At 41.0% G+C, this 286641-nt stretch overlaps 15 protein-coding genes, 1 long non-coding RNA gene and 1 other non-coding gene across 39 annotated transcripts in view; 4 read left to right on the top strand and 13 right to left on the bottom strand.

The window, feature by feature from the left end:
* Positions 1-13023: 13023 nt before the first annotated feature.
* cygb2 (cytoglobin 2) lies at positions 13024-20586 on the bottom strand. The gene is made up of 3 exons (XM_042400053.1): positions 20395-20586; positions 17430-17661; positions 13024-13268 (listed from the first exon to the last, which is right to left on the bottom strand). Exons 2-3 carry the CDS (start codon positions 17607-17609, stop codon positions 13104-13106), a joined length of 345 nt encoding a protein of 114 aa, XP_042255987.1. The 5' UTR covers positions 17610-17661; positions 20395-20586; the 3' UTR covers positions 13024-13103.
* A 24206-nt stretch (positions 20587-44792) lies between these two features.
* Positions 44793-100544, top strand: LOC121906032 (myosin-10-like). The gene is given in 46 exon segments (XM_042424688.1): positions 44793-44968; positions 47706-48087; positions 56171-56327; positions 68270-68297; positions 71226-71328; positions 71748-71777; positions 71980-71994; positions 72655-72672; positions 75810-75902; positions 76754-76817; positions 77032-77130; positions 77461-77604; positions 78418-78513; positions 79362-79480; positions 79933-80085; positions 80205-80378; positions 80687-80860; positions 82565-82679; positions 84731-84924; positions 85211-85332; positions 85437-85506; positions 85702-85862; positions 86320-86428; positions 86650-86781; positions 87020-87226; positions 87538-87675; positions 87813-87936; positions 88390-88561; positions 90778-90990; positions 91092-91236; positions 91407-91613; positions 91805-91909; positions 92121-92273; positions 93266-93514; positions 93605-93817; positions 94022-94234; positions 94358-94519; positions 94789-94917; positions 95069-95157; positions 95426-95549; positions 95694-95783; positions 95979-96097; positions 96345-96453; positions 96594-96668; positions 96670-96766; positions 97686-100544. Coding segments are annotated over 45 exon segments (6150 nt in total). The 5' UTR covers positions 44793-44968; positions 47706-47742; the 3' UTR covers positions 97988-100544.
* A 977-nt stretch (positions 100545-101521) lies between these two features.
* Positions 101522-122155, bottom strand: LOC121882941 (ubinuclein-2-like). Of its 3 annotated transcripts, XM_042391483.1 has the most exons (17): positions 120069-122155; positions 119138-119254; positions 117883-117981; positions 116933-117043; positions 115100-115203; positions 112905-113499; positions 112198-112268; positions 111728-111857; positions 111017-111123; positions 110523-110633; positions 109927-110070; positions 108816-108866; positions 108636-108678; positions 106810-108315; positions 106510-106717; positions 105177-105245; positions 101522-103336 (listed from the first exon to the last, which is right to left on the bottom strand). In XM_042391483.1, the coding sequence occupies exons 1-17, from the start codon at positions 120381-120383 to the stop codon at positions 103290-103292; spliced, it is 3828 nt and encodes a 1275-aa protein (XP_042247417.1). In that variant the 5' UTR covers positions 120384-122155; the 3' UTR covers positions 101522-103289. The 3 variants fall into 3 exon arrangements, with proteins under 3 accessions (XP_042247417.1, XP_042247436.1, XP_042247427.1); XM_042391502.1 differs by lacking the exon at positions 117883-117981; XM_042391493.1 differs by lacking the exon at positions 105177-105245.
* Positions 122156-122472: 317 nt separating this feature from the next.
* ttc26 (tetratricopeptide repeat domain 26) lies at positions 122473-133175 on the bottom strand. The gene is made up of 18 exons (XM_042398916.1): positions 132821-133175; positions 132533-132676; positions 131541-131633; positions 131178-131292; positions 130431-130480; positions 129854-129999; positions 128403-128574; positions 127947-128021; positions 127729-127831; positions 127330-127385; positions 126200-126253; positions 126032-126095; positions 125836-125924; positions 125439-125522; positions 125278-125347; positions 124126-124232; positions 123075-123208; positions 122473-122846 (listed from the first exon to the last, which is right to left on the bottom strand). Exons 1-18 carry the CDS (start codon positions 132821-132823, stop codon positions 122732-122734), a joined length of 1674 nt encoding a protein of 557 aa, XP_042254850.1. The 5' UTR covers positions 132824-133175; the 3' UTR covers positions 122473-122731.
* Positions 133176-133658: 483 nt separating this feature from the next.
* Positions 133659-133731, top strand: trnar-ccu. The gene has a single exon. It is a non-coding gene; the product is annotated as a tRNA-Arg (tRNA).
* A 3274-nt stretch (positions 133732-137005) lies between these two features.
* On the bottom strand, positions 137006-146335 carry slc25a38b (solute carrier family 25 member 38b). Of its 3 annotated transcripts, XR_006092682.1 has the most exons (9): positions 145651-146335; positions 145241-145337; positions 142113-142237; positions 141242-141326; positions 140474-140653; positions 139725-139893; positions 139318-139481; positions 138861-139139; positions 137006-138755 (listed from the first exon to the last, which is right to left on the bottom strand). XR_006092682.1 is itself a non-coding variant. In XM_042396102.1 (8 exons), the coding sequence occupies exons 2-8, from the start codon at positions 145253-145255 to the stop codon at positions 139017-139019; spliced, it is 861 nt and encodes a 286-aa protein (XP_042252036.1). In that variant the 5' UTR covers positions 145256-145337; positions 145651-146335; the 3' UTR covers positions 137006-139016. The 3 variants fall into 3 exon arrangements, 2 of the variants coding, with proteins under 2 accessions (XP_042252036.1, XP_042252043.1); XM_042396102.1 differs by having other exon boundaries at positions 137006-139139; XM_042396109.1 differs by lacking the exon at positions 145651-146335 and adding an exon at positions 145453-145638 and having other exon boundaries at positions 137006-139139.
* Positions 146336-150203: 3868 nt separating this feature from the next.
* Positions 150204-175440, bottom strand: myh9a (myosin, heavy chain 9a, non-muscle). 2 transcript variants are annotated; one of them, XM_042429846.1, is made up of 43 exons: positions 175209-175440; positions 170200-170390; positions 169851-169991; positions 169577-169733; positions 169070-169097; positions 168699-168792; positions 168125-168145; positions 166846-166938; positions 166692-166755; positions 166106-166204; positions 165199-165342; positions 164825-164920; positions 164590-164666; positions 164231-164425; positions 162711-162884; positions 162273-162446; positions 161453-161567; positions 160715-160905; positions 160379-160500; positions 159993-160062; positions 159730-159890; positions 159434-159542; positions 158993-159124; positions 158603-158809; positions 158352-158489; positions 158072-158195; positions 157727-157898; positions 157283-157495; positions 156959-157103; positions 156662-156868; positions 156391-156495; positions 155438-155590; positions 154979-155227; positions 154640-154852; positions 154215-154427; positions 153891-154052; positions 153468-153596; positions 153082-153170; positions 152703-152826; positions 152111-152319; positions 151835-151943; positions 151516-151688; positions 150204-151233 (listed from the first exon to the last, which is right to left on the bottom strand). In XM_042429846.1, exons 2-43 carry the CDS (start codon positions 170383-170385, stop codon positions 151125-151127), a joined length of 5886 nt encoding a protein of 1961 aa, XP_042285780.1. In that variant the 5' UTR covers positions 170386-170390; positions 175209-175440; the 3' UTR covers positions 150204-151124. The 2 variants fall into 2 exon arrangements, with proteins under 2 accessions (XP_042285780.1, XP_042285786.1); XM_042429852.1 differs by lacking the exon at positions 168125-168145.
* Positions 175441-183325: 7885 nt separating this feature from the next.
* On the bottom strand, positions 183326-208738 carry LOC121912597 (ICOS ligand-like). Of its 2 annotated transcripts, none has more exons than XM_042434831.1 (10): positions 208721-208738; positions 207851-207972; positions 204794-204929; positions 202640-202713; positions 201956-202297; positions 201135-201449; positions 200140-200259; positions 199010-199054; positions 198847-198894; positions 183326-183404 (listed from the first exon to the last, which is right to left on the bottom strand). In XM_042434831.1, the coding sequence occupies exons 4-9, from the start codon at positions 202707-202709 to the stop codon at positions 198848-198850; spliced, it is 939 nt and encodes a 312-aa protein (XP_042290765.1). In that variant the 5' UTR covers positions 202710-202713; positions 204794-204929; positions 207851-207972; positions 208721-208738; the 3' UTR covers positions 183326-183404; position 198847. The 2 variants fall into 2 exon arrangements, with proteins under 2 accessions (XP_042290765.1, XP_042290757.1); XM_042434823.1 differs by lacking the exon at positions 183326-183404 and adding an exon at positions 198074-198705 and having other exon boundaries at positions 208721-208737.
* Positions 185304-188607, bottom strand: LOC121912610. 2 transcript variants are annotated; one of them, XM_042434844.1, is made up of 5 exons: positions 188507-188607; positions 187097-187173; positions 186835-186908; positions 186142-186492; positions 185304-185649 (listed from the first exon to the last, which is right to left on the bottom strand). In XM_042434844.1, exons 3-5 carry the CDS (start codon positions 186902-186904, stop codon positions 185321-185323), a joined length of 750 nt encoding a protein of 249 aa, XP_042290778.1. In that variant the 5' UTR covers positions 186905-186908; positions 187097-187173; positions 188507-188607; the 3' UTR covers positions 185304-185320. The 2 variants fall into 2 exon arrangements, with proteins under 2 accessions (XP_042290778.1, XP_042290783.1); XM_042434849.1 differs by lacking the exon at positions 187097-187173.
* On the top strand, positions 190679-193496 carry LOC121905282. The gene is made up of 2 exons (XM_042423443.1): positions 190679-190737; positions 191133-193496. The coding sequence occupies exon 2, from the start codon at positions 191529-191531 to the stop codon at positions 193494-193496; it is 1968 nt and encodes a 655-aa protein (XP_042279377.1). The 5' UTR covers positions 190679-190737; positions 191133-191528.
* On the top strand, positions 193537-198020 carry LOC121912587. Its single transcript, XM_042434811.1, has 2 exons — positions 193537-197536; positions 197929-198020. Exon 1 carries the CDS (start codon positions 193594-193596, stop codon positions 195202-195204), a length of 1611 nt encoding a protein of 536 aa, XP_042290745.1. The 5' UTR covers positions 193537-193593; the 3' UTR covers positions 195205-197536; positions 197929-198020.
* Positions 208739-209815: 1077 nt separating the features above from the next.
* LOC121912728 (lysozyme g-like) lies at positions 209816-215387 on the bottom strand. 2 transcript variants are annotated; one of them, XM_042435103.1, is made up of 5 exons: positions 215133-215387; positions 214487-214592; positions 213079-213281; positions 212963-212990; positions 209816-210414 (listed from the first exon to the last, which is right to left on the bottom strand). In XM_042435103.1, exons 1-5 carry the CDS (start codon positions 215142-215144, stop codon positions 210278-210280), a joined length of 486 nt encoding a protein of 161 aa, XP_042291037.1. In that variant the 5' UTR covers positions 215145-215387; the 3' UTR covers positions 209816-210277. The 2 variants fall into 2 exon arrangements, with proteins under 2 accessions (XP_042291037.1, XP_042291028.1); XM_042435094.1 differs by having other exon boundaries at positions 209818-210414; positions 212849-212990.
* A 1793-nt stretch (positions 215388-217180) lies between these two features.
* On the bottom strand, positions 217181-228485 carry LOC121912739 (lysozyme g-like). Of its 3 annotated transcripts, none has more exons than XM_042435120.1 (5): positions 228448-228485; positions 220436-220519; positions 219023-219225; positions 218793-218934; positions 217181-217776 (listed from the first exon to the last, which is right to left on the bottom strand). In XM_042435120.1, exons 1-5 carry the CDS (start codon positions 228455-228457, stop codon positions 217640-217642), a joined length of 576 nt encoding a protein of 191 aa, XP_042291054.1. In that variant the 5' UTR covers positions 228458-228485; the 3' UTR covers positions 217181-217639. The 3 variants fall into 3 exon arrangements, with proteins under 3 accessions (XP_042291054.1, XP_042291050.1, XP_042291063.1); XM_042435116.1 differs by lacking the exon at positions 228448-228485 and adding an exon at positions 221158-221214; XM_042435129.1 differs by lacking the exons at positions 217181-217776; positions 218793-218934; positions 219023-219225; positions 220436-220519 and adding exons at positions 225385-225828; positions 226942-227080; positions 227169-227350 and having other exon boundaries at positions 228448-228480.
* Positions 228486-230654: 2169 nt separating this feature from the next.
* On the bottom strand, positions 230655-241689 carry LOC121912751 (lysozyme G-like). 2 transcript variants are annotated; one of them, XM_042435142.1, is made up of 4 exons: positions 241657-241689; positions 240379-240560; positions 240152-240290; positions 230655-231107 (listed from the first exon to the last, which is right to left on the bottom strand). In XM_042435142.1, the coding sequence occupies exons 1-4, from the start codon at positions 241664-241666 to the stop codon at positions 230971-230973; spliced, it is 468 nt and encodes a 155-aa protein (XP_042291076.1). In that variant the 5' UTR covers positions 241667-241689; the 3' UTR covers positions 230655-230970. The 2 variants fall into 2 exon arrangements, with proteins under 2 accessions (XP_042291076.1, XP_042291084.1); XM_042435150.1 differs by lacking the exon at positions 230655-231107 and adding an exon at positions 238620-239063.
* Positions 241690-244755: 3066 nt separating this feature from the next.
* On the bottom strand, positions 244756-247053 carry LOC121912763. The gene is made up of 3 exons (XR_006100144.1): positions 246692-247053; positions 245977-246057; positions 244756-245202 (listed from the first exon to the last, which is right to left on the bottom strand). It is a non-coding gene; the product is annotated as an uncharacterized LOC121912763 (long non-coding RNA).
* A 336-nt stretch (positions 247054-247389) lies between these two features.
* Positions 247390-265026, bottom strand: map2k7 (mitogen-activated protein kinase kinase 7). Of its 6 annotated transcripts, XR_006100463.1 has the most exons (14): positions 264772-265026; positions 262780-262827; positions 259647-259791; positions 258847-258913; positions 258059-258172; positions 256866-256985; positions 256542-256649; positions 256272-256451; positions 255956-256036; positions 255547-255689; positions 255373-255418; positions 255117-255252; positions 252332-252405; positions 249520-252107 (listed from the first exon to the last, which is right to left on the bottom strand). XR_006100463.1 is itself a non-coding variant. In XM_042437036.1 (13 exons), exons 1-13 carry the CDS (start codon positions 264893-264895, stop codon positions 249279-249281), a joined length of 1371 nt encoding a protein of 456 aa, XP_042292970.1. In that variant the 5' UTR covers positions 264896-265026; the 3' UTR covers positions 247390-249278. The 6 variants fall into 6 exon arrangements, 4 of the variants coding, with proteins under 4 accessions (XP_042292970.1, XP_042293004.1, XP_042292990.1 ...); XM_042437036.1 differs by lacking the exons at positions 249520-252107; positions 252332-252405 and adding an exon at positions 247390-249337; XR_006100464.1 differs by having other exon boundaries at positions 249520-254013; positions 254777-255252.
* A 1713-nt stretch (positions 265027-266739) lies between these two features.
* pkn1a (protein kinase N1a) overlaps positions 266740-286641 on the bottom strand; it is a 50451-nt gene continuing 30549 nt past the window's right edge. For 4 of the 7 annotated variants that reach the window (XM_042432866.1, XM_042432826.1, XM_042432834.1 and 1 more), the window contains 22 exons: positions 283138-283332; positions 282033-282138; positions 281201-281349; positions 280063-280183; positions 277233-277378; positions 276146-276359; positions 275573-275767; positions 275051-275160; positions 274805-274948; positions 274342-274417; positions 273473-273608; positions 273058-273184; positions 271535-271614; positions 271142-271217; positions 270964-271055; positions 270458-270634; positions 269829-269891; positions 269474-269550; positions 269241-269383; positions 268975-269082; positions 268697-268777; positions 266740-268599 (listed from right to left, as the gene is read on the bottom strand). In XM_042432866.1, coding sequence (XP_042288800.1) covers positions 268396-268599; positions 268697-268777; positions 268975-269082; positions 269241-269383; positions 269474-269550; positions 269829-269891; positions 270458-270634; positions 270964-271055; positions 271142-271217; positions 271535-271614; positions 273058-273184; positions 273473-273608; positions 274342-274417; positions 274805-274948; positions 275051-275160; positions 275573-275767; positions 276146-276359; positions 277233-277378; positions 280063-280183; positions 281201-281349; positions 282033-282138; positions 283138-283332 — 2820 coding nt within the window. In that variant the 3' untranslated portion in view covers positions 266740-268395. Of the gene's footprint in view, positions 268600-268696; positions 268778-268974; positions 269083-269240; positions 269384-269473; positions 269551-269828; positions 269892-270457; positions 270635-270963; positions 271056-271141; positions 271218-271534; positions 271615-273057; positions 273185-273472; positions 273609-274341; positions 274418-274804; positions 274949-275050; positions 275161-275572; positions 275768-276145; positions 276360-277232; positions 277379-280062; positions 280184-281200; positions 281350-282032; positions 282139-283137; positions 283333-284233; positions 284325-286641 lie in introns of those variants that run through there. The other 3 variants (XM_042432840.1, XM_042432872.1, XM_042432849.1) reach the window with 3 other exon arrangements.

Raw genomic sequence — 286641 nt, forward strand, 5'->3', positions numbered from 1 at the left:
TGCACACAGCACTGGCCTGAGGGTGCTCATTAAAGCTGCAATGGATCACAAAAAGGCCAAAATTTGGTGATGATGGGGTGTTTTTTACATGGATGAGACAAGCTGTCAATGCATGTTTATTGAATATGTTTGAAATTACAGGGCGTGGTAGAAAAGTGTAATTCTGTTTATTCTTATTGGGACGACTAGGAGGGTTTCGAGTTAATATCAACCATATTCCTGCCTTTCTGAAGTGGCTAGAAGACATGACCATAGCTACCTTTGAACGCACCATAGGTTATGTCCTCTGTAATATTTCTGGAAAGTTTGGGGGTTTATCACGACATGTTGATGAGTTTACATTCTGCAATTAAACACATATTAACCATTGGTTAAAGTGGATTCTAATATATTTTAGCCTGCTTTTTTTAAAGAGGAAAAAATATGTCCTCACCTCTGGATGAGGTGTGTCATGAAAAATACTATTCCAGACACTCAGGTGGATGATTAAAAATAAAAAAAACCTTTAATAAATATGGGATTCCTTTTTGCCATATTATTTAGATTACATTTGTTTTTAGGCAAACAAACTAAACAAATTACAACTAAAGGAATTTCACCAGATTGACAGAAAATATAATTTAACAGTTACATTAATAAATAAAATGCAAAATTTTGCAATTGCCAAAAAGAGAGTGTATTTTCTTAGATGAATGGGGTTCTGCTGAGAATTTGGAGATCTCACCTCAGACATCAGATACAACATACAATTATACAACAATTATATGTTTGATCATGATTAATAAGTAAATGCATTATAACTTACAACACTTACTGTATGTCCACAGTGAATGTCAATATAATACTCATATAAGCTCATTTTGAAGATTTTACTGGTTTAAAACTAATTAAAACTAGTTTTGCTTTCAAGTTTCAAGTCTCCAGTCTACATCTCTGTTATTTTATTATTATTATTATTATCTTAAGGGTTTTAATTTCCAGTGGAGGAGACAACTGTGTTTAGACTTAGTTTGATGATATAAAACTGAATGAACTTGCGTTATGGCAGCATTCAAAAGGAGTATGGACAACTAGGAAAACCCTGCCCTGCTTCGATAAAGGTCAACAAAAAAAAAACATCTTACGTCTTGACTCGGTTGAAGAAATGCTGTCGCAGTACGAGAGCCAGAGTGGAGAGAACCATGATGGTGGTGCACATGGTCCCCAGAGACCACCACCCTCTAGCTAAAGAGACAGCAGGGTCAACATGAACCATCCATACTGAATCCTACTCCTCACAGCCGAGGTGTTTTCCAGGTGTTGGTCTCTCTCTGCCTGCCTGGCTGGCTGGATCAGGAACATGGAGGGATTAGTCAATCCCAGATTAGAAAAGATGACAGGGTGCATTATTGAAGCACAGCACAGCGCTGCACGCCTAAGCTACGTTGTGATGTGTGTGCACTTATTGTGCATGATTCAGATGTTTACTGCGTTATCTCCATAGAAAAGCACCTGCCTACATTCAGTGTATTGGCTCATAATGTCATAATGACTGCACCAGTTTAGTTATTTTGTATTTCTTTCCTGCCATTTACCATAACCGTCATCCCCTCATCGCCCAGCAGCTGTCCTCAAGTTTTCCTGCCGTCACTTGATCGTTACCTTCACCTCTTTCCCTTTATCAGCCACCTAGTATCATATAACTAGTCTACCTACAGCTCTTATGTGCTTCTCGGCCAGTTTCTGACTTGTAGTATGACTGAGATACTCTGATATACCCGACTCATGTCAGCCATAGTCTGTTGTTCAATGTAATTAAACCCAGATTTAATGGATACTCTGTATCATCAATGCACAGTTTTTTAACCCTCACATAACCAACTATAGTTTGATGATATGAAAGCATGGAGTCTTTTCCACCTCTATCATCCATCCCATATGCCAAGTGACATTAGCTTATGGCCTTAGTTTTTCCTGTCCACCTGCTAATGATCCCAGCTTGTTTTTTGGTTTTTTGCCTGCCTGCCAGCTCCCTTCTTTGCCTGTGTTGACTACTTACCTGTTGCTAATTTGATTCACACTGTGTCAGACTTAAGAGCAAGAAAATTGCAATGTTCTTGACTGATTAAACACATTTAGGAACAGATGGCAGTCGAGTGGTAAAAAATATGAAAAAGAAATTACCTCATTACTATTTTTTCCTACTTTTTATGCCTTTAGAGAGAGAGATACCTTTTAGACAGTTGACAGTAGAGATGATATAGAACAAAGGTCCCCGCCCATACTGGGGTTCATGGTCATCACTTTAAACTCCAAGCCCACCAAATCACCTCATGCTTCATTATTTTGGTGAATTGTCAACTAACGGACTGACAAAAACAGGATTCGGTACAAGATAAGTGTAACTGTTTCTTCTCATGAACTAAGTAAATTGTCTTGTAGCCTCACACCTGCTCTACCTCTCCGCACAACACTTACCAGACTTGTTACATTTATAGCAACCTGAGGGCAACAAACCAGACTTTTCACTATGATGACCATGTATTAAAGTCTCCTGGTAGACTTCAGATAATCTGGATGTATTTCAACCAATTGCATAGCACAATGTTTTCAACGTCTGCCGTTATATTTCCCACTGTGTCAGTAGATGTTAAAAGGCAATTATCTGCATTGGACATTACCTTTATTCATGTTGTGTATCTGTGAATAACTGAGCTGCATTTAAAGCTGTTTCCTTCTCAGAAACAATTGCATGATGACCATTGTTAAGTGGAACAAAACAACAACCTGGAAACATAATGAGGATGGCTCCAAGACACAGAATGGCTATAAATACACACACAAACACACACCATGGATACACACAGACACAAATCAAATCCTGAGCCTCCCCATTCTCTGTCTCATTAGGCTGAAGTTATATTTCTTGCAGACAGCAGGACGTGGATATACTGAAGCCAGTGATGACATTCCTCGCAACGGCATCTGTGACTCTGCTGTCGCCGCTCCGTCACCAAACCTCTGGTGCATGGACGGCAGACAGATGGAAGTTCACACAAGTGGCTGTCAGGAATGTCAAGTTGCAGCGATGTGGCTGTGCATCTCATCTGTAGCTTTGAGACACGCTCACGCCGCCTAATTGGAAAATTCTTCAGGCCTCCTCTCAAGCTTTGTGTTGATGTTGCACGGACTCGCCATCGCCTAAAAATCAGGGAGTTTAAGTGTCACAGAGCTGTTATTTGTGTTGACCTGTATATGCTGGCTGGCTTAGCCGTGCTCTGGGCTTGTTTGACTCAAAGAATTACGGGATTTATTAGGGCAAATTTACAGGCATTTTGAGCAGTTAGTTCACAGTTTCTTAAATTTCAGGGACTGTATTTAAATTGTTCAACATATGGACAGACCTGCTGTCATGTTCTGTATGCTGGATAGTTTTGTCCTTTGTGCTCATAGCTAAACTGTGTTTCCCCTTTTGGACTGCAGATGCATTACTATTAAAGGCCCTGTGCACCCATACAGGTGTTTACTCTTGTTGATTCAGTCTCTTTTCAGATTGAAGATGGATGGAGCTACATCAGGAATAGCATGAGTCACCAGACTACATGTACTAATAAAAATCATGAAGGCAGTTTAGTTGTTTTGCTCCAGCAGGTGTGCAACGCTAACAGGAGAGTCAGGAAGATGTCAAGTACACTCTACACAGAGACTGAGGCTTGAGAAGACAGTGACAACAGCTGTTTAGGTGAACACACACGTATGAAACCTTAAACCAAACCAGTATTTGCTGGCATGTCATATATGTTGTAATCATACATATTTAAAAGAAACATGTAGTTCATTCTTGACCTTGTAAAAAAATCCTAACTCAAGGTCAATTTACTAGATTTACTGGAGCTTTTAACTACATCTCACGGTCTTCCTGAAAGGAGGGAGTTTATCTCTACGACAGCTGAGCAAACAGAAGTTGATATGACTAGCATGGTTAGCAAACAGTTGCCTATTTACACATCCAGCAGATACGGAGCAACATTTGAATTAATTTGGAGGTTTGTTTCTGGCCACCTGATTCATTTAAGTCTAATATTTACCTCTGTTTTGCTTTGTATCAACTCTTCATGGAAATATCTGGCTCTTTAGCTGATAAATGCTCCACTATGTTCACCAGCTTGTCGCTAAATGTGTGTGTCTGCTGTTTGGAGCAGGTGATGTACAGTCAGAGCTTGCTGCTGCTAGACATGAGGTTGATGAGAATAGAGAGACTGAATCAAACAATAAAGTAGGTAAAACAAAAATGATGAGCTGAAAGAAGCTGAGGGGAACTGCAGCATTGGGTCATAATTCTCTGGTTTGCCACAACGACCCTTTTTACTTTATACATGTTCATTTGATCTGTTGTTGATCAAATATCCATCAGGGCAGCTTTAAAGCTGAATTAAAAGACTTGAGGCCACTTGAGGGCAGCAGAAACAAGCTGTGAACACAACATTGACAAGTTAATCAAGTTGATATGGTGAACTTATATCAAACCAGTTACGGAGCAACATTATCATTCATTTGGAGTCATGTTTCTGTCCACCTGGTGAATTGAAGTCCAATATTCACTCTCTTTTAGCCTTTTAGCTCTGTTGTCGGACTCTACCAACTCCTGAGGAAAATATTTGGCTATTTAGCTGCTAAATGCCCACCAGCTAGTTGCTAAATGTGTCTGTTTGCCGTTTGGTGCTGAGCAGGTAGTGTACAGTGGGTTTTTAGAGCTTTTTCTCTAAAAACAGCTGTCTGCTGTGGCTGAAAATGACAAAAATGAGAGCACTGAGAATGAACCAACACAGTTAAGTTGCAGGCTGAACAGTTAAACAATGAGCTGAAACTTCCCTGAAGCTCCAGAAAGCTGAAAGGAGGCGCAGAGTCCGGTGATAATTCTCTGAATGTTCATCACTATGAGCGACGCCTCAAACATTACACATGGTCATTTGATCTTACTACAAAAATATAAGGATTATAGCTGCTTTAGAGAAAACTCACTTATTTGCCTTATCACAGATGAAAGTAGTGATCCTCAACAGTGTACCTCCTGCACCTCCTGCCACCAGCAATAAAAAGCTTGTGACTCCCCAGGGGTGATGTCTCACTAGATTCTGCTCCTGTGTCATATTCAAAATAACTGGTTAATACCAATATCTCATTACCTTCTGACAGAGACAGATGTGTGCGAGTGTGTCCGCATACACCCCGATTAAATGAAAAATGTTATTGCATTAAGTAGCTGAAGTCTGGTCATATTTTTGGCTTCGGAGTAATGTGCTCCTCAGATTTAACCTTTTATTAGCGTCTGTGTGTCTCCGGTTCAGCGTGAAAGTACAGTTTGTTCAGGTGCGTTTGTGCAGCCGTCCCATAGGGTCTGACGATCCCCTTGTTACCGGCGCTCTCCGGAAATGACAATATCTGGCAGTGGGAAAAATGTGTCGCCATGGTGACAAGTCAGTGTCCTGTCGACCACGCTGTGCACGATGGAGACACTTATGGAAGGATGACTCTCGGGGTGATGTTTACCTGCTTCACCTTTTCACATCACTCAAGCCAGGCAGCAAGAAAATACATTTGATTTCCTCAATATTATATTGATTCCTATAGACAAGGTGTATATTTTTATCCAGAGATTACACATAGCTAAACTCTGAAATATAGCATGTGTGGATACTTTTTTTTAAACGCCAAAACACATCCCTGCTTTCAGATTGCACATACAACAAAGTCTTGAAGACACAATGTACGGTTTTAATAAATTACTGTATGGATTTGAAAAATGAGCGTCTTCCTCCGTGCATGAACCTCCCACTGGAGCCTTAGATAGAGTCTCGCCTGGAGCGTCAAGCAGAGAACAGGCAACCATTAATCATTGATTAAGAACATTTATATCTCATTCCATTTAATTATCTCTTGTTCCTGAAACAGTGGGACTGCCAAGCGGAGTATCTGCACCGACCACCTGCAGGCTGGAGATCTGTGCTGCGTTGGGTTTTCTGGGTCAAGTTCACCTTTGGCTGAGGAGGGTTTTTTTTTTTTTTAAATTTAATTTAAAAACTGTGAAAGAAGACGGTAAGAAATATTTGTCTTTGAAGAGCTAGATCATAAAAAACCATCCGAGGCATACAATGAGAGACTGCAAAGAAATAAAATCCATTCGACTTTGTTTCTACTCGAGTCCTTGCTAACACCTAGAAGTGGAACACATCACACCAGTCTTCAGATCTTTGTTCCAGCTTCACGTGTGACAGAGAATTTATTTCAAAATGCTTATGGTTTATAAAGCACTGAATGGTTCAGGGCCAAAACACATTTCTGATCTGCTGCTACATTATGAAGCAACCAGACCTCCCATGGAGAAGCAGCATTCATTTTCTGAGCATCACATATCTGAACTCTCACTTCTTTTAATTCAAGGCTTGAAACTTTTCTGTTTGCCTCTGACATCTGTTGATTTAAATTCAAGGCTGTTAATTAGTATTTCTCATTACACTGTAATTGTGTTGTTTTTCTGTATATTCTGTTTGATGTATATGTACGGTATATATGGTACATATATATAATGTGTCACAGTGGTGCCAACTGTCGGCTCACAGCAAGAAGTTTCTCCTCCCACAGACCAGGTCTGTGAGTGTGAATGTGAGTGTGAACGGTTGTCTGTCTGTATGTGTCTGTGACTGGCTGGCAACCTGTTGGGGGTGCACCCCACCTCTCACTCGATGTCAGCCAAGGTCGTCTCCAGCCCCCCATTATACCACCCATTCAGAGGATAACCTGGATGGTGTGTATATATATATATACATATATATATATGTATACAGACGGGTGACAAATTATAGGAAAAACTGGTACAGGTCTGAATGCTTGACCCCTACAGTGAGGGGGTCTGGGGGCTCTGTTATGCTGTGGGGGCATTTTGCTGGCATGGTTTGGGTCCACTTGTCCCCTTAAAGGGAGGAGTCACTGCTAATCAATACAAAGTTGTTGTGAGTGATCACCTTTATCCTATGATGAAACATTTCTATCCTGATAGGATAGAAATGGCAACACACAGACAGCAGATCTCAACACAATTGAACACTTATGGGAGATTTTGGACTGACGTGTTAGACAGCGCTCTCCACCATCATCATCAAAACACCAAATGAGGGAATATCTTTTTTAAGAACGGCGTTCCTCAGCTTTGGCATTGATTCTACACGTCTCTGAACTCTGGAGGGATGAACACTGTTATCAAAAAATGGAATGAATGTTCTTGGCATTTGGTAAAAACAGTTCTAAGAAGATGGTGTAATGTTTTGTTTACTTTATCTGTGGTGATATATATGTCACATGACTGATAATTATAATAGAAACACTGGAAACTACCTCTGAGCTGAAAACAGGGAAAAGCATGTTGTACTGTAGAGGAGAGGTGCAACATGTTTTAATCCAAAGTTGAACTGAAATTAAAATTAATCTTTGCAAAAAAAAAATTGTATACCTTTGTTTTTTTCAGCTTTAGTAAAAACTGTAATTAATAAAAAGATGAAATTATATATTTTTTAATTTTTATGCCATAATAGCGGCCCCTATTAGTGATTTAAGGGGACATGAATTTTTGGTTCTGCCGTTAGTCGTTACTGTAATTTGATTGGCTCAATATCTGTGTGGGCGGGCGCTAAAAATAGTTTATAATATCAGGACACACCATGGGACACGCAGGCCGTTCACTAGCTAGAGGGTTGACTGTTCGCTGTTGCTTTGTACCATCTGTGATCTGAGCCGTCTGACTCTTTATGCTACTGGGTGTCGTGATTTCAATCAGAGTAACATTTACAGTGGTGGGTTGAAGGACTACCTGTCACAGTGAGTTTTGACAGTGTGGTCATTTCCCATCATAGTACTTTCTATAGTAACAGGAAGAAACACTGAAGTCAGAGTTGCTGATGATGACTCAGGACATGTAGTAGATAGATAGTAGTAGTAGCACACAGGATTTGACAGCACGTCTCCCAGCGATGTCGGCCCTCAAATGTCAATCAACCACTTACAAAGGAAACGCTCCTATGCACAATAGCTTCATTATCATTATAGTTTGCATTTCCTCACACAAAGAGCGAAAAGAATTAAGATTTCAGTTGGACTTTAACCTCATTTTAAATTCTTGCCGTGTGTCTGTTCTCAAAGATAGAAATGATATAAATATAAATTCAGCTTTACATATTTTTAAGTGTTAAGTGACTCATTTTAGCCTGATCTACTTGAAATTTTGGTGATTGAACTTTAATTCTGCTGTTGCCCTCGCTGCAAGTCTGGATAAAAATGTGATTCAAATACATAAATTCAAACAGTTTTTCCAGGTGACGTAACTTGGATGTAACAGCCTCTGGTGAGCATTGAGTAGCATTTGCAGTGAACAGCCACTGAACATTGACAATATATCAGTTCGTAATTGCAGGTTGTGGTGAAAACCAAAGCGAGAAGTCACATCTTCACCCGGATCATCTATCAATGCGTCACATCTGATATATTCTTTAAAAACCTCCATCAAAACTGGACAAACGGAGACAAATTTACAAGTATATTTTATTGATGATCATTATTCATTTTCACCAGGTCTGCGAAGGTACAAGTCTGTGGTAGGCTGTGCAAACATGCTCAAAACACTACAAAGCCACTGCACTCGCTCCCACCAACAACGCAGTATACAATGACATAATCATATACAGTATTCAAATACATAGAATCCTTCTCATAGATATATTTAGAAAAATATAAAGTCCTAACTTTTCAACTGATAGACAAAAAACATTTCACAACAAAAACACAGAGTTCCACATATGCTGTGATGCCCTTATTTGCTGAGAGAGGATGAAATGTGTGAGATGCATTAAGAAGCAAAAGAATGTTTGTTTAACGTTCTGCGTAAAATGATTGAAAATATATACTTCATTAAGTGCTGCTGTCGTTCACTTGGCATGCGAGGACACGCCCGGCTCGGCCAATTTGATGCAAGACCACAAGTGTGTGTGTGTGTGTGAGTGTGAGAAAAGTGATAAAGACATTGATTGGGATGTGTCTGCACATAACTGTGTGTGTGTGTGTGTGTGTGTGTGTGTGTGTCGAGGAACATGCCGCATTTAGACGAGGAAGGACACAAAACCTTCAGCTTAGCGAGAGCAACAGTACATCTCCATTGTGTGAGTGTGTTTGCAGAGGGCTTTCACACCACACCGTGTTAAATAAACAACACGTCGGGGGGGAACTTTGCTTAACAAAAATATTCCTGAAGCGCGAGCCGCTTGAGGAAACCAAGAGCCCTGACCTCAAAGAGACGCTGACGTCCGATGTCAGGCGGAGAATAGGATTGATGTGTATTTTGAAACGGATCATTTATGAGCTATTTGAGCCAAAGTGGAGATAGTTTACCTTGAGGTTTGCTTGACTGATGTGTATTTTTATCCACTTGTCTGACTTATCACTGTGTGACATAAGCCAGTTCAACTTGAAAAGGAACTTGTTTAATAGAAGCTTTTAGTGAAGTTCTGCAAGAGTTGGATGTAAATGAACAGTTTTCATAGATATAGAAGCAGAATTTTTTTTTTTTTAAATCTCATAGCAGGTTAATTATCTCATAATCTAAAGGAAACAAAATGCTGATCTGTTCTCTTGACATAATGAAAACAAGATAATAAAAAGATATTAACTTGAGAGGACGGGATTAACAAAAACAAAAAAACTGCGATGGCTGTTCTTGGCTTCCATACACAGACATGCGGATTAAACTATAATAATATTTCAGATGAGATAATCTGAGATTACAGCAACTAAACTTTAATATCTGCCAGAAAAATTCCTGAAACATTTCACTAAATCTTTCATCGAAATGTAGCGCAAACTTTTAACCAAAGTTCAAAGAAAATTAGAGAAAGAAAATATAAAAAGTGAAAATCACTGCTGCTGCATTTTCTTTTTATTCAAACACCAACTTCTCAACGGCAGCTGAGCTTAAAAACCTTTTGGGATATTTTAACTTTCATTTAAATTTCCACCATTTTCACTCCGGTGTTTTTATGGGCAAATTGAAAATGTGCATTAAAATAAGAAGAATAAGAAGGTGGATACGCACTTAATGTACATGGAGTGAAACCAAACAGACCTGCAGACATTTTGACTTGTCAAACAAAAATAAGATTATCAAACGCTGAAATGGAGTCGTCATTACTGTAATTAGTTTCATTAGTCAAAATCTTCCTCAGTAGGATAAAAGCAAAAGGACACAAAGTTTAACTTGTTATTCACACAATAGAGATGAATGTGAAAAATTGCACTTGGCTCCTATTTTTAAACTATTGCTTGATATTCTTCCTGGTTGATGAAAATTCAATCAATGTTGTTTTGCTGCTTCCAAAGGGGCACATGACATGACGGGAAAAAGTCTGAGGAGCACTGATTAAAACGAGGCATAATAATGTGAATAACATTAAATGTATTTGTTCTCAGTTCTACTATTTAGTCTTGAATGTAACGGATTCACTAAACTTATTTCCCTGTAAGTGATTTAAAGAGATTTCCATAAAGCATTGTCAATGGCTGACATGGCGCGGTGGGTTTGAGACCATCTGTCTGGTCGTAATTGTTTTTGTTCTCGGTGACGCGGTGTTAACAGAGGCAATGGGAAGTTACAGTAGATGAATGACCAAATGAGGAGGACAGGAGACTCATTACTTCCTCATTAATGCCAGATGCCGATGCCAGGGGGGGTCAGAAGGGAGATACAGGACGTCACCGGAGCAGATGCAAACTGGAGATTGGATCAAATGTCCATCCTAAACAGATTTGCCGTGTATGTTTGGGAATTTAATAGAGAGAGGCTTGCAGATGGAGGACTGCAAACGGAAGTGCGTGAAATCCATCCGTGATGGTGACAAGAACGTGAGGTTAAGTGAGGTAAAGGAAGGTAATTTGACATGTATGCAGCAGTTCCCCTTGTCAAATATCAAGAAATCATCCATGGTGTCAGAGCGAAGGCGGCAGATTATGCATCTGTATATGTCTGTATGTATTCGAACGTTATTTTTCTGTGACATGTGAAGAAACAGAGCGATGGCACTTCTAAAGCTGTTTTTTCGTAGACCTCCAGAGTGAGTTTCTAAAGCCCTTAATGGAGCCTTTAATGCAGCACGTCTCTCTGATGGGGGTTTGGAGAGGTAAACTAACTGACAGTCCTGTAAATACTACATGCGGGAGGTCTTATAGCATGCCCGTGTGTGAATGTGTATGCGTGCGGTGGCTGATTGCGTCCACCTGCTGATATTTTTCCATTTCACTTTTTTACGACGCCGTATGTTGTGGAAGTGTTTGCGGAAGGAAAGTGGAAAGAGGAAACTTAAAGCATCGTTGCTAGTCCAAAGACTCCTAACAAAGAAGAAACAGCCCTCTTCAACACATCAACAGATCAACGTGCCAATGAGTTGTAAACAAAGGCAGAAGAGTATGCACATTTGCCCACCGTACACTTATACAAACAACACCTCAGTAAAGTTTAAACAAGACATTAAGAGCACGTAATGCATCAATAGAGAGAGAAAGGGGCGCAGGTCCCCTAAACATGAGGATATACTGTAGTAGGACACAAAGAGAATCTATTAACAGTCAGCAGCTCCATGGTCCCGTAGCCGGGGCTTTAACGACTAACTGCCCCCCCCCCCCCGCCGTCCCTCACAACTTAAAAATCATTCCTTGTCTAAACATTTCTTAATCTCTCTTTCAAAATATCATGAGGTGTATTCATACGCGCGGCTCAGCCAGAAGATGCATCTCTCGCCGCAGGTTTCCACAGAAATGAATTTTGGTAAAGTAATAATCCGCAACATTTTCATATAAACTAATTAATTAATCTTAATCTTAATTGAATCTGTTTCTGTCATTCCTAAAATCCTCCACCCTGAACAGCAATGGTAACTATACGCACGGCAAGTCCAGCTGGAACTACTGTCGATATTCATCTGTAGGGTCTTTTTTTTAATCACCTCTCTAAAATCAAAAGAGTGGTGTGAGAGTGTTTAAAGAGTAACTTCCATGACCAAGAAGTATAGTCTTAGCTCACTACATTAGTTTGTGGGGTAATGTTGGAAAAAGCTCTGTTATAGACTGACAGTATTACCCGAAAGCGTTGGAGCCAATCACAAATGATAATAATACTGTAATAACATATCATATTGCACTATATTACTTGGACTAAATAGCTACACCATAATACAAGAGCAATACTTCTTACTTGGGATATGTATCTATAATCTTTTGGTGTAATATCACGTAGCTGTTATGTAGCCTTTAAGTGCATATTTAAAACCCTTTTACAGGGTTAAAACGTCGTTATCAACCGACTGACTTGGTTTATTTCAGGCGGCAAAGTGAAAGTTTTTTTCTACCTCGGTCTGAAATCAAGGAACCTTTGTTTCAAAAAATGACAGAGAACTGGAAGTAGTGAAGCTGCAACCTTTATCGTAAAGCTTGACAGCCTTAGCAACAGTAACTAAGGGGGGGCAGGGCTGAGCGAATGGTCCGTGACAAATTAATGTAACAGTAATTAAGTCTATACCTGTTCATTAAAGCTTTTGGATTTGCTCATCTAAGCACTTAGTAGCTCATAAATATTAAAGATCTCAAGTTACACAGGAAATTATTTTATAAATACTTTTGGGAGCAGTTTGTTTGGAAAAGACGGGAGGCGACTAGATAGTTAGTATTGGCAGTAATAGTCACCATGGCTAAAACACAAACCAAAGCAACACTTAAATAAACTAAAATGTCATTAGGATACAAGTCAGATGTTGTCTGGCTACATTGTTTGGTGTCCAAGTGTTTTCTGGGAAGTGCAGTGTAGAAACACCACAGCAGCGAAGCACCAAAATAAAATAAAAAAGCAAAACTGCACGGATTACCACGTTAATCTAATCCATGTCTGTGAAACCGTCCTCTCAGAGCCTGTTGCAATGCCACTCAGCTCCACAAATACACATTATCACAAACACATCATTTGCCTTTTTTTTATTTTTTCATTTCATAAAGTCCACTGGAAACTCCTAAAAACCCCCCCTCTTCCTCCTCACTCTTCACACTGCCGAGCTGGAGACCTGGAGCCAGCCCACCTCTGTGTAGGCCCCGGTCACGTGCCAGTACACCGCCCCCATTAATTTAGACCAGACCACCTGCACCTCTGCAGTGAAGAATTCTGGGAAATCTTCAGACAACACCTCCAGCATCACGCCGCTCAGGATCTGAGAAAGAAGGAGAAAGAAACTGGATTAATATGAAGAAAAAAAAGAGTGAATTTGCATGAGAAAGACGGGGAGATAGAAAGAGAGTGAAAGGGGAGAATACTGTGTATGGCTATCAAGCTAATGGCAGCTGGAAAGAAGAGAGAGTGTAATGCAGAGAAAATAATATTCAGTAGGTAAAGTGGAAACAGAGCTGTAGGGGGAAAAGGAAACCAATTCACTGTGATAGAAAAGTGGGCGAGACAGGTGAGAATTGAAAATGATGAGAGTAAAACATGAAAGCAGTGGGTGGACAGGCATTACAAAGGGAAGGAAAATGACAATGTGGAGAGAGAGAGAGAGAGGACAACACAGGTGGGGAGTGAAAAAGTACATATCTATATAGAAAGGGAAAAATAAAGAGGGAAACGTGGTGTTGAAGCTACGTCGTCTGCACAAACATTATTCAACTGCAGCAAACAACAACAACATGCAGAAACTCTTCAATTCTCACCTCTGTCTGGCAATAAAACCTGGCCATGTCATATGATAAGAAGGACTGCAAGTATTTTTATTATTACTTCATAATTTTTCAGAGCCCATTTCATGTTTTCAAACTTTTTTAGTTGGACCGAACAGCCCCGAACCCGAAGATATTCCATTTCTTTACACTATATTTATATAAAAAAAAGAGAGAGAAAAGCAATAAATCATCATCTTGAGAGGCTTTGAACCAGCAAATTTTGGGCATTTAGCTTGATGAATAATTTAAATTAAATTAGAATTTTCTGTGATTGACTGATGGAAATCATCCAGCTCATTTCAGGTCTTTGAAACTCAGATTCACTCTCAGATTCATATTCTAAAATATCTCACAAGCAGAGGTTGATTTTCAAATGTAGGGGTCCTAATATGTGGAACTATTATTCTTACTATTCTTACTATTATTCTCCTACTTAAATTCCTTCATAGCATATTTTTAAAAAGGTTTTAATCTCTGATTTACATCCATTGTTTTTCTTTCTATTGTTATACATGTACAGAGTCCAAAAGTCTGAGACCACCAGTCAAGACACCACTGTATATACATACTGTATATTATGTAGTAATCAATAAGCACATCTGGGCTTTTTTTCCTCTCCCTAGATATTAACCTTACACAGGAGTAATAATGACATAAACTGTGCTGTATCACACAAACCATCACGATCACCATAATCACAGGACAGGAAGTGAAATACTAAAATATACCCTTTAACCCACATGGGTTTTAGAGTTCAGGGTTACACTGTGGGACTATCCATTTAATGATTTATTCACAAAGCAATCAATTAAATCTTAAAATGCGTTCTGAAGGCAATCGGAAGCCAGTGGAGGGATGCTTAAAAGGCGGTAATGTGTTCTCCTCACAGCTGCATTTATGAACCAACTGCAGACGACATTCAAAAGACTTGAGGAGGGGAAGCATATGCTTCCCTCTTCAGTCGGATGAAGAGGGAAGCATATTTGATTTTCAAGCTGAGAATTATGCAACCATATGGTCTAAATTAAACATTGGATCTTAAACATTTTTGATGATACTGATTCTGTCTTTTTCTGCCTCAACAGGTGACTGTTAACTACAGTAAAGCCCTGAAATGATTTTTCTCAACTTTAATAACTTTGATTACTGCTTTTAATGTTTTTGTTTTTTTAATTGGGGGCGGTATGGAACTTTTGTCTTATAATTAATTAATAATAATTATCTCAATATCTTAACAACTATGTTATGAAATTTGTTATAGACATTCATGAATTATAACAACTTTTGTGATCCCGTCTTGTCATCTAGTTATCAGGTCTAAATGTCACTCCAATACTTTGATTTATTAACTCAGCAGCAAAAATAATGATATTTCCCATCAGCCTCCTCTGTGCTTTGTGTTAAGTGCTAATTAGCTAATGTTAGCATGCTAACACACTGAATACTACATCCCGGTGGTTTGATCTGACCTTTTTGTATGTTCTTTACAGAGTTGTAATTCATATTTCTTAAAGAACAAATCTTGTTTTTCTAATCTCTTGTGATTTTACTTTGCTGCAGTGATGCAGAGGCGTACTCCAGGGTGAGTCAGTACGTTGTGTGATGACCCCTGGTGTCATCTTTGTTTGGCCTTGTGATTTACCTGTCTGCTTTGTCTCTGCAGGTGCTCGTTAGGGCAACTGGCAACACCTGAGACGGGGTTGCCAGGTTATTAAAATCCAGGCTGCAGCTGTGGCAGACTCCCTCTCCCCTCCTCTGACTGATCGCTGCTCTCTGCTTCTCTCTGCAGGCACCTGTTCTGGTTTGGTTTAGTTATGCTGCCTTAGTTATTTACTTTGCTTTCTTGCCACTCTCTGTTTATGCATCACGTACTGATCTCCACACTCCATAGGCCTACTGTATATATTTAGTTGCACCTTTAATTTGGTCTAATTTGTTTATAAACTTATCTTTTGTTAACTCTTTAACACGGTTTGTCTCTTTGTCATGGCCATATGAGGCAGATCATGACAATTGTGACATCACTGTCGGGTGTGGTTACAGGTGCAACACCTATCAGAGATGAAGGGTGGTCATTGAAGGACCTGAAACAGTGCTTTATTCTTTAAAGTAGTTTAGATGAATTTCTAAATTGTGCTTGAAGTATACACAATTAGGATTATCTCTGAATTTGTGAATGTTCATATTTCCTCTTATTGTTTAAGTGTATGTTAACCTCAGTGAATGAATCATGCTACATAGATAAACTTGATTGATTACATTATACTTCTATGTAACATTTGGTCAATAAAACCTAAAGAAGCTCAGGGTGAAATGCGTTGTTAGCACCATAAAACTCTTTAATGTCATGCCTGGTGTAAAGTATCATTTCTAGAATTGCTACAAAGTGAGACGTGCAGCTTCACAACAATTTGATGTATTTTTGCACATATCACAACACCGGGGACAACTCAAATACCAATACTGACTAATGACTTATTCAATGACAATTCAAAGCTGCTGAAGCCCCAGAAGTAAGAAAATCTCATTCAAAATTTGACTTTTTTAACAACGCAAATAATTAAAAATGCTGTCTTAGAACATGACCGTACTCAACAGTATGTCATGTGGTTTATTCTGCATTTCTGTTTTTTAACAAACAACATTTCCCATAAGCCCTAGACCACTGTGGGTCAAACAAGTTGAGGGTCCACGGTTAGTTCAGACATATCTGAAGTAACAGCAGGACAAAGAGGACCAACGTATTATGGGGCTTTTTTCCCCATCTTTATTCAAGAGCGTGGTCTTTCAATTTAGGGGCATGATTTATTGATTTCACGTTCAGATTTTTTCCCTCAGAGCCCTGCCCTTGAACTTAAATAGCTCCTGCTTCTGCTCAAACTTTATGCCTGCACTCACATATATTGTTGCTCAGGCTGCTTCTGTGCACTCATGAAACGTCTGCTCTCAGATTTCTGCTCTCCTCTCAAATCTTTTGTGCAACAACAACCTTGTCAAAATCCCCCAACCAACAGAATGCCAGGTGTAGAGTTGACCAGTGAAATGATCCCTACCTCCTCGTGGGCGCGTTCACTTTACTTCTTAAGGCTAATTTATGGTAGGTTGCTCAACACCTTTTATACGTGTCACTCAACATTTTCAATTTATGCTTCAGCGAAAGGTTTCAGTTGTCTCCATGGTAACCAGACGCTATCTTTAGTTACATGTTTAGTTACATAATATCATCCTAATGATGATATCAATAAGGAAGTTCAGTGATAACTACAATCTCCATGGCGACGTTATTTTGTCACATTGTGCGACAAAATATGACGGTGTCCACGACATAACAAAGTTCTCCAGGTGTGCGTCATATGCAAACACGTCATTTCTGTTGGGGGACGCTTATCAAAAGTGTCGACCTACCATAAATCAGCCTTTAGAGCGTCCTTTACGGACTAATCGGGTTTTTTTTTTTTATCTGTATTTCATTGTTTAGGAGAAAAGTACCAACAGCAAAAGTAGCTAATGCTAGCTAACACATCGGAAACAATCCTATGCAGCCACAGCTGGAATCTAATTCTACAACTAAAGATGTCAAATTTTATATTTCGTCATAAAGTCACTCCTGAACATCACAGATGAATAATGTACAAAAGTCTAAAAGTATCAGAAGTCACCTTGAAGTACATGGGTTCCACTTTGTGTTTGATAGCATGGGCCTTTCCCACCAGGGCCAGTACTGACGACACTTTGTCTGGGTCATGGAGGTTCTCCACCACAGTATTGATGGCGTTCATCACCCTGCGGGCATGGTGTCGAAGTTGGCTGCTTCGCTCCATCTCCTCGGGATCCTCCATGTCCTCGAACTGGCTGAAGTACTGTTTGGCCGATGGGAAGTTTATAAAGAACCTGAGGAGGAACATTTCAGACACGTCTTAAAAAACAAATACTGACTTCGGATGAAGCATCAACAGCAGGTCAAAGTTTTCAATTATCGAGTGAAATTTGTCAACATGTCCTGGATAAATTGGCACTAAATTTGGTACAGATAATTTCCTAGATGATGAATGAACCGTAAAGACTGTCTACAATACTGTAAATAGTATTGTCGTTAAATTTGATAACTCAAGGGTGAATGTAATAACTTTGGTGATCCCCTTCATGTACAAAAGATACATTAAAGTACCCTGACATTCCTACTAATAATGATAGTTATTATGCTAAGCTAAGCTAATCGGCAGCTTGCTCCAGGTACGTATTTACCAATCAGACATGAGACTGATGTCACTCTTCTCATCTAATTATCGCCAAGAAAGCAAATAACTTAATTTCCCAGAATGTCAAACTATTCCTTTAAAAGCAACATACTGTAAGTGTCCACTTTTGACAATGTTTCTGTGTTCAGTGTTGGATAAGAAACGCAAGCTAGCATCCACTTCTTGACAGTCACCAAACTCATGTTTGCTATATATGAATAGGGCCACGTCATGTTATAGCTCTCCCAACAATTCGTTGTTGAGAAGGAACAGCAAAGAACAAAAGACGAGAGGACAAATGTTTTTTGAATAAAACACGGCTTGTCCTCCCTAAACTAGGGGACTTATTCATCAACACTGTGTACACAAAAATCGATGCATACTCTACGCGCCACGCATACTTTTACATCAAAAGTGGGGATTTAAAAGTACTACTCTCCTGTTTCTATTCCTATTTGAAAATGTGTGGGCTCATATAGTTGCAAGTCACAGATAACAACAAATTCAAGTTGTGGATCAATCAAACCAACTGTCATGGTTTAATAGTGCCCATGATGATGGTGCCTAATGGCTGCTCTAATGCCACATAGGCTGGACACACAGCCATCTCTTCACCAGCGGCTGCATCTATTGTCTGATTTTCCAGAAAATGACAGACAAGAACTAAAACCTACTTATTGTTTAGACAAATCACAGGTGTGAAACATTAACTGCATGCAGCAACTGCATAGCCAGGTTCACTTTAAGTCCCGCTCCTCTTATTGTTCCTTCAGTTGGATGTTTGCAGAACGATGTATGTTCAGAGTTTGACACTAGAAGGCTGTTTTCACTTTCATCTGCTAAAGGAGGAAAGTTTCTCTGACCTCACCTTAAATCTCAGTTTAACACATTCACCTACGCTCAGGATTTGTGACATCACAACAGGTTTGGAGGCATTTCAGGAAACAATATGCAAGTATGTCATTGTACAAATACTGAGAATGAACTTGACAGTAAAGTAGGAAACATCATGTCTCTAATAGGTACATTTTTAAAACAAGAAATATTTGCATATTCATTCTGGGTTTTACAATGAAAGAGGAGTAGATGTCACTTTAATAATTTTTAACAAGGTAATTTAACTTTTTTGTGACCATATCAGATGGAAATTATTATTCAGAGCAAAGAATTGTCATAAGTTTCAAAACATGCCTGCAGAGGATCTTACATATACATACACACATTTTAGGATACATTGCTCACCTGCAGCAGTCTAATTTTCAAGGTTAATGTTAAAGGGGAAATATCATACACGTTTCCAGGTCTACATTTTCAATGTTGGGCTTTACTGAAATATCTTTGCATGATTTACACCAATTATGATTTACTGGAGGCTACATCAACAAACCATGAAACAATCTACTGTAGTAGGATTTCAGAACCTTTTCTTGTTCTCTACTTGAAATGTCAACTTCTCAAATACATTCGTACATGTTTGAGACGGAATCCGATCCAAGAAATCTGAGAGCTGACAACACGAACAACATGGAAACCCTGAGCGACCAGAGTTACAGAGCAGGCAGCCATTTATAAGGTAAGGTAGCTCAAGTTTTGGAACTTTGACCATGTTTGTTAGATATCCAACATCATAACAGTGTATACATAACAGAAAAGTATAATATGCCCCTTTTAATGTCATGTCAGCGTGTCATCTGTTCAAGTCTCTGTTGAGCTTTTTTTTCTGACAGAGGATTAAGCGGCTGTCTGAACTGCTGCTGTGACATGTTGTAAATTAAGGCCACCAAAGAAGCTACAAAAGAAAAAAAGACTCTTTGGTTCCTCCTTCATTTTAGTATTGCGATAAAATTTCCTCACAGACGGACAATTAAATGATAAAGACATTAACTTGGATTAAATGGGAAATGTCTGGCAACATACTGTGCAATTATCCACTGCAATATTAGTATTAGTTTGTTATTTGCTTTGCTGTTTTGGAAAATGCTCCTGTAGTGTATAATTTAGCTCTTCTGGAGGAAAGACTGTAAGAAGAAAGACAAGATTTAAATGTCTAAATACAAACACAGACAGGAGGTGGAAAGATGCATTAACTCTCCAAGTTCATTCTATAAGAAAGATGTTTTTGTTTCCACTATTTATTCTTGAACTGTTGTTGGAAATAAACACAACAAGATGACAGCTATGACATCTATTAGACTTAACTGGCATAAATCCCAGTAGGAGTGTGCAATGAAGCCAGTGGACATCTATTGTAATGGGAACCATGCATGCATCACAACATTTGACCAAAGCATGCGGGGACTCATGCTTGAAAATTAAGAATCGAACCAAGAAACAAACGGCCCGAGGCTACAAACTCAGTCTGTGTCCTTTTTCATAAGACACTCACCAAAACTTGACCTTCAGTCAGTCTGCAAACAATATCCTTAAGGATTTTAAATTTACAAAATGCCATCAACTCTGATCAAAACCCTTGTGATTCGTTTCCTCAGAAAGTAGTTTCTTGACTAAAATGTGATTCATATATGCAGCAATGATGAGACCCTGATAGTTAAGATTGATCAGACTGTTTGAGTGTAATTGGATGCAGGTGTGCTGAAGAGTGGTGTTTAATTTCTTAGCAGGTGCTGTTCATGAGAGTGGATCAACCTGAAAGAGACATGCTTGAAGCGTAATATTAAGCATATTAAGAAGCTGTATAATTCTGCCTCAATGTCCTAAATACTTTACTGAAATTTACTGAAAGATACAGGATGGTTGGTTCTTGCATGAATGTTAAAAGCTAATCTATGATCACTGTTGAGAACAGGAAACGTAGTATCTTTGATCTGTTAGTGTTGGAAGTGAAATGTAATTTAGTCCTTGTAATATTTCCATCATGGCTGTTATGTAAAAGTTGTTAAATTTCCAACATATTTATGTAACGATGTGCATGTCTGAAAGGGGGTTAAATTACATGATTGCTCTTTGTTGTTAACGATATATTTGCCACCTTTTCTTTTGAACACTATCAAAGAATAAGACACAAGAATAAGAGTCTACAGCCATCTGCTGCGCTCATGTCATAGGGGATAGATGGTTGAGATGGGAAAGATTCCCATGTTTACAACTAGTTTGAGACGGTTGTATGATGACAGAGTTGGTCGAGTGAGGGTTAAAATTGGAAATATACCACCATATTTGTGGATTTAATCCCCCTGAATGACCTTTTGCTGACATGAACTGTCCCTGTTTGCTTGATTTTCAGGCACTTCTTACTTGTGCAGATATATCGGTGCTTAGAGAAAAATCAGTTTTCCCAGTTCAATCACAAATTGGATGTTGACATGAAGTCTCAATCTCATAATATGGTCATCAACTAAAGTGTTGAACAAACTGAAATTTTGACCTGAAGATCAAAGTTTCATCAATTCATCCTCTCATCATCATGAATGTCTGCACCAAAATTTCATGGCAATCCATCCAACAGTTGTCGGGACATTTCAGTCTGATACTGCCATCCATGGAGCCACTGGTGTGGCTTAAAATGAGAACTAGTATAGTTTGGTTATGCCTGTGTTGATATCACCTCACAAACCTTTCAGCTGTTGTCTAACAAAGGAGAAACCTGGTCCTTGCCAAGCTTTACTTCAGAGCTCTTCAAAACTTGCTCAGTGCATTTAAGACTTGTGATGTGGAACAAATATCTCTGATGCGTCTGGGTTGCGTATCAGGATTTATTTTAGGTGCAGATGTAGTAAATTCCATTTTTGAAGCACTCTGGTAGACGTAACCGTAGAGATAAATAAAGGATTCTAGCTTTGTTTTGTTTCGGAGGTTTCACAGTGCTCACCGTAGCCGAGCTCACAGCAGCTCAGTAAGAGAGAGCAAAGTGTGTAAGCAATAAGAAAGTTTCCACAGGCTTAGCTGAAGGCGTATGTGAGATATTCGACAGATGAAGTATCGTCAGTTTTCACTGAAAACAACACAAAGTATAGTTGTAAACACATATTTACAGACATTTAAAGATTCACAGACACACCAACAAACACTGACTGAAAAGAGATGCATTTACATGTGCACGCACAAGCAAACACACACAAACACACATTTATGCTCTGACCCAATTTAAATCTAGCAAGTACAGTTATTTCCCAGTTGGAGTTTGGCCCTCGGCAGCCCTGCTACGCTACATCCACATCCTCCAGATCCTACAGTATGTCATGCTAGGGCCAACAAAGGCTTGTCTTGCCTGTAGCACTCCGAGCTTGGCTCTACCAGCTGTCACGATACAAACACACTCTTTTCCTGGGTGACAGCAATAATACGGACCGTCTAGTAGCTCCGGTTCAGCTTAGACAAACATGAAAGTTAACTGCGGCGCTTTAAGAAAACAGGGTGCTCCTCTGATGTTTTCTTTGAAGTAAAAAAAAAAAAAGAGTTCCACTTTTTGTGTGTGTCCTCTTGTGTTAGAATGATAAGTGTTTAATCCTCTGTAGCGAGGCCACGGTTTCACAATACATTAAAAGAACATATGCAACAGGCACATCACCGGGCAGAGGAAACCTTTTCTTTGTGATCTGGTGTTTCTGTGTCCAAAAGCAATTTAAAGTTGCATCCATTGACACTCAGAATTTAAGATTTGAATGGTTACTAATATTGTAGGAAGTACTGTCTTAAAAAAAGACGAATACATTGACTCATTCCAAGTTTGATCTCTGGTCACCCGTCCTTATGTCAGACCTCCTCAGAATATATGGTACACAATAAGGGTGAATTTGCCCTTTTCACACCCCCGGTTCACACTCTGGAAAGTGTAGTAAGACAGAGGGTCTCCAATTGTAAGATACAGTCCATTTGTGGCATCACATCTTCCCTAAATACAATTCAAAGCCTCAGTACCTAGAAAGGAAGATAGTGAAGCAGAGAGAGAGGGGCGAGCATAAAGGCAAAACTAATCAGCAACCGAAACACATTAATTTGTGTTTTATTGTGGTTACTGATTAACTCTCAGCAACACTCAGATGAATGAAACGTCCACAGTGACAGAATCTACGAATGTGTCGCAAATATCAAGCATGTTTGAATTGTGGAGATTCTCTCCGGTGTCAGTCGTAGCCGATCAGTACAGCCGGGTGTCGATCACCTCACAGTGGGTGACAACAAGGCCCTGCCAGGGTTGTATACTGGCAGGTGCCTCTGGGACCAGAACAGCCCGGCAAGATCAGCTAGTGTTAGAACATCTTTACCCATCAGAGGAATGGTGGGATACTGTAGTTTCACGTGTTTACAGGTAAACATGTTTTTTTATATAGTTTTTGGACAACAATGGAGCTCTATGGTAGGAATAGGATATATAGGGCTTTGACTACACAGACAAAACTTGTTAGTAAAGTCAACTTTATTGGGGTTTTTTTTGTTTGTTTGTTTGTTTGTTTTGACAATAACATAAATATAGTATATCACCAGACTCCATTATGTCCTGATACATTAAATTACTATTTTCGTATATGAGGAAACCTCATCATTTATTATCACTTAACTAGTAGTGAAAATAAAATCTCAATTTTCATTGTTGGTGAACATTAAGAGTGAAAAAAGCTTCAGCTGTCTGACTGACTTCACTGTCGATGTGAAAACAAAATCCAGTTTATGCTTAAAGTCTCTCAGTTCAAGTACATCGTTTATGGTGAATTTTCTGTTTTACCAGTTCCCTTTGGTGTTATTTGGGGCACCCCAGTAGCCTACAGGTTAAGACAGATAACAGTAACATCCGCTGTTTGATTCTGGACTCTGACTTTTATCGAATGTCATACCCCTGCTGCTCTCTGCTCCCTCTGGCTTTGGCTTCAATTAGTCAGTGCCCTGACGACAGAGGGTTTATCTCTTTCAGACAAAATTATAGCAGACTAATTAAAGGAAATTTCATCAGATGTTAATATTTTTCCAGGAATGCATGATGAGAAAACCACCAGGGCCACAGTGACTATTTGATCCTCAACACTGTATGTGACACATCTGTAATACTACATGTATAGAGAACCAATCACAATGTTTGTTTACAATAACTTCTGGGTAGAAAACCCATGCGTCACATACATACATACAATTTAATGGTGCGGAGCAACAATAAATGTCAGTTAAAGCAAGTGAAGAAGTAAACAAAGAAGCTGTAAATAAGTATAAGTAGTAAGTAGTAAAAGTAATTAAAAGCAAGCACAAGTACATATAAATGACAACGGCAGTCACCAGCAGTGATCGGAGGCGAGATGTCGCTGTTGGGTAGATTTGGTTTATCGAAGACACGAACAAAGCAACACAGTAAATAAAATAAGCAGCAGAAACGTCAGATAGGTCAGATCACTGTGTTTAACTATATATCTTTAAACTTTACAGTTACGGCTCAATTCAAAGCAGTGATTCGGTCTATACTGAGGAGGAACATTTTGTCCTCGTATGTGAGGAGTATCAGAGTTTAGTACTTCGGAGACCTCTGAACACATTCTTACACCTGTCTCTGCATTGAAATGAAGTCATCAAAGCCAAAGCAGCAACATTAGTGATGCTTGTTAATCATACATTGATTAGACTCAAAGGGTTTTTATAATTCTTTGGAGTACCGTGAACAACCTTGAGCCTCACTGTACTGACGTCAAGTACATCTTTTTCACCAAGGCCAAATCCCCGACTCCAAACCTCTGGCTCAGTTCTTGACAGACAAAAAAATAACCCGTATGGTCCAGACTTCAGTAGACCTACCAAAAATAAATGTAGACTGTTCTTTAACTTACAAATCACAATGGAATAAAATGACTAATTCAACATGATTGTTATTTTAACATTTAAAATAACAATTTAACTTTGATGATTTGAATCATCAGTTAAAAGTTGATTGCGTTTTGTCAGTTGAATCACTGAATTACACAGTAATCAGTAATGCCAGATAACAGCATGACAAGCTGTAAACTTTTACAAACAGTCTTGTCTCAAAAGTACCTAAATATATAACTTTGATGGAAACAAAGAGACGTGATGGAAATGGAGGACACCTTGACACAGAGCAGAGCAACTCTGTTTCCTGCTCTGACACTGCCGCTCTCAGCTTCACTGCTGAATGCGGTGAAGTTGGCTAAACTACTTTTGAACCAGGCGCTGGTACGACCTCCTCGACTGTCCAGTCTCAGCTGACAGCTGGGCAACAGTGATGCTCCGTGGTGGGCTAAGATTTTATGACTGAACTACTACCAGGACTCACACTTTTTATTGCTCTATGTGGAAATCTGATGTTTTCACATCACAGATGAACAAGGGCATTAAAATATAAGTCTCATGTAGGCTGTTATAGAAGTTAAGTGTAGTGCAGGTGAGCTGGACTGCAGTGTAACTGCAATGGCAGAAGCTGTCAGTAATATATTTCTCATTGCATGTGAGGTGTACAACATCAGTAATAATGTTGAATATTTATATGCACAAAAAATATCTAGAAAGAGAAAGCATCAACCACAAGTACATGAAAAATTAAAATATTGAAGTTGACATGAAATTCAGTACAGATAGTCATGATCCCCAGTGGACGAACTGCAATCACTTCGATGACCTCGGACTTTTAATCTAGTGACACCATGAGGTTAAAACTTCAATCCATCCAGTACTTTGGTTTATAACCAAATACCTGCAAAACTAATGCCAATCCCATCACCCTCTGTTTAGAATGAATGTTAGCACGCTAACATGCTAAGCTAAGATGGTCAACATGTTGACGTTAGCACTTAGCTCAAAGTACAGCTTCACAGAGCTGCTAGCTGGCCTGTAGAGACTCTTTTCCCTACATGTTATGTCTATATGTGTTTTATATTGTATTTATTTAAGTTAGTATTGATGTATCTGTTAATTTCTTACATTTATAAAAATGTTTAAGTGTATCATTGGTGATTCTTTCCCTATAGTGCTCATATCTCAAATTAATAAAGTGAGATTTATTAAAATTCTGTTTCACTGTGACACTTTAAAATCTTCTGCTTCGTGATAATGTGCTTGAATCCTCCAATCCCAGCATCATCACTACAACAACACTGATTGAGTTTAAGTATGCAGAGTTTGATTGTATTCACAAAGCTACCATATGCACTGTTCTGCTGACGCCCGGGGTCATCTCACTCTTTGGTGCAATTGCATTTGTTCGCATTGGTGAGATGAACTGAGGCTACTGTCACCTTCTATTCTCTCCATGCATCCAGGCAGATGGATCGACATGAAAATGCAAATCCCTGTTCACATGGGGGATGTTGTGCACTGATCTCAAAAAAAAATAAGATCTCAACCATGCAAAGATGCAACTTTGATCCGGTGTCAGCCTCAGGTTATGTTAGGTAACTGAGAAAATGCTAGCAAACTGTTGATACTCCATGTGCATCACACAGAGAGAGAACAATGAAAATATAGCTATTGTACAGTGCTCAAAAATGATAAGTAGATCAATAGAAATGTATTTGAGAGCACTTTGGTTGATATTTTAGTCATTTATAAGGCAAAAATCCCAAACATTCACTGGTTCCGGCTTGTGAATGTGAAGATTTTAATCTTTTCTCTGTATTATTTGATTGCAGCCCAGGCTTTAACTACCTTTGAGAACAGTTATTAACATCCATATTAATATTTCTGGGAATTTGGGGAGTTTAATAACATGATGAGGAGTTAACAAAGTAGCTTACGAAAAGTAGTCTGATATTTTTAAGGCCAAATATATGTCAAAACAAGAATTCAAATAAAGGAATTTAGTATCTCCACCACAACTACATATCTCTCGGCTTTGAAACAACATTTTGGGGATAAAAAGTACTGAAAATACTGTTATTTACAGATCTTCTTCAGGTACGTGCCTGATGAAAACGCTGCACAGCAACAGTGAATAAAAACATGATGGGAGGAGAAAACAGTCTGCAGATTTAACTTTTTGCCATGATGTCTACTGTTTATTCCAGCACTCGCGGAAGAGTTTTTTAGATGTGTGTACTGCTTTTCTTTGACAGAGTTTTGTTGGTGGCTTTAGATTCATGATGTTAGTATTCATGATGTCAGTCCAGCGATGGCTCTGGTTGCAGCCATAGTTGTGTATATTCTGTCACTGTCTGTCTTGTACACTGTTAACACGTGTTTTCTGTTGCTATATACAAAGTCAGCAAAACAAATTCCAGGATATATAATCTGCTTGGAAGCTTTGAAATAATTGATTTTGACGGTCATAACGATCAACTGAGATTTGAATAGAAGAATAGTACCATTTTGTCATCAAAGGAGGAGAAAATGTGGCAAATTAGGGAAAGAATGAAAGAGTAGAGCATACATAGCGAGGCATGGAGGGAGGCATTTAAGTGCCAAAGCTTGTTGCTGTCAACCGCAGATAAGAGCACAACACACACACACTCAAGTGCACACACACATGCACACACACGTGCACAAAATACGCTCTCTGCCCCTTTCACTCTCTCCCTCAGGGATTCTTGTCACCCCAAACCAAAAATCAGTTTGTCTCACTCACATCAGTCTCCTTGGCTACAACTCGCTGTCCATTTTAACAAGCCCTTAAGGGCTTTCTTAGTGTAACACTGAGACAGTTTAGCTGGGGACATTCAAAAAAAATCTAGTCTTTCTTCTTTGACATATAAAAAGAACATGAAAAGAAGCAGAAAAAACACAGTCAAGCTGTGTTACATCCAGTTAGTCTGAAACATTTTGCAGTGATGCTTCACAGAGAATTTCTGCCTGTTGGAGATTAGAGCCTTACAGAAACTGTTTGATTTTATGTTTATGAATACATTTTGACAACTTATGAAGACAATAGCAATGGCTGAGCAAGAGCTGTGAATCATATGAAAACAAGGTGCTTAGAGTATATCCAAGGATGGAAATTTACGAGGCACAAATTCAACATGTTCACCACCTCAGAGAGATTGGGTATCTTGCCAGAGTGAAAGAATAAGAAGTGAACTGCGGATTACTTGGACTTCCAGTTTCACATGTGAGGTGGCTCCTGAGCCTTTTCAATACTTATTGTCAGTTATTTTCATTATTGCCATATTTCACCTACTACTCTGTTTTTACCTTTATTTTTTTTTAATCAAAGGGCTTACGAGTTACAAAAGAAGTTGACAGCTACTACTGCCGACCACACTGCTGTGGATAAGAGCGCCGCCATCTGACTCCAGCCCCAAACTGCCTGCAGATCTGGAAAGAGTTCGCTCTACCCTTATCACGGATCTAAGCACAACACTCTCCACCCTGATATAAGAAGCTCAGAACACAGCTCTCAGTCCAATCTCGTCCTCCCTTGAGAATATCAGATCAATACGTTCAGGACATGGACATGGCACGCTCCCTCCGACTACAGTGACAGAACCATCGAATTGGAGCAGTGCACCAAAAACCTTAAAGCAGACAACATGAGCCTTCTTGCAAAAGCAGAGGACTTAGAGAATCGTTCTAGTAGATTGAATCTGAGGGTGAATACCTGTTGCATTCATATCTGCTTTCATTCCTGGGCAGCAACCTCTTCCCCAGACCACCTGTCCAAGACCAAGCTCACTGAATCGGACCGACAGCAACAGTGAATGAGCACAACCAGGTTTTCACTATCACAAGGATAAGGAACGTGTGGCCAGAAGAAAGGGGGATCAACTTTACTTCAGAGGGCACGAGGTTTTCATCTTCCTGTGCCGGCACTGCCCAAAGGAGTGCAGTATTCAACGCGGTGAAAGATAAGCTGCACAAGAAAAAGGTGAAATTTGGAATCCAGATACCTACTGCTCGCCTCTGGATCATGCATGAAGGGACACGGGTATTCTTTGACTCGCCTGGAAAAGCTCAAACCTTCTATGAACACTACCTCGCATAAGGACACCATATCTGCACAGCAGGGTGGTTTGATAAGGTATTTGGATACATATAACCTAAAAACTGTCTGCTTAACGAATCATGGTGGTGTGGGTTGAACCTTGCGCAGTGCAAGTGGAGGAGAGAAAGCACTCGCACACATGCTGTATATGACTGATGGGATTAAACTAATATTAAGGAAGATTCTGCACTTTTTAGTTAGTTTTATTTGATGAGCCCAGAATAAGTTGTTGATGTTACTGTACCTAAACATTTCCACTATCCGGGAAACTCTTTCTCAAAGTACATATTCTCCCTTACATTCTCAGGGGTAGTTTTTTGCAGTCAGCCTATATTGTACCATTAAAAATAAAACTATTGCTACTGTATTCAAAATACAAAGTTCTTTCTTCATGCCCCATAAAATTCAACATGTTGGAACTACTAATATGGCCTGTGTCTTTTACATTAGCAGCTAAACTTAGTGTGCAGCCGGTTTCCATTTGTGATTCGTGATCCATTCTTAACATTATATGGGGCTGCAGGGTTACTAGGATTGGCAGAGCAGTGCTCCAGGGGAACCGGTCTCTAGGTGGGCTAACCAAACCTAATTTTTTGTATTACTAATGGCCGGCTAATATACAGAAACTGGCATTTTGAATGCATACACCCCAGACTAACTAGTGTCTGTTGGAAGCCAAATCCTGCCAATCAACATCACCTCCAGCTTTAATATGCTTGACTCAACCTCTGTCCCCATCTTAGCGTACAGCCAATAGTACTTTCTATTCTTAAAATTTGGTCTCAAAACCCCATCTGCACTGTCCCCACTATTAGACAATCATATGTTCTCTCCCTCTATGATAGATTGGTGTTTTCCTTACATGAGATAGAAAGGGAATTAAGTCTATTAGAGAACTCTATGGGTCTGATGTTTTTTCTAGCTTTCAGAGCCTGAAAGACAAACACGTCCTATCTGGATACGACCTTTTTCGGTATTTCACTTTGTTCAAGCCAAGTTCCCATTTTTTACACATGCAACCCCAAGATTCTGCCCAACAAAAGGGTATAATTTCACAAACGTATGATCATCTTATGACACTGGATTCACGTACTCCTAACAAAATGATCTTGAGAAACTGAATTGGGGTCAAAACTTACAGATGAGTTCTGGGATGTAGCTGTTAAGAGGATATATTCGTCAACATCCTGTGCACGCCTTGGGATTATACAATTTAAGTTCCTGCACCGTACCCACCTTAGCAAGGCAAGACTTGGCGAGATCTACCCAAATGTTGACAATAGATATGATCACTACAATGCCGCCCCTGCAGACTTAGCTCATATGTTCTGCTTTTGTCCCAAACTTAAAAACTTCTGGGCTTCTGTTTTTGGAACCTTGTCAAAAATTCAAGAAATTAACTTGCAGCCCGTCACCCGTATCACACTGTTTGGGGCTCCAGAGGACTGCTCTACTCTGACTGTCAGACAGGCTGATGTTGTGGCATATGCGTCTATTAGCTTGTCATAGAATTTTGCTAGAATGGAAGTCCCCTGATCCCCCATCATCCTCTATCTGGCTTGAAGACCTGGTATTTTTTCTTAAACTTGAGAAGATGAAATTCACTCTCAGGGGCTCTGTAGACTGTTTCTATAAGAAATGCAACGCTGGATAGATTTTAGATTTAAGATTTAGATAGACATTTTAACAGCCTTCGAACACTCCCCCCTGAATAGCAGAGGAATATTGTGTAACTATACAATATCTGTATTTGCTCTCATGCACTGTTACTTAATGTTATTTATTTACAAGACCTTTTCTATTTTCTACTGTGCTTTATTTTCTTACATGGAATCAATGTCATCGTGTGTTGAACTTGTATCTTAATGAACCTTCAAGGTAAAGGGTGGGAGATGGGGAGGGATGTTAAAGAAAAAAATGGAAGAAAACTTATTGCTACAATTGACTGGCAATGAAATTAAAAAAAAAAAAAAAAAAAAAAAAAAAACATTTGACAAAAAAAGTGAACTATGGAGAATTTCTCAGCCTCTTAATGAGAGAGGAATGTGATGTTCCTTCCTCCCCTACACTTGTCACAGCTCAGTTATTGGTGAGAGGTTGAGGCGATGGGTGTGTGTGTGTGTGTGTGTGTGTGTGTGTGTGTGTGTGTGTGTGTGTGTGTGTGTGTGTGTGTGTGTGTGTGTGTGTGTGCATGTGCGTGTGTGTGTGTGTGTGTGGTCTATGCAGAGTGCAGCCTCCATTATCACCGAGCTTCCTACATGACGTGTCAGCATATGTTGATGCTAAGAAACTCTGAATTACTCTACACAGATCATGTAATTCACACTGTCTTTGTGTGTGTGTGTGTGTGTGGGTGTGTGTGTGTGTGTGTGTGAGTGTGTACATCTACATATTTATGAGGACCAATTTTAGTTTTAGACCTTGGGAGTGAGAGCAGACAAACAGACTGGAATAAAATGGTTATGTTTAAGTATTACCCTTGAGATAAAGTGTGTGTGCAGTTGATAATGCTAATGCTGAGGTTAGATGAGAGTTCGTTGTTGTAGATGTTCAAAATGACCACTGTCGTAAGTAAGCTCTATGGTTAAGCATGTGTATCTTGTAGGGATACAATGTTCAAAGATGGCACCATTCAAATTGTTACAATGAAAGTTGCTCAATGGGCAAATACACTGAAAACATTTATCAGGTTTCCTTGTTTTTGGGAACATGTCCTAGTTTGGACAAGCTGGCCAGACAAGAAGTGATACTCAGAAAACATCTGTAATCATTTCACAGCTTTTCCTTTTGTAATGATTGTGCATGAGGCCTGTGGACATCATGTGACCCTCAGTTCTGACTGTGGCCACTATGCCAAAAATCGCTTCACAACCAACCCAGTACTGCTCAACAGGGGCTTTGTAGAAAGTTGCATAATTGTATGAAGGAACAACACTGTCACAAACATACAAATACAACCCTAAAACTGTCCGTCTGTAACCAGAGGAGCTGCTGAAGAGGTCTGTCCTTACAGAAGCTGCTGAATAAAATACTAAGAAACTTTTAATGCAGAGTGCCAGGTTATTAATTTCAGCAGATTCCCTTTACACATAAAGAAAAGTTAGAATTGTGTGATAAAATGTCACCTGTTACATCCTCCACACAAGGATTTAGGGAAATTGGGTAAAACATGACAAGCAGGTAAAACAGCAGTATTTGTTTGTTTTTTTAAAAAGAAAAAGGTAGCATCTGTAATTATACATTATAATTTTTTTTATGTTACATGGTTAAATTTCTTCCCCTGGACATCAAGAAAACCTTGTTCTGAAATGTATTGATACGGTTCAATCATGTAGGATGATGATCATGAACCATGAGGAAAGTTTCAAACCATTTTATTCAATCAATTCAATTCAATTTCATTTTTTTAGTTAGTTTAGTTAGTTAGTTTCTATCAGTACTATAAGATGATGATGGTAATGAAATTATACCCTTTTATCAAACCACACTAATTCCTACTACTACTATCTATACTTCTGATGATATTGTATGAAACATTTTTTAGCCACTGGTCACATTTCACCACATTTTGGAAATGTTATATCTGTATTTATAGCAACAAGATATAGAGGTTGTCGAGAAAATCCTTACAATTAACACGTCAGTAAGTAAGTAAGTTAATTCTCCATTTACATCAGCACAGATGAAAAAACTCATTATAACCAATCGAGTGAGTCTTTAATGTTGCAGCAGAGAACAAAGTCGAGCAAAAAACCAGCTGAAATGTTTCTCAGCTTACAAATAAACAACAGTATTAATAAGATTCATTTTTTATGGAATCTTGTATTTTAAGATAAAGCACATTTCAGGATATTTTGTAGTGACTTTAAAGATGAGCTTGGTCACAGTGACACCTGTTTTTTAAATGCTTTCCTGCATCCTTCATTATGTGTTTGATGTAAAAACAAAGACAGATTGTAAAACAAAAGAATGCCAGAGACAGAAGACAAATGAAGACAGAGATCCTATAACTTAGCCACTAAATAAGTGGAATTGATCACTGAGAATTAATAGAAAGCACCAAGATTCACTGCGAGTATAAAGCCTCCACATCCAAACATTATAGCTACAGATACAGAGACAAACAGGAGGGAAACTGACCTGACGCTGTTACATCAAACGCACACACAGCTTTAAACTTAAGCATCTTAAACTGTAAAGATATTTACTAATCTTGTGCTTGTGATAAGTTTACTCTCTCTGAGCCAAATCTGGGGGTCTATAAGAGGCTTTCACCTCTTGACAGAACTCACCTTATGAGCACGGACACCCCCACGTCCTCGCAGCTCTTGTAGACGTGCCCCCACGTGTCCTGGATGATCTCCCTCTCGGCATCGGACAGCGGCTCGGCGCGCTCCGGACGATCCTCGCACTCCACCTCCGCTCTCCGCACTCCGAGCAGCTGCGGAGTCGGAGGTGGCGACGGTGGCGGCGGAGACTCCCTGCGAGACATCCTCCTGCGGCGCAGCAGCCCGGAGGCTCCCAGCAGCGCCCGGGGGAGGTAGGGAGCGAGGGAGGGGGGGAGGGAGATGGAGAGCTGAGACCCCACGGCGGGAGCTGGGAGAGGAGAGTCGGGATGAAAAGAGGAATAGAGAGGAGGAAGAAGAGGTGGAGGAAGGGTGAAGAGGAGAAAAAAGACCAGGCAGGCGGCGATCACAGCCACATAAAAATAAAGAAAAAGGGAAGATGAAGCCCCCCCACTGCCACCCACCAAGCTCTCTCACTCCAAACTCTCTCTCCTTCTCCTCTGCCTTGTTTGTCCTCCCTCCACCTAAAAACTTCTTTCTCTCACTGTTCTTCTCGGTCTCTCTCCTCTTCTTCTTCACTCTTTCCACTTGTCTTCTCCACAGACCTCTGTCTCTCTCTCTCTCTCTCCCCCAGTGAGGGAGATCCCTGTCAGTGATGCTGATGTTGCTCCCCCGTCACTTCTCCTCTCCCTCTCCCTGATCCTCTCGCTCTGGTTGAGGAGATGAGGCGTTTGGAGGATGTGGTGTGTGTGTTGTGAGGACCTGATGGAATGAGAGCGGGGTGGAGAGAAAACAGAGAGAGAGAGAGAGAGAGAGAGAGAGAGAGAGGGAGGGAGAGAGAGGGGTGGAGAAATCTAAAGAGGGGGGGAGAGAGAGAGAGAGAGCGTCAAGGGTCTCTGACAACTCCCTCTATGCACATGTCTGAGCACACATATTGATACATCCAGCCTGGGAGAATGGATTTTTCTAATTCTCTGTTTTGGAGACATCAAAATAGACGGATAAAAAGTATAAAAGACATAATTATTTTATTATAATTATTAGTATTGGTATCTTATTTATAGTATGTAGGCCCATAATTACCACTGAGGTCACTAGGTAGGCATTATTTATATTATTGATATTCTTAGATATATTTTTATAATTCAGTGGTACAGCATTATTTATATTCATATTTTCATAATATTCACTGCTAAAAACTCTGTTCCACTGCACTATCTATTTATTCTGCTACACTGTGCACTACATTTACATACAGGTGTGCACGCTGCACTTTCAACGCCAGTAATCACAGCAGGCCACAGACCGCCTTCATAGTTCTGTTTTCTGTTTGTAATTGTACGTTTTCCTGTGTGTACCGTCGTGACTATATTGTATTTTTGTGTATTTTTGTCTTAGCACTGTGGGCTGTGAAAAACGACATTTCGTTCCTGTACACTTCGTATGTGGAAATGACAAATTAAAAAACTTGAACTTGAACTAGTAGTAGTAATTGTAGTAGCTGTATTAGAACAGAGATACTTTTCCTCTGCATGTGTTCAAAATATAAAAACTTTACAGCTAAATGTGTGTAATCATAAAATTCATCTTTATGCAGACGATACTCTTCTCTGTGTTGCTTTTTGTTCAATTAGCTTCTGAGAAATTACTTTAAAGTTGCTTGAATCAATATTTTTAACGATGAATCACATGACCACTTATTTGTGAAAGAGTATACCAATATTCCACTAGAGAGCGTTTTAGCATCTTTTAGCTCATTTTAGCTCCTTCACTGTTCTGATTCACTCTCACTGTTCTCATTAACTTTTTCCAGACTCAACTGTTTTCAGCAAAATGCTCTAAAAACCCACTGTAAACTACCTGAACCAGCGTCAAACAGCAGACAAATAACTTTGGTGACTAGCTGGAGTGGTGCATTTAGCACAGCTAAAAAGCCAATACCTGGCTCTGGAGTTGATGGAGACCAAAACAGAGCTTAAAAGAGAGTGAATAGTGAACATTTGTTGGTTGTTAGAGACATGACTCCAAATAAATGCTGATGCTACTGGCCAGGCTTACAGGAGGTTTATTAAGACATGTTCACACAGAAAAAGAAGCACATTTTTTGCCTCACCCATACAAATTTGAATCAGTTCTTTCTGTTATTTCTCTCTAGTGTCTCTCCTTTTTCCCCTCGTCTCTGTAGGTTTATAGAGTTGATGCGTAAAAAAGCGTAAATCTGTCTTCTGCAGGACAAAAAACCAAAACAACGAGCTATAAATGCTGTAAAGCTCCATAGAGCTGAGGGGAACAGCAGAATCAGGTGATCATTTCACTGGGGGTTCATCACTACAAGTCATGTGATCCATTGTTAGAAAAATATTGATTATAGCCACTTTAACTTTTCAAGAGAGTCACAGAACCTAAATATCTTGGCATCTGGCTTGATAAGAACTTTTAACATTTAAACAGATGAAAGCTGGTTTGTTGTACAGAAACAGGAGCTTCCATCTGACTTGTAAGAAGAAGATTGTTGAGGCAGCTTTCCTCTCAGTTCTGGATTACGGGGATGTCAAATATGGACACGCTGTTGGCTCCTCTCTGAGGCCTATCGATTTCATATACCAGTTGGCCCTCAGATTCATCACTGGTGATTATTACAACACTCACCACTGCTTTCTATACGATCAAGTCGATTGGCCTCCCCTGTCTGAGAGATATGCAGTAATAACCACAGGTACAGATCCAGCTAAGCCCTTGTTGGAAAATCGCCTTGTCATATCTCTTATTTGCTCCTCTGGTGCTCTGGCCCATGTTCAACCCGCTCCGATGACCGGCTGCTGCTTCAGGAGCTCCGAACCAGAACTGATCTTGGAAAAACTGCCTGTGCTGTCAGCGCAGCAGTCTCATGCAATAATCTAAAATGTCTCTGAAAAATCTTAACACTTACACCAACTTCACAACCACTGAGCATTGAGTTTCATTAATGCACCTGTCTGTTCTTGTTGCTTTGTTTCTGTTGCTCTGTATAAACAGGATAAATATGAAAAGGTTCCTGTAGTCTGTATTTGTACAATCAGATGTTGAGATAAAACATACAGTATAATTATTTTCTTACATAATCAATGTGTTATTTGTCTTTATCCACTATTTTCCTTTATATGCTTTGGCGAAATAAATACATTTACAGTAGATGCCAGTAAAGCAGTGTGTGTGTAGATTAAAGGTGCCTGGTGTGTCTCAGGAGAGAGGAAGTATCCATACAGTTAAGACAGAACAACAACGAGGAGGTTCTGCTTGTCCACAAACTCCATCTGGACATTACAGCAGACAGGAGAGGAAATAAAACAGAATGTCATTACTGTCAAACGCACCGGCTGGTACATTATCACAATATTTCTTTCTTAATTCAATCCTTCAAATCCTCGATTCCAATCATCACTGTCATACAATACCATAGTAATAGTCTAAGTCTTCAAAAGCAAATTGTGGCTTAAAAAGAAGATATTTTAGAAATGTCATGTTGGTCGTGTGTCCAGTTAAGCCTCCTCTAATGGCACTTATGAGTCTTCAACCAGACATCAATGTAAAGGCTCTAAAATGTTGAGATTATTTTGGATTTGTCATATTTTGTTTGTTTAGTTAACTGTTCAATTATATTTTCTTTAGATTTTATCTCCCTACATGATGGTCTAAATGTTTCAACTCCTTCTCCACAGCAACATAAGAGTCTACAAACACTGGAATCAGCCTATAAAATAATAACAATGTGTAATTTAAACTCTCAACAGCCTGCTAAAAGTCCAAATATCCAAAGAAAATGCTGTGCACATGATCTCAGTGTCCTCAATGGTAGCTACATGACCCTGGCAGAGTCTACCGAGTCCTAAAATGAAAGAAAACATCTGCAGTCGAGCTCAGACTTTTTCACCTGTTTCCAACCGAAGCTTTATTGTTTTGAGACTTTATCATTTCTACAGGAGCAGGACAGAAGAACAAATAAAATCAATAGAAATGACACTCGAGTCTAGAGAATATTTCAAGTAGGATGATTTATTTTGGAGATAGGTGAACTTCAGAAGAAAATAAGATTTTCAGAACTCATGTGACAGACAAAATGGAGATCTTTGCAGAGAGCAAGTGCCAAGAGAGCCCATCAGTCTATACTTGTGCAGAAAACCGAAGGTGGTGCCCAAGGAGGTCAAACATTTATCTCTAACCAATCTGGCATGGTGGTATTGAAAAATCCGCATTTGACATTCCTTATCTATGCTTGCCAGGAAAAAAAAAAAGATATCTCCATCTTTTTGTTTGATAAACTGCTGTCTAGACAAAAGCAGGAGAGGGATGGTGGAGGACGATGCTGATGACAGGTCTATTATGCCACAGAGGCGACTGGAGAAGCCAACAATTGAGAGATGGAGCTGTCACAGCATTTTGCAAAATGGCAGATTTCTGCACCACACCAAAGGGTGTCACTCTGTCACTCGTCAAGAGGAGACGAAATAACTCGCTCAGACATCTTGCATCTGTCACTCAAGCTATGCCAGTGCTCAGCATGTGACATGAAATTTAGAAAGAAATATACTCAGTCTACTACTATTCTGTGACTGACGAATCTGTGTGGCAACGCATGACGGATTCATGTGTGAACATTGTGAGTAACAAATGCATTAAAGCTGCTGTCCAGTTAATGAGGACCTCATATAGATCTGTCAAGCTGAAGGTTCACAAAGTTTTTCATTTACTGCTGCTGCCCTCTACTGTCTGCTGCACTTCAAAAAACATTTAGGCACAGAACCAAAATGTTTTGGTTTTTTTTCAGTTAATTAAATAAGGTAAAATCATACAATGGCTGTTTTTAAGTGCAACTTGCCATTTTCAATTTCCAGCTGACAAGTGGAAGCTGATGCTAAAGTTGTTTTTGTGTTATAATATAATATTTAATATTCTAGTGCTTCGTCAGCTGCATTAAAATTCACAAACACTAATATGGTAAAAATGAGTTTTTGAGTAGAGAAATATAGCACACACAAATCAGAATGTTCATTTGTTAACCAAAATGTGAAAGTGCATCATGTAGTGTATAACAGAGTGAGTCAGCAGAGCTGGACCAGAGTGTAAACAGTGGTGATTGGTGGTATAACGTCTTTAAAGCTACACTGGGGGACAGAAATCACAACAAATAAGTGTTTTGCTCAGTTTTCTTTGACTCCTGGTTAAAAATAAAAGCATAACTTCTTTAATAGTTTTTAGTAAAGGCTTTGTTAAATATTAAACACATCAAACTGTTCTGATTCTTGTAAATGTATTAAGTCTGCTGTATTCGATGTATTGCATGTATGACTTTTTTCTTTTTTTCTATATTTTTGTAGGAAAAAATTGAAAGAAATGTGTTCATTTTGCAATTATTATTGTTACACACACAGCAGGGTATACTTTTCATAAAATATAGTGTCTAAAAATAAATAAAAATATATATTTGAATTACTTTGAAAAAAAATCTTAAGCTTCCTAAATGTTTGACTTTTTACACCAACCACTGTTTTTCTTCAGGCCACATAGCATATTGTTAGCTAGCTTGTGTTTATTTTTTTCTGTACTACCAACACTTACACATAAGTAGAATAAAATTATGGTTTAATAAACATCTTAAAGACCAAACAGTAAATCCACTTACCTTAAGCTCAGCAGATGTATGATCAGTAGTAGAAATTAACTAAGTGCATTTACTTAAGTACTGTACTTAAGTACAATTTTGATGTAGTTGTACTTTACTTGAGTATTTCAATTTGATGCTACTTTATACTGGATCTGAATACTTCTTCCACCACTGCATATGATGCTCTGTAACCTGGATGACTGGAGATCTGAATATAAACCTTATACTGACTAGTTTAGTTTCACAGTTCTTTTTCTGTTGTGTGGGTCTCCCCACCAACAGTAGGGTATAGACTTGTCATTAAATCTTATCAAATGGCTTCATTAAAAACTAACTATGACAAAATTACAGCTCTGATATTCCCTGTGCAGCTCTCTGGCTCTATCCTGTGGTCAACTGGAATAAGTGCAACCTCTGTTTGGATAAATGCACTGTTTGTCTCTGTTTATCCAGATCTTGATTCTCCGTCAAATTGAGTTACAAGTCATGAGGAACCTGTACTGGTGAGCAAACATGGATCAGTTTATGCTTGTAATCTTATGCTAAGAGGTATAAATTCAAGTTCTCATTATTGGAATGAATGTCACAACAATAATATTGCCAGAGTTGAAATTACAGAGTTGAACTTGTTAAAGTAAAGTTTCCTTATTTCATTGAGTCTTGTACATTGTTGGAGGAAGTGCATGTCTGTCTAAACCTCACTTGTCAAACAGTGACTGTAAATGGTTTTGGTCAAATGGAAACAGTGGGCTTCCAAGATTATAGTGGGTTAAATCCCCACATATCCCCAAGTTGAAACTGGTAACTCATAATGGTCGTAGTGACAGTAATAACCATAATAATGTAATAAAAATGATCTTTTTTTCTTTTCAATAAGGTCAGATCGTTCAATGGGAGGTTATTACCCATAAGCTCTTTGTCCTCAAAGAGTCAAGTTAGTCTTTTTTAAAGAAATCCATCAGAAACTTAATACTGTTCATCTGCACTGAGCTGCAGTTCCTGCATGACAAATGTGACCAATGTTTGTTCATATTTCTAGTGGAGCAACAATGGCACTTATTACAGGAACATTCTTCTAGAACATCAATAGTAATCTTAAAATATACTATCAAATCAAACAGTGGGGGGATATATGCAGAGCTTTTTGTAAAGACATTCAACAATCATACAAGGAGAAAACCATCACATTAGAGGCAGAGAGACCAATCAATATAAAACATGATGTGCTTTGAGTAAGAGACTGAACTCAGAGTGTTCATGACATAATTAAATAAAACACAATTGTTATTAATAACATTAATTATGACAGCATGATATTTACATGTCTCAGTTACAGAGCCTTACAATTATGCACACTTGCTCACATGCAACACATGGAGCCATCATTATTGTTTTAAATTACACCTGTGCTTTTTCCTGCCATGACAAGTTTCTGCTGTAAAAACATGTCCATGGCTTAATTACAGGATATGACTTTACCCAACCAACCCTTTTTAAACCTCAGATCTCCTCTCTTGGGGTTGTAGGAAATCACAAATCTGCTATTCTCAGTCTTAATTTTTGATTTCCTTGATAATGGTGCAACATTATGCCTTCTGTTCTATTTTAAGACAGTGATGTCCAGTCCTGTGAAAATCTTGAAAGGGGAACTGAGAACTTTGTCACAATTTAATCTGGGTTTTTGTGGGGGAAATTACCACTGCAGCCCACAAAGATGAAGACTGAAGCCAGGAGGTGTAGGGAGAGAATCAAGCTGCTGCTGCTGCACCACTACAAGAAACAAGCTTTCCCAGCTTGCACAGGTTGACTCAGTCAACAGACCCGTGTTTCAGGGGAAATTAAAAGCAAACTGTACTGTTTCCTGAGGAAATATTGTACGTGTGGTGACTTGGAGAACAAAAAGAAACATTGCATCATCTGCACTACGATCCATTTTTATTATAATTAATGCATACCGTGTTTTACCCCAACCTTCCTTGGAAATAAGTAGTTCAACATTATATCCCTTTTTAGAAAATGTTAGAAACAAAGCTGCTTGGTACCAAAAGCTCTGCTGATATTCTATTTATTAATTATATGAATAAGCCACATGTTATGAACAGAGATTGAAAAGGTGGAAGATAAAGATATGACCTAAGGTTGGATGTGCAAACTGATACCAATCCATATGAAGCTTTAAACTTTAACACAATACAAAAAAAAGAATGATTCAGTTTTTCAAAATCATACATTTAATCAAGCTAAATCCAAGTACGGTAACTAAAAAGTAGCAGAGAATGTGATACTTTATTCAAGTTTGATTTGACGGCAGAAAACAACAAATTTTAAAGCAGAAACAGCAAAAAGATTAGTGAGTGAACATTAATGGACTGATATTATTTCCCATTTATGCTCTCTGGAGATTCTCATATTTTGAGGTACTATATTTCACTTTTATGTTACTTGTATACATGACTATATTTCAGAGGAAAATATTATACTTTTAACTCCACTGCATTTATTTGACAGCTATAGTAGCTAGTTACATTGTAAATTAAGACTTTAAATACTTCACATATAATCAGTTTATAAAATATGGAGCATTTTTTATAGATGAAATTATTCAGTGTAGTATATAAAGTATTTAAAGCAACCGGCTGCGACATTAAAATGTTGCTGACACGGTTTAAGTAATAATGAAACAATAGTTAAATAGACTTAATAATATATCAATCTATAATAATAGATCTTAATAATACATCAGCTATTCTGCATAATAAGTACTTTTTGATATTTAAAATACATTTAGCTCATAATTGGCTACTTTTTTACTTTTACTTAGGTAAAATTTTAAATGCAGGACTTCTACTTGTGATGGAGAATATTTTACATTGTAGTAATTCTGCTTTTACTTAAAGGCTCTGAATGCTTCTTCCACCAGTGCTTGTTATCTTTAGGGCATTCTGACATTTACTGACTAAGCAACTTAATTGCGTTTTTGCAGCTCTTCATTGTTAATTAATTTTACATAGAGGCACGTGCACAGTCTGCAGTAGCAATGTCTATGTTAATGCAACAGGGGGCACTATTAAAACACAGAAAATATCATCCTAACTTACAAACCATAGCAAACAAAGCAGGCATATTTACTATGACTGAGATGGCAAATATATGTTAGAATTAAGATAAAATAATTTAAAACATAGAAAAATAAGAAAATATAGGTCTTTGAGTAGCATCGGAAACAGACCAGATAAAGATATGAAAATGGGTAAAAAAAAAATTTAAAAATGGAGCAAAGAAAATAAAAAGAATAATCATAAAAACTACACAATGCATCAAAATTTAAAGCTATATAAGGCACTAATGGGAGCAACATTGGGTTATCATGTTGTGAACATGTTGTTCCTAGTTGGTGTTTATCCTCCTGCAGCATCACACTGGCTTTGTCTGCTCCACTGGACAGTTTGACTTATGGCTTTATAGGAAAGGGCTGCAGAGGATCTGAACCAAAATTAATTTATTAAGAACTAATTAGCACTTACAACTCCAGACTTTAATTTGTCACAATCTGCTCCTCAGTCCCTCTCTGCAGCCACTCATCTCCAGCTCCTGCTCACTTCTCCATGCCATGTACTTTCCTCGCTCTGCCTCAGATGTCTGCATTTGGGTCCTTCCCCTGTATCCCTGTTGGACTTCTTGCACCTGCCATGACAGAACAATCTGGCCATTAATAGACCCAGCAGATGGATTGTTTTCTCAAGAACTACATGAGGTAACTTATAACCTTTTTGTGCCTTCGTAATGACTGGAAATACGCCCCCAGGAGTGGGGACAGAGAGGCAACCTTATCATTGGCACACTGGGCAGTGTCTTTAAAGTCTTAGATGAGGAAATTGCTACCTGGGTGGGCAGAGGACTTTATTAACACCTGTGAATCCCAGCCTGCACCTCAGTCAGCTAACCTGCAGCATGCTAGCCATCAGAATGCAAGCCTGATAACCTTCAGCCTGCACCCTGGACTGCTCGCAACCAGCCTGCACTCCAGTCAATTAGGCTTGGGTTCATGAGCCTGCTACCCGCCTGTCCTGATCCTGCATTCCCGAAACTTCAGGAGTCTAATATGGAACAACTGAGGAGCCACCCTAACATCCAATGGTCACCCTTTGAAGTGACTCGCCTTGCCATTTTCACAGGGTACCATGGAGTCTCCAAAAAGAGGCATGGTCCCCACGGCTCCCAACACCACTGGGTCTCTCAGCAGTGTAGCACCACAGTCTCCATTGCCCAGCACCTCACTGTTGCCTAGCACCTCTCTGTCACTCAGTGCCACAGTGTCTCTTGTGCCTCTGCTGCAGTAGTCTTCAGTGCCCGTGCTGCAGCAATCCGCTGAGCCTGCAGAGCTGCAGCAGTCTCATGTTCCTGAGGTGAAGCGGTTCCCCACCCAACCCAACCCCTGCCCAACTCTAGTAGGCGTTCCTTTATGTGGCTGTATTCACTTACACACTGTTAATAGAATGTGGCCATATGAGGCCCAGACCACCTTCAAACATGGTCTGAACGATTAGATCTCAGTGCATCTTGGGTGTATTCACACGTGTCCTTAGAGCTGTCCACTTGTGATCAGATAACAAAAGTGAATTTTAATGCCAGGTGTGAACAGGGCCTCGGTCTCCAGCTCCTGCTCACTTCTCCCAGGACATGTACTTTCCTCCAACTCCCCAGACCTGCCATCCTCAAGCTGCCCACCAGATGCCCTCAGACTTTCCCTCCTTTCCCCATCTACACACCTGTTCCTACTTCTCATCAGTCCTGCAGTTACCTGGCCTTCTCCACCCACTCCTCACCTGCAACTCATTCCCTCATCACACAAACATTATACTGGTCCATTTCCTTTTGTTGTCTGCCAGATTTTTAAGTAGCCATGTGCTTCATGTCATTCTTTCTAGCCTCTGTTGTACCTGAGACCTGTTACCTGCCTGTTTTGGACCTTGTCTGGTTATTGGACTTTTGATTCTTTTCTGCTCCTTGTCAGATTTGTTTGCTGTTTGGACTGCCTTCTGTTTTTCCACCTTGCCTGCCTCACCATCCTGTAAGCTTTTGTTCCTCCATTTTGTGTAATAAATCATTGAACTGCATCTAGCTCTGCCTCAGACGTCTGTATCCCTGCTTGACAGGATTATTGTAAAAACTTTTTTATTAACAACTTACTGACATATCTGATCAAATTTGACTTAACTTGTGATGATGATTTCTTAGAAATTGGGAGACTCGTGGTCCTGTCTCAACTAATTAATAACATTAATAACTGCAGGCTTTATGGCCTATTTAAAAATGACTAAATCTTGACAGTCAGCAAAATTATTCATGATTTGGCAACCCACAAGGTCTTATTAATGGTTTATAACTGATTATAACTCTAATTATAACTTTACTAACATTAATAAAGCCATTAATTACAACTTATAAATCCTTTTGTAAAGGGTGACTTATTAGATAGTGGTGGATGAAACAATAGTGCTATAGAAATAATGATAAATAATATGGCATAGTAACATGTATTTTTAATTTAGTATTATAATAGTATTTCACTACAGATATTAGTAAAATACTACTATTATAATACTAAATTACTACAAATATGTAGTAAAATAAGACAAGGTCTGCAGTGCCATAGTTTTACAGTGTAACCTTCCAGGATTCAATAATTTCTTTGATCATATGCGTCTATGACAAACTGACAAATATAAACGTGTTCTCATTATATGTAAGTTGACTATAATATAAGTGACAAATTGAAAATACAAATATTACAAAGTAACCAAGCATCTTAACACCGCCGCAGCATCCGCCGGTCTGCAGGTGTTGATAGCTTGGGCGGCAGTCGTCAACTATCAAAGTTTTGGGATGGAAATTATTTTGGACCAATCGCGGTTAGGCATCAGACTTTGAGAGCCAATGATATTGCAGATTCACGTTGTGGGTGTTGCCCAAAAAAACGACTGCGGCTGAGCGGTGCATCCTCCTCCCGGCCGCCCGGCGAGAGTTCGGTTGAGAGGGTGCTGGATGGTGGGGGGAGTACCACTGATGAGAGAAGGACTATTTTAACACGCATTGGAGGACCATTACTCTTATCTACTGGGTACCATTAAACTACTGGGAAGGGTTTCTTCATCTGCTGCGTGCGGTAAGTTAAGCAGAAAAGCCGGGGCTAATCATTTTGAACAATAATGTAGTTAGATGGCGGTTAGCAACAGTAACAGTTACCGTTAGCTAGCGGATTATTGTGCCGTGACTTTTCAATGATGGAAGACCATCAGCTCTTGCTAATGTTAGCCGGCGCCGCAGAGCCTGTGTGCTATTTAGTTATATTATAATTTGACTTGTATTAATATTTGTGTGAGAGATAGCTATCTGTGTTACAAGTTGCATCTTTGAGCGCTACGGTGAGGCAGTGTGGTCATTGTCCGCACCCAGCCGTGTTTTCAGCCACCCACACCCATGATGCCCGAGGAGGCTTCTCCCTAAAACTCACATTTCATTTAAAAAAAATAGACTATTTTTGAATTGTTGTCCACCTTATAATGACTGAACGTTGTATGAAATAGCCACTGTAGACCGTCCATTGTTTTAAACGAGTTAATCAGAGCAGTCGAGTCCCTTGCAGGCATCTTTTCGAGCGGCTGGGATATGAAGCACAGCACGCCAACTTCTTTGAGCTAACGTTATAGCCAGCTAACCGAGCCGATGCAGCTGTTTGGCCTGGTCCCCGGCAGGGATATCAGTCACACTACGAGCTATTTTCACAACTAATTGCACACATCCTTGACTCTCTTTTGTGGAGATATTCCACCGGAGATGTGGCATGAAAGAGATGAGGGATGAAAGTAACTGTTTTTCCAGCTCTGAGTGAGGGGCTTGCGGTGACACGGCAGCCTGCAGCAGCCACCACACTGATCCCCCCCTATCCCGTGACCTGACCCAGATTCGTGTCTAACCAGCGCCTGGTTTAAGCATGGGACTTGATTGTAGGTTAAATATCTCTGAGCAGTCATCAGCTGAGGCTGTCTCAGATTATTAAGAAGCAAGCTGGAGTGGTTTTTCTTTCATGGTTTAACATTCGGGCTTGTCAGTGCATCAGCTGCTGAGGGCAAGTTTTACAAAGTTACTCCTGTCCTGTCTGTTTTCAGCTCAGTTTGTGGAAGTTTTGAATGATAGAAAGCATAAAACTGCTCACCAGTCATTTTGTATTATATGTAGGGCTGCAAATAATTATTATTTTCATTACTGATTAACCTGCTGGTTGATTAATCATTTGATCAATAAAATGTCAGAAAGTACTGAAAAATGCCCATCTCTGTTTCCTAAAGGTCATGTCTTTAAAGTAGGGCTGCACATAACCATTATTTTCATTATTGATGATCTATTTTCTTCATTAATAGTTTGGCTGGTAAAATGTTAGAACATCTAAAAAAAAAAAAAAAGTTTTTTAAATTTCTAAAGCCCAAGGTGACATATTTGAAATGCCCATTCTGTCTAATCTGCAGTTAAAAGCTCAAATATATACAGTATACTATCACATAAGACAAAGAAAAGCAGCAAACTGAGAAGTTGATAGTACAGATTTGTAGGTTTACTTAAAAGAATCACCTCAATGATTAATCGACTATCATAATAATTCTCAGTCGAATAATCGTTTCAGCTCTAATCATATGATCTGAAAGGCTGTTCCAAGGTTATTTATTTTGAGTAAATGCTTTGGTTTATGGTCAAAAACATCACATTTCTGCCTTTTTTTTTTGCACAACACAGTCAAGGTTTGGCTTTGGAAGAGTCTCGAATGGTCAACTTACTGCACATGTGGGTTGGTTCTGTGCAGGGACGGAGGTGTAAAGCTTGAAGCTCACACACCAGTTTGTGTGGGCCAAACAAGTCCTTCTGGGAAAAAATACACAGCCTTAAAACAAAGAAAGACAGCAAATGAACCAAACTAAAAGACAGAATACAAATAATTTGCATTACTTTTTTTTGGTCAGAAAATATATTTTTACTTTTCTCAGAGTAGCGTAACAGGTGTGAGGATTTGCTACTTTTCTTTGACTTATATGACTGTTATTATTAAACCACGATATCTCTCCGATGAGACAATAATGTTGAAATTTTCACCAAGGCAAACATTAGCTAATGGCATTACTTATTGGCAGCATCACTTAGAAGAAACATAATCACTTAAAATACAGCCGGAGTTTTTCCTGGAACCAACATTGAGCAGCCATTAGAGAAACTGCATCATCATGAAAGCACTTCAGCATTCAGCTGTATCGGCTGCAGTGAAGTTGAATCGATATCTTGACCGAAATGGTCAAAATGTGAGTCAGCATGCTATCAGCCTACAGGCATTAAGGCTGTTATACTATGGTTGCTCTCCCTTTAACATCTCTGCTTGTATTGACCTTTCATTTAAAGGATATTTAAATGGATGGATGATATATTTATAATTTTATTTTTAAAATATACCTCTTTAGATTTATTATATATTAGATTCAGTCAATCTTAATCTCATACAAAGTGAAATTAGTGGTGTAACACAGATGGTCTTTTTCATGGAAGACAGTGAGCAGGAAAAGCACAGGTGTAAATAATGAAATTAATGATGATCCATGAAGCTGCTTTTGTTTCAGCTGTTCCTGCTGTTGTGCACTCTGGCTCACTTGGACACCAATATAAAACAGAGACATTGTTAATGTTATCAGTAACATCTGTACTTTACTTTGAAAAGTTATAATGTCCATTGTAAATTATTTAAAGGCTCTTTTCCACAACAGTCCTGAGTCACAGTGGTGATCTCTTCTGTGCTCTGTAGACTGAACAGTATGTAATTCTGACTGGTTAGATGAACATTATACTTTCTCTCTTCACTACAGGTGGTCTTTTGTGTTCTGCTTCTGGTTCCCAGCAGCAATGTCACAGAGGAGTGGGCAGGAGGACCCGGAGCGGTACCTCTTCGTGGACCGCGCCGTGGTCTACAACCCGGCCGCGCAGGCCGACTGGACCGCTAAGAGGCTAGTATGGATCCCGTCGGAACGCAACGGCTTCGAGGCCGCCAGCATTTGTCAGGAGCGCGGAGATGAGGTGGTGGTGGAGCTGGCGGAAAACGGGAAGAAGGCGGTGGTCAACAAGGACGATATCCAGAAGATGAATCCGCCCAAGTTCAGCAAGGTAGAAGACATGGCCGAGCTCACCTGCCTGAACGAGGCCTCAGTGCTTCACAACCTCAAAGACCGCTACTACTCCGGCCTCATCTATGTGAGTATTCCTCATTCATAAGAAGTTCAACCACTACTAACAATTTGTAATCTTGTCTATTTTAAGTTAAATTCAAATTCTATGACGACCTACCTAAGCGAGCCGAAGGTGCGGCTCTGGTCACTGTTGCAAAAGAAGAGATTAACCAAAACTACTCAAAGCCTTCCTGCAGCTGGTCTTCATGTCGCGCTACCTGCTGTGATGTCATACACTGATGTTAAGTGTTGAGCAGCAGTCGAGGCGGAAATGCGAAAAATTGTTTTTGAAGCCGTGTAATGACTTTATCATGAACGGTCCGAGCGTACAGACTGTAAAATGGAAGTAGCATGAAAGTGGAAAAAATGTTTAACATAACAACACAACAAACACTCCCGTCATAACTGGACCAGCCCTCTGAGATCTGGCTACAGGTCAGCTACGTATTAGTGTTGTCTGAGTGGACAACACGTGAATTTAGCGTTTCATGAGTAAAGCAGCGTGTTATTTACCAGAAGCTAATGAATCTTACTGCTTGTACTGCCTGCATGAAGACAATATGGATTGCAATAAATATATATATTTTTTGTTAAAAACGGTGTCCTTAAGAATTATAGGAGAAACTTGTGACTTGTGAAAGCTCCTTAAATTCCCATCATGCAACAGCATCTTTCATTAAGCCCTCCCTGCTTGATAAATGCCCACATCTTTCACTTCAGTCCCTAATTTAGGCTTTCTGGCTCAAGCTAAAATTGAGCTTTGTTAAGTTGAGTTTCTCAGACCTAACAAAGACATTACATAACTTTTTTGTCCTTGTTACAAGTATGTGCTCATTTAATCACCAATAAGAATTCACAAAAATTGCGTAGAATACTGAAATAACTGCTGCATAACATTCGGAAAGAGTTTGGACACAAAATCATGTTACTCAATCTAATATTTTTTCTGACTAAATGATTTAACCAAATTTAACCAAAAAACGTAAATTATTTGTATTCTGTCTTTAAATTGGTTCATTTGCGGTACGCTACTTTTTTTTGGTTGATTTCATATGTGACTGTGGAAAACAGGAGTTGAAATTCCCGCAACTGTTCCGATTTCTACTTTCAACTGTCCCAGATCGAACAACCAAAGTCCTGAATTTTTTAATTCTACATAATAAATATTTTGTTTCAGTGATTCGCGTCACTTCATCGACTCGCTCTCCGCCGTGGAAGTTCTGCTAGTTGTTGTGAAGTTGAGCTTAATGAACTGCGCCCTCCCGTCCTCGGAAGTTTGTCGAACTTGCCAAGTCTGAACCAGGAAGTCCGGACTTTGAGAAAGGCCCTATGATTGATTTTGTGTAAATGGTCGTTTAACGTAGCGTGGAGCTTGTGCGGGTGCCACCTCACAGTTTTTGAATTTGAACATGACGCATAAATGTAATAAATTCATTTGTAATGATCTCTTCCTCTGCTGTCTCAGAGTCGTCCTGGACACTGTATCTTTGTGTACCAGGTGCTATTTTTATTATCCCTGGGACAACGGGCCGTCCTGAATTTCTAGTGCTGGCAGAATATATGTAGTATGATTTATCAAAAGAATCTGAAACATCTTGGTTATAACCTCTACAAATCTTATTTATAGCATTTCATACATGAGTCTCTCCAAAAGACTCAGAACACATTTCCCTCAATGAATAAGACATAACGTCCTACATAAGCTGGCGATTTCCCCTGTGATTATGACCCACTTAGTGACATGCATTCCTGGAATAGCCCAGACACGGAGCCAGTGGGCCACCTGAGACCCAGAGAGGAGGCCGGGGGCCGAGAGGTTCACACCTAGAGGCCCAGATGCAAAGACAGAAATCAGTTTGGCTAAAGCAGATTTTATGAGTGAGAGGAATGATTTGTTCCTTTTTCCGTTCTTATCACTCCATAATGTACTTGTTATAAATAATTATTATATAAATAAAACACCTTTCCACTCATGAGTTTGACATTTAAATAATTTACATCCTACATCTATCTTTTAGGTTAAGGGTTTATGTGTAAGTTGTTGAAGTTATGGCTGTAAGGGAGCTGCAGTTGTCTGTCTCCACTGTTCCCCTGAGATTACTTTAGTGTTTTACTGCCTTAGTGACTGAGATGGAGGTCTGGAGGCTTTAGGGATGAAGTCATAACATTTGACAGGTTAATGATGACGCTATGTATTCTTTGTGTTGATGAGGCGTGACTACATCAGTGTCATCTTCCAGTATTTGGACTGTAAAACCGCCTGGATGAAAAGTTGGAAAACTAACTCTTGCACACCGTCTAACCTGCAACCAATGACGTTTCCCCACGTGCAACAGGAAGGCATAAACACCAAACATCAATTCACTATATGATAATCTCCAATATCACACAGGGAGCTAGAAAAGTAAAACACTCCGTATAGCAGCAATCATAAATGTACCTCATATTGAACAGGTAGATTACTATAAAATAAATGCTTAAGGCCCCAAAGGCTGAACTGCATTTAAAAAGATTCATTCCCAAATATCACAGGTTACATTTGTAGATGAACCTGTAGGGATACATTAACATGGCATGTGAAAAACAGCATCAATAAACGAATAAATGAACCCCTCATAATAAATACAACAAGGCTCATGAAATTCAAACAGTGTGTGATATTCTTACATATATATACTTTACTAAAGTTAGTGATTTGCTACATTTCCTGAATGCTTTTTTACAAGCCTTAGTATATCTTATGAATAAGTGTGGGGCAGCAACTAATGATTATTTATCATCATTGATTATTATGCGGATTTAAGATATTTAATCAATCAAGATATTCAATTTACTTTTGTAGAAGAAGCAAATATTCACATACAAGAAGCTGGAAGCAGTGAATTAGTGGCGTTTTTAAAAAAGACTTAACCCTTTAACATCCACCCTTTTTATAGAATTTTCACCTATTTGGCACACCCAAATGGAAAAGCTTATAACAGAAGAACTGTAAGGTTATGATGTATGTATCAGGCTTCATTTGATAAGTGACATCTTCTAGTTTCTGGACATGTGTTTGTTTAGCATGTGGCTAAAACACAAACAAAACTACATCAGTTCAAAGTAGTTGTAGTTGAAAATTATCACAGATTAGTCAATCGACAAATCAATTAATGGACTAATTGTTTGAACTCTAGATATGTTGCATTATAGTTTGAGTTAGGTGGTGTCTCTCTTTTGTGTGCAATATCAGTGACTGTGATTCTTTATACAGACAAATATATATTCTAAAGAACTTCACAACGCACACATGTGGTACAAATATGATACAACTTATTAAAATGGCTCCTCCAACATGACAGAACAAAAGAACCAAACTTTCATACTGTCATTTTATGTCTTGTCGGGGGAAAAGCTCTATCTGTTGACGTCAGTATGGTGGGGGATGCTGGGAGCAGGGGAGGTGTAGCACTGTGATCTCTGCCATGTGGCTCCCTGCCAAGACGCTGCTTAGATCTGTTTGTTTCTCCTACGAGCAGAAGTTGTCTGCCACCATATTTAATCAATGACGACCTTACCGTGGTGACCGTGACCTTCTGAGAGTTTTTGTAACATGAATCTCTTTTTAGACCTATTCTAACTTAATGTCTGGGTTCAGTTTGACTTTCCCAGACTGTCTCCTACACAAGATGCATACAGCAGTGTTGTCATCAAGTGCATTTTTTAAAAATTCTTTGAATACAAAATATAGCCGCCCCAAATGAAAATCTTTATTTATGAGTGTTTAGAGGGTTTAAGTGGAAAAAGAAATGACCCCAGCCCCGTCTCTCAGCTAAAGGAGGCCAGTGCTGAGTCACACTGTCATCAAACCGCCTTAACAGAGTTCTTTGTGTCGGCTGATAAGCAACAGCTGTCTGCTCAAATAACCGAAAATTCTTTTTTACAGTTTTGCTGTCAGATAACTGACGGCTAATTAACAATGACACCATGTCAACTCTTCTTCTCTTGGCCTTGCAGATCCGGTTTGCGTGCTCGGTCGAGTTTTTCTGCTGTTAAATTACCTTTTTTGATTTCTCCTCAAAGCCATAAAGTCCCCCCCAGTGTGACGCTGATGAACAAGGAGTTTTAAGAGGTTTTAGCTGCTTTAGCATTCCTGACTCTGCATGTTTTCCTGTCCTGCTTTTGAGGATAGTGTGACCTTTTTAAGCGAGACTGATATCACATACAGTAGCTCTGACATAACCTTTCTCAGTGACTTCCTTCCACACAGCGGGAAGTGGACGCTTCGAACTTTAACTTACATCAGAACATAAAAGTGCAAAGGGTTAAGAAAGCGTTCACGGTGTAAAGAAATGCTCCTAACACGTGAAATTTTGCTGCATATATCATCTCTTTCCTGCCTTTGCTGATTGACCAAATATCTTTCAACCCAGCGGCTCAGGAAAAAGGAGGACCAGATATAGTAACGATGCCGCTGTGATGTATTATTGAATGCAGGCCACTACATGCACATCCTTTTGTTGCGCTGGCGGTGCAGAGTACATGCGGAAGAGGATGGGAGGTAGCTCCAGGCTGAGGGCTTTGTGTGGATTCTTGTATACGTCTTTATCGAATGTTCATTAAGCCTAACCTCGCACCGGAGCATGAGTCTCTTTATTCACAACTGAAACCCGCACAATTTTTTTATTTTTTATTTTTTCTCTAAAACGTCTGATTCAGCTAGTATGAGGCTCGAGTTCGACACTGCGTAGAGCAAGGCCGTTATTTTTCATGGCAAGGGCGGGTGTACTTTCCACAGGCGGCTGTGTGAGCGATAGCGGTGTTGATTTGCAGCCAAAGTTCCACTAAATCGAACTTTGACCCCTTTCTGTCATAGACGGAAGACGCTAGCGATACCGACAACAACTTCACCGCAGAGAGGAACGGTGGAAAAATAAATTTTGTGCCTCTCTGAACTCCTGGAGTTACGTAACTCTCCAACCCCGCCGGGACTTACGATTATTTATGTTCCAACGTAGCTGCTTTGTAGGAATAGTTGCAATTCTTCATTCTGCTGCATTCCTGCGTTGACTGAGCAGAAGTTCTTTGTCTTCTCACCGTTGCTTTACTGATCATCTTCCACACCAGAAATCATTGCTTATGGTAATTACAACTCATCCAGCTCTTGCCTTGATTGTAATTCCTTCGACAGATGTCTGGGAGACTTTGGTAAAACCCCAACTCAGTGACTCAAGCATCCCGATTTCTGTGAAATATCACACTTCTCTGTCTACACAACAGAAGGGTCCTTCTGCTTGATGCTGGCGCCAGAAGTTGCCTTTTCCTTTTTTCTTTTTTTCTTCATGCTGTCATCTGCCTTGTTACATTTAGCCGGGTAGCATCCCCTCCTTTCTGCTGTCAAAGCTGTCTGAGCTCCAGCTCATAAGCAGTCAAAAGCACACAGTGATGAAAGGTTTGTCATTTTAATCGAGTGCTGTTGAGTGAGATTAAGAGCACCTCAAGAATTAGAGCAAATGTAGAACTATGAACAGCTTCTCCATCTGTCTGGGCACTACTGGAAATAATTAGGATGTACTGTGTAAGGCTGCTTTGGTAGTTAGCAAAGAAATGTATGTTAGGGTTTACAAGACACAGTAAAGCCCTTGTTGGCCCAGTTATGTCTGAATGAAGCACATTACTTCATGCAATAGCGGAGACCCCAGAAAACGTCTCCCCTTTTCCCATTGACAGCGACAGAGGCCCTGTTGCTAAGCGCTGCTCGGTTCGCACACATTTATTTGGACATTTCCGGAGGGCTGGGAACCCTTTCAACTGTGTCAGAGTTCTCCTCTCGGGTGGTGTGACTAGCTAACGTCCATCTAACAGGTCACAGTAATGCAGTATTATGCAGAGCGATCAGCAGATATAGCCGATGGTTTCAAAGATCAGTAGTAAACTCTACAGTGAGAAGATGTTCCTTTGTTTGTTCCTTTTGTTTGTTGTTTTGTTTGTTCCTTCTGCAACACGCTGCCCGGCTGGTGTCCCGTTACGCCTGTTCGTGTCGGCGTCCGACCCTTTTGCCCTCAGAGCCCCACTAATCTCCCAAGTACCCCCTGGGATCCACCGTCAAGGACAGCCAGCTGAGTCATCCCTCTCCCCACTGCCTGTGGTCCATACTGGGTCAGTAACGCTGATCCGTCTGCCTGGCGCTGTGCTCACCATAGGGGGTCTGGGACGGGGTTGTTATGGCGATGGCCCTTCAGTACATCCTGCAAGTTGATGTTTATAGCAAGGTGTGAGTGTTGGCCTCAGTGATCAGTGATGCAAATACTGCTGATGAGTCCAGAGTAACAAATCTCTATGTGGCCAGGTTGTAGTGTCTAAAGCAATTGTGTACATGCAAGACATGGGGGGGGGGTTGATTGGTGGCCATCTGGTGATCTTACCCCCCCCCCCCCCCTTCCACACATATGTATACTGTAGTACCACCTGACCAGTAACATCCCTAAAGTGTGTTAGTCTTATAAACCTGTTAGGACAGTTTGAGCTTGGTTTGGGTGAAAGGGAGGGCAGTGTTGACAATTATTAATATATTATTGTTCTTGATATTCAGCTATAAATCTACAGAATTCAAAATTTTGTCTCAGTGAGTTTCTTATAGTAGTTCTATCATTTATAAACTAATTGTTTTACAGTTTGACGTATTTCAGCAATGTTTTTATGTATCATTCACATGAGAATTATGAGCCACCATATTTATATGATTTCTGTCTCGTCATGGTTTCATTCAGGTATGTGCTGATGATGATATTAGATTATCGCACGACCGTGTTGCAGTAACATCACAACGTGAATTTTATGGTCCGCGGTATCAGACTGCAAATATCTGTGTCGCATATGTGTGAACGTGTGGTGCGACTCTCCAGCCAGGTGACAGTTGTGATGTGTTTTTCAGAGGTCTCACACACAAACACACACAAACACTAAATTCACACCGCTTCCCCAGCATGCAACGGTCATGTCGCCATTGTTCCAGCTCAACAACTGGGTCTGCAGGTCCCGGGCCCCCCTGCAGCCCACCGGCCGCCACAGACAGCATGATTAGAAGAACGTGGCTTCGCAGGTCAGCCGAGCACAGAAAGTAGAAAGTTGGTTGAAGGGAGGGAGAGAAAAGGAGGAAAAAGCAGGCAGAAAGTTTGGACCTCAGTAACAGAAGATGAGGGTAAGAGAAGAGGAACTGGTCAGCAGAGGGAGGAAGGAAGAGAGAAAAGGCTGATGAATCAAGACTTTTGATCCCGGTCATTGATATGTGATTCAAAAAGCTCTAATCTGACAGTATCTACTTTATACCCTCCTGCACTCTTCAGTTAATGGAGTGCTCCAGCAGCAGCAGACATGTGAGGGATTAACCCTGTCCTGGCCTGTCCGTCTGCACGTCTGCCTTACAGCCGATCGTCCGATATACTGTCGCGGATTAAAATCTCCCGCATCTGATTTCTGTTGTCAGTAAGTCAAAGGATGTCTGGGTAGAAATGTGTTAGAAAGGGACTTGTAGAACAGCCAGATATGAGGAGGATATGTGCTTGGAGGAAGAATCTCTAAGAAAACTGTCAGATACTTGGCAGAGTACCAGCAGTCTGCAGTCCCTCACAGTTCTCTGGCATCAACTGTGATTTCATAATCTGCAAAAAAAAAAAAAGAAAAGTCTTTTTTTAGCAAACAGGAAAACTAAGTATTAAGCTCAACATTGATATTTGAGCCCAGATGCACTGTCCTAGCTGATAATGTTATAAATTGCATTTTAATCTCTACAGGAAGCAAAGTCAGGGTTCAATAAAATCCACACTCAGCACTCTTCTCTCTTAATTCCTCATAACTCATCTTCTTCCTAAGACAGGACATTAAAGGGATAGTTCACGTTTTTTTGAAGTGGGGTCATATGAGGTACTTATTTATAGTCAGTGTATTTCCTGCAGTAGATGGGGGTCAGTCTCACGGTCCCCTTTTGTGCTTACTCATTGTCCATTAAGTCCTCAGTTTAATCAATACATATAAATATTAAAACACTATAAAACATGAACTGACTTAATGGTGTCATTAGAGTTGCTCTGTGGTGAATTAAGAGTCAAATGATGTTTTCTTTTTTACAGACATACTCTGGTCTCTTCTGCGTGGTCATAAATCCTTACAAAAACCTGCCCATCTACTCAGAGAACATCATCGAGATGTACAGGGGCAAAAAGAGGCACGAGATGCCCCCTCACATCTACGCCATCTCAGAGTCCGCATACAGGTGCATGTTACAAGGTAAGTCCGAGTGTCCCTGCTGTATCAGTCCACTCCGTTTCCAAGGAAAAGTAAAGCAAAATATGCAAAACATACTTTTTAATGGTGTTTTTAGGTGTGAAATACTTGACAAAACAATCGCACCTCAAGGTCTGTTTAGTAGCTGTTGTGGAGCTTTTCATTATCGATTAGTCAGCATATTCTTTTTTTGATTAATTGTTTGGTCTATAAAATGTTGAAAAAATGGCATTCACAATTTCTTTGAGGCAACAGAGATCTCTTCAGTTTGCTTGTTTTGTCCTACCAACAGTCCAAAAGCTAAAGATTTTCAATTTACTGTAAAATATGACAAAGAAAAGCAGCAAATTTATTCATGTTCATCATCTCATGTGCAGTTTGGGTTATTGAAGGTTCTCCCACATGAAGATTTGATGTTATTTGACTGGAAACCATTATTATTACAGTATACATAAAAAAACAACACAGGTTGTAGTTACAGTACACTCAGGTATTAGCAGGAAGAAAAGTGAAACAAATATTCTCACTATATCCTGAAGTCATTTATAATTCAGAACAGGATTAATAATTTATAAACAACTAAATAATGTTTAGAGAGCAGCAACAGTAATGTTTACAACAGCAGATTCACTAAATAAACTCAATAATATCTCACCAGAGACAAATCTAAAATGTCAATTAAGTGAATAATATTTTATAAAGTTTATAAAGAATGAAGACATCAGTCACTATCAGTCATCCATCCTGTCCTCTGCTGCTGGTGGGATTCACTGCCTGCAGGTAGAGAGAGGAGGAGGGGCTGACGTGGAGGTCTTCTCCAGTTAGGTTGCATCTTTTGGACTAAAAGCGACCCTTTAAACATCTTGACCCAGCTGTAGCTATTTTACACTTTTCATTCATTTAGAAACACAAAACCTCGCACGATAAGACAGTTCACTCTGAACGATGTCTTCAAAGATCCTCGCCTGCTAGTTGGCAAGTTTCCCGACTCTCTGAGCAGTGACTGACTGGGATCAGACCAGCGAGAACAGAGAGGGTGACCCCATTGTGCTTGACAATAGGTCCTTTGTGTTATTGGAGGGCCGACCAGTGGGGGTGGTGACAAACTGGACAGTCCCGTCAGTCCTTTTTAGGCGTTACTTTCACCATGTTGGTAAACAGAAGGAAGTTTCGGTAGTTTTAATGATACCTTTGCCCCTTTGAAACAAAAACATGTTAACATGTACTGCAATCAGTCACAACCTTTTTGACCACAGTGTTTTCTTCCTGGTTGTTGTACTTCCTAAACTTTGAGAAGAAGATGCTTGTTATGACGTTGATTAGAAGGTATTCTGTCTTCGAGGCTGATGATGTACCAGCACAGGGACGTAGTTTCAGCAGCAGCCCAGCAGTAGCTGTGGTGGAACTATTCCAGCTCGTCAGTTAGTGCAGCTAGTTTCTTGTTGTTACCTCCTCACACCCTCCATCTCCTCCACACACTGCTTTTCTACATGGATGAACACGGACGCATGGGGGCAGGGTCAGGCAACCTGTCAATTAGTGATGCATTCATTCCAACATATTTTTATGGTTTATTATTTTATTTGAATGAAGCAATAGTCTCTATTTTTTTGTGGCATTTTTGCCTTTTATTGGACAGCTGATAGTATAAAAGCAAGTAGACAAACCCAAGCCGGAATCGAACCGTGTTACGCACCCCGGCCACCCGGCTACAAGGGAGCCCCGAGGTCTGACGTATAATTTTTAATGCATTGCTATTCCAACTCATTTCCAGTTGTGGTCATATGAGAATTAACAGTGCTGTGGTTGAAAAGGAGGTTTGTAGGTTGGAGATTAGTGGAGGCCAGCTGCTGTTCAGCTGTGGCCCCGAGCATCTCAGCAACCTGATTAATATTAGTGAACATCCAGCTGTATAGACTGTAGCACATATCATCACATGTTTCAGGTATGTCTGTTAGGAGCCGGCAACATAGATACCCTGAAATCTTCATCACAGCATGTGTCATTTTATACTGCAATAAAACAAGGTGCAATATTGTTATTATAACTATACTATAACTTAACAAGCTGTAGCAAATTAATTTTTAGGCCAGTCACTGTTTGCAAATGTACTCAGCTGTCGCTAATTAACGTCTGGTGAAACTGACACCCCTCTGTATCATAGTAACCGTTGCTTAGCGACCAACAGAGTCTTTTTCTATGTAAACGATCACTTCATTAGTTTCAGGTAAGTTTGAAGTTAGTTTGGTGATTGTAGAGTGTAAATGACAGCTCGCACACAGAGCTGTCAGTCTCCCGTTAAGCATTGAAGGACATCACATCATCGTTTTCTGGAGCTCTGAACTGAGACTTCTGGGAAGCGACTCGTCAGTCTGTGAAGCTAACGTTAACATCAGCTAAAGCAGCTGCAGTGCAGAGCTGTCAGTAGTGATATATAGTGATAGATATCAAAAGCCACTTTTGAATGTGAGTTACATTTTTCTATAGAAACTCGGCTAAGTTTGCGTAGAAGTTGTATTTTCTCTGACTGACAGGCTTCAAAAACAAACTGCGATCCTTTATCTGACTCTATTCATGTAGAAGCAGCACAGATGTGTGATTGTGAGCGGTACATTCCTATCTTATGTAGCACTATATAAATCACAAATACAGGGAAATCCAACATTACCATAAAACAGTCCTGCATTTCCTTGAATTGTCTCTGATGGTTGACAAACGTATACATATCACCCAACCTTAACGCCTGTTATCTCCACATGATTGATCACATCTCGGTGATTAATATCAGACCTTTCACACCTCATGTTTCGACTTTGCGGTGTCAGCTGACATCTGAACAAGAAAGAAACGCTTGAGACAAATCATTTGTTGCCTCTAATTTACGACCTTTGGAGCTGAGCAGATTGTCAAATCATATTTATGGCTGAAGGGTGTCTAAACCTCGCAGGGATCTGTTAATTACCTCAGCATTGCTGCAAAGCCCGTCAGCGCTCAGATGGGAGGTTAAATGAGGTGTTACCTAACAAAGAGGGGGTGTGTAAGCAGACCGCTAGAACTTACTGCACATCTGTCATTGATTAGCGGTTCAGATATTTTACATAATTGCCCCCACAGCTCCACCGATGTGAACTCAGTGGCATACAAGAAGCTGATTTTTATCAAATCTGGATATATGTTGTAAAGAAATTCTCCTGAATAAAAACATGTGTTAAGGGACAGACCACGTCAACAGCTGTGATGGATTCCAAGAGCAGACATGCATCAACAGCACTGGAAGTGTCCCCAGGTGGGGTTGTGAAACAGGGGGTCTTTGTTTGAGGAGAAATGGAGAAAGACCCCCTTCTGGAGTCTCTCCCTGGTGTTTAATCAGGGCGTAAGGTCAAGTCCAGCTAGATCCATCTTGGCTTAGTGAGATTTTTTCCCCAAAGCAGAACTCTTTGATTTCTCGCCTACAGGTCCATTTTTATCAACAATGAACAAAGCGCTCCTCATCTCACAGGTCAACAGCATCACTGATATTAATAAAAGATTAAATGAACTGTTTAAAGAATGCATAGTACGTTCCATGAAGTGTAATCTATACTGTCAAGAACGTGTGATAAAATGGACTTGGGAATGTTTATAATGGTGGAGCAAACGCACGCAGCGAACGCCGGCCCACCTGGCACCAATCAGGTCCGGAGCAAACAGTAATGACTTCGATGGCCTTTTGAACCGAGGCCTGATGCCCGGCTCTTTCAACCTCAAGCCTCCAGAGCACACAAAGTACACAGGAAATTTTTGCTAATCGTTTAAAAAAAAGATGCCACGAAGAGAGACTTACAGTCACTGAAACTATTGTGCTTTTTCTCCCAAACGTTGCTTTTTTTTTCTCCCCCCAAAAACAACTGGAGCAGATGTGGTTGTTGTGGACAGTGAAACCTCTCAGTCAGTAACCGAAGGTCCCAAATGGTACTAGCACAGCTGAAGCTATAACTGGAGCTATAACGATCACTGCTATTCCTTTAATTATTATTTTAAAAAGTTCCTCTGTATCCCCTTCAAATGAAATCTAATGTGACAGGTACTGAAACTACCTGAGAGCATGAAGCTAATGTTTCCCTCGCTGACACGTAGACCCACATACCACAGTTTTTTTTGAAAGTATCCTCAATGGATTTACACTTATTTATACATTTTAACCACAAATTAATTATATAACCCCACAAAATGTAACATAAATAAAACTTTCTTAAGTTTGAAAGGATCAGACGTAGAGTTACACTCATTGTGAAGTCGGGCTGCAACAACAAGTCTCTTCATTGTTGATCAATCTGCAGATTATTTCGTCAAGGGAAATTTGTGGTATTTTCTGACATTTTATCGACCAGTTTCCCAGCACCCAAGTCAACCTCTTCAAACAGCTTTGTTTTGTCTGAAAAATAGCCAAATTCCCAAGGAAACAGGAAACAGCAAATCTACACATTTGAGAAGGTCAGCTTCTGATTTATGTTTTTTTTTTACTTTGGTATTTTTGCTCATAAAATGACTCATGGATTAATCAGAACAGGACAAACATAAATTACATACAATCAGTCCGATTGACAGATAACTGCAGAAGAAAAAAAAGAATACCAGAAAAATGAAAAGGAAAGAAAATAACATACTTTACATACAGTTCATCCACCCACACGGTCCAACCCACCCCTCTTCCTGCATCGCAACTCCTTAAAAACCTGACTCGGCAGTTCTGTACGCCGTCCTTAGCGGTCTGTTTTACAAATACATTTTATAGAAGTTAACAAAATCAATATAGATGTAGGATGTAATCAGATCAGAAGCTTTCTGTCTTTATAGCAGAACTTTCTTTGTCCTTAAGAACGTTTATAGAAGCAGAATCGACATTTCTAACATTAAAAGACATTAAGAATTTTCTTGGTTGCAGTCAAGCCAGAAAAAATTGACCTTCTTTTGATGTTGTAAATTCCTGTACTGTATAACCTCGTCTTTTTCCTTCTCTCATTCACTGATTTTTCCATCCTCTCCCCTCCAGTCACGTCCGTTTGGCCGCCACACTACCTGTCACCACTGATTTATTTTGCGCCTGATGTAAATATTAAGCACAGATTTCCTAAATGAATTCTAGACCAGTTCCCGAGGTTCGGTTTGCATGAATACTTTGAATAAAATAAAAATACTGTTGACAGTGTTTCTCAAATACAGTTAATCTCCCTTTCAGATTTCATTAGACTTTCCTTCTCAGAAATACTTCTCACAGGAAACCAAATACTCTGGATCCCCACTGCATTTGTTTTCATCTCTAAGTCCCCGGCTGAAGCATCAGCTCCAGTTCTGCCCACACCAGAGGACTTCACCATTACAGCCCTGAAATGGAAGGTTTCAAATGATTGACTGCTTTAACTTTGATTTTAAACTTTATTGACAGATACCACTTTGTCAAAGTGAACGGTCCAGTCCATTTTGACCAATAGTAAGTGGTTTTCTTATATTTGGAAGATTTAGCAAGATGAAAAGTATTGGTTCATGGCACTGAAAACATAAGTATAGCCTACTTTTATAGACTGTAAAGCCCTTTTGGCGCCCTGTCATAAGCATAACTGCTCCGAGGCGTTAAACTAATAAACAGTCACAAGTCCTCTCTGTTTTATTAGATAGCTTTTCCATCCCAGAAATACATTGCAGACACCCAGAATTCTTCAAAATTGCAATGATTAAGATTTCAATCTTGTTATAGTTTAGATTCATACCAACTGCCCCTCGCTCCATCCAAGAGAGCTCTCAAACAAATCCCATAATTGCCACATGGCATACTTACCAATTACTTTATTTTAGTTGGAAAATCAAATATGTGGTAATCCATGCAGGATCATTATGCAGTTTTGGAAGTGACTTTTGTGTCTTTTTTTGGCTGAATGTATGCTTAGATTGAATTGCATTCATTCTGGGCTTTAGAATATTAATTTGGAATATATTTAATTGAAAAATGACGACAGTACAGGGTTTGAATTAGTCCTGGTTTGTCTGTAGTTGCTGTGTCTCTATCAAGGAGGACACTATTGAAGAACTTTGGGATTTGTATAATGGATGAATGTGGGGTGGTGGGCTAAAGGTTAGAGAAGCAAGTTTATCCTGCTGATCAGCACCTTTTAAATTATAAAGTCAGGTATATGCCTCAGGTGTATCATTACAGTTCAGGTGTTATTCTTCCTGCTTATGGAAAATGGTAGCGGCAGTGTGGGCTGGAACGGTAGGTAAATTTGGTATCTGCATTAATTCAGAATCCACGACTGTTTTCCACACAGGAGGTGTCTCAGCCGCGTTCCACAGACGTCCGACTGATGGAGCAGCTGTCCACACAGGCTGCCTCATCACTCATGTTCTCATGCACTTAATGCATTTAACTTTTTTCCCTTTTGCGCACGTAAATACATTGGTGGTGTGTATTGAGCTTCGGGTGCTGCCGAAACGTAGGTGAACTGCACACGCATTGCACCGTGCCTTAACGCGTCCTGCATGGACACTGACAGAGGACTGAAGCTGCTGCTGATGTGCTGCTTTCACTGCCTGTGTGGACACACTGTTACTTTTAAAGCCACAAGCCACCAAAACTCCATCCACACAGGTGTCTTTAATTATGTCGCCTGATTGGTGGGCGTGTACCAACTGCACTTTATTGACACCACCTTCATCCCTCGGTCGTTGTTGTCGTTACACCTGTCAGGGCGGGACATCTTACACAATTTCAGTCTTATCAGCCCATATAGTTTTGTAACGTCAGTAACCCAGCTCCACCTGTGTGGGTGTGCACGGCCTTTAAGGAAGCATCCGCTATGGCTGCTGCTGTTGATTGATAATCAATTCTACACCGTGTAATTGTGGTGTATAATTGATGTTTTAACAATCATTTGTTAGAGATATTTGCTGTAGGGGAAAGCACTATGGAAACCGTGGACAACCATTCACGCTGCTGAAGAGGAAATGAGGTCTTTAATTTTCATTTTACAGTTGAGCGGACACTCGTTTACTGTAATAACTTGTACAACTGCTAGTTGATGACTTGGTTAATGGCTTAATATTCTGTCTGTACTCTTCACAGACAACATAAAGAGAGCAGTATTTCCTCCCGTTAATTAGACAGCATCATAGCGTTCATGGATTTGTCTTCATTACGCTGCACATTCAGCCGACGTGTTCTACGTTTTTACATCGCTGTGGTTTTGTGGAGGCTTTTGTCCCGCCGTGACACACGAGTATCGGCTCAATCAGCTCGCAGGACCGCTTTCTGAGGTGAGTGTTTGCACTTCATCGGCACTCCTAAATGCAGGCGTTAGCCGTCGTTGGCGGACAGTGACCCGGGCCCAGCGTGCCACAGCCTCACAATGAGTTCACTGTCGTGTGCTGAGATCATATCCCCCCCCCCCCCCCCTTCTTCCCCCGGCTCCTTCTCCTCTCTCCTTACAGAGGGAGATGCCACATGCGGAGCTGCTGTGTTCATGCCAAAGCCGCAAGACATCCTCGAATTTTTCACTGTCAATAGTTTGTAAGACCGTCGACCGACCTTTTCTGACTGCTTTTATTGACACCAGTGTAGCACTTCTGTAATATTCTTTCAAACACTCGCTTTATTCCAACTTCTATACCATCTTACTATTTTTATGGTCTGACAACCTTCTTTTTTTGCCCTTCAAGTCAAGTATTCAAAATGATATTCAAATGTCTCTGAGCCTCCACTTTAACTAATAATATTTTATGTCTTGGGGGAATCTCCGCCGCCCCAGACGTAATGGAGTCATGTGAAGCTGGCAAGAGCATTACCAATCATGCGAAACCCACAAAACAGTCCTTATGACCGTCAAGTAATGTTACAGAAATAACAGCGCCTGTTTGGGTACTTCTCATCTTCTGCACAGACCCAGAGTCTCTCTCTCTCTCTCTCTCTCTCTCTCTCTCTCTCTCTGCCAGTAATCAGCGTTTTACAGTCTGGAGACGACGTTAACATCGAGGCATGTTGGTGAATGGAAGTGAAGAGACTCACAATGACTGGATCATATCTTTCTAGTGCGTCTGCAGCCAGGCTGATAAAGGACACACAAGCTTTCCGTGCGCCGTCGTGTTCGTGTCAGATAGGGATGCGAATAAAGAGACACGTGATAGAGGTGCAGGAGGCTAACGGGAGGGTTTTGTTTGCATGTGCGCCGTCACGTATGGAGCAGTGGTTGACATCATGGCTTGAGAAAAATCCTGAAGGATTGGACTAGCTTTAGTGTGTTTGTGTTTGTGCTTGCATGCATGCATGTGTGTGAGGCCAGTCCCCCCCTTGTCACAGCACTTAACTGCAGGAAGTTCCTGGTCAGAGCCAGGAAACCCAGGTTGTCCCTGATGAGCCGTCCAGCTGTGTCCTTAGTCAGATAACCGTCCATCATTTTAGCCCGAAGGAACACAGTCAGCAGCGCTGCAGTCCAGGAAACCTTCACCTCTGGCAGCGTGATCCAGGCTGGGACGCAGCATGTACGCAACGAGTTGAACTGTTCGCTGCATGGCTCAGAGCAAATGTGTGTCTCAACCTTTTTGGCTCGTGACAAATAATTACAGGTTAAAACTTTGAGTGTGAGTTGTGAGTGACTCACTAAAGAGTTATTTTTCTTTTTTTTTTTTTTGATAACTTTAATTTAAGGATTTTTAGAGGCTTGAAAAAGTGGAAGTGTCCAGAAGCTGAATGATTTTTTTTCTTGCATCTTGTCGCCCCGGCAACTATTTTGATTATTGAATAATCATTCCTGTCATACAAAGGCCAAATATTCTTTGGTTTCTGCCTTTTTAAACGGACAAGTTGCTGCTTTTCTTTGTCATATGTGACAGTAAATTAAAAAATCTTTAGGTTTTTAATGTATGTTCAGAAAAAAAAAATCTAGCAAAACTAGCATCACTGCGGACTTTGAGAAATCGTGGATTCCATTTTTATAACCTAAATGATTAACTGATGAATTGAGAAAATAATCTGCATATTAATCAGTGATGAAAATAACCGTTAGTTGCAGCCCTGTCAGTGTTCATACACATGTTCAGATAAGCCGGATGTTTAAATAAAGAAACACTATCATCCTTCCTCTTGACGAGTAGATCAGGGAGCTGAACTATACTGGTACAGTCACAGATTGAACCATTATCATTCTGCAGTTGTACTCTTCTTCTCCTCGTGTTAAATGATCTCTTTCAACCACCTCTAGTACCGTGACGTTATTCCTCTACGTCTCGTTAGCATGTTGCTGGAGTCATTCCCTTTATAAAGAATCTTGTTTTATGTTGCTGTGTTTGATCACTGCAGCAGGTTTTGATGACCCGTTGGATTCGTCCAGTGATTCATGAACAGAGAAACGATATTTTCTCTGTGTTGCATTTTCCACAAAATTGCATTTGCAAGCTCTTGTTGCCTTGCAACCATTTGCAGGCTTATTTCAGGAGCTACTGAATTCATTTTAGAAAACAAAAAAGCCAACTTTGGATGAATTTGAATGTTAAGGCTACAATTAGCTTGTCCTTTCAAATCACTATGTTACTGATGACTCAGCTCTCCCTGGTCAATCTGCTAATGCACCAGCCAATCACAAGTAACTCCCTCAATTATCTAACATACAGACTTTGCAGTGCAGTCACAGTATTAATGGCCTCTGTCCTCAGGCCTCTTGATGGATAGGTACTTTTTCATCAAGCAGAGGTACAGGATCCTGTATTAGCACAATTATGTGCCTGCAGGCAAGAGTATTCCTGCTACAGAAACCTGTTAGTATAATGTAATTGCATTTTGTACTTTGAGATAAATCCCATGTTGGGATGGCATCATTACTCATGTTAAAGAATTGTTCAAGTCTTGCTTACATTCAAATAGTGTTTCAAAAGTTTACTGAATAATCATAAATAATCACAATCCCAGTATTCATTGGGACATAGTAGACATAGTTTCATTTTTTAATGACTAATACTCTCAATCGCAGCTCTCAGGATGCAGTCAGGATGCAACATGATGTTTGTAGAGTGAATGATGACTGATGACTTCTCTAATCTTTGGACTTCTTGCTGCTCAGCCAGCCGTGTGACTTGACAGGAGGCCCTGTCCTAGTGGGGGGGCATTGATGGGAAGAGAAAGTACTGTTCTCCCCATGACATCATCACCGTTATTTTCCCCTATCGGGCCTCTAGGTGACTCAGATCTGCCTCACTCGAAGCTCACAAGACACGCTAAACTAGAATACCCTGGAGGTGTTCGGAGACGCATTAAATGTCGTATTTGATCGCCGCATGACCCACAGTGGCAATTACCTTCAGCACAGCACACATTAAAATTTTCGGACAGAATTGAATCAGTATTTGTGTCATCCTGTTGTGAGCGATCGATGCTATATTCAGTCAGTCACTTGTGTAATTTTCTTTTTGTCAGCTGGCTGCCATTTTTAGAGATCCTTCATTAGAATATTCTACATTCCAGTACAGTCTGTCTCAAAACACCAGTTAATCTTCATTAACATCACTGGAATCTGGTCTCCAGTTTAGCCATGAAACACATTCTCTGGGACTTTCTGTACAGGTTGGTCCATGGAGGACAAGCTAGAAATGAGAACCGTTGGTCCAAGTATGTGTTCTGGAAGAAAAGAAGAGCCCGTTTCCATCACTGCTGTTACCTCGTCATGTTTGTTTTGATGAGGTTAATGTCAAAGAACTGATTATTACACAGTTTGAACTTTAACTTATACAAACAAACCAAATCACAGCTAATAGAGCTGAAACCATTAGTCCATTAATTGACCATAAGAAAATTAATTGGCACCAATTATACAATTATAATAATTGATTCATTGTTAAAGTCATTTTTAAATAAAAAGATCACTGGTTCCTGCTTCCAAAATGTTTCATATTTGCTTCTTCTATGATAATGAATCAAATATCTTTGGGGTTTGGATCGCTGGTTGGACAAAACAAGAAAATGGACTCTGGCAAATAGTTATGAACATGAATTAAAACATTTTGTTGACCAAACAATTAATCAATTAATCAAAAAAAGATTCTGATACTTTGATAATGAAAATAACCATAAGTTGCAGCCTTAAAATCAAGCAACATATTTAAAATCTTTAAATTACATATTGTATGAAGCTGCAATCATAAAGGGAGTACACTTGAATAAGCATGTAGGAGATTCTAATATTATGTTAAACCATTAAAAAATGATTTGTGATTAACAAAAGGCATTTATATTTATTGGTGGCAAAAACCATTTATTAGCAGAATAAATGTTTCTGAGTTACAGTTAAAGCAATGGGAGCGTATGTAAACTTTCACTCAGAATATGAAGCAACCTGAAAAAGCACACAGATATTTTCAACTGTATGTTCTAATTCATAGTTAATTGATACTTGTGTAAAACGAGGTTCCTCCACAGCTAATCTGCACAAGACGTCATAACATCAGGGATAACTGGTCCCAGTTCAAGTATGAAAATGATACTCAGCGTTTTTCTATTTACCGATGTAAAGCTGACATTACAGCAGCCTTATCTCTGCCGCGCAGCGATCTAACTTCAGCGCCGCTTTCCAACATTTTTGACATGGCCTTCCAGGAAATACCTGTGGTGAAATGCAGTGAAGCCGGAGCTCACTGACAGACGTTCTCAGATTAAAGTGATTTTTTTTATTTTTCAGGCTGGATAAAATGTGATATTTAAAACATCTGAAGCTCATATCCACACTCTAAAATTGACTTTGACCTTCAAATCCGCAATCTGCTGATGCAACGTTACTTTCGGTCCAGCATTTTGTTGATGTTGTCAATCAAAGTGTGTGAAAGCCCAGTAGAGACTGAATCAAAGACAGAATGCTGACGCTGACTCTCCCCCCCTCCCCCCCTCCTCCTCTTCCTCCCCCCCTTTTCCCCCCTCTTGTTGTCTCCCTCAGATCGAGAAGATCAATCCATTCTCTGCACGTGAGTATTACAGGCTCAGCCCACCACTGCATGACTTGACCGACATTTTCTGCGCTTTATTCAAACTGTTATTTCAGCATACCGAAGTTATTGTTGATAAAACTATTTCAGAGTTAAACTGAGCCCCCTGGACCAAATTAATAGCATAAGGTTCATGGTTCATTCATTACCCTCATGCCTGTCTCCTTTTCTGGGAATTAACATCACATGGTGCAGTTTATTCCACTCGGTCCTTTTTTTTTTTTTTTTTCTTTCTCTGAATTAAGTGAAATTGAAAGTGACAATAATGCATTTGCTGGTAATTACAAAAGGTCAAGAGCAGTGTGAGTGGACCAGCTTCCTCGAGGCCACGACGGTTATTTTCAACTCAAGTGTCTGTGTGACACTGACCAGACTGTCACTACTTGAGAGAAAAGTGAGAAATGTGGGTCTGAGAATTGTCTGACATTTCTGTCGCGCAGCCCTCCGGCGACATTTCAGTGACAAGTGTCTACAGATGACAGGAACGTAGCCAAAGAAAATGCCAGAGAGGTATCGAGACATAAACCATGACACATCCCTCTTCTTGCATGCATGAGTGGTGCAGTGTGAGCGGTGAGGCGTTCATGTTATTTAGTCCCTTTGTTTTACATACAGGAGGTCAAAATAACTTTAATGGAACAACTTACAAAATATCTGTCTTTAATACAACACTTCCACAAACAACATATTGGCTGTCGAACAGATTTGAAGTAACCTAACCCATGTTATCTAATCCTAAACAATGTTGTAGAATTTATATTTCTCTGTTTTATTTATGGCATCTCTGCTGCCTCAACTGAGTGACAAGATAACAAGCAGTTTCTGATTTGTTGTCATGGTAACGTTACTGTAAGATGATTGCATTTTACAAAATGTGTGATGCTTCCACACATGACTTCTCAGACTGATCAGTGTCATAACTATGAATTCATTCATTCAGACTCACTAGTTTACTACAATAAAGAGAGTTAACTGAGTGTGAGACATGGCCTGTGATATTTACACTATGCACAGTGAATTTTGAGCCTTGTCACATATCTGTACATTCTGAGTAGGAAAGGATCATTACAGCTCAAACACTATATTTTTTAAATAAAAACAATATCGTGACGGGGACAGTTCTAAGACAGTAGAGAAAAAGCAAATTTCGAAATTGGTGTTATTTGGATAAACTTATTTGGATAAACTGACCACATATGGGAATCTAAACGATTACTTTCTTGCCTGAAATAAATGTTAAAACTTAATAAAGTGACATACTAATAGCGAAATGGCGCACTTTATTCTCAGCCATGACGCCATCGCTGCAGGAGTATTTGGTGACCCGTCACATTCTGTCACCTCATGCCTGAACCAACCTAAACAACACTGCAGGTCACAGACTTTTAATGGGTCACCAAACACGGTGTATCACCTGTTGGTGCAAATGCATTCTGGGATAGCCAGTCAGCTCCCAGTGTAGCTAAAAGCCGGTCAAAAAATACAGAGGTGGCTGAAAAACACAGAGCAAGTAAGAACCCCGAAGAAAGCCACAATGAGAGCTGAAACCATGAATACCTATTAGTGTCACATCGATATCCTCTATCTAACGCTCTGGTAAGTTAGCCAGCTTAGCTAACATTTGATGCTAGTATCAAGTCAATTGCTGGCTAGCTATTGAAATATGGTTGTAACGCCTTGCTTAGCTATATAAAATGCAGCCTGCGAGGTGTCTTATTATAATTGTTATTATTATGTGTAATAATGACGTGAGATATAGGGAACAGGAGAACATCAAAGAAGAAGTGCAATTTATTTCACCAGTTTTCTACCGACAGCACAAGAACAGCTGTCATTAATATTAGGCGCGACCATTATGCATGGCTGTGCATTTAAAACAACACAATAATCTAAATTATCTCAGTCATCATTATAATAAACGTCAGAAGGCTCATATTGAAACAGCTTCACAATTTACAATAAAATGGAAATATCATTGATACAGGGGAAAAAAACAACTGGAGTGTAAATAGTGATCAAAAATTCATCACTCATAAATAATTTAGAGGTTTATAAATGTACCTTTGACATTTTACCAGAATGCAGTGGAGGCCCCTTTGGGTGGGGGTGGGTGAGGGGCTTCACATCAATGTAGAGGCTTCACGAGACATGATTGAGTCAGCACTCGGCTTCTGAAATGGGGGAGCTGAGGAATCTAACACCCAGCAGTTCAAGGCCAACAACAGAGACATTGACGCAATCCCTCCATGATTATCCTTCCCGCTTTCACACTGGCAAACAAGACCGACAGCACTTACACACCGCTCCCCCGGTCTTTACTTTGAGCCACATCACACTCGCACACCCTGAAGGCAAAACAATATTTTGTGCATACTTTGTGTATGCAGATTTGCACTTACTATAAAACCTCAGGCATGCTCTAAATCTAAACGGCTCCCCAACGGTTTTTGCATGGGTTTGAGGACTGGAGATGATTTTCTCCCTTTTTCTTTCTACTCCACAGTCACTGAATGAGAGAGCAGTGAAAAGCAGTCCACATGACCGCAACCACAGCTGCTGAACTGGACACATACTCACTAAAAATATTACAATATTGTGTTCAGTTTTAAGGTCATATTTGTTCTTTTCTTTTTCGGGCGAGTTGTAGAAACGAGGGCAGAAATAGTATTTTGTCTTGTTTAGCAGCCGTAAATTCTCAGCCAAGCAGTCAGAAAGCCAGAAACTATTGTCCCCCTGCCCACAAGCGCTTGCAAATCTATAAAGCCATCTTTGCTCTAGTGATCCAGTTTTTATGTTTAGCTCGTGGTGTAGATGTGACAGATGCATTCTGAACAGTTAAGTGTTTTGCACGCCTTCTTCTGAGCAAGCCCGGATGTGTGTGTACTTTTGTCTTCTTTTGTCTCACAGAGGTGAGTCCGGAGCTGGCAAGACGGAAAACACAAAAAAGGTCATTCAGTACCTGGCACATGTTGCCTCCTCCCACAAAGGAAGAAGAGACCACAACATCCCTGTGAGTATTACCTGAATCTTAACAATACTCCCTCCTTCCTCATGACATCCTGTAGGCTGGCAGCGCCCGCTGTAAGCCATAACCTGAACATACTAAAGTTAATGTTGGTTTTTACTCATATCACATGTTTATATACCCATACAACCTGTTAGGATCAGGTCATTATTATAAGTCTATTAGGATTAAATCTACTATTGGAACATCAAAAGAACTGTAACTGTAGTAGTGATCACTACAAATAATTAACAGCAGTTTGGGCGAGGTGGGATCACTGTGGGCTTCGCTGAGGTAATAAAAAAGCCAGAAGTTTATAAGATACAGTGATAATTACAAACGGCATCATGTACCTACCCTTTGTGCACCAGATGTGTGTGTGCACACAATCTAACAATTTGCATTTGTTTATCTGTAACAAACAGCCAGAATCTCCTAAACCAGTGAAACTACAGGCAAGTCTTTATGCTTTCTTATACACCATGTTCATGTGCATGCTACACTGACATTTTCCTCTCAAACAAACTTCCTCTATAATCTGGACTCATTAAATGTTTCCCATTAGCCTACCAAGAGCTCAACACTTTAAAGCACTGTATGTCTGGTAAAGACACTGAAAACAGCATATTTAGCATTTACTTTGTTTCTCTCTGTCAGATGCAAAATGCAGTTGTAAGTAACTTTTAAAAACTAGCATGCATATTAAGACTGTCTTTATTGTGTTTTTATGTATATGACTTTGTTCAGATGTGCTATACTGTAGATTTGCCTGCCATTACTGTGATTCACACTTAGTGAACTATAATCACAGCATGCTGTTTTTATTTGTTGTGGTAGCCACATGTCGCACCTCGGCCGTCACCTTGTGCTGTATGAGATGTAGCAATTTTCACTTCTAATGCTAATGGTAATTTATATTATAGTTAGTTATGTTAAGAGCTGGTGACCACACAGAAGCAAGTTTATGTTTAGGTTTTCCTGCACATCTCGAGTGATTCTCAGTCCTGGTCATCAGGACCCAGAGCCCTGCAGGTAGTCCTTGTAGTCATCTGACCAGTGACTGAACTACAGTATACCTGAGATACAGGGTACAAACAAGCTATTAATCTAGAAAACCAACAGTAATCTGCGTCTTGAGGGCCAGGATTACAGACCACTGAGGTATTATAATAACACCTGTTGCTAATTCCATTCATAGACTGCTGTAGGTTACGCTTAGATGCTAATGCTTAGTTTAAAAATATTCAGCTTGAGCCACAGGTTCACTTGTATCCATGACATTATTATTTATTATTTTCCATAATAACAATTGAATCTCCCCATATCCTACAGAGTGGACCCCTGTTTTATGTGAGTAGTATGTAGTTTCTCACCTATTTCACCTCACTTACAATATAAAAGGGGTGCTTTACCCACTCTGTTGCCATCTACTCTTTTTCCACATAAGTGATTTATTAACTCTTTAATGTTGGCTGAAGTTGGGCGGTAGATGGTTTCCATCCACCTTAATCCACCTGCTGTAGTTTTGCTTTAACTTTTGTATTGCATGCTGTGTACTTTCTGTCCTCACGCTGATAATAAGATCTGCTTCTTTTAAACGTTTTAACACTTGCATTTCTCACAATGCGAGGACATTTCCTTCTATCGCTACATTAATCTTCATTTAATAAACTAATAGGCTACCATGAAGCCAATAGATCCCATCATGTTATTTGTTTGCCTGGATAATGAAGCAGGTGTCTAATACTGTATGTTCTACTCAGTCTAACTTATAAAAACATCATGTTGGCACTAAAGTTTACAGATTGGTCCCTGACGGCCTCAAAAGAGACAAATGTCTCAGTTTGTCATTCGGAAAAGAAGAATTGTTAGAGATGTGTGTCCAAATCTCACAATGCAAATGTAATTATCTGCTGACTGACTGAACAATTTGAAATAACAGAGTAGTCTATTGTTAATATGCTCCTAGAGTTCATCAGTCAGTCAATAAAAAGTCAACTTCTTTGTGGACACAGCTAGTTTTCTATTAAAAAAAAGTCCAAATTAGCTCCCATTAGTAAGACATTACATTAGTGGTTTACTGGACATTACTCAGCAATAAACAAATATAATCATGACATTCAAAAGTGGTTTTATATATATTGATAACAACTGAATTGTTGGTCACAGTAGTTATAGTAATAAGGACAAACTGCTGGTAAGTTCCAGCTTTTTTGATTTTGGACCGATGACTCCAGTTGATACCGTTTACAGCTCCGTACTGTAGCGGTTTAAGCTAACGTTAGTTTCACAGACTGACTGGACAAACTGCTTCACGCCCACAGCAGAGGTCTGCTTTCAGAGCTGATTTCATCAAATGATGAATGTATAACTGGGATGTACGCTTGACGGCCACCAAGCTACCAGTCAGCTACTTCTCTGAAATGAACATTAGATCATTAATGTAGAAAATGACCTGCCACTCCGTTGGTCTCCTAAACACCCAGACATGAGGGACTTTGTGGGTGTCTCAGGGCTTTTTACTGCACAATAACTCTCCCATTTGCTGCAAGTTTGTGTCCTTAGCAACCTCACAAGACGTTCAGCTTATATTCATGCAAATAAATGACTGTGGCTGAGCGGTTTTCAAACCAGCTCATCTTAATCACTTGACCTAGTGGCGACCGGAGAACCTCTTTCTTCCATTAAGTTGGAGTCAGCCTGAAAGCTCCATCAACCCAGATGACTCCTCCACATTTAAACGCTTTGTGCCACTTCCAAGCCGCGCTCTACTTTTTCTTGCTGGTGAAAAGAGCGACTTGTAATATTTGTGTGGCCTTGTGACCTTTTTGGAGCAGATGTTTTAACAGCGAGTGCACAACCACAACCGGCCTCTGCCTCAGAAGATTTAGCGGAACAGTTTTGACTGATCCTCTTTTACTTCACTCAATCTGTCCTAAAGTCTGCCGCACGGCCTGCCAAACAGCCTTTGATAAGAGACAAACTTGTAGCTGCAAGCTGTAAATGTTCTCTCTAAAGGCTGAGAGGTGAAGAAAATGAAATAATTAGTCGGAGGGGGAGGACGCGGGTTTTCTCTCGGCTTCCAAAGGACAGGGTTTATTTGTAGTGTAGACAGATGCTTAAATGTGGTCACGGCTACACAACAATTGGCCATCTCAAATGAAGGAGCCACTTATGATGGCTGTCAGATGTCTGACACGCTCACTTAGCAACAGGAATGTGGGTCAACGTCTAATGCTGCTAAATTGGACCCCTGCTGGTGTTTGTAATCTGCTTTTTGTTTTTTTGTGTGCATGCAGCAGACCACACATATGAGTAGAGGTTTCCAATTAACAGTTTCAGCTAACAAGTTGCACCACAGGACTTGATGTTGTTTATATAGCAACAAAGGCTTTTGGTTTGAATCCTCTGCGCTCCGCGGGCTGTGGCAGCGCTCCGATAGCTGGAGAAGGACCAAGGTTTATCCAGTTCAGCTCTGCTTCATCCCAGCTGCTCAAAAACTCAATTAAAAGCAGCCCATCACGCTCTCTAGCCAAAGATCACATTACACATCCTGAGTGAGACATGTGGAAAACGGCCCCCTCAAACCTTCAGTGTGCACAGCTATTTTTTGACATATTGGGAAAATATTCTACTCAGCCACAAGAAGAGAAATAAGGTTGCAAAAGAAGCCATTTTGGATTCTCTGGTCATGACAAAAGCCCACAATGTGGCTTAGATCCAAACGTAATGAGCCACCTGTCTAAACAGCTCCAGAAGTCCAAAAAAATTAAGATTCTACTTTCACCAACTGGAGTAATTTTGTTCTTTTCGTATTTGGTTTTGAATCTTCTGTCTTTTATATAAAAATATCAGCCTCATTTACTGGTCTTCAGTTGGAGTGGTCACTTGGTTTGTATTGTTTTAAGGTCTCCCCTCTTTAAAACTTTAAATTAACAACACCAGAAACGTGCTGAACGTGTTCACCGCCATCCACAAAACACAAAGTTGTTACAATATTTATGAACACACACTTCAATGTTATCATGATGATTAAGAGATTAATTTATCTGATTCATATTAGTCTAAATATTTCCAAATACTGCCTTTTGTCTTTGTCTGCATGAATGCCAGAAAGGATGTATAAAACAATTGTAGTGGAAAATTCCTCGATCACTCAGCTGACTATGGACAATTAGCGTTTGTTCGTTGGCAAATAACAATTCCTCTTCCTCTTGCTTAGTTTCTTTTTGTTTTTTTTTTGTATGAATGTCACACTTGCGGTCATCATCATCTCTCTGGCTTTGTTCCTTCAGTAAACCCACACAGGGATAAAATATGTGGGGTCATTTCTTCAAACGGCTGCTGTCTTTGTCTGCATGTCCTTCAGTGTTTTTCTCAGCGTGTTTCAATCGTCAGTGAAAATCAATGGTTCACAATTCAACTTTTTACGCTGTGACAAAGGACTGCTGTAACGTCCTTCTTTTTTTTTTTTTCCCCCCCCTTAGGGTGAACTGGAACGTCAGCTTTTACAAGCCAACCCCATCCTTGAATCTTTTGGGAACGCTAAGACAGTGAAAAACGACAACTCATCACGTTTTGTAAGTACTGAAAAAAGAAACTAACGAAGGCGGACTGCATTCTTAATTCTCAAAATGTGAATGGAGCAGATTTAGGTGACGCGTTAGCATCCTCAAGACTAGAGTTCATTTGTGTGAGAATAAGCAGAGGTAAAACTGATTGAAAGTAATTTAATTTTCCTACTTTTCCTGTAAGCAATTACTCAGACCTTCTAGTCTGACACAGGCGCCTGTTAGTCATTTATGATCCCTTTGATATACTGGAGCTTTTCAGACCAGTGGCAGCTCCACTCAGCAGACCACTTAATAGTGTCGTAGGACAAGAGGGACGTGAGTAAAGTCTCGGCTTAAGCGTTACCGCGGTGAATGAATTTGTCAGGTTTAAGGGAAATTCTTCTATAATTACTAACTGACTGTGTTGCCTCATAAAATGTTGACCAGAGTGAAACTGTCTCTGCATGAGTCCCGGCCTACTCAGACAATACAGATGGCCAGAAGTTCCCTTCAGTTAAACAGTGTAGGATCACATCCAGCTACGGAGTCCACGGTTTTCACTTCACATGATCAAAACCAGACCTGTCATGTATTTTATGGCTCCGGACCTGCATCCATAGAAATACTTAACATTCACTGATAACCGCATCGGCTCTTTATGTTGTGTTAAAATAAAGTTAAACATAATGAACATCATGTAGGTTATTTAATCTGGATCAGTGTTCATGTTAATGGAGGATTCATGCTTGTTATCTGTAAATCATCCCCCCATCATTATGTATGTTTGTTTTTTTTTATCAGGGTCGTTATGTTGCTGATTGATTTCTGTATATCTTGTCTCATGTACTTCCTGAGCATCCGTCTTCTGTTCCCTGCAGGGGAAATTCATCCGGATCAACTTTGATGTTACTGGATACATCGTTGGGGCGAATATTGAAACCTGTATCCTTTTTATAACACGGGGGGAAAAAAAAATGCAGCTGTATCAAGTGTCGCCAATACTGTATAAGTAGAATAAAACAACTTATTCCTGTGACTGCAAAAAAGTCAGTAAATGTAGTTGTATGTTTATGATCTAAGATAAACTTATGTGGTCTGACAGGAGTTATACTGACCCACCAAACAGATTTTTTTTCCCTTGACCGTTCTGTGTCAGACTTACTTGAGAAATCCAGAGCTATTCGTCAAGCCAAAGATGAGCGCACCTTCCATGTTTTCTACCAGCTGCTGGCTGGAGCTGGAGAGCACCTCAAATGTGAGTAGATGTAGAGACGAAGAATTGAAAGACTGTAATATAACGTAGCTACTTCTCATTCTTCTCTGTCTGTCATAACTTTAGAACACAACTTTTACAACTTTAATTTTGGCAGCTTAACTTTGTAAAAGATAAGTATAAATTATTACATCGCACAGTTGCATATTTATTATCATGAGTTGCCAACAATTCATCGAAATGAGTCACTTTTTCATGTAAAGAATTGGTATGTAAGAACGGCACTGAAACACAGTTCTCTGTCAGTCCACCTGAGTCCTTTCCTGAATCCGAACCACGCTTCTAAATGTTTTTCCACTCTTCGGTCCACAGCGGACCTGCTTTTGGAAGGATTCAACAACTATCGTTTCCTGTCCAACGGTAACATCCCCATCCCGGGCCAGCAGGACAAAGACAACTTCCAAGAGACCATGGATGCCATGCACATCATGAGCTTCTCCCATGAGGAGATTCTTGGTATGTTTTCTATTAGAGATTGCTTCACTTGTTCCATTTCCTTAATACACTGGTGAGATCATTGAAGCAGAGGTCAATAGCCTTTGGTACAGATTACTAATCAAAGTCTCTGATTCTCTAGTTTTGAGAATTATTACAGGTTAAAGTCTTTTGTTATGTGAGGGAGTGAAATGGAATATGTTGGCTGAGTATAGTTAGGGAAAGGGATCTGATCAAATCATTCAAAAATGAATCGGGTCACCCAAAAAGTGGACGTGACTTTGAATAATACAGTGCAGCTGTAGAAGACTGTAGACATGCACCCGCTGCAGGGACGAGGGAGATATTAACGTAACACACAGCAACCATCGTCTGTTGGAAACGTAAATTAAGTTTTTGCAAAGACACCTAAACATGCACTTTCTTCTATGATATGACTTTGCAAGCTACTACAACCCACCTGTTAACGGTCAAGCTAGTCACCCCAAATCACATCAGAATGGATGAATTAATGCATTAATTTGTCCAGTTAAAACATGAATTAGTGCAGAATGTGTCATCTAAAAATTTAAACGTTTTACAGGAGGACAAAAGAGAATGATTTTAATAATGTGTCTTATACAAAGAGATACCAGAACAGTTAATCCAAGAAAATAGGATTAAGACTTTGAAAATTGATTATTTTTTTTATTGATTGATAATCTCCAATGAGATTAACATTTAATCAAGCTCTTAATCCCTCCAGGCCCATGAAACCATCTCATGTTTGTCAGTTTGACAATTTAAACACAGTCATGTGTAATGATAGTAATGATGGTATTCTTCTACTTGTAGCCATGTTGAAGGTGGTCTCTTCAGTGCTTCAGTTCGGCAACATCGTCTTCAAGAAGGAGAGGAACACTGACCAGGCCTCTATGCCTGATAACACTGGTAGGTACCGGCTCACACACACGTGCACACGCGTGCATCCTGCAGTCCTTTTTACTGCTTCATAAGCTTGTAGTTTGGAGCTCACAGGTCAACCGTTCTCCTCCTCCTTTTTCCTCTTCCCGTATATACTTCAGCTCCTCTCCTTTTCCTGCCTCCCTCACTTTGTGTACCTCATCCACAGAACAGAGGGAACGGGTGATTTACTGTCTTCTCTCTCCCTTCTCTCTTGTCAACCTGCCATAAAACCACATCATTATAAGGATTTACTCCTGAAGGAAATGGGGCGCAGCCTTCCAGTTCCTCCACATGTGGCACCGCATATTTGGCACTTAAAAGAGAGAGAGAGAATGAGTTTAATGCCAATGATGCAGCTCGCCGAGATATTCCCAGATTCAACAAGCAGAACCCCAGACTGACGCAGATGTTTTTTCTAGTAGTGAGACTTGGCCGATGTGGACGGTTTTCTCTACTTTTCCACAAGATCCAGCCATGTAAAATATGACATTTTCCCTGTCACATTTCATAAGAAAATTGAAATTGAAACTTTGAAAGATTTATCAGTCATAGGCAAACAGCATTGTTGATCTACCATTGTTGATACTTAAGTTCTGTTTCTATGCCTTTTAAGAAATGTTTTGAATGATCTAATTCTCAAACAGTGCTATGAAGAAAGTACCAAATCACTCCCAGTCATTTCTGATTTATGTTTTATTTCTTGTCTTGAGGAGACAGTTGAACATACAGGTATTAGTCAAATATACAGTTTCAAACCTCCTACTGTGGCCTCCTTTTATTCTAGATTAAATAACCATCTTTTCCTTTTGTTTTTCTGTCTGTCTGTCCTCCAGCCGCTCAGAAGCTGTGTCACCTGCTGGGTATGAATGTAATGGAGTTTACCAGAGCCATCCTGTCACCCAGGATCAAAGTGGGAAGAGACTACGTCCAGAAAGCACAGACTAAAGAGCAGGTCAGTCAGCTGTGTTTACTGACTGTTTACTGACTAACACTATTCATCTCAACCAGGTTAAACTACTACATATCATACGAGGATCAAACAAATGTTAGTTTCACTTATTTGAAGCCGCTCCAAAGTACACAACCTGGTCTTGAATCATTCATTACCGTTTAAAACGAAGCTCTCGTGTAGACTTCTTAATCATAATGGATACGGCTTTTGTCCAACTGTTCAATATAATAATACAAGTCTGACTCAGACAGCATGTGGAACATTAAGGGGTTTCTGGACTTGCCAAGACGTGAGAATCCATTCCTCCTGTGTCGACTCGCTAGCGATGATCTGGCAGCATGTCTTACCTGCACACACACACATATAAATGCAAACATCTTTTGTTTTACTTCTCACACTTTGGTCGTGTCATTAATCTTCCTATATTGTCTCAACACTCTTCCTCCCTCCAGGCTGACTTTGCCGTGGAGGCTCTGGCTAAAGCCACATACGAGCGTCTGTTCCGCTGGCTGGTCCATCGCATTAACAGAGCTCTGGACAGGACCAAACGACAGGGGGCCTCCTTCATCGGCATCCTGGACATCGCCGGTTTTGAGATTTTCCAGGTTTGAATTGAAATCCTTTCCGTTTTTTAATCTTTAAAGAAGACAGTTTGTCTAGTTGTGGTCAGAGGAAATATACAGTGTTTGTATTTGTTTGTTTGTATTTCTCTCCCATCCTCTAGCTGAACTCGTTTGAGCAGATGTGTATCAACTACACCAACGAGAAGCTGCAGCAGCTCTTCAACCACACCATGTTCATCCTGGAGCAGGAGGAGTACCAGCGGGAGGGCATCGAGTGGAGCTTCATCGACTTCGGTCTCGACCTGCAGCCCTGCATCGACCTCATCGAGAGGCCGGTCAGTGTGAACGATCAGCTGGCATCAATGAAATGAAAGAAACTCAGTTTAGCAGCTAAATAATAAAAATCACACATATTTTCTAATGAAATTGTAAAAGTTACTATATGTCTTGGTTTTGTCTTTTATTGGGAAGCACATTGTGATGCCTGATTGAGGATGTTGCCATGTAAATAAAGAGAAAAGGTTGTTGTTAGCGGCCCGGGGGGGTTTAATACGCTGAAAGAAAAGAACAGTTGTTGTCAGACTGAGTAGCGGGAGTAGGTCGTTCCACATCTTAGTTCCGTCTTGTGTTATTATTCCTTCAGGCGAACCCTCCAGGAGTGTTGGCTCTGCTGGATGAGGAGTGCTGGTTCCCCAAAGCCACAGACAAGACCTTTATAGACAAGCTGATCCAGGAGCAGGGCACACACTCCAAGTTCCAGAAGCCCCGCCAGCTCAAAGACAAGGCCGACTTCTGCATCATCCACTACGCCGGCAGGGTACGCTCCATTTATCTTTTTTGAAAAATCACGCACAGCAGTCTCTGCTTCACTGGAAAGTGTTGGCTTGCTTTAAAAGCTGGACTCTTACTCTTGGCAGGTTTTCAATAGGAAAAAATAAATTGAAGCTTTCGTGGGAAATTACAGTTTACTGAAGGATAAAGATCATTTTATGGAGCTTGTTTTTAAAGCATCGGTCAGACTCTCTTCTGAAAAAGGGGAAAAAAGCCGAGACAGACGCAAACAAAACAGGTAGTGATACTGATAATCACAGATATTACTGATATCGTCATGGTTACTGTGTCCACTTGTTCACAGTAACATACAACTTGTGATTTAGCTTCTTTCTTATTTTCTTACTGGAATTAATGTTCGCTTTTGCATTTGTATTATTCAGAAATATATATGATATATATTGTTACGACCCCTCCCGCGGGGCGTAACAACATGACTCCCGTACTTCTTACTGTACTTTACCAGCTTCTTTATTTCTGTCTACATTCATTTTTTCCCCCCCCCAAAATATCTCCTTTCCTTTCCGATCTTCTTCTTCTTCTGCAAAAATCAAACAGTAAGTGAAAAGTTGCTGCCGGTCGGAGCTCAGATGAAACGAAGACGTGACGTTCTCCTGCGGTAGAATTTCAAGGAAATACCGAGTCCTGGTTTGATTTATACGACATGGTATGGGAGTGGATTTGGACGTCGTTACTGATGTTATGCAACAGGACTCAGCATTTGTCAAGCAGAGCGACCTGCTGAACTGCACATCTGCTCACCATTACGCCGACTGTGTCGTTTTACACCACAATCTTTCAAAAATTCCCAAGATTCGAGCTGTAAGGAAAAATCTGTAACGCTGAAACGCAGAGCCATGAGGCCAAATGTTGTAAATGTTTTCAACATAAGTACAGCCTCTATATGAAATGACGTATGAGATGTACAAATATCGATTTTTTTTTATTGGATAAATCTTTTAGCGTCTCAGGCTGATTCAAAAACATTACAAAAATATTCACTGTGATAGAGAGTGAAAGAACTGATAGCATGATGCTAATGCTAATGCTTCCTCTTTACATTTCCTCTTCTTCTAAATGACCTCTAACACATCCCACTATGTCATAGTTTAGGTTCATCAAATCATCTCAACAATTCATTTAAAATATGAACAAAAATGTTTCATCTGTTTTTTCCAGAATGTCTTGAAATACTCGATTATCGCTTGTTAACGCATCCCGAAGACTTCCAGTCAGAGCCCGGCCGGTGTTACGGCTGTCAATATCAATATTGATATCTGAAAGTTTTATTGAATATTCTGTTCTTCTACATAAATACATACTGTAATATAAATCGCTCTAAATGAGTTTTTGAAAGCATCTGTGACTGAGATATGTATTGATCGCCCTCTGCTCTCTGATGCTTTTTTGTTAATTATCATATAACAATAAGCTATATATATATGTGTGTATATGTTACGTGATCTTTGTTAAGATAATGTTTATGGTTCCTCACTTCATCCAAATCCTTCAAACGAGACTCAGATGATCAATCAGTGTTATACTTTCTCTTTCCATTATGTTCGTACTGTGGGTCTTATCGATATCTGTCTGTCTGAAACCAGATATTTTTTGAGAGTTATCGTTCTAGTAAATGATGACTGTGATCATTTTGTTGGTATCACTGAGTCGTTCCACGTCATGGTTACAGGTGGACTACAAGGCGGACGAGTGGCTGATGAAGAACATGGACCCCCTGAACGACAACGTGGCCACGCTGCTGCATCAGTCAACTGACAAATTTGTGGGTGAACTGTGGAAAGATGGTGAGTAACCACCCGATCATTTCTAACAACGTTAAACTGTACCGGATACTAATAATAATAATAATACATCCTGTGTGTATCTGTTTGCTTATTAACAAGCACATCGATTCGTCTCTCACTCAAGCCGACTAACGACAGCCTTGTCTGCCTTGTTGACTCAGGCTTATATGATTTCCAATAATTTAACGTGCCCCCCCCCCCCCCCTCCTCCTCCCTCCCTGTCTCTCTCTCTGTGTTGTAGAGATTCAGACCATTCAAAGGGCTTCATTCTATGACAATGTCACTAGTCTGGATGAGCCGGCAGGTGAATGACTGGGTCGTGCCGTAGCAGACCTGGGCTAAAATAACAGCTGAAAACAAACAGCGTTGAAGCTTCGGAAGCTAAACACAAGCGCTTCCCGAGCAGTTTAACTCATTTAAAGCATATTAGTACATATTTTCGCCCAGATCTGGCTGTATGTTTCATGCTTCGGCCGGTGCTGTGTCTGTCATAGCTACAATGGCTCCCATTTGCTTCCAGGCTGCATGGCTCCCTCGTCTCAGCCCAACCCAGTAGTGCCTAATTCCCTTTAGTCAAACCAGTGCTTTCAGTATGTTTGTGAGCCGACACGGGTCTTGTGATCATCGTACGGTCAACAACCCTGAAGCAAGCGTTTAGGGTTTAGCGCAGCCGGCGTCTCTGTTTTTTCCGTCTCCTCCGTGTTGCGACACATCCACGAGCAAATTTAAGGATTTGAAGCTTGACTGAAGAAAATGTAACGACATTAAATTCCCGCCTTCCTCCTTCTCAGATAGGATCACAGTAGCGGGGGGGGGCAGGGGGGGGGGGGGGATTGAACCCAGATGTTGCTAGTGTTGTTTGCTTTGGCGCCAAGCTCAGACGGCAGCGTAAGCGCCTCCAGACAGCGGGCCATGCATCACTTTGGTCTAAATGTTGAAACTCCAGCTGTTTGTGACTCATCAAATACTTGTGACATAAATTTAAGTGGTGGGACATCAGTAAGTGACATAGTCTCGAGTTAATCGAGCGTTAAGTCATAACTCATGTGCTGTGTTATTTTGTTAAGTTGTTTTTAGAATAAGTCTGCTGACATTACTGCCAGATTATATAAAGACGTAATGTTTAATGGATGATTCGGATGATATTCTGTATTTTTGTCAACAAATTAGTCAGTGTTCAGTGTTTTAGCCAAGGCCTGATTTAGCTTATTCTTCAGTATTATAGAGCTCTGCTGTTGTCCCAAACTGAATTAAAAACACATCAACGAGCCGCACAGTCGCACTGGATGACATGAATATGGATCCTTCAGTTTATTTTTAGTCAATCCTACATTAACTGTTCTGCTGCCATAAATACTCACTAAAAAAACAAATCAGAGGATGATAATTATCCCCCGAAATACACAATTTATTCCTGTTTGGGTAACATTAAAACCTACAGTGCCCAGCTGCTTTTAGGAAATGATTTGTTATAAATAAAACTATGGCTCAGATAGGGTGCTTTCAAGAGACAGACAAGAATTATCAAAATGAATGAGGCAGAGATATTCACACTTTTAGTCCCTAGTTTTGGTCAAACTCCCCAAAAAAATCCTGGATCCTACATTTCCCATAATGCAACTCAGTTACTTCTTTCATTAGATCTTCCCTGACTCGTATAGAAGAGATAAAAAGTTTTCACACGGCCGTCATCAAGCAGCGTCTCTCATCCACCAGGACAAGAGAGAAGCATCTCAAATCTCGCAGTTAAACTTTGTTCATGTTTAGTTAATTATGACAAAAGGAAACATGCTTCTCTCCGAGGTTACACAACACATAAATCCCTGAATGTGCAAACCCTCACGCTAAGGAATAGATGTGCTCTGTCTCCTCCTGCAGAAGCTAGTGGTAGTTTTAGACTTTGTTACACCGCTGCCGTTCGACAATAGTGTGTAACGTATCTCATCCATCTGCTCTCGGTCATGTAGCCACATTAATGTCACTGTGTTGCTACTGCTGTTCCCCATGAAGTCTCCAAGCTCTGACCAGTTCTCCCCGTCTCCCCCCACCAGTGGACCGGATAGTGGGTCTGGACCAGGTGGCGGGAATGAACGAGACAGCTTTCGGTTCCACCTATAAAACAAAAAAGGGTATGTTCCGTACGGTGGGACAGCTCTACAAGGAGTCGCTCACCAAGCTCATGGCCACGCTGAGGAACACCAACCCCAACTTTGTCCGCTGCATCATCCCCAACCACGAAAAAAGAGTAAATATATACTTTAAACTTATTTGTTAGTTACGTTTTTTTATCAACTGCTTATGGTCTTAATGTGCCCCTTTCAACAATAGTTATTTGCCTTCCTTCCAAAGAAATCCAGTGATGTTTCTCTGTAAACCAAAAAAAAAAAAAAAAGCAGAGAAAAGGCTCTTTGTAGAGTGTTTTAAAGTGCAGAAATTGTAGGATAGAAATGTAGAAGGATACAAATACCTATATATTTATATATATACCTATATATTTCTGTTGTTAATGGTGTGTTTGTTTCCTCCTCCAGGCGGGTAAACTGGAGCCTCACCTGGTTCTGGACCAGCTGAGGTGTAACGGCGTCCTCGAGGGGATTCGCATCTGCAGACAGGGCTTCCCCAACCGCATCGTCTTCCAGGAGTTCAGACAGAGGTGACAGACAACAAACAAGCTTTTTAAACTCTTTAACTGTATTTTCCAAAGAGGAAAGGTTGGCTTCGTTTTCACTTTACATTTATATTCTCTTTTGTTCACAGATATGAGATCCTGACACCAAACGCTATCCCCAAGGGATTCATGGATGGGAAACAAGCCTGTGAGAGGATGGTAGTGTGCTTTTTTTTTATTCTTTTGCTGCATTTCAGTTTTAAAACTGAACAACTGCTGAGTTTGTTTAACTCATGTCAAGGGTATTTCTAAATACTTATTGGCTAATTGATGGCTATTACTATTGATTGTAACGTTAAACTGTTTTCCAGACATGACGAAATATGAATGTAACTCTGCGTGTTCCTTTTATAGATCCAAGCCCTGGAGCTTGACCCCAACCTGTTTCGCATCGGTCAGAGTAAGATCTTTTTCCGAACCGGAGTTCTGGCTCACCTGGAGGAGGAGCGAGATCTGAAGATCACTGATATCATCATCTACTTCCAGTCTGTGTGCCGTGGATACCTGGCACGCAAGTGAGTGTCAGATATCTGTGTGTGTGTTGAAGTTAGAGCCAGATTATAAGATGATAGTTAAATGTGTAGGTGGTGAAGCAGCTGTACTTCCTCTCTGTTCCATATCTCTTGTAGGCCTTCGTGCACACATGCATACATCACATGCTCAATCAATAACACTCTGCTGGCTTCATACAAATAAATATCAACACATCAGTCATGTAAAGTCACATATGTATATTTTAAGCTCCATCTGGTAAAAGGTTTCTACCATATTTAAATTAGCTTCAAGTGTTCACTGAAGTGTAAGCCATGTTTATTATTTATAACGGAGCATAAAGCAGAACAATTCTCAGTTCCTCACTTAAGTTTAGTGCATTTACATTTGATCTGTAAATTAAACACAGTCCAACTTCGTTCTTCCAAAACGCTGCTACACCCAGACATTGATTTATTGTGCATGTTTCTCTCCCTGTAGAGCCTTCGCTAAGAAGCAGCAGCAGCTGAGTGCCCTGAAGGTCCTCCAGAGGAACTGTGCTGCTTACTTGAAGCTGCGACACTGGCAGTGGTGGAGGCTCTTCACCAAGGTAACGAACCCTGACAGATACATCCTCCAACACACTGGTTCATATGTGCCACGAGCACGACACACGGTTCACGTCTTGTCATGTGTGTTTTCAAAAGTGTAGTGATTGGATGGTTTAAAAATGTCTTCAGTTAAATAAGGATAAAAAGAAAATGTGGTTATTGGGGAAAAGGACATAAGGAAGAACTTTACATACATCGGTTTGTTTCATTTTTCTTTCAGGTGAAGCCTCTGCTGCAGGTCACCAGGCAGGAGGAGGAGATGCAGGCCAAAGACGAGGAGCTGATAAAGGTGAAGGAGAGGCAGCTGAAGGTGGAGAACGAGCTGGTGGAGATGGAGAGAAAACACCAACAGGTAAACATCACAAACATGTTTTTATCTTGTACAAATTCAAATAATTGTGGTTCTGACAAAAGCCACAATTACTTCCTTTTTATTTTAAAATGGGTGTAAGTTTAGCATTTTCAGTGTTTGTAAGGAAATCAATGTATTTATTGTCTATCAAAGGTGTGTGTTGTTGAGTTTTAGAGTCAATCAGTCTCGTAGCTACGAAGGTCGGATACGTCTTTTCAAACGGTTCAACTCTCTCCAGCTCGTAGAGGAGAAGAACATCCTAGCCGAGCAGCTCCAGGCGGAGACGGAGCTGTTCGCCGAGGCCGAAGAGATGAGAGCTCGTCTGGCATCTAGGAAGCAGGAGTTGGAGGAGATCCTTCATGACCTGGAGTCAAGGGTGGAGGAAGAGGAGGAGAGGAACCAGAGCTTGCAGAATGAGAAGAAGAAGATGCAGTCACACATTCAGGTTTATATCTTCATTATATCTCATATACAGTGTCTCCTGGTGACACCCAGCACATATTATTTAAGTTGATTTGATTTTGGTTTGGAAATACAATCATCATGTGAAAAGTTGCCCTTGAAGAAATGGGCGGGGCCAGAAAAAGGTGATGTCACAGACTTCCAATCAGGATTTACATTTGAATCATAAGCTGATGACATTTGATGGATTGTTTTGTTTTGAATTTTTGAATGTGAGACTTATTACCTTAACATGTTTTTTTTTAAAAACATTAATTGAGTTTATTTGTGGTTTGTGTGTTTTACTTTCCAAAGGACCTGGAGGAGCAACTTGACGAAGAGGAAGCTGCAAGACAGAAGCTGCAGCTTGATAAAGTGACAGCTGAGGCCAAGATCAAGAAGTTAGAGGAAGACATCGTGTTGCTGGAGGATCAAAACTCAAAGTTCCTCAAGGTGAGCAGAGTTACTTACAGCTTTAATACATGGTTATTTGTTTTGCACAGCAGCAGTTGCTTTGTCGCTAGTTAATTAGTTCTCAGGTGTGTCTGAAAGGCTCCGACATGAACGACACTTTGATTTTTACCTAACAGGAGAAGAAGCTGCTGGAGGACAGGATCAGCGAGGCGACCTCCCAGCTGACTGAGGAGGAGGAGAAAGCAAAGAACCTCGGCAAGGTCAAGAACAAGCAGGAGATGATGATGGTCGATCTGGAAGGTGAGAGACTCCCAGCAGGCTCCTGTCACTGGTTCCACTCTGTGTCAGTTAAAAGTTTAGATGCTGTGCTTTAAAATACTTGAGTTAATCTCAGGAGGTAAGTAGGAAAAGTCAGACACGGAACATGAAGTGTCTCAGGTTACTGAAGGGTCACACAAGGCGACAAACAAACATCTAATTGCTAACAGCCCGACACAACTAACGGTGATCAGATTAGCCGCTTTGCAGCTCATTAACTCATTGTAGAGCTGTAAAAAGTAAATTTACACAGTAAAAGCTCATAAAGTCTCATACTGGATGTCCTATATCTGACCTTTGTGTTGGTCTACTCTAACGAAAAACCTTCATCCTTCTTCTTCTTGAGAAATCGGTTAATTTAATGTTTGAGAGGGATTTAGGGATTTTTCCTTTATGAACCTTGTTTATGACACATGTGGTTTTGTCTCCCTGAAGAGCGTCTGAAGAAGGAGGAGAAGACGCGCCAAGAGCTGGAGAAGGCCAAACGCAAACTGGATGCCGAGACGACGGACCTGCAGGACCAGATCGCCGAGCTTCAGGCGCAGATAGAGGAGCTGAAGATCCAACTGGCCAAGAAGGAGGAGGAGCTGCAGGCTGCTCTGGCCAGGTCAGCAGTCATAAAACACGCAAAAGCACACAAGACAGCCTCAGATACCTTCTGCAAAAGATGACACGCTGAAAGTGAAACCCACATAAAAGCATATTAGCAGTTGCACTCTGAAGTCTGTAAATGAGCAAACCAGTGAGCGTGGATTCTTACTGGGCTGTAGGGATCAATGTGGTACTTTACTGTGACTGAATGTGCCCTACACGTCCACATGTCAACTTAATGCAACAACAAAATGTGTAAAGTCTTTGAGACAATGAAACAACAGCTCAGCCTAAACAGACAAACACAGAAGATGTTTTCTCAGCTCAACAGATTATGAAGAAAACATGTGAATTCTTTGTTCCACATGTTTTAAATCAAAAACCTTTCACAGCCACTTCCAAGCAGATAAAACTACTCGACACAATATCACTGTTGGCTGTGTTGCTCATCTCAGTATGTAATGTACACACGCACACACACACACACACATACACCTTCTCACCAGTGCATTTTATCCCATTTCCATGACAACTGCACTCAACTGAGGTACAACAGGAAGAGCAAAAATAGACGTCGCAACAAAGACAACAGATGAACCACGAGGGCGTCGACTCTGGACACGTTTTCTTTACCTCTAACTCCCTCCATCCCTTTTTTACTCTCCTCCGCTCTCGGCTCACAGCTGCAGCGTTCGCCTCCGACGACACACCGGCCGAGACCTTTTGATCTCGTACGCAGCCGTGTCTGATTACAGGAAAATTGACGGTGATTGAAGCTCTCGGTCGTAGTCTTTGCGATAGTTTTTTCCACATGAAGGAATAAAGAGTTGGGCTAAAAATGAAAGTCATTTCACAGCAAGCAGGGTTTTTTTTTTTATCATTAGAAGATTTTAGTCTTTATATCCTCGTTGAGAAAAACGTTGCCAGTTACGACTGGAAAATACCTGCTGCGTCTTCCCGCCGTGAACTCAGCATCCAAATATTTCTCTTAATTTAGTTCCTCTCCTCCTTTTTATCCTGATTTTTTTTCCACTCTGCAGAATAAGTATCCCGAGCAGCAACAGGTTTTGGTTCAGCATTCATAACTCTGCATACAGATGAGGTAAACAGCTGTGCGGGTCATTGATCTGAAGGTCAGCTCAGATCATTTTAACGTGGCTCCTCAGTAGTTTCCTCTTTAGCAGGCCAGCCGCTCAGACCGCAGGGTTTGATGGTTAAACGTCTGGCTAATTTCACACATAGAAATCATCAGTTTAGTCACAGCTCGAGATAATTAAGCTTTCATTACACTCGACGTGCCCCATTTTCAATTCAACGGCTGTTCTGAGAACGACTGTATTATCTTTGTTTGGACAGCGGGGAATTACTTTTATATGGAAGTCATTAGTGCCTTTAATCAAAGCGGTGGCATTTTGTTAATTATATAACTGAATCATCGTGACATTGGGGGTGTTTTCAATCAGGGAGGTTTCTACATAAACGAGGGACGTTACAGGAATGTTGCAGCCAGTTTCATTCGGTTTCACTTCCAGCAGCAAACAAATCAACTGTCTCGTTACTGACAGACAGAAGGTTCAGCTCGTCTCACTCGAGCTGTGAACGGTTTACCACACTGCCACCCTGTGTGCACTGGTGAACTCATTTCACTAAAAAAAAAAAAAAAAAAAAAAAAAAAAAATGACATCACCGACTTGCTTTTCATTGAATGTAGTAATCGTGACCTTAGACGGATCATAAAAGTTTGAATAATTGCATGCAATAAATAAAAAAATACTCTGTTCTTGCACTTGTGGCGTCATTGTGAGGGCTAAAATATTCTCAGAGATTTTTGTGGTAAAACTGAAATATTACAAGTAAAAAAGTGCTGAAAGTTTGGAATGACATATGGAATGAATTTAAATGAACACGATGTGTATCAGTTGAAGTGAATGAAGTGTCAGTCAGTGATGAATTGAGCTATTTGGAAAAAAAATGTTAAAATGTTTTTTTTAATGGTTGTTTTAAAGGTGAAGATCTGAGTGTCACAGTGTAAGAATTGTGTAAGAGTTGAAGAACATAAATATAACAAACATATTGAGTTTTAAGATATTAATGTGATCTTTAGAAGTTCAGATCCACATTGTTTTAATTGAAAACGCTGCAAAGCTCTTGAACAGTTGAACAGAGTCGAGTGATTTTAAGGTTTACAGACATAAAAACTGACTTCAAGTGTTCTCGTGTGTCTCCGACCAGGAGCGATGAGGAGGCGGTCCAGAAGAACAACGCCCTGAAGCAGGTTCGGGAGCTGCAGGCCCAACTCGCGGAGCTCCAGGAGGATCTGGAGTCGGAGAGGATGTGTCGGAGCAAAGCCGAAAAACTCAAGAGGGACCTGAGCGAAGAGCTGGAGGCTCTGAAGACGGAGCTGGAGGACACGCTGGACACCACCGCCGCCCAGCAGGAACTCAGGTGTTTAAAGATGGTTTATAAATGATCTGGAGTCGTGTTTTCAGATCATCTTAGAAGGTGACTTCCCCTCCTAACGTACTTACCGTGTGCCCAAAACCCAGGACCAAGCGAGAGCAAGAGGTGGCAGAGCTGAAGAAGGCCATAGACGAGGAGACCAAAAACCACGAGGCCCAGATCCAGGACATGAGACAGCGGCACGGCACCGCGCTGGAAGAACTGTCCGAGCAGCTGGATCAGGCCAAGAGAGTGAGCGGCTACATACGTCTTCTTCATCAGTCATATAATACGTAGACACAAACCTTTAACAGACATGATCCCAGCAGTGTATTTATCTCATCTAAATCAGAACATCACTCAGACTTACCTTACAAATAGAAAACCATAAAAACTGATTTTTTTGCTTTTGTTCTGTGCAGTTCAAGGCCAACCTGGAGAAGAACAAGCAGACCCTGGAGAACGACAACAAAGAGTTGGGCAGCGAGGTGAAGAGTCTGCAGCAGGCGAAGACGGAGTCAGAACACAAGAGGAAGAAACTGGAGGCCCAGCTGCAGGAGTTTATGGCCAGGACCACCGAGGTGGAGAGAGCCAAAGGAGAGCTGGCCGAACGCTCGCACAAACTGCAGGTAAACGTCTCCGCGGACGGCTGCAGACATCAGACCAGCCCAGAATGTTTGACTGGTTTTGCTATAAAGTGAAAGGATATAAGCCAGAGGTTGTGTCGTGTGTTCATGTTCTCCCAGTTTCATGTTAATTGTATTTTCAGCGCTCAGCTTCGGTTTCATTCATAATTCCTTTCGTCTCGCTCTTCCGTTAGACGGAGCTGGACAATGTGTCCACCTTGCTGGAGGAGGCGGAGAAGAAGGGCATCAAACTGGCCAAGGACGCCGACAGCCTGGGAAGCCAACTGCAAGACACACAGGTATGAAAGACGACGTCAACGTCACCCTTTCTGTCAGAACAAAACTACAGGAAACTTGATCTAGAATCCCCCGACAGGGATGAAAAACCTGCATGGGCTTGTGAAGGTATCACTCCTCACCTATTAGCACATACAAAACATAACGGACACCTCTTACGCTACTTTTCTTGTGTCTGATCACGTCTCTGTGTGTGTTTTTTTTCGTGCGTAGGAGTTGCTGCAAGAGGAGACCCGTCAGAAGCTGAACCTGGGCAGCCGAGTCCGCCAGCTGGAGGAGGAAAAGAACACCTTGCTGGAGCAGCAGGAGGAGGATGAGGAGGCGCGACGCAACCTGGAGAAACAGCTGCAGACGGTGCAGGCTCAGGTACGAGGCGGAGCGACGCAGTCATTCATATTCACAAACGTTAATTAGTCTCATAAACATATAAACACACATCTGCGGGTCTGACACACACACGAACGTTACGAGGCCGGCGCACTTCTCAGGTGCCGCCGACACACGACTGTGTGCGAAGAGAAGGGTCGGGCAAAAGTTTTCCAGCTGCGCGCCAGCTGTGAACACCTGTCGTTGATGTGCAAAGCAGCGTGCGGAAAGCTGTAAAGCTGTGAGGCCTCGCAGCAAATTACCCCATGAACCCATGAAGTCAAAATCTGAGACGTGTGGTTCAGATTAACGACGATATGTAGACAGGAAGTTGAATGGAGGGAGCGCTCGTTGCTGGCCGTTTGCCAAACGGCAGTGAGGATTTAGAGTAATAAAGGAAAAGACAGTAAAATGTAAAACGCAGGAGATGAAGCAGAGTGTGTCACCATATGTCCTGTATATGCTCCAAAACAAAGGGCTCATTGTGCTGCTTTATTGATCCCTGTCATGTTAATCTGAGATTTAAACTGCTTGAAAGATTGTAGAGAGTCTGAATTAACAGCCTTTTACAGACAGATGTCACAAATAAACTTTCTGGAGAAACTGTTGCATCAGAAGTTTTTACATTGATTGCAACATTTTTTATGGACTTCATCAAAGAGTGCTAGCTGCTGCGAGAAGGTGATTCGCCGTGTTATCGTGTTGCCGTGGAGCTGTTTCCATATGTGACATCACTTGCTGCAAAAAACTGGAGAAAACAGATGTTGGAGCAAATAAACTACATGAATGCAAAATGCATCAAAATGTAGCTTTTTATGTGTAAAGTTACCTTGAGCGAGATGTTTTTGAAATTAAATGCAAATCAGTTGCCCTAAAAATGTCACTTTGATATTTTCATTCTGTTCCGACAACAAAAGCAAGGTGATGACCTCAAAATGTTTTAAACTGTTTAGTCTTGAAGAATTTCTTGAGGAAAAATGTCCTTCCCGTAGCTGTTTGAGACGAAGAAGAAGCTGGAGGAGGACGTGGGAGCGATGGAGGGCCTGGAGGAGGTGAAGAGAAAACTCCAGAAGGACGTGGAGCTGACGAGCCAGCGTCTGGAGGAGAAGGCCATGGCCATGGATAAGATGGAGAAGACCAAGAACCGACTGCAGCAGGAGCTGGACGACCTGTCGGTGGACCTGGACCACCAGAGACAGATTGTCTCCAACCTGGAGAAGAAGCAGAAGAAGTTCGACCAGGTACGGTGGATTTGCCCAAAATGCTTCACGAATGATAGATTGAGGTCATGTGTTCTGTATTAAAGGTCGTCCTGACTGTGTCTGCGATAGATGCTGGCCGAGGAGAAGACCATCTCAGCTCGGTACGCTGAGGAGCGAGACCGTGCGGAGGCCGAGGCCAGAGAGAAGGAGACCAAGGCTCTGTCTATGGCCAGAGCTCTGGAGGAGGCCTTGGAGGCCAAAGAGGAGCTGGAAAGGTTTAACAAGCAGCTGCGCGCTGAAATGGAAGACCTGATGAGCTCCAAGGATGACGTGGGGAAGAATGTGAGTAACCTCTTATATGACACTGCTGATACATGAAGATGAGTTATGAGTTTGCTGTACTGATAATACTTAGTACTTCTTTTTTTGCCAGAATAACTTGTAGATATACAACACATTTCAAAAATGATTCTTCTTTCTGGAAATCCACAGCTGTTGTGTGAGACCTCAGATGTTTGTTGACATGTTTCGGCCTCTTGCGTGCAGGTCCATGAACTGGAGAAGTCCAAGCGTACGCTGGAGCAGCAGGTGGAGGAGATGAGAACTCAGCTGGAGGAGCTGGAGGACGAGCTGCAGGCCACCGAGGACGCCAAACTGCGTCTGGAGGTCAACATGCAGGCCATGAAGGCCCAGTTTGACCGAGACCTGCAGGCCAGAGATGAGCAGGGAGACGAGAAGAAGAGGGCGCTGGTCAAACAGGTACGCAGGGCACACGGATGATGACGAGAATGAAAGTCTCGTGTTTGTCTTGAAGTAAGTTTTTTTTTCAGTTTAGAAGCTTTGGGTTCAACCTGACGTGCAGTTGTTTGTTTGCACCAACAGGTGCGTGAAATGGAGGCAGAGCTGGAGGACGAGAGGAAGCAGAGAACTCTGGCTGTAGCCGCCAAGAAGAAGCTGGAGATGGACCTGAGTGAGCTGGAGGGACAGATCGAAGCTGCCAACAAAGGCAGAGACGAGGCCATCAAACAGCTCCGAAAACTACAGGTACAAACACACACACACACACACACACACACACAAACACAAACACAAACAAACACACACACACACACACACACACACACATAACTTATATCATCCATATTTTGATGGAGAAAAGTGACTTAAACATGTTATTGCTCTCAGAGCTGACGATTCACTAGTTTGACCAGTTTTATTTGGCTCGTGTCCTTCTCGACACCACAGTACAGCCCATGTTTTCTGCTGAGTCAGCTTTCAACTCGGTCCACCGTACTATTTCTGTGCTCCTGCAGGCTCAGATGAAAGACTATCAGAGGGAGCTGGAGGAGGCCAGAGCCTCCAGGGACGAGATCTTCACGCAATCCAAGGAAAACGAGAAGAAACTCAAGAGCCTTGAAGCTGAAATCTTACAGCTACAGGAGGTAGACTCACTGATTTATATTATTTGATTTTTTAAACAGTACTTTTTACCTATAAATCAGCTAATTGTCTGTGATTCTATATATATATATGCTGTCTTTAGCCTTGACAAGCAAAGTGACCCTGATGAGCCTGTGTCTATTGTTTGTGCAGGACCACGCAGCGTCAGAGAGAGCGCGTCGACATGCTGAACAGGAGAGGGACGAGCTGGCTGATGAGATCTCCAACAGCGCCTCTGGAAAGTCAGTGTCACCTTGTAGTTCCTACTGATTTTCAGAGTGTTTGTTCAGAGTAACAGCCGACCAAGAGGTGGTCTCTTCCATCATTTTGTGGAGGACAAAAGTCGAAAAAAGCGAAAACGAAATACATTTCCTCGTGAACAGGAGTTTGTTTGTAAGGGCTTGTAGATTAAATTAGAAATTGAGCAACCAGAATAAAAGTGTAGATTTGAGTCAGGATGAGAGATTTAATAGAAATGTGTGTGTGTGTGTGTGTGTGTGTGTGTGTCAGGTCGTCGCTGCTGGAGGAGAAGAGGAGGCTGGAGGCTCGTATCGCCCAGCTGGAGGAGGAGCTGGAGGAGGAGCAGGGCAACATGGAGCTGCTCAACGACCGCTTCAGAAAGACCTCCATGCAGGTAGACTGACCAGTAATAATGATGTCAGAATAACTGTTATAAACTTTATTTCATGTTAGAATCAGAACAAACATCCTCATAAGCATTGACAAGTTTTCTCTTTAAATGTGTTTGGATTCTCAAATCATTTCTCGTCACTCTCAGGTCGACAACCTGAACACTGAGCTGGCTGGAGAACGCAGCGCAGCACAGAAGAGTGAGAACGCTCGGCAGCAGATGGAACGGCAGAACAAGGTGCTGTATAGTTATATATTATAGTTCAATTTGGACTACTAGCTTAGCCATTTTCCTCTGCCTCATATCTTTATGCTAACTGCTGCTGTAACTACTTGTTGGTGACCAGCATCAACCGATACAGGCGTTACATTTAACAGACATTTTGCCATATTTGATGCACATGATCCTAAAAGTTGCACATTATAAACGCAGGAGTTGAAAGCCAAGCTAGCAGAGCTGGAAGGAGCCGTCAAGTCGAAGTTTAAGGCCGCCATCGCCGCCCAGGAGGCCAAGATCCTGCAGCTGGAGGAGCAGCTGGAACAAGAAGCCAAGTAAGTGTCAAAGCTTACCTGCTTTCACAAAGCAGCATCTGGTTTTCTTCAGTCTGAGTAAATATTCTGGCACAAGTGAGGAAAAAATATTGTAGAGATCTGCTGTCCAGGGAGCGGGATACATGTCATTCATTTTAAATATAAATAAAGTGTTCTGACATCAATTTTAAGACATTTACATTATTACATAAAGTTTGACAAAACAAAAACATCAAATAGAGCTCTTGTCTTGTGTTTAACTCTTCAGGGAGAGAGCAGCAGCCAATAAAATCGTCCGTCGCACAGAGAAGAAGCTGAAGGAGGTGATGATGCAGGTGGAGGATGAGCGTCGCCATGCCGACCAGTACAAGGAGCAGGTGAGGAGACTCGTACCTTTTTTTTTTATTGACACATGACGAGCAAAGTCACGTGTCAATAACCACTCTCAGTCCGGCCAACCGTCCACGTCCTCTCACCGTCTCCGTCTGTCTCCCCCGTGTGCTCGTCCTCCCGTCAGATGGAGAAAGCCAACTCTCGTATGAAGCAGCTGAAGCGTCAGCTGGAGGAGGCGGAGGAGGAGGCCACCAGGGCCAACGCTTCCCGCAGGAAGCTGCAGAGGGAGCTGGACGACGCCACCGAGGCCAGCGAGGGCCTCACCCGGGAGGTCAACTCCCTCAAAAACCGGCTCAGGTACGAGGAGGACAGCTGTGTGTCAGAGACGCCCCCTGACGTCCCGTGTGCTTCCACGGAAAATATTAAAGTAACACCAAAAAATAAACATTATACGTTATGATACAATGGTGAGAATATGGTGTTATTAAAAAAGTGATGCCACAACCATCTCAGTAATGTGTTTTTATAGATATAGATCTATAATACAACTCTTATTGACACGTTCTTCTAATTCAGAAACGTAAGTATTGATATTTCTGTCTTTGGCTCGTGTGTTTCACCTTCACCTCTGACTTGTGTTCTCTGGTTAAAGGAACAGTTTGGCATTTTAGTAAATATGCATATTCTCTTTCTTGCCAAGAGTTAGATGGAAAGATCAATACCACTCATGTCTGTGCACTAAATATGGATTAGCTTAGCTTAGCATAAAGACTGTAAGCAGCGGGGAACAGCTAGCTCTGGCTACTAAGCAGCACCTCTGAAGTTCATTAATTGGATCTTGTTGGTTTAATCCGTATTTAAACAAATATATAGAGCTGCACAATATGTCGAGCTGCAGATTTAATGGTAAGTAATGTGATGAGCAGCCAGGTGCAGTGACTTCCTCAAGTCACCGTGAGGTCGTCAGGCGACCAGCGGAGACCCAGGAAGTCACAGTACCTGGTCGCCAAGAAATAGTTGCAGCATGTAGTGAGCTTCAGAGATGCTGGTAGGCAGATTTTTTGCCTTTGGATGGAGCTGGAGAGCTGCTAATGGTCGTTATGCTAAGCTAAGCTAATCACTTCCTTGCTCTAGCGCCGTATTTTCCATGCAGACACGAGAGCGGTGATCTTTTTTATCTAAGATAACAATCACAATAATAATAAGCATATTTACCAAAGTGTGGAACTGTTACTGTGTTACTGTGTTTGAAGTTGTTTTGTTTGTTTCTGAGCAGGCGTGGTGGTCCCGTCAGCAGCTTCTCCTCTAGCCGTTCCGGCCGCCGCAACCTCAATCTGGACGGCGCCTCCGTCGACATGTCGGACGACGACGCCGACAGCCGCGCCAGCGACTTCAACGAGACTCAAACCTCCAACGTGGAGTAAACACAACGACCCTCTCGTTCCTCGCTTTTACCTCCTCGTCACTCCACCCCACCTCCCCTTCACCTCATCCATCTGTGACCCAGTCGTCCCCCCCACCTCCCCCCTCCAAAGATCCTCTGCGTCAGCACGGTCTTTATTCATCTCAAACCACTGACTCGGACAGAAGACCGGAGCGATGAGCTGTCTTGGGTTAAAGCAGCACGTCTCTGCCCCTTTTTTTTTTTGTATCAGTTAACACTGCAGGGAAAATCCACCGCCCTCCCCCTGAAGTAAAGCCTCCTGTCCTGGAGAGTCACAGGGGCAAAAGGACAAATCTGCCTTATCTGTTCCCCTCTGGCAAGCTGCTACTCCTGACTCGTATCATCTCAGTGTCATAACATAACGCTCCCCCTCCTCCCCCCCCCCCACCTCCCATCAGGCGTGAAGTTCTCTGCTCAGCTTATTGAGAAAGTTACTGTAGGTACAAAGTGCTTTTTATCCATATGAAACTCTGCGTGTGTGTGTGTGTGTGTGTGTGTGACGTACACATCATACACGTGAACACACTCCATACTGGAAATGCAGGACTACAAGGTAATGTCTTTCCACTCCGGTGTTGTTGTTAAGTGTTCTGCTCACACGTCGTGTAAAAGCCATCTCACTCCCTCCTCACAAGTGTTCAAACTGGCTGACTGTCCCTTTTCAAAGTGGAAAAAAAAAAACAAAAAACAAAACCAACCCCGAGGTCACTGCGGCCTTCTGACTGCCACGCCGGCTGTTTTTTTTGCATGAGTCTCCCTCTGATGTACAGACTGCTGTTCAGCCTCCACGCTGCAGCGCTGCAGGAACCACGAACATCTCGGGACATGCGGTAGAACAAAACGGACTCTGAATTGAAAGTGTATTACTGTGAAGAAAAAAAAGAAAAAAAAAGGTATTTTATTCTCTGTTGCTTCATCTCAACATTTAGTGAAGGAATGTCTAGCAGGGGTTTTAACCACCGACCTCGTAGCTCAACAGGTCAACACGTTTTCTATTGTTGACCGTTGGGAAACACTATCGGGTTTTTAACGTACGTCGTCCTGTGAAAACGGATCGGCCCGAGCTGCAGGTGACGCAAAGACGCTGGAAAATGCACAGAACTGCAGAGGAGTTTAAAACTGGAAGCCAACAGGAGCAGAAAGCTCTTAACTGGAAGCACTAAAGTGGAGCTCAGTCCACGTTTTCAATGTGACACTAAATGGTTTCAGCTCAGATTAAACGTGTAGAACGATTTTAGAAACGGAGACGGATTGAAAGTCTTCTCACTGCGTTTCAGTGTTGGTGCCTCGTCACACTTTGCCCCCCCCCCCTCGTGTATCACAACTATATTTGAGTCACATAGTTAAATAACTACCAGGCGATCTTTGAGAACTCGAAACGCTGCTCTGAAGATATTTCCAGACTCCTCAAAGTGTCAGAAATCAACATGTTTATCGATTTTAAAAAGTGTAGTTTTTAGTTTCTCGTCCAGTCAGGAGCTACTTTTAACCTGAGGATGTTTTGTGAATATGGCCCCATCAGTGCTGAAGCTGTTCTGGAGCTTTTGATCACATCACACTGTCTTCATCAGCAGATGGAGCGTCCCCAGTTATCGTTGGATTGTAGATGTTCAAATGTCAAGAACTTTTTTTTTTTTAAGGCAGACGAGAAGTCCTTTAAATGTTTTTATTGTTCAACAGATTGAATATTTTTTATCAAGACGGTTTGAAAAGTTTTTGAAAAGACAAATATCTTCAGAACAGCAGTAAGTGGTTTCTGGGTTTTTTCAAAGATCGGCAGGTGACTCGTGTGTGACGTTAATACATGATAACGATGAACAAGCTCCGGTTTGTTCCAATGATTTTATGACCCGATGCAGCACTTGGTATTGATAAGTGACAGGTTGTCTGAAAAGTTGTTTTCTGTCGTTGCTCTGCTGCCACCTCAACAGTTTTAACCACTACAGAGTGAAAACTACATGCCAGGGTTCATCATATCCATCCATCAACTCTACTTTGATTTTTTTTTTTTTTTTTTTGGTGTTTCCTTTTCTTCTGGATATGCAGATTAGGATGGTTGTCAACTGCCCTTCTCCTCAAACGTTAACACTTAACAGTATGTTTCTTTAAAAGTGCCTTAGACACTAAATAAGAACATAAGCGGGCAAAGATTTCATTACAGATGTGAAGAAAAACAAAACAAAACCCTAATGAGATGAAACCGGTACATCAAGAAGATATTCAACACTTAATCTTTGTTTCTCTGTCTTTTGTATTTTCGCTGTGCTTCATATCATATCCGATGTGTACCTCTATCGTTCATAATAACCTCCTAGCTAGAGTGTCTGGGTCAGAATCAATATTCCAGTATTATGTTTAACTACATGAGAAGAGCCCTCAGCAGCCACATTTCCCCCAAAATGATTTTTGTACAAAGATTTTTCTGAGTACTGAAGTTATTTTGGGAGATGAGCTGCTCAGGATTTCATTTGGTTGGAAGCTTTAACATCCACAAGCAGATAACTCGTTTTTCTTTTATTATTATTATTATTATTATTATTATTATTATTCTCCAGCTGGCTGTTGACAACCAGGCATTCAACTGCAGATACTCCCATCATATTATTTCTTGTATACCTGTATTTCTAGACGGTAATTTTTCTTTTTGTTTTGTTTGTTTTTGTAAAAGGAAAATAAAGCATATTCATTGTAGCTGTGACGCTGTTGTGGTTTGTTTTGAGGGGGGGCTGGGGGCTGGACCAGAGTGGTGCTACTGGAGTCTGTGAATATTTACATTCATATGAAACATTCAGGCTGATTTTTTTAATTCAAAGCACTGAGTGAATGAAGTTACTTCCGTCTTGACTCAATCTAAAAAACTGCTCAGACTTGTTTTAACAGGATAACTGGTGATATTTTTATACTTTTCTTACTCAACGATTCCCATGAAAAGACCAAAAACAATGAAATGATCTCATTATCAGGTATGATATATGTAGCCTGAGATCTTATTCATAGACCTCCAACGTTCAAAAACTCAAAAATCAAAGCAGCACACTGTTGCTGATGCGCCTTCAGTATGATGCTGCTGTAAATGTGTATTCATCCTCTACTGAAAATAGTCCCCAACAAATGCACTATTTACTCAAGACCGAGTAACATTTGATAAAAAACTAGTTTTTACAGCCGTTTAAGAAATGACTCAGACTATTTTAAACATAAAACTTCACATCTGTTAGCAGTTTTTGAAGATTTAAGTCTTCAGTACCGATAGAAGCTGAGGTTTAGCGCCACGAGCGGGGTAGTGAATTAGTGAAATGTTGAGACTGACCGACGTCATCCTTCAGGTGGTTCCTTCACCTCCAGAGATGAGCTGGTGGCGAGAAGCAACCTCACCAGGTTACTGATGACACCACAGACTACTGCGGACAAAAACTTGAGCTACTTTTACTAAATTGTGCTAACAGGACAGGTGTCATAATCAAGAAACGTTAAACTTACCGAAGTATTGAGACAACCAGTCAATCACAGCAGATATTACGGCTGCTAGAAGTCTTCAAATCTGATTGACCAGAATGAGCAGCAGCAGATTTATTAGAGGGTCTGAATTTAGTGACATAAAGATGTTGATCAATGATCAATCTTTGCACTGTGGCAGAAAGACGGAGAAAGAAACAGAAGAGTCGTCATGAAAACCACCTGTTTTGTTTAATTTGACACACAAAAATAATCTACAAAAAGACCAAATTAAGTAACCAGTTAACCACGAAATGTCATCATTTTTATCCTCCCCCCCCCCCACCCCAAAAAAGAAAGCACAATTTATAAGATGTCACCCACTGCTCCAGTCACATGACTTCACAATGACATCCCGCAGGACCACACACGTTGACACTCATGGGTTTACATTTTAGGTCAAATGTCAGAGTAATTTCTCTCTCACACACTCACGCTCACTCACACTCACTCTGACCAGTGCACCCCATCTTAGTGAGCTACAGAACAATCTTTGGCGTCGTTCTCGGTGCAGCCGGTCAGTCAGACACACATGGAGGAGGGCAGGGGGGGGGGGGGTCTAGTCGGGGAGGCCAGCGAGAGACTCAGGAAGAACGTTTTTTTTTTTTTGTTAACAGAGGTATTCAGCAGAGGGAAGGTATCTCTAAGACCGGGAGAGAAAAAAAGGAGTCTCGAGTGACATAATAAACATCTACAAACATTCACAACTCCAGAAATGCACTGACAAGTTGAGTAGAAGTTGAAAGCCAAGCGACGACTTGCACTTTTGCATTTTGAGCGTTTTACAGTCCTGCATAGATCTTTTTCATACTTTTTCAATACAAACTAAGGCGTTGTGTTATATTAAGTTGGTTCGAGTCAATAAGCAGAGAAGGTAAATAAAAAAATCTTAAATCACAAAACAAAAAAAACAAAAAAAAAAACAATTCAAGTAGGCTACAATCTTGACGTTTCTCCCCTCTCTCACAGGCGGCTCCTCTCGCCGGAAGTGGAGCCCAAAACTTTTTCAATTCAAGTCTTTTTTCCAGAAAAGGTCCAGTGTGATGAAACAGCACCAAAAACACACTGAGCGAGAGAGGGGCATCAAACTTACACTCGCTCATTATTGTGAGAAGGGGATATAACCCATTCATACAGAATAATCTGGAAAGAAATTAACAGTATATTGTGTTTTTTTTTTTTATGTACATACACACATTCAAAATCATCCTCACCGCTCTCTCTCTCTCTCTCTCTCTTTCTCTCTCTCACTCACACACACACACACACACACCATAACATGTTTTTGTCCCTGTGTAAATTACAAATAATTTATCAATATTCATTTAAGCTACTACTTAACAGTCATTAGTGGGAGCAGAGGTGACCAACAATAAAATTCTACGGACACGACGATTCCCACATCTGAGACAAAAGACAGAAAAATAAAAATTCATTATTCAGTCTGTTTTTCTTCTTTTTTTTTTTTTTTCTTTTTGTACTGCAAGAACAAGAGTCCTGTTATTCCACATAAGCTTAAATACAAATTATATTACGTAGCGTACTACTACTCTCATCTGTACCACCACCTCGCTCACACTCATTCCACAGTGATCAAGGTCGGTCATATGTAAACATGTTGACGAAAATAAAAATAAGCCGAACAAAAATAAGTGTTCTCGTCATCCACTCCGTCTTGTTCTCATACCCGATTCGTTAGAAAACACACTTAAATTAATTCATCATTGCCACTGCGAGGATAAACCGACTCTCCTTTAGGTCCGTTTAAAAAAAGAGGCGGTGGAGCCCCGCCCCCCCCACCTCCTCCTCCCCTCCTTCACGCCGCGTCAGTCGATCAAAGTGAAGATTCCTATTGGTGGATGTGTTCCAGGAGGCTGTGACGTCACCCCACCCCCACACCCCCAGCTGGTGTCTGCCGGCCTCCTGTGCGCCGTTTATTGGTCAGTGGGTTTTCCTCTTCATGTCTCCACTCTGGCTTTGGTTCGCATCTGGTTGGAAAAAGACGGAAGATTTTTTTTAAAAGACTTTGACATCAAGATGATAATAAATCGACTCTGAGAGATCCGACAGCCTGCTGCACCACGACGACAACAACGTCTTCATGCTGAGACTTCATCAGTTCATCAGCAGAAAACTTATAGTCAATCAACTTAATGATCAATTCTTCATTTAAAGTTTATGAAGTTTATGCAGTTTCTTTTTTCTGTGTTTTATATTTGACGTAAAAACTGAATTAAACGTCTTCCTGTTTTTGAAATCTTGGTTGTTGACGTGTTTTGGAAAACTGATGGGTTTACAACATTTTAAAGACTAAACTATTAATCGCTTAATTAAAAAAAGATTGACAGGCAGCTGATTAGATAAAGAAAATAATCGATAGTTTTAAGCCCTGATATGGAGAAACCTTCTCTGACAGTCAGTCTAACTTTACATTGATAAAACATGTTCTGGCTAATAATTCACTTCATTACATTGATGCTAATTAGATTAAGTCAGCTGATAGATGACAAGAATCTGTCAAGTTTATTTATCAACTATAAAACATTTCTTGGTCGCATTTGTTTAATAAAAATATCAAAAATCAATATCAGTCCTGCAACATTGTCCTAATACATCTGGAGGAATTAAAGCGACAGTCTGACAAATCCTTACTGTCATCAAATCAAGTATCTGCATATAAGTCAGTTAATAAGTCATAATAACTGTCGTACAGACGTGTCACAGATACGTTTGAAGCTAATTAAAACAGTGTCTCCAGAGCTCTGACGAGTTGATTTATTCAGATGTAAAATGCTGCGTTCAGTAAATTAAAGGGATTCATAACTACGTGTTAATGTAAAATATTGACTGATAGATTCTCGACCTCAGAAATCCAGTATTTGTCTGCTTATATGAGCTACAACTTGCTTTTTAGACGCAAAGTCGTCTTAAACAGCTGTTGTCGGCATCAAAAGGCAGATTTCAGAGGAACAAATGCAGAAGGATTTAAATCAGATGTGAAATTACATCACTGGACTGGTAGAAGACGCTACCACAGCTTCAGCTAGCTGACACATCTGTGGTTTAACTGGGCAGGTATTTATTAAACTGGGATTCATGTTTGTCACAAGAACAGATTTTTTAAATCAACAGAGGAGGAAAATCTGTCTGCGATACATAAGTCTGACAACTTTCTGTAATTTGAGATGCAGTTTTTCATCTGAGCGGTGAAACTCTGTCACTTCATCACATGTTAAACTGGTTCAACAGGCTGCAGGAGCTTTTTACATGATGCTGCTGATGCTGATCAGCAGTTTCACACAAGATCATCTGTGTTGGACTTTCTGTCTCCTGCTTCGGGAGTTCAGATGATTCTTTGACCTTTTTTTTCTGCAGCTATAAATACAAAATCATTCATCCTGAGATGAAGATAAAAACATGGAAGCAGCTGCAACAGATTCAACAACATGAAGACTGGAAGAAATGGTGTCAAACAAAGACTTTCTGATTCACGGCATAAGTTCATTTGTCATAATTTAGAATCAATTAGTTGCAGTTTCATATTAATCAGACTGCTCCTCTCGAATCAAAGAACCATCTGTACATCACACTGTGTTTTTCTACACACTACTGAACAAACAATACACTTCTGAATAAATTACTTGACGACATGCTTCTAACTGTGCTACAGCTACAGAGGGCAAACCAGAGACATGCCAAATATACTGAAGCAAGCAGAGAGTTACAGAACAAACAACACAGCGGCTGAGCAGAGGACAAGTCGACTTGACACGGACATATGGAGGAAGAGAGAGAGAGAGAGAGAAAGGAGGGAGGAATGCAGATTACCTGAGAAAGCAAGCTGCAAGTGAGGAGGTAGGGCAGCCTGCGACCCTGACTGGAGACTCTTATACAGATCTGAGGAGAGATGGGAGGGAAGGATGGACAGATGAGAGGGAAGAAGGCAACAACAACGACATTAAAGCCAGAATATGATGCAAATGGATGATGAAGCGTCAGTGAGGCGCCGGAGTACGAAAGGTTGAGATGACAGAGACGCGCACGAAATGTGGAGAGAACAAAAGGAGGGAGACAGTTTATTTAAAAAAAAATATTAAAAATTTAAAAAAAAAAGAGAGAGAGCACAGCGGAGATACTGATGGTACATTTCAGTGTGCCTGCGCACACACACACACACACACACACACACACACACACACACAGTCAACACACACACACAGGGTCAACATACACAGGCTATGAGATGTAAATGCTTCCTATTTTACTTCCACTGATCCATCTTTAGACAGTAAAAGCTGCACAAAACACTGAATAATTAGAGGAAAAGTTGCTTTTTTTCCTAACAAACCAATGTAGTGATTCTATTGGTTCATATTCTTAAACAAGATACTTTTGTGCCGAGCGAAGTCAAACATATTTCTACATGAAAAGAAAAACATTTAAAGTTGCTTGTTGCTGTGCGACAAGTTTCTATCCAACCAGTCATTTGTAGAAAAAACAACTTACATCTAAACTGTGTTAGTTAATAAATCTGGAGTAGTTCACAGTCTGCTGCTTGACATGAATTATGTAAATCAATATTAAAACTGCAGCTGTATCAGGAAATTAAATTGTAATTTTTTCATATAAAAAATCAATCGTTCAGCCTCACAAACGTATTCTAACCAGTTTAATCACTGCTGCAAATAGTTACATTAAAATAAAATATTACCAGAATGAGTCACAACTTTAAAAACCAGACCTAAGATTAGAAATGTTTCTAACTAATGAGGTCAATAAAAGAAGTAACTATGAATAAAAGTTCATTTAAAGAAGAGTGTTGGCAAACATTAATCATGTTCCTGGTAAATCTCCGTTATTGTCAACAAATCTCAAACCAACGAGTTATCTGTGTACTCTGATATATTTTATTCTCCGCTGTCATCCAGAAACTATTTAGCACTCGGTCGACATGCTCGCTGTAGTTTATTTTGACTCCGCAGACATCATCCAGCTGCTGCAGATTCTCACTAGTGCTCTACATTTATTTTAAGCCTCAGCTGAAAATAGTCTCCAACAAATGAACCTTTTACACCTGTTAATTATTATCACTTATTGCTTAAAACTACAGTGACCGATTAAACTCTATATCGCCGCTTTCACAAGATGTGTGTCTGCTCACCTATTAGGTCGCTCTGTGCTAGGGGGTATCCTGAGTTGGAGCTGGGGGCTGAGCCCATGCCAGCGGCCCCTGGGGCTCCGGGAGGGCTGAAATTGAGTAACGGTGGGAACTGGAAGGGCAGCGAGACGGGCACCAGGCCTCCCAACATCCCGAAGCCCAGGGGCAGAGCGGAGGGGCTGCCCAGGAGCGGAGTGCCTGCTGTTGATACCTGCGGAAACCAGACGTCACGGAACTCTACTGTCTGATACGGTGTGAACATCGAAACATGCTTTCTTCCTTCGTGTTAGCGTGAACACTAACCTGTGAGAGGTGTGACGTTGTGGAGGACGTGGCCAAAGTTCCTGAAGCCGCCCAACCGTTTCCTGCCTTTGAGTTCTGGTTGGCCCCGCCCACGACCCTCTGCCTCTGCCCGTGATTGGCTGAGACTGAAGACGGGGGCGTTTTGTCTGGGAGACTGCAGACAGCCTTGATGTTGCTGTTGGAGTTGTTGTTGATGCTACTGTTGCTCGTGGTCGACTGAGCTTTCTGGCCTCCGGCGAAGCTGAAGCTGCCCTGCGTCTGCTTCACCTGCCCGCCGCTCGACACGCTGAACGGGGGCCGGAAGGTTTTGGGGGTTTTGGGGGAGTACTGGTGTTGTTGCTGTTGGCTGGGGATCATCTGATGGGAGAGCGGATGTGAAGGTGAAGAGGACGGGGAGGGGGAGGAGGAGGGAGGTGGGGTGGGCGCCGGAGGCCGAGGGGTGAGTTTTATGATGGGGGAGGCGTTGCTGCTGTGGGAGGACTTGGTGAGGGTGGCCTGCATGGGTGTGATGAAGTTGGGCTGGTGGTGGTGTGTGTGGGATTTACTTTGAGAGGAGTGTGAGGTGTGGGAGGTGTGGGAGGTGGGGGATGGCGAGGAGGCCACTGGGGAGGGGGGGCAGAAGGACTGCAGGCCGGGGTGGGAGGTAGAGTTGGAGCGGGACAAGGAGGATGGGGAGGAAGAAGGTGTGATGCCGCTGCTCACGGCGCTGCCGTTGCTGCTGATGCCGCTGGCTTTGGCACTGCTCTTGGCCAGTCCTCCCATAGTTCCCAGCATCCCCACGGGGCTAACAAAGCCCTTCTGATGGGGGGGCAGCAGAGGGGAAGCTGTGGGAGGAGGCCGCTGCTTCGGAGGTGACGGGGAAGGGTGCGGATGCATCTTGCCACTTACGCCCATTATTGAGCTCGGCCTGTGATTGGGTGATGCCATGGTAACATGTCTCTGATTCTGGGTTTGGCCCAAGGCGCCGGATCCTTTGATCAGGCCGTAGGGACCATCTGCAGTCCTGGAGGCCAGCGACAGGCCTGCTGCCTGCACACGAGCCATGGAGGATACAGCGGGAGACGAGGAAGAGGAGGTAGAAGAGGAGGTAGAAGAGGAGGTCAGTAGCGTTGTTGTTGTTGGCAAATTCCCAGTGGCGGCCTCCACCTTAGACAGGGAATGTTGCTGTGTTGTGGATGTGACCGAGACAGAGAGCTGAGAGGCTGAGGGGTAGTGAGGGGTGACGGGGGGAGGAGAGGAGGTGGGGATTTGCAGGGGTGGAGGCGACAAGGGGCTGTCTGAGGGTCCCGAGCCCTTGGATGCGTTGCTGAGGAGGGCCAGGGCGTGGGAGATGGAGTCCAGAGAGGGAGCGGTCAGATCCTCGTCCAGAGAGTCCGACAGACAGATGGGCTCCGAGGGCAAGGAGGAGGAGAGGGGCTGGCGGTTGGAGGTCAGAACGGATGTGGAGGTGGGCAGGGATGGGGTGGAGGTCATGGTGAGAGGTGGCTTTTGGATCCACGGACCCTCCTAAAGAACAGAAGACACATGGTCAGTGTCGTTTAAATTATAAAATGAGTGGAAATAATTAAATAAGACTTGATGAATAGAAGTTAAATAGTGGATCCATTTCAGTTTGTCAGTTATATAAAATTAAATAAACACTAAATAGCAATTCTGTCCTCAGAATTGAACAAATATGAGACGAGAAGCAGAGACTCATTATGAGGATACAGTCTATTATATTGTTGCTTCCATAGAAAATGCTGTTTGGCAAATGAGTTCAAACTAAATTATAATTGTGGGTTTGAAACGACTGTAGTCGTTTAGACTGTAGTACATAGACTCACCTTGGCTTTGGCCTTGGGTCCGGGCACCATTCTCCTCTTGACTCTGAAAGGGAAAATGCAGGCAAATATTGAGCCTTTTCTATTTACATTTTTGCATTCAAGCTCGGTTTGAGAGAAATCCCAGAGTAGTGAGTGTTATTAAGGAAACATGAGCTGTTTTGAGATAAAGTAAATACTTACAGGTTTCCAGTGAGGTGACTGTGAACGGCGAGACTCTCCTTGAACAGAATCCTGAGTAAAGAAAAACCGCTATGTTACCAGAGTTAACAGAACATCACAGTCATGGATGTCATACAGCAATTACAACTAATGCTGATTGGAGATATCAATCAATCAATCAGGGAGAAACATGTGGAAAAGACAGAACTGTCTGTGTATTAACGAGCAGCAGAAGCTTCTGCAGATACGAGTTGACCCTCACAGAAGAACAGTGTGGACATTAAAGCTGGTAGTGTGTTTTTTTAAAGATTGTAATCTTGTAAAAGTAATATTTGTTGGAGCAGCTGTTGGAACACTTTGACATCACGTTGAGAAGCAGAGTTTTAAAGAAATGTTCCTGACCTCCCGAATTCAAACTCTTTATTTTATTTTTCCAAGTCATGAAAATGGAATCACATTTTTCTTTGGATCTACATTATAAATTACCACAACAAGTGATAACAAGCAGCTGCTGCTTCCAGCAACTCTGAAGTCAGGAGTGTTAAGACTGAGCCGAAAGTTTCTGAATTAACAGACTGATGTTTGTGTCGGTGTTGTATCGTACGTTCTTATCATCTATTGGAACCTATTTTATCCTGATATAAGTTTTAAACATGTATGTCGATATAGACACACACAATAATTAATGATTGTGTGTCTTTGTGCTGCACAGCTGCTGTATATAAAGGTTTAATATGCTCATAAAATGAGTCCAACTCACTTACAAGAAACCAGTAGCAGCAGTAAAACCAGTAATTGTTGTAGAAATTAACACATTTATGATCAGCTGCTATTTAACAACGATGTTGGGACAATAAGAAAGACACATACATGTAGTAAGTAGCTACTCTGAAAAGGACTGTGGCTCTGTCTCTTGGTATTTCACACACACACACACACACACACACACACACACACACACGTTATTGTTTCCAACTTAATCCCAGTTGTGAGGTGAACTACATTGTTCTCTGCTGGAAGACTTTTCTATAATTTTCTCATCACCGAGAAGGAATTTGTTCAACAGCCGTTATTTAAATACCACATAAACACAAGAGCGCACACACAGAAACACACACACACACACACTGACCTGGCCTGCATCCAGCCCTTGGGCCATAGTGGTTTGACCTCATTCTCTAAGAAGGCCTTGAGGTAGTCCTCCACAGACAGAGAGCCCTGGTTCTCCATCTCGTAGCCGCTCAGCTTCACTCGCACCAAGCTGCACAGCAGGTTCCTGCACAAACACAAATCATTCAGTATTAAAATCTAAGAGTCGGAGGTAATGACGAACATGTGGAGGGTTGTTGTGAGAATAAATGCTGAGTGAAAAGCAGTTGTGAGTCTCAAGGTTTTTGTCATTTCATCAGGTCTTTACTTGATGTTTCTACATTCATGCAGATTCAGGACTTTCCCAGAAACTTTAAAAAGGTTTTGTTTGGTGAAGTTCAGGAACTAAAAGTTGTGTAAATAATTAGGTCAAAATCACGTGGGAGTGATTGTTACTGCTATTGTTTTTCTCCATAGTAACTATCTGTGAGGTAAGATGTGTTTACTAGATTAGACACCGACAGGACAGATGAAGACGTGTGATGAGACAAACAAGTCGAGATACAAAGTCAAACCTGCGGCACCACGAACACGAACACACACACACCGTTATTCCAGCAGACAGTTGTGGATCATTACCTGAGCTTGTCATCCCAGACAAACTTCTTCCGCGGGCCCATCACCCTTTTCCCCGGTTTCTCCTCCTCCTCCTCCTCTGAGCCGATCTTATCGCCCTCCTCTGACTGCTGCCTACAGGACACACACACACACACACACACACACACACACACACACACACACACACAGAGAGAGACACACACAGAGACACACACACACACACACACACACACAGACAGAAACAAATAAACAGCTTGAATAAACTTTAGTAAACACTGTAAACAGTTCCCTTTGTTACTAGATTCTTGCACACAGTTTGATTACTAAGTTGCGAGTGTTCAGTTCCAGGAAGAAGAAGAAGAAGAAACCTGACTGTCAAACTGAAGAATCTAGTCACTAAAATTGTGACATTTTATATGATTCACTTAAACAACCCACCGAGAGATACTTTCAGTTGGATGATATACTGTTTTTCACCTGTGTCTTCTGAAACGACGAGGGCAGGATCTACTTACTTTGCAACCTTAGCCATGCAGTCCATGTTATATCTGGCTATCTGCTCTGGCATCACGCTGCACACCGCCAGCTTCAGCTTCAACAGCGGCGTCCGCAGTCTGTCATCCTGAGAGAGAGATGAGAGGATGGAGGCAGAGCGTGGCGATGAGGCACAGAGGATTACATAGACGACAAAAAAAATTAAAAGTGAAGAAGAAGAAGAAAGAGGAAATGACAAAAGAAGGAAAAAGTTGAGAAGAAAGACGACGGTTGGACGGGGATAAAGAGGAAGAATAAAAGAGGGAGTAGTGAGAGTGGGGGGGGGAGTGTGTTGTCAACAACTTTAATGGATCATGACAAAAGACATTTAGAAGTCTGTTTTCAGACTGTTGAACTAGTCCGCCTATACTGAGAGCCCTGCACATTAACAGCTGAGGCGGTGGAGATGAGTCGGAATAAAAGAATGACGGGACGAGAATAAGAAACCGGACAGAAGAGCTGAATGAAGCAGCTCAGATGCAGAAATATAATAGAAACGTTTGAAGGAAACACTTATTTATCGTGTTGAAAAAAAACTTTAAACTGCTAATATTTTGTGGTCACAGATGAGTATAAATTTATGACCCGATAAGCCACAAGGGGACCCTAAAAATCACTGGCTTGATGCAATAAAAAAAAAAAAAAACACAAAACAGGAAGTAGTTGGAGGAGAGCAGAGAGACCTCGCTCACCTGGATGTTGAGGCTGAGCTTCTTCAGCCGTTTGAGGAGGGCTTCTTTGTTGCACGGCACGAACGCCTCCATGTGCGAGTAGATGTCTGAACGCACCTCAGGAGGTTGTTCCTGGACCTGCAGCTCGATACTGAGAGGAGGGAGAGGAGGGAGAGGAGGGGGGAGAAAAAAAAAGTTAAAATGGTGGAAAACATGAGAAGTAGAAGAATTAAAAGGACAGAAAAAGATGGTGGAATACAGAGAGAGGAATGAGAGGACAAAGAAACGAGAGAGCGGAATGGAAACGAGAAGCGTGTGATTAACGCAGACAATGAGAAGCAGAGAGGAAACAAAACACTTGAAGACAGAAGGAGAGGCGGCGAGGGAAATCTGCTGAGAACGACTGAGAGAGAGAGAGACAGAAAAAAAGGGGGGGAGAGGAGAGCGAGCTGGGATTCGGCTGACGGTGATTTAAAAGCTGTCCTACTCACTCCAGGAGAATGTTATTCATGTCCAGGGTGAAAAATTTCTTCCTGCCCTCCTGATCAAACTGCCGCGAGGCCTGTGGGAGAGAAAGGCTGAGTCAGCACAGCAGGACATACAGAACAAATACATATATATACACATCTGTGATGCTGCAGCTCTACAGACACCGACCTTCAGCTAATTTTTAAAGAGTCTTTAAGTGACACTTTCTTTAATGAATTCGAGAAAATGCTAATGTTAAATCTCCAACCTTTTCCCCGAATGTTATTTTTAGAATAAACACGAAGAAACACCATCAATTCTTGTTCTTCCTCTGCCTCCTTCCTCCTCCTCCTCACTCTTCACCTCTGTATCCTTCACTTGCATCATCCTGTTCGACTGCCTCTCTCTTTAAAAATTTTTTACCAACCATCTAGAAAAATATTTCTCAGCTACAGATTGACTCTGTGGCTCCGAGATACGAGAGCAACGAGAAAATAAGAACTTCTTCAAAAAGGCAGCGCTGCCGGCTGAGTTGTTTTAGTTACATAAAACCCTTCAGGGTTCAGCTCGGAGCCGCGTGTCTCTAAGAAGAGACTATTCTCGTCGGACTAAACAATACCAATAAACATTCGGTCCCACTTCCTCGGCTGATTGGCGTTCCTGTTTAACTTCTGAAAAGAGGATTCGCATGTAATTGCAGCCGCCCACGGACGGGCTACCGTTGACTCACCGCCCGCAGGTCCTCGATGCGTTTAATAAGAGGAGCAGGCAGACCGCCAGGCAGCGGAGGAGGAGAGAAGAGTCCACCAGAAGATCCCAGGCCTCGCCCCGGGCCACCTCCTCCTCCTCCTCCTCCTCCTCCTCCTCCTCCTGCTGCTGCTGCCGCTGTTTTGAGAGTCGGAACGCCGACTCCCAGAATGCCGTTCTCTCTGGCCGCCGCCATAGCGTGCTGCTGGTCGGTGTCCAACATGCTGAAGTCCAGGTCGCCTAGGAGATCCTGAAGCTCCTTCTCGTTGGCCGAGCCCAGCAGCGACATCACGGCGGGGTCCGAGGTGAGGTCTGCCAGCGAGAGGTCGTTGCTGGCCGCGTTGCCCTGCGGGTGGGTGGAGTTAGAGGCTAACAGGTGGTTTGTAGAGTTGGCGGAGTGGCTTGGCTTGTTAGCCACGCCTCCCGCCAGGCCCGAGTGAGCCACGGTGGGGTTTCTTTTCCTCATCTCCTCCTTCTCCCGGGTGAAGCGGCGGAGCATGGCCGCCAAGTACAGCGAGTCCTTCATCAGCTTCTTCCTCTTCTTCTTCTCCGGTCGGTGGAGGTTGAGAGCTGTCACTCTGTTAGAGAAAAACACAAAAATGCTAAGTACACATTTTCATGAACGTTAATAAGTAGACAAAATATTAGGAACACCATTCAATATAACACACTCCAGTACACGACCAGCAGCCACCACGACCTCAAACATAAACATAAAGTAGAATTATCACCTTTCTGACAATGTCAACAAAAACTGGAAATTTATAAGCTTCGTAAATGTAGAATTTATGGCAGAGCTGCTGTATTGGATTGCACTAATAAAGTGGCTGGTGAGCGTGCACACACACACACACACACACACACAGAGTCTGCGCTGGCATTTTGTTTAACTTCATCCATCCGTTTCTTTTAGGGAGGGGGGGGATTATTTGCCTTGATCAATATCAGTATCAAGTGACACCATACCATTTCCCTGTTGCTGTTTTTCATTAATGTAGCTTGCTAGCTATGTAGGAAGATGACCCCCATTCTTAATCCCGCCTACTAAACTCTGATTGGTCGAGTATTCCTCCAGCCGGTGGAAATGTCCATAAATAGGCACAACACAAGACCTATTTAAATAGCTGAACAAATCTGAGATGTAGGCTCTGTGGTCTGGAAGCAGGCTTCCCCCCCCCCCCCCCCCCCCCCCCCCCCCCCCCCCCCCCCCCGCTCCCTTTGTCAAATTTTAACCCACCAGCTTACATAAGAAATCTTAATAAGATAAGAAAAACCTCTTCAGTTACATTTCAGAGGGACAGAAAGGTGAAAGAACAAGATTAAGAAAAAAGGTGAAACACATGCTACAGATAAGTAAGCGGTAAACATCAACACATGCTGTAAGAGACGACTCAGATGATGTGGGAAGAGCGTGAAACTGTGTGGATTTTGGAAGGATTAACCTGTAGTCTGCTCTGAAAGATCTGACACACACACACACACACACACATATATAACATCATCTGTTTCGTAATGGCACAATGGCAATAGCTGCTGCTATTTTTGGAAGTTGTTTTCAGGATGGCGGCATGTTGCGAGTATTTGGCCTATCTGAGCGTGGATAATGGAGCGTTTTTCTAGAAGGTGGCTGGCTTGTCACAGCGACTAAGAGCAAGTCAGAGTCAGCATCCCTGCCTCATGATAGATGTATGAGAGGCTCCGCACAAAAAGCAGAGGAGCGTAATGTCACGCAGGGAGGTGGATTATTAGCGGGGCAGAGGGTGGACAAATGCGTCATCGCATATTCACAGCGGCCCAAAAGTCCTTGAGTGTCCGAAAGGTCAACTTTTCAAGCACAGGAGAAAAACTTGTCCATTTACCGAACAGCATCTGTGTATCTTTGACATTTTAAAATAACAGACATTTCAATAGCTTGGCTTGATGGGACTGAATCATTTGATTAAGTGGGAGATTAGGTTTTTAAAGGGCTATTTTACAGATGCGTGGAAACTGATGGATTCCTGACAAGAATTTATTGGCTGCAGTTTCAGCTTGCTCAGCTACTCATGAGCCATTCATCGGGCTTCTTAATACATATACACTCAAGAATCGCTTATATGAAGAAGTATAGCATCACCGACTGACACCAGACAACCACAGAAATAACAGACGGTGTTATTATACCGCCGTGATTCTCACCCTTGTTTAGGTACTCTGTTCTTCTTCGGGTTCTTCTCTTCCAGGTTGTTCACCTCCTTCTTTTTCCTCTTCTTTATCACCTGCCCCATGTTGTCATTCAGCTTCTGAAACAAGAGCACAAACACTCCTTTAACTCAAATACACAGATGACAACACTGCACAATATATCCTGTCCAGAAACAGATGCAGAGCTGTGTGTGTGTGTGTGTGTGTGTGTGTGTGTGTGTGTGTGTGTGTGTGTGTGTGTGCTCATCGCTCCAGATGTGTTGGACAGAGATTTACATCACATCTCACTAAAACTGGGATTCGATCCAAATCGGCGTGTCGACATTTCATCTGGACGGAGGAGATTCTGCTGTGTCATATGTTCCGATTACGACAGCGTGAGTTAAGTTTTACTTTTGGTTACCATGTTATTCTTCACCTCTATGATGAATTACACGAATTTGTCCACAATGTCCACGGTATCGTTTGTCTCACTATACTTGAGAGAAGCAGGTCAGGATTTTTTTTTTTACATACATATATGAATGATGGAAAAGGATTTCCTACATGAGTGCTTCTGTATAGCCAAGAATTAGAATAAGTAAGTAAATATAAGTAAGTAAGTGAGGCCACGTTCAGACTGTCATTAACTCTGCATGAAAAAACACAACCCTGTCATTCATTTGAGTCGCAGCGGTCCAGCAGCTCGGCCGAGGTACCGACGCAGAGTCCTCCTGCAAGAAAAACCCCCCGAGGGCTGTGTAACTATATCCACATGATATCCACCATATAGTTCCCTCAAAAAGTCCACAAAAAGGAGCGTTCGTGGCATGTACGACACTATTTTCTGCTAACAGTCCCACAATGCAATGGGCATCCTTTTAAAAAATGCGACTCTACGGCTGATGGTGACGCCACAAAAATGACAAAGATGATGAGTAAGAGAGTAAAATGACTATTGAGTGTCTGTTATGTAGGAAGTGTGAGTTCAGATGCAGCTGTGGCCACCTGGCAAAAAAAAGTTGAACCGGGCTCGACTTGGTGATGTCATCTAGAAAGACGCTGCGGAGGCCAAATCTCATACGTGTAAACACGAAGGTTGATGACTTTATGATGTAAACAAAGTATCTCCACTGTCAACCTCACGATCGTCACGACAGAAGATAAAACAGTTATAATAATAGTTGTAAACATCTGTCTCTGAGTGTTATAAACCACCGCGCCGTGTTGTTTTAACGTTGGTGTAACGTTGTTGGTCTGAATCCCTGCTTACCTCAGCATATTTACAAAATAAGTAACCAAGAGAATTTGAAGAAGAAGATCGATTTATGGCTTTGAGGAGCTTTGGACGTGTAAACCTACAATAGTTTTTTTTTCCCAATAATTTATTTTTTTGGATGTTTGACTGAAGGATCTGACTCCAAAACCTCAACTCAGTCTATCTGCTGAAACCGGTGCTTTATTTTTTTCACAAATTTAGAATCTGCATTCCTCACCGTGTGGAACTCATTGGATCACTTTTATGTGAGAGAAGCGACCGCTGTAGCGTTAAAAATCTGAGCGAGCGAGCCGCTGCGACTGAATCAATGTGACCTTATTTAATGCGGATGGATCATATCCAGCCGATATCTGATTCGATGCATCCCTGGTTTGATTTTGAGTGATTTTATTGATGATAATATAGGGAGTTATTGTGTCGACTCGTAGGCATAATGATGTCATCCACTCACCTGGACTCTTAACATCGAGGCCCATGAGGGAAATAAATTAAATAAACTAAAATAAACAAACATTTCCATGTGTTTTGCAGGTCTGAGATCTGTTATGTTTATGTTAGGGAGGTCTCACCTTGTCTTCCTCTCCCTCGGAGTCGGAGGCCGCTCTGAACTGCAGCGTGCCGGTGTTGATGTAAAATCCCCCCAGCTTTGTGGTGAGAGAGGCAGGCACCAGCTCATCATACTGAGAAACATAACAATGGAAGACAGTTTGTGGTGTAAGATCACAGGAATGTTGAAAACAATAAATCCTCTTACACAACAAAAAAACGCAGACGTCGTCTCCGGATTTCAAAACATTATCGAGTAAGTGATCGTGTTTTTGTTAACGTTTCACAAAGCAGCTGATGTGTCTCTGTTGCTCAGTGAAAATGAAGGACACTTGTGCGCCAAAATAAATAAATCACTAAAAACAATCAAAATCCCTCCAGGCCAGAGATGAAACATTTTTCCATTATGGCGCATATCAAAACAGAGAGCGGGGTCACGCAGGCGCTGCCAATTTGTGAGTGTAGAGAGGACAGCTATCAAAACAAAACAACAAATATCACATAATGGCAGACAATCCATACAAAGAGCATAATACCAGCGATTACAGTCACACGGAGAGCGATACACTCTGAAAACTGAGCTAGAAAAACAACAACATATCCCTGTGTGGACACTCGCAGCACGTATGTATTCATGAGTCATGTGGACCGTTTTAGACAGTAGTCTCCGGTTGGTTGTAAGAAGGGACAAGTGTCTATCTTTAGAAGTGAATGTACTGTATTGAAACGTCAGGCGAGGAAATAAATATTTAACCACAGAAGAATAACGTCTACCTCAACACCACACGACAGGACGAGAGAACGGCGCGTCAGAAACGCGATGAGGACAGCAAATAAATCAGCAGATAACAAGGGTGAAAAGAGAACAACGTGTCATTAAAAGAGACCAAAGTGAGATGTTTGACTTAATTAAAGCGACACCCTGGGAAAACTGTCACATCACGTCATTATTAACGAGGTGAACGGTACTCACAGCTTCCGAGTTGTCAATAAAGGGGTCTGTCTCATCATATCCGAAGCCTATATCAATCAAATCTTGCATTCTGTCCTTCTTCTTCTTCCCTGTGTTGCCCTGAAAAATAAAAAAACCAGTGATTATCTTCTTTATTTTCATTCACAAGCAAATGAAACCCTAACATGAACCTCACTGTAACGCTGAGCTTAAAATCAGGGTGAGTGACAAAGTGTCCTGACTTCCGGGGGGACGTTATCTCCACGTGTCTGTTGTTTTAGGGACATTTTAAGAACACAAACACACATCAGAACAAAGTAAAACAACAAGAGTCTGACCGACATATAAGCCCACGTCGACTTCTTACAGATATACCATTATTAGCATATATTAGCATATATGTCGTCCGTTAACTGATAAGAAAATTACACAACAGAAAACGCCAGAGAGAGATGTGTGTGACGGCATTCAGAAACTGTTTCTCCATTAAAGAGTTCGTCAACCGGAGAGCAAAGTTTATTTTTCAGCTGAAAAATGTCCCGTTCAAGACAAACAAAGAGAGGATCTTTATTAAAACACTTACGATGTGTTATATTATGTAAAAAACACAAAAACAACTTCTCACATCAGTCGAGCTTTTGAAACAACTAGTAAGTGACTCAAATATTACTTTAAAGGAATCCCGTCTTTCTTGCTCTTCCTGACGTTTCTCCTATTTTCCCCTTAATTTAAGTTTTTATTGTGGAGTTTTTTTTTAATAATGTGAATCGAGGGTCTAAAGACAGAAAGTGTCACCTGTTGTATAAAAACCTTTCAGGAAAATCTGTGATTTTGGATGATATTCTGTAGATTAAATTCATGTTACTATAACAATTTACCAAAACAAAACACTAACAGTCATTTTAACCGACTTATCAGCTAATATTCATTTATTGCAGATACCGGTGTTGATGTGTTTGTCAGTGGACGAGTGACAAGAAACTAGCAAAGATATGTGAGATATACTGTATGTAAGGTCATTTAGATAACGTGTCGCAATTACATTGTTTGTCCACCAGAAAGCGCTGACAAGTTTATTTTTCTGTAAAATGTCACACTCATAATTGTCTGTGTTTGTCAGCTGATACATCATTATCAGGTTTTTTTTTTTTAAATTCTCAAACATCAATATTGGTATCAGCCTCAAAAATCTGGTATCAGTCGATCTGTAATTTAAAACATGATCTGATAAGAAACACTTGATCCAGAAAGAAAAAGTAAAAAAAAATAAACTCACATATTTATTTTCAAACTTCTTTGCCAGAGCTTCAACCTGGAGCCGCTCTCTCTCATCATCGTTGAAGGGGTCGTTGGGATTCGGGGCTGAAGTCAGACTTGGAGGTTTATTCTTTGCCTGGAATAAATATTGCAAATTGAATTAATCATTAATAATGAAAAACATTATCACAAGATTGCCAGAAAACTTAAAATAACTGAATAACTGCAACTGAGTGATGTTAAAAAACCTCAAAATATGCCAAAACATGATGTTGGCATTGGTTCAAAAAGGAAATATTTAATTATCTTTTGGTTTGGAAAACTTTTTTCCTCCCCTCCCCACTCATGTAAAACAACATTACAGAAAAAAAAAAGAATAATCCAAAAGTGCATAGAAGCAAATTGAAGCGAGTGTCTTTGATGTCTCAGCCCTGACATTTGCCTTGCTCCCATTGCTACATCCTGGTACCTCCATCAGCAATGCTCTCTCATCTATCTATCACCCGCAGCCACACAGGGCCAAACTGCATGTGGCATTTCCAAGTGCTGTAATGGCTGTGTGTGACTGGGCTGTTGCTGGGCAAGTCTGAGTGAACAGGACACAGGTAGCAGCACAAGATAAGCTTTATCTGTGCATGTGCACAAAGACAGGAGGTCTCCCTTCGCTACTGTCAAGAAGAGCGCAGCTGAAGTTGGAAAAAGCACACGGATGAGTGGCCAAAAAAAAAACAAAAAAAAAAAACACACAACTGGTGCTGTCCTTTTGTGTGGAGTCGCACTAATGGTCAGTTTCAACAACCACGCTAGTCCACAGAAGGACAAGGTGCACTCCCCTCCTCCTTATTTAGCAATGACAAGTCCACACAAACACTTCCAAGAGCAATAAAAATGAACTCCGGCTACAGTCTCAGCCGGCCTGGTAATGTTTTAGTGAAACTGGGAGATCCTACCTGGAGGTTGTGGATGAGTTCGCCGTAATTAAACTCGGCGGAGGAGCGGTCGTCGGGCTCGGACAGGGGCAGGTTCAGCCGCACCGTCGTCCTCCTCTCGGCTCCGGTCTTGTCCCTGTCGCCGGTTTTGCCGAGGCGACCGTTGCTGGCAGCAGCGGCAGCTCCTGCCCCGGTCGCCGCCGTTGCCTCCACCTCCCCGGCTCTGCCGAAGTTGAAGTCGGCCTCATCCTCCAGCCGGCGTTTCCTGGACTCCGCGGCTGCTCCAGCTGCGAAGGCCGAGAGGGTGACAAATTGCACTTTTCTCGGCTCGGCCATTTGGATGAGCTGCCTGCCTGAACCTCGCTCCGGACAGACAGCGACAGCGAGGAGAAGAGCTACTTCGCGAAACTACTCCAAATTGGTGGCTTGAAGAAGGTTTCGCGAAGCCCCGACGGCTGCTCAGTGCCTACACGGATGTAAGGGCCTCCTCCGCACCATACGAAATGAACTCCAGGGGATGCGACGGTCGGGGAAAAGTTGTTTTTTCGGCAGCTACTTGCATCCTCAATTTGCTATGGGACCGAGACATTCACAGGAGCCATCTTGGGTTTCGGGAGTAAATAAAATATCAGAAGAGAGGGGTCGCTGCGCATGCGCGTACGCACAAAACGGAAGCATCGTGACACGGGGGGAGTCATCCCGTCCAATCAGCGTGTGCCCCGATCCTAAACCCGCCTCTGTCACAACAGGCGATAATAACAACACTATCAGTACTATTATGACCTTTATAAAGTGTCTGAGTGAAGGACAGCCAGTAGGATGCACAGACCACATGGTGTGTGTGTCCAGACATCCATTAACAGCTTCATCTCGGTTTCACTATCGACAGCTTTCATTTGATGCCTTTCATTGTCTGTTCAGGAAAATGCTGAATTCTGCACTTTTCTATAATGGCACCAGCACACACTCAAACATCAAATCCTTGACAGAAGCTAGATGATTGGCTCTCTCAGCTAGCCACCCGGACACAGCTGATCTGGTTACAGGCTCTAATGACCACCTGTTGACACAGTTTAAGTGTGCTCATAATTATAAACTGTGCTTAAATTTCAGTTTGAGATGGATCCTTGTGTTTTCTGTTCTTTTGGACAGAAACCATGACTGAAATAACCTGTTAGGGGGGCCCCCAGGCAAAAATTTGCTGCTGGGCCCCAACTCTCCTCTTACTGCTTATCTATGCAATATACCCTGTAGCAATGTACCCTTCATTTAAAGATAAGGCTGGTGAAAGTCTACATTTTTTTGTTATTGTCAACAAATCCCATGAAAAGATCTAAAACCAACAACACCTTAACCCATCTCTTACTATTTTTCAACCCCCCCTTCCCTGTCTGTGGCACTCAGCCTTGAAAAACTTGTCTAGTTTTTTTTTTGTTGTTGTTGAAAAGACAACAGGAGTAATTTCCTCAAACAACTGGCTACTGTAGTTTTTAGCAAACTTTACTCTAACAGGAGTAAAATCGTGTATTTGTTGGAGATTTTTCTGCCCCAGATTCGGTGCACCAGTGAGAATTTTCAGCAGTAGGATAGTAAGTAGAGTCAGTTCAGTATAAACCACAGTGTCTGTGTTCATCATAATGAAGCAACATGTCAGCCGGTGCGACTGTGCGGCTCTTTGATGTGGTTTTAACAGTTTGTGGAGAACAATAGAGGTCTACTGCACAGAGACATAAACTGGAATAATACACACTTTTATTAGTGATATGTGTATCATGACAGAACAGTATAAAATAAAACGATTAAAAAATTAAGACCAAATTCCTTAAAAAATTTGCACTCAATCAAATTACTAACACTGACTGACATGCAGTGAATCAGGAGCTCCTGGGGCCCCTCGAAGTCTCCACTTTGCCCAGCTGTTAATCCAGAATCTGTTGAGTCTGTGTTGTTTCAACGTATGCAAACATTTTGGAAAGATATACAGAATCGAGTCGTCCTTTAAAGTTGAAAATGTTCCCACGTTTACATCTTGTCAGTGGTTTTTTAAATAATCTTGATATTCACCTCCTGGATTTAATGAATTTGGATATTTTTACTTCATGTATGTAAGTGATGCTCCCCTTGATTATTTCATAGAATAAATAGAAAAACTTCATCTTTGACATAATCCTCAAACATAAAGTATATAATTAATTTTTCTCTTGATAATTCTATTTATTTTGTTCCTTTTCTTTTTCCTTTTTCTAAATATGTTCATATCTTGTGCTTCATTTCTTTACCTTCATTGTTTTTCCCTTTCTTGATCTGCAAATTGTTTTTTTATTTTTTATTGTTTGATAAAAGGTGAGGAAAATAAAAATAAAAATAAATAAATAAAAACTGAGGAAAAAACTTTATAAATGAATCACTGACAGCGACCCAAAAGTAATTTTAAAAATGCATATGTTTTATTACAAATATACAGTTACTCAGATAATTGCAATTCAGAGCTTACATGTTGTCAATACAAAACAAACTACAGTATAACAGAGATAATAACTTCATATTTCTTTGCTTCATGTGGTATAGACATCGTTCATACCATTATTTCAAGTGAAATGACCACTAAACCACAAGAACTGTTGATGTCTGCATAAAGTAGCTACTGTACGTCTGTAGCGAGTGAAGCTGAACGCCGAAGGCAGTCATGAGAGGAGGACTCTGTTGTCTTTCGCCCACTTCCTCAGAGCTCTGATGATGTATTCAACCTGGGGGTTTCCTGAATTTCGAAGCAGAAGCACCACCTCTTTTAGCGTCTCCCTGGTACACAAACAGGATATGTGAGGAAACCAGATTAGATTAAGAATGCGCCATCACTCACGTTTCTTTTATCTTTGATTTAGACGTCCCACCGACAGTTTGAAGCATGTTCTTTGGACGTGGAATGTTTCTTTGACAATGATGATGTTTTGCAAGTGTGAAGCCAAACTTTTCAAAAATGTGAAAAGATAAAATCAAGATTGACATTATTGCGCAGGACGAACATACTTGGACTCTTTGTTCGCCAGTATGAGCTGGAAGATGCCGACACATGCCCCTCTCTTGCCCTCCCAGTAGTTGGAGCCTGGGTCCAGTTTCTCCAGTGCATCGAATGCTTTGGCTGCGTAGTAGAACTGGCCCATCTGAAATCAACAGGATGTGATCATGAGCACCTCATGCAACACGCAGACTTCCCAGACACAGATTGAAACGCCTCGTTACCGAAAGAGCATTCTGTCTCCGCTGAGAGGTTTTATCTGGAACAATACGTGTTTGTGAAGTCTGCTCACAAGTTTGGTTGCAGTTCACAATATGGTGAAAGAACTTTTTTTGAAAAATAACACCTCTAATGACACGAGTTAAAATGTGCTTGTGCAAGATGTGAAGATAAAAAAAATGGCCAAAATGGGGCTGTAGGAAATATCACAGAGAGAAGTCAAGATCCACAAAGATAAATCTGATATTTAGAACCAAATCCCCAATTAATTTAGTCTAGAATCAAGCATGAAGCAAGATTGATCTTAGAAGGACAAATACATTAATTCAAGAGGTTCATCAATATACAGTTAATCAGCAACTATTTGATAATAATCTCAATTGACTCAATAGACTGTTGCTTGGATGAAACAAGTGATTTGAAGACGTTGCAGTGAGTTGTGTCTTACTTTTATAGACCAAACAATTAACTGAGAAACTATTCAGCAGATTAATAAATGATGAGAAATAATAGTTCATTGAAGCCCAAATTCATACACATTTTTTTTCTCTCCTTCAAGCATTTAGGCCTTGTCAACTCAATAAATCACGTATGAAGATACAGTATATATACTGAATGTATGTGACACATCTGGTATGAAATCGACATGCTTTGGAAATTTGTAGCACAGACTGAAGGGCCTCTGCCTTCAGCAATAAATCACTGTAATCTAACAGAGAAATATGAAGCGAGATGTAGACGTTCGCACAGTTCAGTTACACATAAATGTACCAGGAAAAAAAAAGGGAAAATACATGTGTTTCCATTCAAGTGGTCACCATAGATGAATGAGGATGCTGTCACCTTGTAGCAGTCGTTGGCAATGAGCTGAAGCAGACTAAAGGAATCGGAGGAAGTGCCCATCTTCAGATAGAGCTCCCAGGCAAGCCGACCCTTCTGGTTCATTATGTCTGACAAGAACAAGACGAGTGTTCAGTAATCCATCATTCACAGGCAGTTTCAGCAACTTTTATAGATTCAAATTTGAAGAAATATTAACCGCCTGTGGGCAGGTTTTATAGATGTGGATTAAGCCGAAGGAGGAAAAATCTTTTAATGGAGATTTCCATTTCTTAGCACAGCTGAGAGCAACATTAGCTGTGTGTAAGAGTGACCCTGAACTCCTCAGGCTAGAAATCTGGTAGTGATTCAGATCTCAGCCTCAGTGAACAAGTATAAGGAGTTCCTCGGTCTCTTTTTCTCCAACTTATGGTCTCTTGTTGTGCTGGCTTTGAGAGCATATGTGTTGTCTCTCTAAAAAGGCCTCGCCTTTGTTCAGCTAGTGCCAAATGTAACAGCGAGCCTTTTGGTGAAAACTACTTATAATATATGCAAAATGTCGACGTGCTGCGTATCGGAGCCTTTTTCCTAAACAAACACCTCACCAACGTTTGGCATTTTGAGCCGGTGTGCACGTGCTGGTCGTCTGCTGCGTTCAGGACTAATTTTAAGATTTTATGGATCATTTTGACAGAATCAACAGACTCTGTGCCAAAGCATCGCCTGAGATTTGTTCTCAAAACCAACAGTTAAAGAGTCTGGACTGATTCCTCTAATCTTTTTTTAAATAATGCATCCTATTAGTTCTGTTCTTATGTAACCACGATTTCTTTGATACATTGAAATTGTATCTCCTGTTTAACTAGATTTCATCATTGATCCATTTCATAATTGTGAACTGCTGCTTTCTAATCTTGTGTTTAATGCTTCACTTTGTTATTACGTCTTTATTTTAATGTTATTGCCTCTGAATTTATACAAATGTTCACATTTTCTTTTATGCACTCGTTTGTTTTCAATTCCTTTTAAACTCTAAATGTATTTAAAGCACTTTGAAACTGCCTTGCGTATGAATATGTACGCTATATAAATGAATTTGCCTTGCGGAAAAGATTTTTGTAATCAAGCATACTGCACCATCATCATCATCATCATCATTATGACGGCTATACATACAGCAGCGTGCCAGCCAGCTGAGGTAAACATAGTCATTCTTGATCTTTTCACTTTGAATCAGCAGAAAAATCTGAAAGAAAAATGAAAAGCGGTCAAAAATAACAGTCAATAAGCTGTCAGGATTAATAATAAAGCAGCAGCTCCGTCGACGTTCGACGTACCTCTTCTGCTTCTTTGTAGTTGCCGAGGGCTGCTTTAGCCTGAGCGTAGTTGAAGTTGAACGTATCATCATTATAGAAGTAACCCTGAAAATAGAAAAGTGCAATTATGCAAGAATACACAAAAAGGTTGAGTGCCTGCATATCCAGAGAAAAAAAAAAGTGTAGGAACAAGTATCAGCTTTTTGTTGGTAGCATGAATCACAGTGAAGGTAAGAAAAAAACACACATAAATGTTCTGCGTTTGTAAAGCACCACTTGAAGTGACACTATTCACCCGGCGCGTGGGAGTCTTTTTTTTTTTCCATCTTACATACTGATACCACAGTAAAGTAATAACTCTGTGATTCTTCACTTGAACAAATCATATAATGTGTTCCTGGTACTGAGCAACACTAACCTTGACTGAGTTGAGATATATAAGAACATCTTCAAACTGTCTCAAGAGGAAGAAGCAGGAGGCCATGCACTGTCTGCCGGGAATAGTGTCTGAAAGGGGAAAAAAAAGAAAAGAAGAAGAAAAAAAAAAAATCACACACACGTTTGCACAATTTTTCTTTAAAGCATCAAATTGATTAAACTTCTATTCAGTGTACCGCATTCACTGGCTGAGCCTCCGACCAGCTGAAAGAACTGCTGAGCAATTTTCAAGTGATCCCTCTGAAAGATAAAAGCGCAGCGACACACACACACATTTGTCTCGCGCTCACTATTATCACATCTGTTTTGCATGTAACTCTTTACGTGTAACAGAAAATACTCACTGATCCAATTTCTTGTCCCAGTGCAGCGTTTACCACTCCTTTCAAAATATACTCCTGGGAAAATAACAGAAGATCAGAAAATGTCATCAGCTCTCTGTGTGTCGTCTCTTCATGGTGAAAGAATTTCAAAATGAAAATATTTTTTTCTTAAGCAAGTCAAATATTGCTTTTAAGAATGAAGTCAGGGATTTATCGAGCATTTGAGGTCTTTTCTTCGTTCCTATTGCGAAATCCATCAGAATCCACTTCAACAAGTAAAGAAACACCGTCTCCGCCAACCAGTCGGGTTGCAGTTTACATCCACGTCTGTCCAGACTTATAATATTTGTAGTGAAGACTTTGAAGGAATTTAATAAAGATCAGTGTCACCAATTCAGTATCCGACCAAATGTGGTCATAATCTTCCCTTCTGTTCTTGAGTTACCGCGTTCAATAACGGCCAGAAAAGTGTTTTTGCAGAACATTATGATGTCACAGTGAAGTCGACCTTTTGGATATAAAATTTCATCATTTTATCCTTCTAGACGTCTGTGACGTTTGTCATAATTATCATATGAATTCAAAACGTATTTTGTGAGGTCACGGTGACCTTTGACCTTTGACCACCAAATTCTAATCAGTTCATCCTTGAGTCCGAGTAGACGTTTGTGCCAGATGTAATGAAATTCCCTCCAGCCTGAGATATCGCCTTCACCAAAACGGGACAGATGGACAGACAACCCGAAAACATAATGTCTCCGGCCACAGCTGCCGCCGACGCGGAGGCATAAAAAAAACACTTAATCAGCTTCACGTTTTGAGATCCAGGGGACGTTAAGTCGCTCTGGAAGTTGAACAAAAGCGGTCTGAATTATTAGTAGAGCAAGAACACATAAAAGCCCTTCATTTAATGTGGAATGATTAAAACATATTCATTTTAACCATGATGATTCACCACCAAGCCTGTAAAAATAAAGATACGAAATCTACAAACCATTAAAGTGAAAACACTATTATCAATATTAACCCTGATTACAGCTTTTATTATTAATATTAGACTGAGACGGGGTCGATCTGGAGTCTCTTATTGCAGCCAAACAGATAAATCACCCTTGAAAGAACAAGTGAAGCATCATATGAAAAATCATCACCTGAGGTGTTGTCGGCACCAAATCCTGTATGAGGTTGAAAGCTTCCTGGACATCGTCTGGAAGTATAAAACAGAGCATATGAATCCCGCTATTGGGATACCTTTGAATTATACATCACATTAACTGCACCATGAAAACACAGATACAGCATTTACATAAAATGTTGCACGATAAATGATAAATATGGCAGTGTAAACTAATTATACTGCATCTTTCTTTTATTCATAACTTTTCTCTTACTAGTATAGTTGATTAGTAAATTAAGGTCTAAGGATCCGGATCGTTAACAGTTCACTTAAAAATCCTGCAAGCAAATTTCATCTCAATAGGAATATTTTCTCACTTTTTTTTTTGTTTGTTTGTTTGTTTGTTTTTCAGAAAGCTACCACGGCTACGCACCCTGTCTGAGATAGTAAATGACCAGGTTGAGTCTGGCCTCTGGGATCACATCGATCAGAGGAGGCAGCACCTGCAACGCCCCCTCCCCACCGCGAAACACCACCTGCAGCACACAGGGGAGAGATTCAGAGTGTGGGAAAAGTAGCACGTTAGTCACTAGCGTCTGCACACACCGGCTACAGCTACACACTCGCGGTTTGAGCTTGTGAAGAGCTTACCAGGTTGTGTCGGATAAGCTCCTTAGCAAACTCAAAGGAGCAGGAGGAGATGTCGATTAGGTTCTTCAACTCCGCCTGAGAGGGGGAGAGAGAGTGCACACACACACACACGAGTCAAGCCTACCACCGTTTACTCTCCCTGTAGAAATTTCAAGGGCAAGCAGGTAATGATTCCACTGTGATGGTGCATGCAGGGATAAGTAAAACATTAAAAAACTAAGATCTCTAGTGAAGCATTAAAATATTAGCTCCTTCCCACTAACAGTTACAGTCCTATTGATTTGATTTCTCCATTTAACACGCCTGGGGTTTCTCTGATGGTGCATAGAGCCACAAACATGGATAGGGATTTAGTATTACATTGCAAGGAAATAAGGAAAATAGTTTTGAGCAACCAATTATTTGGCAGATATCTTTGCAACAGACGTGTGTGTATGTGTGTGTGTGTGTGTGTACCTCCGCTGCCTTGCCATTGTAGAGCCTGAAGTGGTTGCAGGCCTTGAGGTTGAGGGCTATGGTGGAGTCAGGCATGCTCTGCAGGTACACAGCCAACACCTCCTGGGACACATCATAGTAGTCCAGCTTGTAGTAACACAGAGCGACGTACACTTTCAGAGCCAGGAATTCTCTGAAAGACCAGATGTAAAGAGGGTGTGAAACCAGATTCTATTCATGTCGCTTTCGGTGAAAGAGGAAATACTGCTGTCGGTGTTTTTGTGATATTTGTTTTTGCATTTAAATTTTGTACCAAATGCATAACTTCCTGTTATGTTTTGTAGCCGCTTGGAACAAGTATTTTGCAAATGTTAAACATGAATTGAATTATTCACTATTTTCGATATAATAGTAGAACATGGACAGATCGGTGAAGTCTCGGATATGTTTGGATTGGATGTGTTGTGGGACAGCGAGCCGGTAGAGGTTCTGGAGGACGGGGTGATGTGGTGACGGGAGCAGCAGTGGGTGAGCAGGCGAGCAGCTGAGTTCTGGATGTACGGGAGTTTATTTAGGCGCCATAAAGGAAACTGCTGCAGTCGTCAGTTCTGGATGTTATGAAGGATGGATCAAAGTTTCGGCAGCAGAGAAGAAGAATGATGGGCGGAGACCAGCAATGTTTTTTAGGTGGAAAAAGACACCGGTGCTGGTGATTTGATTGACATGGTGTTCAAAGGAGATGTTGCTGTCAAAAATGATTCTGAGGTTGCAGAGTGGAGTGGTTTCTCTTCCAGTTGATTTAAGCATTTCAAATGTCAGATAATTGTATTTTATGATAACAAATCTATTTATAAATAGTCAGATTTGTATTGAAATCTCATATAGTATACAAAAGTCATCACAGGAACAAACAGACACAAGTGAGGAAACACCTGAATGCCAAAAATGGGTTTTTACAAAGGAATGGATACTTGCTACCCTAACCCTTAGGAAGTAGGCTGGTACTGCTATAATTTACCAATCTCTGATGTAAATACATATATTTTGGCCTAAACCTATTTTCATATTGTCGCATATTTCTGTTAGCAATCAAAAGAAATAAGTACAGCTAATTTGTATTCTGATAAAATGTGTGCTCAGAGATGAAGAGGCCTGCAACTAAAGCTGGAAGATCTACTGTAAACCTCATGAGGATCTCAAGGGAAGTGGCCCAAGATATCTAGTGGAATCAAAGTCTTTCATTTTGTTAGCCTTGCTATTACAGATATATCAGCATTACAGGAAGCTACCTCAGCGAGTCTGCTGCACTGACACTTGAATTATCTTTATAGTTTCACAAGACGTGAAGTGCACATAATCTAATGCTCTTCCATTAACACACTCACACCTGTCATGGTGGTGCTAAGATGGCACACATTGTGCTAAAGTGCAGCAGGACTGTGAAACTCATTTAGCAGAGCAAAAGACCAAACCTGTTCTGCAGTAGAAGTCGTTTATAGATGTCTATAGCCTCCTGGTAGTGCGAGCGCATGTAGTGGATGGACGCCAAGCTCAGTTGGTCCTCTGTCACATCCTCCAGGTTCTGATGGAAACCCATCAGCCTCTTCTCATCGTTGAACTGAGGCACGATACGAAAAGACAACAGACAACAGAAGGAGACATCAATCAGAGGTGTCATCAAGATGACACAGAAAGGGAAATACTGGGTGAAAAGAAAATACACCACAAAGCACTGCACAACAAAGGAGAAAGATGTTATCAGGTCTGTGTTGAGATGAGAAACAAAGAGAAACGCACAGTAAAGAGAAAGCAAACACAAACGCTGGAAATACCACTAAAATGTCCTCATTACTGAGCTCAGATGAAAGAAGGTGGAATAAACAGAATCAGTATCGTACAACATGAGCACAGACCTGCATGTTTCTCTCATTTTATAACCACAAACTTACTGCAGGGCTGCTCAGCAGACGACTGTTAGTGATTCAGTGATGCAGAAAAGGAAAGAAAAGTTAATATGTAATAGTGAAAACACTTTATTAGTTCTCCAACCTTGTGAGCCAAGTGGAAAAGGAGCCGGTTTTGGAGAGGGGACACTGGCGCTACAGAGACAAACAAGAGACACCAAAAATAGTCAGACAGCACGTCAAATGAGAATAATTCATAAACATCATAACCTTGTTCTCAGCGATCAGTTCGTTGATCTGGAGAGGAAATATTTTATGTACCTCTAGTTCCAGAAAAATCATCACAAGAAAAGCTCCTTCATTCACTATAAAAGACCACTTAAATAGAACTCTAAGCACACTCGGGCTGTATTTCATGGTTTGTGCTGAAAGAGCCAACACCAATGTTACACATCTGTTTGTCGGCCTTTTGTGTCTCCAGATGGAGCTGCATGAAGTCTGATAAACTAAGAAGTGACCTCTGTAGCTGTAGTGTCATCATTACATAGTTTGTCCACCAGAGGGCACTGACAAGTCGATTTTTCAGCTGTGGGATGTCCCATTTATGTATCTTTTAAATTTAAAGGGGGAAAAAAAGAGATTAAGTGAGACATTTTTCTTTATGGTATTGCTAGTTTATATTGAAATCTCTTCAATAAAAATGGAAGAAAAAAATGTTGTTGTTTTTTTTTTAATGGGATGATACAGTTTATTACTGTTAATAGTGCTACACAAAGCTGGTGAGCTGGAGGGTTTTTTTCCCCAAATAAAACTGTAAAAAAAATCTAGATCAACGTCAAGTAACTAGTGTACAAAGGAGGAATTTACAGATGTGGTCAGCTGGAATGCCTACCTTTAGATGCAGCCTCCTCAGCCTCTTTATAGAGCCCCAGAAAAAACAGGGCACAGGCCAGATAAACCCACACATGAGCAGGACATTCAGGGTTCATGGTCAGTGACTTGTACTCCTGTCAGAACATGACATGGAAATATGACAAATGATATCAGACACACAAATATAATATGGAAAATAAGGAAAAGTAAGAAGATAAGTTGAGTGGGAAGATTAGTATATTCAGAATACTACGCAAAACTGACAGTCACATCCGTATACATTTGTCAGACAGGTATTCAACATTTGAATGTAGGGTATGAAATTAATATGAAATTTTGTGTATCCAGCTACACAAACACACTCATATACAACAAAAAATACCTCCATAGATCTCTTGTAATCACCCAAGTGAAAGGCGCAGAAGCCAATCCAGAGGTCTGCATGTTGTTCTTTCTCTCCAATACTTCTCTGAAACTGGAGATGAAACAGCACACATCATCATCATCATCAGCAGCAGCAGCAGCAGCAGTAATACAGTGTTGTCTGTTAATCTATTCCTGAGACTTTAATTCTAGGGTACGACACAGAATAATCTTCAGGAGGCACTGCAGTTGAAAAGTGCAGCAAGTTATTCATTCATCCGCAGGGGCCAATCAGCCCTAGTCTTCTATGATAATACACTGAATATTTTTGGGTTGGGGACTGTTGGTTGGGACATTTTTCACTGTTTTCCAACATTTTATAGACCAAATGACTAATTAATTAATTGAGAAAACAATCAACCCTAAACAGCCCTAAAATAAATAAAGCTCTTCCCCTATACCTACTTGACCCGTTCGCCTCGGACTTCAATCAATAAAGTATTACTGATATATAACTTGGACTCCGAGCATTGCTGCTCCCAGACTGTGAAACAGTTTTCCCCTCACTGTCAGATACATATCACCATATATCACCACTTTTAAATCCTGTGGCCTTTATAGAATCACTTTTGAGTCACCCTAATTTTTTATAGCATGATAAAATTATTAATTTTGTCTATTACAATTTACTTATCTATTTTGATTGTTTTGTTTTAATTATTGAATACTATTTTACTTTTTTCTGCTGGTCAACTTCTGTAGTTTTTGAATGTGCTCTATAAATAAATTTGACTTGACGTGAACCAATTCCTTAGACTTTTTTTATTGGGCTTCTTATATTTCTTTATTTCACCAGTACAACCTAATATAATGATGTGTATAGTGAGGGTTGAACCCTATCACTTCTAGTGAAGGATGACCTGAAAAGCCTTTAGTACATAAGTATTATCCTTATTAATGAATGAGATGAATCTCATTTACTTTGTCATACTACAAGTAGTGTGAATGTACCTCTAACAGTGTCAAGGCCCCAAGGTAATCTCTCTGTTGCAGGTATTCCTCCAATTGGGGAACCTTGGTCTTGTTTTTCTTCTTTTTCTCACTGATGCTCACAGGTGTCTCTCCTCCCACGGCTGGCTTCACGCGTGAGAGGATCTAAAAGAGTGCAAAACCACAATTTGATTTCCTAAGGTTATGACAGAACTTTGAGGCCAACATGAACATTCCTGACATGTATGAGACATGTCAATGCTCCTGGCATGAAATTATCAATTGACAAAAACGCTAACGTTAACTCACCATGTCGACAACTGTTTCTTAAAAGGAGGCGACAGCTAGCCGAGAATGGCTGGCTTGTTTATCTCTAACCAAGGTAACGTTGGATGCTGCTGTCTATGAAAACAAAAACTGTTAGTTAGCGGTTACGTTCGCTACCCGACGTTAAGTTTCAGCAAACTAATGTCATTTTTCGTTAAAATCAACCAGATATCGCCACCAGATGGAATTACACCCTCTTATGACTAACATGGCCGCGTTAAAATACAAAAATGACACGTTATTCAGTATCTCTTGGGGAAGTCTGCTATGTAGGACCTTGGCTAGCGCTAGTAGCTAACAGACGGTTTACCCCCAGCATATATTCATTCTTCCGCTTTCATATTTTCAAACTAAAGGCACGAGCAAAGGCCCTGTAAATGTAGTGACGCCGTTCAGCACTATTCAGAGTGAAGTGTCGATGTAATCCGCATCACAGCCCTCCCGTTAAAATCTCTGAGCGGGCGGAAACCGAAGCAGGAGATGGCACACGGATAAAAAGCTCGTGTACTGTTTTAAACCGCTTTAAAACAGTACACGCCAGTGACCTTTATTTTGTAGTCAAACAGAGTTTAATAGGAAACTGCTCGTGTGAAGCTTCACATCTCAGAGCGATTTGTTCTTTGTTGCCTAGCAACGGAGCAGAAAAATGGCTGCGTAGCGTTTTGACGTCTTTTAAATAATAAAAAATATATATTTCTTATACAAGAAATAGCTGTGAAATATTATTGTACACCAGATATATTAATTGTTTGACAAATACACAGTTCTGCGTTGTACAGACATTTTAAATCTTATATTTTACAATAAATTTATCACAATTGCCCCAGTGGCCTAATGGATAAGGCACTGGCCTCCTAAGCCAGGGATTGTGGGTTCGAGTCCCATCTGGGGTGGATCATTTTCAACCCAAGAATGAACGTAAAGATGATGTCCTGATTAAGAACTCTACTCCCAAATATCCTGCAATTAAATAAAATTCTGAATGAGTGTATTGATCGATGGAATTTCTGAACGTGTTAGTTGAGAATGTTACACACTGACTGATGCTCATGTTCCAGAGTTGTTTCCATGCACAATGAAATATAATCACAATATGAATGATCCATCATTTGTTGTTGCTGCTGTTATTGTATCATTGTATTGAATTATATTGTTTATATGTATTTACTTGTCAGTGTGCGCATTTACATAAAGGCTCATCTAGGACCAGGCTTTGAAAACTGCTGTGCTATGGAGCACTGGTCCATGTTTATCAACAACAACATTGAAAAAGACAAAGTTTTAGGAATAACCAGCCAACTTTGTCTATTTCTCGACTCATAGTGCTGTGCATTTCACATGTCTCATGTCATGGACACGGCTCACTGAAAAATGTGTCAACACAGTTAATATAGAACAAGTGCAAGAACTATGCTATTACACTCAGGCTAAATGTTCTAGAAAATCCCGACATTCTACCGTGTGCATAAACATGGCGGCCACATGAACCAGCAGTTTCCTGTTAACTACAGCCATCTCATAGCTCATCATCCACACAGCGTTTACAGACTGAAGAGAATAATATCTGGAAGCTAAAATACTGACAGCTGCTGGGTAATTATGCCACATGATCAGGCAGCCACTTTTAATCAGCTGGTCTGCATTTCATTAACAGTCCTTGGGGCCAAAGATGACATTATCTTTAGCTTCAATTTCTGCCTCCCTCATCCTTTCTCCTATGAACGAACACAGTAAGCCTCACAGTCGAAAGCCTACCAATGTGCCTGCACATGGGTCTAATCCCATCACTAAAGAATCTGCTGAACCACTGAGGCCAATACAATTGTTAAAGTACTCCGAGTCAACGCATTGTGGGTTCCACATGGAAACAGTGCAAGATGGTGGTTTTCATGTAACAGGCTCAACAGAGGGAAGAAATCCAGTAAATGAAAGAATAAAGGAGCTTGAGTATTTAATGGTGTAAGTGTGGCTCAGGTCACTAATCAAACCTGAGTCATAGGACAACAGTCCTCATGGTGTTAGCGAAAACCTGCCCATGTCACTGTGACACACCTCTGACATAATCGCCTGGTTGCTTAGCACAATCCAATAAGCTCCTCCTGGTCACTATCCCCCCCACCGTAAATACGATTATAGCAGTAATTATAAGCAGTAGAATATACAACAATCTCCCCTGCAGATCTACACAATCTCACTAATATTCGCTGCCAGCCTAATTTAGACGCCATCCTCCCTCTACTTATTCATTTCAGCCTCCTTAATGTAAGATCTCCAGCTAATAAGACTTTTATTTGCAATGATTTTAGTACTTCACCTCCTGGTTATTAACTAGCCCAGAGCCACAGGTCGGGGAGGTGGTCTATCTGTGCTCTTTAAAAGCTGTTAAATGCTCAGCGATTGACCTGAGAGTCTTCTCATCCTTACATATGTGTTTTCTTTCAAAATGGTCTTTGGAAATTCTCTGCATCTTCATACAGAGACCACCCGAGTCATCTGGTTTTATAAGTGAATTTTATGAAGTACTCTCCACCATCGTGGCAAAGTATTTTAACATACGTGTCTGTTGCACTTGAAATCCATTGGTTATAGAATTTATTGACCTAATTGATACGTTCAAGCTTTCACTTTCTCTACACATAATAAGGGTCAAACCCTCGACTTTACGCTTTCTGGCATCGTTATTAGCAACGTTATTTGCCATGAAACTGGTGTATCTGACCATAAATCTCTTCTGCACTAGTATTCTGCACACTGTGGCTCCTCTGAGAGCTAAAAAACCCAAGATGACATCTCAAACCCTGACTTAATACTAACATCAGATCATTAAAGAATCCGCAGGGCTGAGCAGGAGCGGAGGGCCAAAACACGACCTACAGATCTTGAAAACTTAAAAAACTTAATGAAGACTTTTAACCAAGGGTTTATCACACCTTATAACATTTGCTGCCCTGAGAAAACATCCAGAAAAAAAACAAGAATTAAGATATTAAGGTAAATGTTAATTTTCTTAAATAAAATACAAATAAAGCTTTATCTGTTTCCAAGAAAATTGCTGCCACATATTTAACGGACTAATTTACCTAAAAGACTAAAGAACAGTGGCCTCAAGAATGGAGCTTATCTATGTGTCTAAAACATTTCAGTCACAGAAAAAAAGTATATTTCATTTTATCATTTCTATCCACATTTAATATTTATTTTCTACCTCAACAGCCAAACATCTGCAATCTTGACTTTACACATCCTCATACTCTCTGCATTGTTCTCTTCATGTCTTACACTATTTTGCCTCGTTTTTGCAAAGTTTTGATTTTGTCGTCCCCCGCCGGCTGTGGGTGAACGGGGACCCTCTGGTGTACTAGGCCTGGGCTGAAGGAGGTCATGACCCCCAACATCCAATAAAGAATCACTGTGGAGCTTTAACCAAGGAGGGAGAATTGGGACTTTCAGGACTCAGCTTCATCTACAACTGAGTTTTATTTGTTATTTTAGTGACATTAACTCTGCATTAATTCTACTTTGGAACGAACAATTAGCAACACTTCACTCTTGCTAAAAAGGTAAAAGATTAGTTTAAAAGTGCCCAAATGTTATTTACATCTTTTAAAAGGATGCTTTAGATTTTTTTTGAGAATTTGTTTTGTAAAAATATTTTCTATTTTTTACATTTTCAATATTTTGAAAAGGTAAAGTTAGTGTTTTGATTTTAGTTTGAAGTTATATTGTCTTTCATGTATCTTTCAAATCAGTTTAGAAACCACAAACCTAAGAAAATGTCTGATCATTTTATTACATTTTATACATTTAAATATTTGATCAAATGTTAAAAAATTGTAAAAATTTGACAGAAATTTATTCCTGTAATTACAAACTTTTACAGTGTAAAAACCTTTTTTTATACTTCTGATATTTGTGTGAATGAATGTTTAATTCCCTTTATTATATTTAACATATTTTGGTTATAATAAGCTGGTTTTGGTTGTGTGACAGTCTTGATAACGTTGAGTAGCAGCATGCTCTGCTTTCTTATTAATATGACTGATATTATATTTCTAATATACAGTAGTTGATATGGTTTATAAAATAGTTGCTGTCTAATAACACAGCATGTTATATTCATTAAAAATATCAACCTCTTCCTCATTTCTAATAACAAAAAAGCCAAAATTACATGAAAAAAAAAGCAAAATTTATTAATGTTAAAAACCGACAGGCACAGCGTCTGAGCCGACAACATGCACAGACCAAATATCTACAATAACAATGACCATATACAATATAGTCAGGACAGACTGAGACAGGAGTGGTGTGATGATGAAGATGATCTGCTACGTAAGACGTCCATGTGTGTGAGTTACGGCACGTTGTGGGTTCACAGTTTAGATGCACAGTTTGTGTTACACAGCAAACGCCGAGGCATTTCGAAATCAACAAAGGCCTTTAAAAACAAAAACAAACAAACAAACAAACAAACAAAAACACGTTTCTCATGTTCAACTCCACCGCCTCATTTCTCTCTTTGTACCAGAGGAAATCTGTCGAGAGGCTTCAACATATCCAATTGTTAAATAACACTAGAAGCATCCTGTTATATCACAAATCAAACTGTTACCAATATTTCCAGAATTCTTCAGCATGTTTAAACTGCTGATACACAATAATGCTTTTTCCATTTACTTATAAAGACAAGTCCATCAATCTCCTTCACTGATGAGACCTTCCATTTGGCATTTTTACTATAAACACTTATAATGTATAAATAATATAATCACTCTTTTCAATATATCACCTCTTTTATATCAACAATAATAAATTATATTAATGGAAAATGGCACGCTGTACAAGCAACATAAAAATATGGTCTTCATTTGTTACAACCAGTGAGTCAAATATTTACAGAGCCAGAAAGAGGCTGGAGGATGAGGAAAGAGGAAGATCCATCTCTCTCCAGACTGATATAGATTCTGTATAACTTTTATGAACGTGGTAGCACAGTGATTAAACGATGCTTGACTTGCAAGCTTAATGTTCTGGAAATATGCGACGGGCTACTCGTTAAACTCTGATAACTGAAACAAAATAAGATTTCACCCTGTCACAGAAATATTTACTTAATGTCTAGAAAAGAAAAGTCAAATTAGAAAAGTGCTTCCTTACACACAGGAAATAAAATGCTAATTGCATTGCTGTTTTTGTGCTAAAGTCCTAAAAAAAAAACTAAAAAAAGCATTTCAATTATAAAACTCTTCACAAAATCCTGATCTGACTGAGACGTCGTCACGAGTCTGGATATCTTATGGCTACGTTATTAATTCATTCATTTTTTTAGCCCAGATAAGATTATCAATATGTCTTTAAAAAAAGCACATCTGGAGTCAAAAATGCACCACTGTTGTGTAAAAAGGTTAAAGCATAGCATCGTTTTGAGCAGTACGGCAACAAAGGCTTTCTTGTGATTAATTGAAGTTATCCTAGATTTTCTTCCCATAATGCATCTGTGTGAGTACTTGTGATTGTCTGAGCCTAAAAACAAATTAAATTTCCTGTCAGCTTGTGATGAACATCAGTTGGCGAGTAAGAAACATTGCTCAATCTTACGCACGTTTCATAAATATGGCAGAAGCCGGAGCTGCTCTCTCTGCAGTGCTTTGTTTTCTGTTACATCAGCAGGTCTTCAGTACGGCGGCGTGCTGAGTGTCCCGTCTGTTTCCACACCTCAAAAGGCGACTACGCCGCCCAGAAGACTTATAAGCCCTCAGTCGGGTGCATTTTTGAGCGGTAGCCGTACCTCAGGGCGTCCGAACGTGAAAAGTAAGAGAAGGAACAAGTTCACCTCACAGCGGGGAGCGTCACTTCAGTCCAAGACTGACTTGAGAGTGTGTCAGGTGTGTTACGTCACAATCTTGAACTTACACGCCTACAGATACAAAACAGGCACATTTTCACAAACATTTAAATACTGTATCAACAAAAATACACGCACACACACGCACGCACACACACACACACACTGCATTCTTACTCTCTTTTTCTTTCTCTCATTCAACCACCTGGTTCCTCTGTTCAGAATCTTGTCTCATTAAGCTCCTCCCTTCTCTTCTTGCATTGAGAAAATATTTCACTGTCTCTTTCAATTTCATCCTGCCTTTGTTTTCTTGCGGCTCCACGCCGTCGTTCTTCAGGATTTGAGGCCCATTCGGGCCATCAGCTGCTCGTAAACGGTCCAAGCCATAGCAGCCATCAGAGTGCGTCGGAGAGACCTGGGTACAGCCCCGCGAAAAAACCCGCGCAGTCCGTGCTCCTGAGGGACAGAAAAGGCATGAAAGCTCAGCGTGATATGTTACTGATGTAACAACAACCCTTAATATAAACCAGAATGTGTTGCTAACAGCGCTGTACACTGAAAACGACCTTGGCTAACCCGTGCACATGCAGCAACACAAACAGTTGGCGTGCTGTGATTAAATGAGCACACGCACCGCGTAGATGTAGCGAATGGCGTCTGATGTCCTCCAGTGGGACGGACTGACTTGAATGTGGGTCTTCACCACGTCTGCAGGCTGCGTTACCAGCGACGCCAGAACACCCGCCACCACCCCACAGCTGAAGTTCACCAGCGGGACGTAGACCGATGATGTCACCTCTGACAGGAGATAAAACCAGGTATCAGGACGAAGCAGAAGAGTGTTAGATGTGGGGTTTTTAAACATGGAAAGTAAAGGTGCTTTTTTTTATTATGCTCTGTATAGTCCTGTGCCGCCTGGGGAACAACGGCACATGAAATTTAACACTGTTTACAATAAATCTGGTTGATTCACTGTGGAAGCAGGATGACCTCTTTGCAGTGTTCTGCTCATTTGATCTCCTACTCCAGCGCAGCTCTCACCTTGAGGCATGGCCCTCTTGGCCTGGCTGTAGAACATGACGTAGATGCCGGAGAACGGAGCGTCTCGGAGCAGCGTGGCGGTCAGCCCTGAGAACAGAGCCCTGATTCCCTCGGTCTCATACACGCTCCTCAGAGCCCCGGCCACACTCACGTAGTTGTAATAGCCACTCTGAAATGTACGTACAAACATATAAAATTAATATGGAACATATTCATTTACACCTTTGCTTTTATGTCACTCAGAAACAGTTTTATCTACAGAGACTGCTGCCGTAGACAACCGGTTGTAAATTGTAGTCATTCATTTATGGAGGCTGGTGGAACGTTTTTTAATTGAGTTCAATGTCTGTTACTCATGGAAACTTCACGGTTCATTGATCAACACTTCTGCAGTGTCATCCAGCCAATGAGAGCCATGACTAAGAAGCAGAGCTCCTCATAAACGAATAAGCTGAAGGTGGACAAGTCATGAGAGAGAATATGTAGGTGTTGTGAATTCATAAGAGATTTAAAGGAACCCTGTGGAGTTTTTGACCTCTAGTGATGCTATGGAGCAGTTTTTCTTTGAGTGGGTCCCTGTTTCTTCTTATACAGGTGGACCAACATGCACACAATGGTTTCACATTATTCCACTGATCTTCAGGTTGTAGTAATATGCCGAGATATGAATCAATGATCCAACAGTCATAAAAAAACAAATCATACGGCACGTCTCAGCTCAGACGGGCTCTGAAGAAACTGTCACTCACCTCAAATCGCGTCTTGATGACAGTGAACGGCAGCATGGAGACCCCGGCCACGGCTCTGGCACCCGCTCCGAGCAGAACGGCCTCGCCAGCGTTGGGTGCACGGTCGAGGAAAAAGTGCTGCTTCAGCGAGTAGAAGGTGCTGAAGTAGATGCCCACCCCGGGGATGCAGCGCACAAACGACTGCCAGAGAGATCAAAGTCTTAAACGTTTCTCTTACTCTGCTTTTTTTGTTGATGTGATGCTGTTAAAGGTGGTTTTGTTTTAAAAATACCAACCGATGGTGTAATACATATATTTTGACATGATAGTGTGTCCAGCTGTTTGTCATGGTTTGATAGAAGTAAATCCAAAGAGATATTCTAGTCTTTGTCAGCTTTTCTTGAACAGAGAAATTGTACTACATGGATAAGTTTCATAATTTGTAGTATGTGACATTTAAAGAACCGGTGTTTATGATTTAGTGACAGAAGGCCTCCTCTCTAGAAACATGGCGGTGCAACATGGCGGGCTCCATGGAAGAGGAACCGCTTCCTATGTAAATATAAAGGGCTCATTCTAAGGTAACTTCTGCCAATAGATCCCCCTAAATCTTACACACTGGTCCTTCAAGTGTCTGCCTGGTTCTTAGAGTAAGACAGAGAGGTGATGCTGATGCAGGTTGAGAGTGTGTCAGTGAACAGCTGCACTTACAGATATGCAACAACAGGATTTATAATTACAGGAATGATTGTAAATGCTGCGAATAGAAAAACGTGGTCTGTTACTCACCGGTGAAACTCCCTTCCACAGACTGAAGAAATTCTCTGTCCTAATAACGTTGATTAAAACACTGAACATCCCAACCTTTGGAGATCTGCAAGATCAAATGTAAGAACGGTTACAGACACGTTCAAAAGGCGCAAACGTGTAAAAACATACATATGACATGTGTTCGCCGATCACGATCCGGACTCTTCTCGTCTTTGGTGGGATGAGATACCCGGCTCTGTGCAATCAGCTGACTCCTGCGGTGCATTCAAGAAACGCCGGAAAACTCAGTTCTTCTTTTGAGCCCCTTTGACTTTTTAGCACTTTGTTGATTGTTGCACTACTTCCAGTCGTTTCTTACTTTAATAAGAATAACAATAAGAATACACTCTGTCCTATGATACTTGAATATCTTGCCTCATGTTTCTGCCAAATGACTAAATGTAAATAAAAGACAACTGCACCTGTGTAATGTTTAAAATAAAAATCCACTTTTTGCTGTAACTGTTTCTGTCCTCATTGGAGGAAGTTGCAGCATAGCAGCCTGACAGTATGATTACATACATACACTAGTATGATTAGTGCTGGTCTGACTAATTACCCTATATGAGTCATAACAGCAGACTCAGGCCTGCTTTGCTGTGTGTGTGTGTGTGTTCGTGTTTATGCTTGTTGTTTTGTCACACGTGCCTGGAGAGCATGTCGCTTAACATGTTGTGTGAGTCAAAGTAACTAGATAACACCAGGAGCATACTGATAAAAAGTCTCTTGAATGAGAAAGACTTATGGACCCTGCTGTGCCTGCATCTGACGGCATGTAGTTGTAATGTGTTGTGTGTGTGTGTATTTCCATTTTCACATGTGTACGTGTGTTATGTGTGCACACACTCACCCCGGCTTGGCATTGTTCTGCAGTGTCTGCAGCCGCGTCTTGACCAGATCCAAAGGCTGGAAGAGAAGCGTAGAGCAGGTGCCGCTGAGAGAGCCACACATAAAGGCTTTGAGAGCTGGGTGAGCCTGAGGATGATGACGGAGAGAAGTGACAGGAGAAAGAAATGGCGGACAGAGAGCACAGAGAGGGGATGTGGGAATGTAGAGAGAAATCAGAATTATGGATAGAAAGACGGAGAAAGGGGATAAGGCAAAGAGAAATATAAAGGATTAGTCACAGTGTAAAATGCACCGTTCACCATCTTTCAGAGGGTCGGTCACTTCTTACTGAACGCCAGAGACCCTCTCAAAAGAGCAGGAAAACCACAAGTCTGACATCACAGAAATCTGCCCCGAAATAATGAACATTATCTCAAAGACATAACTGAGTTTAATATTGGGAACTATTTTGATAATCAAATCATTGTTTTAGTCATTTTTTAAGGAAAAATGCCAAATATTTAGTGGCTGCAGCTTTTCAAATGTGAAGCTTTCTCTGTCATACATGACAGTAAACTGGATCTGTTCAGACGTTAAGCTGCTGATCTGACAAAACAAGACATCTGAAGACATCAACTCGGACTCAAAGAAATGATAACAAGAATTAAAAAAAAAAAAAAAATCTGATATTTTATAGACAAAGCAAATAATTAAGCAAATAATCACCAGATAAATGGATAATGAAAACACTGGTTAGTCGCAGCACTACTTGTAAACAAGCTTGTAAACAGAGCAGAGGCCAGGTTCCCCCACAGCGGAGATGATGAAGATGTGCAGAGACAGCGCACGCACGCACACACGCGCACGCGCACACACACACACACACACACACACAGGGGCTGCTGGGCAGAATTAAAAGAGACTTAACATTATCTGTGGTTACATGCCTCATGGACAAACAAACAGAAAGGGCATAAGACACAGAGTTGGACGGAGAGACAGAGAGACACTGAATTCAGCTGCATCTGAAGGTAAACATTTACACAAAAAACTCATTAGACAATAACAATAACCACAATCACAACAAACACAGAATAAAATTTCTGCACACTGCATAAACTGTCTGCTATACAAACAACATTCAATACATACTGTATGTAGCTGCTGCACACACACACACACACACACACATGTGCCACTTTAACGCACACATTACACACAAGCACACACTCCTACCTTCCCCAGGCTGCCTGGGGTTCGGCTTGAAGAATCCTGTTTTTCCTGCATTTTGCCCTCTTTCACCTCTCTCTCTATTTGCTGTTACAAATAGCATATTATGAAATAACCTCCATCTCTCTCACAAACCTTCCTCCCTTCTTCTTCTCTCTCGGTCTCCCGCCAACCTACAATGCCTCTCTCCTGCTTCTCTTCCTCCCTCCCCCCTGTTTCGCAGCCAAAGCAGAAGCTTAATCCAGGCTACGTTTTTCTATGGGCTTCTATCTTTATCTTTTAGAGACACACTCACATATCTTTATTTAACCCCCCCTCACCCCCCCCCCCAAGCTCACTGCTAAATTGCATCTTTGTCAAATGGCATGAGTCATGAAATGGCTGTGTGTGTGTGTGTGTGTGTGTGTGTGTGTGTGTGTGTGTGTGTGTGTGTGTGTGTGTGGGGTGGGGGGACTTTAAATGTGGGTCACAGAAAATGTATGAAGTAGGAGTAAATTCACACAAGTTATTAAAGGACCAGTGTTCAGGATTTAGTGGCGTCTAGTGGTGAGGTTGCAGATCAACCAACTGAATACCCCTCCCCCCTCACCATGGACGAAAACCCACGGCGGCTGCGAAACTCACAAAAAACGCGAAAGTCCCTCTCTAGAGCCAGTGTTTGGTTTGTCTGTTCTGGGCTACTGTAGAAACATGGCGGGCTCTATGGAAGAGGACCCGCTCCCTATGTAGATATAAAGCACTCATTCTAAAGGTAACGAAAACACAATGATTCTTATTTTCTGTGATTATACACTAATTAAAACATAGTTATAAATATTATATTCCATTTCTGCTAAGTCTGTTCTTTTAGATGCCACTAAATTCTACACACTGCACCTTTAAATAGCCATTTACATGTCTGCTTACAATCACGTATCACATTCTCATCAGATTACTCTATCCATTAACACATTTCTTAATTGTTTTCCAATATAATTTACTACATCTCATACCGTGACACAAAATTACACACACTGTGATAAAGGATCTTGTCGATACTGCCCACATCTTGTTGGAGCTACTGTGCCATCGAGTTGGACCGGCTGTTTTTTTTTCTATCATTAATCAACCACTGACTGCTAGTTTAGTTGGATTATAGTGAAATATTTAAAGCTGGAAATGTGTAACTGCAGAAAACTATTGTACAGTCACAGCACAACACACACTGACACAGCATTAAAATGGGCAAGTTTAAAAGGACAGGTTCAACGATTTTAAACAACAGTCAGGTGCTCATATGAACATTGAAAGAGGTTTTCCTCGCTGTAATCATTCCTCCTGTTCACACTGACTATTGAATGATTCCCCTCAAATGTGCTTTTCACTGTGATTGGTGCCAAAATCCAGTGTGTCCACAGTCAAAAATGTATTTAAAAGTTTATCTGAAGCTTATATGAGGCTTCAGCAGTCTGAGTTAGTCATATCAAGTGGATTCTGACACATTTACAGTCTTTTTAGCGTCAAAATCCCTTTTTGTGTTTCCTCGGACAGCGTTTCCCTGTTGAGCTGCGGTGGAAGTATAGTAACAAAAAGAGGGACTTTAGCACTAAAAAGGCTGTAACGTTGAAAGATATCTACTTGATTTGACTCATTTGGACGACTGAAGCTTCATTTTAGCTTTTGACATTGTAAGTACATTATGAAGGATCTTCTAATGGTCAGTATTAACAGGAGGAATGATTACAGCAAGAAAAACTTGTCAATGTTAATTTTGGCACCTGGCTGTTGTTTAAGACAGACTTGAACATTTTGAACCTATCCTTCAACACACTGGTTTCGTTTTGTATGCGAGAATACATGCTGATAAATATGTGCTAAGTCACCCTCTAATTATCAGCTTCAGGTCACAGTTTGCACGATGAGCTTCACAAACAGACTCACCGCTGCTAACTCCATCCTCGAGGTGGATGCTGAGTCGGATGAGTCCAGTCTCTTCTCCCCTGCCGTCTTTGAAGCTGGTTAATGTCAGTCGACGTTACTAAAAGAAAAGGAGGGAGATTACACAGCAGCCATGAATCACATTTCAAAACAAGAAGGTCGTTTGCGAAGTCTCTTAAGAAACCAGATAGCAGCAAGCTATATTAACTAGCTACCGGTGTGATATAGTGAAGGTTGTGTCCTCTCAAGAGAAGCTATGCTGTCAAGTCAGAGGTTGAATCAAACCATGTTACTTTCAATGCAAATGCCGGAACATGTCCGCTTTAATAAAAGATCATCTAACCTTTGAACAGTTAATCAGATACACTCCTAGTTAGCTCTCAAGCTAACCTAGCGCGTTAGCTCCTCTTTACCTGACTTTGAAGTCTGTTAAGGACAGATGGAGGTGATGGTCACCCCTGCCAGCCTCAGAAACGACATGTTTCGTATTCACTGTGCCAATCTGCCCACGTTTCTTGACAGTCTAATGATAGTAAAACACAACTGTCCCGACTGAATACAGAACTTTCTGGTAAAGCTCGTTAGCTAATGTCGGTGTTAGCTCCTCGCTCCTGTAACTTATCTAACTTTAGTCCGGCTCTCTCCTGCGAAAACATGCAGCTTAGCTACTGCAGATGATGTCCGGGCGTGGGTCGAGTCCCAAAAGTCGTCTTTCAGTGAGAAAATGTAAACAACAGCAGTGGGTGGCTGTTAAACGCTGCTTGCTGAGCTGCTGCGCGCTGTTAGCATCTGGCTAGCTGAGTTCATCTCCAATACAGCGTCGTCACACAGGAGAAACACAGTATTCCACATTATTTCACCGGCTGCATTGGCTGGTTTGAAAACTGGGGTTAGTGTACCACATCTGCATTAAAATGCACTAATAGATGTAGAGTATAGAGTTTATAATCTGCCGTTTTTAGTTAGAATTTCTTATAAAACAAACTACGCATGTGTAATAATAACAATGACCTCAAGGTGTCACTGTTGTCCCGCATGTCAGCCCCATAGACTGTATATAAAGATTATATTATTATTAGGGCCCGAGCGCTGACCAGCGCGAAGCCCTCTTGTATCCAAAGGAATTATTTATTATTATTATTATTATTATTATTATTATTATTATTATTATTATTATTATTATTACAACTCTTTGATCGCGAATAATTTCGACAAACATGTACCAAAACGCACGAAAATTGGCGTGCGCGTCAGTTCTGGTGTAAATGGCAGATTTTAACGCTAATTCATTAGTCTCGCTAAAAGGCGGCGAAAAATGGCTCGACAGCGCCACCTAGACAATTAAGAAAAGCGAGCCCCACGATATAGATTGTCGTAGAACAATGAGATTTGGTGTGCAGATATATCATGACCAGACGCACCAAAACTCTCTTGGAGCTGTACCCTAAATCCAACAGAAAGTCGGCCATTTATGGATCAAAGTTGCGATTTTGACGCCAATTTTGCCATTTTTAGCCTGCGTACTTTAACGAACTCCTAGAGATTTAATCTCAGCCACTTCAAGTTCAGTCAGTATCATCTACAGGCGTTGGAGATGAAAGGTTATCAAAACGGTGAGTTTTCGACATTGTTTAGGGGATGTGGCCGGGCGGTGAATTTCGCTCCTTCACCGTGAAATTTGAAACGGCCATAACTCCAGCATGCACGATCCTGAGAGACCCAAACCTGTTGTGCTTGGAAAGAGTCCCGCCCTGAACACATCCATATGTCAATATTGGATCTAAGTCATAGCGCCACCTACTGGCAAAAGGAAGTTACATGTTTTACACTCTGACGCTCTGTGGGTCGCACGGTGATGGGATCCACCTCAAATTTACTCAGAATAGCCTCAAAACCTTGGAGATCTTATATTATGTAGTTGGTGACTTTTCGTCGAAAGGTGTTGCCATGGCGGAATTTCAATTTCTCGCCATAAAATTTCAAAGCCTTATAACTTCACTCCACCTGATCTTTTCCAAATTTCATATGCTTGTAAAGCGTCCCGGCCTGAACACGTGTTCAGGCCCATATTTAGTGACAGTCATAGCGCCACCTACTGGCATGAGGAAGTATCATGCGTGATTCTTTGTTGTATTACTCGTAGGAAATTTGGCCAATGCACCTGAAATTGACTCAGCTAAGATATAGTGGCCTTAGTGATGCTGCATTTAGCAGGTCATGACCTGGCAAACTGGCTCCATAGCGCCCCCTATGAAATTTCAAGGAAGCAGCCCAAGCAGCAGGCAAAATAGTGGACAAAGGAAGTGATGTTTATCTCCTTCTTGCACTGTCTGAAAACAGCCCGGATCAGAACACATCTACATGCGAGTGACACCATTTATTTTTTTAATCTTTCAACCAGTTATACTATAATTGGTTGAAAGATAAGATGATAATTCTACTTTATGTTAAATAAAGTGCTTGGTGAATTATTATCATTATTTTATTTTAATGTATTTATTTATTTTTTCCTTCTCTTCCCTAAATTGTATTGTTTTGTAATTTACCTAATTTCATTGTTCTTTCCTCTCTGTGTGCTCTTGGTCCCAGGGAAGGTAGGGAGGGATAAGGGCTGGGTATAATGTGGGGTAATGTGTGACTTCAGTATGTTTATATATGTTTATATGAATGCAAAAAGTCCTTAAATAAAGTTATTAAAATAATAAAGTGTTTGGTTAGTGTATAACAGTTATACACTCATGAGCACTTTATTAGGAACATTAATCTAATGCAATCCAATATGACAGCTCTGCCATAACTCCTGGAGTGGTGTACTGCACCATTGAGACTGTCCTCTCTGGCTGCATCACAGCCTGGTTTGGGAGCAGCTCCAAGTAGGACTGCAAAGCCCTGCAGAGAGTCATCAAAGCTGCCAGAGAGAAATCATCAAGGACCCCAACCACCCCAGCAGACCCATAAGACTCTTTTTACTGCTTCCAAGCCGTATAAAAGCATCAGAGCCAGATCCAGCAGGCTCAGAGACAGCTTCTTATCTGCAAGACATCAGACTGTTGAACTCTGGGACTTAGTGAACACACACACACACACACACACACACACACACAGACACACACACAGCCACCTCATGACTCATGCTGTTTGACAAAGATGTCTGGGTCATTCACTCAGGTTGTGGCATGTTGATACATATTGGGTTGCAAGATATGCCCTGTCTCCTTCTCCTATGAGTATATTTCATTTTGAAAGGTCATTAAGCTCTTTGAAATCTGAAATTATAGAGTTGAACTTGTTAACGTAAATTTTCCTTATTTCACTGAATGCACACCAACGTGCAAAACATTGTATATTTTTTATATATTTTAATTTGTCTCTTATCTTTCTCTTCTCTCTCATTTTATTATAAACTCTAATTGGAACTAGAGCTCGAAGCCAAATTTCACTGCCTTCAATGTTGCCATCTGCTGTGTTTCTGTTCATGTGACAATAAAAATCTCTTGAAGCTCTGGAGTGCATTCAATTGAAAAGTGTTCCTAATATTTTGTCCAGCCCATTAATATACATGAGGACGGCAAAATATTAGGAATACTTTTCAATATAATACAATCCATTACACCAGTTCCACCAACTACGACCTCAATAATAAACATAAAGTAGAATTATCACTTTTCTGACAAACGGAAAATGTATAAGCTTCATAAAAGTAGAATTTATGGCAGAGCTGTTGGATTGGATTTCATTAGATTACACAGCTGTTTCTAATAAATTGCTCAGTGAGTGTGTATGTCATGCAGTGTATTACATGGTATCATTTGAGCAAATATTCATCAGTTATACTGCTTAGATAAGAATTTTTAAAATTAAAAGGTTTAATAACTTGTATATATCATGTTTGACTAAGCAAAGTAGCAAGCAAGCAAGCAAAGTTTATTTATATAGCACCGTTCACAGACAACAGTCACAAAGTACATACTGTATGTCTGAATACTATGAAGACCCAAAGTGTTGAATATTCAATGAATAAATAAAACATCATGAAATCAATCAATCATAATAATCAAGTACAGACAACATGGAGTTGTGACATAATTCAATGCATTTCATAAAACTCAGCTCATTATCATGAAATATTATTTCAACCAACTTCTTTTGACAATATCATTTATTGCAGGTTATTTTTATTTAATTGCAGCAGTTTTTGTTTCATAATTATGGAGCTGCTGAAGATATTTTAAAACTTTGTGCTCACAAGATAATATGTTGTGCCCTTAAGATAAACTTTTATTTTGTTTTGTTTTATTTCAGAATGTTTCAGTCACAGTGTTATCTGTGACTGGCTGGTAATACTGAACACTATGGGTCTCTATGGGCTTATAAGATGTTTTTGTAATTTACAATGTAAATATGTGGATCCCCTTGCATCTTAGTATATAACCCACTATGTGTTTTAATTGCATATGTATTTTTTTTAATCATCCACAGCGCTCCATCAGCAGGTAATCTGTAAGAGTATCAGACATCTGCTGCTGAGGGCCTCTACTGTACATACTAACCTTCTCTACCATAATATCTCCCCTCTTACCTGCCGAGTATCTATCACAGCACTCTATACAGTAGTCACTAATACACACATTTAGCAAAGAAGGGGCAATATTTAGTTTAACACAAGTGAAACTGTAGGTTTCCTTAACAAATTAAAGTATTTGGCTCAAGAAGCGACTCCCTGCAGCTGAATGTGCAACCTCAGAAAGCCTGCAAGGTTCATATTTTACAGTACAAAGACTTTCATTGTTAATGGGAAGCTTGCAGAGACTTGGAGACCTGGTTGAAACTGTCCCTCATGGACATATTTGCAGTAGTCCATAAAAGAGGACAGCTTGTCTGAACATGAAGACTGTTTTAGGTAATCTTTGTATCACATCCCTTTTAAAGCCATTATTGGTAAGACAGAAGAGATTAGGAGATCAAATGCATTTTATATTTTGTAATTTTATTGCATTAAGGCGAATGATAAAATATAGAATAGCCTTAAAATGTTGGCATCAATACGACATGTAATTTGTTTGATAATACAACGGTACAGGATATCAAATTTGACCTAAAATATGCAAGAGTCAAGATTTCAGAGGTTAATGTGCTGACAGAAACCCCTTCTGCTGTGCAAAGCAAAGCACAAATACAGTACAGTGAGAGCTACTACAGGCCAACCCGCCACCAACAATCAATAAAGTGTAAAACTAGTGAGAAACGATACATCAACCAAGCTACAGTGTCACTCATGATGGTACAAAATTTGAATCAAATTTTTTTCCACCAACAACTTTTAACATTCAGAAGAACGAACATTTTCCAATCTTGTGTCTTTGTTTGTGTTGGCATTGTGCAATTTCGGTTGTGGTAACATGAAGGGATAAACACAGTGAGAGGAAAAGAATACAGTACAGATTATTACTGACAATAGCAAATGTAACTGCATCAAAACTCCCGGAAAAAAAAAAAAGACGTGAGTGTGCAAAACAAGCATAAAATGACCAGTGTTTTTCCCTAAAAATGGTTAAGTACAGCACATAAACCTCAAGCACAAATTAAACTGCTCTGGCTTGTAAAAAGGAGCAATGTTTCATCATATAATATACCAATTAAGTAGAAAAATAGACCAAGAAAATTATTTGTAAAGACTTTGTAGAAAAATATCACTCATTCACTGAGATGAATACAATTATTTGGTCAAATATAAATGAATTACATGGAAAGTAACGATAAGGCTATAAGATGTTTGTCATGGGGAATACAAGGCTAACTCCATTCAATAGCTTGCATGGCTAATGTTTCACTATGTTTGCATGTTGACTGTAGTCAATATAATATTTCTCTCTTGGTGCTCGTCCGTTCACTCGGCTGCAGGCTCAGACACCTCGGTCTGCACGTCCACATCTTCATCGCTGTCCAGGGTGGAGCGATTTGTGATGCGTCGCATATTGAAGGGCAAGTCCCCACGTCTTAAAAAAAACAAAAACCCAGTTTAAACACAGTTAATTATACATTGAAAGGCAGGTGTATGAAAACTATATGCAGTTATGTCACAGATGGCACAAACTGGTCAAACAACCTACACTACTCTTCTTCCATTAAGCTGCACAAACTGTAATTATCAATGAATGTTAAGACATAATTGAATGAATGAATGAATATAATCACAGCCCAAAATCTTAATCTTATCTCTCAACCATCCTGCACTCAAATGAAGGCCCTTTGGACATATAAATGTTAGCAGATCCTACCTGATCTTGCTCTTCAGAGAGCTGACTTCACGGTTCATAGCGTCTGCTGACTCCGTGGCATCATCCAGGTCCCTCTGCAGCTTCCTACGGTAGGCGTTGGCTCGCGTCAGCTCCTCCTCGGATTCCTCTAGCTGACGCTTCAGCTGACGCATACGGCTGTTCAACTTGTCCGCCTGCAAAGAGAGAGAGAGAGTTCACTTAGTGTGAAGAGCATCATCAGCGAGGACTCAAGTCAGGACAAAACCACATAATAAGACCCTTCTCTCCTGTCTTTAGCAACATGGATATTAATCAAGTCAAAAGGAGTGAAGAGGCTTACCTGGTCTTTATGTTGCTCCGTGTTGCGCCTCTCGTCATCAACCTGAAGCAGCACCTCTTTCAGCTTCTTCTCTGTTCTCCTGGCCAGCCTGGAGGCCTGCTGACGCTCCCTGGAAGGAGGAGAGAAAGCAAATTGATGAGAGAAAATTCAGTACGTAGTTTTGAGCCTCTGAAAGTTAAAAGTAAAAGTAAAATATTCATGGTTCTTTGATGCGTTTGCTTGATTTAACCAACTGACCACAATACTAATCAATGTGTCCATTGCGCTGGCACTCACTTTGACTCTATGTCGAGCTGCTCTTCCAGCTGAGCTATCTTGGCCTCCAGGGTGGTGATGGAGGATTTATACTTGGACTTGATGGTTCCCTCAAGCTCCTGCAGCTTCAGCTTCAGCTCCTTGTTCTGGCGATCCAGCTGGGAACGAGTCCCCTCCAGCCGCTGGGAGTTGCTGCGCTCTGCAGCCAGCTCTGTGGTCACCTGCTCAGTCTAATGTCACAAAACACACACACAGTAGAGAGCCATTAAAGAAAAGCATATCCTAAAGTAGTCTTATTTTCTTCATCTTTGGAACTCGCTGAAGTGTTGTTTCTCCACTACAACAGAGTTCAGCTGACAATAACTGAAAAGTCTTTTTCTGAAGGATTTGTCCTAATAAAACCAGGTTGTTTTAAGTCTTTTCTTTGTCCATTCAGCCATGGTGGCCAGCTCTACTCTCACTGACTTGTGTTCTTCTCTTTATTCCAAATTAGGTGTTATTACTGATGCAGAAATGTAAAAAACATATCCCTTCTTTTCTCCTGCTTGCAAACAAAAAAAGGTAAAATCCTCAGCTGCATGATCAACATAGCTGAGACATTGTGCATTCTTACCTGCAGTGTGGTTCTCTTCAGGCGGTCGTTGACCATCTCGGTGTTGAGCTGCTCTTCCTCCAGCTCCTCCTCCAGCTGGGTGATGCGGGCCTCCAGCCTCCTCTTCTCATCTGCCAGAAGAGTACTGGGCAGCAAGTGAGGAAGAGGAGAAGTGACGGTTAATATGCAAACATAGATTTCCATAAATAGTGTGTCCTCTATACCCTGTTGTTCACTCACAGCATTATAGCCAAGTGTTAATATACAGATTACATGCACAACTGTGTTACTGTGAAATTTGCGTTTCCATACCACTGATGTATATATTACATTTGGGTGCATCTTCAGTTAATTTACTAAAATACAGGCTGAAAAGTAGCAGTTATAGTTTGGTTCATACTTCTTAGAGTTGCTGTTGGTAATCTCATCCTGGAGCTCATCTCTCTCGGTCTGAGCTTGTCTCTTGAGTCTCTCTGCGGTGGCCAGATCCTGGAGGAGGCAGAAGACAAAAGTATATTAAGACCTCAAAAGCCTGATACTGCAGAGACAATATGAGCCAAGTTAACACTGTTCAACGTATGTAATTAACAACAAAAAAAAGGAAGTGACGGTGACATCCAAAATATATAACACAAGGAGTTAAACATCCTCTAATATTCCATGTAACATACCTCATCTATAACATCTGGTTTAGTCTATAACACTAAGAAATCGTCCAAAACAGGTACTTTATCCTCCATCCAGTCATGTTTTCCAGTTGCTTTTTCCCCAAAGTTACTTTCATACCTCCTGGATGTGCAGGGCGTCCGCCTCCATGGACTTGAGCTTCTTCTCAGTCTCCTTGGCCCCGTTGACAGCTTCGTCTCTGGACAGACGCAGCTCGTCCAGCTCCCTCATTTGCTCTTTCATAAGGGCCTGAAGTGAACATGCAGACAGCAGTTAAGACACCCGTCATTGTGAGGGGATTTCTAATCAATATCTATGATCACAATGACCACTTTTGTTCCATATATAATGTAGAAAAGTTGACCAAACAATAACTTTCATTTGTTAATTATCTAGTGTTACTCTGTAATAGCGATTGATAGGCGGCTCCAATCATTTGCATTGAATTTTTATCAAACATGTATGAAAAAAAAAGAATAGTAAAGAGTTTATGGATCACCCAGCTTTGGCTCAAGGGTATGTGTGTGTGTAATAATATGTTACCTGCAGTTTTTTCAGCTGTTTGAGGGCCTCATCACGGCCCTTGTTGGCAGCATCGATCTGGAGTTCAAGCTCTCCCAGGTCCAGCTCCAGTTTCTTCTTGGATGAGAGGGCCTGACTGCGCTGCCTGCGTTCATCTTCCAGCTCGACCTCCATCTCACGCACCTGAAGGAGAGCAAAACAATGTGGGTGATTTGGTCAGTCACACTAATCAAAACATTTTGCAAGCAGTCACATGTGAAAAATCAACATTTTTATGCAAAACTGCACACAGAAGATACCTTGTAATAATTCTCTCTTGTACATTTAAGGGTTTTTCTCTCTTACCTGTTTGACCAACTGTTTCCTCCTCTCCTCTCCCTGCTCATCTCTGGCCTGCAGGTCTCTGTCAAACTGGGCCTTCATGGCCTGCATGTTGACCTCCAGACGCAGTTTGGCGTCCTCGGTGGCCTGCAGCTCATCCTCCAGCTCCTCCAGCTGAACTCTCATCTCCTCCAGCTGCTGCTCCATGGCGCGCTTTGACCTCTCCAGCTCATGAACCTGTGGAGGGGGAGGTTGCATTGGTATACATGCAGGGTTTTGGCAATATCTATGAACTACTTTTTTTAAACTTATGCTAAAAGCAATGTTGCCATCTGTTACTGCTTCAATAAAAACATAAAAAAAATAGATCAGGTTTGAAATATTCAGCAAGAGCAATTCCTCTCTTTGCAGATCTCCATGCACTAAAACATGCCAGTGTTTTCACTTACACTCTTGCCGACATCATCCTTGGAGGAGACCAAGTCTTCCATCTCGGCCTTGAACATCTTATTGGCCCGATCCAACTCGGCCTTCTGTTCTGTCATGGTCTCCAACTCGCGAGCCAACGTCAATGCTCGCGTCTCCTTCTCCCTGGCCTCAGCCTCGGCCTTGTCGCGCTCCTCAGCGTACTGAGTAGAAATAGTTTTCTCCTCAGCTAGCATCTAAGAAAGGAAAGGAGAGATCAAAAAGGGCAGTTAAGAGTCTAATCACATCTGTAATCTCATAAAAGTAAGTGGCTTTTTAGTGCATCTTTGCTCTGAGCGAAAAACACATTGTGGTCTTGATACCTGGTCGAACTTCTTCTGCTTCTTCTCCAGGTTGGAGACGATCTGCCTCAGGTGGTCCTGGTCCACCAAGAGGTCATCCAGCTCCTGCTGTAAACGGGTTTTGGTCTTGTCCAGTTTGTCATAGGCTGAAGTCTTCTCCTCCAGCTGCTGCTGCACGCTGTCTAACTCCCGCTGGATTCGCTTGCGGCCCTCCTCCGCCCCCTCCAGGGTGGAGACCTCCTGTTCCAGCTTCTTCTTCATCTCTGCCAGCTGAAAACATGAGAGAGGGAATCAGAAGTACAAAGGATGAAATCTGTGAAAGACGTAGGGAGGAAGAGAGGAAGTTCTTCTCTATTGGCTGAGGAAAACTGGATGAAAGGTGATTATAGTACAACTTCAATAACTGTTGATGGGTGCATGTAAAATAAAGATAAGAAAAAACTAAGTGCACAGAAAGAGGAAGTGACAGCATGGACTGACCTGGGCCTGCAGAGTCGTGACCTGCTTCTCTACGTTCCTCTTGCTCTCCTCCTCTTCCTCCAGCATCTCCCGCAGGTTGTTCTGCTCGTCCTCCAGCTGCCTCAGACGAGTGGAGAGGGAGAGCTTCTGACGAGTCTCTTCTTGGAGCAACTCCTGGAGTTTAGAGAACGAATGGAAACAATGTGAGAAAAATATATATTCTTTTCAGCCTTTAAGGATTTTTTTGCTCGCTTTTCACTCCATTTATAGTTATTTGTTAGCATATATCTGTTTACATTTTAGCAAATTTGCACCTTGAAATAAATCATACTGCATTCCTCTTTGCAGAGTTACTATGGATGTACAGAAACAATTGTTAATTACTTTTAATACTACAGAATGTGATGAATATCAGGCGAGATCAGGTCAGGTCTTGTCTGTGGATTTTAAGCTGATTTATGGACATTTATCATGTCGCCAGGCTGTAAGCCAAGTTTTATTTGTCACATACACATTAAACAAGACGATGTGTGACAGAGGCTGTGGTGCTTGTACCCTTATGTGTCCCAGAGAGAAAAGATACATCTTCTGATTATTTTATCAATTGATTGTTTGGTCAATAAAATGTCAGAAAATAGTAATAAAATGCACCTCACAATTTTCTATAGCAAAAGCTGAAACGTTCAAAACATGTTTAAATGTTGTTTGACCGACAGTCCACAACCCAGATATTCAATTTACAGAGTTACAAAGTAGAGAAAAGTGCAAAATTCTCACATTGGAGAAGCTGGAAGCAGAACAAGACTAACAATTAATTGTTTATCAAAATTGTTGTTTATTAATACACTGTCAATTGACTGAATTGATTTATTGACAAATTGTTAAATCTCTTTTTGAGATTATAAGCGAGTGTGTTGGACATCAAAAAGGAACAAGTAGCAATAGCAGTAATTAACATGCATCTGTGTTTGTACCTGTGCGTCCTGCAGCTGAGACTCAGTTGAAGAAAGGTCTTTGCTGGATTTGCTGTTCTTGCCCTCTGCTTCACTCAGGAGGCCGTTTACGTTTTCGAGTTCCGACTAAACCACCAGAAATAAAGAAACAATGAATCACAGACAATTTAAAAATCAGTCACTCCGTCCATCCACACAGAAATATAAAACTTTCCTTCTTTTAACCACCTACTCTTCCTTTACTTCCCTCTAAGCAGTAACTCAACCCTCCAGAAACCTTCTCCGTCCATACCTGCATCTTGGTCATCTTGTCGGACAGCTCCTGCCTCTGTCGTTCACTCTCTGCGTGTTTGACCTGTAGCTCTTGGACTTGGGCTTCGGCCTTCTTCCGGCGGTGCTCGGAATCGGTCTTGCCTTGTGTCAGAGTCTTCAGCTCGATCTGCAGCTCGTTCCACTCGCTCTCCAGGGCCTGCTTGGCTTTCTCCACGGACACTTTGTTCTGCAGGAGTGACACACGTAAGAAACGTTACTGGTGCTCTTCAGATGTCTGTTAAGCATTTGCATCTCGTCTGACCACCTAATTCATTACCCTTTTGGCCTGCTCCAGCTGTTCATTGAGTTCTTCAAATGCCTGATTGTGTTTTTGTCTCATGTCGGCCATCTGCTGCTCATGGACCTTGGCCTCTTCCTCCAGTGTCTTCTTAAGATGGGTGACCTCCGTCTCACGCTTGGTCCTTGAGAGACGGAACAAGAAAGTGAATTTAAAAAGAACGAGCCAAGAAAAAAAAACAAAAATCTATAAATCTTTGCACAACTGTGTTGCCTTCAAAGCTCTTCATGCAAACACTTCTGTTACTGTTTGTTATAAAGATCCACACCTCTAGCAGTAAGACCACATGAGCTTGGTTGTTACCTCAGCTCTTGCTGTGCTGCAGTGGAGTCCAAAGTGTCCTCCAGCTCGGTCTTCAGGGCCTCCAGCTCCTCTCCCAGGTCCCTGCGGTGCTTCTCAGCCTTGGTACGAGCCTGCTTCTCCAGCTCCAGATCCTCCTGCAGCTCAGAGATCTGGGCCTCAAGCTCCCTGATCTTCTTCTGGGCCATGTTCTTGGCTGCAGCCTCCTCCTCTATCCTGAGAGGTGAGGTAAAGAGGAAGGATGAGATTGATACACATGTATATCTTGGAAGTGAGAAACATTTCTGGGGAAAATGAAGCCACGTGGTCATATTTAAAGTGCACATGATCAGTCATTACAATCCTTTTTGTTGCTTTTAAAACAAACTTTGTATCCTGTAATTGAAGATCTGTGATTTCTCCACTGAAATGAAAAGTTGAAACTAAATCTCTGAAAGCGGCTCCGACCTGGCCAGCGCAGCCAGGAGTTCCTCCTCCTTCTTGGCCAGCTGAGCTCGAAGTTCAGCGATCTGAGCCTGCAGGTCTGCGATCTGGTCATTGAGCTCAGTTGAGTCTCCCTCAAGTTTACGACGGTTCTTCTCCAACTCCTGACGCAGTTTCTCCTCCTTCCTGAGACGATCTGAGCGTTAGAAGACAGAAAATTTGTTATTTACAAAGGTAATAACATATGGACTGTGCTGGTAATACAGATACAAAAACACCTAAAATTAAAAACAAAACAAAACACACAAGCAGATTTCTTGGTAGATCAAAAACCTGAAATAAACAATAACGTAACAAATAGACACTTGCCCTCCAAATCTGTGATCATGGCCTCGTGTTTATTCTTGAGTTTCTGCAAGCTTTTGGACTTCTCTTCCTCTTCAGCCAAGTTGGTTGTGAACTCTGAGATCCTCTCCTCCAGCAGTTTCTTCTCCTGAGGTTGAAAAACCAAGAAAAAAAAAAAAAAACTTGTGAAACTGTGACTTGCTGTCCCAGGTGCAACCGTTTTATTCACCCTGCTCTTTTCTTTCACACAGCTTCAATACATAATATTGGTTGGACTATGAATTGATAAGAGACTGTATAAGACCTTGTTGAGCTTGCCGTTCTGGTCGTCCAGCACCATGACGTCTTCCTCAATCTTCTTCAGCTTGGCATCCATGGTGACCTTCTCCATCTGAAGCTTCTGTCTGGCTGCTTCCTCCTCGTCCAGCTGCTGCTCCAGATCCTACATGGAACAATAAATAATTTGCAGTGTTAATTCCGTCTTTAAACACCGCCTTTGATATTTGAATTTCTTCATTACATCTCACAATCTGTATCCCATGGGACTTTACTGACCGTGATGTTCTGCTGCATCTTTTTTCTCTCGGTATGCATCTGGGTGACTCGCTCTTCCTCCTCCTCCAGGCGTGACTCCAGGTCGTGGAGGATCTCCTCCAGCTCCTGCTTCCTGGTGGTCAGACGGGCTCTCATCTCCTCAGCCTCGGCACACAGCTCCGTCTCTGCCTGGAGCTGCTCTTGAAGAGCCAGCTTCTCTGCATTCAGCTAGCAGAGGGGAGGTCAGAGTCAAAGTGAGACGTGATAATTACATCTCAGAGCTGCTTCATTCACAAGATTCATGTTTTTATGAATTAATCCTACATGTGGCAGGTTTGAACGCTGTCACAATCACACAAGATTTAAAATAAAACTACTCACAGCTTATTGCATCATTTTTGAGACTCCTACCTGTTGCTGCTTGGTCTCATATTCTTTGAGCTGCGCCTCAGTCTGCAGCTGTCTTTCCTTCACCTTGATCAGCTCCTCTTCTTTGGCCACCATCTCTTCCTCCTGCCGAGTCACCTGCAGCAGAGGCTTCACCTAGAAAAAAAAACAAAATCCACCCATAGTTATTAAAACAGATGATGATGTTTGGACTTTGTTGGGATGGATGAAATGGCGCTCTCATGAGAATTTTTTTTCTTTCAACAGCAGTCACCTAATTAATTTGGGGTTTTCATTATTGGCAGCACAGAAATCACTGCTCATGTTTGTCCCTTATTCACAAAATCAACATCAAGTATAATGACAAGTAAAAACAGGGTTTTTACAACTTATTAATTTTGCTACTTTTGATCGTTATAATCGTAACCATGACACTAGCATGTTGAATCTACTGCCGTCTCTTACCTTGGTGAAAAGCCTCCACCACTGCCAGTTCCTGAGTTTGAGGTAAGCTGCACAGTTCCTCTGGATAACTTTCATGGCTGTCAGCTGCTGCTGCCTCTTAGCAAAGGCTCTAGAGTAAAAAAAAAAAAAAAAAAACATATTTGCCATTTTGTCAACATGAATGTTCTCTCATCAGATAAATTCGTTTGCAGTAGAAGATTAAGAGCTGCAGTCTGTAAAGTTGTTTCTAATATGTACAGATGGTGAAAAAAAAATATTTTTAATGTTATGGATCCGAGTGACTTAATCCTTCATACTTGCGGGCCACATATCCTCTGCACCAGGCCTGGAAGCTGATGATCACATCAGTGATCTTCATGTCTCTCTCCTCCTCCAGGTGGGCCAGGACTCCGGCTCTGAAGAACACTTTACTTTGACCGATGCGGTACAGGTTAGAGTCCAACTCCAGGGCTTTGATCTGACATAGAGGAGAGAGTGAGACAGATAAAGTAAAGTGGAAATGAGCCATTCCTTCCTCTTTTGATAAACTAATTAAAATTGATTTATTTATTGTTCTTACCATGAGCACGCAGGCTTGCTTCCCATCCATGAAGCCCTTTGGAATTGAATTTGGAGTGAGGATTTCATACCTGAGACACAGACAAGCAGAATTAAATGACATGACTCACATTCACACATTCAGTGTTGTGGTTTTAAGTCTAATGTCTACAGTCTTTCTGCGTCTTGTCGCTTTTTCCTTTTTTCTTATTTCATGTTTGTCCTGCTTCATATTTGATGTTTAGACCAGGACAGGGTTGATGTTTATAGGGTTGGTAAGATATAAATATGTATCAAAAGAGGGAAAGAATGAAAGAGAAAGGAAACAAATATTTTGAGGAATTGCTCTTTATGTATTTAAGTCTTTCAAAAAACATATTGCAAATAACAGCTAGTGTGGTTTGTTACCTCTGTCTGAACTCCTGGAAGACGATGCGGTTGGGGAAGCCCTGTCTGCAGATCCGAATCCCCTCAAGGACTCCGTTACACCTCAGCTGGTCCAGAACCAGATGAGCCTCCAGTTTACCCGCCTGGAGGAGGAAACACACACACACACACACACACACACCAATTAAAGATTTGTGCATGTTCTGTTTCTTTTTGATCATTATGCATAGTCCAATAATTTGTGATTGTGATGGATAAAAACAACTTAATAATTCTCTATTAGCGTTTAATAAACTGTCAGGATCTGCAACAGCTGCAGTGCTGCTAAATGACGTCGATGTGTCCTTTGTTCTGTACCTTCTTCTCGTGGTTGGGGATGATGCAGCGGACAAAGTTAGGGTTGGTGTTTCTGAGCGTGGCCATCAGGTTACCCAGCTGCTCCTTGTACAGTTGGCCCACAGTGCGGAACATGCCTTTACGGGTTTTGAACGCACCGTGCATTGAGTCAGACATTCCTGCCACCTTATCCAGGCCGACGATACGGTCCACTGTGAGGACACGGAGGATGTGGAAAAAGATTTTTTCAGCGTGTTTTATGATAACATCTTAGTTTCTCACGATGAAAACATGTTTTGTATCACATCTTTTAGATAATAACTGACTGACTGACTGCAGTTCTTTTGACCAAACACCAGATGGCCTCGTGTTTACAGAAATTAAACTGTTTGCTCCATCGTGTGATTCTGGTTTTAGTCATTTCAGTAATGACATTTTACCAGCAACAAATGTAAGTAAGGTTCATTTAAGGTGACAAAATTTAAACTATGAGTTGTGTAATGCACACTTGGCCAACAGTTATGTTGAAAATGTGATCATGCAAAAGATATTGTTGAACTGCTGCACACAAGTTTGTTAGAAACGCATGCAGCGTCCCAGTTTTGGGCCTTTGACAGGCATCAAAAGATACCTTCTTAAAATGCTGCATTTCCAATAAACAAGTGCAGTAATTCAACAATTTTGGTTTTTTTGCAACGTGACATTTTCATAATTCTTACAGCAGTAAGCAGAATGAGATTTTGGATAAATTCCACTCACTGTCTCTCCACAGGTCGGCAGTAAATTTGTCTGTAGACTGGTTGAGCAAAGTGGCCACGCACTCATTCAGAGGATCCATGTTTTTCATCAGCCACTCATCTGCTTTGTAGTCCACCTGCACCAGAGTGAGAGGATTTATTTAAATACATTTACAGTACTCTAAAACACAGTACAAGTATTTATGAAGTTTAGTTACAAATTTGTTGTATAAAACATGTAATAAAACTTTAGCCAGAAAACTATGTTGTTACATTGCAGCCAAAGTAGTCAGCTGGTGGAAAGTAACTTTTAACTGTACTTAAGTATTTCCATTTAATGCTACAGTACTTCAAACTTTTACTCCACTCCATTAGAGGAAGTTTTACTTTTTACTCCATTACATTTAGATCACAGATATAGTTACTAGTTAAACTGCAGATTAAGATTGTTCCAATTAAAGCTCATAAAATGAGTCTTATAGATCAAACTACCTAACAGTACGTAAAGCAGCTCCACCTCAACAAGCTACAAAAACAAAATACTATTTTATGTTAATGCACAAATAACAGTAATCCATGATAATAATAATAATTTTAAATAAAATCACTTCCAAAGAGGTCATTCTGCATAATGAACACTGTTACATTTTAACACGTGTCAATATTTCTACATTGTAGTTTAATTACTTTCAGGAGGATAATTACATTCTTCTGGAAGAATATGGTCTTAACTTATAAAGAAATATGGACAAAGGCCTTGAAGCCAACTGTAAATATACATGTTCTACAAGTTTAAATTCAGATAAAAATATAACTTTACAAGTTACAGATTCAACAATGACCTTTCCAGCATAATGTATGATGCAGAAATCAGCATCGTCCTTCAGTTTCTTGGGTTTCTGGAACTTGGGGTTGTTTCCCTGCTCCTGGACCACCTTCTCCACAAAGGACTTGTCTGTGGCTTTGGGGAACCAGCACTCTTCATCCAGCAGTGAGAGGATACCTGGAGGACCAGCCTGTGATGAACAGTGGGGGGGGGAAAAAAAGAAAAGCAAAACAAACAGCATGCGTCAGTCTGCAGTTCACAGGAATCCTGACTAATTTAATAATTTATACGCAGTTACAAGCTGCAACTTGAACTACACAGCTGTTTTCTGCAGAAAACACAGGCAGTGAGTTCTGCAGAACGCTTGTAAATGACTTCACTTCAAGTTAAGACAGATACAGTCGGTGTTTATGTATGAGGCTTGAAGAAAAATAGTAACTGGATGTTATCTTACATGTTTTTCAATAAGGTCGATGCAGGGTTGCAGGTCGAGGCCGAAGTCGATGAAGCTCCACTCGATGCCCTCCCGCTGGTACTCCTCCTGCTCCAGGATGAACATGGTGTGGTTGAAGAGCTGCTGCAGCTTCTCGTTGGTGTAGTTGATACACATCTGCTCAAACGAGTTCAGCTAGAGGAGAGAATGAGAACAAGGTAATGAATATATAGTATGATATAAAATGAAAAACAGCATGCAGATACAGTATATCGTGATTGACAGATTGGTAGGAATTGCAGTTTCTATTTCACACTGAATTCTTTTGGCTTGTCAATCTTTCTCTGCATCTCTTGGCAACAGGTATTCACGTTGTAATGTGCTCAGCCAATCAGAATGAGACTTCTTAAGCCCTGTAGAGGCTCCTCGTCCACTTTTAAATCAGCTCTGAGATAATGACATACAGTAGACAGATTAGAAGATTATTTTCACTAATGATTCACTGATCACATACAACCCGCTGCCACAAGGATGGGCAGAACATCTAGAGTGCTCCGACAGCGATGGAGGTACATCTAGCATCTCAGAGAGAAAACAAACTACTGTATAATGACAGCGAAGTGTGTCAGCAGTCGCTTGATTCCCAGATGAAGACGATGATTTGAGACTCAACCTGGAGTCCAAATATAAACTGTCGAGAATATACCTGTTGCAGTCAACAGCAAGAAAGGGCTGGATGTGGTTTCCAACAGAGATGGACAGATGAACAATTTGCCCTGCGGTGAGCATGTCTCAGCTCTAACCACTGTTGGTGTCTGAGATTTCTTGGCTAAAACCTCCCTTCAATGGAAGGACAGTGAAGATCTGCGTGCTCCACTGTTTCCAGACATTTTCAGGGCCACATGTCCCTTAATGTCAGTGAGGGATTACTGTACTGTCTACCGTACATCTCCAATAAGAGAGGGAGATGGACAGCAGGTCTTTTTGAAACCCTGTCCAATCATGGAGCTGCAGACTGTCCATGTGTCCCTTTAGGACTGATACTAAGTACCAGTGAGTGAGATTTGCTGTGTGAGAGTCTTCAGCCTCATTTGTCAATTCAAGTGTCTCTTATTTGAATAAAATCCAGATGCGATTTAGAACACTTTTGTTTACATTCAGTCTCTGATGGCAGCAACTGGTCTTGGTTTTCGCAGGCTACATGCAAATCAGGGTCAGCCTTATTCCAGTCCAGAGGGTGGCTGTATTGTACCTGAATCTGTTTGATAACTGCCAAAAAGCATGCATGCACAATGCATTTCGAACCAATCTCGGATGCTTTTACGATAGACATCCGATAGCTATCTGACCTGCCCAACATGCATGACAAAGTTTAAACAGGGTCTTTACAGCGCAGAGACACCATTAAAACCAGCCATGTCTTTGCCATCTCAGTGGGTTTGTTTAACAGTGTGTGTGTGTAAATAGGGGGAGTCTATTTACAGTCAGAATGCTGACCAAAACTCTGCATCACTGAGTTTGTCAGGCCCTAAAAACTTTACCTCAAAGATCTCAAATCCAGCGATGTCTAGGATCCCGATGAAGGAGGCTCCCTGTCTCTTGGTCTTGTCCAGGGCTTTATTGATTCTCAGGACCAGCCAGCGGAACATTCTCTCGTAAGAAGCTTTGGCCAGAGCCTCGACAGCAAACTCAGCCTGCTCCTGGGTCTGGGCTTTCTGGACATAGTCCCTGCCAACCTGGGGAAAAAAAAAAAAAATTCCCATGTCATACTGTGATACTAAAACTATTGTGACATGTCTTGTTTAATCTTGTTAATTAATTATGGAGCAACAAACAGAAACCAAACACCAAGTTCAAACAAAAAAGTGGTAATAATGGTCACAATGATTGCAACGCAGACCTTGATTCTGGGAGACAGGATGGCTCGAGTAAAGTCGGTCACGTTGACGCCCAGCAGATGACACACTTTCTGGGCAGCTGGAGGTGAAACATGGAGGATGTAAAAGGTGGATGATGGATGAATTGGGAGGGTTTAAATGGATAAAAATGGATTGAGACAGACAGTCTACACAGAGGAAATGATGATGATGATGATGATGATGATGATGATAGTGGTGCTGTGTAAATGTGTGTACCAGTGTCATCAGGCATGGAGGCCTGGTCAGAGTGACGCTCCTTCTTGAAGGTCATGTTTCCCAACTGCAGCACGGCCGACACCACCTTTAACAGACCTGACCAACAGACAGAAGATCTCACTGTTTGCTGCCGCGAATGAATCTCACATGCAGAACAATGTGCCACTATACCTTTTTTTTTTTTTTTTTTTTTAAAGCAGCCCCAGAAAACTCATTATGTAGAAGATATTTAATGCAACTCCTTAAGAATGACTTAAATAATCAAGTTGACCCATTAAGCAAAAATCACTGTTTTGCATTCAGAAATGTCACCAGAGTTGTTGAAATACTGTAATACTGTGCCAAATTTATTTAAAAAACAAAAATCAAGGTACCAATTCTCTCCTCTTCCGGGATGCTCATGATCTGAAAGGCGTCCATAGTCTCAGTGAACAAGTCCTTGTCCTGCTGGCCAGGAATCGTCACGTTTCCGTTGGACAGAAAGCGGTACTTGCTGTAATCCTCCAGACACAACTCAGCTGGATAGTGAGGAGGAAAAGAGGAAGGAGTCATTCATTGAGAACTGATATTTATAGCACCATTTCTGTGAAGTAGAGAGGCGGCACTGCTCAACTCTACACGGCTTGAATGTAGATAACTTCAGCGCTAGTAACTGAACAGAGAAAAAGGGAAGCTCGGTTTTTAATCATGGTGGCCAGGCCAGCTACTTCCCATGTACAGTATCTATACAAGGGGACACATGCAATGGTTTTTTCTACCTTGCTGACGTCTGTTCCATAGCCTTTGTTGCTAAGGTTTTCCCCATGTGTTGTTTACGTCTCTCATATTTCGGTTTGGGTTTCTCAAACATGCACAAATGTATTTGAGAAGTTGACATTTCGAGTAAAGCTCAAGAAAAAAAACAGGTGAAATCCTACTACTACTACTGTTTGTTCATATTGCTGCTGGAAGTCAGCTGAGACGCAGCTTCTCTGAGCTAACCAATCAGAACACAGTGGGCTCATCGGGAGGTGGGGCCTTAAAGAGACAGGAACTAAAAACGGCCTGTTTCAGACAGAGGCTGATCTAAGGGGCTGCAAAAGAGTTAAATAAGTTGTATTTGAACAGTAAATCATGCAAAGATATTTCAGTAGAGCATCAGAATATAAATATAGATCTGGAAATGTGCATGTTATGTCCCCTTTAAGAAATGTCTTGGCTGTCTTGAACTGTAAGTCCCATTCTGGTAATAATAAAACATTTATTTTGCAACTTTCTATAATAAAAAAGTTGTGTGCTCACAGCGCAGCTTGTCCCCTGCTCCTGTCAGCATGTAGTAGAAGACATGGAAGCTCCTCTCCTCTTTAGCTTGTCTGATGGCCCGAGACTTCTCCAGCAGATCTGGCAACATTTCAGTCAAGGACAGACAAATGCAACAGCAGCATCTTAAACGTGCAGTACAGAGGAAAGGCTGGATTACCATCCGGGCAAACTGGGCAACTGCTCCAGGATCCCAGGTTGTCTTTGTGGTAATGTGATAAATTTCAAATTTGTTTGGCAATATGCACCACAATGCCCTAAGATGTCTCATGCATTTACTTATCCATTTATCTTTGTCAAAATGTGTTTTAATCTTTTTTCATATTTTAGTGGTCATTTGTTTCCACGGTGCAGATCCTTCAGCAACTTTCATCGTAAAATGACACGGGGCAAGGGAGTATTACGTTGTACAAATACTGGTTGGTTTCTGTCACTCACACCAGGGCAAACTGGGCTGGGGCAACATGTTTGTGTGTTTGGGGCAGAGCCTGACGCCACCTAACAGGTTAATCCAGCCTGGTGCAAAAAGAACAGAGAAAGCAAGAAGCATGTTTTTAAAAAAGGATGCAAGTTTCAATGTTGGCTCCAACGATGTATCCATTGACGTCAAAGTTGATCCTGATAAATTTTCCCTACAAGAGAAAACAAATAATTTTTGATATGCAGCATTAAAACTTAAAAATCATGTTTTAAAGGTGTAATTTAATACAAGCCATTCTTACGAATCTTGAAGAGTTGTCATTCTTGACGGTCTTAGCGTTGCCAAAGGCCTCCAGGATGGGGTTCGCTTGCAGAAGCTGTTTCTCCAGTTCCCCCTGACAGAGAGGAGACGGTATCAGAGCAAACCGTAGACTTCATGACTCTGAGCTGGACATTTGTCAAACAAGCACAACTTGAAATCATGCATTTACTTGAAGCGCTGCAGCCCTTTCATTGGCAAATGCAAATGCAAGCTCTGTGCAATTACTCATTCAACTTGTTAAAAACCATTCAGGCTGCATATTGAAAAGAGTTACCTCAAGGGATGTTATCATTGCTCAAATGCCCAATCAACCACAAACACACACGCATGCATGCATGCAAATACACAGTCCTGCACATTCCAACACACATTGCCGCAGCACAGCAAGCCCACTCAAGCACAAAACCCCTGTAAGACCATCCCTGTCCATGCAGGCACAAACAGGAGAACACAAGCAGCACACAGCTTGGCCAAGATCCCCCAAAAGGAAATGCAGGAGTACACTGTACCACCCCAAAATGTCTACATAACAATAACTGAATCCAGATTGATGGATTGAAGAAAAAAAATAGCTGATGGGTGGAGTGAGAGACAATACCTTTACCTAATAAAGCTTTAAAATAAGCTGAAATACATCTTACTGTTTGTGCCTAACTGCTCTTCCGGGCATGGACAACTTGGTTTTGGATTTTTAAAGAAAGTATTCAACTCATATCTAAAACATATGAGGGTAAACCTTCTTACTGTTGTAATTTTAAATGTTTTTCTTGGTTTTAAGAGCAAAGTTTGACATTTTGGGTATATTTGCTTTCTTGCAATTAAATGAGAAGATAGATAACACTCTCATGGGGGAGGGGGGGGGATTATGTGCCAGACTATTTCATACACTTTGGGTTTTTTTTGTACAGATTAAACACATAAAATATAATGTGTTAATTAGTGAGCTTTAGAGGTGCTGCTTGAGCCAGGCAAGCCACTTCCCCCCTGTTTTTAGTCTTTATGCTAAGCTAACCAGCTGTAGTTTCATATTTAAAAACAGAGAGAGTGGCATCAATCTTCTAACTCACAGAAAGAAAGCAAATAAGCGTATTTCCCAAAATGTAAAACTATTCTTGTAAAGCCACAGTCTAAATCCAAGTATTTTAATGCATTTCCTTCAAAACCCAGACAAAGACAACAAAACATTTCCCGTTAGTAGAGTAGCTCGTGCATAAAAACAGTTAGACACCATGTTTATGGAGTCAGAACGATTAACTCACATGTGACAAAACCGCACTGCCCTAGAGAGGGGGGTGAGAAAAAAAAAAAAAAAAAAAGAAGAGAGAATTCAACATGTTTGACGCCAACTTCACACAAATTATGTAATTCAGAGGAAACCTGGTGTCACCTGACGGATCATGAAGAAATTTCAACATTTCAACATTCGACATTGTGAAATAACCTACATACAAGAAGAACAGTACAAATATTCTCACACACACACACACACACACACACACACACACACACACACACACACACATCTGCGTTCTGCTTCACTTTGAGTCAGCAGAGAGGTGAGGCAGGCACGTCAAGGCCTGAAAGAGGAATGCGCAGTAGTCGCCACACGGCTCGTTCAGGTAGACTACCTTATAGAGATGTACTCACATGGAAATCTACCAAAAAAGGGGAAGAACAGGGAGGCAGGAAAGAGAACATCGGAAGAGAGGAAAGACACAAAAAGGAGGGGGTTTGGGGGGGAGGTGTCCATCGTAGTCTCTACAAATGTTCGGACAACGGTGAGAAGCGAATCAGAAAGGAAGAGGAGACTGAAGAAGACAAACAAGTACTGACCTGATCTTTCTTGGACTTGAAAGATGAGGCAACATGAGCAAGATACTGAATGACTTTCTTAGTATTTTCTGTTTTCCCTGCTCCGGACTCCCCACTGTAAAGACACAATATATACATATAGAACATTTAGAAACATTATGTATCAATCAGGAAAAGCTGTCAATACTTTACAACAACAATAAATACAAAGATTCTGATAAATACAACTCAAGTATGACCTCTTGTGCAAAAAAACAGGAAGCCTGTAGCTTCACTGCACAATCAAATTTGAACTGAAACTGTTTGAATCTGGGAGAAAAATAATGACTGATAACTAAAGAAAAAACTAAACCAGTTGACAGGGAAAGTACTGACAGAAAAGAGAGACTTACGTGCAAAGGATGGACTGGTCCTCACGATCTGGTCGAGGATGAGAAAGAAGTGAAATCCCGATCAGGAAACAGTTGACAGAAAACAGAAAAACACAAGCAGTTGAAGTCTTCTATTGCGTGTGATTGATTATCTCAGGAGTTTGCAGCAAGTATGAGTTTAAACCATGTAGGACTGAAACAATTACAACACAACAGTTCCACTTAGAAACTTCTAATTTCACATTTGTAATTTCATCATTTCATTGTAAATTATACAGTGGTTGAAAGACAGAAAATTACTACTTTAATAATCAATAATTAGTTTAGTTATCTATCAAGCAAATACAGAAAAATATTTACAGGATTCAGCTACTTTTTTTTGCTTGAAATGATTGTTAATTGAATATCTTTGGTATCTGAACTGGATCTAACAAACATCTTGGAGTACACACACTCAGTACACACTGGTCTATGTACTTTACCTAATACACAGTTTTGTTTATCTGTATAAAAATATAATTATAGTACCCTGCATCATGCTCCTGTATGCTGTGTCTGTGATGGCGTAGATGTGAGGGGGCATCTCGTGCCTCTTCTTGCCCTTGTACATGTTCACTATGTCCTCAGTGTAGATGGGCAGGTACTTGTACGGGTTGACCACCACACAGAAGAGACCCGAGTATGTCTGGGGGGAAGACAGAAGATAGTTTAATGCACGGAATAAAAAAAAAAATCAATCATCTGTAACATCATTCACGTTTATGGCGCCACTACACAAACGCATGTGTCCACCCAAACTCACATAGATGAGTCCAGAGTAGTATCGCTCCTTGAGGTTGTGCAGCACAGAGGCTTCGTTCAGGCAGGTGAGCTCCGCCATGTCCTCCACCTTATTGAACTTGGGTGGATTCATCTTCTGGATATCATCCTTGTTTACCTTCACCTGAAGTTCACAGAGACCAGAAAGTTGTCAAGACTTGGATGGCAAACACATATTTGGTTAAAATTCAGTTAATGTCATTTGCCGAACGTATTTTTAGCAAATTGCAGTGGCATCAATCAGATGAAAACGCTGGTTGGTTGGTTGGCTGGTCAGGATCACACAGCTGATGTTAATTTCAATTCATCGTACTGAAATTTGTCAGTTTCACCTTCTTGCCCGAGTCCGTCAGCTCCACCAAACACTCCTCTCCTTGCTCCTCCTTGACGGAGCCGGACTCGAAGCCCATCTTCTCGGAGGGAACCCACACCAGCTTCTTGGTGGCCCAGTCGGCCTGCGCCAGGGGGTTGTTGGTCCCGCTGCGGTCCCCATACAGGAACTTGTCTGCGTCCGTCATGGTAGCTTTAAGACAGAGAAAATGGACATTTTAAACCAATCAGTTTAAAAAAAAACGAAACAAAAAAACCCCATTCTGACTTGGCTGAACTTTCAGAGAATTGACAGAGTTTGTAAGAGCAACAAAAAAATATAAAACCGGCATTTTGCTTCAGACCTGAAGGGCTCCTTGTACAATCTTCCTTTACAGGTTGTTAAATCCTATATCATTCTGCTGTATCTGGTTGCCAAACTGTTGGTGTGGCCTCAGAGTCTTGATATAAAACTACCTTAAAAAAAATAAAGGGCGGGGAATTCCACGTATTTTTACACGTAAAGATAAGCTTGGTTGTCATGAGAAGTGCTACTCAGCCAGCTCAACTCATTTCTTGTTTTCTGTGGTTCTGCAGCGAGTTCCCCACCACTGAGAAAACACTTCAGACTTAAAATGTGAGTCATCATGACTTCTGGTTTTGTACATTTCACCCGTGTACAAAGGCGTTTTGTTCTTGGAAAGGCATCATGATACAGGTAAAATCAAAATATTTAAAATTATCATTACTGTCTATTATGATGTGCAATTCAGATTAAAATGCTCTAAAAAACAAAGACGTCACTGTGGCCTTGAAGTTTAAGATGCTGACAATGTAATTCAGGAGTTGCAGGGGAACTTTGTTGTAGTCAAACCTCTTGTCTCTTCCCTTATCTGCTGTCATCTCTACTCTGTTGTAATCAAACAAACCCAAAAACGCCCTGATTAAAAAAAAAAAAAAAAAAAAAAAACAAATTAGAAAAGTGCGTAGCTCTAAAATAATTCTGCTCACTACTAGTTTAGACGACTGTGTCTGCATTATATTGAGAATATTTCATTTACGTACACAAGCGGATCCGAAAATTACCTTTCAATATTACTCAAACAGGAGGGTTTTCCTTTGTGTGTCAGTGAGACTTGACTACAACAGCTTTTGTTGTTACTGCTTGACATGCAACCTAAACGGTCACTCATCACATGTGATAATAGGTCTTTGTGTTGAGTTTGCATAATGACTTTTAGCTCAAAGTGACACAAAAACACGGATGTGAGCGCTCAGATGAGCTCGCTGACAAACAACACGCGATGAAATTCACTGCACCGTCAGGAGGTAACAGGAGGTAAAGCACAGGTTCGGGTCCATAACCTCCACAACAGCTGTCATTTTCATTCAGTTTCACTGTGTTATTATGAGCATGCAACCTATAACCTGTGACCTATAAACCTACTAAAGCTCTTCTAAACAGACAAATGTAGAGAAAGAGCGTGTTGAGCTGCTTACAGGTCATTTAAAAAATAAAAAATCCCAAATACATCAAACATCTAATTTCAATCCTCGCCAGTGTATTTATGACCTGAGGCACATTGTAGTCAGACAAAACAATTAGTCACCTCAACTCTACAGTGCAGCTGCATCTCTGCGTCATGTTTCTTCTACCTGTCCATCTATAATTCCCTGTCTGGACTAAATTCCTTCCTCACCAGCTCATTACACAGAATTCCACAAATTCCCAACTCCCTCTCTCCCACTCGTCTTCACTGCTCATTATCCCCAAACCCTCTCGTCAGATTCTCGATTTCCGCCAGCGGTAACAAATGTTCAGCTATTACATTATCACTGTGCTGCAGGCTCTGTGCACCGCCTGCAGTCGCGTGTTATGTAAAGTACTGATAGAGGTCGGTGGCGGGATGCTTTGCAATCAGAGAGGCAGGAAGGAATGTCGGGAGCAAGTCTGGGCAAAGAGAGAAATGTCATTATTCCCCGACCGCACCCTGCATCCATCCCCTCAAGTCTGCTTTCACCAAAAGAGTTTGAAACAACTTATTGTTTATAGAAGAAGCCCCCATGAGATGTATAATTTCATCTTTTAAGAGGGTCCTGATAAACTACATTTCACCATCTATTAAGTCACATATAAAAACAATGAACACAGAAAGATACAATAAAAAAACAACAATAAAAAGTCATTATCATGAATTTGAAAGTAAAGATTAGAAGTAAGAGCAACTTGATCTGGTTATAGATGTAATGTGTGACAAGAAATGTATCTAATACAAGAGCCTTTAAACATAAACTGGTTTCTGTTGAGACCAAGGCAGTGGTTCCCAACACCCTCCACAGGTTACAAGCTGGCTGAATAAAATAATGACCAAACTAAAATCTGAACTGTTTTCAGAGTTAAAAAGGTTGTGTAGCAGAAATATGTTTTTGTCTTCTTTCTTATCTTATTAATCATCTCATGACCACTCAGATTTATCAGATAAAGACCACTAGACAGAAAGACAAAGATGTATTTAAAATGGAGGCATTTCAAATGACAATTAAACACCTCATACATATAAAAGTATTAAGTGTGTGATGGACTTTTTTGAATTATATGTTGTAAATAACATTCAAAACATAAAAAAAATTAGTTGGATGTTTTTTCTAGACATTAAGGATAAAATATTTGAATCTCTAAAGGATGCCCAGACCTTTGGTTTGCTTTTTAAAGACAAGAATATTATCAGCTGGTAGTAACTCATAGACAACCAAGAGAAGATATAATATTCTCAACAACAGGAGTTATCATATAGAGTAGAAGTAGGGCAGCTCCTCCTCTCAGGTGTAGGATGGATGATGAAAAAACAGCAGAGCGTGTGTGTGTGTGTGTGTGTGTGCGGAGAGAGATAAAGACAAGAGGAGTGTGTGTTTATAGGAGTGAGGGATAAGGGGATCAGTGCACAAGGTGTCATCTGTGTCTCTCTTAAGTTCATTATGTGCTCAGACTCTTGAAGATCTGTGGGGGGGTTAGAGGGACGTGGGGGGGGCCAAACTAGGTGACATGTCTACTGGTTCATCATCGAGCACTTAACGCAAAACTCCTGCAAAGTGTGTGAAACTGCAGCATTCCCAGCAGTCAGAGAAGCCTGAGAGCATCATGTCTTTACGTTGAATAAATGAATGCCTTAATCATCGTTAATTAATCAGACTAAAGCCTCATTAAACACGAGATCTACACAGAAAACTTGTGACATTCAAATGTATGTGGCTTCACGGTCTAAGCCATCCATGGGCTAACTTCCTCAGGAAGTTGCACAAACTGGGCCTATGCACATTTTGACACTTTGTGGTTCAAAATGACAAACTGAACTAGTTCAACCTGCACATCCACCCTTTGCTATCAAATCTATTCAAATCACTTTAATCCAGTAATTAAAAAAGGTGTGGACAGCAGAATATCCAACACACGCCTGATCAAAAATCACATCCTGCGACTGCGCTGCTGAACCAGGATGAAGAATAAAGTCAATGTCTAACAAGGATTTTAACAAACATGTAAAGACTAGTTTAACCCATCTGCACTCACTCACCTTGTTAATCTTACAGCTTTTGGAATTAATTATCACTGCAGAGGCCTTCCTATTGTCTGCACTGACAACCCGCTTAATCTGCTTCTCTTGTGCTCTTTGCTCTCCTCATGCACGTTTTCAACAGCATCTCCAGTCTCCTGCTCTCTCCTGTTCTTGGCTACCAGTCAATCCCTGCTTTATCCAGGCTTCCATGGCTCTTACCTAACGCGGGGAGCACATGTCCCTGCAGCGACGAGCCCTGCCATCTGCAGCCTGGCTGCTGATACAGGGCTGGTGGGGTGAGGGAGGGACTGATAAGAGACAGACCATGTTGGTGTAAACATCAGGGATTAGTCAAAGTATGAGGACAGCGATAGAGAGTCCAGGTTTTGAGAGGGAGCAAGATGAGCTCTGTTTGCTTAAAGGTGTGAAAAAAAAGGGGAAAATATCAAGATTTCAGTAATAATAAGATGTTTGCATTTTACTTTAAGTATAAAAAAAAGGTGATGGGAGGGCAGAGGAGGCAGTGTTGCAGAACCAGATGACTTTGTGGCTCCAGATGTGGCGGTGGTGTTACATTTCCGGGGCTGAACCCAAAAGAGGAAGATCAGAAAAAGACTACTTGTGCAAATCATGACTAGCAATATGTACCAGATGAAACAGTCTCTAACAGATCATGTTAAAAATGAATTACTCATCATGACCTGAGCCAAATCCGCTTTTGCGCGCTGCGTGTTGATATTGTATCCTGAGGGTAGATCACAGCAGCAGGGCGTGTGCAGTTTGTTTTATTAAAAGACAAAAAAACAAAACTCACCTCATGCAAACCACCTGACAATCAACCAGACAAAGTGCACTGCAGGATCCAAACTAAGTAATTAGAACAGACATGAGCTGAAGTCTAAACAGTGAATACCTGAGATGAAGACATGAATTTTCATACCTCAGGCAGGACTGTTTGTCCTGTCACACTGTTGGTGTCACTCTGCACATTATTATTTCCTCATAAATAAAGGAAACGTGTCCTAAACTATAAAGTAAACCTTACTTCATATCCATCTTTTAAACAGGACAGAGTTCATCTTCATTACAGGTCATTTCCCTTCTGAAAGTATCATTTTGAAAGTATAATTGAGTTTTACTGGTGGTTGTTTGTCTTGTGAGCATCATAAGGAAGCAGGTAGCTTTAGCTGTGAGTCAGTATCACAACTGTCAGCACAAGTCCTACTGAGTGTTTTAAATCAGCTTAACTTTATGTTCAGAGACAATATGGTGATAATTGAGCATGCGCGGGTTTAAAGGGCTCCTCTGTGTGGCTTGAGGAGCACACCTGGTTGGATGCGCCACATTAACCACCTTGAGCAACAACAAATGTATTTCTGCTTGTCTTTCTTCAACTAAAATCTCACTTCACTACACTCATCACACAGAAAACAGTCAACCCGCTGTCTCCACCTGCTAAAAACAAACAGTAAACACACCTGGTTTTCAGCTGCAGGCACTGTAGGTGAGCTCGGTTCGTCTTGTTGTGTCCGTGTTTGCAGCAGCAGCAGCAGCGCAGTTCTCCTGCTTCTTCACAAAACAAGAGGCTGCTCAGGAAAAAAGCTTCTTCTGTGTCTCTTCTGTGTCTCTGCTGTGTCACTGCTCTGTCATGCGGTCCAGCTGCTCAGGCGTGGCTCGGTGAGGATGGACTCTTCTGCACCGCTGATCCGCCCAGTTTTATTTTTTGCAGGTAAGTTAAAGCCCCGCCCCTCCGTGTGCTGCGTTCACGTCCTCCACGTAAAACCCTGTATTTGTTCCAGCAAGCGTCTCTGAGAGCAGTGGCTTTATTGTTTTTTTTAATAGCTCTTGAGTTATTATAAAAATCAAATGGCACAAAGAAGAGTAGAATAATGTAAGCATTGCTAATTTTTCAACTTTTGAAAATAGAATATAGATATCAACCAGAGAAACGTCTTACATCTGTGTTAGATGGTGCATGTGAAGGCAGCATATAAGCAGTGAATCAGTGGGCGTGTACGTGACTAATAAAGCTGACTTCATTGGTCAGATTGACTGTCAATAATAATACATGAGAAGAAAATCCTTGCTGTGTTTGAAATGTATTCAGAATTAAAGCTGAACTCATCCATTAGTCAACTGACATTTTTTTTTTAAAAAAAAAAACGTGTTTATTTAACAGGGACCATACAGATAAACATGGTTACACACAGATAAGCAACACAACAGATGTCATGTAGACAGTACGCCCAGCTGAAGCTAATTTGCACCTCCCCTCCCTGATCAAGCTTTTAAAACAATCAAAGAAATGAATCAATAATAGAATCAGAATCAGGATAGAAACAGATAAAACAGAAACGTGTCTGTGTATGTACTGTATGTATTGTATATAACTGTGTATATATTAATCTATAGGTGTGATATTGTGTGTGTATGATTGTAAGTGTGTATATAATACAATCAATATAATCAATGAATTGTTTAAGTCATTTATGAAGCAAATGTGACAAACCTTCTCTGTTTCAAGCCTATTAAATGTGAGATCTTAATACTTTTCTCTGTTTTATATAATTTTAAATAAAATATTTTGGTGTTTTTGATTGGACAGAAAAAGCATTATGAAGATGCCACCTTGGACCCTGAGAATGAAACTGAGGCATTTCTCAGTATTTTCTCACATTTTATAGACTAAACAATCAGGTAAATCAATGTGTGACGAAAATACTCAAGAGTTTCAGCACTATTCTGAATAAATATCTGCACATAACTTACAAATATTTCTTATTTTCATATTTTTTACTTTTGGATATATGTGGAAGGCTGGTCGAGAGTGTACATAATGGAAACTTTGACCAAGATTTTAAAACCTAATGAAAACCTACATAAGCCACTTCTCTCAACTCTAAGATTTACATACAAGATATAAGTGTGTGTGTGTGTGTGTGTGTGTGTGTGTGTGTGTGTGTGTGTGTGTGTGTGTGTGTCTGTGTGTGTGTGTGCAGGAATGCAGAGCCTTGTCTGTACCTGCAACAGGAGCAGGGGTGTGGCACTGCTGATGTGTCCCAGGTGGAAATATGACACAAAAAAACATTACTGGCTGTAAAGTGAGGAAACAAATATAAAGAGGATAAACCAACACCTGACACCGCTACACAGAGTATGTTCACATATTTATTAAGTTTTGTTTTAATGGTTTCATAGACGGATCAATAGGTTCAGTATCGGGTCAAGCATATAAAACACAGTGTGGTACAGCCTCTCACAGTGTCTTAGTGGTATGTTCTCTAGTATTGTATTACTGTATCTCTTTAAAAAATGTAAAGACTTAATTATATTTACTTGATAGCAAAATATAAATGAAGAACAAAAGACCACAACATATCCTAAACAAGAGGAAACATCTACCTGCACTTTCCTCCCACCCACCAATGAGCTTTTCGTTTAATTTCCTACCATATATGGTCAGAGAAAGAAGGAGAAAGAGGAAAAGATTGCCAGAAAGAGTGCAGAGGGAGGAGGTGAAGGGAGGCGGGGTCTATTGTTGTGTTTTTGCTGCGGTGTAAAGTTCCTTTTCAAACCCTGTCATTACCCCGAGCCCCGGTCCTCCTGTAGTTTCAAATCTGTCACACATCAAAGATGAGCTGATAGAGACGTAGGTGCGGCATGTCGCAGCATGAATGAAACAGAGCAAAGACACACACACACACACACACAGACACACACACACACACTGTTAGCACTACTTGATTTGTGAGTACTACCATTTGACATGTTGATTAGGATAAAAAAGCTTTTCATATCCATTTTTCACCCTCCATCCATCCTGCTGCAGATACAAAAACCTGGTGTGTAATAACCTGAATTCAGCCGCAGCCATCTCTGCCCTCAACAAACTACCTCAATAACATCTTCAACCACTTCTAGTCCAACTGTGTCTCTTGTATACCGGTACACTGGATGTACCAAATATTAGAGGTATATCTTCGTGAAACAACCATTACAATAAACTTGAAACTTACAGATCCTCCTCCAAGCTGCCCACTTCTCTTATTTGTGATCAGTCTATATTTAAGAATATAAATCATGTGAGGGTTAATGGCTGTTGCCTGAATTTAAAGAAAAATGTCTATTTTTATTTTGCAAATTCAATTTATATCTGTCTGCTGTTATTGTGTTGTTTTACAGTGTTTCCATGCACATGCAGTGAAAAACTAATTTCACCTTGGCAGGTGGTAAAGTGTCTCTCCAGAGCTGTCTGTCTGTGTTATTTATTCACACGTCATCCTGTTGGTTCATTTTTGCAGCCACAGGGCACAATCTGTTGTTGCACCACTTCAAATACTATAACTCAGCTTCCTGCAGCTCACTTCAGGTCAGTGAAACAGTCCCACACACACCTCATAATGGCCTTAAAGTAAGATGATCATAGTCTATTATTGCAGCATAACACACACACACACACACACACCAACAGATACCAGATACTATAACACCCTCAACACCAGAAAGAAGCATCTGAAGTAACTTGACAGTTAGAAACTGCATGATCTGCTGTTGTGTAAGTTCCCAACTACGAGCAATAACAGAGTAGTCATGTAAAGTCATGTCATGCAGGTTATGTGGTTAATTTCACTGGGGGGGAGTGCAGAGGCCATAGCAGGAAGAGAGGGACAAGACTGTTGTACAAGCATGAGGATTTATCCTGATGTGTTTCAGTTTACCTTCAGTGTTGTTGTTAGAAGCCTTAGAGTTATTTTAGATGACTGAGATACACTAAAACACATCATCTGGATACCATTTCTAAAATGTTTGTTTGTTCAAATCTTCTCCATCCATCACATCTGCTGCCCCACCAGGATTCTTTCACAGTCATACAAGAATTATTTAAAACATAGTGACTGAAGTTTGAAAAGTCAGATCTGAAACAGGTTGTTGTGGAGGGATTTGTCATTTTCTCTTTCAAACTTTTCTCCTTTGTGTGGTGCAACATGAAGTTATGTGTCTCAGGTTAAGAGCTAACATTGAATGAATAGTGCACCCTGTTGTGGACAAAACTGGAAATTACAAGCTGAGGTGTGAAACCAAAGTCTTACTCACAAATCAGGAGTCGTATTCACAAAACCTCCTACGACTAAATGTTTCTCCTGACTGGCCGAGTTAGGAGAAACTCCTAAGAATAAGAGGCGTGTCAGTCAGGAGAAATTCAGTGATAATGAACTTTGTAAAGCACATTTTGAAGGCAAGTGACTTAATAAATAAGGATCCAATGTATGAAAATATTAAAGTAATACAATGACACCAGAGATGATGGTTTATATATATGAGAATGAACCATGTTTCCTTTTGTACCGTCCCTGTCATGAGAACTGCATTATGGGAATTGTAGGATCCATGATTTCATATTTATATTACATACATATATATTGAAACCGTCAAGAGGTAGATTTTGGTCTACAGAATTACTCCTAAGCCAAAAGAAAGACATGAGAAGCAAACAGTTCTTTTCTTTTGAGATAAAAATAATAAAAACTAGTTTGAAACAGACAGCAAATAAATGGGAAACGGTGCCATCTGGTGTTATATTAGTCCGATGTGAGTGTCCCACTTTCTGCTTTTTAAATGAGTTTATGAAAAATAATTTTTAATTTTGATTTAGAAAAGAGTAATGTAGTATCTATTCAATGTCTAGACTGATTCTGTCTATACATTAGCAGTGTATCTTTCACAGTGAAATCATCCTACAGTAGGCTCCATGTACTATATCCAGTTCAGATGTTAAGACCGGAAGTATGAACACATTTAGCTGCCAACCAAACATAAAACCATTTGTACACTTCAGATAAATGATCATATAAACCTGATATTGACCTGAACTTGTGATATGAACAAAATATCTCTTACGACATCAAGAAATGAGCACAAGAGGTTGTTTCCTTTGTGTATCAACTGTTATTTTTGTAAATAAAGAACATGAAGTAAGTCACTTAAATAAAGTGCTTTTATTTTTAATTTAAAAACAAAAACGTTTCATTGTACAACCATTTACAGTCCTCAACAAAATGCCTCTAAAAAGGGACACACAAAACCATCAGCATGGAGCCCCTGAACATGGATGGATGAACAGTGGCAGCAGGTGGAGCAACCCTTTTCAAAGCTTTCTAGAGGAGTGCTTCTATCTTTCTCTCTCTGTCACTCCCCCATGTTCCTCCTTCGGGTCCTCGTCACTGTGTGAAATCTTAACATCATATTTAGTAGCGGATCAGAGGGACAGAGCGCCGGGGAGCTGTGGAGGAGAGAGCCGGGGGCAGAGCCGGAGCCTCTGGAGGAATAACACCCGGAGTCACACCGGATCCTGCTCTGATCCGGAGCCGTTTACCGGCGGCAGGAGTTTTTTTGGGGTTTAAAAAAAAACAACTTTTTAATCGATTTATCTTCACTTTTGCATCTCAACCTAACCGGAGCTGACACCAGATTCACACACCCTCCTCAGCTGCTGTCATCAATAACAAACAACCGAAGTGTTGGTGACTTTATATCATTTTAAATCTACACTGTAAGTAGATATCTATGTGTTTAAACATGTCGCTGCTGTATTTATGCCTTTAGATGACGTTATTTTGAGTGTCGATGGAGCAGCTACAATGTTGGAAATCCATTTAGAAAATAATCATTTTAAAAGTTGTTTGCTTGTTGTCTTGTGGACAGATCTGACAAAGGATGAATTCAGACTTTTTACAAATCAACATCATGATGTAGTTACTTCGGCATCCTATAGATTTGTTTATTATAATTAAAGCAGCAAAATCAAAGTTTATTTTGGGTTCATAACGCTTTAAGGTCTGTAGTTGTCGTCTGGGAAGTGTAGTGCAAGTATCAGTAGTAAAAGTGATACTACTTTAGTGATAATGCAAGTATCATTTGAAGGTACTTTTCATTCATGTAATCATAAAAATACAACAATAAAGTCATTAAAATGTCAGGACAGTCTGTAATCCAGTGAAACGTTTCATTTTGATCTGCAGAATAAACTGAATCAACAACATAAATTCACACACACATAAAAAATATTTACAAAACAAAAATAGTTCATGTGACTGTATCATGTGTATATTTAAGATGGCACATTGTCATTTTAGTCGGGTGAAGAGCAGTGGTGCTTAAAACGTCACCTTGGTGCAATAAATACGTGGACATTGGAGCCCTGCACTGTGTGAACCGTGAGCACCTGCCCTCTCTGGTTTGGACGTGCATGCATATTCCTGGTTGTTTTTCTCCCTCCCAAAAGTTAATGACCAACCCTGATTGTTTGGTGTTACAGCACTGTAACAAGATTAATCCTGTACATTTACCGTTACCTCCCTTACAGTTACAAAAAGGCCCAAAACATATGGGCACCCCTGAGAGCTGGCATCAGATGAAGAGAAAAATGAAACCAAAAAACCTGAGATCCCCAAAATACATGTTGTTTTAGTAGTGAACTCTTGCATAGTGGTCCTAAAAGTTACATAAACCCTCAACAGGTCTGTGGGCCCAGTGAGCAGTCTCTGAATGAACTGAAGGCGGAAGGCAGCGCCCCTGCTGGCCAGATGGACCAGACCTTGTCCACCCTCCTCCTTAGGAAGAAACAGCATGCTCTGAGGTACCCAGTGCAACCTGTCCCAAAAAAAAAAATCAACCAAAACCCTTTGGATCTGTGATAAAAGAGAAGCTGGAGGATCAACGCAGGCCAACCGGTGCCACAGAGCAGAAGAGACCAGATTGTTAATCACAAGAACACGACCTCTGTAGGACATTTTAGGTAAAAGCCATTTCTATTTCATGAGCCGACCTTTGACCTTTTCTAAGACATTGTCCCAGTTTTTCTGTAAGAACATTTCATTGCCCAGAAAAACTCCCAGGTATTTTAGCGCTCCTTTTTTCCAGACCAGACCTCCAGGTAACCTGAGTTGATCCACCAGCCGATCCCCCGCCATGACAGCCTCACTCTTCCCCCAGTTTACTTTAGCAGAGGATATGCAACCAAACAGATTAACAGTGTTCACTAACACATCAATATCTCTCTGTGTGCTAACCAGGACAATGACATCATCAGCGTACGCCGACAGTTTAAAAGAGGCATCACAGTCAGGAAAACAAACACCAGTCAAATCATTCCTCAGTTTGTGGAGCAGAGGCTCGATGGCCAGAGAGTAGAGCATGCCGGACAGAGAGAAGCCCTGCCTGACCCCCCTCTGGACACTGAAAGGAGCACTCAGACCTCCATTGATTTTCAGAACACTCGCAATGTCACTATACAGAACCTGGATCTTGGCTATGAAACCAGGGTTGAACCCCGAAAGCAGCTAAAGTTTGCCAAAGATACTGGTGTTCAACCCGGTCAAAAGCCTTTTCCTGGTCTATTGAAATCAGACCAGTGTCTACAGCCAATGAGCTGGAGACCTCCAAAACATCCCGAATTAAAGTGACATTGTCACTTATCAGCCTGCCGGGCGCGCAGTATGTCTGATCAGTGTGGATGACAGAAGCCATCACCTCTCTGAGTCTGCTGGCCAGGACCTTGGACAGTATCTTGTAGTCCGTGCAGAGCAGAGAAACAGGTCTCCAGTTCTTCAGCTCCTGCAGGTCTCCCTTCTTGGGAAGCAAAGTGATGACCGCCCTCCTGCAGCTCAGAGGCAGCCGTCCTCTCTCCAGGCTGCTTGTGACAACCTCCAACAGGTCTTCACCCAACACGGACCAGAAGGATTTATAGAAGTCAACAGGAAGACCGTCTATACCTGGAGCTCTTCCACTCTGTAAGTTCATCAGAGCAGTATACAGTTCATTAATGGATAACGGAGCCTCCAGCTTTGCATTGGCTGCAGCATCCACCTGAGGAAGACCGGTGAAGAAGCTGCTGCACACATCTGGATTGTCTGTTAGTTCACTCTTATACAGATTTTTATAAAAACTGACTGCAAATTTCCTAATCTCAGAAGAATCTGAGATTGCAGAGCCGCTGCTGGATCGCAGAGAGTGAACAATCTTTCTCTGTCCATTTTTCCTCTCCAGACCAAAGAAGAAGTGAGAGGGGGCGTCCATCTGCGTGATGTTGAGGAACCGTGACCTGACCAGAGCTCCCTGTGCTGCGATGCCCAGCAGGTTGGCCAAAGCCGACTTTTTTGACTTGAGGGAATCTAAAAGCCCTCGATCTCCTGTAGAACCTGCTAAACTCTGCAGTTCTACCACCTGAGTCTCCAGGTCCCTCATAGATCTGGTTATGTCTCTAGTGACATTACGAGTGAACTGCTGACACAGCTGTTTAATCTGTGATTTCCCAAAACAGTAGGAAAACATAACAGGAAGAGAGAAAAACATGAGAACCTTCGTCTAAACATCATCATCAGCAATGATATGTGCTTTTACTTTAAGCAGCAGTTTCTTCAGACGATAAATTTCCTGATCTGTCAGAACATCATCTCCAAAGTTTCCTGATCTTTTTGTCAGAGGCTTCGCTAACTCTACAAACAGCTTCAGGTTTGCAAAGTGATCCTCTACTTTCACAAGCCTGGATCCCTTCGTTCCCTGCAGAAAACTCTTTATACCAGCAGGAGAGTAGCAGCTCTGCTGGTCCTCCTGGGTCAGTGACAAATCACTTTCTGACTCTGCTGCGGATTTTCCAGTTTTTGTCCCTTTAGTGACTTTGATGGCTTTTGCACTACTCTGGACAGGCTCTGAACTTTTCCTCTTTTGTGACAGTTTTAACAAATCATCATCAGACATGTCTTCGTCTTCAATGAGGTCCTCACACACTGACAGATTATCATTTACTTTTTCACTCTCTTTGTTATCAGTTTCAATGGTTGTGTTTTCTGAACTGCTCTGATGCTCATCCTTTCCCTGTCGCTGATCACTGCTCTCAGCTGGCTCCTCACCGCCAGAAGATGCAGGGGGGTCACCGCCGGCAGGAGGCCCACCGAGGCCCAGGTCCCCAGCAGGGGCAGCTGCTAATCCTTTCAGAGGTTGCTGGTAAGTAGTTATGTTCATGTGACACGAAGAATCTCCTGAGAGAGAGAGAGAGAGAGAGAGAGAGAGAGAGAGAGAGAGAGAGAGAGAGAGAGAGAGAGAGAGAGAGAGAGAGAGAGAGAGAGAGAGAGAGAGAGAGAGAGAGAGAGAGAGAGAGAGAGAGAGAGAGCGCTTTAAGATATTTGATATTGTCTTGTAGACTGTCAATACACGGACAATGAAATGAAGGTGAAACTAATCTTTTCAATTGTTTGCTTGGGACATTATAGTGTAATTACCTCAGACTGTGCCATCTTCACATTCTTTATACGTCTCCACATGACCACCTGGAAAAATGTTTAATATCAAAGTCTGGATTAAATCTCCGAGAGTTCAGATGAAAAGAGTGATAAAATAAATAGTTAGAAACTGCATTTCACAACATTTTAGAACTTTAGTATTCAAATATCACATTAAAATTATAAATTAATATCATGATCAAATATCATAGTGGTAAAGACTTGCCATACCAGTATATTTGATCACAAATAATGTAAGTCATAACTCATTACTGTTTATAAAAAGGGAAACTGAAGCTAAACAAATGTGTGTGAGGGCCTGTGTGTTTGTACTCACGTTGAGACCGCCTTCTGTAAATCAGCAGCGCCAACAGCAATCCTACGATCAGCAATCCAATAACCACCACAGAGGTGACTATTTTGGAGGTTTGATCCGACCCTTTCTCTCGTTCCTGACCTGAATAAATCCAACAGAATAATAAAAATTGAATGCTCTAATACTTCAAGCCATGATTTAAAGGAGTAAATATGTAAGTGTTTATTAAAACAAGGTATGCATGTGCTGGTGGGAAGTTCCCCCTGTTATACTTCAGCAAGATACATTCACTTTCTCTTTCATCCCCCAGAGGAGTTTGGACAAAATTTGGCACGTGGACTCTGAGTGAACACATTACCTCTGCAGATAACAGTAGACTGTAAACAAGCAACGAGACGGCAAGCAGACAGCTTTATTATTGAACTGATGCTGCAATCGACAGTGACAGTGAACTGCAGTACAGATACTGATCAACTAATCAGAAAATGGCCTTTTACTGTACTGTATATATCAGCTGTGACAACTTATCAGTCAGTAACAGTACAGATAGGGTGGCTGTGAAGTTGCCAAGTGAACCAGTTAATGAGTTGTTCCACTAATGAGAATGAACAGTGTAAAAACTAGTTTTCTTTATTGTTTTGAAGGTTTGAGGATGATGTCGGGTCAGATTTAGAGACATGTAGCAGCCTGGCTAGTCAGTGACTTGTGTATCAAAATAACTAGAACAAATAAGATGGTTGCCTTTAATTATAGATAAAAGAAACTTTTGTCCACTACAACCTCCCATAGTGCCGACAAAAAAAAAGCACCAAAGTTGACTTGTGGTTCAGGCTCCTCTTAGTTGAGCAATCCCAAATGAAGGTGTGTTGATATAAGTGCGGTGTCATTCACATTGCTTCAAAATACTGAAGCTGAAATTATTTTACTGACATCCATGTTTCTGTGTGAAGCAGGACTGAGCCATTACTTTAGGTTTAAAAGATATCAAGTGTGGTGTTCAACAACAAATACCTTCAGATGTTGCTGTGTCTGGCATTTCCAATGTGACCTCATCCTCTTTGCCGCCACTGGAGTTGAACACTACGCAGGTGTACTTGGAGAAAATGGAATTTTTCAGCAAAGACAGCTTGCTAGACAGTTTAAACAGACCATCGTTTGTCAGCTCTGCCTCCATTTTACTGCTTGCTGGCCAATCCTTGTTGTGCTCATCAAACCAGCGAAGTTCACCTTTTGGGTATCCACCAACAGAGCTACAGATCAAGGTGACATCTTCTCTTCCAGTAATCTTCTCAGGGATCGAGCGTATTGTTGGTTTGTTGTATTTGGCTGCCAAGACAGAGATAGAAAGCTAACATGTTCATTAACCTGAATATTGCACCATGACGTCAATCAATACCCATAAAGTATCTCAATATAATTTATTGACCATGATTTTGGACTAGTAATATGAAGTACAACCTGTGACAAGCAAGACAGATAATGAAGAAACTGGCTACTACAACGGCTATTTCTATTATTGGATTATTTGTCACAGTGAAACTGAAAGTAAAGACAAGACTCTGGGACAGAGCTGACACAGCTGAAGGGAAATACCAGTCTGGTCAGAAAGTCCCCTTGATCTCTAAACAATCTCAATTACTTTTAGGCCATAATTAAACCTTTCAGCAAGTCACTAGAATGAAAATGTCCATCAAAACAGAAACAACCATGGTTGAGCTTTGAAATTAGTTGGTACGGATTAGACTTAAAATGGTCGTCTGTCTGTATCAAATAATTATCAAAATGTTTTAGTGGTCAGTCATGGCTGGAGGCTCTCACCTGTGACTCCGAGGCTGGTCTCTGTGATATCATCACCGCTGTCTGTAAACACCGAGCATGTATAATCTCCTCTGTCCACCATCATAGTGTTGGTGATGAGCAGGGATATGTTCATATTCCTGTTGTTCCAGGATGATTCAGCAAACCTATAGCCAGGCTGCAATGTAGTTTTCCCTTTGTGAAAAACCAGTAAGGTTTTATCTGAGTTATCCTCAGATCCCTTTTTCTTCCAAGTGACCGCCAGGATTTTTGGGTCTTTTACTTCTTCTGCGGTTGTGACAACACAGTCCAGCATTGACTGCTGGCCATACTGTCCCACGTTTCCAGTCTTGCATTCCACTTCTACAAAAGCTGTGGAGGAAAATACATTTTTAAAAATGGATGAGATGTGTGAAAGCTCCTCTGCTTTGAGCTCCTTGTTGCTGCTGTTCTCTGTCTGCAGGAGCAGGTTCCTGAGAGCACACTGATTAGCAGGATGGGACTCACCTGGACCCAGTGTGTCCCACGTATAAAACCAGAGAAGCTGCCAGTTCAGCAGACGTACCCTACCTATTAGTTATTTTTTGTTTGTTTTGAGTTCTTTGTTTTAAATAAATTGACTTTTGACTTCTGTGACAGATATTACATCAACAGTAAGCAGCAGTTAACACTTGAAATTCCCAAAATACATTCTCAGTTTATGGCAGAACTTACCTTTTCCTTCACTTTGTGCTCTGATAACGATGAAAAACAAGAAGAGGATACCAACGGAGGCCATGTTCATTCACCTGAAATGACAATTAAAGTAAACAGTTCTTTATGTGGGGATCATTAAAATGTAACACACACACATGTTTTTAACCCCCAAGAATCTATTTCTGAGTCAAAGTGCAGAGTGAAAAGAGTAGTCAAGTTCATTGTACAAGTGTGTCTGGGACACTTTTGGTATTTTTGTGACCAGAGTTTCATGGCATACCTGGGTGCACTTGGATATGACTCATTTAAAAGAAGATGATAGACTCAGTCATGGTCCCAGTGACCCAATAGTGAATCCTGATGGAGAAGAAAAAAGAGACATTCAGTCTCCAACTGATCTGCAGAGCATAAACTCAGAAACTGTGTTGAATAAATTAATAACAATTACATCAATAATGCACAACAGCAAAGAGGTTTGTGTGGCTGTTGTTCAACAGCCTGACACTGGTTGCACAAGAATAATCAAGTTACCAGTGGATCTAGTGTGCGTGACGGTGGTTTGACAATGCACGCCACTCAATGTATGTAAAGTAAAACAAAGAAGCAAAATATAGATAAACAGGCTTTGTGTGACTTTTGGGAGGTTTGTTTGTCTCCACCAATGAAAATGATGAAAACAGAAAACAGGTCTTTCAGAGGCTGTAGCGGACTCAGATTTAAAGGTACTGGTATCTGGTGTGATGATGTTAGTCCCCATAGTAGCCATTTCATTGTAATGAGGCCATTCTTTTAAACTTGACCTCACTGCATAAAATGACCTACTGTGACCTCTAGGATAATCACAGCCTCATGAAACTTTACAACCACAAACTAGAGACAGAGGACATTCAGAGGATCTATGGCTTTCCAAGATATAGTGACAATAAGGGGGTTTCTGAGCAATTTCAAGAACAGAAGTGCTCACCATCCAATCGCTGAAAAATGCAATTCTTACAGAAATCTCCAAATGTCAAAGGTTTTTAAGGGGGGGGGGTGGTCGCTAGCTGCTAGTTGGCTTATTTCAACAATAAGGCTTCATTCAACTCGCCTCAGCTCCACCTCTTTGCCCATATTGGATCAGACCCTATAGGTGGAGTCAGGCACTGCAAAGATGGCGACGACTGAAGCCACCCACTTTGAGCTTCACGTCACGGTGGCTACGCCCATATTTTTTACAGTCTATGATCTGTGCTAAATGATGATGTTATCGATATTCTTATGCAAATATTTTAACATTAACAGATTGTATTTTTTATTCTAGAGGAAGAGGAAGCACTGTCAGTAACAGCCGCCGCCTTATGATGTCAACGTCAAACAGTCATGCAAGTGAATTACAGGCTGTTAAAGTTACAAGTTGAACTATAGCTGGAGCAAAGTTAGCTTAGGAGCGCATTTGAAAGCAGCACTAATAGTAATTCCATGTTGTATTAAATAACATATACAGCACATAAACCGCTACCATAAACCATAATTAATACCATTGTGAGCATGTGTGGATCAACGTATCTACAGTGTCTATAACACACCAGCTGTCGCTGCCATAGTTTATGTACCACATGTAGCAACACGTAGCTTAACTTCACCTATAGTGTAACATAAACATGTCACATAAACATGTCACACTGCTAATAGTAACATCCGTTAAACTCACCGCACACGCTCCTCTATGAAGTAGCCGTGTCGCCCGTCTGGGAGGAAATATTTGACTAACGACTTCGGTTTTTTCCACTCGGTCGACTTACTTTCACTTTCATATGACTCAACGACATGCGTGGCAGGCTGTTATTGAAAACAGCCAAAATTAAAACACAATAGAGGTCAATTGCTCTGCAACTCAGAAAACACACACAGCGAGCACAACTCATGGTCAAAACAGATTTTTAATGTTCTTTTCCACTTGTGCCATTTCTTGAATCCAAATTTCTGCAGTGACTTACATCCAGCAACAAGAATCGGTATAAGATGCAGACAGACGTGTCTTCTTGCATCATAAAATACTTTACTTTAAAATAGACACCACCAGGAAGGACGTTTCATGTACCTGAAATGCAGGTTTTCTTGAATGACAGCTGGCTGACACAGCAGCCACACACGTGACTCGATGATGACTTGACAAGACAGAAGCAGGGAGAAGGTGGTAGGGTTGAATTTGGTTTGAATAATGTCATGTTAAATGTACTAAAAGACCGTTCTATATATCCAGTGAGAAGGATTGTGAACAAATGTATAAGGACGAAAACATAGAAAAAGGCTGAGCTGTCGTAAGGGCACTTTTCAAATCTAGGATGGGTTTACCAGAAAGACCACTGTTTCTTATCAGGCCGACCACATTCCATTGGCTGACAATGGAAAAAAAACCAAGTATATATACATATATATGTAATTTATATATATATATATATATATATATATATATATATATATATACACATATAATTTATTTATTTACCTTCAGTGTTGTTGTTAGAAGCCTTAGAGTTATTTTAGATGACTGAGATACACTAAAACACATCATCTGGATACCATTTCTAAAATGTTTGTTTGTTCAAATCTTCTCCATCGATCACATTTGCTGCCCCACCAGGATTCTTTCACAGTCATACAACAATTATTTAAAACATAGTGACTGAAGTTTGAAAAGTCAGATCTGAAACAGGTTGTTGTGGAGGGATTTGTCATTTTCTCTCTCAAACTTTTCTCCTTTGTGTGGTGCAACATGAAGTCATGTGTCTCAGGTTAAGAGCTAACATTGAATGAATAGTGCACCCTGTTGTGGACAAAACTGGAAATTACAAGCTGAGGTGTGAAACCAAAGTCTTACTCACAAATCAGGAGTCGTATTCACAAAACCTCCTACAACTAAACGTTTCTCCTGACTGGCCGAGTTAGGAGAAACTCCTAAGAATAAGAGGCGTGTCAGTCAGGAGAAATTCAGTGATGATGAACTTTGTAAAGCACATTTTGAAGGCAGGTGAGTTAATAAATAAGGATCCAATGTATGAAAATATTAAAGTAATACAATGACACCAGAGATGATGGTTTATATATATGAGAATGAATCATGTTTCCTTTTGTACCGTCCCTGTCATGAGAACTGCATTATGGGAATTGTAGGATCCAGTGTTTTTGGAGTTTGACCAATACTAAGGACTAAAAGTCACAAGTGGTTAAGAAGAATAAGTTGTGTTGTTAATTTTTGTCAGGACTTTACTGTTTGTTCTTACAGCTCAACTGTGGCACAGACATAACAAGAGTAGCATGCAGGAACTCTTACACCTGCTCACAGTGATGCTGGAGGATGTTGTGTGTGTACATGTCTGTAAATGTATCCACTTGACATTTAGTGAAAAGACATGACTCAGGATTATATATACTGGACTGATAGCTTTATTGATCCACTGATACACGCTGCAAATGACATCAAACATTGTAGTTACTCTGCTGCAGAAATGCATTTGTCCACTTTAAGATAATTCCATTTATAAAATTATAAAGGACATAAAATGACACAGATATCAATCAATCAGATTGTAATCATGCTGAGTACTACTTTAATATTATATCTGGTTGAAGTGGATCCATTTTTAGCTATTTTATATACTATTGTGTATCTTTAAAAATGCGTCATATTTTATAAGATCACCATATCTATGCAATTTACAATATTTCCCTATTAAATGTACTAGAAGTGTAGTGTAGAATTAAAAAACTGAAAAAGTATTTATTCTTTGTATTAACACTTATTTGAGTTACTACCATTAAGACAAGACCATGTAGTTGGGAATTCTGTATTTTTGGAGACTTTTATTTTGAAATTACGATTCTTGTTTACACTTCCTTTCTTCGTTTGCCGGCTTTCCCGGTGCAGAAGTCACTGACGATGTAAGTTGCAATATCACAGCTATAAGGTGCAGGTAGCATGATAACTCTCTCTGTATTTCATGACATGGCATTGTCTAGGTTATGCTAAGTGTGTTCATTATTTGTTTAGTAATTAACATGTTCGGAAACTAGCCTTGCTAGGCGCTAAGCTAATTCGTTAGCCTTGTTAGTTTGCTGTATGACCGTGAACACAGTTGATGTGGTTTCAGTTTGTGTTATTATAACAAGAGTGATTACTGCCCCAGTTTAGATTAACATTCACCCTGAGAGGATTTAGATCTCATTTGATGACTTTAAATGTTTAATTAGTACTGGTCATCATTAGCCATGTAACAACAAATATGAACAGTGACAACTCAGAGACATTATGTGTATTTGTTTGTTCTTTATTTCAGAAACTGTAATGATCTGCACCACTAAGTTGTACTACTTGTACCACTCTTATACTGCAAGTAAAGGAATTAAACGACAATGATGACTCTGTGCTCCCTGACCGGAGCCCTGTAGTGGTCAATCATAACACAGACCAGTTTCAGGGGGTTGAGTACCCAACAAAGGTCCTTCGAGACGGATATAATTGGCTACTGCAGAAAATGTCATCACAAGATAAGTCAGCGTCTCTGCCCCTCCTGGATGCTCAGGAGCGTCAGGAGAGGCGTCACCGCACCCCCAGACATCTCGAAGACTACATCCTTGCCTACCACCCTCAGTGACCTGCCCTTTCCTCCCACCCTACAGAGAGAGAGCCAGAGGAGCAGAGAGGAGCAGCAGCCGCTGTGGACAGCGGTCAAATGGATGCAGCTGCTCATCTGGACAAACGTGTAGCCTCGCGCAGCCCCAGCTCAGGTGAACTGCTTAGCACTACTTCACTTAGAAAACTCATTGAATCCATCTCCAGAAGCGAGATGGAGGAGAACGCTGAAGTGGCCCAGCTCACCAATAAGCTCCGTCAGTACGAAACCCGACAGCGTCGCCGCCAGGAGCTCTTGGAACACATTACATCATTCCTAATGGAAGAAGAGGTAGATGAGGATCATAACAGAGGGAAGGGAGATACACCCACACTACCAGCCTCAGTCCCTCACCCTCATACAACTCCCATCTCTCCAAACCATTCTCCTCCTCCACCAGTAAAGCAAGCACACGACATGGAGCCTCAGCCTGGCGGACACATAAGAGCATGTTTGTCTATGGGACCAGAGAGGGAGACTAAGGTGAGAGACTACACCCCTGCATCAGAAAGGGAGAGAACAAATTCTGCATTTACACCAGTACACCCAACCCCTTTAAAGTGTCCATGCTCACCCCATTCCACTCTCTCATCTGGCATGGTGACACCAACACTGGGTCAGCGGTACCCCACCAAGCCGGGCCATCTGCAACTGCAGACCACTGTGCTACCTCACCTCTATGATGATTCTGGACAAGGCCTCCAGCCCCAAGTACAACAGCAGCTAACTGCTACAGCCCCTGCCTACAAGCCCACCGCTGCATCTTACAGTTATCCTGCTGCACTGCACTATAACCCACTACAAGAGACACCTCAGGCTTCAAGCTATGGCCCACGTTACTATGTTCCTGAGACTTTCCCAATGGCACCACCTAAGCATCCATTATCTGCTCCAGGAGTAGGTGGTTCACTTCTAGCTGTTCAGCCGCAGCTGCCATCTAGTCAGACTGTGCCCCCATTCAGCTATGGCCCACCACCTCGCTCAGTATATGGTGTGCCGCAACCCAAAATCCCAGACTTCTCCACAGACAGTGAAAAGGAGTTTGCTAATTTGAGGCTGGCCCTAGATAACTTGCTTGAGCCTCACCCGCAGCTGAATGAGAAGTACAAATATCATGTGCTACTTGAACATCTCAAGCTGCCTGAGGCTCAGATGGTCGGTCAGTCATGCCGTCATCACCCTTATCCATATTCAGCAGCCATGCAAGCTCTGCAGCTCCAGTATGGTCAGCCACACCAGCTGGCACAAAGTGAGATAGCAGCCATTCTAACCACACCGGACGTGAAGCCAGGTGACGCCCGTACTTTCCAGAGCTTCGCCCTACGAGTCCACCTCTTGGTGAGTATGCTGCTCTCCTTGGAGGGACCACGCGGTATGGAGCTCAATTGCTGCTCCCATGTTGATCGCTTACTCAGTAAGCTACCCAAGTATCACAGAGACGGGTTTATTGAATATCTGCAGCTGCAGGGAAAGCTCAACAGCACAAGCCTTAACCCCTACAACCTGCAGGACCTGAATGGATGGCTTCAGGTTAAAGCCCAGCAGCAGCGTCTGTCCAACCGATTGGTGCAGCGCTACCAACAGGAGAAATTTCTGAGTAATGGGAAAGAGAAGACCCTGTCTAAGGGCGAAGGGCAAAGTGTAGCTGTATATCATGGTGCAGAGCCCACACAACCCAGCGTCTCCAGTAATCCCACACCATCCAATAATAAGAGACAATTCAAGACGCATTGCCTCTTCTGTGACAGCAAGGAGCACTACATTAGCCGCTGTCGCAACATTAAAGAGCAGCCAGTGGCAGACCTGGTGAAGTGGCTAGGGGAAGGAAGGCGCTGTTGGAAGTGTGCACGAGCTCATGCGCCTGAGTCATGTAACCTCAAGAAACCCTGTGGCGAATGCGGTGGCATACACCTCCAGGTCCTACATGATGCAGCCCAACGTCACTCCATAGATCCACAGTCAAGGGCCTCGGAAAGTCAAGTCTATCTGACACCCAGCATTGCATCGAGTACTCCTGTACTCCTGTAACCATCAAGTACTCCTGAAGGTGGTCCCGGTCCTGCTGCACAACAATTCAAAGTCAATAGAGACTTTTGCTGTCTTGGATGACGGAGCACAAAGGACTATGATTTTACCGGCCGCTGCCCAGCAGCTCGAGTTGAATGGTGAGTGTGAGACTCTTGCCTTACGCACTGTGCGAACTGACATTACACACCTCCTGGGGTCAGAGATCAACTTTGAAATCTCCCCCAAAGGAAACCCGCAGAAACGCTACAAAGTGCGGGGTGCATTCACTGCTTCAGGTCTAGACCTGGTGGAGCAGACCTATCCAGTGCAAATGCTCCAAAGACAGCACACTCACTTACGTGGAGTCCCACTGCAGCCATTCGTTAATGTGCGTCCACTGGTGTTGCTTGGGTCGGATCATGTACACCTCATTACTGCCACTAAGCCAGTTCTCAGAGGAGCTACTGGTGGACCCATAGCAATCCATACTGCCCTCGGATGGGCTTTGCAAGGTGCTGATGTGTGGGTGCCAGAACAGACCTCAGTGCAGCAGTGCCTCTTTACCTCAGTTTCTGGCGCCCATGACCTCCTGTATCGAAATGTCGAAAGGTTATGGCAACTCGATGTGCTACCCTTTCGCAATGAGAAAATGGTTGTTCGCTCTCGTGAGGATCAGGAAGCCATGAACCTTCTTGAAACCAAAACCCAGCGAGTCAACATTGAGGGAGTCCAGCGTTATGCCACCCCTCTCTTGAGGAAGACAGGTGCACCTAAGCTTAATGGTTCCCCACATTCTGTCATGGCTCACCTGAGGGCCACAGAGAAGCGGCTCAAGAAAGACCCGGAGAAGGCAGCTCTCTACTCATCTGAGATCAGCAAGCTTATTCAGGCAGGGTATGTCAATAAGCTTGGGCCCAAGGAGGTGGATCAGTCTACAGAGGCATGGTATCTCCCCCATCACCTTGTTTGCCACAATAACAAATCACGGTTAGTCTTCAACTGCTCGTTCAGGTACAAGGGTGCCTCAGTGAATGACCAACTCCTGCCTGGGCCCACGCTTGGACCTTCATTGCTTGGTGTCCTTCTACGATTCAGGCAACACCAGGTCACTGTGAGTGGAGACATCCGCTCCATGTTTCATCAGGTCCGACTCCTGCCTGAGGACAGACCGCTCCTCCAGTTCATCTGGAGAGACCTACGCTGTGAAGACCCACCAGATGTGTATGAATTGCAGGTGCTGCCATTTGGTACAACCAGCAGCCCATGCTGTGCCATCTTTGCTTTGCAGCAACATGCTTGTAAACACCAAGACAGTTATCCTGGTACGCTGCAATCGGTTCAGAAGAGCTTCTACGTGGGCAACTGCCTCGAGAGCTTCCCCACCATACCTGCAGCCACACAAAGGGTAGATCAACTGCGTGTCCTGCTGGCTGAAGGAGGGTTCGATCTCAGACAGTGGGCAAGCATTCAACCGACTGTGGTAGCCCATCTTCCCCCTGATGCAAGATCCTCAACTACAGAACTGTGGCTAAGTCAAAATCGGACCGACCCACTGGAGCCAGCCTTAGGCCTTAGGTGGAACTGTGCTGCTGACACCCTTGGCTACCAGTACCGGCCCATCGTACATGCTGCGCTGACAATGAGGATGGCATATCAGGTACTGGCCAGTCAGTATGACCCTTTGGGGTTCATCGTGCCATTCACAACACGCGCCAAGGTGCTTATCTAGCAGCTTTGGTCCAAACAGAGGGGCTGGGATGATCCTGATATTCCTACAGTCCTCCGACATGACTGGGAGGCCTGGGAGAAAGAGCTGCAGCACCTCAGCAGAATATCCATTCCCAGCTGCTACTCACCAGTCTCTGTGGAAGGTGCAGACCCAGAGTACGATCTCCACATCTTTTGCAACGCCTCCGAACGGGCATATGGGGCTGTGGCCTACCTCACTGTACCTGTAGGAGATGTCATCCACACCTCCTTTGTGATGGCTAGGTCAAGAGTTGCGCCTAAGAGACAACAGTCTATGCCCCGCTTGGAGCTCTGCGCCGCAGTGGCTGGTGCTCAACTGGCCAAGCTTGTAGAGACTGAGTTGACACTCACCATCTGACAGACAACCCTGTGGGCTGACTCCACCACGGTATTGGAATGGCTCCAATCAGACTCCTGTCGATATAAAGTTTTTGTTGGAACTCGAGTGTCAGAGATACAGGAGCTGACTGACAGACAGGCTTGGCGGTACGTAGACACCCAGAATAATCCGGCTGACGGCATAACAAGGGGTAAGCCCCTCCTGGCTCTGGTAGAGTCTAGTCATTGGAGTCAAGGGCCTCCATTCCTGAAGCAGAGTGCTGAACATTGGCCAAAGAAGCCTGAGCATGAAACAGCATTGGGCTCATCAGAACTGAAAGGCATCACCTTCTGCTGTTTTACCACTGTAGAGCCCAACATCAGCATCCCAGATGCCTATCAATTCAGTACCTGGAAGGAGTTGGTGGAGGCAGCTCAGCAGGTATGTCAGGGTGCTCATGGGGCGGCAGTGGACCCAGCAAACAGTCAGCTCATTAGTCACCGAGATGCAGAGATCTTCTTGTTGAGAGGGTGTCAAGCCCATAGCTTCCCAGAAGTTGCTGCCCTCAAAGCGCAGAAACCTGTGCCAAACCACAGTCGTCTGGCCAGCCTTGCTCCGGAGTGGGATTCTTCCACTTGCATACTCCAAGTGGGAGGGAGGCTACGAAGACTGCAGAACTCAAGCATAGGAGAGATCCACCCTATTGTGTTAGACCCAAGGCACTCTGCGACAAAACTCCTCATCAAAGACACTGATGAACGTCCGTTGCACCCAGGCACAGAGCGGATGTATGCAGAGATACGCAGGCAGTATTGGATCTTGCGAGGACGGCAGGCTGTCAGACATCACCAACTCAACTGTCCATCTTGCCAGCGATGGAGAGCTCAGCCAGAGATCCCGCAGATGGCAGACCTGCCTCTGCAGCGCCTCAGACTTCTCTGTCCACCCTTCTATTCAACAGGTGTTGATTGTTTTGGGCCTTACCTGGTCAAAGTAGGCAGGAGGACGGAGAAGCGCTGGGGGGTTATCTTCAAGTGCCTCACGACCCGCACCATTCACACCGAGCTCCTCAACTCTATGGATGCAGATGCCTTCCTCCTTGCTCTTCGTCGGTTCGTCGCAAGACGGGGCCGACCAAAGGAGATACTATCAGATTGTGGTACAAACTTCCGTGGGGCTGAGCGGGAACTCCGTGAAGCTTTTGCAGCCATGGAACCACAACTAAAAGAACAGCTGACAGAATACCAGATCGACTTCCGATTTAACCCACCAAACGCTCCCCACTTTGGTGGAGCATGGGAGAGGGAAGTTCGCTCCATCAAGGCTGGTCTTCAAGTTGCAGTGGGAAGCCAGGCCGTTTCAGAGGATGTCCTACACACAACCTTAGTGGAAGTAGAGGGGATATTGAACTCAAAACCGTTAGGGTACGTGTCAGCTGACGTCGCTGACCCTGACCCCATCACGCCTAACATCCTTCTCATGGGGCGGCGTGATGCAGTGCTGCCTCAAGTGGCCTATGTCCCGTCGGGCATAGGGCGGCGAAGATGGCGCCACTGTCAGGTTCTTGTGGACCAGTTTTGGATCCAGTACATACGGAGCTACTTACCTACTCTTCAGACACGGCAGAAATGGCAGAGGTCATCAAGTAACGTGACTGTGGACTCAGTCGTCCTGATTATGGATCCATCGCTTCCCAGAGCTCAATGGCCCATCAGGAGAGTTATTAAGACGGTCACCAGTCAGGACGGATGCATCAGAACTGCAGAAGTCCTGGTGAAAGGTAATGTCTATACAAGGCCAGTTGCTCGCCTAATCCAGCTCCCTGCTATCAAAGACACTTGAAGAATTCCATTATTACACATTTGCTGCTCAAATGTGGGGGTGGCTGTTGGGAATTCTGTACATTTAGAGACTTCTATTTTGAAATTACGATTCTTGTTTACACTTCCTTTCTTCGTTTGCCGGCTTTCCCGGTGCAGAAGTCACTGACGATGTAAGTTGCAATATCACAGCTATAAGGTGCAGGTAGCATGATAACTCTCTCTGTATTTCATGACATGGCATTGTCTAGGTTATGCTAAGTGTGTTCATTATTTGTTTAGTAATTAACATGTTCGGAAACTAGCCTTGCTAGGCGCTAAGCTAATTCGTTAGCCTTGTGAGTTTGCTGTATGACTGTGAACACAGTTGATGTGGTTTCAGTTTGTGTTATTATAACAAGAGTGATTACTGCCCCAGTTTAGATTAACATACACCCTGAGAGGATTTAGATCTCATTTGATGACTTTAAATGTTTAATTAGTACTGGTCATCATTAGCCATGTAACAAATATGAACAGTGACAACTCAGAGACATTATGTTTATTTGTTTGTTCTTTATTTCAGAAACTGTAATGATCTGCACCACTAAGTTGTACCACTTGTACCACTCTTACACTGCAAGTAAAGGAATTAAACGACAATGATGACTCTGTGCTCCCTGACCGGAGCCCTGTAGTGGTCAATCATAACACAGACCAGTTTCAGGGGGTCGAGTACCCAACACATGTGTTGTTTATTTATTTGTTTGTTTTAGAAGAAAAAGGAAAAACAGACCTTTTACATTAACAGTGTGGACGTTGCATCGGGCTTCACCTTCGGGAAACTTTCTATACACAGCTGTAGACACCAGAGTCATTGGTGGTCAGGTTGCTGATGGTGATGGTGTGGTTCTCCAGAGATCCTTTTGTCTGAATCCTGTCTTTGCATCTTATGTCCGGAGTGATTTTGGAGTTTGGATTATAGGATGATAGTAAAGCACGTTCTCCCTGCTCTTAACACAATACAGATACATCCCAACAAAAGATTAATCCTGTGCATTTACCGTTGCCTCCCTTACCAAACAGTTACAAAAAGGCCCAAAACATATGGGCACTCCTGAGAGCTGGCATCAGATGAATAGAAAAATGAAACCAAAAAACCTGAGATCCCCAAAATACATGTTGTTTTAGTAGTGAACTTGCATACCGGTCCTAAAAGCTACATAAACCCTGTTTCACAGATCACAGTTAGAGGAACACTACACATATACACACATACACAACTTCCAGCCCCTTTAGCTTTCTGCTAATCCTTTCAGAGGCTGCTGGTAAGTAGTTATGTTCATGTGACACGAAGAATCTCCTAAGAGAGAGAGAGAGAGAGAGAGAGACAGAGCGCTTTAAGATATTTGATATTGTCTTGTAGACTGTCAATACACGGACAATGAAATGAAGGTGAACTAATCTTTTCAATTGTTTGCTTGGGACATTATAGTGTAATTACCTCAGGCTGTGCCATCTTCACATTCTTTATACATCTCCACATGATCACCTGGAAAAAGATTTAATATCAAAGTCTGGATTAAATCTCCTAGAGTTCAGATGAAAAGAGTGATAAAATAAAATCTGAATAGTTAGACTCAGTAAGTCAAATAGCATAGACATACCATGCTCAGCATCTGATTCACATGTAGGAACCTCTCGATGGTGACCTGGAACAAATTAAAGATTTAAAGTGGGTTAAATTAGGTGTAAAACCATCACCATCTGCTGAGATCAAGACAAGCGAACAAAGACGGTTAACCAATAGGGAGTGGTCTTTGCTTGCAGATGTCCAAAGCATGAGTCAGGTTATACTATGATTCAAATGTTGGTGATTAGTAACCAAGCCTAGTTTCCCACAAGCCCTGGAAAAATACTAAATACTGTATGTCCAGTGTAGTACATATCACCTGTACATCTTTAGAGTGAGAAGGAACCCAGTACAAAGCAGTTTTGACATTTTGACACCCAGCTAGTTCAGGGACAGTAAGGTTTCTTGGTCAGTCAACAAAATGTTCTACAACCAAATTCCTGAACAAAGTTTGAAATGCAGCAGGAGTTCAAGGTTGAACAGGCCTGGAATGAGATCAGAAACCTGTCTGTGGTGAGTGTGTTTGGTTTCAAGTTGCATCAGCCACAAAATATGCTGTCATTTTATTTCAAAAGGACGTCGACTGATACTTTTTAACTACATTCATCAGTAAGGATGAAGCAGGAATATTGATATAATAACAAAGCAGACTTGTGCTTGATTATTTTAATTGGATTTAGCCAGCTAAATTTGAATGCACATAAATCACCAAACACCACTCATGAATATGTCAGCAGGTTTGTAGCACATATTCAGTATTTTAGGGCAGCTAAAAGTAGCATATAGATAGAAAAATAATAGACTGAATTCTTATTTAAACCTCTTAAGACAAATTGGATGTTCGCCTTTAAAGCATGAGTTAGAAAATAACAAAAACAGAGATAACAGTATGTCCAAAGACGGACGTACTCATTAGGGGTGTTGCAGAGAACCTCCGGGCTTCTGTCAAGGAAATGATGATGATGAAGATGAGACTGAGTGCACATCCAGTGTGGATGACGGATATCTATTTCTGCTTACTTCAGCAATCTTTGTGACGCATTTTGTAGAACACCGTCTAATACTGGAAAGTGTTTTCACTCCATTGTTTTAACCTAATGTGAAGTATGCAGTAGCTACATCGCTTAATCAAATGTGTGTGAGGGCCTGTGTGTTTGTACTCACGTTGAGACCGCCTTCTGTAAATCAGCAGCGCCAACAGCAATCCTACGATCAGCGATCCGATAACCACCAAAGGGGCGACTATTTTGGAGGTTTGATCCGAAACTTTCCTTTGTTCCTGACCTGAATAAATCCAACAGAATAATAAAAATTGAATGCTCTAATACTTCAAGCCATGATTTAAAGGAGTAAATATGTAAGTGTTTATTAAAACAAGGTATGCATGTGCTGGTGGGAAGTTCCCCCTGTTATACTTCAGCAAGATACATTCACTTTCTCTTTCATCCCCCAGAGGAGTTTGGACAAAATTTGGCACGTGGACTCTGAGTGAACACATTACCCCTGCAGATAACAGTAGACTGTAAACAAGCAACGAGACGGCAGGCAGACAGTTTCATTATTGAACTGCTGCTGCAACCGACAGTGACAGTGAACTGCAGTACAGATACTGATCACCTAATCAGAAAATGGCCTTTTACTGTACTTTATTTGTCAGCTGTGACAACTTATCAGTCAATAACAGTACAGATAGGGTGGCTGTAAAGTTGCCAAGTGAACCAGTTAATGAGTCGTTCCACTAATGAGAATGAAAAGTGTAAAAACTAGTTTTCTTTATTGTTTTGAGGGTTTGAGGATGATGTCAGGTCAGATTTAGAGACATGTGGCAGCCTGGCTAGTCAGTGACTTGTGTATCAAAATAAATACAACAAATAAATTTAGATGGTTGCCTTTAATTATAGATAAAAGAAACTTTTGTCCACTACAACCTCCCATAGTGCCGACAAAAAACAAGCACCAAAGTTGACTTGTGGTTCAGGCTCCTCTTAGTTGAGCAATCCCAAATTAAAGTGTGTTGATATAAGTGCGGTGTCATTCACATTGCTTCAAAATACTGAAGCTGAAATTATTTTAATGACATCCATGTTTCTGTGTGAAGCAGGCCTGAGCCATTACTTTAGGTTTAAAAGATATCAAGTGTGGTGTTCAACAACAAATACCTTCAGATGCTGCTGTGTCTGGTATTTCCAATGTGACCTCGTCCTCTTTGCCGCCACTGGAGTTGAACACTACGCAGGTGTACTTGGAGAAAATGGAATTTTTCAGCAAAGACAGCTTGCTAGACAGTTTAAACAGACCATCGTTTGTCAGCTCTGCCTCCATTTCACTGCTTGCTATCCAATCCTTGTTGTGCTCATCGAACCAGCGAAGTTGACCTTTTGGGTATCCACCAACAGAGCTACAGGACAAGGTGACATCTTCTCTTCGCGTAATGTTCTCAGGGATGAAGCTTATTGTTGGTTTGTTGTATTTGGCTGCCAAGACAGAGATAAAAAGCTAACATGTTCATTAACCTGAATATTGCACCATGACGTCAATCAATACCAATAAAGTATCTCAATATAATTTATTGACCATGATTTTGGACTAGTAATATGAAGTACAACCTGTGACAAGCAAGACAGATAATGAAGAAACTGACTACTGCAACGGCTATTTCTATTATTGGATTATTTGTCACAGTGAAACTGAAAGTAAAGACTCTGGGACAGAGCTGACACAGCTGAAGGGAAATACCAGTCTGGTCAGAAAGTCCCCTTGATCTCTAAACAATCTCAACTCCTTCAAGGCCATAATTAAACCTTTCAGCAAGTCACTAGAATGAAAATGTTCATCAAAACAGAAACAACCATGGTTGAGCTTTGAAATTAGTTGGTATGGATTAGCTTTGACAATATATTTTTGACTTAAAATGGTCGTCTGTCTGTATCAAATAATTATCAAAATGTTTTAGTGGTCAGTCATGGCTGGAGGCTCTCACCTGTGACTCTGAGGCTGGTCTCTGTTTCCTCATCATCACCGCTGTCTGTCATCACCAAGCATGTATAATCTCCACTGTTCACCATCATAGTGTTGGTGATGAGCAGGGATATGTTCATATTCCTGTTGTTCCAGGATGATTCAGCAAACTTATAGCCAGGCCGCAATGTAGTTTTCCCTTTGTGAAAAACCAGTAAGGCATCCTCAGAACCCTTTTTCTTCCAAGCGACCACCGTGATTTCTGGCTCTTTTACTTCTTCTGAGGTTTTGACAACACAGTCCAGCATTGACTGCTGGCCATACTGTCCCACGTTTTCAGTCTTGCATTCCACTTCTACAAAAGCTGTGGAGGAAAATACATTTTTAAAAATGGATGAGATGTATGAAAGCTCCTCTGCTTTGAGCTCCTTGTTGCTGCTGTTCTCTGTCTGCAGGAGCAGGTTCCTGAGAGCACACTGATTAGCAGGATGGGACTCACCTGGACCCAGTGTGTCCCATGTATAAAACCAGAGAAGCTGCCAGTTCAGCAGACGTACCCCACCTATTTGTTATTTTTTGTTTGTTTTGAGTTCTTTGTTTTAAATAAATTGACTTTTGACTTCTGTGACAGATATTACATCAACAGCAAGCAGCAGTTAACACTTGAAATTCTCAAAATACATTCTCAGATCATGGCAGAACTTACTTTTTCCTTCACTTTGTGCTCTGATAACGATGAAAAACAAGAAGAGGATACCAACGGAGGCCATGTTCATTCACCTGAAATGACAATTAAAGTAAACAGTTCTTTATGTGGGGATCATTAAAATGTAACACACACACATGTTTTTAACCCCCAAGAATCAATTTCTGAGTCAAAGTGCAGAGTGAAATATGTGGGAATGGGTATGAAAAACTCAAGAAAGAGACTCAGCTATTTCTCCGTTCTCTGTTTAAGAGCGGCTGACATTGACACTAAAATGAGAATTGCTGGTCCACCTTAAAAGTCAGTCCACCTTAAGTGAGCCTGGTCAAGTTAGGCTAACGCGTTGTTGCTAACTTCGGGGCTAACCCCCTTCCATAGATCAGTATTTTCTTTATCTTGAGGAGCTGCAGCATTTATGAACTGACAAACTGTAGTCTGTACTCTACATTTACTGTCAGATTGACAATTTAGGCCGAATCAAGTCACCAGGATTAAAACAAGGACTGTAGTGTGTACAAATTAAAAAGCATTACTTAAAAAAAAAAAGACTGAAATTTTGGCTATGGTCTAAAACTCTTTCATGAAATAAAGAGACAGTTAATAATCCATGGTATGTGTTTTTCTAAACAGTCCAAAGCTGGACAGAGAAAAGTATATATGTTACTGAGAAACAGTCATTCTCCCACGACCACAGAGTCTCCAGAGAATACACTGTTCTGTGGATAAGTTTATTTTTATTGGAACAGAGCATATAATATTCACTGATTCCACATAAAATTGCTTTTTAAAGCCATCCGATCACCTATAACTACTTGCTTGGTCACTTTTCAAAATCTGTTTCTACTTGGATTTTAAAATATGAGCCAGAAACCATGAGTGGGATGAAGTTATGTATTATTTCAGGGAAGTTGGTGATGTAGATACTGTTTCAGACCATGAAGTTGCACAATAACTTAAATGTATTCATAAAGTGGTAAACATTCTCTAATGAGTCTAAATATATGCACGTTTGCTTCTGCAATCTGGCTCATTGTTTCTGCAAGTTTCACATGTTGTAAATTGCGGTCAAACATGTTTAACAGGCTGTGTTTATTAGTGTTTGTTTTGTACTTGAAAGACTCTTAACCCCGCACATTACACTGACACAGTCACACTGAGAGAGGAAGTCCACTAAAAAGATATTTTTCATATCACTTGAAGAGTTAAAAGAACAAAGAGTCACAGCAAGTCAATGACGCTTCCTGAGCTTAAATCTTTTAGGATGATCTGCTCACTCGGTCTCTCTGCTCCTGCAATGACATCTCGGCTTGTTTTCTGATTTTATTTGCATAAATATTTGCGTAACTTTTATCTAGCTACACCTCTTTATCCATGCACACCTCACACCACTACTGCAACTCTCTATTGCCTTTTTGTAGTTAGCTGGCCCACTTTTATCCTTTTTATCCTTTTTCATTTTGACCTTATTCACATTTGTAATCTCCCTCCTTTTGTCTGAACCTGAGTCAGTTCACCACACATTAATTAACAACAATCTCCTGACGTCTTGAACTGGAGTCATTTACTTCACGGCTTCTACAGCCACATGACAGTTCCTTCATCATTGAGATTTTTAAGTTAGTAACGTATTTGCTCAGTTCAAATATTCATGCTTTGCGCTATTTAAGAGCTTACAGGCTGAGATGAGACGTAAAAAACAAACAAACAATGCAGCCATACTATGTCTGCACGAAATGGTGATGTTATTGATATTCTTATGCAAATATTTTAACATTAACATAGTTTGTATCTCTTAATTTTAGAGAAAGAGGACTCACTGTCAAAAATGAGCTTTAAATTTTCAATATCAAACAGTCATGCAAGTGAATTACAGGCTGTTAAAGTTACAAGTTGAACTAGAGCTGGAGCGCATCTCGAAGCAGCACTGAGAGTCATTTCATGTTGCATTAAATAACAAATACAGCACATAAACCATAATTAATTCCATTGTGAGCATGTGTGGATCAACGTATCTACAGTGTCTATAACACACCAGCTGTAGCTGCCATAGTTTCTGCACCACGTGCAGCAACACGTGGCTTAACTTCATCTATAGTGTAACATAAACATGTCACATAAACATGTCACACTGCTAATAGTAACACTTAAACTCACCGCACACGCTCCTCTATGAAGTGGCCGTGTCGCCGGTCTGGGAGGAAATATTTGACTCACAGACGGACTTCGGTTTTTCCCAGGCAGCTGACCGACTTTCACTTTCATAATGACTCAACGACATGCGTGGCTGGCTCTGTTATTGAAAACAGCCAAAATTAAAACACAATAGAGGTCAATTGCTCTGCAACTCAGAAAACACACACAGCGAGCACAACTCATGGTCAAAACGGATTTTTAATGTTCTTTTCCACTTGTGCCATTTCTTGAATCCAAATTTCTGCAGTGACTTACATCCAGCAACAAGAATCGGTATAAGATGCAGACAGACGTGTCTTCTTGCATCATAAAACACTTTACTTTAAAATAGACACCACCAGGAAGGACGTTTCATGTAGGGGAGAACGGGGTAAATAGAGCCACCCCCTTTATCTAGGTAACCATAAGCAAAAGTAATCATGTGACCACAAATTAAGAAAGAACAGTTCACATGACTCAATCCATCTTGGACTCCAGCACATGGAGAGAGTGGTCAGTGAAAGAGAGCAAAAAAAAAAAAAAAAGATTTTTGTCATGCCAGGTGAATTCATCATGTTACTAAAGTTATCAGTCTTGTATCTTAATTTAAAAAGATAATTTTGGACATTATTACATGTTAATTTAAGTCAGTGTAAGCTACAAAACAAGGTCATAAACTTAGCATAACTGTGGATCTGAGCCGCTGTGTGAAACAGTTTTGTCTAAATGGAGGTTGTGGGGTAAAACGTGCCAGTGATGTTGGGGCAAGTTGTGTCAATGGTTCAATTTACCCCCAAAATGATTTTCTGATAGAGACTAGAGACACTGCTCCATGTTACAAGTGCTACAGTGTTGATGAATAAATACCTAATTGTTGACTAATGTTAAATTTAAGCCACAAACAAACATGCTGTACATACAGACAGGTGACAAATTAAAGGAAAAGCCAACATTAAGTGTCTCAGTAAGGTGTTGGACCACCACATGCTGCCAGAACAGCGTCAAGACAATTTGGCATTGATTCTAAAAGTCTCTGAACTCTTCTGGAGGGATGAACACTGTTCTTCAAAAAGATATTTATTCATTTGGTGTTTTGATGATGGTGTTGGAGAGCGCTGTCTAACACCTCAGTCCAAAATCTCCCATAGATGTTCAACTGGGTTTAGATCTGCTGTCTGTGAAGGTCATAGCATACGATTCACATCATTTTCATACTCATCAAACCATTCAGTGACCCCTCGTGCTCTGTGAATTGGAGCATTGTCATCCTGGAAGAGACCACTCCCATCAGGATAGAAATGTTTCATCATAGGATAAAGGTGATCACTCACAACAACTTTGTATTGATTTGCAGTGACCCTTCCCTCTAAGGGGACAAGTGGACCCAAACCATGCCAGCAAAATGCCCCCCAAAGCATAACAGAGCCCCCAGACCCCCTCACTGTAGGGGCCAAGCATTCAGACCTGTACTGGATTTTTCTTTAATTTGTCACTCGTCTGTTTACACAAAAGCACATTTACACACTTTACATTCATTCTGTATCTAACACACACAAAGATCACAGTTTAATCTTTACTGAAAATGTTTAGGTAACATGTTGAACAACAAGACACAAACATATGGTTTTACTTAAAGGTATGAGTTTTTGCCTTTGTTAAATTGATGGCATTAATAAAGTTCAAAATTATTTTTAATTTTATAATTAATTTGTTTGATTTTGTGTAATTTTTATATCAGTATATAATGGTAGCACTATTTACCCCATCCCCATGTTCATTTTACCCCTACCTTGGGGTAAATTGTGCCATAGGACTAACTTTTTTTGATGGGTCATTGTTCTTAAACCATAATAATTAGATAACTTGTTTTAATTTCCATGGGTACACAACAACCTGAGGTATATATGGTAACTATTATTTGAAACAGATACCCTTTCATTTTGCAGTAAAATCATCATATGTAAAAAGTGGCTCATGTTACCTCGTTCTCCCCTATCTGAAATGCGGTTTGAATAATGTCATGCTAAATGTACAAAAAGACCGTTCTATATATCCAGTGAGAAGGATTGTGAACAAATGTATAAGGAGTAAAACATAGAAAAAGGCTGAGCTGTCATAAGGGCACTTTTCAAATCTAGGATGGGTTTACCAGAAACACTAGGGGAGAACAGGGTAACATGAGCCACTTTTTACATATGATGATTTTACTGCAAAATGAAAGTGTATCTGTTTCAAATAATAGTTACCATATATACCTCAGGTTGTTGTGTACTCATGGAAATTAAAAGAAGTTATCTAATTATTATGGTTTTAGGACGATGACCCATCAAAAAAAGTTAGTCCTATGGCACAATTTACCCTAAGTTAGGGGTAAAATGAACATGGGGATGCTACCATTAAATACTGATATAAAAATTACACAAAATCAAACAAATTTGAGATAATATTGAACTTCATTAATGCCATCAATTTAACAAAGGCAAAAACTCATACCTTTAAGTAAAACCATATGTTTGTGTCTTGTTGTTCAACATGTTACCTAAACATTTTCAGTAAAGATTAAACTGTGATCTTTGTGTGTTTTAGCTACAGAAAGAATGTAAAGTGTGTAAATGTGCTTTTGTGTGTACAAAGAAAGAAGCACTTTTGGATTAATTATCTGGACACTTTAACGCCGTCATGCCTGAATAACGACTTCTAACTGCTCTGCTTTTTATACTATTTTGCTATTTGGGATAACATGACCTGCACTGGCTTGTGTAGTTTTATCATTTAAGTTACTTTCAGGTACAGTAGTTTGTTTGTAGAAAGTGCTTAGTCATCAGTATTTTTTTTAAAAAGTAATTTAAAAAATAAAATGAGCTAATGAGACAAATAGGAGAGCAATAATGTAAATTAAGTTTAATTTATTTATTAAGTGACTTATAGATGAATTCAGGCACTTTTTGACCTTTTACTACATTCAGTTTAAGGGCTCCATGTCTTTTACTCTCCTCATGACAAACACACAGTGCCTATGACACTGTTACCTTTACATACCTTTGCGTTGATTTTGGCAGTGAGCAGTTTGACTGTAATACGTGACCAGCACCAGCAGGGTGCAATGTAGGGAACTTTTTCCCCCCGCAACATCTTTGGTGTAGTCTGTGTCGAAAAACTTCCTAAAAAGAAAATGCAAAACAAGAGAATCTATCAAAGCAGGTGTGACAAAATGGACTCAACTACACCATTTGTCACTTATGTACCCGTTCATTTTATAGCCATTTAATTACCACACCTTTGTTTGTTTGTTTTCATTACCTGTTATGTTGACCATGAATTCCATCTGATGGCACCAATACACATTACTCAGGTTATAATACACATTACTAACACAGTCTGTTAGTGTTTAGTGTTGTATATAGTTGAGATTTTCATTGTCCTTAAACTCAGGTAAGCACAGTAATGACAGACAAACATTGTTATTTCAGTTAATCTTTCATTACACAGCTTTATTAAGTTATTGAATTAAGAAAATGACAGAAAATTACAAGTGCCTTGTTCTATTGATACCAGTATATCATGGCTATGGCTCAGTCAACAATAAATCATCCTCTGATTAGGAATAAACCTGCATTGCGTGTGTGAACTGTCCATAGCTGCATATGATACTATGCTGCTTTGACATACAGCATGTTGGAGTTCAAGCTGCTCTCTGCTGTAAAATAAAATATTCTAAAACTGGTGTAAAATAGTGTTGGCCATTCAAATTAATACAAAAATAATGAATGTTGTGCAGCATTTAATATGACGTCATTATATAGACTTTCTCTCCGCACCCCAACTCTGACTGACTTCTTCCTCCACAAATACCGTCATGCAGCCACAAACACTTTACTGTAGCGGACAAAGAGACATTGTTTTACTTACCCACAACCACATGTTGGTTCTCTGTTGCTCTTCTAGAAGTTTTGTTGATTATCAGACTCATTGTCTACTTACATAGTGAATACTTATCTCTACTGGCTGGAGCACAGCCAATCAAACCAGAGGAGGTGGAGCACATGGTTTCCCCAGCAGGAAATAAACCCAACCATTGTTCAATTGTTTGATAAAATGAAAGGAAGTCACTCAGGAAGTTGATCTATTTGGAGAAACTCCTAAGAATAAGAGGCATGTCAGTCAGGAGAAATTCAGTGATAATGAACTTTGTAAAACACATTTTGAAAGCAGGTGAGTTAATAAATAAGGATCCAATGTATGAAAATATTAAAGCAAGACAATGACACCAGAGATGATGGTTTATATATTTATATGAGAATGAATCATGTTTCCTTTTGTACCGTCCCTGTCATGAGAATTTAAGAACATCAATATAAAGTGAAATGTATGATCGAAATTCAGGAATATTTTGGAGCCCTGATGAAGAAAATGTTGTGTCTAAAGGCTGAAAAAAAGACAGGATGGTTTGTTTGTTTAATAGTGGAATTGTAAATCATATGTGATGCAGGATCTGGTCTTTTTTGTTTAATAGTGTCTTGTAAGCCCATGCAGGCTGGGCTTTGTAAATGCATGACACAATAATAAAAATCACTCGATCATGTATATTTATTGTATATATACAAAATATGCCAGTAGAAAACCACAGTAAGGAATGAAAGTTGAGAATACTGGAAGTCTGAGAATATTCAACACTGTCTGAAATATTTAAAGAGCCACTCCACAGACCTACACATGAGGTAAAGTTTACTTGTTAAGAGGAGAACTACTCAGCCAGTAAATAATGTGTATAATGTATTTTCATCTGGGTTATCTCAGCCTGAGCTTGAGACTTTTTAAATATTTAACAGAAACTGTGGCATTTAGGAGGCACTGAGGATCTAATGAAAGACACTATCTCACTGCATTATGGGAATTGTAGGATCCAGTGTTTTTGGAGTTTGACCAATATTAAGGACTAAAAGTCACAAGTGGTTAAGAAGAATAAGTTGTGTTGTTAATTTTTGTCAGGACTTTACTGTTTGTTCTTACAGCTCAACTGTGGCACAGACATAACAAGAGCAGCATGCAGGAACTCTTACACCTGCTCACAGTGATGCTGGAGGATGTTGTGTGTGTACATGTCTGTAAATGTATCCACTTGTCATTTAGTGAAAAGACATGACTCAGGATTATATATACTGGACTGATAGCTTTATTGATCCACTGATACACGCTGCAAATGACATCAAACATTGTAGTTACTCTGCTGCAGAAATGTATTTGTCCACTTTAAGATAATTGCATTTATAAAATTATAAAGGTTATAGAATGACACAGATATCAATCAGTCATGCTGAGACCTTCATTTGATTAGTGAGATTTCACTGATGAGCACACCAACTCCTTTAAAAAAATGAAAAGTAAGTGTTGTCTAATTCTGCTTCATGTTGATGGTATTTGCTGTTCAAAGTTAACTTTAACTCAGAAATGGGGGAGCTCTCTGAGTTAAAACCCATTCTTCTCATAGTACTGGGCCCTGGCAGTGACATCATTGGAATAGTCCCCTCCGGTAGTGTGATCGTCCACTTTGCTGTAGGAGGAGGCCATTTTTTCTGTTCCCATGTTGTAGGCAGCCAGAGCTCCTAAAGCAGGAAGAAAATAATTTGAAGGGTGCAGAAAAATGCAGTGAGGTGAGTTTATTTTGCCAATTTGTTGTATTATTTCAAGGAGGTTTGTGTTCTTCAGCAGGGATTGATAATTGATAATTGATAATTGATAATTAACATTCACAGTTTTCACAGTTGACATCCATTCAAAACACATTCTGACTTTAAAGGAGCTGTATCATGCTTTGTGATTTTCTCTTATTTATATACTGTTATGATGTTGGATATCTGTGTTAAACATGGTCAAAATTCAGAAACTTGAGATGATCGTATGTATAAATGCTCCCTGCAAGTCAAAATTCGGGGTTCTATAGTTTGTTTCATGGTTTGTTGATGTAGCCTCCTGAGCGGCCGGAGGTCAGCTGTGACGCAGCTTCTGGGAGCTAACCAATCAGAGCAGAGTGGACTTGTTGGGAGGGCGTCATTAAAATGGCCTGTTTCAGACAGAGGCTGAACCGAAGGGCTGCATAAAGAGTCAGTATAGATCCATAAGGTGTTTTTGTTTTATTTATTGTAAATCATGCAAAGATATTCCAGTAGAGCCCCAGATTAAAAATATAGACCTGGAAATGTGCATGATATGGTTCATTTAATGCCATTTGAACATTTCTGACCTAGTGGTTGAACTAAAAAAGGCTGAAGGCAACACATAGTGTACTGCACCATCTCTCACCAGCTGCCTGTAGTACAAAGCAAGTTCAACATAACCAGGATAGCGGTCATATGATGGTGGTTCTCAACTCGGTAAATCAACCCAGGTTTTACCAATCTAGCCATGAGCATGTTAACATAAAAGGGGCGGTGTTTGCAGCAGAGCGCAAACTATAACATTAGACAAATACAAAGAAGTTAAAGACACAATCCAGTCAGTGTCAAATGGACTTGAGCGCAAATAAAAAATAAATATAAAAACATAATTCAAGGTAGAAGTAGGCTTACTTTCATATGTTATAAGTACAAGAAGTACAAGACTTTAGTGCTTCAATCAGTCTGTGTTTTAGGATATCGGTATACAAAAGCACAATGAAATGGCTTTGACATCACCCACAGCATACATAAAAGTACCTGTAGCAAAGTAACGCAAGGCAATGCATACATTCTGTGTGACTGTAAATCCACAACTCTGGCGTGTTGCACCCCAGTGAGCATTTTCCCGTTGAAAAGACGTTTAAGAAATTGTTATGTTCACCCATGAAAAGATGTTCAAAACAGGTTAAACTGAGAAATTTGGATGCGTTTTCTTAGTTAGGCTCCAAAATGACAACAGAAATTTGTACATTGTAGAGGATGAAAAATTTCACTATTGCAAATCCTGGTGAAATATGGTCTAGCGAAGGAGGGTTCCCACACCAGGTCTCTAACCCTGATCTCCCAGATCACAGATGACTGCACAAACCACTCAGCCAAAGCTCAGCTCCACCTGACACACAGACCTGCAGCTATTTATACATCTGTGACACAGACGGACAGCAGAGTGGAGCAGAGGAGAGGGATGGAGACAGTAACCTCACTACGCTACGAGTCCCGACCTAAGTGCTGTTATATGACGTTATTTTTGTCTTCCCGAGAACAAATAATTTTTAAAACATTTGTATGAAATAAATATTCATTAAAACCCACAATTTGTACTTTTCCAAATACCGCATTCGGATTTTTCTCCACCCCTACTATATAGTTCCATATTTATGACATTTTATATGAAACATTAAATGCGTTGAAATTACGTCTTTGTGTCGACCACATTTATCCTACCAGTGCAACATGACTTTGGAAAAATACCTTCACACTAATCGATACGTCTCTCTTTCAAGCTACAACTAAACAAATTATCAAAATGATTAAACAAATTTGTGTTTCATTACATGTTGATTTTGTAATCACATTTTAACTGGTTGAAAAGAGGCCTCAGACATTCAGACCAAATATCACCCAGTTTTCAACTAGAAATCATCGTTGAAATCCCAGTTGGTGCTCACTGGGACTGGCAACATAAGGCTCAAAAAGCTGAAACAGATAAGTCATCCCCTCCAATGACAATCTATACCTATCAATAAAAAATGTCAGGGAAAGTTGGGTTTTGCCAGTTTCTGAACGCTCTTTTCCAAAAGGTGTCCTGTCCGAATAATTAGAATAATGCTATAATCACTCAAAAAAATTCTACAAACAGAGGCTTTAATTTACTAAATTAAATAATACTGGTGGATTTGCTGTTTCAGGACTTCAAGAGTAATTGCTTTTTAGATTTATTTGTAAAAACTTCAGTTTTCATTTTGAAACTTTGTAAAATCTTTCTGTTTGTTCTGATGTTGTAAATTTTACACTGATACCACTAACTCACACTGCAACAATAGACAACATTGTTTTACAACCCAAAGACACACAGACAACTCTTCAGATGGATGATCTTTACCTTTCAGCTTCTGGTTCTTGTCCCAACGAGGAAATTTTTTCTCAATGTCATTTGAGTATAAGCCCACTAGAATCTTAGTGCCTTGATTGATATGTTCCTGGCTGTCCCACTCACCCCTAGGCGTGTGCCAGTCCTTGTCAATCTAGGAAGCATAAAAATAAAAGACATTACTATCAGGCAGGTGGATGCAGAGAGTGTGTTGGACAGAGACTTGTGTGTGGAACACAGACCTGCATTAGTCCGAAGGCGTTCCCGTTGTTCCCCCAGCCATCATCCAAACCTGCCCCTCTGCCTCCGCGGGTCTCTCTGGAGATGATGCCAGCCACGACAGAAGGCTGCACGTCATTTTTTTTAGCAGCCCTGATAATCTTGTCTTTGTACTTCTTTATGTAAGGAAGATCATCTGCAGCCATCTCATGGGATGCGCGCACTCCTGAGGAAATGAAAGTTTCTATTCATTTAAACTTCATCATGTAAAATGTTCATGGCTGTGCCACATTATTCATTATCAGAAAGTGTCTCAATTCAAATACATTTTCTTTAATTTACCAGGATAACCCAGTCAGTATCAATACTGCTTTCAGGGAGTTTCTTTACATAATTAACTAGACTAAGAGTCTATAGAGGGGCTTTGAGCTAAATGCTATCAGGTATAATGTTTACCAGGTTCACCATCTTAGTTTATCAGCACTCAAGACAATGTTCAGCGGGGGATGATGGGAATAAAATTATTGGACAAATTAAATTTACTAGATGTAAAGTTAAGAGATCACCAGTTATTACAAGTCATCCTGAGGGGAAATCTGTATCAGCGGGTTAGCTTAGCTTACCACAAAGACTGAAAACAGAGGAAACAGAGATATTTTTTCTGTTCAAAGAAAATCATCTGCCTACCAGCACCTGTAAAGCTCAATAATCAACACGTTATATCTCATTTGTTTAATCTGCAAAAGCATAATCCTAAATGTAAAAACAACAAGTTGTGTTTTCAAGGGCCGGCTGTGTGGGACTATTTCTTGGTCGGGCGCAGTGACTTAAAACCAGCATATCATTTTTATACTTTATTTTTGTACAGATTAAATGAGATATAATTAGTGAGCTTCAGAGGTTCTGGCAGGTGGATTTTATTACCTTTGGACTAAACCAGACTAGCTGTTTCCCCTGATTCCAGTCCTACTAAACTAAACTAACCAGCTGCTGGATGTAGCTTCATATTCATTGTACAGACATGAGGGAGGTGATTTTCTCATCCAACTCTCTGTAAGAAGGGGAAGCGCATTTCCCAAAATGTTGAACTATTCTTTAATTTGGTCCAATATGCTGCCAATACCAGCCATTTACAGAAGTAAATCTCGATTTTGTCTCTTGATCCAGCTTGTCATGAGACGAGCAGCCCTGTTGGTCTCACCATGTTTTGTTTCACTGCAGTAGTGCTGGAGGTAAGAAGAACAGCATTGTGCATTGTGACCAGGACTTTCCTGTTTACATGAGCCTCTGCTCTGCTTATTCTACCCAAACCAGCTCCTCATTTATTGACCACCTCTTCCAGAGGACCTGTTTGAAGATATTAACCCTGTCACTAATGATCCAGGAGTCCTTCTATTCATCATGATGATGATGGTGTTTGATGTCACTCACCTCTGGAGCTTTTTCCATCAGCCCGTGCTGTCTCGTCTGATGCACCAGTTGTGTTAACCTTACGAATGTCTCCATGTGGATAGTCTGTATCAGAAGGCCATGAAAACTACACCAAACACCAAACATAGAATATATACAACAAAACATATACAAGTCAGAAAAGTTCAAATGCAAAATGTAAGAAATTCATGTAAAAGTATTTAGATGACCTTCTCCTCTCTGAATTTACCAGAGCAATAACATTATCATCTCACAACCCCTCAATGACACTTTGGAGGGAGCCTGACCCCTAGGTTGGGAAGCTAGGGTAAAAAACAGTTAAAACTAGCTCCACCTCGCTCAGCTACAACTGTAAAATACTGATTATGCACCAAATACATCAGTATTAATAATTTAATAATGTTGTATATGATAATATATCACAGGGGACATTTTTCTGCAGAATAAGTATTTTTTGATACTTAAAGTACATCTTGCTTTTCTACTTTTTCTTTACTAACTCTTAACTTTTTAGCATCTTGGATATTGTTGTATTGGTACTTTTATTTAAGGATCTGAGTTCTTCCTCCACAAATACCATCATGCAGCTACACACACATTACTGTGGTGGACAAAGAGTCATTTTCACAAAACAAAGTGTACTTACCATCGACCCCATGTTGTTTTTCTGTTGCTCTTCTAGAAGTGATGGTGATTATCAGACTCTTCCTCTACTTAAACAGTGAATCTCATCTCCACTGGCTGCAGCACAGCCAATCAAACCAGAGGAGGTGGAGCACATGGTTTCCCAGAAATAACTGTCCAGCAGGGAATGAACCCTTTAACCCAACCAGTATTCAGTCAAAATGAAAGTAAGTAAGCACTTATCAAATATTTGGACTTTTGTATTTAGGTGTATTGATGTGGATTTTTACTTTTTGGTTTAGTTTGCACTGATGTTGTTTTAGTATTATTTGCTTTTAAATGCTCTGCAATTTAAATAAAACTAATAAACAACTTTGACTCATCGGTTCCTCTTTAAATGTTGCTTTAAAAAAAGAAACTCAGAATCCAAATATTAAAAATACAAACAGGACAGAAAGACAATCTGAAGGGTTGAAACAGTGAGGCCGATATTTCACTCGTACAAACCAAGAAGCAAAATCCAACTGATGATAAACTGATAAATAAATTATCTGACTGGAGTCATATTTGATAAATCAAAGTTGTTTAATGTCATGTTGCATCTTAAACAACTACATCTATACCTTAAGTTTCAGCCCTTATGATTAAATTAAGGACAGACAGTATATGCATATCAAACAAAGGTTTCACCCTGAATCATACGTCACTTCTCTAGAAGCCAAAGATCTTTAGTTGCACAGCTGAGAACTCATTTCTATAGATTAGACTTCTTATAAATACTCTGTTTGCTTTTAGTTTTGTTTGTTTGTTTGGTTGTGTGTTTTAATTCTTGTGTATGTATTATGCATATGTATGTGTATTTATGTATGTATGTATGTATTTTATCCTATTTGTGAAGCACTTTGTAAATGTGTATTTTAAAAAGTGCTATATAAATAAAATTATTATTATTATTATTATTATTATTGTCTCTGGTGTGTTTGATCATTATGAACGAGCAGACTTGCTTTATTCTGGTCACATTAGCTGCTAGTTGACTTTTTCTACAAGCAGTTAAATCGAGGTTCAGTTGTTATCTTGTTGGTTCATTTCTGCAGCCACAGGGCGTAGTCTATTGTTGAACCACTTCACATACTATAACGCAGCTTCCTGCAGCTCAGTTTCAGTTTAGTTTGTTCGGCTCATTGGAGACAGGCTTTTCACAGTATGAAACTGCTGGAAAATGAAAAAAGTTGAAAATTCTGTTTCTCCTTATATATAATAGTAATGCACGAATATATATATATATATATATATATATGTATATATATATACACATATAATTATTTATTTATTTACCTTCAGTGTTGTTGTTAGAAGCCTTAGAGTTATTTTAGATGACCAAGATACACTAAAACACATCATCTGGATACCATTTCTAAGATGTTTGTTTGTTCAAATCGTCTTCCATTCATCACATCTGCTGCCCCGCCAGGATTCTTTCACAGTCATACAACAATTATTTAAAACATAGTGACTGAAGTTTGAAAAGTCAGATCTGAAACAGGTTGTTGTGGAGGGAGTCACGTCAGTCATGTGTCTCAGGTTAAGAGCTAACATTGAATGAATAGTGCACCCTGTTGTGGACAAAACTGGAAATTACAAGCTGAGGTGTGAAACCAAAGTCTTACTCACAAATCAGGAGTCGTATTCACAAAACCTCCTACGACTAAACGTTTCTCCTGACTGGCCGAGTTAGGAGAAACTCCTAAGAATAAGAGGCGTGTCAGTCAGGAGAAATTCAGTGATGATGAACTTTGTAAAGCACATTTTGAAGGCAGGTGAGTTAATAAATAAGGATCCAATGTATGAAAATATTAAAGCAAGACAATGACACCAGAGATGATGGTTTATATATATGAGAATGAATCATGTTTCCTTTTGTACCGTCCCTGTCATGAGAACTGCATTATGGGAATTGTAGGATCCAGTGTTTTTGGAGTTTGACCAATACTAAGGATTAAAAGTCACAAGTGGTTAAGAAGAATAAGTTGTGTTGTTAATTTTTGTCAGGACTTTACTGTTTGTTCTTACAGCTCAACTGTGGCACAGACATAACAAGAGCAGCATGCAGGAACTCTTACACCTGCTCACAGTGATGCTGGAGGATGTTGTGTGTGTACATGTCTGTAAATGTATCCACTTGTCATTTAGTGAAAAGACATGACTCAGGATTATATATACTGGACTGATAGCTTTATTGATCCAATGATACACGCTGCAAATGACATCAAACATTGTAGTTACTCTGCTGCAGAAATGCATTTGTCCACTTTAAGATAATTGCATTTATAAAATTATAAAGGATATAGAATGACACAGATATCAATCAGTCATGCTGAGAACTTCATTTGATTAGTGAGATTTCACTGATGAGCACACCAACTCCTTTAAAAAAATGAAAAGTAAGTGTTGTCTAATTCTGCTTCATGTTGATGGTATTTGCTGTTCAAAGTTAACTTTAACTCAGAAATGGGGGAGCTCTCAGAGTTAAAACAAATGATCCTCATAGTACTGGGCCCTGGCAGTGACATCATTGGAATAGTCCCCTCCGGTAGTGTGATCGTCCACTTTGCTGTAGGAGGAGGCCATTTCTTCTGTTCCCATGTTGTAGGCAGCCAGCGCTCCTAAAGCAGGAAGAAAATAATTTGAAGGGTGCAGAAAAATGCAGTGAGGTGAGTTTATTTTGCCAATTTGTTGTATTATTTCAAGGAGGTTTGTGTTCTTCAGCAGGGATTGATAATTGATAATTGATAATTGATAATTGACATTCACAGTTTTCACAGTTGACATCCATTCAAAACACATTCTGACTTTAAAGGAGCTGTATCATGCTTTGTGATTTTCTGTTATTTATATACTGTTATGATGTTGGATATCTGTGTTAAACATGGTCAAAGTTCTGAAACCTGAGATGATCGTATGTGTAAATGCTCCCTGCAAGTCAAAATTCGGGGTTCAATGGTTTGTTGATGTAGCCTGGAGGTCAGCTGTGACGCAGCTTCTGGGAGCTAACCAATCAGAACAAAGTGGGCTTATCGGAACAGCCTGTTTCAGACAGAGGCTGAACTGAGGGGCTGCATAAAGGGCCAGTTTAGATCAATAAGTTGTTTTTTTTACTGTAATCATGCAAAGATATTCCAGTAAAGCCCCAGATTAAAAATTATAGACCCAGAAATGTGCATGATATGGTCCCTTTAATGCCATTTATAGAAAGAATTTGAACATTTCTGACTTTGGCGCCCCCTAGTGGTAGAACTGAAAAGGCTGAAGGCAACACATAGTGTACTGCACCATCACTCACCAGGATTGTCTCATTTATTTACTCTCACAAACAAAAAGGTGTCCTGTCCGAATAATTAGAATAATGCTCTAATCACACAAACAGTCTGCAAACAGAGGCTTTAATTTACTAAATTAAATAATACTGGTGGATTAGTTGTTTCAGGAATTCAAAAGTAATTGCTTTTACAGATTTATTTGTAAAAACTTCAGTTTTCATTTTGAAACTTTGTAAAATCTTTCTGTTTGTTCTGATGTTGTAAATTTTACACTGATACCACTAACTCACACTGCAACAATAGACAACATTGTTTTACAACCCAAAGACACACAGACAACTCTTCAGATGGATGATCTTTACCTTTCAGCTTCTGGTTCTTGTCCCAACGAGGAAATTTTTTCTCAATGTCATCTGAGTATAAGTCTACTAGACTCTTAGTGCCTTGATTGATATGTTTCTGGCTGTCCCACTCACCCTCAGGCTTGTGCCAGTTCTTGTCAATCTAGGAAGCATAAAAATAAAAGACATTATTATCAGGCAGGTGGATGCAGAGAGTGTGTTGGACAGAGACTTGTGTGTGGAACACAGACCTGCATTAGTCCGAAGGCGTTCCCGTTGTTCCCCCAGCCATTAACCAAACCTGCCCCTCTGCCTCCGCGGGTCTCTCTGGAGATGATGCCAGCCACGACAGAAGGCTGCACGTGATATTTGTCAGCAGCCTTGATAATCTTGTTTTTGTACTTCTTTATGTAAGGAAGATCATCTTCAGCCATCTCATGGGATGCGCGCACTCCTGAGGAAATGAAAGTTTCTATTCATTTAAACTTCATCATGTAAAATGTTCATGGCTGTGCCACATTATTCAGTATCAGAAAGTGTCTCAATTCAAATACATTTTCTTTAATTTACCAGGATAACCCAGTCAGTATCAACACTGCTTTCAGGGAGTTTCTTTACATAATTAACTAGACTAAGAGTCTATAGAGGGGCTTTGAGCTAAATGCTATCAGGTATAATGTTTACCAGGTTCACCATCTTAGTTTATCAGCACTCAAGACAATGTTCAGCGGAGGATGATGGGAATAAAATTATTGGACAAATTAAATTTACAAGATGTAAAGTTAAGAGATCACCAGTTATTACAAGTCATCCTGAGGGGAAATCTGTATCAGCGGGTTAGCTTAGCTTACCACAAAGACTGAAAACAGGAAACAGATATTTTTTCTGTTCACAGAAAATCATCTGCCTACGAGCACCTGTAAAGCTCAATAATCAACACGTTATATCTCATTTGTTTAATCTGCAAAAGCATAATCCTAAATGTAAAAACAACAAGTTGTGTTTTCAAGGGCCGGCTGTTATGTGTGGGACTATTTCTTGGTCGGGCGCAGTGACTTAAAACCAGCATATCATTTTTATACTTTATTTTTGTACAGATTAAATGAGATATAATTAGTGAGCTTCAGAGGTTCTGGCAGGTGGATTTTATTACCTTTGGACTAAACCAGACTAGCTGTTTCCCCTGATTCCAGTCCTACTAAACTAAACTAACCAGCTGCTGGATGTAGCTTCATATTCATTGTACAGACATGAGGGAGGTGATTTTCTCATCCAACTCTCTGTAAGAAGGGGAAGCGCATTTCCCAAAATGTTGAACTATTTTTTAATTTGGTCCAATATGCTGCCAATACCAGCCATTTACAGAAGTTTGTAAATCTTGATTTTGTCTCTTGATCCAGCTTGTCATGAGACGAGCAGCCCTGTTGGTCTCACCATGTTTTGTTTCACTGCAGTAGTGCTGGAGGTAAGAAGAACAGCATTGTGCATTGTGACCAGGACTTTCCTGTTTACATGAGCCTCTGCTCTGCTTATTCTACCCAAACCAGCTCCTCATTTATTGACCACCTCTTCCAGAGGACCTGTTTGAAGATATTAACCCTGTCACTAATGATCCAGGAGTCCTTCTATTCATCATGATGAGGATGGTGTTTGATGTCACTCACCTCTGGAGCTTTTTCCATCAGCCCGTGCTGTCTCGTCTGATGCACCAGTTGTGTTAACCTTACGAATGTCTCCATGTGGATAGTCTGTATCAGAAAGCCATGAAAACTACACTAAACACCAAACATAGAATATATACAACAAAACATATACAAGTCAGAAAAGTTCAAATGCAAAATGTAAGAAATTCATGTAAAAGTATTTAGATGACCTTCTCTTCTATGAATTTACCAGAGCAATAACATTATCATCTCACAACCCCTCAATGACACTTTGGAGGGAGCCCGACCCCTAGGTTGGGAATCTAGGGTAAAAAACTGTTAAAACTAGCTCCACCTCGCTCAGCTACAACTGTAAAATGCTGATTATGCACCAAATACATCAGTATTAATAATTTAATAATGTTGTATATGATAATATATCACAGGGGACATTTTTCTGCAGAATAAGTATTTTTTGATACTTAAAGTACATCTTGCTTTTCTACTTTTTCTTTACTAACTTTTTAGCATCTTGGATATTGTTGTATTGGTACTTTTATTTAAGGATCTGAGTTCTTCCTCCACAAATACCATCATGCAGCTACACACACATTACTGTGGTGGACAAAGAGTCATTTTCACAAAACAAAGTGTACTTACCATCGACCACATGTTGTTTTTCTGTTGCTCAATTTCAGCACCGTGATGGACAAAGACGCATTTTCAACAAAAAGTGTACTTACTCTGAGACATGTTGGTCTTTCTTCTCTGTTGCTCCTCCAGAAGTGATGGTGATTATCAGACTGTTCCTCTACTTAAACAGTGAATCTCATCTCCACTGGCTGCAGCACAGCCAATCAAACCAGAGGAGGTGGAGCACATGGTTTCCCAGAAATAACTGTCCAGCAGGGAATGAACCCTTTAACCCAACCAATATTCAGTCAAAATGAAAGTAAGTAAGCACTTATCAAATATTTGGACTTTTGTATTTAGGTGTATTGATGTGGATTTTTACTTTTTGGTTTAGTTTGCACTGATGTTGTTTTAGTATTATTTGCTTTTAAATGCTCTGCAAATTAAATAAAACTAATAAACAACTTTGACTCATCTGTTCCTCTTTAAATGTTGTTTTAAAAAAAAGAAACTCAGAATCCAAATATTAAAAATACAAACAGGACAGAAAGACAATCTGAAGGGTTGAAACAGTGAGGCCGATATTTCACTCGTACAAACCAAGAAGCAAAATCCAACTGATGATAAACTGATAAATAAATTATCTGACTGGAGTCATATTTGATAAATCAAAGTTGTTTAATGTCATGTTGCATCTTACACAACTACATCTATACCTTAAGTTTCAGCCCTTATGATTAAATTAAGGACAGACAGTATATGCATATCAAACAAAGGTTTGACCCTGAATCATACGTCACTTCTCTAGAAGCCAAAGATCTTTAGTTGCACAGCTGAGAACTCATTTCTATAGGTTAAACTTCTTATAAATACTCTGTTTGCTTTTAGTTTTGTTTGTTTGTTTGGTTGTGTGTTTTAATTCTTGTGTATGTATCATGCATATGTATGTGTATTTATGTATGTATGTATTTTATCCTATTTGTGAAGCACTTTGTAAATGTGTGTTTTAAAAAGTGCTATATAAATAAAATTATTATTATTATTATTATTATTATTATTATTATTATTATTATTATTATTATGTCTCTGGTGTGTTTGATCATTATGAACGAGCAGACTTGCTTTATTCTGGTCACATTAGCTGCTAGTTGACTTTTTCTACAAGCATATATAAATATATATTTATATATGTGTGTGTGTGTGTGTGTGTGTGTGTGTGTATGTATGTATACATATATACATATATTTAAAAAAAAATCTCCCTCTCACCCCCCTCTCATGGGGGGTGGTGGTGTGTCTTCCTCAAGCTCGGGTCCTCTACCAGAGTTCTAGCAGTTTGAGGGTTCTGCACAGTATCTTAGCTGTTCCTAGGACTGCGCTCTTCTGGGCACCTCAGATGTTGTACCTGGAATCTGCTGGAGCCACTCTCCCAGTTTGTGGGTCACAGCCCCCAGTGCTCCAATTACCACTGGCACCACTGTTGCCTTCACTCCCCACATCCTTTCTAGCTCCTCTTTCAGCCCTTGGTATTTTTCGATCTTCCTGTGTTCCTTCTTCTTGATGTTGCTGTCACTTGGGATTGCTACGTCTATCACCACTGCCTTCTTCTGTTGTTTGTCGATCAACACGATGTCCGGTTGGTTAGCCATCACCAGCTTGTCAGTCTGGATCTGGAAGTCCCACAGGATCTTGGCTTGGTCATTCTCAACCACCTTACGAGGTGTCTTCCATTGTGACCTTGGGACCTCCAACTCATACTCAGTGCAGATGTTCCTGTACACTATGCCAGCCACTTGGTTATGGCGTTCCATGTACGCTGTTCCTGCCTGCATCTTACACCCTGCTATTATGTGCTGAACTGTCTCAGGAGCATCTTTGCACAGCCTGCACCTGGGGTCCTGTCTGGTGTGGTAGATCCCCGCCTCTATTGATCTTGTACTGAGTGCCTGTTCTTGTGCTGCCATGATTAGTGCTTCTGTGCTGTCCTTCAGTCCAGCCTTTTCCAGCCACTGGTAGGATTTCTTGATATCAGCCACTTCTTCTATCTGTCGGTGGTACATGCCGTGTAGGGGCTTGTCCCTCCATGATGGTTCCTTCTCCTCCTCTGCATCATCGAGTTTCTGCTGCCTGAGATATTCACTTAGCAGTTCATCTTTGGGGGCCATCTTCCTGATGTATTCCTGGATGTTGGTTGTTTCATCCTGGACAGTGGCTCTGACGCTCACCAGTCCTCGGCCGCCCTCGTTCCGCTTAGTGTACAGTCTCAGGGTGCTGGACTTGAAATGAAACCCTCCATGCATTTGTAGCTGTCCTGAACATCTGCAATGGTGCCTGCTGGTAGCTCAACCCCCTTGGTCCTGATCACCTTCCCTCTCTTCGATACCATCCGACCACACTTTTCTAGTCCGAATGACATTCCGATGTCGTTGCTGTAGATCCCGGTGAGGTGGATCAGTGAGTCGATGTCTCACTCATTCCTGGCATACAGCTTGATGTCATCCATGTAGAGGAGGTGACTGATGGTTGTTCCACTTCGGAACCGGTACCTGTAGCCACTCTTTGAGATGATCTGGCTGAGGGGGTTCAGGCCTATGCAGAACAGCAGCAGGGATAGTGCATCACTTTGGTATATGCCGCACTTGATGGTAACTTGTGCAATTGGCTTTGAGTTGGCCTCCAGAGTCGTTTTCCACAGCCCCATTGAGTTCTTGATGAAGGCTCTTAGTGTCCTGTTGATGTTGTACATCTCCATTCCAGTATCCATGTGTTTGGCATTGAGTCATAGGCCTTCTTGTAGTCAATCCAGGCAGTGCACAGGTTGGTCTGCCTGGTCTTGCAGTCTTGGGTGACTGCTCTATCGACCAGTAGCTGGTGCTCAGCACCCCTGGTATTACTACCAATTCCTTTCTGGGCCCTGCTCATGTATTGGGCCATGTGCCTATTCATCTTAGCCGCTATGTTGCCTGACAGGAGCTTCCATGTTGTACAGAGGCAGGGTATTGGCCGGTAGTTGGATGGGATTATGCCCTTCTGGGGGTCCTTCATGATTAGGACTGTCCACCCTTGGGTTAACCATTCTGGGTGCGTCCCATCCATCAGCAGCTGGTTCATTTGTGCTGCCAGGCGTTCATGGAGTGCAGTCAGTTTCTTTAGCCAGTAGGTGTGGATCATGTCCGGGCCCAGTGCTGTCCAGCTCTTCATACCTGACACTCATTCTTGGATGTCTGCCATTGTAATGGTTACTGGATCTTGTTCTGGGAGATTGCTGTGGTCTGCTCTTAGATCCAATAGCCACTGAGCATTGGTGTTATGTGATGCCTCCTTCTCCCATAGGCTCTTCCAGTATTGTTCAGTCTCAGCCCTGAGAGGATCTGTTCTTGTGTTATTACCTTGCCACTGAAAGTACAGTGGAGAACATCCTATTAATTCTCCTGGCTTCTGCTTCTCCTGTGTATCTCTTCAGGCGGGTAGCCAGAGCTGTGAGCCTTTGCTTGGCAGTCTCCAGTGTTTGTTTGTTCAAATCTTCTCCATCCATCACATCTGCTGCCACCAGGATTCTTTCACAGTCATACAACAATTATTTAAAACATAGTGACTGAAGTTTGAAAAGTCAGATCTGAAACAGGTTGTTGTGGAGGGATTTGTCATTTTCTCTTTCAAACTTTTCTCCGTTGTGTGGTGCAACATGAAGTCATGTGTCTCAGGTTAAGAGCTAACATTGAATGAATAGTGCACCCTGTTGTGGACAAAACTGGAAATTACAAGCTGAGGTGTGAAACCAAAGTCTTACTCACAAATCAGGAGTCGTATTCACAAAACCTCCTACGACTAAACGTTTCTCCTGACTGGCCGAGTTAGGAGAAACTCCTAAGAATAAGAGGCGTGTCAGTCAGGAGAAATTCAGTGATAATGAAGTTTGTAAAGCACATTTTGAAGGCAAGTGAGTTAATAAATAAGGATCCAATGTATGAAAATATTAAAGTAATACAATGACACCAGAGATGATGGTTTATATATTTATATGAGAATGAATCATGTTTCCTTTTGTACCGTCCCTGTCATGAGAACTGCATTATGGGAATTGTAGGATCCAGTGTTTTTGGAGTTTGACCAATACTAAGGACTAAAAGTCACAAATGGTTAAGAAGAATAAGTTGTGTTGTTAATTTTTGTCAGGACTTTACTGTTTGTTCTTACAGCTCAACTGTGGCACAGACATAACAAGAGCAGCATCTAGGAACTCTTACACCTGCTCACAGTGATGCTGGAGGATGTTGTGTGTGTACATGTCTGTAAATGTATCCACTTGTCATTTAGTGAAAAGACATGACTCAGGATTATATATACTGGACTGATAGCTTTATTGATCCACTGATACACGCTGCAAATGACATCAAACATTGTAGTTACTCTGCTGCAGAAATGCATTTGTCCACTTTAAGATAATTCCATTTATAAAATTATAAATGACAGATCAATCAATCAGATTGTAATCATGCTGAGAACTTCATATGATTTGTGAGATTTCATTGATGAGCACACCAGAAAATGTGAACTTGCAAAAGTAAGTGTAAGTCTAATTCTGCTTCATGTTGATGTTATTTACTGTTTAAATTTAACTTCAACTCAGAAATGGGGGAGCTCTCTGAGTTAATACCCATTCCTCTCATAGTACTGGGCCCTGGCAAGGACATCACTGGAATAGTTCCCCCAAGTAGTGTGAGCGTCCACGTTGTTGGGGTCCATTCTTTGTGTTCCCATGTTGTAGGCAGCCAGCGCTCCTAAAGCAGGAAGAAAATAAGTTTAAGAGTGAGGAAAAATGTGGTGAGATGAGTTTATTTTGCCAATTTGTTGTATTATTTCAAGGAATTTTGTGTTCTTCAGCAGGGATTGATAATTGATAATTGATAATTGATATTCACAGTTTTCACAGTTGACATCTGTTCAAAACACATTCTGACTTTAAAGGAGCTGTATCATGCTTTGTGATTTTCTGTTATTTATATACTGTTATGATGTTAGATCTGTGTTAAACATGGTCAAAGTTCTGAAGCCTGAGATGATCGTATGTATAAATGCTCCCTGCAAGTCAAAACTCAGGGCTTCTGCCTGCTTTGAATGCTTTGTTTGCAACGTTTTTTTCTATCTTGCTGACGAGCTGACATCAGATTGTCAAATGAAGAACAAGAAAAAGAAGTTAAATCGTTTGTTTCATGGTTTGTTGACGTAGCCTGGAGGTCAGCTGTGACGCAGCTTCTGGGAGCTAACCAATCAGAACAAAGTGGGCTTATCGGAACAGCCTGTTTCAGACAGAGGCTGAACTGAGGGGCTGCATAAAGGGCCAGTTTAGATCAATAAATTGTTTTTTTTACTGTAATCATGCAAAGATATTCCAGTAAAGCCCCAAATTAAAAATTATAGACCCAGAAATGTGCATGATATGGTCCCTTTAATGCCATTTATAGAATGAATTTGAACATTTCTGACTTTGGCGCCCCCTAGTGGTAGAACTGAAAAGGCTGAAGGCAACACATAGTGTACTGCACCATCACTCACCAGGATTGTCTCATTTATTTATTCTCACAAACAAAAAGGTGTCCTGTCTGAATAATTAGAATAATGCTCTAATCACACAAACAGTCTACAAACAGAGGCTTTAATTTACTAAATTAAATAATACTGGTGGATTAGTTGTTTCAGGACTTCAAAAGTAATTGCTTTGCAGATTTATTTGTAAAAACTTCAGTTTTCATTTTGAAACTTTGTAAAATCTTTCTTTATGTTTTGATGTTGTAAATTTTACACTGATACCACTAACTCACACTGCAACAATAGACAAGACTGTTTTACAACCCAAAGACACACAGACAACTCTTCAGATGGATGATCTGTACCTCTCAGCTTCATGGTCCCGGTCAACTGAGGAAATTCACGTCCGACGGTTCGGTAGCAGTCTGCTAGAATCTCAGTGCCTTGATCGATATGTTCCTGGCTGTCCCACGCACCCCTAGGCGTGTGCCAGTTCTTGTCAACCTAGGAAGCATAAAAATAAAAGACATTATTATCAGGCAGGTGGATGCAGAGAGTGTGTTGGACAGAGACTTGTGTGTGGAACACAGACCTGCATTAGTCCGAAGGCGTTCCCGTTGTCCCCCCAGCCATTAACGAAACCTGCCCCTCTGCCTCCGCGGGTCTCTCTGGAGATGATGCCAGCCACGACAGAAGGCTTCATTCCATAATTGTTAGCAGCCCTGATAATCTTGTTTTTGTACTGGTTTATGTAACGAAGATCTTCTGCAGCCTCTGCAGAGGAAGTTAAAGTTTCTAATCATTTAAACTTCATCATGTAAAATGTTCATGGCTGTGCCACATTATTCAGTATCAGAAAGTGTCTCAATTCAAATACATTTTCTTTAATTTACCAGGATAACCCAGTCAGTATCAACACTGCTTTCAGGGAGTTTCTTTACATAATTAACTAGATTAAGAGTCTATAGAGGGGCTTTGAGCTAAATGCTATCAGGTATAATGTTTACCAGGTTCACCATCTTAGTTTATCAGCACTCAACACAATGTTCAGCGGAGGATGATGGGAATAAAATTATTGGACAAATTAAATTTACTAGATGTAAAGTTAAGAGATCACCAGTTATTACAAGTCATCCTGAGGGGAAATCTGTATCAGTGGGTTAGCTTAGCTTACCACAAAGACTGAAAACAGAGGAAACAGATATTTTTTCTGTTCACAGAAAATCATCTGCCTACCAGCACCTGTAAAGCTCAATAATCAATACGTTATATCTCATTTGTTTAATCTGCAAAAGCATAATCCTAAATGTAAAAACAACAAGTTGTGTTTTCAAGGGCCGGCTGTTATGTGTGGTAATATGATTTCAGTGGTTTTTGATCTGGATCTGGTCTAATGTGGTCTAGATGTGAATCAGCCTTTTTTCAGTTTTGACAAATTAAGGTTTCATAAATCTGACACAATCTGTGTTTCAATGAGTCTCTGGAGTCTCCCTGGTAATCTAGTCCAGATTTGACAAGTCTAAGTGTAGCGGATTTGGATAAGGACCTGGACTAATGTGATCTGAATGGAGAAATATCATTGAATATCATTGATCATACTGGAGTATTGATCTCTTGAGACTTTTTAATACTGAGCAGGTTGGACCACAGCAAATAGGCAGAAATAACAATAAGACTGAAAATCTGTTTACTATGAGTCATTTTCCCCTTATTTGTTACCTTTTTCAGTTCATGAATTAGCTTGAAAACAACTGAAAACATCATCTACAGGCGTTACGCCACTTTTAAGGTGGATCAGAAAATTCCAATAAGAAGCTTAATTTCAGCGCCGTGATGGACAAAGACGCATTTTCAACAAAAAGTGTACTTACCCCGAGACATGTTGGTCTTTCTTCTCTGTTGCTCCTCTAGAAGTGATGGTGATTATCAGACTCTTCCTCTACTTAAACAGTGAATCTTATCTCCACTGGCTGCAGCACAGCCAATCAAACCAGAGGAGGTGGAGCAAATGGTTTCCCAGAAATAACTGTCCAGCAGGGAATGAACCCTTTAACCCAACCAGCATTCAGTCAAAATGAAAGTAAGTAAGCACTTATCAAATATTTGGACTTTTGTATTTAGGTGTATTGATGTGGATTTTTACTTTTTGGTTTAGTTTGCACTGATGTTGTTTTAGTATTATTTGCTTTTAAATGCTCTGCAAATTAAATAAAACTAATAAACAACTTTGACTCATCGGTTCCTCTTTAAATGTTGCTTTAAAAAAAGAAACTCAGAATCCAAATATTAAAAATACAAACAGGACAGAAAGACAATCTGAAGGGTTGAAACAGTGAGTCCGATATTTCACTCGTACAAACCAAGAAGCAAAATCCAACTGATGATAAACTGATAAATAAATTATCTGACTGGAGTCATATTTGATAAATCAAAGTTGTTTAATGTCATGTTGCATCTTACACAACTACATCTATACCTTAAGTTTCAGCCCTTATGATTAAATTAAGGACAGACAGTATATGCATATCAAACAAAGGTTTGACCCTGAATCATACGTCACTTCTCTAGAAGCCAAAGATCTTTAGTTGCACAGCTGAGAACTCATTTCTATAGATTAGACTTCTTATAAATACTCTGTTTGCTTTTAGTTTTGTTTGTTTGTTTGGTTGTGTGTTTTAATTCTTGTGTATGTATCATGCATATGTATGTGTATTTATGTATGTATGTATTTTATCCTATTTGTGAAGCACTTTGTAAATGTGTATTTTAAAAAGTGCTATATAAATAAAATTATTATTATTATTATTATTATTATGTGTCTGGTGTGTTTGATCATTATGAACGAGCAGACTTGCTTTATTCTGGTCACATTAGCTGCTAGTTGACTTTTTCTACAAGCAGTTAAATCGAGGTTCAGTGTTCTGTGTTTTTCCACCCACTTGTTATCTTGTTGGTTCATTTCTGCAGCCACAGGGCGTAGTCTATTGTTGAACCACTTCACATACTATAACGCAGCTTCCTGCAGCTCAGTTTCAGTTTAGTTTGTTCAGCTCATTGGAGACAGGCTTTTCACAGTATGAAACTGCTGGAAAATGAAAAAAGTTGAAAATTCTGTTTCTCCTTATATATCATAGTAATGCACAAAATTTATTTATTTATTTACCTTCAGTGTTGTTGTTAGAAGCCTTACAGTTATTTTAGATGACTGAGATACACTAAAACACATCATCTGGATACCATTTCTAAAATGTTTGTTTGTTCAAATCTTCTCCATCCATCACATCTGCTGCCCCACCAGGATTCTTTCACAGTCATACAACAATTATTTAAAACATAGTGACTGAAGTTTGAAAAGTCAGATCTGAAACAGGTTGTTGAGGAGGGATTTGTCATTTTCTCTTTCAAACTTTTCTCCTTTGTGTGGTGCAACATGAAGTCATGTGTCTCAGGTTAAGAGCTAACATTGAATGAATAGTGCACCCTGTTGTGGACAAAACTGGAAATTACAAGCTGAGGTGTGAAACCAAAGTCTTACTCACAAATCAGGAGTTGTATTCACAAAACCTCCTACGACTAAACGTTTCTCCTGACTGGCCGAGTTAGGAGAAACTCCTAAGAATAAGAGGCTTGTCAGTCAGGAGAAATTCAGTGATAATGAACTTTGTAAAGCACATTTTGAAGGCAGGTGAGTTAATAAATAAGGATCCAATGTATGAAAATATTAAAGCAAGACAATGACACCAGAGATGATGGTTTATATATATGAGAATGAATCATGTTTCCTTTTGTACCGTCCCTGTCATGAGAACTGCATTATGGGAATTGTAGGATCCAGTGGTTTTGGAGTTTGACCAATACTAAGGACTAAAAGTCACAAATGAATAAGAAGAATAAGTTGTGTTGTTAATTTTTGTCAGGACTTAACTGTTTGTTCTTACAGCTCAACTGTGGCACAGACATAACAAGAGTAGCATGCAGGAACTCTTACACCTGCTCACAGTGATGCTGGAGGATGTTGTGTGTGTACATGTCTGTAAATGTATCCACTTGTCATTTAGTGAAAAGACATGACACAGGATTATATATACTGGACTGATAGCTTTATTGATCCACTGATACACGCTGCAAATGACATCAAACATTGTAGTTACTCTGCTGCAGAAATGCATTTATCCACTTTAAGATAATTGCATTAATAAAATTATAAAGGATATAGAATGACACAGATATCAATCAGTCATGCTGAGACCTTCATTTGATTAGTGAGATTTCACTGATGAGCACACCAACTCCTTTAAAAAAATGAAAAGTAAGTGTTGTCTAATTCTGCTTCATGTTGATGGTATTTGCTGTTCAAAGTTAACTTTAACTCAGAAATGGGGGAGCTCTCAGAGTTAAAACAAATGATCCTCATAGTACTGGGCCCTGGCAGTGACATCATTGGAATAGTCCCCTCCGGTAGTGTGATCGTCCACTTTGCTGTAGGAGGAGGCCATTTCTTCTGTTCCCATGTTGTAGGCAGCCAGTGCTCCTAAAGCAGGAAGAAAATAATTTGAAGGGTGCAGAAAAATGCAGTGAGGTGAGTTTATTTTGCCAATTTGTTGTATTATTTCAAGGAGGTTTGTGTTCTTCAGCAGGGATTGATAATTGATAATTGATAATTGATAATTGACATTCACAGTTTTCACAGTTGACATCCATTCAAAACACATTCTGACTTTAAAGGAGCTGTATCATGCTTTGTGATTTTCTGTTATTTATATACTGTTATGATGTTGGATATCTGTGTTAAACATGGTCAAAGTTCTGAAACCTGAGATGATCGTATGTGTAAATGCTCCCTGCAAGTCAAAATTCGGGGTTCAATGGTTTGTTGATGTAGCCTGGAGGTCAGCTGTGACGCAGCTTCTGGGAGCTAACCAATCAGAACAAAGTGGGCTTATCGGAACAGCCTGTTTCAGACAGAGGCTGAACTGAGGGGCTGCATAAAGGGCCAGTATGGATCAATAAGTTGTTTTTTTTTACTGTAATCATGCAAAGATATTCCAGTAAAGCCCCAGATTAAAAATTATAGACCCAGAAATGTGCATGATATGGTCCCTTTAATGCCATTTATAGAAAGAATTTGAACATTTCTGACTTTGGCGCCCCCTAGTGGTAGAACTGAAAAAGGCTGAAGGCAACACATAGTGTACTGCACCATCACTCACCAGGATTGTCTCATTTATTTATTCTCACAAACAAAAAGGTGTCCTGTCTGAATAATTAGAATAATGCTCTAATCACACAAACAGTCTACAAACAGAGGCTTTAATTTACTAAATTAAATAATACTGGTGGATTTGTTGTTTCAGGAATTCAAAAGTAATTGCTTTGTAGATTTATTTGTAAAAACTTCAGTTTTCATTTTGAAACTTTGTAAAATCTTTCTGTTTGTTCTGATGTTGTAAATTTAACACTGATACCACTAACTCACACTGCAACAATAGACAACATTGTTTTAAAACCCAAAGACACACAGACAACTCTTCAGATGGATGATCTTTACCTTTCAGCTTCTGGTTCTTGTCCCAATGAGGAAATTTTTCCTCAATGTCATCTGAGTATAAGTCTACTAGAATCTTAGTGCCTTGATTGATATGTTGCTGGCTGTCCCACGCACCCTTAAGCGTGTGCCAGTTCTTGTCAATCTAGGAAGCATAAAAATAAAAGACATTACTATCAGGCAGGTGGATGCAGAGAGTGTGTTGGACAGAGACTTGTGTGTGCAACACAGACCTGCATTAGTCCGAAGGCGTTCCCGTTGTTCCCCCAGCCATTAACGAAACCTGCCCCTCTGCCTCCGCGGCTCTCTCTGGAGATGATGCCAGCCACGACAGAAGGCTGCACGTCATATTTTTCAGCAGCCTTGATAATCTTGTTTTTGTACTTCTTTACGTAAGGAAGATCATCTTCAGCCATCTCATGGGATGCATCCTCTCCTGAGGAAATGAAAGTTTCTCATCATTTAAACTTCATCATGTAAAATGTTCATGGCTGTGCCACATTATTCATTATCAGAAAGTGTCTCAATTCAAATACATTTACTTTAATTTACCAGGATAACCCAGTCAGTATCAACACTGCTTTCAGGGAGTTTCTTTCAGCATAATTAATAATTAATTAGACTAAGAGTCTATAGAGGAGCTTTGAGCTAAATGCTATCAGGTATAATGTTTACCAGGTTCACCATCTTAGTATATCAGCACTCAACACAATGTTCAGCGGAGGATGATGGGAATAAAATTATTGGACAAATTAAATTTACTAGATGTAAAGTTAAGAGATCACCAGTTATTACAAGTCATCCTGAGGGGAAATCTGTATCAGCGGGTTAGCTTACCACAAAGACTGAAAACAGGAAACAGATATTTTTTCTGTTCAAAGAAAATCATCTGCCTACCAGCACCTGTAAAGCTCAATAATCAACACGTTATATCTCATTTGTTTAATCTGCAAAAGCATAATCCTAAATGTAAAAACAACAAGTTGTGTTTTCAAGGGCCGGCTGTTATGTGTGGGACTATTTCTTGGTCGGGCGCAGTGACTTAAAACCAGCATATCATTTTTATACTTTATTTTTGTACAGATTAAATTAGATATAATTAGTGAGCTTCAGAGGTTCTGGCAGGTGGATTTTATTACCTTTGGACTAAACCAGACTAGCTGTTTCCCCTGATTCCAGTCCTACTAAACTAAACTAACCAGCTGCTGGATGTAGCTTCATATTCATTGTACAGACATGAGGGAGGTGATTTTCTCATCCAACTCTCTGTAAGAAGGGGAAGCGCATTTCCCAAAATGTTGAACTATTCTTTAATTTGGTCCAATATGCTGCCAATACCAGCCATTTACAGAAGTTTGTAAATCTTGATTTTGTCTCTTGATCCAGCTTGTCATGAGACGAGCAGCCCTGTTGGTCTCACCATGTTTTGTTTCACTGCAGTAGTGCTGGAGGTAAGAAGAACAGCATTGTGCATTGTGACCAGGACTTTCCTGTTTACATGAGCCTCTGCTCTGCTTATTCTACCCAAACCAGCTCCTCATTTATTGACCACCTCTTCCAGAGGACCTGCTTGAAGATATTAACCCTGTCACTAATGATCCAGGAGTCCTTCTATTCATCATGATGAGGATGGTGTTTGATGTCACTCACCTCTGGAGCTTTTTCCATCAGCCCGTGCTGTCTCGTCTGATGCACCAGTTGTGTTAACCTTACGAATGTCTCCATGTGGATAGTCTGTATCAGAAAGCCATGAAAACTACACCAAACACCAAACATAGAATATATACAACAAAACATATACAAGTCAGAAAAGTTCAAATGCAAAATGTAAGAAATTCATGTAAAAGTATTTAGATGACCTTCTCCTCTCTGAATTTACCAGAGCAATAACATTATCATCTCACAACCCCTCAATGACACTTTGGAGGGAGGTTGGGAACCTCTGATCCTTGTAAAAAACAGTTAAAACTAGCTCCACCTCGCTCAGCTACAACTGTAAAATACTGATTATGCACCAAATACATCAGTATTAATAATTTAATAATGTTGTATATGATAATATATCACAGGGGACATTTTTCTGCAGAATAAGTATTTTTTGATACTTAAAGTACATCTTGCTTTTCTACTTTTTCTTTACTAACTCTTTACTTTTTAGCATCTTGGATATTGTTGCATTGGTACTTTTATTTAGGGATCTGAGTTCTTCCTCCACAAATACCATCATGCAGCTACACACACATTTCTGTGGTGGACAAAGAGTCATTTTCACAAAACAAAGTGTACTTACCACCGACCCCATGTTGTTTTTCTGTTGCTCTTCTAGAAGTGATGGTGATTATCAGACTCTTCCTCTACTTAAAGAGTGAATCTTATCTCCACTGGCTGCAGCACAGCCAATCAAACCAGAGGAGGTGGAGCACATGGTTTCCTAGAAATAACTGTCCAGCAGGGAATGAACCCTTTAACCCAACCAGTATTCAGTCAAAATGAAAGTAAGTAAGCACTTATCAAATATTTGGACTTTTGTATTTAGGTGTATTGATGTGGATTTTTACTTTTTGGTTTAGTTTGCACTGATGTTGTTTTAGTATTATTTGCTTTTAAATGCTCTGCAAATTAAATAAAACTAATAAACAACTTTGACTCATCAGTTCCTCTTTAAATGTTGTTTTAAAAAAAAGAAACTCAGAATCCAAATATTAAAAATACAAACAGGACAGAAAGACAATCTGAAGGGTTGAAACAGTGAGGCCGATATTTCACTCGTACAAACCAAGAAGCAAAATCCAACTGATGATAAACTGATAAATAAATTATCTGACTGGAGTCATATTTGATAAATCAAAGTTGTTTAATGTCATGTTGCATCTTACACAACTACATCTATACCTTAAGTTTCAGCCCTTATGATTAAATTAAGGACAGACAGTATATGCATATCAAACAAAGGTTTGACCCTGAATCATACGTCACTTCTCTAGAAGCCAAAGATCTTTAGTTGCACAGCTGAGAACTCATTTCTATAGGTTAAACTTCTTATAAATACTCTGTTTGCTTTTAGTTTTGTTTGTTTGTTTGGTTGTGTGTTTTAATTCTTGTGTATGTATTATGCATATGTATGTGTATTTATGTATGTATGTATTTTATCCTATTTGTGAAGCACTTTGTAAATGTGTATTTTAAAAAGTGCTATATAAATAAAATTATTATTATTATTATTATTATTATTATTATTATTATTATGTCTCTGGTGTGTTTGATCATTATGAACGAGCAGACTTGCTTTATTCTGGTCACATTAGCTGCTAGTTGACTTTTTCTACAAGCATATATAAATATATATTTATATACGTGTGTGTGTGTGTGTGTGTGTGTGTGTATGTATGTATACATATATACATATATTTTTAAAAAAAATCTCCCTCTCACCCCCCTCTCATGGGGGGTGGTGGTGTGTCTTCCTCAAGCTCGGGTCCTCTACCAGAGTTCTAGCAGTTTGAGGGTTCTGCACAGTATCTTAGCTGTTCCTAGGACTGCGCTCTTCTTGACAGACACCTCAGATGTTGTACCCAGAATCTGCTGGAGCCACTCTCCCTGTTTGTGGGTCACAGCCCCCAGTGCTCCAATTACCAATGGCACCACTGTTGCCTTCACTCCCCACATCCTTTCTAGCTCCTCTTTCAGCCCTTGGTATTTTTCGATCTTCCTGTGTTCCTTCTTCTTGATGTTGCTGTCACTTGGGATTGCTACGTCTATCACCACTGCCTTCTTCTGTTGTTTGTCGATCAACACGATGTCCGGTTGGTTAGCCATCACCAGCTTGTCCGTCTGGATCTGGAAGTCCCACAGGATCTTGGCTTGGTCATTCTCAACCACCTTACGAGGTGTCTTCCATTGTGACCTTGGGACCTCCAACCCATACTCAGTGCAGATGTTCCTGTACACTATGCCAGCCACTTGGTTATGGCGTTCCATGTACGCTGTTCCTGCCTGCATCTTACACCCTGCTATTATGTGCTGAACTGTCTCAGGAGCATCTTTGCACAGCCTGCACCTGGGGTCCTGTCTGGTGTGGTAGATCCCCGCCTCTATTGATCTTGTACTGAGTGCCTGTTCTTGTGCTGCCATGATTAGTGCTTCTGTGCTGTCCTTCAGTCCAGCCTTTTCCAGCCACTGGTAGGATTTCTTGATATCAGCCACTTCTTCTATCTGTCGGTGGTACATGCCGTGTAGGGGCTTGTCCCTCCATGATGGTTCCTTCTCCTCCTCTGCATCATCGGGTTTCTGCTGCCTGAGATATTCACTTAGCAGTTCATCTTTGGGGGCCATCTTCCTGATGTATTCCTGGATGTTGGTTGTTTCATCCTGGACAGTGGCTCTGACGCTCACCAGTCCTCGGCCGCCCTCGTTCCGCTTAGTGTACAGTCTCAGGGTGCTGGACTTGAAATGAAACCCTCCATGCATTTGTAGCTGTCCTGAACATCTGCAATGGTGCCTGCTGGTAGCTCAACCCCCTTGGTCCTGATCACCTTCCCTCTCTTCGATACCATCCGACCACACTTATCTAGTCCGAATGACATTCCGATGTCGTTGCTGTAGATCCTGGTGAGGTGGATCAGTGAGTCGATGTCTCGCTCATTCCTGGCATACAGCTTGATGTCATCCATGTAGAGGAGGTGACTGATGGTTGTTCCACTTCGGAACCGGTACCTGTAGCCACTCTTTGAGATGATCTGGCTGAGGGGGTTCAGGCCTATGCAGAACAGCAGCAGGGATAGTGCATCACTTTGGTATATGCCGCACTTGATGGTAACTTGTGCAATTGGCTTTGAGTTGGCCTCCAGAGTCGTTTTCCACAGCCCCATTGAGTTCTTGATGAAGGCTCTTAGTGTCCTGTTGATGTTGTACATCTCCAAGCATTCCAGTATCCATGTGTTTGGCATTGAGTCATAGGCCTTCTTGTAGTCAATCCAGGCAGTACACAGGTTGGTCTGCCTGGTCTTGCAGTCTTGGGTGACTGCTCTATCGACCAGTAGCTGGTGCTTAGCACCCCTGGTATTACTACCAATTCCTTTCTGGGCCCTGCTCATGTATTGGGCCATGTGCCTATTCATCTTAGCTGCTATGTTGCCTGACAGGAGCTTCCATGTTGTACAGAGGCAGGGTATTGGCCAATAGTTGGATGGGATTATGCCCTTCTGGGGGTCCTTCATGATTAGGACTGTCCACCCTTGGGTTAACCATTCTGGGTGCGTCCCATCCATCAGCAGCTGGTTCATTTGTGCTGCCAGGCGTTCATGGAGTGCAGTCAGTTTCTTTAGCCAGTAGGTGTGGATCATGTCCGGGCCCAGTGCTGTCCAGCTCTTCATACCTGACACTCATTCTTGGATGTCTGCCATTGTAATGGTTACTGGATCTTGTTCTGGGAGATTGCTGTGGTCTGCTCTTAGATCCAATAGCCACCGAGCATTGGTGTTATGTGATGCCTCCTTCTCCCATAGGCTCTTCCAGTATTGTTCAGTCTCAGCCCTGAGAGGATCTGTTCTTGTGTTATTACCTTGCCACTGAAAGTACAGTGGAGAACATCCTATTAATTCTCCTGGCTTCTGCTTCTCCTGTGTATCTCTTCAGGCGGGTAGCCAGAGCTGTGAGCCTTTGCTTGGCAGTCTCCAGTGTTTGTTTGTTCAAATCTTCTCCATCCATCACATCTGCTGCCACCAGGATTCTTTCACAGTCATACAACAATTATTTAAAACATAGTGACTGAAGTTTGAAAAGTCAGATCTGAAACAGGTTGTTGTGGAGGGATTTGTCATTTTCTCTTTCAAACTTTTCTCCGTTGTGTGGTGCAACATGAAGTCATGTGTCTCAGGTTAAGAGCTAACATTGAATGAATAGTGCACCCTGTTGTGGAAATTACAAGCTGAGGTGTGAAACCAAAGTCTTACTCACAAATCAGGAGTCGTATTCACAAAACCTCCTACAACTAAACGTTTCTCCTGACTGGCCGAGTTAGGAGAAACTCCTAAGAATAAGAGGCGTGTCAGTCAGGAGAAATTCAGTGATAATGAAGTTTGTAAAGCACATTTTGAAGGCAAGTGAGTTAATAAATAAGGATCCAATGTATGAAAATATTAAAGTAATACAATGACACCAGAGATGATGGTTTATATATTTATATGAGAATGAATCATGTTTCCTTTTGTACCGTCCCTGTCATGAGAACTGCATTATGGGAATTGTAGGATCCAGTGTTTTTGGAGTTTGACCAATACTAAGGACTAAAAGTCACAAATGGTTAAGAAGAATAAGTTGTGTTGTTAATTTTTGTCAGGACTTTACTGTTTGTTCTTACAGCTCAACTGTGGCACAGACATAACAAGAGTAGCATCTAGGAACTCTTACACCTGCTCACAGTGATGCTGGAGGATGTTGTGTGTGTACATGTCTGTAAATGTATCCACTTGTCATTTAGTGAAAAGACATGACTCAGGATTATATATACTGGACTGATAGCTTTATTGATCCACTGATACACGCTGCAAATGACATCAAACATTGTAGTTACTCTGCTGCAGAAATGCATTTGTCCACTTTAAGATAATTCCATTTATAAAATTATAAATGACAGATCAATCAATCAGATTGTAATCATGCTGAGAACTTCATATGATTTGTGAGATTTCATTGATGAGCACACCAGAAAATGTGAACTTGCAAAAGTAAGTGTAAGTCTAATTCTGCTTCATGTTGATGTTATTTACTGTTTAAATTTAACTTCAACTCAGAAATGGGGGAGCTCTCTGAGTTAATACCCATTCCTCTCATAGTACTGGGCCCTGGCAAGGACATCACTGGAATAGTTCCCCCAAGTAGTGTGAGCGTCCACGTTGTTGGGGTTCATTCTTTGTGTTCCCATGTTGTAGGCAGCCAGCGCTCCTAAAGCAGGAAGAAAATGAGTTTAAGAGTGAGGAAAAATGTGGTGAGATGAGTTTATTTTGCCAATTTGTTGTATTATTTCAAGGAATTTTGTGTTCTTCAGCAGGGATTGATAATTGATAATTGATAATTGACATTCACAGTTTTCACAGCTGACATCTGTTCAAAACACATTCTGACTTTAAAGGAGGTGTATCATGCTTTGTGATTTTCTGTTATTTATATACTGTTATGATGTTAGATCTGTGTTAAACATGGTCAAATTTTCAAAACGTGAGATGATTGTATGTATAAATGCTCCCTGCAAGTCAAAACTCAGGGCTTCTGCCTGCTTTGAATGCTTTGTTTGCAACGTTTTTTTCTATCTTGCTGACGAGCTGACGTCAGATTTGTTCAGTTTGTTCAATGGTTTGTTGACGTAGCCTGGAGGTCAGCTGTGACGCAGCTTCTGGGAGCTAACCAATCAGAACAAAGTGGGCTTATCGGAACAGCCTGTTTCAGACAGAGGCTGAACTGAGGGGCTGCATAAAGGGCCAGTATGGATCAATAAGTTGTTTTTTTTTACTGTAATCATGCAAAGATATTCCAGTAAAGCCCCAGATTAAAAATTATAGACCCAGAAATGTGCATGATATGGTCCCTTTAATGCCATTTATAGAAAGAATTTGAACATTTCTGACTTTGGCGCCCCCTAGTGGTAGAACTGAAAAGGCTGAAGGCAACACATAGTGTACTGCACCATCACTCACCAGGATTGTCTCATTTATTTATTCTCACAAACAAAAAGGTGTCCTGTCCGAATAATTAGAATAATGCTCTAATCAAACAAACAGTCTACAAACAGAGGCTTTAATTTACTAAATTAAATAATACTGGTGGATTTGTTGTTTCAGGACTTCAAAACTAATTGCTTTGTAGATTTATTCTTAAAAACTTCAGTTCTCATTTTGAAACTTTGTAAAAATCTTTCTTTATGTTTTGATGTTGTAAATTTTACACTGATACCACTAACTCACACTGCAACAATAGACAAGACTGTTTTACAACCCAAAGACACACAGATAACTCTTCAGATGGATGATCTGTACCTCTCAGCTTCATGGTCCCGGTCAACTGAGGAAATTCACGTCCGACGGTTCGGTAGCAGTCTGCTAGAATCTCAGTGCCTTGATCGATATGTTCCTGGCTGTCCCACGCACCCCTAGGCGTGTGCCAGTTCTTGTCAACCTAGGAAGCATAAAAATAAAAGACATTATTATCAGGCAGGTGGATGCAGAGAGTGTGTTGGACAGAGACTTGTGTGTGGAACACAGACCTGCATTAGTCCGAAGGCGTTCCCGTTGTCCCCCCAGCCATTAACGAAACCTGCCCCTCTGCCTCCGCGGCTCTCTCTGGAGATGATGCCAGCCACGACAGAAGGCTTCATTCCATATTTGTTAGCAGCCCTGATAATCTTGTTTTTGTACTGGTTTATGTAACGAAGATCTTCTGCAGCCTCTGCAGAGGAAGTTAAAGTTTCTAATCATTTAAACTTCATCATGTAAAATGTTCATGGCTGTGCCACATTATTCAGTATCAGAAAGTGTCTCAATTCAAATACATTTTCTTTAATTTACCAGGATAACCCAGTCAGTACCAACACTGCTTTCAGGGAGTTTCTTACATAATTAATTAGACTAAGAGTCTATAGAGGGGCTTTGAGCTAAATGCTATCAGGTATAATGTTTACCAGGTTCACCATCTTAGTTTATCAGCACTCAACACAATGTTCAGCGGAGGATGATGGGAATAAAATTATTGGACAAATTAAATTTACTAGATGTAAAGTTAAGAGATCACCAGTTATTACAAGTCATCCTGAGGGGAAATCTGTATCAGTGGGTTAGCTTAGCTTACCACAAAGACTGAAAACAGAGGAAACAGATATTTTTTCTGTTCACAGAAAATCATCTGCCTACGAGCACCTGTAAAGCTCAATAATCAACACGTTATATCTCATTTGTTTAATCTGCAAAAGCATAATCCTAAATGTAAAAACAACAAGTTGTGTTTTCAAGGGCCGGCTGTTATGTGTGGTAATATGATTTCAGTGGTTTTTGATCTGGATCTGGTCTAATGTGGTCTAGATGTGAATCAGCCTTTTTTCAGTTTTGACAAATTAAGGTTTCATAAATCTGACACAATCTGTGTTTCAATGAGTCTCTGGAGTCTCCCTGGTAATCTAGTCCAGATTTGACAAGTCTAAGTGTAGTGGATTTGGATAAGGACCTGGACTAATGTGATCTGAATGGAGAAATATCATTGAATATCATTGATCATACTGGAGTATTGATCTCTTGAGACTTTTTAATACTGAGCAGGTTGGACCACAGCAAATAGGCAGAAATAACAATAAGACTGAAAATCTGTTTACTATGAGTCATTTTCCCCTTATTTGTTACCTTTTTCAGTTCATGAATTAGCTTGAAAACAACTGAAAACATCATCTACAGGCGTTACGCCACTTTTAAGGTGGATCAGAAAATTCCAATAAGAAGCTTAATTTCAGCACCGTGATGGACAAAGACGCATTTTCAACAAAAAGTGTACTTACCCCGAGACATGTTGGTCTTTCTTCTCTGTTGCTCCTCTAGAAGTGATGGTGATTATCAGACTCTTCCTCTACTTATATAGTGAATCTTATCTCCACTGGCTGCAGCACAGCCAATCAAACCAAAGGTCAGGCAGCACATGGTTTCTCAGAAATAACTGTTCAGCAAGGAATAAACCCTTTAACCCAACCAGTATTCAGTCAAAATGAAAGTAAGTAAGCACTTATCAAATATTTGGACTTTTGTATTTAGGTGTATTGATGTGGATTTTTACTTTTTGGTTTAGTTTGCACTGATGTTGTTTTAGTATTATTTGCTTTTAAATGCTCTGCAAATTAAATAAAACTAATAAACAACTTTGACTCATCGGTTCCTCTTTAAATGTTGCTTTAAAAAAAGAAACTCAGAATCCAAATATTAAAAATACAAACAGGACAGAAAGACAATCTGAAGGGTTGAAACAGTGAGTCCGATATTTCACTCGTACAAACCAAGAAGCAAAATCCAACTGATGATAAACTGATAAATAAATTATCTGACTGGAGTCATATTTTCTCTATAGCTCTCATTTCTCTGATTTCTCCAGAATAGAAAATGTTTTGGTCAGTGATTTGTGAATTTTGTTTTGGACACTGAAGGACAATTTTGGACTTTTTTGTAACATTGTTTGACTTATATGAATTTGTTTTGTCTTGTTGTAAACCCATGCTGGCAGTGCGTAGTTGTATAACTGACACCATAATAAAAACTTTATTCATATGCTGAGATAACAAAGGAGTTCAATGAGGAGTTCATCTGTCAGTCTGAGCTCTCTGCTGTTCTAACAACATGCTAACAAAAGCCTCTTTTGCTTTGTTTATCACAGTGGTTTTGTTGTTTTTTAATTTAATAGTTTACTCTCCATATTATATATTTAAATTGTGTTACACTGTGGTCACAAACATCACTGTTTTGTCTAAAGGTGCCTGTTTTCTTCACTGTGAATTCACGTCATCTGAGCGTGATGGTCCCTGCATATATTTCAGAGTTGTTGAGTCTCTATTCCAGCTGTCGGCCACTCCGATCATCTGATCAAGGTCTTTTATCTGTTCCTTGTTCCTATTTTAAATCCAGAGGTGACTGTGACCTTCCTCATTTCATCAGACCTGCTGAATCTGTGGTTTGTTTTAAGCGGCTGCTGAGAACTCATTTCTATAAGTTAAACTTCTTCTAAATACTCTGTTTACTTTTGGTTTTGTTTGTTTGTTTGGTTGTGTGTTTTAATTCTTGTGTATGTATCATGCATATGTATGTGTATTTATGTATGTATGTATTTTATCCTATTTGTGAAGCACTTTGTAAATGTGTGTTTTAAAAAGTGCTATCTAAATGAAATTATTTATTATTATTATTATTATTATTATTATTATGTCTCTGGTGTGTTTGATCATTATGAACGAGCAGACTTGCTTTATTCTGGTCACATTAGCTGCTAGTTGACTTTTTCTACAAGCAGTTAAATCGAGGTTCAGTTGTTATCTTGTTGGTTCATTTCTGCAGCCACAGGTCTGTTGTTGCATCACTTCACATACTATAACGCAGCTTCCTGCAGCTCAGTTTCAGTTTAGTTTGTTCGGCTCATTGGAGACAGGCTTTTCACAGTATGAAACTTTATGAAACACCACTGCTGGAAAATGAAAAAAATTGAAAATTCTGTTTCTCCTTATATATAATAGTAATGCACGAATATATATATATATATATATATATATATATATATATATATATATATATATATATATATATATATATATATATATATATATACACACACACACACACACACACACACACATATATATATATGTGTATATATATATATATATATATATACATACATACACATATAATTATTTATTTATTTACCTTCAGTGTTGTTGTTAGAAGCCTTAGAGTTATTTTAGATGACCAAGATACACTAAAACACATCATCTGGATACCATTTCTAAAATGTTTGTTTGTTCAAATCTTCTCCATCCATCACATCTGCTGCCCCACCAGGATTCTTTCACAGTCATACAACAATTATTTAAAACATAGTGACTGAAGTTTGAAAAGTCAGATCTGAAACAGGTTGTTGTGGAGGGAGTCACGTCAGTTATGTGTCTCAGGTTAAGAGCTAACATTGAATGAATAGTGCACCCTGTTGTGGACAAAACTGGAAATTACAAGCTGAGGTGTGAAACCAAAGTCTGACTCACAAATCAGGAGTCGTATTCACAAAACCTCCTACGACTAAACGTTTCTCCTGACTGGCCGAGTTAGGAGAAACTCCTAAGAATAAGAGGCGTGTCAGTCAGGAGAAATTCAGTGATAATGAACTTTGTAAAGCACATTTTGAAGGCAGGTGAGTTAATAAATAAGGATCCAATGTATGAAAATATTAAAGTAAAACAATGACACCAGAGATGATGGTTTATATATATGAGAATGAATCATGTTTCCTTTTGTACCGTCCCTGTCATGAGAACTGCATCATGGGAATTGTAGGATCCAGTGTTTTTGGAGTTTGACCAATACTAAGGACTAAAAGTCACAAGTGGTTAAGAAGAATAAGTTGTGTTGTTAATTTTTGTCGGGACTTTACTGTTTGTTCTTACAGCTCAACTGTGGCACAGACATAACAAGAGCAGCATGCAGGAACTCTTACACCTGCTCACAGTGATGCTGGAGGATGTTGTGTGTGTACATGTCTGTAAATGTATCCACTTGACATTTAGTGAAAAGACATGACTCAGGATTATATATACTGGACTGATAGCTTTATTGATCCACTGATACACTGATACGCATTTGTCCACTTTAAGATAATTGCATTTATAAAATTATAAAAGGATATAAAATGACACAGATATCAATCAATCATGCTGAGAACTTCATTTGATTTGCTTGATTTCACTGATGAGCACACCAACTCCTTTAAAAAATGCAAACTTGGACAACTTTTTAAAAAATATATTTAAAACTATTATTTATTATATTATTTTAACCTCTTGTTTCATACAACTTTGTACAACATTGAGAAAAACAACAACAACAACAAAACAACAAGTGGGTGATCATGAATGACCTATAAATACTTTATTATCAAATTAAATTATTATCATCATTTCTGATGAAGTGTGGGTCAACTAATTCTCAATAAGTATTGAAAAAAATGATGGATTAGGACTCAGACCTTTGCAAGACAGTAACAGACACACAAATATGTAATTTGTCTCACAGTCGAGAAAACAATCACAAGATACTGTGACATATTTTTAAGGTGGATTCTGAAGTAGTGAGTCCAAATGAAAAGTAAGTGTTGTCTAATTCTACTTCATGTTGATGGTATTTGCTGTTTAAATATAACTTTAACTCAGAAATGGGGGAGCTCTCAGAGTTAAAACAAATGATCCTCATAGTACTGGGCCCTGGCAGTGACATCACTGGAATAGTCCCCCCCCAAACCACGTCCACGTTGTTGGGGTCCATTCTTTCTGTTCTCATGTTGTAGGCAGCCAGAGCTCCTAAAGCAGGAAGAAAATAATTTGAAGGGTGCAGAAAAATGTGGTGAGATGAGTTTATTTTGCCAATTTGTTGTATTATTTCAAGGAGGTTTGTGTTCCTCAGCAGGGATTGATAATTGATAGATAATTGACATTCACAGTTGACGTCCGTTCAGTACACATTATGACTTTAAAGGGCCCGTATCGGATTTTCTGTTGTGATTTTACTGTTAAACATGGTCGAAGTTCGGAAACTTGAGATGATCGTATGTATAAATGCTTCCTGCAAGTCAAAACTCAGGGCTTCTGCCTGCTTTGATGCTTCGTTTGCAACATTTTTTTTCTACCTTGCTGACGAGCTGACGTCAGATCGTCGAAACGAAGAACGAGAAAAAGAAGTAAAATCCGACCACTATAGTTTGTTTCATGGTCTGTTGACGTCGCCTCCTGAGCGGCTGGAGCATAGACATATATACATAGACGCTGTATTGACTGCTGGATCGTACGATCTTCTTACGTAAGGAAGATCATCTGCAGCCATCGCATGGGATGCGCGCACTCCTGAGGAAATGAAAGTTTCTATTCATTTAAACTTCATCATGTAAAATGTTCATGGCTTTGCCACATTATTCGCTATCAGAAAGTGTCTCAATTCAAATACATTTTCTTTAATTTACCAGGATAACCCAGTCAGTATCAACACTGCTTTCACGGAGTTTCTTAACATAATTAACTAGACTAAGAGTCTATAGAGGGGCTTTGAGCTAAATGCTAAAGGTGTTTGATGTCACTCACTTTTCCATCAGCACGTGCTGTCTTCTCTGATGCACCAGATGTGTAAATCTGACGAATGTCTCCATCGGAAGACTGTGAAACCTACACCAAACACCAAACATAGAGTATATACAACAAAACATATACAAGTCAGAAAAGTTCAAATGCAAAATGTAAGAAATTCATGTAAAAGTATTTAGATTTTGGAGGGCGCTTAAACCGCTGAACTGTGTATAAAACAGTTCAAACTAGCTCCACCTCGCTCAGCTACAACTGTAAAATGATGCTTACACACCAAATCCATCAGTATTAATGATTTAATAATGTCATATATGATGATATATCACTCTGCAGAGTAAGATACTTTAAGTACATTTTGCTGATAATGTTTTTCTACTTTTTAGGATATTGTTGAACTGCTACTTGAATGGTTCTGGTACAATAACGTCGCTGCCGCATTTATACATTTAAATGATGTTATTATGAGTGTGGATGGAGCAGCTAATGTTAGCATAGCTCTGACCGACAGAACTGTCAAAAGATAAATTCAGGCTTTTTACAAATTGACATCGTGATGTAGTTGTCTGACACATTTGAAATCCACAGGGAACCGTATTAACTTGTGGAAAAGGGGTTTAATATGCCCCCCCCTCCTTTAAGGATATTTACCGTCATGCAGCCACATACACATTGTGACGGACAAAGAGACATTTTCACAAAACAAAAGCATTCTCACCATCGACCACATCTTGATTCTCGGTCGCTCCAAAAGTTTCGGTGAATTTTGCCAAATGTCAGGTAGCTGAATCATGCAGGAAGGTCTGGCTGATTATTGGTCCAGTGAACGTGGTGCTGCTCGGTCCCACTGAGCAGTCAGTCAAGGTCCGCCCAACAACCCGCTGGATGTGTCGCTGGCCAATTCTACACTTCAGTATGTTAGACTTTAGGGAACCTCAGAGTGCACTTATTCCTTTTTGTTCACTAGTAGGGCACTCATACAGAAGATCCAGCTTACCCCATTACAACAGCATCATATGGCTCTGCATTACATCCTCTTCATTTAAAGGACATGATCACAGTTTCTTCCACTGAAAGAGCACCATGCAGACTGTCACATATAGTGGCACTCTACATGGTATTTCATCCTGATTTACCCTTAACTAGATAGTCATTACAGAACTTTTCTATGTTTTCTCCTTTGTGTGGGCACACTGAGAGGGCATTTCATGATACTTGTGATGTCACTGTGATTTGATGTCATCTGAGCTTGATGTCTCTGGTGGGTTTCATCATCATGAAGGAGCAAGACTTTAGTCTGATCACATTAGCTGCTAGTTGACTTTTTCTACAAGCAGTTAAATTGAGGTTCATTGGAAACACACAGTATGAAACTTTATGAAAGACCTCTGCTGGGACATGAAAATGAAAAAACGCCACTGTGACAAGTCAACTTTTTATGAGTTTTTATTTATTTATTTGATTTTTAAGTGTTTTATTATTTTTTTTCTCCAAAAAAATCCTGAGGTATTCACAATATAATGGCATTTATTCTGTTTGAAATGAGACTCGGGGGATGGGGGTGGGGGGAGGGAAATAAAATACAGCCAAAAACAAAAACAAAACAACAAAAATAAAAAGAACCAGGCAGTAAAGCTGTGTCGATCGATACAACTGTCAAGACAATATATCCATGGTGTCGTACATACAAGAAGACTTTGAACTGCAGCTGAAGTCAACCCTCCCCCCACCCTGCAAACTAGCAAAGTCATGCGATCTAGACTGAGAACAAACCTCGATGATGATATTTCAAAGCAGCGTGTCCCACCTCGCTAACAGGACACACTTACATAGTAGTTATCATCAGCTCAAATACCTAAAACTCAAAAAAAAAACAACAAAATCTAGTCTGCTTTGTAGCTGGCATTCAGTATTTACTGATTTAAAAACCATCCAAGTTTCAAACAATACAAGCTTTAACTGTGATTCTTAGCAAAGCACTAGAGTTCAAATACACCATGCTGTGGATACTCAGCTTGAAACCATGAGCAGTTTGTTTGTTGGGGCCTTCTGAGAGGGTAAACAGTAAACAAAATAATGGATGTCAGACGGTGCACTTTACTGTGCTGTAGGTTTCTGTTGTAACCTGTTGATCTGTCACTTTACAGACGGTACGTTAGTGTGATGGCTGAATACAATATTTCATAGTAAAACGCCAAATCTTTTGACTTCTCCTCTACCTTGAGTCCTGTTTGCCCTCCGCAAAAAAGCAATAAACATAAACAACAAACCAAAAAAACACAAACATAACCAATAAATAAATATCAGTGAAAAAAATACACTGTTGAATCATTTTCTTGCTCTGTGTCACAGATCTATGATTGATAAAATAACTGCTGTGACTTTAAGAAAATAAGGAAAAAAAAAATAAAAATGTTTGCACATTTTCACACCCAGTATTCTCCTCTCCGAACAACAATCCCAGTCTGCAACACGAAACAAAAAACTAAATAAAAACCCATCACAAGTGCAACATCAGTCATGACAGTCTCAGCATTAGAAAAAAAAAAAAAAAAAAAAAAAAAAAAGCTCTGGTATTTGACCAATCAGCTCGCTACTACAGCATCAAACAAACCAGAAAGAATAAAAAAATAATAATAATAATCATGAAATAAAATAGAATAAAAAATAAAATCCAAAAGCAGTGGGCAGGGATGAGAGGGGGGAAATAATAAAATAACAGCACACAATTTATGACCCAAACTGGGGTAACAAGTAATAAATCGATCATGATATCTGATCAAAGGAAAACAATATAATAATAATAATATTAATAATAATAATAATAATAATAATAATAATAAAATACTATTAGACTTTCAGCTCAGAGGTTATCTTTATGTGGCGGGTTAAATAAGGTGGACAGACACTACAGCGTGAGAAAAACAACCGCTCCACCTCGCCAGTAAAAGAAACCTGTTGAGAGAAGGACAACACTGTCCAGCTCTCAGCACTGTCTTCTTATTTCTTTGTTCAATTTGGTGTCATCTTTGCCCTGAATAATAATAACAACAACAACAACAAAAAAAATAATAATAAAAACAGTAATCATAGTAAGCATAATAATAAAAAACAAAACAACGGACAAAAATAAACGCTAGTAATAATAATAATAATCACCATCAATAAAGACTTTTGGTAGACGAATAAACATCTCACACGCACGCGCACGCACACGCACACACACACACACACACAGCTAAGTGAAAAGAAAGACACACGGCACATGAGGGGAAACAGGATGTTTTTCTAACAAACACTGTCTGCTAATAAAGATACAGCTCCTCCTCCTCCTCATCCTCTTCTTCAACGACAAGTGACGGGTCTGAAGTGAAAAAGTATATTGCAAAGTTGATGGAGAAAATTAAAAAAAAAAGAAAAAAAAGAAAAAGTGTGTCTTTTCCTACGTACACAACAATTCAACATTTTCGCAAAAACAAAAATACAGACTATATGTGTAAAAATCATAAATAAGGATAAAGTTTTGTGCATCCCGCCCCAAACAACTGTTGTCTTGGAAGAAAAAAAAAACAATAACAAAAAAAACAAAACAATGGCAGTTATAGCGGTGACAATAACATGCAATTGATATACTTTACAGCATTGATCTGTACCTCCCCCCAAAAACTACAAACCCCAGTCTAACCCCAGTCCCTCCCCGACCCCGATACAATCCTTAAATATTTGTCAGCTCATTCAAAACATATCTCTTGCTCTCTGTTTTCTCTGTGAACTAGCTGAAGGCGGTGATGTTAATCACACTTGGGGAGGAGGGGAATGGGAGGGGGGGGGGGAGTCGAAAAGAAAAAAAAATCTCACACTGTCGCTAACTCCAGTTTATCCGTAAATCTGTGTATGTACAGGAGGCTTTTTTTCCCTCGTTGAAGCAAGCCGACATGGTTTGAATGACTGCATAGTGAAAATGATATTTGGTTTACTTACAGATGGGGTTACGACACACACACACAAACACACGCGCGCACACACACGCACACACACACACACTCCCCCTTCGGTGCCAAGGCACAGCGCAGGTACACGCTATGAGCTAGCTTTACTGTTTTTAATACAGCGCTGGCCTCGCACCTGGCAAGCTAATATACACATAAAGCCACTATTGGCAGTAGCCAGCATCGCTGTGTAGGATGGGATAACTTTTATACATTTGGTGTGGGTGTGTGTGTGTACATGAGTGATGTTTTGCTTCCCGGCACACACACACACTGACAGTCGTTCTGAGCAGATGCACACCTTGCCTGACCTGGTTTCACAGAGGTGCAGCGTCACCCAATCAGGTGTTTGGATGGAAACGCACACAGACAGCACGGTTGAGCGAGTGTGTGCGTGTGTTTTTTTTTTTTGTAAAATACAGCTTAACAACGGAGGATCTCGACAGCGGGAGACTGGGTCTAGCTTTGTGTTTTTGGAGACACAAACAGTGAACGTTGCACCGTCTCCTTGAGTCACGGTTTTTGAAACTGCACCGACGAGTAACGCTGCGCTGCAAGTTCAGTGCAGCTGATGGTTGCTAAGCACCAGATTCAGGTGTATATAAATCTGTCTTGACCCTGAATCCTGTTATTTGGAGAGTTTACAAGAGACAAGACAACCGACAGCAGAGCGATTTTGCTAATGTTGAAGGTAAACCGTGGCTTTGAACCAGTTCCGGGTCGGGAACCTGGACTCCAGATTAAAACCTGACAAAGGCCGAGCTAACGGCGATGTGCCGGCGCGCCATCACGTCTGCTCACAGGCCTGTAACAGCAAGAGACGGGAGTGGATGATCCGGCTCTCTTTCTGACTTCACTCAGGTTTTCTAGCGTCACAAGGATGTCTCATTTTTTATCTTGTGGTAGATCACCATGGTAACCTGTGCTGCACTCCAATCAAAAACTGCCAACTGACCGCCTACTGACCAATCAGGTCACTGGAAAAATGGAGTCATCAACCAGAAAGGTTGTTCACAATTAAATAAGTAATAAAGAGAAACAAAGCAACATTCTTAACATGTCAGTAGAAATACTTTGATTTCCATGATAATTATGTCAGATTGTTTTTTTGAGACAACCACGTGTCCACTGAGTTTAGAAGTTACATACAAATAAACTGCACTGTTTAGATAAATAAAAAAAATATATAACTAGACACATTATTGAGACCCCCCCTAAAATTGAGTTTTGAGTGTTTGAGGGGGTCCCAGCTGTCAGTTAGAGACCCCTGTATTTGGCACACTGCTTTTACGCTCTAGATCCGTCACTTTATCTGATCAACATGTTGAATATGCCAGCGGTATTTAACGGTGAACTACACCGTTCAGTTCACACGTCACAAGGAATTCAGGTGCTTTCCAAAGTTTGATAAAATAGCTTCTGAGGATGCAGAGTTTCTGGAGCTCCACCCACGCTCTGGAACTTAAAGTCAGGGGATTTCTACCTCTGCTGCTTCAATTTTTACTGTTAAAATCTCTTGTGACTTAAATTTATGACAATTTCCACATTTATTTTTAACCTTAGCCTTACAGATCAAAACCCCAAATGAGGGAATATCTTTTGGAAGAATGGTGTTCATCCCTCCGACAGTAGGTCTGTAGGTGGATCAACTGACTCTGAGTTAACTGAGCTAGTTTCTACTCAGCTTTGTGATCGGGTCGGTGGGTCAGTGAAGCCCAAAGAGAGCCAGAATAAGTTGAACTTGCTTCCTGATACAGGCCGCTTTGTTGAGTTTGATTCACTGAGTAGAAGAACGAACCAGCTGGTTTTATTGCTCGGCCCTTGTCGTGTGTTAATGCACCAGTCTCCCCCTGTACAATATATATGACACACACACACACACACACACACACACACACACACACACACACACACACACACACACACACACACACACACACACACAGGCACTGCTGCACTACAGCGCCGCCCCTACGCCTTCTCCCGCTAGCTATAAAAGAGATTTCATACATATCATAGCTGAGAGTAATCAATTATAATGTCAATAACAATAGTCATAACAATAACAACAACGCTCTTTCGTATTTCGTCGAGTTGTGGACACCTTTGGTGTGAACTGTCAAGGTTGTCAAGCTTGTAGGCGACCTGTGGACAGATGGAGGGATGGATGGACAGAGGAAAGGATGGAAGTGACAAAAAAGCATCTGGACAGACAGACATCCCCTCCCCCTCCCCCACCCCCCCCAAATCAAATCTACACTGTACATTTGTAGTGTGACGATGGGATATAAACGATTAACTGCTTCCTTTACACATAGAGCTACATTTGAGGTGAGCTGTGTGTTTATATTTCGTGTGTGAGTTAGTACTTTCTGTGAAGCCGACCTCCCTTCATCCGTCCTGCCATCGCTCACTTGCTTTCACCTTCTTCAGACTTGCTCTTCTGTATTTGGTAACATGTGTAGACATTGCATTATTTCACTTATTTGGCTTAAAAGAAAAAAAAAAAAAAAAAAAGAATAAAGTATTTGTCCTTTGGGGAAAAGAAGTGACAGCAGCGTCTAAAGCAATAAAAAAAGTAGCAGCAGTAGCAATGTAAATAAATAACATGATTTGAACAGAACAGTAAACATCATAAACACGCTAACTCGCTCGCTAAAATCAGAATTGGTAGGTTGGTGTAACACCATGAAAGCTTTTTACAATAACTAGCTAGCCTCAGAGCCGATGTTTTCTGCTCTCCTCTCTCACAAACTTTACTTCCTGTCGTCTGTATCAATCACATGACTTTCCTTTTAACTTCCCATCTCACTTTCTTAGCAATCCCTTCTTTCTTACCTCACGCTGTCCTCATCCTCTCTTTTTCCTGTCGTTTCGTTTCATCTTTTCTGCCATCTTGACAACATTCCTGGATCTCTCTCTCTATCTCTCTCTCTCTCTCTCTCTCTCGGACACTTAACGGTTTCCTCTCTCTATCGCTGCCGCTCCTCAGTTCTCTGTGTCTAGCAGTGATTTGGTTCGGTGCGTGACGGGGGGAGGGGGGGGAGAGGGGGGAGGTTCGAGTCTGCACGTCTAGCAGGCTTTGGCTGTGACTGCTCTGCGCTCATTAAAGTACATCTACACATAACAGTTTCACAACACCCCGACTAGTTCAGATGCTTTACAGAGCCTGACACACTCAATTTCATTTTAGCAATCTTCTAGGTCAGAGGTCTCAATGTCAAACTGCCCGGGGGACTGTTAACCACGATGTTTTTCCTCCTGGTGGGACCGCATAAAAACATAGTTTGCTTTGAAATGCTTTCCTTTGAAACGTCTGAAATGTAGTAGACTGAATGATTCATTCATTGTTTAGGAGATGAATCAATAATGAAAACATTAAAACTGTTAGTTGCAACACTTTAAAATAGTCCTGAAAGAGTGAGAAAAGAGATTTATGGATAGAATAAAACAAAAAAGCCTTTGATGGTTTATGGCCCCATAAGACAAATCAATTCTAAACATGTGGGCGGCTTTGTGATCTAGTGGCCCCGCAGGCTGGTAGTTTGAGACCCTAAAAACATCACAGCCTGCTTTATCAAGACTGTGCGTCCTCTCAATGTTCGACATTTTCCAGGAGCAGGTCAGAGTCTCTCGGCCTCCAACGACAGCGACAACAACAACAACAACAACAACCTACATGCAGCCTTTGGTCTGGTAACACTGTGGAGCTCTACGTCACACTAAACAGCAGAGGCAGACAGAGAGGTGGACAAAGAGGGAGAGGTAGACAAACGGAGAGTGAAGTAAAGAAATGCTCCACAGGTAATAAGATCTACACCGTTTATATATTCTTTGTACAAGATAAGCTCCTGTTCTTTTGCCTTCTGAACGAAAAAAAGCTCTCTGCTCCCATTTTCACCTCCAGCGTTTCTCTTGTTTCCACCAGTAACAGTTATTCAGTCTTCCGAATGGTCATAGAAACTATAACCCCTCTTCTTCTACTTCCTCTTTTCTCTTCTTAGTATACTTCCATCTCTTATAAACGCTCTTTTAGGTCAGCAAATTCTTTCTGAATAAAAAAACAAAACAAAACAAACAAATCCATAAATGACCAATTTTCTACAAAGCTAAGATGCAACGCTAATTTTTTTGTAATTCTTTTTCATTGTCATTTTCCAAATATGCAGCTGCTAAATAAAACGATGGGTATTCTAAAAACATATTTCATATTAAATGTTAATGAGAATTACGATCCTTACATGTTAAAAATGAAGCACAGGCCAATAGACACATTCATTACAGTTTGTGTGTTAGAGCTTTAGTGTGAAGGTGAATAAATGACTAGGAAATATCATTTCACTTTTAAAAACAACCAGTGACTGTGTCTTGATATGTATCCATACACACGCACATACTCTCTCTCACACACACACACACACACACACAGACACACACACACACACAGCCTGAGAATGTGTGATAGTAGAAACACCTGAAGAATCATAATTGCACCGGAAATTGTTGTGTCCTCCATAATGTTTATGTACAAAAGAGATTCATGTTTGCTAATGTAGCAGATGCTTTGTTCCAGTGTGTAGTGACTACTCTGTTGACTAATCCAACTGCTTGGATCAATGCTGGAGACAGACATGTAGGTAAATGACTAATGAAAAGTGGAGGAAATGTAGAAACACATTCAAGACACACACACACACACACTTACACAGAGTTTGTATGTAGGTGTGTGTGTGTGGCTGTCACACACACTGTGATGTGCCGTGATGTGATAGATGTGATAGACGAGACGTAATGAAGCTAACTACAGTGTGCACCTTTTTCTCTGTTCCCTCCTTCCCATGTCTGCCCGTCCAGATTCAACACACTGATAAACAGAACCACCTGTGTCATCCATCCATCCATCCATCAGTCCATCTCTCCGACAATCATCCATCCGTCCATCCATCGAGTCTCCGTCTCGCCCTCCTCTGAGGGCTCTTCAGGTTCTCCAGTGGACAGATGGCCAGGCGGGCTGGGTCTAAGGCTAGGCTTAGCTGCTAACGCTGGGCTAGACTAGGGCAGACTAAGTCTGGGCTTGGCGAAGCTAAAGCTAGGCTAGACTAGCGTAGGGCTAAGCTAACGCCGGGCTGGGCTGGGCTAGGCTAGGCTACCTACTGAAGAGCGAGTGGAGCTGGTGCTGATGGCTGTAACACTGGCTGCTGCGAGGCGACTCGGTGCGATCCATCACTGTCTGGAACCAACCGGCCACGTCCACCTCCAGCACCTCGTAACGCCGGATGAAACTATGCTCCTGGACGGGGTAAAGAGACAAAAAAACACACAGAGAGAGAATTTAGTTACACTTGAAAATTTGATAAATCTGATTAAACTAAAAGAATTTTTTTACAGCTCATTAAGACCAGTGACTTACCAGCAGCTGGTGGTATTTTGGCCTTTTTCTGTGATCCTTTGTGAGGCTGTGAAAAGACACAAACATCAAGTGAGGCTGCAATAAGTGAATTTTACATTTATAGTGGTTTTTTTTTTTTTTTAAACTATGAGATTTTGACGTTGTAAGTATACACCGTATGCGAGTGCTGCTCACCAGTCTTTGACGAAGGACTGGAAGTCGAGGGAGAAGCCCATGCTGAGAGGCAGCAGAGGAGGATCTTCCTGCAGCACTTTGGTCAGAACCTCAAAGTCTGTCTTGCAGTTCTTGTAGGGAAACTGTCCTGTGGCCAGCTCCACCTAGAGGACACAAGGACCCATCACATTCACATTCATAACATCCACTATCATCCATAACAAAGTCTCTTAAAGCCACGGCACCTTGTCATTAAGATATTTTGTCACAACGATTTTGATATTTGTTGCAGATTTCTTCCATTTTTACACATTTGAAAATGTTACATATAAATTTAGTTCATGTAAAATTTGCCTTGTTTTTAATAAAAAGGCACAACAACAACAAAAAAAAGGTTTTCTATATGGTGATAAAATGACAGCAGTTTTACCAGAGAGATGCCGAGGCTCCACACGTCTGCTCGGATATCATAGTCAGGTTTGGTTGGATCTGGAGGGTCTATTCTTTCAGGCTGCAAGGATATAAAAACATACAACACTCTGTTTAGGAAGTCAGTGTGTGTATTGTGTAAAATGGGCTTTATGATAGCATCTGTTTGTATCCATTTATGTGTTGGATTGTTTGAATATAAATATATATTTGTAAGGCTTCAAAGACAAATATGCAAGTCTGACAGGTTGTGATAACTCTGTGTGTGAGCTGCTCATACGTGTACAGTGTGTGTGTGTGTGTGTGTTTTCACTCACCGCCATGTAGGCAGCGCAGCCGGCGCTGCGGGTCTTTGCCTTGGAGTCGACAAGGCGTCCGCTGATGCCAAAGTCGCACAGTTTGATCTGACCTTTAGCATCCAGAAGGATGTTGGAGGGTTTGACATCTCGGTGGATGACACCGTGTTTCTCTTTCAGGTACAGCAACGCCTTCACTATCTGCAGCAGAAACACACACACAGTACAACAATAAGTACAAACTAATCATGTGAGAAGTGTTTCGCATATATGTGTGTTTCTTCCACTTACTGCCACTGTCATCTTTCCTAGGATTCGCTCAGGGATGGGGCCTTGGATTCTCTTCTTCAGCTTTTCAGCACACGTTCCCATCAGCTCCATGGCAATGAATACATCCGTCTGTACAGGTATACACACACACACACACACACACACATATATCTTTTATCAGTTCATTACAATAAGTACCGCAAGGGAGTAATCTGAAATAGGAGTGTAAAAGCAGTCACACTGGGTACAAAAATAAAGCTGAAGCTGCAGTTTGTTTGGGTTGTTGTGGTGGTGGATTACAACTTTGCTGTTAAGAACGCAGTGATGTTTTTCGGGGACACCCACATTGGTAACTATGGCGCCGTAGCACTGGATGATGTAAGGGCAGTCGTGACTCTTCAGCACCACATCCAGGTCCATCAGGATCCTCTTGTTCTCATCTTTGTTACCTGTACGACGCATTTGCTGGTGACACACACACACACACACACACACACACACACACACACACACACACACACAAAAGACATGTTAGAGTCCTGCCAGAGTTTGAATGTATGAAACACATACCATGCTGGGTGTGCATGTTAAGAAACAAGCCATTAGGAAATCACAAAACAAAGACTCCTCCGGTGAGCTGAGTGACTGCCTAATTGTTAAACAGCTCGGACGGTTACAATTAAGTCATCTCTTAAATAGGAGGTTGTTTTGTGGGGTTATTACTGCCACTGTGTTGGTAAACACAGCACAACAGGAAACGAAAGAGCAATACCAAGCTCAGCTGAGCATCAAGCTCCTGCTGTATTTCCATCGTGCTGACTGATGTTTGAGTTTACTTCATGTATGTGTCTGTGTGTTTGTGGAGCTCATGATGTCTAGTAACCGCATCAGCTGAAGCTAACGGGGATCCTACAAAAAAAACGTTTCTGTAAGTTTGTAACAGCCTCTACCTCCCGATGTTTCCTGTTTGACTCGTCAACCTGCCGACCAACCACACTAACGATCTCTCTCAGAATCAAACCAAGACATATGAGGTAGAAGTACACTAATAAATAAGGTGTAAAACACTATTATATGTGTGTGTTTGTGCTTGTGTCTAAGACGCATCTAGATGAGGCCGGTTGTGTGAGCAGTGAACAGGTCGGCAGGGTCGTGTGGAGGTGTGGGTGTGTTTATTTGTGCTTTTATTTCTCTGATGCTCCGTGCTCTCAGCTCGCTCACACTCTCTTCCTCTTTTTCCTCTCGTCTTTTTAAAAATGAGTCGGGAAGCTGACAACAAAGTCGACAAGTAAACAAGGTTCTTCCTCTTATGGGCGTCTTCGGTCTGATTGGCCGCCGCGGCGTGATGTCAGGTTGCATTTCAGCAAAAGTTGATTCTGGATCAACTTCTTGCTGGATGGCTGTTGTGGTTTTTTGCTGAACCCCATGCTGTCACCACTCCCGCAGCCTAAACGCATTACCCCCCATTCAAATGAATAAGAGGACTGCTGTTTTTTTTGTTTTTTTGGGGGGAAGGGGGGGGGTGAATGCAGTCTTACTTTGACAGCGATGACGTGGCCCGTCTTCTTGAATCGCACTTTGAAGACCTGTCCACAGGTGCCGCTGCCGATCTCACCCTCACTGATCAGGTCTGTCACCTCTGCTGGATACCTCTGAACAGACGAGGAGGCACCGACACAGAAAAAAAACAAGATATTAGATCGAGCTCAAGATATTTTTACAGGTGAAATTATGAACTGAATGTTGTTTCCATGCAAAGTCTTCAAGCTGAAATTGAGCAGAGAGGACGATGCTGACTTGTAAACCCCTCTGGGCCATTTACTAACAAATGTTTTGATCTGTAATTAAGCTCTTCCCCCCAGTGGCCTTTCTGACAATACCAGCACACATTGGGAAGATGCATCATATCTCTGCTTCGTTAAAATTAAATCAGTGATAACTGAGATGCTGTGAGTAACATCTCATTGAGTGAGTGATGCGGCAGCCCCTCTGGGCTAATGACAGGAAGTAAAAACAATCTGGAGAGCAGTGAGTCACATCTTTAAACCCTGACTGACACTGACTGCGATATTGGTCCTGAAGGCCGGAAGAGGGAGAAAACTAACAAACTAAATAAGGTTTACCCTTTAAAACAAAAGCAACAATATTATTCTATTTATTGTCAAAGGGAGAAAAATGCCAGGGATGCTTGTTGTTGTCCAGATAGAGATGATGTGCTCTGCTGCTTTCATAACAAGGTTTAACAAAACTTCTTTGTGCTCACTATAACAGCCTAACTGCTTTTTTTCATTGGGACTGATGTGTTAAAGGATGAAGAAAACCTCACCTGACCGTCGATCTTCAGATAACCCGTCTGTTTCATGATCTCCTGCAGTTTCTGGTCAATCTCTGCACTGCAGGGACAAACACACACACAACGACACACGACGTCAGGGAGCGCAGATGCTATATTAAGCGTGTTTCAGTGTGAAACGGCCATAGGCAGATGAGTTAGAGACTTCTGACTCAGAAAAGGACGCTGTGTGTGTGTGTGTGTGTGTGTTTCTGTACATCTCTTCAACCCACACTATCTGCACGTGGATCCATTAAGTGTGACACAACTTGTTCCGCTTTAAATGAACCCTTCACGCTGCTCACCCCCCTCCGGTGTTTGCATGTCGCTGTGCTGTGTGCGTGCACGTGTTCATGTGACCATCTTGAGCATATACTGTACAGTATATATTTAACATCACTGAGACACATGTTTACATCCTTATTACTTCTCTGTAATTAAAAATACAACGACTGCACTTGCTCATCCTGTTTGGGAATCAGTGCTTATGTTCTTATTATTCATTTTTAAATGACAGTCGTTCTGGTCAAAAAATTATGATTGCGTCAGTGTCATTAAAATGCTTACTAATAAGTGAGCATTTCCAATACCACTTATCATTTAGCTGCCTTTCCGAGAACGCGTATAATTTAAAATTTAAATGTGCTGAATATTTATTATTTTAATGAATGAATCAAACATTTGTTGCTGATTTACAGTGACAAAGAGGAATCATCACATGCACACGATAAGACCCTTCTTACATTACTATAAATACAGTTCCTCATTATGTATTGCTCAGATGAATGTCATACTTCTCTAGGCTCTTCTGTAGGCCGTACGGAGGTGTGGGCAGGGTGAGCATGTGTCTCGGGCGGCTGGGGTAGGGGTGGTGCTGAGGCGAGCTCTCTGAAGACGATGACCGGCTGCCTCCATCGTTGGCCAGGGGCAGCTGAAGCGCTGGAGGGGGGGGGGGGGTGGGGAGACATGACACATTAGAGACCGGAGGGAGATTAGTGTGTTTTACACCAGAGGCCAGCATGCCAGAAGGTGTAAGACGGCTATGTTTGTTCATGCATTCACTGACTCCGTTATTTTAGTGATGTAAAGCTGTTGTGCGCCAATAGTGAACACAGTGTCTAAACCAAAGTGTCTGATGAGAAAAGAATGTGATCTGTTATATCCTGTGTGGAACCGACTGAACGTTATTTCCCGTGAGACACCAAGAGAAACCGGCCTTGGCGAGATCAAAGAGTTCTTTCACTACAGCACTGCTATCTAGACTTGAACTTGTTGCATATGAACTTATTGCCCCCCCCACAAAGTTACAGTTTTGTTTTTGTTTCGCTGATGTCCCGACCCAATGTTAAAACAAACAGGACGGTTATCTCAGAGCCAAAGCACACCATTCTCAGGCAGAGAGAGACAGCGCAGGGTTAGCCAACAGCTCAGGAGGTACAGTTTAGAGATGTGGATGCCCACATGTTGTTTTCAAAAGGAGACCTATGATTTATTACAACTTGGGCTTTATTTTAATAGCTCCAGCCATTGGTTTTAATAGTTATGATAACATTTTGCTCACTGGAGTGACTGCTCAGATCTCAGAAGGTGGTAACATTACTAAAAAAAAAACAAGCAGTCAGTCAGGTTGTATAGAAACAAATAGTTTTGCCAGATTTTATTTGGGAGGTGAAACCAAAAGTGAGTGTGTCCGTGATGTTAATAGTCTCTGACTGCACAGGAAACTGTGAGAACACACAACTACAGCAAGTACAGCAGGTCAAAGTTGAACCATGAAGTCCATCTCTAAAAGGTAATAATTTCACTGTTCACCTTTGTTTTCTCTTTCTTTTTTAATTTTTGCTTACCTGGGTATTTATTTTACGACCTCTATGATCATTTAATCACATATTCCCAGATCTCAGCAAATATTTTGGCGAGTATGTGCCGTTATCATGACCGATAGAACCGACGGCTGGAACGAAGACCATGAAGTGATAAAGCATAGTTTGCTATTAAACCCGTTATTATCCACACAAAGCCACACAGTCTTATTGATACTCATGAATGACAGCTGTAGGTCCAAACGGAAGATAAAACTTCTGGTCCTGCATCGACATAGATCTCAATCATGTATTCGAGTACGTGTTAAAACTCTGCTGGCCTCGTGATATCGGACGTACGTGGCAGCGCTGACTAACTTTCAGAGATGTTTAAGAATTTGAGGAGAATAATCTAAAGCAGTATTAACACAGATCTGTCATGCAGCCAAATGCTCAGACACAAAGTCAGCAGTTACGGTATGATGAACGCCCTGATTACTAAGAGTTTCAATCCAGACTTATCATTTTCACATCAGCTACTTTTTAAATGTTTCTAACTGGATTGAAAAACATTTCAAGGACCATGCAGCTGTTATTATTATTATTATAATTATTATTATTTTTGTAGATGTGGGCTGGCAACTCCTCTGAGAGAGCCAGCGGCTGTTTGTATCCATGAGTCACCTGTGGATGGATGGATCAGCCTGTAAGGGGAGAATCAGTTAGTAAAAGGGGTGGAGGGATTAGTGTGGAGAGAAAGGAAGACTCAGGCAGCCCTTGGCACGGATCGCATCTCCATAGTTCGGCTGGCTCCAGATGGACGGATGGGAGGATAGACGGGCAGACCGAGCGAGGAGAAGGGGAGACACACACACACGCACACACACACACAAACGCGCATAGTTGCAGGCACTGCTGCACTGCCCTCCTGCTCACACAGTGCCGCTGCAAAAGGAAGGAGGTGGGGGAGATGCCAGAAGATGAATAACAGACAACATCAAACAGTCCGACGTGAGAGTCAGAGAGGAGAGATTCGGCCAAAACTGCATAGCACAGACTAAGCTGGAAGTCAGACAGTCAAGTCAGTCAGACTCGGACAGGAAGGCGAGTCTTCAGTTGCCGCACAAAGAAAACAGAGAGAGAAAGAGAAGCCAAGAGTGTTCACAGCACTCCTGCAGACGGACCAGTGGGGGATGCTGGATTAGAGACCGTGTCAAACAAAACACAACCCAAAACATCGTGCCGTGCAGAAAAAGCCACATGCACTGTGATTCTCTGCCTCCAGCAAAACAAAGGTTAATCATCTGACACATCCACACACACACACACACACACACACACACACACACACACGCACACACTATCAATATCAACACACACCAACACTGCCCTGCCACTGGCACAGACACACACAGACAGACAGACAGACAGAGAGGAGAAGGGATGGAAAGATGGAGGGAGGATGTGACTTGAAGGGGAGGAGGTGCAAATAACTGCATTGCCAAAATATCAGCGCTGGTCAAGGATTGGTTTCACAAACATGGATTCAACTTTTATCCATCAGTGGAAGCTCTTAAAAATTCAGTGGTAACACGATCAGATACAGGGTGAAGAGTTAAGTTTGTGAGTGTGAGAAAAAGTACGTGTGTACGAGGAGGAGCATGCTTAAAGTTATCCACAATGTCTGTGAAACCCAAAAACTTTACTTTAAACAGCTGGTGCCAACATAATTTACTGCGTTTAGTTGGTCTGTTACCCCTGTACTGGTTAGACAGAATAAACTGAATTTTACAGCCATAGTTTGTCTTCTGTAGACTCTTAATTACACTGAAGAAGAAACGTGCATAAGAGTGTTAAAAAAGACAAATGTGAGTAGTTACGACAAGAAGTGCAGTAGTGATGTTAAGCGCCAATTAGGCTTTACTGGCAGGGGCGAAACTAAACTAAACTATGTTTTTAAAAGCCAAGAACACGCTCTGATAGGTTTAAGTGTGGTCTAAAAAAAAAAAAAACACAGAAAGAGAGGATGAGTGAGTGAGGAGGGGATGGGGAGGTGACATGGGGGGGGGTAGAGGGGTCGGGGAGACAGGTGCAGTGGCAGAGAGAGCGATGGATTGAATGATACCTGCACGCTGGGAAGGGGCTGGAGCAGGACTGAGCTGGATCACGATGACTAGACAGAGGAAAGAAAATATACACACACACGCACATTACTGCACTGTACTACTGAGACGATCACACGTGCGCACACACACACACGTCTCTCTCACACACACACAGTCCATCATACAACAAATAGCAAAAAAAAAACCACAGACCTTCTATCATTGTTCTCTCTCTGACACACATCTGCCATCGATTCATACATAAACACAAATGTGAGCGGTGTATATTAAAGGGTAACACTGGTGTTATTCCATAGTTTTTCTTACTGAAAAATATAGAATATCACCAGCCTTATCCTTTAAGTCACTCACTCACTTAACAGCTAATGTAACTTCAGGAATCACACATTTTTAAAGAAGAACAGAGAAAAAAAAGCAGGTTTGTGGTGAATGTTACTGAAATCTCATATGAATGCGGGCGTGATCTGTAAGGAAGAATGATCTTTGTTGATGGATTTCATATATAGTTGGCAAGCACTTGATAAAATCTACTAAGATAAGACATTTAAAAGGACAGGTTCACAGTTTTTCCAAGTCTGTCTGAAAACAACAGTCAGGCGCCCGTATGAACACTGACAGAGGTTTTCTTCGCTGTAATCATTCCTCCTGTTCATACTGACTGTTAAAAGATCCCCTTCAAATGTGCTTTCAATATAAGTGATGGGGGCCAAAATCCTCAGTATGTTGACAGTCATTTGGTGCAAAAATGCATTTAAAAGTTCATCTGAAGCATAGATGAGGCTCCAGCAGTCTGAGTTATTCATTTCAAGTGGATATCTGCCACATTTACAGTCTTTTTAGCATCAAATTCCCTCTTTGTGTTTCCTCAGACAGTGTTTCCCTGTTGAGCTGCGGTGGAAGTACAGTAACAAAAAGAGGGAGTTTGGCACTAAAAAGACTGTGACGATGAAAGATATCTACTTGATTTGACTCATTTGAGCAGCTGCATATAAACTTCAGATAAACTTTTGAATACATTGTTGCACAGATGGAGGCTTGTGGATTTTGGCCCCATCACTTACATTGTGGGTGCATTATGAAGGGATCTTCTAATGGTCAGTATGAACAGGAGGAATAATTATAGCAATAAAAACCTATTTCAATGTTTATTTGGGCTCCTGACTGTTGTTTTAAGACATACTTAAAAATTGTGAACCCGTCCTTTAAGAGCTTTCTTCTTGTCTCAGTGCTGCATGTCAGTCAGCATGTTGCAGACTTGGGCCCAACATTACTGCTTCACCACCTCCTTTAACACCGACTTCATATTCACTGGAAAACTATGAAAGACTTCAACTCAATGAGTCTGCAGCAAACTGACATTTTGTGGGTAAAGTCGTTGTTGTGTTTACATCTCAACACTTCAACGGACGTTGGTTAACGTATGTGAAACGTTAGCTCGATCTGCTAGCTTCGCAGAAATTAGCGTCTGTCTCGTCAAAAAGGGTCAAAACTGGCAGTGAAAACTGACTTTGCCGCAAGAGTCACAGCCACACACACACTGCTTGGTGTCTGTGAGGAATCATAGATACTCTGGGGATACATGGCACTGACATAATATATCACTAACAGACTGGAAACTACATGAAATGTTCAGATTGACGCCGGGCCTGCCACCGACTATCACTCAGACTGCTAGCGCGTTAGCCTAGCATGTTTGACAGGACAGAACCAAAACAGATTTCGGGACGTGACTGCCAGCCAGATATTTCATGACAGCGCTTCAGTTTGTTCAATTTTAGCTTTAGTCGCTATAGAAACTGTCCCGCTTGTTCAGTAAATGGTTTGACAGTAAAACCAACCGACCAAGCTGAGTCGGTGTTTGTTTATGTAGCTAGCCTGTTAGCAGTATAACACCCCCGACTCCTCCGCTCCCTCCCTCCGCCTCTTCGAGCTTTTCCCCCCGGCTATTCTGGCCGTTACCGACTCCCCGGTCCTCCCCGGTGGACACTCACTTGGCCTCGGACGTGATCTCTGTGGACTCATGTCGATGTTGAGGTCGATTCTCCGGCGAGCTTCTTCATTTTCCTGCTTTAGTTTCTCCTCGATTCGCGACAGCCTCTGCTCCAGCGACGACATCTTGAAAAATTGAGCACCATGTAGTTCCCAGCAGAGCTCTCGACTCCCCTCTCTGGCAGGCAGCAGCACACACACAGAAACACACACTCACTCACACTCACACACTGAAACACACACTCACACTCACACACTGAAACACACACTCACACACACACGTTGTCCTAGGTCACTTTTGGGGACATTGCATAGACTTGCATTGATTTCCTGGAGACTTACCCTAACCCTAACATAACGCCCCCCTCCCACACACACACACACCCCCCGGACTTGGTTTTTATCGCCATAGGGAGGCGAATCCCCAAAACATGACTGTGTAAACACATTTACGTCCCCACAACGTGAGGAATACCTAGACCACACACACACACACACACACACACACACACACACACAGAGAAAGACACGCACGCACGCACACATGCAAATCCTTGACCTTGGAAACAGCAGTTTTGTTTTTTGTTTTTTAAAAAAAAGCAATCTCAACTCAAGGTCCACTTACTTGCTTGTTCTGGACCTTTCTACAGTATTACATGGTCTTCATCTAAAAGATGAGTTTACTCGGTTACCAAGGAGTTGTAGATGTTCAGACTTCCCATAATTGTGAGCAGCTGCAGGATTTCTCATCTATGTTTGTGACTAAAAAGCTGAATTCGAAAGTTCATTCTTGACCTCAGAGGCAACAGGTTATTCCGGCGCTTTCGACCGAATCACATGGTTTTCATTAGCAGATGGGGTTTGTTTCGTTGTCATGAAACTGTAGAGGTTCATTTACATCTGCTGACAAAGAGACAACTCTGTGATGTGGCTGAAAGCACCAGAAGAAGTAAGTGGATCTTGAGTTTACATTGTCTTGAACACTCAGAGTAAGAACTTGGAAATGGTGTTTATGAAAGACTAATAAGTCCACTGGAGCTGAAAGTCATTTAATCACTACAACTGAAAATTAATTGGCAACTTTTTTTTTTATATATAAAAGATGAATCTTTATTTTTCAAGCAAAATGCAAACATCCTGTGGTTCCAGCTTCTCAAATGTTTCAGTTTTATATCATGAGTCCTTCACACAGAAGACAGTTCGACACGTCACAGTCGCAGCAGGAAAACACAGGTGTAAATAATCAAATTAATAAAGGCTGGATTCCATTTAACTGCTTCAGTTTCAGGTTCCTGCTGTCATGCATGCTGGCTCACCGTCACTACAATGATTTGGTGATATGTGTAACTGTATAAACAGTAAAACAGAAGTTGTTTTCCCGTTAGTGATGCTGGAACAGATTAAAGGATTGATCAGGGACACTTGAGCAGGTGGTTGAGTTGAGCTCTCTGGTTACCCTGCCGACCTGAAACTCACACTAACTCACTCAAATAAACTGATTTTTTGTTTCCTTTTTTTTTTTTTATACTGGTATGTTTGTTTTCTCAGTACAAACAAGAAAAATAGAAACAGATTCTTCCACCCGCAGCAGTCCAACTCTCATGTTTGAATCAAAGCTACAGCGCTGAGATTTAATCAGTGTCTGTTCTGTTTATACTGAGGGAGACTATCTCTATAATAACTCTGTCTGCAATGTTGCAAATCAACTGTTTTATGGCAATATTAAGCAAATTAACATTTTTGCATCAATTTAAGAACCTTGATTTATCAATTATGTAATCTGATCAGGCTAAAAGTGACTTTCCTGTCCATCTATTTTATCCATAAACTATTTCTCAATAGATTTTCTAAAAACATACAGTCATCGTATTTGCTGATAAGCTGTGATTTCATCCGTATTGCCCAACTCTTATCTGCAGCTCTGCTTATGGTTTGAATAAACACATTAACACCAACACACGGACACCATATTCACTCCAGGTTTTCTTTATAAAATAAGTCATCTCATACTCTCACATGGTTTTGTAATGTCGTACACAAGATAAGTAAAATACACACTGTCATACATACAGCTTCACAACAAACCTCTAACTGTTCTCAGAAATGGTAAAGTTTTACACAAGACTGGCCTCCACTACAGGGCCAAAACAAGGCTTATACCACTGGCTCATATCTTCCAACATTTATGAGTCTCTATGATATTGTTGTTCATTTAGACACGTATTGCCAAGAGAACTTTTTTTTTTTTTTTTAGCTAGGATCTAAAGCCGCGAGCTCTAATTGGTCGTACTGTGGAAAAAGTGGCTAATGAGGCTGCGGGAGCCACACAAATGTTTCCAAAAAGCACTAAAGATATCGATTGGTTTCAACTGAGATAAAGATGATTTTATCCCTGTGATGGAAACCTTGTATTGACCACAACAGATGATTTTTAAGCTCTAAAAACTGACACTTTGCTGCTACAACCAGTGTTTGATGAGTTTTAAAGCCAGATATATCGTCGTCTCGGAGGGAAATTACTTACTTCATGTCCACAAAACTCTGGTAGCATGTAGATAACTGGATGGATGAGTCTTAAAAACCCATAATGGACAATCTGTTACATGTACATCAAGTCTTAGTGTTCAGAGTTTTTTTTTTTAATTTAAAAAAAGAGAGAAAAAACTTGCATGTCACATAGCTTTTGTGCTGATAGGTGTCATTTTGTGCTTGTGAACTTAGCACTTTCTTTTTTTTAAAATCAAAATGATGTAAAATACCAAATTGTATGTATGTGCCTGGTATTGAATGATGCATTCAAGAGTCATTTGTCATCAAATATGACTCTTTTGGAAATTGTTGTAATATTTTGTCACAGATATTAAAACCTAAACACACATTTTAAAAAAGGTAGTTGATATAAGTCCAAAGAAAAGTCCATTGCAGTGAAGTAAGACAGTGGTTCTTTACCCCGTAGTTGACTCAAATTTCACTTTGCACCAGTCAGCGTGACTGGATGTTAGGGTCATCGTCATAAGCTTCGAGTATAGATTCATTCTGCATGTCGCTAATTCAGCTGACGAGCCAATTCTCTTTTAAAAACAGTGGAGAGTATTTCTGCAGCACTTCGTATCACTCTTCCTGCTGCTTTTATACAGAGGGCCACAAAATAAAAACAATTTTTTTTCTTTTTTCTGTGGATCAAATACAAATAGAAATGTAAGGCATCGGTATGAGAGGCGTCGAGCAAACCCCCGAACAGTCAACAGTACGAAGAGACGGCGAGATCCTCCTCTCGCAGCTGCACAGGTGACCACACTGACACGTAGGAGGAGGATGGGAGGAGGCGTTTTAAAGGCTAAACGTCACTGGTGTGTTGCAAAGTGATCGGAGAGGGGACGCATCGACCGCCGCGTATTTGTCCTTCGAGCATTTTACCCCATCCTCTATCTGTCCCCCTCTTTTATTTTCTCAGTCAACATCTTTAAAACCCCCGCAGACACACAAAACACAGACCGCCTGCCTTCGGTCTGTCCGCATTCATTCACAGTGTAATTAACAATCAGACGTGACGATCTGCTCCGACAAAATCGTCGCAAAGCCTTCGATATTTAAACATTCCTCGAGGTCTGTGAGCAGACGGCCCACTAGCAGAGGTCGGACACGTAGTCAAAGTCTCGGAAGCTGTCCTGGTCTTTGCGGGAGAGCACGCGGGGCTCACGTGGAGGCGTGAGCGCCGGGGCTTCGGTGGTGAACTCCTCGTCGAAGTTACTGACGTCTTCCTTGCCGCCGATGGAGGGCACGAAGGGAGGGGGCACCTTCCTCTGCAGCAACAACTCCCAGTCCACGTTCTGGAGAGACATGGAGAAAAAGGAATGATTAAAAAAAAAAAAATCCAGAATCTGCTTTTCTTTCCTGGTTCTGGTGTATAAACATGAGGCTCCTTACCCTGAAAAATGGCTGCTTCTTCACCTCCTCTGCATCCTTCTCACCGGAGCCCAGCCGTCTCTCTGGGTTCCTCCTTAACAGCTGCTCATGATCAAACACACACACACACGCAAGAAATGAAAAAGGGGATTTTGTAGCCAACCGTCAGCGTGAACTCTGTGATTGGCTGTAAGCGGACATGTCAGTTTGTAACTATGTTGGTGAATAAGTGTTTCATTAGTCACATGTTGTTTGCGGGTGATAAAGTCAGATGAAAGATGAGTGGTTTTTATCCTCACCCTTCTCATGATACCAATCGCCTCTGTGGAGAGGAAGCGTGGGTAGCGGACTTCATCATTCACAATGCTGTCAAAGACCTCCTCCTCATCATCCCCTGGAAAGGGAGACTATACACACACACACACACACACGCACACACACACACACACACAGGAAATTCACAAATCATAACTTCCATAGAAACACCCACTAAGAAACAAACATTGATTGCTGGGTTTGATTAGTTATCGCTCCATGCACGATGTGTGTGAGTGTTAGTTCTCACCTCTCCCACCAACATCTCATAGATGAGGACCCCCAGCCCCCACCAGTCTACCGCCCTGGTGTAGGAAGTATCGGTTAAGACCTCAGGCGCCAAAAATTCTGGAGTCCCACAGAACGTGCTGGTGCGATCCCCAAAACCCATTCCTACAGACGGAGGCAGAAACATGAATTTATTTGTGGCTGAGAGCTTTTTAGCACAGACATAAAAAGAGCCCATCTGTCTTTAACATCCACCTTCTTTACACAGTCCAAAGTCGGCGATCTTCACATATCCATCTGTGTCTAGCAGCAGGTTGTCAAGCTTGAGGTCTCTGGAGGAGAGGGGAGGTGAGAATCATCAGTGTCTCTTCACAGTGTTTCATAAATCACAGCAGAGAGTACGAGAAGAGATAGAAAGAGAGAGAATCATTTGGATTCAGAGTTTTTTTGTGCTATCAGAAGCTTCTCAGGAACATTTTCTGGTTCAGAAACACAGAGCCTGGTGGAGGTCTTAACTCATATAAAACATATTTTACACTGATTTGATTTGGTAGATGTTTTTTAGTCTGTAGCTTCTTGTGTAGACATAGTTTATGTGGGTTTCACTCACCTGTACACAATCTTATTGTCATGGAGGAACTGAAGTCCAAGAACCACACAGGCCGCATAAAACCTGAAGTCACACAAAAGAAACATTATTACAAACTCATACATGGTAACCCTCATAATAAGTAACAGTAAGAGTTTTCAGATCACTTCAATGGTTAATTTTTTTTACCAAAACCGTCAGTCTGAGGGCTGAAAAACAGCTGTTTGCCAGCTGTTGTACATGAGTGATGCAGCTTTGGGTGGGACACAGTACTTTATCTACTACTACAGTAAACACATGTCTTCAGTGTCAGAGTTGTAGGCGTTTGATTTTAGCCATGTATACTGAAAATGAAGGGATTATTCATATTATTTGTTGGATGTACTGGACGCCATGGAAATTTGTTTAAAAGCCATGTTTTTCCAGTTTTTATTTTCCTACCTGGATCGTAGCATTTTATAGAGGAATAGAGGAAGAACTTAATATTAAAAACACCCTTAAAATATAAAACTACTGTTAACAAAAGGCCTCGAAATGACAATAAAGTTGAATCATTAACTCTCACCGTATTCACAAACTTCTCAAACCCTAAAAATGCAGACAGTGTGTTTACAGACTTGCTGATCTCACACACATTAAACGTTACGTACACGGCTCGCGGCTCTGTGAAGACGTCCGTGTGGATGTGCATCATCAGGTCGCCTCCTGCGGTGTACTCCATAACAAAACACACATGCTCTGGTGTCTGGAAGCACGCAAACAGGTTGATCAGGAAGGGATGCTTCGACAAGTTCACGGCCTCAAAGATGCGCTTCTCGCACATCAGACTGGAGGGGGCAGGAGAGAAAAAAAAAAAAAAAAGGTGGAAAGAGGAGAAAGATGACAGGATGCAGAGGATGAGAGAAAATTCAAGATGGAGGGAGGTAGGAGAGAGGAGGAGAAAAAAAAAAAAAGGAAAAAATGAGACATTAAGACATAATTAGATGTTTATTTTGGTCGATGAGACACCCTCGCTCAGCCCACGGATGAACTTTAATCATTGTGGTTTGAGGCGCGGCAGCAGCACAGATTAAATACAGTGAAATGTATCATTTTAGCAGAAATAACAGCAACCGATGACACAAACACAGGAACACACTGAGGAATAAACACACACCTTTCCACCTCATCCCGAGCGATGATATCTCCTTTCTTCAGGGCTTTGATGGCGTACATCGTTCCCGTCTTCTTGTATTCTGACAACAACACCTGGAGACAAACAGACGCACACAGCAGATAAAGACGTGTGTAAAACGATCTGATGAGGAGGTGAAATGAAAACTAAATAACGGTACCTTCCCAAAGTGTCCTCTGCCCAACACAGCAATCAGCCTGAAGTCCTGGAGGGACAGAGGGCCTTTCTTCTGCTTACTGCAGAGACACACACACAGTCAGCAGGAATCTTTATAACGGATGAATTATGATCTCCTATTTACCAAAAACACCAGATTGGAAATATCACATCAACTATTCAGAGATGCATCATTTGTCAGGACAGAAATGGAAACTGAGAGTGTGAGTAGAGAAGTTTCAAATGTCACATACTCATTCTTATAGATAATGAAACTAAAATTACATCAAATTAAAACAACAGTAAAAAAAAAAACCCAAAAAATACATTGTTGATAATGTAACAGATGATTGCAGAGGGCGTCTCCGTGCGTGTGTGTGTGTGAGTGTGTGTGTACCTGCCAACAGACGGGGTTCGGACAGGGCACTCGGGGGTGAGGTCTGGGGGGGAGAAGGGCTCGATGACCGGCAGTCGATCCTGACGGGGGGGACATGCGAGGAAAGAGACACAAAGGAAAAGACACAGAGAGACACGCAGAGACGGAGAGATGAGAGGACACGAGATGGAAGACGTGAGACGCTCGTGACACACAAACAGCCTCTCAGTGATTCACTTTTAGTCCCTGTGGTCAAGTGTGCACGCCTCCTACACAAACCTACTGTGATGTAAACTGAACATCCTGCTGCAGGTGTGAACGGCAGGAAGCATGCGGCCTGCGAAGCAAGCTGTGGTTTCTGCACCTGATCGACACCTCTGCATCTCTGACCTTTTAACCCTGATTGTGATGTACGACGCAAACAATGAAATATCCAACAGATTGATGATGTTCTGGTTGTTAACCATATATGGATTTTGAGATGTAAGAAGCTGAGAGGGGCCGAGGAGCCTTTTACTCTTTACTGGCCTTTTGCCTTTTTCCTTTTTGACTCTTTTTAACCATAGAGAGGGTATATTTTCCCTTTTTATAACTTAACTTTTTATAACTTTTATATTTATTCTTTATATCTTACTTTTTATAACTTGTAATTTTCATATTACTGTAAAACCTTAATAAAACTGGAGTGTATTTTATACCTTCCAACCAAAGTTCCTGGTGTTTGCTCATCTCTGAGGTCTTCTGGTTAACAGAAAACGTCTCCCCTGAGATAAACCGACAGTAGTGATTTATTTGATTTAAATTCTAAGAACAATGGCATATGATTAAGGTGAAATAGGCTGCCCTTTGAAACCAGGCCAGTGCCCTCACGCAGCAGAGTGGGCCTCCTCCAGAGATAACCTGTTACTACTGAAAGTCTCCCACCACCTATTCACACACATTGTTATCCGGCTGTCCGGCCTTTCTGACGTTATAGACCTGAAATAAGTGGTACAACTGCGTCTGGTGATTAGAGACGCCAGGCTGGAAATTTGGTTTCCTTAAGCAGGCCGAGGCGTTCTGCGTGTAGATTGTAGGAAACCAGTTGGAAACCAGTTGGAAACCGGGGTCAGAGGTTGCAGAGCAGCCGCCTGCCGGTGCTTCGGTATCAGTTATCAAGGCAGAAACCACTTCATCAGAGCTATCCAGGTGTCCCGGTCGTTTAGACGACGTAGATGCTGATCTGAACGCTGGTAATGACATTCTTCTGTTCGTACAGGCTTCATGACTGACTCAACCAGCTCTTTTGGAGCCACTTTCACAATCTTCTGAAATTTTGTTGTAATCTCTTGTTTGCAAATCATGGATATCCAAGCAAAACATGTCAAAATATATATAAATATAGTCCAAACTTGACCTGAATTGTAAATATTACGGTCTGGTTTACATATTATCACATTATTCACCGATCAAAGTGATAAAACATGTTTTTTTTAAAAAAAATCTATTTATCCCACAGCTGACAGAGTGGATTTACTACAGCAGACTGGACCCCACACACACACCTCCCCCATTTCCTGGTCTCCCTCTCTCTCTGTCTGTCTCACCGGGGTGTGTATTTCCATGTCTCTCTTGTAATCGCCTCTTATCGGAGAGTCGCTGTCCAGACTCAACTTCTCCACTGAGATCTCCCTGAAAAATTCACACAGACACACACACACACACAAACAGACCAACGTGGCGACGCAGATGGTCAAATGAACAGACAAAAACAAAACACAAACGGATGGTTAGACATCGGGGCAGAGGAAGCATCACATGCTTTACACTTTGCCAGGAAACACAAGGAAAAAGGTTCGAGGAGTGCTGCTGTGTTTGATAGCAAAGTCTGACTGACGGCTATCAAACGTCACACGTAGAGTGTTTTTCCCCCACTAGAATTAAGTGTGAATGGTTGTGTGTGTTGTGTGTGCGCCTCACCCAGTGTTGAGTGTGAGGCTGTGTGCATTGGGACTGTAGGTTCCTGAGTTGTTGACGGTAGGAATGGCGTTTCGAAGCAGCCTCACCCACGTCCCGATATCCACATTCATCTGTCGAGCCCGAAGGAACGCCTTGCCTGGAAACACACACACACACACACACACACACACACACACACACACACACACACACACACACACACACACACACACACACACACACACACACACAGAGTTACTGATGTGTGTCTTGCAGAACAGATCATTGTTGATGACTCACATTTAATTGAAGGAATGAGTTTTGAATATCTATTATAATCATGTCTTGTATTGTAGATATATGGTAGATTTAATTAAGATTCTCAGCTGTGACTTTAAAACATTTATGCTTTCCAAGACTAATTAAGAACAGTTTCATAACCAATTAATTGTTTTAAGGGGTAAATGCAAGACTGTAGTCCAGATCCTTTAAGCTGAGTCTGAGACAGGTTCAAGGTCAAAGTGGAGGTTAAAACCAAGTCAAGACCAAATTGTCCTTTATATGTTTTTTCCCCAATTTAATATCTCAGTTTTACACCTCATTTAAGTGAAGTACTTTACAGCTTTGTTTGGATAATGCTGTGTAAATAAAGATGCCATCATCATCTATTCACCACTAGAGGGGGCTGTTAGCCATATGAAATAGTGGACTGAGTACCAACAATGTTAGTCATGTTCCTTTTCTCAGTAAGAAAAAGCCAGTTTCAGCACAACAGCTGTTTGTTCATCTCAAAGGGTCGTCTTTATAAACTGGCTCCAGAGTAGAAAAGAGGAGGTGAAACGGTGTGAGAGGAGTTATTTTTTTTCCTGTCTGGTTTGTTTCCTGCTCACCTTGCTGCTTAGAAAAGACCTTCTTCTGCCTCTGGAGGCGAGGAACTCTCTCGATGACGGGGTTAAAGAAGGTTACCTGTAAAACACACACAGAGAGGAAACATGGAAACTACACATCCATATTTTATGTCCAGACATCACACTCAGACGGTTGAACCTTTCAAGTTTGATATATCAAAGCACAGGTGCATGTGACAGCTTGTGTGTGTGTGTGTGTGTGTGTGTGTGTGTGTGTGTGTGTGTGTATGTGCGCATATGTGAAAACCTTTGTGTGTATTTATAGCGCTTGCATAGACAGGTGTCATGACATCTGTGTCCACCTTTGTGTGTGGCTGTCCCTTCTCTCATTTTTTTGTTACTGTGTGTGTGTGTGTGTATGTGTATGTGTATATATGTGTGTGTGTGTGTGTGTGTGTGTGTGTGTGTGTGTGTGTGTGTGTGTGTGTGTGTGTGTGGTGCGTACCTCGGCCAGCAGCAGGCCCTGAGGCTCCAGCTCCAGCTGAACTCTGTGTTTCTGGTTGTCCAGGAACTCCTCCAGCTTCAGGTACTTCAGAGCACACAGCGAGCGGTAGTCCTTCCAGTAAACGGCTATCTCCATCTCCCTCGACTGAAAACACACACACACACACACACGTACAAAGTTAGCAGCATGGAAAGGACATTACCACTAGCGGATGCTTTTATGTAGCCTGTGTGTGTGTTTACTGACCCTTTCCAGCTCCACAGTGAAGGTCTGGTCCCAGGCTTGTTCTCCTACAGTCTTCCAAGCTGTCTGTCCCACCACTGTGTTATCCAGCTTCAGCACCGCGCTCACTTCAGCTGCACACACAAACACAAACACAGCAAATTTTATTTCCCCTATAGGTGACTTTCCTTTACAGTAGCTGGCACTTTTAGCCCTGACATATATATAAATGAAGGCTAGTGTATGCTCCCACTACAGAACATAATACAATTGAGGTATTGATTAATGAGCAGCATTCATTCCTTAGAGACGCTGCAGAAAGCAGCTTGTGAATTGCTTACTCAGGGTATCGAGGCAATTCAGCTAAATTTGCTGATGTTGCTGCTACATGTGAGCGCTGACCTTCAGTACCCAACATCCAACCTACAGTTAAATCTGCCCTGCTGCAACTGTGTGTTACTATACTGAATATGAACATGCTGCAGTGATGAAAGAAATGCATTTGAAACCAGGCCATACAGACAGACTCACACATCATGTACTTACAGGAGAGCTCCTCCGTCTTGCTCGGTGTCTTCCCGCTGACTGAGCCGCTCCGTCCGTATAGACCCTTGCTGCCCCTCATGAAGGACCTGGTGTCTCCGGGGCTGTAGCAGGGCAGCATGACGGCCGTCCCTTTATTGCGTCCTGGGACCACCTCCAACAACCCCACACAGCCCAGCAGCTGCACCTGTAAGGTGCCTGAAGACAGAGGCGAATAATTCAGGTACAACCGATTAAAAAGGCCAAAACACCAGAAATCCAAGACTAAAAATCTCTGAGCACAAAACAGACATGCAGTTTTTTGATTTATAAAGATTAGGTGCACTTTCACAAACAGCCATAAAGATGGTTTTTGACATAAAGAGGAATCAGCAGCACCAGCCCTGAGATATTATAATTCCCATTTTACTGAACAGAATGAATCACTCATGCTAGAATCTAACTAGGCTTATAGATATTATGATATAAATGTCGTACTCCTTTACGCAGCGAGGCTTTAGGGATGTTACTACAGATGTGTGACTGTGTTTGAGTCTTTAAAGACCTCTTGGGACTTGCGGTGTAAGTGGAACGTACCAGTAAGAGGCGAGGGCTTGTTGAGGGTGCTGTACTGGTTGTGGAGGTAGGGGGCGCCATGGCGAGAGCTGAAGGCAGGGGAGGAGGCCAGGACCAGCTCCTCTTTGATGACGTTGGCCTTGGGATGGTCCTCCGGAAGCTCTGCCAGACGCTGGTCCAGAGAATCCCTCAGTAGGTCCAACCGCTGAGACGCCTCGCTCAGACGTGACTGCGCCTGCAGATCAGCGACACGGAGCAGATTTAATATACGTTTACATCCACTGGGTGACTGCTTACAGTGTTAGATGGACATTAAGTAAACTGTTAAAACTCTGTCTAGTCTCACAGCTTGCATAATCCATTCCTGCTATCCTATTTTAATCTCATTTTCACAATAGCAAACAGAAATCGTATCAGTGTAACAATCCAGCACAGAGGCTCCAAACCACAATGTTTGCTTTTCAGGCTTATATTTGTTTGTAGAAAATAAAAGTCAATATTGTTTGTAGCACCATATTTCAAGACTAAAAGTTTTTATGTTTCCAAACAGACTAAAGAATGAGTTTTAAGAGCCAGAAATCTCAGAACATGATGAAAAAGTGGTGAGTCACTGGTCCCGACTGAGACCCTTTCAACACCAGCACGCTGTTATTTTTAGAGTTTTGGGGTAAAGTATAACATGTTGAGGATACTGTGTTTGTATTTTATACTGCTTTGGGAGATATTTCCCAAAGAAAACTTCACAGAAAACTTTTCAATGGAACGTTGTTTCTGTTTCTGCTGGAGCCAGAAACAGAAAAATGATCACAGTCAGAGACCTTCAAACGTCATGATGCTGCAACAACTGTGTTTAACACAAAACACGGATTTTAGATCCCTGATGGAAGGAAACTATGCAGAGTAGACTGAAATATAATCAGTGTACAGGTAAAAGTCTGAAGTGGTGGAAAAACAACAGAACATTATAGGAGTCAAAATGTAGAGCATGAAAACGAAAGGAACATGATGTGACCAAACAAAAACTACAGAACTATTTCTAGGATATGTGTGTGTGTGTGTGTGTGTGTGTGTGTGTGTGTGTGTTTATGTGTGTGTGTTCTGGTCTAACCTCAGACAGGGCTTTCTTGTCCTGGACCTTGCTGGCCCCCAGGAGCCTCAGCACGTTTTTGGCCCCCTCAGCGACAGCATGTTCGACCCTGTAGTGATGTCTCAGCTCTTCGATACGCAGCTCCACCCCACACAGGTCGTGGTTACCTGCAGCGGGGAGACGTGCATCAGAGCGGACTTTAAAAACACGCCTGCGCATTTTATTCACTTAACTTCTATAGTTTGGTCTCGGTGGGAGCACGTGAGCAGTGTGTTACACTGAACCCCAGGGCATATTAAGTTAGCTTAATGCTTAAATGCATGTCATGCATTATACAAGAGTCAGACAGAGAAAACATTAGCAGCGCCGAGAGCAGCCAATGACTGTTTCCCAGTGAGCAGCGTTAACCTTCGCTCCAACCTCTGTTTCCAAGACATTTTTAAAAGCAAACACAGCAATCGAAAACTCACTGTTTCCTTTTATATGATCAACTTTGTTATTGAGATATAAAACAAAATGATATTGGTACAGGATGACAGGTTTATTAAGCCAAAATTCACAAAAAAAAACAGAAATAAGAGCATCTAAAGTGTGTCCTCTCTCTCTCCAGTGAGGGTTTCAGTGATAACAGTTTGTTCCCAGTAGAAAATATTTTGAATGTTTCCTCAGGTTAGCCAGCTAACCCTGATTAGATATGTGCTTAGAATGGATTAGCAATGATGTAATAATAATAATATAACATTGTTTGACCTCGTGTTTTTTTTCTGTTGACGGCGATGTGAGAAACAAACCACCTGACCATGATGTAACACAGTTAACAGGATAAACAAATGCTTTAATAAATCATGTCCTGCTTACATGCTTTAAACATGGCAGGCCGGTGTAGAAACTGTATGACTAACATTAAAACAAGTCATACGCGGACAATAAAAAGGGCTAAAACTGAAGCTGAGCGGTTAGTTTTACTGGCAGAGCAGCTGCTGCTCACAGTGGGCAACAAACACAATGGAGCAGACTGATATGGGAAGAGGAGAGGAGGAGGAGGCGTGAGATAAGGAGAAGGACAATAGGATAAATAGCATTCAAAAAAGGTACGTTTGACTTTCAAATGTCAGGTTGGAGAAGAGGAAGGACAGAAAGGACACGGAGGAGTGATTGAAAATGATTTTTTTAAATGATGACTTATGAGCTGCTCGAAACGCTGCGTGAGAGAGAAACAGAGAGAAAAGGAAAAGAGGGAGTTAGGGGTGGAGATGGATGTGGATGCTTTTATCTCCTAATAAGGTGTTCTGCCTGGAGCCCAGACCCTGCTAGATGACCCCTCCACCGGGTGTGGTGCCTGGAGACTGTCTGTGTACACTATACACACAACCCTGTGTGTGTGTGTGTGTGTGTGGGTTAAAAGGAGAGAGACAGAATAACCAAGAAAGATCCAGAGACCATGTGAGACACAAGTGCAACAGACAATTACAGACAGTAAAGAACCTACAGAGAAAGTGGAAGAAGACATTTACTCTAAACTCAGTCTAGTTCTCTGTTACACTGTTTTCTAAATCATGTTATAACCCACTGAGGCCCTTAAATAACCTTCCAAACAGCCATTATCTTCTTTGCTTTAAAAGACACCCACTTTCAGCCGACAGAAGCAGAAAGGAGTATGTGGCCCTTAGGAGAGTACACCATCTTTAAAATCTGTTTTTACTCCCATCCCCATCGTCCTCTCCCTGCCCCCCCCCCCCCTCCTCCCTCCTCCCCCCCGGCTACATGTTACCGAAGCATCCACCTCTCGTCATTAATCGGCCTGTTTTCCCAGCGGAGGGGCCATAATGGTCCACAGCACTCACTGCCCTATAGAAACTCATTCACCTGCCCTGAAATGGCATTGATGGCTCTGCCACAACACAATGTACAACAGATAAGTGTGTGTGTGTGTGTGTGTGTGTGTCAGTGAGTGAGAGAGAGAGAGAGAGTGAGAGAGGAGTGGAAAGCATTTAACATTGTGTGCCTTCCCTAACAGTGTTGTACTGTGGTTGTGTGTGTCTCTCTGTGTGTGTGTGTGTGTGTGTGTGTGTGTGTGTGTGTGTGTGTGTGTGTGAGAAAGAGACATTTCATTTGTCAGTTCTTTTGTTGGAGGGTTTTTTTTTTTTCAGTGTACATCTCTGTGTGAATTTGATTGATTGTGGTAATGTGCCAGGTGGGCCATTTCACGGGCTTTGTATCACTCGCACCCATATTTGTCCACCTCACCCACCCACCCATACACACAAACACACACACACACACACACACACACACACACAAACACACACACACACACACACACACAGGACTGCTACCAGTGTGTGTGTGTGTGTACCAAACCTAACTGCCTTCTTCATCTTCCTCCCCATCAGACTGAGGTGGAGAGATGTGGAAACACTGAACCGGCTCTTTATCGATCTGTTTATGCTGTTGTGCGTCTGCTGTCTGAAGTAAATTGGACGACGGAAAAAAGAAAACAAGACCACATGAAGAGAGAGAGAGATGAAAAAGACCCAGCAAAGAAAAGTCTGTGAAAGCCAGCTGACTGTTGTCATAAAGCACAGTGACAGTGCAACACGTGAGAATATCTGCTATCACTTTAGCTCACTTCCCTCTGACAGGAAACAGACAAAGACCAGATTCTACAAACAACATTGAAATATTATCATCTCCAAACGCTACCAGACAGCAAGGCGAGTCGTCCTCCATTTATCCACAACAGAACCGTTTTTCAAGCACCTGGAAGCCGTTTTTTGAAGCGTGATCACTGGTGCATCACTGACACTTGCTGATATTCATAGTATAAAACCAGTCAGCTGATCAAACTCACCCTGTGTGTCGTCGTTGTGCTCGGTGGCCTGCACGGCCTTGCGGATTTGCATGCGGATGATGTCGATTTTGGTCTTACTGTCCTGCAGCATATGCTGCGCTGTTTGCAGCATCTTCTTATCCTGAGAGAAACAGAGACGACACGAGGAGCAGATTACACGACAGGAAACAGGAAGGTAAAAGTTATTATACTGGAAAACCTTCAGCGACATGAGGAATACTCAATGCTTCTCTAGTCCTGTTTGTTGACTGCTTTGGGCCTCATATTCCTGCTTTAAAAGGCTGCTTTCACAATTCCTCGAGTCAGTCTTAAAACAATAGTCAGGAACCCCTGGGAACGTGCTTTCAGTGGAAGTGATGAGGAACAAAATCCACAGTCCTCTTTTCATGCAAAAATGTGTTCAAAAGTTCATCGAATGCTAATATGAGGCCTGGAGTGGACGTCTTCTAAAGTTACAGCCCTTTCAGAATAAAATTACAAAGAGTTTCCTTGTTGAGCTGCAGTGGAAGGATGGAAACAAAAAGACTAAATTTGGAAGATATCCATTTGTGTGACTGAAGCCTTAATTTAGCTTCAGATTGCAGTGAAAAGAGAATCTCATAACGGTCGATACGAACAGGAAGAATAATTCTAACGAGCAAAACCCTTTTCTTCGATGGTCATTCGGGAACCTGACTGATGTTTTAAGATAGACTTGAAAATTGTGAATCCGTCCTTTAAGGTGTTTTAAGCGAAACAGGAAGTCGAGAGGAGTCATGAGAGCAAGGTCAAAATATCGAGGGGAAACAGATGCTGCATAAAAAAAAAAAAGGGGGGGGAGGGGAAATATGAAGTAATCGAGAGATGAGAGGTGTGGATCTGCATAGGTTAGCGGTATTTTTCACAGGTTATATATATATATATATATATATATTTATGGATTATCATCTGAGTCAGCAGATCTCAAGGTTGTGGATCATGAAGGTGTCAGCGTCAGCCAGCTGGGGGAGGGTAACGATATCCTCAACGTTTACTCATGTCTCTGTATTAATACACTTCTGCACCTTTGTTCATGTTCTGGTACTTGTGTGTCACCAGTTGTACTGTTCTGTGTTTAGGTGTGTTTCTGTGTGTAAAGGTAGAGTTTGTGTCTTGTAACCTTGGTGGATCCGTTGGAGTAGATGGGGATCATGTTTTCGACTCCCTGTTTGACTTTGAGCTCGATGTTGAGCTGTCTCTCCAGGGCAGCGATGCGTTCCTTGTGGGCTGACGTTCGACTCTCTGCCCCGGGAGACTGAGGACATTCATCTGTGAAGAGAAGGGAAAAGGTTGGAGATGATATAAAAAGGAACGAGACGAGGGGTTCACACGGCGCGCTCTGAAGTGAAACTCTCAGGGGGATTTCATTTAATGTCAGATGCTATTGTTGCGCTCTTTAAGTCGCAGCGTGTGCACAGTTAATATCCTTAATATCCGAAGCCGTGGTTGTCTGCACGATTTAAAAACTGGCAACAAACTTGGCTTCTGAAAATGCTGTCCCACCCAGATGGAATAAGGAAAGACAGGTCATCAGGGCAGATTATTTTCCCACCGCTCAAATGTCCTGCGCCTCCTTTCATCAAGACTGTGGAGGCAATTATCTAAAAGCATTATAAAGAAAGTTTAAAATGTTGTGAAGGAAATTTGATTTATATTAAAAATCTCTCCTAAATATCAATTTATGTTCACAAAGCTTGCTTTCAAAAGCCCAAAGTCACTTATTCCTTTAAACATGAAGCGGGAAAAAGACAGAGAGGAGGAGGAAGAGCTGCGAGCACTATGCCAGTCATTATGCAAGTTATTGATAAAATAATGGGAATAAAATCCAGTGAATTAAATACCTGACAAGTCAAGGTGCTTTCAAAACACTGATGCAAAAAAACCCTCTAAATCCAATATTGCTACAAAGTTGTCTGACTCTTTAATTTGAAACATGTGTTGAATGTTTGTACCTTTATTCTCATCACCTCCTTTCACCACAATGTGAGCGTCCAGTTCCTGCAGCTGAACGTGTAGACTGTCCAGCCTGCGGTTGGAGGTTCGTAGCTGACTGTCCACCTGCACACCAGAGCAAAGAGACGAGAACATCAGCTCTGATTACAGCGAAGGAACAAATCGTTCTGTTGTTTATTTTCTGTGTGGACACGTCAGTGCATCGGCCCAGCGGTTCACTAAACTGTGAAACCTCAAGACAGTGTTTCCTATTTTGATGTTCAATTTTTAAGTACTCTACTTCAGACATAATGAAGCAGGCGAGTAGCCTCAGCATACCGACTGCAGCTGGATGTGCACGCTATCTACATGTTTTGCTTTAAAGACTCAGTTCTCTTATAAAACCTGTGACTAAAGCATTTAACCGTCTGACTGCCTGAGTGGTGCAGCTCACTTCTAATAACAGAGTCTGACGCTGCTGCTCGGTGCAGCGGTCGCAACTCCAGGAAATCAACGTGTGAGCCTGTGTGATTGTGAAGCAGGACATTTCTACACGCCCTGTGGAAATTTGTGCTCAGTGAGCCTACACTGGGAAAATAAAAAAAAAAAAAAAGGTCCACACATTGGTCACCTGAGGCTTTAAAAACAGCACCAGATCCTCCTTCAGAAAGTCCCAACAGGATGAGACCATAACATACCAGCAGATCTACTCAGTTCCGGTCAACTGGTATGCATCTGATTCACCAGCCACTGCAGATAGTGCTCATTAAACTGGTTTCCTGTAGCGGTACTGAGGTGAAATATCATGACTTTCTAATTTTAAGTCAGAGCGCTTCCATGACTTCATCATTTTATTCCAGCTTTGTTTGTTACTGATGTTTTGTCTGAGGGGGTGGACCCTCGGATTTCCCCCCCATTACTGGGCTCGCTGTGGTGAAAATGAATTTGGAAGATGCATTCTCATTTTTCTTTGACTTTCCTTGTTGGTATTTCAGACCTTCTATTACAGGGAAAGCTAATTTAAGGCTCTATTCCACAAAAAAAAGCAGAAAACCAGCCGGTGGTTTTTAAGCCCTGGTGGGTGAAGGTTTCCAGCAGAAGATCTAAAGGGAGACTGCAGCTGACCTGCTGGGCATTCCTCTTGTCAGTAGTCGCCCTGCGCAGGTTCTCAGCTCCCTCCTTGATCTTCAGCTCCTTGCGGATCTCTCTGCGGATCCTTTCGCGCTGCTCGTCCAGAAGCTGCTGCACGCTGGAGTCAGAGAAGTCCGAGTTCTGGTCCAGACCGAGCTGCTCCAGGACCGACAGCCCGTCTGGGTCGCTCTGGATTGGTGAACAAGGAGAGAGAGAGAGAGAGAAAGAGGGACGTGAAAAACAAGGAATATGGAGGACAATGGGGAAAAACAAGTTAAGCAGTCTGGTTATGAACAAAAGAAATATCTGTCGAGGCGATACGGCACTTTTCCTCCGTCTGGTAACGGGAGGTGTTGAGAGTGAGGTGGACAGAAGAGGAACAGATGGTGAGCAGGATAAGGCAGTAATGGAAGGAAAGAGATAGCCGGGGAGAGACGATAAAGATTGGGGGGGTGGGGGGGGGGGGAGGAAAGGGGCAAAGTTGGGTAAAAATGAGAAAAGCTAGAGAGGGAAGCAGTGAGGATGGGAACAGAGATGCAGGAGGAGCAACGAGGAATGACAAAAATCTTGTTCAGCCAGTGTTTATAATATTTCAAAACAAATCTGCGATATCCAACCCGTTTATTACTAAAGGATCTAGAATACCATTTTCTTCATAGCCTCTTTGCCAAATGGGCTAAAACCCACATTATACATAAACATCAAAGTGAATTACAGACTTGTCCCGTGACCTGTGCTGTCTATTGTCTTCTTTCAAAAACATTTTCTCATGATCCGGCGCCTCTTTCTCTCTACTGTGAGAGAGTCTTAGCTTACTTACACGACTCCCGCTCAAGTTCCTACTTCTAACAACTGTTTCCTACCTCCTGTGCCTGCTTGTTAGCATGATAATCCTGTGTCTTTACAAAAAAAATCACATCGAGTAGAGCAACAACATGCTAGCAGAAGACATCTGGAGACTCAGCAAACCAGACAAACAATGAGGAAGCCAGCAGGAGAGAGAAAGAGCATTAATCACTAGAATCACAGCCGCTCATACCCCTTATTACAGGAAGACACCAAGCAAACAAACAAGCCGACAACACTTCACCTCCGAGCTGTCCTCATCCTCCTCGTCGCCATGCCAACACATAGTTCGCTCAGATATGATAATCCAAAAAACGACAGAGGGACCCAAATCTTTGGTACGCTCCTGAGTTCAGCCAAACAGCTAATGCCACACCGAGAGCAAAGTGGTTTCGGGGGGGGGGGTGAAGGGGGGAGGACGGGAGGTGGGTGACGATAAAAAGAGATAAAGAGAGGGAGAGGGAGAGTTAAGTGAGAGAGGAGGGGGGGAACGCCTCCGAAAGAGGATATCCGTCCCAACACCAAGCCGCTCAGGCCTTTCCTGTTTCCTCTGTGATTTTCGCTGCTGTCAGTGGAGAACGATGTAGAGCGAAAAAAAAAAAAAGAAGAACACATCCTCCCACTTCAAGTTTCTGTAAATCGCTCTTGGATCTGTGGCAGTAAGCCTGCATGATGTCAACTCTTCCTCCTCGCCGATGTATCAGATCTGGCTTGAAGTTCATTTGTGACAACTTCTTTATTTTGCCTCTCGCTCGGGTCTGTGATATAATCTCCAGGGCGGAAACGAGGGAAGGATGCGTTTTCTAAGTATTGGATCAGAGCCAGAGAATAAGGGTGGTATGCATTTCTGCTGCCTGCTCGACCTCTCGTTTCCTCTGGGCTCCACATTCACAGACCGCAGCGGTGATTCCCCCCCTTCCCCTATAGAAAGAGCACGAGACGGACGCACAACCCCAACTGACAGTATGATAACATCAATATATACAGCAGCGGGTGGAAGGGTCCATATAGGACTGGATGTTGTTAATTTTGCTATAAAAAACAAAAAGAAAATGAAACAACAACAACAGCAGCAGAGACACGTCATCCATCTGCATCACTTGGAATAACGGTGATTCTGTGTTATATTCCGACTTGTTTGTAGTCGTAGCAACAGTCCGAACTTTAGCATTTGGTCTTAAATTTCAGATAATCTAATTTTAAAGCAGGCAGTAATTATATACAACATATATGTAGTTACAGCATATAGAGAATAGTTACACTAAAGAAAACATGACGTAAATTATACATCTATGACCGATGACAACTTTTGGGATTTGGGAAAATAGTTCAATGTGTTTTCTCGTCACGGTGGAAGAATTTGAGCGTGCGAGGAGTGAACTAATTGTGACTATAATTTTGTGGTTTGTCCATCTTTCCACATGAAATTGACTCATCTCTTTCTCATAAGGTTCTTTCTCTGCTGCTCTGTGTTCAGTGTTGTCAGATCGGTTGGTTTTCTTATATGATTCAGCAGGTAAAATAGTGATATTTTGGTGGTTTCTTCAATGAAACGCTGGGTAATTTGATGAGTAATGAGGGAAACTGTTACAATAACAGGCATCTTTCTCACCAAAGCCCTTCTAGTCCTCTTTGGATCTGCCTGGATAAGAAAGGAAATTTGACACCAAGCGGAGTTTTACTTCCTGTAATCTGAAAAGACAAACTGAGCCGACCAGAAGTTTTGTGCTAAAAAAAAAAAAAAAAACAGGCAGAGCGACAATATGAATGAAAAAATGTCAATCAATATTAAAGCTTTACAATTAATTCTGGATAATCGTTTTTTCACCAGTCTAATCCATCTGAGAGGTAACTGCTCTACCTGATTCAATGGATTGAAAATACAGTTTCTTCATTAACGTCACAAAGGTTCAGTCACAGTTTGGTGCAACAGAAAACTCTGAGCTCATGTTACCCTGCAAAAACTGATTCCAGTGAGTCAAACACAATGAAGAAAAGAGATTTTAAATGTGTGAAAAAGAGTTCTGGTATCAGATCGGTGCTCTATATCAACAGATACAGAGTCAAGTATTCTTAAGTTCTTCTAGTGGTGAAACCTGGAGGCTGTGAGCTCTCAATCCAGACTGACTGACGAAGACGAGGAGGAAATTTACTGATCGTCTCCGTCTCCCTGTGGGAAGGTGTGTATGTGATCCACACCTGCCACCGTAAGAAAGGCTGATGAAACGTTTGTTTACAGCGTCAGTGGTGAGAAGAGTGACTGCTCAGAGGAGGCTGCAGTGTTTCAGCATTAGTGTGGATTGTTGTGTTTCTGCTGAGCTGGAGTCTTACTGCCAAGTGATTATGTGTCAGATGGTGAGCTGATTGTGTAACCGAGCTGGAGAGAGGTTGTTTGAGTTCCACTACAGCGCTCATACCCTCTCATCCGCATCCTGACGCTGAGCAGAAGAAGATGACGTTTTTAGGTTGAAGTGCGACTGCATTTGACATTTATTTATGAACTTCCACAAACTCCAGAGAGACGGTTGTTTCTTCAGTCTTTAACAAGTCCAGTTGCCTCTAACTTAAGTCTCAGATGATTATAATATATTGATATTGATAAGGATCAGGTACACAGTCTCCTACAACTTGAAGATGTAGCAGATCAGATTA

The sequence above is a fragment of the Thunnus maccoyii genome, chromosome 2, assembly GCF_910596095.1.
Source record: "Thunnus maccoyii chromosome 2, fThuMac1.1, whole genome shotgun sequence".
Lineage (NCBI taxonomy): Eukaryota > Metazoa > Chordata > Actinopteri > Scombriformes > Scombridae > Thunnus > Thunnus maccoyii.

What these genes read in the sequence shown, in the direction of transcription:
- cygb2 (XM_042400053.1), bottom strand. Translation starts at nt 17,609, where the DNA reads ATGGAGGATCCCGAGGAGATGGAGCGAAGCAGCCAACTTCGACACCAT. An exon ending in TGGAACCCATGTACTTCAAG is followed by an intron (nt 13,269 to 17,429) that starts GTGACTTCTGAT and finishes CTTCTTTCTCAG; the next exon opens with ATCCTGAGCGGCGTGATGCT.
- LOC121882941 (XM_042391483.1), bottom strand. Translation starts at nt 120,383, where the DNA reads ATGGCCGAGCCGAGAAAAGTGCAATTTGTCACCCTCTCGGCCTTCGCA. An exon ending in AGTCACCTCACTGGAAACCT is followed by an intron (nt 108,679 to 108,815) that starts GTAAGTATTTAC and finishes TTTCCCTTTCAG; the next exon opens with AGTCAAGAGGAGAATGGTGC. An exon ending in CAACGTCACACCTCTCACAG is followed by an intron (nt 106,718 to 106,809) that starts GTTAGTGTTCAC and finishes TGGTTTCCGCAG; the next exon opens with GTATCAACAGCAGGCACTCC.
- ttc26 (XM_042398916.1), bottom strand. An exon ending in TGAGGAGGCTGCATCTAAAG is followed by an intron (nt 130,481 to 131,177) that starts GTAGGCATTCCA and finishes TTGTCTCTGTAG; the next exon opens with CGCCAGTGTCCCCTCTCCAA. An exon ending in TTTTCCACTTGGCTCACAAG is followed by an intron (nt 130,000 to 130,430) that starts GTTGGAGAACTA and finishes ATCGTGCCTCAG; the next exon opens with TTCAACGATGAGAAGAGGCT.
- slc25a38b (XM_042396102.1), bottom strand. An exon ending in TCATCAAGACGCGATTTGAG is followed by an intron (nt 139,894 to 140,473) that starts GTGAGTGACAGT and finishes CGTACATTTCAG; the next exon opens with AGTGGCTATTACAACTACGT. An exon ending in CAAGAGGGCCATGCCTCAAG is followed by an intron (nt 139,482 to 139,724) that starts GTGAGAGCTGCG and finishes ATCTCCTGTCAG; the next exon opens with AGGTGACATCATCGGTCTAC.
- myh9a (XM_042429846.1), bottom strand. Translation starts at nt 170,385, where the DNA reads ATGACGGACGCAGACAAGTTCCTGTATGGGGACCGCAGCGGGACCAAC. An exon ending in ACTACTCTGGACTCATCTAT is followed by an intron (nt 169,734 to 169,850) that starts GTGAGTTTGGGT and finishes TCTTCCCCCCAG; the next exon opens with ACATACTCGGGTCTCTTCTG. An exon ending in TTCCAGGAGTTCAGACAGAG is followed by an intron (nt 160,063 to 160,378) that starts GTAACAAACCAC and finishes TCTGTGTCTCAG; the next exon opens with GTATGAAATCCTCACTCCAA.
- LOC121912610 (XM_042434849.1), bottom strand. Translation starts at nt 186,904, where the DNA reads ATGAACATGGCCTCCGTTGGTATCCTCTTCTTGTTTTTCATCGTTATC. An exon ending in AGCACAAAGTGAAGGAAAAG is followed by an intron (nt 186,493 to 186,834) that starts GTAAGTTCTGCC and finishes TTTCCTCCACAG; the next exon opens with CTTTTGTAGAAGTGGAATGC. An exon ending in GACCAGCCTCGGAGTCACAG is followed by an intron (nt 185,650 to 186,141) that starts GTGAGAGCCTCC and finishes CTGTCTTGGCAG; the next exon opens with CCAAATACAACAAACCAACA.
- LOC121905282 (XM_042423443.1), top strand. Translation starts at nt 191,529, where the DNA reads ATGGATGCAGCTGCTCATCTGGACAAACGTGTAGCCTCGCGCAGCCCC.
- LOC121912587 (XM_042434811.1), top strand. Translation starts at nt 193,594, where the DNA reads ATGATTTTACCGGCCGCTGCCCAGCAGCTCGAGTTGAATGGTGAGTGT.
- LOC121912597 (XM_042434831.1), bottom strand. Translation starts at nt 202,709, where the DNA reads ATGAACATGGCCTCCGTTGGTATCCTCTTCTTGTTTTTCATCGTTATC. An exon ending in GACCAGCCTCAGAGTCACAG is followed by an intron (nt 201,450 to 201,955) that starts GTGAGAGCCTCC and finishes CTGTCTTGGCAG; the next exon opens with CCAAATACAACAAACCAACA. An exon ending in TTACAGAAGGCGGTCTCAAC is followed by an intron (nt 199,055 to 200,139) that starts GTGAGTACAAAC and finishes AATTTGTTCCAG; the next exon opens with GTCACCATCGAGAGGTTCCT.
- LOC121912728 (XM_042435094.1), bottom strand. An exon ending in ACGCCTTCGGACTAATGCAG is followed by an intron (nt 212,991 to 213,078) that starts GTCTGTGTTCCA and finishes TATGCTTCCTAG; the next exon opens with ATTGACAAGGACTGGCACAC. An exon ending in CAAGAACCAGAAGCTGAAAG is followed by an intron (nt 210,415 to 212,848) that starts GTAAAGATCATC and finishes TTCCTGCTTTAG; the next exon opens with GAGCTCTGGCTGCCTACAAC.
- LOC121912739 (XM_042435120.1), bottom strand. An exon ending in TGATGGAAAAAGCTCCAGAG is followed by an intron (nt 219,226 to 220,435) that starts GTGAGTGACATC and finishes TCATTTCCTCAG; the next exon opens with GAGTGCGCGCATCCCATGAG. An exon ending in ACGCCTTCGGACTAATGCAG is followed by an intron (nt 218,935 to 219,022) that starts GTCTGTGTTCCA and finishes TATGCTTCCTAG; the next exon opens with ATTGACAAGAACTGGCACAA.
- LOC121912751 (XM_042435142.1), bottom strand. An exon ending in ACGCCTTCGGACTAATGCAG is followed by an intron (nt 240,291 to 240,378) that starts GTCTGTGTTCCA and finishes TATGCTTCCTAG; the next exon opens with GTTGACAAGAACTGGCACAC. An exon ending in CGGGACCATGAAGCTGAGAG is followed by an intron (nt 231,108 to 240,151) that starts GTACAGATCATC and finishes TTCCTGCTTTAG; the next exon opens with GAGCACTGGCTGCCTACAAC.
- map2k7 (XM_042437036.1), bottom strand. Translation starts at nt 264,895, where the DNA reads ATGTCGTCGCTGGAGCAGAGGCTGTCGCGAATCGAGGAGAAACTAAAG. An exon ending in GCCACGTCATCGCTGTCAAA is followed by an intron (nt 256,986 to 258,058) that starts GTAAGACTGCAT and finishes GTGTGTCACCAG; the next exon opens with CAAATGCGTCGTACAGGTAA. An exon ending in CCAGCTCCACTCGCTCTTCA is followed by an intron (nt 249,338 to 255,116) that starts GTAGGTAGCCTA and finishes TTTTCACTTCAG; the next exon opens with ACCCGTCACTTGTCGTTGAA.